The sequence below is a fragment of the Ammospiza nelsoni genome, chromosome 3 (assembly GCF_027579445.1).
Source record: "Ammospiza nelsoni isolate bAmmNel1 chromosome 3, bAmmNel1.pri, whole genome shotgun sequence".
Taxonomy (NCBI): domain Eukaryota; kingdom Metazoa; phylum Chordata; class Aves; order Passeriformes; family Passerellidae; genus Ammospiza; species Ammospiza nelsoni.
This window is the reverse complement of record NC_080635.1, coordinates 28,580,813-28,831,688: the sequence shown is the minus strand read 5'-3', so window position 1 is coordinate 28,831,688 and position 250,876 is coordinate 28,580,813. Positions and strand designations below refer to the sequence as shown.

Below are 250,876 nucleotides of genomic sequence, written 5' to 3'. Positions count from 1 at the left end.
GCAAGGATGTGATTTGTCCAGGCGCTCTGTGGCAGGACAGGAGCCAGGCCCAGCTGTGCTGCAGCCAGCAGTGCTGCTCCCACCCTGTCTGGGGCAGGGGGAAATGGGTGGGAAATGGCTCCATCCTCAGCCTGAGCCTCTCCCGCCACGTCCCACTGGCATTGCCTGGGAGCAGATGTCCCAGAAGGGCAGTGCAGAGGCTCCTGCTGCCCTGGCTCTGTCTCTGCGGCCCCCTGGCCTGTGGAGCCTGAGCTGGCACATCCCATCCAGGAGGGCAGAGTGGGAATGGCACAAGGCTGCAGGTAATGCCGTCCCTGAGAGACTCAGACTTTTCACCCCACTCCATCACCAGCAAAGCCAAGCCTTGAGTCACCAGGTGTGAGATTTCAGTCCTTTAGACTATTGCTAAGAGCTGGAAGGCTCTTGACACAGGTTGGGAACAGGCAGGGTATCCCCTGGGCTTGCTGTCAACCATCACCCACTTTGGCTGGCATCACCCAGGGCCAGGATGCTTCTTCACCTGCCTCTTGGGAGGCTCCAGCTGGTGCCAGTTGTGCTCAGCACCCATCTCCTGGTGACCTGCAGGAATGGGCCCTGCAGGAGGCAGCAGTCCTTGCCAGTCTTGTCAAAAACAAGGAAGCAAAGAAGAAGCTGCCATCATGACTCTGACATGGCTGAGAGGAGCCACCGTGCCAGCAGAACTCCTAAGGATTTCCCTTCAGCTCCAGCAAGGTGCCCAAACCCAGTGGGAGAAGGACAGTGCTCAATGGCTCCACCTCCTGCAAAACCTCTTGGAGGGCAGCACAAGCATGCCTGGGAGAAACAGGTTTGGGTGAGGGCAGCTCGTGGGCTGGGGCTGAGGGCAAGGGCCAGACTGGAAGCCTCTCTCCCAACAGGAGGAAGGTGGGGGAGAACTTGCATGCTGCTGCTCAGCCAGCCTGCTCCAGCAGCAAGGTATTCTGGCCTCTCAGGAAACTGCCCCAGAGCTCTTTGATCATCAGAGAGAATAATGGAAAAAATTTGATTTAATAGAGGTCAAATTAACATAGATTCCATTGGCTAAATGAGAAAAAATCTTAAAATAGAAGTTGTTCCTTAAAAAAAAATTAAGACCAGATGAGCCTTGTCCAACTGGGAAGCATGAAATGTTCTTCCTAGCATGTTGTGGTTATTTTGTAATAACCATGCATTACACTGATATGTAATTGCATGCAGGGAGAACAGGAGTAGTGTGTAGTGTAGAATTGCCAGACACCATCAGCTACCATGAAGCAAAGCCTATTCACAGTGGTCCATGTTTTTCTGATTCACCATTAATTCCCTTCCTTGTGTCATTTTGCTGAGCAAGACCTCTTTTTTCCTCCCCTCCAAATTTTGAGCCCATAGCTTTGAAGGCATCTCATTTTTTCATTCACTCTACTTGAATCCTTAGTGCTTAAGGGACTACAGTTTGTAAATGAACTATGCCAGAAGACAACATAGTGTCAGCTTTCAGCTCTCCTTAACCTCATCCAAATTTGTTATGTTTTGACTGAACTGAAATGTGAAAATTCCTCTAAAAGCATCAAGAAAAAAAAAAAAGACAACAGATCCAGTTGGCCAAAGTATGGTCTTCAGACCCCAGTTGAAATACAGCATTTAAGCACTTGCTTAACTTACTAATTGAAGTCAATGGGATTTCAAGCACTTTGCTGAAATAGGAGATTCCGTGGACAAGGTTTGTGCCAGTACATTTGTAATACAGAAATAAAGTGGTGCCAGGTTTATTTTGGCTCTGGGTTTCTTTGTGGTGGTGATTGACAAATCCACAGAATTGGACTAACACCAGAAAGGTTATAACTATAAGAGAAGTGATGACAAGAAATAATAAGTTTTGAACTGGCAAGCACTTTAACTTGGGCAGACTGTAAACCTCTACGTAAGGAAAGAAACAGGTCTGTTTATGCTGATAAATGCACTCTTTTCAGGAAGACCTCCAATAAACCAGCAACTAATGTGCTGGGACAGCTTAAAATTTTGAAGCAAATCCTTTTGTAAGTGTTGTAACTACACCAAAGCTTTTGGAAACAGACAGATTTACATCACACGATAGTCTAGTCATATAATCTTATAATCATTTTGAAAAAGAATCATTTCCTGGAGAAAAAGCTTTGTGCCTTTGCATTGCAGACAACAGGACAGAGCTCAGCATGGTAAGGGATTTCGTGTCTGTTGCTGGAGGATGTCCAAACCTACCCCAGTAACCAATAAATCACTACCTAATTGAAAAGATTCACAGAAACAGATTACAACATCAAGGATGGAACCAGTACGGTAGGAATTAGACTGACAGTGTCCGTACGTAGGGTGTGGTATCAAAAGATGATCTTCCAGCCTGCCCCCACTTGCCCTTCTCCCTCCTCTTCCTCCTCCTGCCACTCCTTGCTGCCTGATCGCTCCCTTCATCCTCCTGCCGGCTCTAGTGCATACCTGGTCACGTGGAGTCAGTTCAACTCACTGACCCAAAAAAAAAAAAAAAAAGAAAAAAAACTTAAAAAAAACCAAAGCAGCATTTTTCGGGTGGGTTCTTTTTTTATCCTGTTTTAGTGAGTTGACTCATTACAGCTCCATCAGCCAATTCCAGCAGGGAGAGCGTGGCTGGCGGACACCCTGGTCCTACTGTGGATCCAGGCAGTTATTCTGGCTTTGGCCACCTCGAGATACCTTGACTGTGGCATGGCAAATTCCCCTTTACTGACACAGGACAGCATGGACAAGTTATTGCCGGAACATCAAAGACCTGGAAAAAATTAATCAACAGCACCTCCGAGCTATTAGGCATAGACTGTAGTTAGATAAAATCATAAATAATGAAATCCCATAAGGTTGTTGCACAACAAGTATTGAAGCAAAGCTCATAAAACTCTTTTCCTGCTGCATTTGAGCCTTTTCCTTCCACGGAAGACATCGTTTTCTAAAAGTGATTTTTTTTTTGTATTAGCAAACTCCTGCTGGGCAGAGGCGGGAAGGGCCCCAGCCCATGTGATGTCAGGATAAATATGTGGGAAGCCAATGCAGCAGAAAATCCAGCCAGAGGAATGTCTGGTGCAGAGCGAGTGGTGCAGGAGCAGGCTGGCTGCCTCTCCCACCATCCCCAGTGCCTGTGAGGTGCTTGGCCTTGGGCTGGGTGGGAGGGCAGCGTGGATCAGCTGCACAGGTTCAACCCCAGGTGTGGCTCCAGCTCTCCCACCTCTGGGGGAATGCATCCCAAAACGTGTTCCCTTCCCAAGGGCACACTGAGCAAGGTGAAATGGATGGGCCTGTGTATCTGATGCAGAAGCAATTAGCCTGGGCTTTAATGAAAGATTTTAGCATCTGAGTGTAGGAAACCTTAACAAAAGACCTTTACATTAGACTCTGCAAATTTGTTGTAAGCAACAAGAGCAGATTTAGAGATAAAGATAATGAAAAACACTGCATTCTCTTGCCCAAAAGCCTATAAATCAAGACCTTGGCTCTTCTCTGCAGCAATGCGCTCAGATGTAATTGGAAACAGGCAGCACCGATCTGAAACACGCGATCGAGCTCGCTTTGCAATGGCTTGGGTGATGAGGCTTCTAGAACTAGAGCAGAGGCTCTCCCTTCCCAATTAAGTGGTCAATAACTGTGCCACTGTCCTGCCCAGCCATTTTATCTGAAGCTGCCCAGGGATCCTGCAGCAATGGAACATGCCCTCCAGTCCTGTGGCTGAGGAGGCTCCTGTGGGCCACCTCCCCCTGCATGCTGGACAGGGGGCCTGGGTTGGCAGAGCCACAGGCACAGGGCCCTCTGCACGGGGAGGAGGAGGAGGAGGAGGAGGAGGAGGAAGGGCTCCTCCAACCGCAGGCCTGAGCAGAGGCTGTGCGGTGCCACTGCTGTGCTAAGGCTGTTTCCTCCCCACAGCAGCACACCCACACCAGCTCCCCTTCTGGGAGACCACCCCTGGCTTTGCTTCGGGGGGAGACATTCCCATCACCTCCAGCACAGCCATGCTGAGGATGCTCTGTGTTGAAGAAGAGTCACCCGCTTGGTTTCTTCACTCTGGGCAGTGTTCATGGCGCAGAGCCTCAGCTGTGGTGGCTCTGTTTGAACTCTGAGGCCAACTGGCTGTCCAAAAGACAATTGCATGGAAAAGCTGTGCCGGCGTAAGACAAATCATCAGTTTACCACCATCACACACCTTGTACAGATATTCTTCAGTTTAACTGCCACTGCTGTGTAAAGTGCTTATTTCAAAGTGAAAAGGCTGTTTTTATCCAGAACTGTCCAGAAGACGTCATAGTGCTGTAATTATATCAGTAATAAACAGTGAAGCTGCCACAGAGAAAGGAGCAAGCACAGCAAGGAGTTCTGCAGGGTGCTGGTGCCAAGCCATATCAAGGCAATAGAATTTATGGCCACTATTATCTGCGTGAGGTATATTTATGACTCCCCTCCCTGTTGCTCTGTTATCTTCAAATCTCACAATATTTGTATATTAATTCCCACAACATTCCTGTAGGTAAGGAAATTGCATACAAGAAGCCCAGTGTTGGAGCCTCTTCATGCAACATGGAGCAGGGTTTGGAAGGTGGGGAAATGAGAGAAATTTTCAGCAGTTGCAGGTACATCCATGAAAATTAACAAAATAACGTGATGTAAGTAGTTGGGCTATCTACAAGGTAAACAGCTAAATTCCTCTGGGTTGAGCTGTGCAAGGGTTCAGACTAGATTATGACAGTGAGTCTTTATTACTTTAAAAATATACCTGAACTTGCTACCAAAGCAACCCTGATCTGAGACTACTTGATACCGGATGGTTGGAGGCATAGGAAAGGGAAAGTGTTCCAAGCACTGAGATTCATAACAGGAAGAGGAAATAATAAGCACATTTTTATAAATGAAGGTTTGATCATTTGAGGTTTCAAATAGTGTTTCAATTCTGTCCCTAATTCCTCAATATGTGATTTATTATGCATTGCTTTCAGAAACTACTAATCTCACATAAAACAGCAGAAGGTACTGCTAGAGGATACAGGATAAATTAAACAGCATTCCTTTTCTGTTATTTAGAAAACCTTCACACTGATACGGTGAGTTTATACTTTCATGGCATTTTTGCCTAAATTTTTTGCTGTGATATAGATTGTATTGTATTCCAAAATGAAAATAATTTTTTTTTCCCGTTCTTCAAATGTGATCTCCTAGGAGAGGACACCCTTGAACCAGTATGCAGTTTGAGGCTTTTCTCTGCAGGAGGGTTTCCAGCCTGGCAACTGCAGCTAAGAATTCCTCCTTCCGTGCCTGTCCCTGAGTCCTGACACTTGCTCTTGGGCAAGTCTGGCCTCCACACTGTTCAATGACAATAATTATTCATACTTACTTTGGTGAGTTTAATTAATACTTGTAAAGCACTTTGAGATGCTTGGATGAAAGAGTCTGTTGACAGACAAAATGCTTTTATGGTGACTGTCAAATTAAGGTCCTCTGAGCTTCCTCAGCAACTGAAGAGTTAATTAGCTCATGCCAGGAACCTGCCGGCCTCAGCAGAGACAGAGTGCTGGGTTTGAAGGTGCCCATCCCTGGCCTTTCCTCACTGGGCAGCTTTGTTGAAGGAACTCCTTCCCTATTCATACTGCTTAGGAGATAATGACCTTGTAAAGTACACATGCACATTGCATCTTCCACCTGGTTGTGTTGTAACCATTTTCCTCTCCCTGGTGTGTATCCCACATCCCAGCTGGTGGGGAGGTTGGTGTCAAGTTCCTGCTGCCAGACCTAGGCTGGGTCACTTTTCTTCCATGCTTGAGGGGCACAGCTCATCCCCTAGAGAAGTACTTTTATGCACAGGTGAGAACATTCCCAGAGAAGCCCACGAGGCTGGTGCTGCAGTGACAGGCAGGGGGACAAGCTGAGCTCCTCAGTGAAGGAGGTGCTGCCAGCAGGAAGCCAGCTGCATTTCCTGGGCAGGTCCCAGCATGGTAAGGCACACATGAGGGAGGCACCCATGAGTAAACCCTGCATTCGTCAGGCCTGGCCTCGGGTCTCTGCATAAAACATAAGGGAACTCTGGGCCTCCCTTGGGGACCCCATCCTTGAGCATCACATGGGAAATCAGAAATTATTTTAGCAAAGGGGAACTTAGTCATGGTTTTGGTCAGACACCACGGCTGTACTCTCAAAGCTGAGATGAGCAAAAGGCCATGACATAGTTTCCCTTTGCAACCTTTGCCCTTCCCCACATCATCCCAGTTTCAGGTGGGCAGCACTCGGGACTGGTGCCTGCAGACCCCACTCACTGTGGTTCACGTAAGGCTAAGAAAGCTCATCATAAGCTGCTGTATGGGCAAAACCTCACAGCTGGAGGAGTCACAGCATTGTGCTTGTACTAGTTCAGCTCAACAAGGGTCTGCACAGGGAGAAAGTATTAAAGCCTTGGGATGACTTGTGAGAAAAGAGGAGCTGCCCTTGCCAGGACAACCACAGACAGGACAAAATCCAGGGTGGGCGGCAGCAGCTGGGCTCCCTGATTCACAGCTCATCTCCATGTCAGCATCAGCACCCTTAACAGCAGCGCCGGCAGCCTGGCTGGACTGCACTGTCCCATGCCCCACAGCCTGTGTGAAGGGGAGGAGAGTGGCTGTGTTTGCACAGGTGATGGCAGTTGTTTACCTTCTGTGTCATTCTGTCTCTGGGCTGGTTGCTGGTTTCCTTTCTCTGCTCCTTCAGTGTGCACTAACACAGCCTTGCACTGTCTGTGTCCAGCACGACCAAGCCTGCCTGCCTCTTGCTTCACAGCTTTTGCAGGGCTGGTGTATGCCATGGCAGAGCATGGTGCCTGCTTCTCCTGCACACACCATGGATGTCCCAGCAATGTGTCCTCAGGGACATCTTCCAGCTGAGCACAGAAAGAGGCACTAAAAGGCAGGTTTTTGGAGACATTTCATTCCTGTTGCTCTCCAAAAGTATTTAAGAACATAAAGTGTGAATCAGGTACTCAAAGTCCTTCTTTCCGACCAGCCCTCACCTGAGAAAAATCCCCAAACAAAATCAATGGTTCCTTTCCCTGGGTGGGAAATACTGCAGTTTGACTCATGGGACACTTCAAATGCATGTGTTTACCAAAAGGCAGCATCTTCTGCCCCAGCACTTTGCCCTTTGAAGCAGCCTGGGGAAGAGAATGTGAAGGTTTCTTAGAACATTAAAAGTAGTAGTGAAAGTCACAGGGCCTTTTTCCTTTATAGAATCGAAGCTGAATTTGAGCAATAACCCTTCTGATGTCTCCAGGGGGAGGAGATGTGACGTCTTGAGGTAAACCACACATCCCGTAACTACCACTGTGCCATTCGTGAGCGCTGCCTCGCTACACAAGTGGCAGAATTGCTTTTCAGCAAAAGTCACCACGGTTTTGGAGGGGAACAGTTCCAGTCAGAGAAAGACCGGGTGGCGGGGAGAAAGAAAACCCGACCGCAATAAAGCAGCATTGAACCTGAAAGGAAAAAGACGTCAGCATCTCCGGCAGGGGCTCTCCTTTTTTTCCTGGTATATCCGTGAACCATAATTATGTGGAAAGAAGTCGTGGGTGGGATTGGCTTACTTACTGACGATGAACTTTATAACTTCATGCCGTTACGTTGTGAGGGAAGGAGGTTTGGTTCACCCGCCTCGTAGGACCTGCGAGCCCAAGGAGGTGGCTCAGAGACAGGCACACACCTGCACGTGCTCATTAGCTCTCATCCAAGTGATGGGGTCGAGGCAGAACCGGGAGTGAGGGCACTGCCTCCCAGCTGGCTGAGCCAAGGGGTGGTGAAAATTCAGGAGCAGAGGGTCAAGCAGAGCAGAGGAAAAACCTAGGTTCTGTATGAGTTAAGCTGCATCTCATTTACTTAACCAAGAGAGACCTTGGAAGGGTGCAAAGCTCAGGCAAATGATGATTTGGAGTTCCCGAGCTCCTCAGTGATTCAAAGGAGTGCAGGGACTTAAGGAGGAGAGCCTGAGGGAATGCTGGTGCTGAGGGCTGCAGGTGAAGACTGGAGGACCCTTTCTGCAGAGTTTGTTCTCTGTGGAATTTGAGGTGAACAGTGCAGTTTGTTGAAATCCTAAGTTCCTCTGAAGTTACCTGGGTGGGACACACAAGAAGGAACCTGGAACCAGCTGGAGGCAGTTGAAAGATCTTGAGCACCTTGGGGTTGAGCCTGGAGGCAGATGCAGTGCTGCCCAGACCTCCCAGGTTCAAATGTCAGGAAGGTGGCTGCTGTGAGCCCAGCTGAGGGATGGACCTCAGGAGGGCTTCTCAACCCCTTGCTAGGTCATCTCCCCCCCCACCAGGCTAAATAAACATTACCATAACAGTGAGGTGGCCGAGGAATGACTGTAGGCAAGGTCTCAGGTGTGCACCTGGTGTCTCTCTGAGTCTGTGACTGAAATAGAAGTCTTGGTATATCTGCAGCTGAGGACTGAGGTGTGCTGTCCAAGTTAAGTAAAAATACACAGCTCTGGAATGGCATGAGTTAGGTCTTTGCTGAGGAAGCATTTACCACCACTGGCTGCACTAGAGATTGCATTTTGGCTCTTAGGGGTAGCATTTTGCTAATTATTTCTTCTGATCTACAAGTTTTCATCCATTGCTGTCCCTTCTCATCACTGATCTTCAAACAAGCTGGCAGGGGAAAAATGTGACCATTCATTACACTGATACAAATCCAATTATTGTCAGCATGTCTCTGGTGGAGCAGCATGGGGATCACCTTTTACCTGTCTCTAAAATCTAGGATAACCTAGATTATAATATTTCTAACATTACAGCACTCAGTGGTGTTCCCTGACACTTTTCTCCTGTCTGCAATCACCAAGCCCTGCAAGGACATGCCAGGAGGGACACACCATTGGCACTGCCAGGTGTTCCTGCTACTTCTTGACCCACAGCCACCCAGCCACCGGCAGCGGGACTGCTTGCTCTGCTGGCAAACACATCCATGTGTCTGATATGCTAATGCCCGTGTTTACAGGCTCCCCGGGCCAGCAAGTGCAGGGATGTTTAGGTGGCTGAACCTCCTCCTGCTGTTTTAAGGATTCTGGCAAACAGTCAAGAACAAAAGCTAAGACAGCCAGTTCCCATTTGCGGGCACGTCCCTACATTTCAGTGTGGCAAACCTTGTGATTTAGCAAGCAAGAGCCTTCTGCCCCAGGGCTGTTAAAAGCTGCGCTTTTTAAAAGAAAAAAAAAAAAAAAGAAAACAAACCTGTCAAGACTTCCAAGAATATTAGAAAAACACCAGCATGGATGGGCTGCAAGAATGGGACCAGGCTTTCACCAGTGTCTCCTCAGAGGGGTACTTGCAGGCTGTGAGGCTTTGTGAAAAGCTCCCGTGAGCTTTTTGTTCAGTCCTTACACAAGTTTGTACTTAAGGAGAAAGGAAGAAACTACCAGAGGGCTTTTGCTACCCTCCTGAATAATGTTTATTTCTGATACCATTTTCTGCTTTTCTCCCCAAAAGTGAGTACCCCAATGTCTGAAGTGGAAAATGTTGGCTCACAGGACAGAGTTCTGTGGAAAGGTGAAAAAGGACATGTTTAATCTATCTAATGTAATACTTTCCACTCCTGCCTGCAAGCAGTGGCCATGGCTGGTGGGAACCTGAGTCTGATGTCCTGTGCCTCCTGCCCAGGACTGGCCCCTGGCATGGACTGAGCAGGTTCTCAAACACCAGGTCCCCATGAGCCCTCAGGTGGGCACATGTGCATGTAGGTGTGCATGCAGGTGTGCACATGCATGTGTGTGCATGCTTGTGCCCTCAACACAAGTCCCACAAGGTGTTTGTGTCAAGGCAGATCCCCTGTCCAGTTGGTTTCTTGGTCCCAGGGCTGCACCAGGCTGGCAAGGAGCAGCCATGGGAAAACTGACAGTGCCTCTGCAGTGGTCCCAAGCTGCCTCAGGAGGATGCAGCCATCAGCTGGTGAGGACCAAACCTCCGTGGTTGCTACAGTTTCCCACACAGGGTCACAAGCCCAAAGGCAACGTGCCTCCTGTCATGAGTGGTGGCATCCTTGCATGGAAGGAGAGCAACCTACCACTTCTCTGGGGTGCTGGATGCAGCAGAGATGTGGCTGGTGGTGGTCTTGGACACCTCACAATGTCACAGTCAGCTGTCCTTGGAGACAGCCTGGTGGCCCTTGCACCCACCTGGGTTATCTCTGCCTGTCCTTTTCCTGCAGCTGCTGGGTCTTTCTGCTTCCTCCTCCCAGCCCCAGCCTCGGGCATCGCGGCTTGTCGCAGCCTGTGCCGGCGCTGCTGCTGGATGCCGAAGGGCAGCAGTGCCTGAGCACAGGGGACCTGGCCCTTACAGCTCCTTCTTGGCTGTCATTTCATGTGCAGCCAGCACCGGGGCCAGCTCTGGCAGCGAAGTGGAGAGATTGGCGCTGAGTACCTGGTTGTGCGTGTCAAAATGAGAATCCATTAAAAAAACCCCAAACAGAGGGAGTCTCCCTGAATCTGTGCACGATGGTGTTGGTAGGAGAGATCTGTGGCATGGCACCCGGCTGCAGGGCTGGTACACAAAGCCAGGGAGCAATCTTCTTCTCTGTTTTACAAATGGGTATTGCCTTTGGGAGCAGGATCAGTTCTAACATACTTATTGCGAGAATGAAAGACAGAAAAGCAGAGTCCTCTGCCAAGAGCAAGTGAAATGGGCATGCTTTCTAAAGAACTACCACAAGACTGATTACCTTTCCAAGTAATTAAACGTTGTGAAAGGTTGTTAACGTGCCGATAACAGACAGCTTTGCAAACCGCCAGCACAGCATGATCTGACAGAGGAGGGCCTCGAGCAGGGCCGGGCCTCCTCCGCCTCGGGGCTCCGCAGCCCTCAGGGCTGGATGCGCCCGCAGGGCCCGGTCTGACCCAGCCAGGCCGGGAATGGCCCCGAACTCCTCCCCGTGCCCGAAAGGCTGCAGGGCTGACTCTGCCGGGCAGAGGGGCTGCCAGGACAAAGCTGCCCGCCCCAGCCCGGCCGGGGGCACGGCAGCAGTGCCCGCTGGCAGTCCAGGGCCCGTCCGCGCCAGCCCGGGCCTGGCTGGCTGGTGTGTTTCTCTGGGAACGGGCTCTGTCCGCCGGCAGCACCTCCTGCCCCGGACCTGCTGGTGTTTAACGCGTGTCATTGGGCCCGCTGTGGGAGCAGGGTTACTGGGGGGTGGGATGCATCTTCCTGAAGCTTTATGGGCACAGATACATCATACAGATACATCAAAACTGCACCCACCAAGCACTCCCACCGCTGACCCCCACCCTTTAGCCGTCTCCCAAGAGTTTCCCCTGTGTGTTTACCCCAGCCTCGCCCTACAGCTTTGGGAGTGCTCTTCTCTCGTATCGCATCTCTCTCTAACACCCTTTCCCTGCAGCCCGGGACAGCATTTGCTGATCCCAGCTCCTGAGGAGCTCCTGAATTTCTATCATGACCCCAGGATCAAATCTTAGCCAGAGGGATGGTAGGTGGGCACTTGTTCAGAGCAAGCACCTCCTGGCCCTGCCCTGAGACCTCAGGTGGAAAAAAAAATCTGCTTTTTCCTTGTCTTTCTGTACACAGTAGCAAGCGGAAAAAACGCAGAGGAAAGAAAAGTGCAGGGCATGGTGGAAAGATTCAATAATATCCTGGGTGGGAGCATCTTTGTAATCCTCCAGCATTAAAAATACTTGGTAGGTTTTCCTGGATTCGGTGTTGATGTAATGTCATCCATTGCTTTAAAATAACTTTGACATAGCCTGCGTGTAACTCAAGCTTCTGGATCGTTCTTGAGAGGAAAGATGCGTGCTAATGTCCTTAGAAATAATTTGGTGGGTGAAGGTGTGGGTGTTAACGTCTTTGAAATGGGTCTTAATGTCTCTACTGACTTTGGGCAGCAGGTTTGTTACCAGGACCAAAAAGCTTGGCTCCTGAGACTAACAAGGGTCTGCACAAGGCTGAACTCCTGAATTTTGGGGTAAAATAGTAGGTTCAAGGGGGGAAATACGTGGCAGGTGGTTTGGGAAGGCTGTACTTTCCTAGTACCTCGGCCAATGGGGAAAGGAAGAGGGCAACATGCGGCCAGGAATTAGGATAAAAGGAGGCTGCGCCCTCCGAAACCTCGAGAGAGAAAACCCTGCGGACGTGTATCCCGGTGGCCTCTCCCTTTATTCGAATAAAATTGAAGGACTCTGTCTCCTTTTTGGACATAAACCTCCGGCGTTTGTGGATTTTCCTGACATTCTGCTGCTTTCAAAAACCCCATTCTGCATTTCTGAGCACACCGGGAGTTGATTACAGGAGATGTTTAGAACTTTAAGGTAACTGCATAATAGCAATCTCCACCTCACATCCCAGAGAATATGGGGAGTACTGCTGGTACTTAAGTGTTATCAGACTCCAGGCAGCCACTTGCAGCGGGAGCACCGCTTCAGCTTCGTGATGTCACCGACAAGATGACCAAGGCAGCAAGAAGCTGAAATCCAACCACTCCATGCTCCACAGTGGCTTATAACCTTGTAGCCAGCTTGGAATCACCAGGCTCACGGAGACCAGTGACCACGGGTCTGCAGGGGATGGGGACCTCAGCCAAACGGGAATGCTGCCCCACTGCTTCCCGGAGTGAGGCTGCACACATCTGGCTTTGGTGTCACGTACTGGCACAGTCCTGTGCCACCTTTACAGATGGATTGCTGGAGCAGAGCCTCTCCTGGATGCCAAGAGAGAAAGAAGCCCCTCCCAGGTGCTCAGATGCATCCTCGGTCCGTTTTCAGTTCTAAATGCCCACATTCTCAGGAACCATCGGTGCTCCTAAGGGATGTTTCTTTTCCAGGGATGCCAGAGGACAAAGTGGCTCAGGAAGATGGAGGGAGGTCCTGGATTGCTCGGACACCCACGCGATGGAGACGAGCCAGGCCATGCAGGGACACCAGCCAGCTCCAGTGTCACTGCCCAGACTGGAAAGACTCTCCCTCCTTCCAAGGTTTTCAGCAGTGCACAGGTCACCATGGTAGGAGGCAGAAAGGACACTTTGCAGGTTCAGTCAACAAATCATTTTACCTTTGCGTTTCAGCTGTCTCTTCTGCTCCCTCCCTGAAATCCTGAAATCCCGCCACCGCCTCGAGCCGTGTCTGCAGGCGCTGCGCTAATCAATAGTACTTGGTGGGGAAAGTAAGTCTCACTTATTGGCCACAAATTCCCCTGAGTGCTTGTGTCAAAGTCTGTCATGTCAGCTGAAGGCAGGCTCACCAGCAGAAAGGTCAGACTGCCTCAACTAGATCTGAGCTCAGCCATTAACTCCCGTGTGCTTATCTGACTCCCACTATCAGGAGAACTATCTGTGTGCACTGCACACCTCCCTCCTCCTCCTCATCCTCCTCCTGGGTGCTGTGCTTCCAGGGAGCACTTTGGCGGGGCTGAATCACTCAGGCAGGAACAATGAGCTGTCTGATAAGCTCAGCTGGGTGATCCACTGCACCACACGTTTCAGGGAATAACCTCGGAACCCCTCAGAGCATGGATACTGGCCGGGGCCCATCGCACAGGGCTCGGAGCCCCTCTTCAGCGTGGCTGTGACCTGGTCGTGTTTGCCCCTGAGCATGGGCACTTCAGGTGAGAAGTCCTCAGCATCTGTTTAGCTGAGCTGTGGGGGCACTGCAGGGGTGGGATTTTCTGCTCCTAAGGTAGTTTTTCAGTCCTTTCCACTGCTCTGACACAAGAAAATGCGATTGTGAGGCCCTGTTCGCTAAATACAGCAAGAAAATATTCAAATCTCTTACGAGACAGGGCAATGGGGGAAGATCCAGGTTCAAGCTCCACAGGGCAGGGCTCCCATCCCATAAAAGTCCTAAGACTAAAAAGACCCATAAAAGTCCTGCTGGGACTGTGCTGGCAGCACTGCCTGGGATCTTTTGGGGAAGTCCCAGGGCTGCAGAGTGGATGAGGCTCGTTTGGCCGTTTGGCTTCTGGTACCAGAGGTGGTGTCTCTGCAGGAGGCAGGAGCGGGGCAAGGCAGGCTCTCACGCTGCTGAAACAGGTTTGGAGCTGGGCAAACAAACACAAGTATCGAGATAAGACTGTTCATCTTGTGCCAAGAGGTATCTTAGAGCTAGACTCATGGGATCTCTGTTCCCATCTCTCACATCCTGCGTACTCTGGGGCTCGGAGTAAGCTTGTTCGTCCCTAGGCAGGGATCTCCCGAAGCTGTTTTCTGCTTCCCTACAGAAGCAAAGTGCTGTAAACGGTGCCTTGTGGTCACCCCTAATGAGCCCTTGTTCCCAATCCATGCCTTGCACCTGCTGCTCTGTGGGTTGGTAGGATCTTTGTCCTGGAACGTGTTAAGAAGGCTGAAGCCATTTCTGCTTTGAAATAGTTTGGCCTTGTTGGTGTGTGGGAGCCAGCAGGACCTCTGGCCCCTCTGGCTGCTGCTCCCAGACCATGGCCACACCATCAGCCTGACTAGGCAGTGCCAGGGGCGTCTGGTGCCCATCCTGCTGCAGGACTGCCTTGCTGCTTCCCCACCTGTATCCCAGGCCCTTGGCATCACCCAACCCTGCTTCAGAAAAGGGAAGAGCATCACAGCATCTGGCTTTGTCCTGGGCTTTTATTTGCACCAGGACTGGAACAGAGTTAAATGATGCCCACCACATCACCTGGCAGCAGTAAGAGTGGCAGCACTGGTGTCATTACCCTGAACTGGACAGTATGGCAGCACTCATCCTGCTGGGAATGTGGGGCAGAGCCAGCTGTGTGCTTGAACACAGGGACAGCGTGGCTGCAGTCGCCTAAAAACAATTGAGGGGAGTGCCTCCCTGCCCTAAAGATAGCTGTGCTGCTGGAGGGGGCCCCATGGCCCCGAGCCGCGGGGTTATCAGCAGGGGAGAGGGCTCCGTGGTCCAAGAGGACATGGGTAGGAAAAGCTTTGTGCTTGACAAAAAGTACTTGAGGAACCACATCCAGAAGCCCTTTGAAGGAGAAAACCTCCGTTCTCCCTTGGATATGCTGGAGTAGTTAATAAATAACTGTAATTAAGCGTGAGGTGGTAGCTTAAGAGCTCGTTCCCAGGAGTTAACATCAAAACACTTGCTCTTAGCGCTTAAAGAGACAATATGAAAGCAGACTTCACGCACAGATGAAAGTAGAATTGTCAGGAAGGGCTGGAGAGCCCTGGATATGTGCTTTTCCAGAGAGCTCGAGGAAAAGGTCTCGGGAAACAAAAGAGTTACTTGTGTAATAATTAACAGTGACGGAGAAAACACCAATTTGCAGGGAGGTGAATTTTAAAACAGGACATGAGGAATTGTATGGGAAGAAGAGGTGTATGATTTGTCTTAGGTTGTCCTGCAGCTCCCCACACCCCAGCAGTGTGCTTCAGTCCCACCTCTCCTGCAGCCACCCCTCGGTCCAGAAGCTTCCCTGCTCCACTGCAGGAACAGCCACAACACATCCAAGCTCTCTGACACCGGTGGCAATACACATTTAAGGTGAAGTGACTACTGCAGGCTTCTTCAGGAGATGTCTTAAGTGTTGGAAGAAGAGCAAGGAGAAGGAGAATCATGGCTGCATATATTTCAAATTGAAAACCAATGATCTTGCCTTCAGGCAGGTGGCACGGTGTGGCTGGGGATGCTGGAGAGGAGGTGCTGACGGCTCGCCACGTGCTTGCCGAGGGCTAAGTAAAGCTAAGCTGCTGCGAAGTGCCCTTATCCACTGTTCCCGTAAAAACACCGTGAAAAGCATTCCCAGGTCTGGGTTTCAGGCTCCTAATTGCTGCCGAAATCGAGAAGTGTGAGGAGCCAAGGTCTCATTTGCCTTACAATAATCCTCTCCTGCCCTGGAACCTGGGCTGGTCTTAATTTGTCTTTGGTTCAGGCAAGAATGGACTAGGCAGGCGTACATGTTATCTCTTGTTTTTTGGAAGCAGGGAGCCTATTGCACAATGCGGCTTGGTCTGGATGAGTATTAAAAATGCATGTGTCTAGGGTACTGAGAGCCAGGCTAGTCTGAGTTCCTTCAGTCCAAAACAATAAAAAGTATTACAAAGGGCCTGATTCGGGAATGAGGAGACTCAATCCGATGGAATATTTTTTCCCAATGGGGTGTACCAATCCCTTCTGTACGTGTGAGCCTGCCTTAGCCAGCAGGGTTTTGTGCTCCCAGGGCAGAAGGCGCTCCAGTGAAGTCAATGTAAATATATATTTACATGTGTATTTTGGTAAAGCTTCAGCATCACATCTGATGGGTGTGGGTCAGGAGCTTTCGGAGGGCAAGGTGGTGCCGTCCAGCTGTGGAGGGAGGTTCATCACCCTTCAGGAGCTGAGGGCTTGGCCTCAGGTGTGCGTTCAGCTTCCTGCATTTCTTACAGGGCTTTTAACCTCAGGATTTACAAGTGTCAACTAATTGCATCCACATTAGCTGCAGCCAAATATTAAAACAGCCCTTGAATGTTATTTCAAACGAGCTGTTCCCAGACTAGGTCTCATGCAAATTCGACGGGACAGATAGATGTGCCAAAATTATGTTTGGATAAGGTTTGAAAACAACGTTCAAAATGAGCATGAGCTGAAACATGAGGAGGGCAGGTAGTTTAGGGTTAATGAACTGCTGAAGATGAAGTATAGAAACAATTCTAGGAGGAGGGATGTAAAGCACCTCTCTTTTCCTCTTGCAAAATGCTGCAACACTAATGCTCCAGCACCCCCATCTTGCTTCCCTGTTTCTGGTTGTCACTCTTTCCCTACAACAAATACTTTTTTGCATTTCTTGCTGCTCAGCAGACTGGATTCTACAAGCCCACCAGCCTGATGTGAAACAGGACCAGAGCCAGGGTTGATGAGCTCAGGTGATGGCAGTGGTTCCTAACATCTGGTAAGCCTCAGAGCCAGCAGCATCCTTCACCTGAGGGGGAGGCAGAGCAGAGGGTGGTGACCAGCCAAAACCCAGCCACGGCTTTTGTTAAGTTTATTTATTTTGTTGCTTGTTTTACCCTTTCTCTCTTCATCTCTTGACAACTGCAGCATGATTCCTCTCACATCTTGAGCTAATTCTCTTTCCAGCAGAAAGCAGCATGTGCTGATCACCTGCCACCCAAGGGGAAAAACACATCACCGCCTCACTGTACCTGCTAGAGCACCTCTCCCCCTCCCCACCCTCACTCCTAGTGCAGTTTGAGTTGGAAACACGGGTATATTTTTACAGCCCTTTCCCCACCTCCCCCGAAGTCAGGTGCTGCCTGAAATAGGCCAGCTAATTTGGAGAGGGAATTTCAATTGCCTGAATAATGAAGGTGCTGAAAACTAAACTGCATCAGCAGGAATTTTAGTCCCAAATCCCTGGGTCAGTGCTAAAAAATAACAGAGATCTGAAGACTTAGCCCCCACGGAGTGCTTCATTTCAGAGTTCCCTGAAGGCTCCAGGGTTGAGATGGGTGCTGCTTCTGCCTTCCAAGGAGCACAGTGTGAGTGGAGGAAAGCCCACTGCTTTCAGATGGGCTCCTGTGGGAAATGACTTTGTCCGTGAGACAGCTTAAATGGGATTTTATACCTTGAACTTAGATGACTTCTCCCTCCCTACCAGCGAAAACGGACTTGCCCAGCGCTGGGCAAATCCTCCAGGGAGGGTGGAAATGAGACACTTGGTGTGTAGGAGCAGCATTTAAACAATCTGTGCAGTAGCATCACTGCTGTATTGGCTGCAGATCACCTCAGAGCCAGCGTTCTCTGTGTGCATGGCTCTGCTCTATCTGCTTCTGCCACCTTCCAGCCTGTGCTTGTCAGTGACCTGGCAATGCCTGAGCCTCCCGTGGCGGGCTGGTACAGTCCTTGTCCCACCAGTTCCTGTTGCAGGGGAGCCCAGGGCTGTCACCTGATGTTCCTGTGACATACTCTGGTTTGGAGACCTAGAGTGGCTCTGCTGATCCTAGGAGGATGGAGGAGTCCACTTAAAAACTAAAAATAAAGGTAAAGATTAAATAATTAAAAATTAAAATAAGGGGGAGGGGAAGTAAGAATAGTTGTCAAATTTGAATAAGAATTAAAATAATAAAATATTATAGGAAAAAAAAATTAAATTAAAAAAATTAAAAATAATAGCACACTATTAGTAAATAAAAGAAAAATGTCGTTAATGAAAAGAAATTTAAAATTATAGAAGTAATAACTACGAACATACAAAATATAATACAAATATAATAAAAACAAAATAAATAAAAATAAAATAATACTAGTTTAAGAATGGTATAAAATCTAGACGAGTCCAATGCTTGGTTTATTGATGCACTGAAAAACGGACCGAGCCCTGGGGCAACCCTGGTGCAGGAAGAAGGGCTGGATCGAGCTCCCCCCGAGCCCCGTGGCGGAGCGGGCCGGTCCGTGGGGCCGGCAGCTCTGCGCCGTTTCCCGCAGCCACCCCCGCGTCCTTGTGCCGGCGGTGCGCTGCCCCTTTAAATCCCGGCGGCCGGGCAGGGAATCCCTCTCGCAGCGCGTCATCCGCGGCAAGGAAACCCGCGCTCGCGTCGTGCGACGCAAATGACCATTTTTGGCAACGTGCGACAGCGGACGGCACCAAGCGGGGCGGGGGGAGGCGGGGCCTGCCGGGAACGGGCTCCGCGCTGCCCCCGCCGCTGCGCCCGCCCCGCCTGAGCCGCCCGGACCGCGGGCCGGGGAGGGGCGGGCGCGGCGGGGCGGGTGGTGCGGCGGGCGCGGCCGAGCGGGCGCCCTCCCCCCGCGGGCGGCCCGCCCCCCCCGCCGCGGCGGCAGGTGGGAGGCTCCGCGCGCCAAGGTGGGGCCGGTGCGCCGCGGGTTTGACGTGTGCGAGTGCACATGGTGCGGCGGCGGCGGCGGGCGGATAATAAGCGAGCGCGGCCGGGGCGATGCCATTGCTCTGAGTCACCGCGGGCGCGCGGAGCTCCCGCTCGCAGCGCCGCCGAGCCGCGGGGCGCAAGACCCGGCTGAGTCACCCCGCGCCGGGAAAAGGGGCGGCCGGTGTGTGGTGGTGGTGGTGGAGGAGGAGGAGGTTGGGGGGGCGGAGGAGAACTGCTCCGCCTGCAGCCCCCGGGCCCGGAGCCGCTCCGCCGGCGGGGCGAGTTTCGCCGGACAGCGCGGAGAGAGGACATCAGCGAGCGCCCGCTTACGCGCACGGCTCTGCTCCCGCCGCGCCGCCGAGTCCTGCCTTCCCGTCCCGTCCCGCAGGCGCTCGGCTGCCACCTGAGCCACTTTTATCATCATTGTTATTATTTTTATTTTTGTTATCTCTTTATTTTTATATTTTTCTTTTTTTAAATTTTTTTTTTTTTTTTTACCTTTCCCCCCTCCACTTTCTTCCTCGTCTCCAAAGCCGTTTTTATTATTTTTGTCTCTCTCCGCGGCGAGCGTTGGGAGGCGAAAGGCAAGAGCCGAAGAGGTCGGGAGGGAGAAGGGGGCGGGGAGACGACGAGGGAGCGGCGGGTGTCGGTGTGGGAAGGCGGGGACGCGGCTCCCCCGGCCCGACCTCGGACCATGTACCAGGACTACCCCGGGAACTTCGACACCTCCTCCAGAGGCAGCAGCGGCTCACCAGGACATCCCGAGACCTACTCGAGCGGCGCAGCCCAGCAGGTAGGGCCGGGCGCTGCCCCTCTCCCCCGGTGCCTCCGGGGGCGGCTCCGAGCGCTCCCGGGACGGGAGTTCACCGCCACGCCCGGGGAGCGGCCGGCGCTTCCTCCGCGGCGGAGGCACGGGCGCCCGGCGGAGAGGCGCCGGTGGCGGTGGCGCAGGCGGTGCCGGGGCGCGGGGCTGCCCGCAGCCGCCGCTCCGTCCCGCCGCCCTTAGCGGGGCGCTTCGCTTTCCTTCCCTCCGTGTCCGCCCGCCCCGGAGCGGGTGCCGCGACGCGTCCGGAGGGACGCTGACCGGAGTTCCCCGCCTGTCGGGCCGGGAGTGCTGCGGAAGGCACGGCCTGCCCCGAGGCGGGACGTGCGGTGAGGGAGCGCCCGGCGGGCAGTGTCCGCTGGCCCGGACCCAGGCGGAGCGGCGTGGCCGGGTGCCGGTGCTGAGCCCCCGCCTGTCGGCCGGGCACCCGCGCAGCGCCGGGCCGGGACCCGCTCGGCAATCAAAGGGCTCCTACGGGCGACTTCTCTGCGAGGTCGGTAACGCGAATATAGGGGCGCACCGAACTCTTCCTCCTTCCTGCTTTTGTTCTCATTGGGAGCTTCTCGCTGTCCACGTTCATCGCGCCTGCCCGGATGGTGCCCGGGGTTCGCCCGCAGCACTTTGGGCGGCTTCGCTGGGACTTTGGGAGGTGCCGCCCGAGTTATTCACGGAGCTGTCGCAGCCGCCGTGGAACACGGCGGGATGGCTGGAAGTGGGCTCTGAGTCTTTCCAGCGCCTGCGGTTGTCTGCCCGCTTCTCCCCCGTTAAACTTTGTCTCCGAGGCGCTGACAGTCTCCTTGCTTTGCCACGGGGCCCCCGCTGGCAGCCCTGGGCCGGCGGCGTGCCGCCGTGCTCAGCGCTCTGCCCGCCCGCTCCTTGGTTCCGCCGCCGCTCTCCGGCCGGCCGCGGCTCTTTCCGAGCCGGAGTTTCCAGGGGCTCGCCGGAGCACTCCCCGCGCTCCCCGGCCCCGCTCCCTACTCAAGCCCCACTACCGGGCGGCGCTTCGAGGATGGGGAATATTTTCTGTGGAAGTGGCGTGAATTCACGGACCTGAAAGCCCAGTCTTGTGGTTTGGGTTTTTTCCCTTTCATTTTCCTAAGAAAATACCTCGAAATTACTTATATGCCTAGATCGACTAAATCTACCACTTCTGGGGAAGGCATTACACAATCGGACCAGTTATACAAACCTGGGTTATTTCATAACTTGTTTACATCAGCTGGCCCAGCCTCACTCTTTTTTTGCCTTTTCAGAGTTGGGCTTCTGACCCCCCCATCCCCCTTTTTCTCACAATATTATTTCTTGTGTGGCTTGTACGAGCGAACTGGCCGTGTGAGCACAGTGTGGCCTTCGCATCAAGGAGTCATAGGATAATTAAAAGAGAAAAAAAATAAAAAAAGGAAAAAAGTCCAGTCTTAAACTCTGCCAGCCGTACCAGCCCGTGACATTCCTCACATTAAAGAAGTTTTACCAGAAATGACTCGCTGCCGCTCCCCGCCTGCTCCAAACGCATCTCGCTGGTGCCCTCTGCGGGCTGCAGGCTGGGGTTTCCAGGGATTCTAGCTCCGATAAAGCTTATTCCCTGGTTTACAGTAAACGCTAGGACAGGGTGGGGGAGCGGGAAAGGGGCCTGACAAGCTGGGAACGCCCGGCGAAACTGCAAATTCTCACTCTCCCTTTCCTGCTGTGATTGAACAGCTGCTCTGGCTTCAAGCACTTGCTGCAGGAGGTCGAGAAACTCCGTCGCCGCTTCACGTTTGAGCTGTCACAGTCCGAGCAATAACTGGGTTTTCCCCTTTTTCTGGGGCTCCACGTCTTCCCCAGGCAGCTGGTGTGCGTGCCGTCTGATCCGGGGAGCAGAGCCCCGTTTCTAGGGTTACTATCTGAAACAGGGCTTTGAGCAGGACGTTGGCTTAGCGAGAACATAAATGTTTTCTTTAAGAATCCGGGAGATTTCTCAAGGCCTTGTGCTCCGTTTTTCCCTTGATCCTTACAGATGTTGTAGATTAGGATCAAATGTTAGCGTTGCCTTTACCCTAGCAGTTGGGCTGTTCTGCTGATTCTGGTCTATGGAGATCTGCAGTTTTATCACTACAGAAAATATGCATTGCTGAAATTTTTTCTTTATTATGTTCTCTTTTTTTTTCCCCCAAAAGCAAGAAAAGATGCATCAGTCACATGCTTAAATGGAAACTGTGTTTCTGAGCCAAAACTTTGATGCTTTTTAATTATTTTTTTCCCATACAGGACAGCACTGGAACATTTTTCTTTTAAGTTGCATGTCATGCTATTTTCCTAATCACTGACTTGCCATGTGGTAAACATGGACTTTAATGGGAAGAGTTTGTGTACTCTTTCAGAGTGGTCAAGTTTCCCCTGAGATTTTATAGCATTGTGTCCACTTTTTCTTCGGGGAGATGTTCAGCATAGGAGAGCCACAAGGGTCTTGTATTTATTGTAAGATCTATCACATATACCCTGTATTTGGTAACTGAGTAATGTTGAAGATGCTCTAGGATTTTTCTCAGTTGCTTTGTTGTTGGGTTTGATTTTTTTTTTCCCCAGCCATTATATCCATTTCTCGACTGGTTTCTAGTGCTGGCCAGCACAGTTACAGATGGCAGTGAAGGTCCAGAGTGGACCAAAGAACACAGCAGGGTGCTCTATAGAAACCTTTTATATAAATCTTAAGGTGGAGAAAAGAAACACAAAGCCAAAGCTTGAAATGTCCCCGTGCTGTCTGTGCTGCTGAGTTGTGAGCTGCTAACGTAGTCTGCCCCTGCTTGTGGCAGGACTCGCTGGAGCCTTCCCCTGTGTGGATCTGAGAAGGCTCTCATCCAACCCCATATTTTTAAGGCAGAGCAGAGACTGACCTCAGTTCTTGGCACACTTAATAACAGGACTCTTTCTGTTTGCTGTTTAGTTGTTGGGGTTTTTTAATGATACCTTCATGTGTGTTTGCTTGGGTCAGGAGGGGAGCGGTGGGTTCGTGGCTGAGCGCGTGCTGCGTGTGTAGCCCTGCAATCTGCCTATCGCCTCATCTCTCTCTAGTGCACTGAACTCTTGCAGAGAGGAACAACTGAAAGCTGGCACAGAGCTGCTTCCAGGAGCCTCTCGTGGGTCAGGAGAGGAGAGCTGTGCATGTCCTGAGAGGAGAAGGCAACAGGGGGTCTGGAAAGTGGGGAGGTGGGTGAGGGCAGGCAGTGCTCTCAGCCTGGCAGGGGCATTGCCCCTCTCTGAGAGGAGGAGGGATGAGGAGAGCAAAGAAGGGGCTGCAGTTTGGGGGAAGTTCTGGCACTTCTGTGTGAGGAGGCTGGTGCTCAAAGGGGCCATGCAGGGGAGGGACAGGAAATTCAGGGCCTGCCACTGCCACCAGCAGCATCCCAGGGGTCAGAGCTGACGGCACTGGGCAGAATGTGGGGCCCAGCAGCATTTTGGCATGGCAGAGCTGATCTGGTGCAGTGTCCTAGCAGGGAAAGCAAGGTAGGTGGGGAAAGCCTGATCAGTCAGGAAGAATTGCTTGTAAAACCTGGTGTTGGACTGAGCACACTGTCTGAAGACTCAAGCTGCCACAGCAGTGTGTCCCTTAATTATCCAGGAAAATGTGTCCCTTAGTTATCCAGGAAAAATACTGCCTTTGGAAAGTACAGAATACAGGTTTAGGGTTTTTTATTTCTAAAATATTTTGAGTTATTAGAAGGGAAGCTGGTGACAGAGATGGGGCACGGCAGAGAGGAACTGGTCTCTTCCCCCCAGGTCTGCAGGCAAGCATTGTGGAGTTGCAGAGGGATGTGGCTGAACTGAGCGACTCCCCTTTGCTGTCCTGGAGACCTCTGCTAGTTTTACAGAAGGGTCCTAGGTTGAATACAGGAGTGAATAGAAAGAGCACTTGCTTAGTCAATACTCGGAGCCTGATTTTTATGTCAGATTCTGGTATTTCATGTGGTTGATTTAGTGGTGGAACTGACTCTCACAACCTCTATTAGGAATTTTTAGCATGTTGTTGGGTGTTGGAGGCAAAGGTTAGCTCTGGAATGCCAGTGGTGTCTCTATGGCAAAGCACCAGAAGCTCTCTGGATGTTTCACAGTCATTGCTTTGTAGTGTCCGTGCAGGGAAGACAGGACATTTCCTCTCTGCTTTTTGGACATGAAAGGGAGGGTGGTGGCACAGATAGGCAATGGTCGTGGTAGGAGCCGCTTGCGGATCTGGAAGTAGGGCTCACATCCCTTGAGTTTGGTTCGTGGTTCAATTGGGCTCGCACTTCCTCCCTTCTGATGAGGTTTAGGTCCTCTTGTGTTCTGGTTATGGAGGCACCAACACATCCTCTTCTGTGCCATGTGGTCACAGCCTACACCATGCAGAGCAAAGGAGGGGATTTGCACTCATAAATTCTGATGCAGCGTTGACAGTTTGTGGCTTAGAGCCTCTTTAACTAATTGGAGGAGGTGACATGGACTCTGAAATGTGGGATGAACTGAGGCTGTGTTGGACTCAAGCTCCAAGTGAATCTCTGAGGTGCTGTTGGGGGTTTTGCCAAAGGTCTTGGTACCATTGTCATCCTCTCTGTGTAATTTCCCCGCCTGCTTAACTTGACTCACTCCTTCCTTGCTAGATTTTGAGCTGTTCAGAGGTGTAAGTCAGCAGTTGGCAGTATTCAGACTGGCTCTCCTGGTCTTCAGGTCTTGGCAGCTCGCTAGTGCTGGCCTGAAGTGCTGCAGCTATCAGCATGTGAAATACTATTTGCAGTAGCCTTGGTTTAACAAAGCTCTTAAGGTGCTTGACTAGGCACACCCTGCAAAGGAAATCTATGTTGGTGTCCCTTATCTGGGACGCTTACCTGAGCTGAGGTCAGGTTGATGCAAGGGCTCTCGCTCCTCTGGGAAGCCAGGTTGTTGACCCAAGAATGTGCCTTTCTCATGGAGTCATTTCAAGGCTTACAGACCAGTGGTGGTAACAGCTGTGGGTCCTACAAGCCCTGTCCCTTGCTCAGTGATTGCTGGAGCAAGGCCTGTCTGTGAGTTAATTCCAGTCTAACCATTGAAAGCCTCCTGAAGGAGCTCAGCATAGACAAAAACATTCTTTCTCTCCTGCTTCCCCCTCCGGGGACAAGTGATTGTTTTCCTTGCAATTTAGTGCCAGCATATTATCCAGATGGATTTACCTCTGTCTGAAAGAAGGTGTACATGTATTTTGGAGGCGATCATTACCTGCTGCCTTGGTTTTACTGCTGCCTTGTTTTGTCTAGACAGTGCAGAGAGCTGCAGGGAACTTGTCCGATCTGAATCCTAAGACCTACTTTATAGGCTGCTATTAAAATACATATCCTCGCACGTAACCATCTCAGGGCTGGGCTCCTCGGTGAGCACAGAGCTACTGAAGGAGAAGCAGGCTGCTGTTCTTGCCCTACCAAGCCCTACGTGGACCAAGCCCAAATTTCAGGGCAATCCTTTGGTGAAAGGAGGCTTTGTTCTGCTTGGTAATGGCATTTCAGAACTGAAGTTTCTCTTCCTTTTCTTTGGGCTTGAAGAGAAGTGTTTCTCTAGAAACTCCTTAATTCCCCTTTTGCTCCCTGCCGGAAGGAGTGGTGGGCACTGGCAGGAGGTGGCAGCAGTGGGCATGGTGGTGGGGAGGGGAGGCTGGGTTAGGGTATGCTGGGGAGCTGCGGGGGGGAAGAGGAAAGGGGTTGGGAGAGGGCAGGGCTGCTCTGGAGGGGAAGTGCCTGAGCCCAGTGCCTTCCTCAGGGGTTGTGGCAGGCAGGGGCAGCTTAAGATGCTGCAGAGCTGCAGCTGCAGCTACTGGTGCTCTTGCTTCAAGTGCCGCTTTGATCCTCACCGGTGCTGCTCCTGAGGGCCTAGCTGGTTTTGGAGTAACCACTTATGTTCTGCTCTCATTGACGGTTTCTTCTGTGCTCTCTGTCCCTTTTCTCCTCTGCCTTTCCTCCTAGAAATTTCGAGTAGATATGCCAGGATCAGGCAGTGCTTTTATCCCTACGATCAACGCCATCACAACCAGCCAAGACCTGCAGTGGATGGTGCAGCCCACCGTCATCACCTCCATGTCAAGCCCTTACTCCCGCTCGCACCCCTACAGCCACCCGCTGCCCCCGCTGTCCTCGGTGGCCGGACACACGGCTCTGCAGCGTCCTGGGGTCATCAAAACCATCGGGACCACCGTGGGACGGAGACGGAGAGATGAGCAGGTAACTGCAGTGCCTTGGAAACAGACGTACAGAGACTTGTCCCCGCTCCCTCACGAGATCTCCCGGCACTGCAGGGGAGCACTGAGGTCCATCGCTGGTGCTGTTCACATGCTGGGCTTTCTTAGGGTGGTGGAGGGTGTAAGCTGGAGGGTGACTTTTATTGCTGCCTCCTCATCATATGGTGAGATTTACCCAGTCTTCATCCAACACTTCGCACTGCCAGCCCGCATTGTGGCTTGGTTTCAAAAGCAGGTGAAACTCTGAAGTTGAGCCCTGGGTTTCAGTTTGAGTGTCTCTGCCGCTCCAGGCAGAAGGAAACCTCCAAGAAAGCAGAGCAGCTTTCATGTAGGTCCTTTACAAATCTGCCACCAAATTACATCAGCTAGTGTTTTCTGTCAGCTCTGTAGCTGCTAGCACAGCTCCAGTCTCCATTTGTGTGATGCCCCCAGTCCCAGCCAGCAGCATGCAGGGAGGAACAGCTTCCCTAGAGCACCTCAGCTCTAGTATGAAGAGCCTTCTGGAGGACTGGAGTCTAAATCCACCTTCCCACTACAAACCTGTAATTGCTTGATCTTTTTGCAGCAGTTTGATGGGGATCCCATAAGAGATTTTTCTGCTCCAAACCCAGAGGTATGTTTGTAACTGGCATGAGGTGGCTTGTACCACTGCTGCCCTGTGCTTAGCCTCCTAATGGGATTATCAGGCTGGGACCCTGGATCTGGTGGACTAGGTGCAGGCATCTTATCTTCTGGAAATCAGCACTGTTGTTCTCCTCTTAGTAAGAATCAGCCTTCTCCAGGGCTGTCTGGTGAACAGCTATTCACAGTGCTAGGCTGATTTCTCTTTGAGTTTAGTCAGATCTGTTTTTTTTTTTAATCTCCCCAAGTTGTTCCCAAGCAGCATTTGTGTGGGTCGCTGTGGAGCAGCGCAGTGAGACACACGGCGCACCCTTCAGACACGAGCGCGAGCTGTTGCATGAGGTCTGTTTCTAATAAGACTCACCAGCCCTACTTTTACTTCTACGTCATCTGTTTTGATTCGCATTCTGATTATTTTATGTGAAGTTGCTGTCTGGTTTAGGCCCAGGAGGTTAAAGTCAGAGTTTAGCAGTACCTCTGTGTGGGGAGCTGGTATGGCTGCAGTGAGGTCCCATTTCTGGGAGGAAGGATGGAGTAGCCGTGGTGGTTCGGTAGGTGCCAGCCTTTTCCACCAGCTGGAGCTACTTCCCTGTTCCCTGCATGCAGGGCTGGTGTCCAAAGGCAAAGAAAGTCTCACAGAGCTGGAGGAATAATTAGCAACAACTAATTTGTTTGACAAATGCTGCCTCTGTGTTCACAAATTGGCCGTGAAGAGATCACCATATTCTCTGCTTTATTTGTTGTTCAGAGTTATTTGCTGAAGGATGCCTGCCAAGCAATTCCTGGCCTGTGGCTTGTTTGCAAGCCGTTCATTGTGGGTCATTCAGAGCCAAGTCCTTTTGATTAGACACGTGCTAAGGCAGTACCCGGGCTCTTTGCTGTGGCCCTTTGGCTCAGGTTTCCAGGGCTGGTGCTTTGAACACCACATCGGAGTGCCTTTTTGGAAAACCCTGTGTAACACTTTATGAAAGGAGCCTGTTTTGATGAATGTTCCTGACAGCGAATGCACGTATTGGGCTTGGACAAGCTACGAATAACGCATACAGCAGGGGCACAAAGAGTGCCAAATCCAACCACTTTCAAACAAATCCAGCAACCACTGATGGAATATTCCTTTTTAGACCTGGTAAAATGTTAAGAACATCCAGATTAGGGGCTACTGCCCTGCCTGTGCAATTTTTGCAAAGCAGTCTTTGAAACAGATAATTTTTAAATTATTGAAGGTCTTTGTAGCAGAAAATTTACTCCAAACATATTTCAATGAGATCTGTGCTTCCAAAGCATGAAAAGGCTCTTGAAAATTCTACACAGGGGCCCCAAGTCAGCATAGCTTCTGTGTGCATGCTCAGTGCTTTTCCATACTGTAGATATTTGTGTGGTGGGCAGAGCTGTAGCAGGGACAGCAGTGCCTGCAGGGGCTCCTTCCTGGGGGAAGTATTCTGCCCAGCTGAATGGAGCTACCACCAGCCTTAGGATGGACATTGTGAGCTGCTGATGGAAAAAGCTTTTGCGCCTAAATTCTGTGTTCTGCAGTTCTAGAATTGCTTGTGTTGCTCAGTGAGCATCCAGGGGCTCATGTTACATGCAGGTGAAATCACAGGCACAGATCAGATACTGAAAAAAGGAGATATGAACGAGCTGAATACCCAGAGGCTGAAGTTAACTTACTGAAACTGCAAACATCAAAATTAGGGAGATAGAGCAAGCCAAAACAAACTAGGCTGAGGTTGGAGTAAAACTAACACTAAAAAGAAAAGAGAGTAAAATTGTGAATGTCTCATTTGTGATATTGACAATCCGTGAAGATATTAAAATTGAAGTTCCTCTGAAGAGGAGGAGCTAGGTAATGTTTCTTACCATTCTCTGCTGGCACTCTGTGAGATGTGACATGTGCTTTGCCAGGTGTCAGGGTTTTGCTTTCATTTACAGTCACCAGGCCAGAGTCCCTGCAGCACACATGGGCTGGGTGAGGCTGAAGTGTAGGGCACAAGGTTGGAGTCAAGGGCTTGGCACGTGCCCTGGATCCCCGTGGCTCCCGCTGGATCCGCGTGCTGCTCTGTCTGCATGGATCCTGCACATTGGGTGCAACATCCACTCGCTCTGTGCCCTGCTGAACTGGCTCCTTGGCTATGGCCATGGCCTAAACCTATCTGCTGCTGCTGGGGTTTGTAAAGCCTTGTCTCAAACCCCCAGAACCAGGCATAGCTTTGACCAGGTCTTGCGAGCTCCCCTTCACTTCCTCTGGTTTCGCAAGAGTGTAGCTGGATGAGTTTCTATGGAATTGCTCCTGATTTACATCAGTGAGGATGTCAGCTGGCCTCAGGAAGCCCTTGATATCACTGGAGCCTTGCCTGCTGATGCAAGAAGCAGTGTGTTATCTCGCTGAGTGCTCAAAAATCTGAGGTCAGATTTTTGGGTGGTATAAATCATTGTTGCTTCACGGACTTCATGGGAGCTCTGCTGATTTCCCTGCCTCCCCCTATACACCATCCCGACCTTCAAGAGATCAACTATTTTTGTGTGGGAAGGAGCAGATATTTTCTTTCAAGAAAGAGGCACTTACAACATCGTGCTCTGGTTTTGCTTAACGTACCACCCAAGTTGTGAAACAATCAGAGCATCTTTTATCTGTTTGGCCTTGGTGCAGATTCACTGTCCTCTTACACAATCTTCTCCCTGTGCCCTGCTCCTTCTCCTCTCCCTTCTGCTAAGACCTGGTGCAGGCAGAGATACTGTGTGCTTTCATCTTCTGCTGACATCAGTGACGAGGGGGAGTGCTCAGCATCCTGCTGGATCAGGCTTTTTTCCTTTGCATTGTGGTTAAATACTCACAAACTTAAAGGAATGCCTTGCTCAGATCTGATTGGATTTTCTTGGCACTTGCCCACAGCTGTCGCCTGAGGAAGAAGAGAAGCGAAGGATCCGGAGAGAGAGGAACAAGCTGGCAGCTGCAAAGTGTCGTAACAGGCGTCGAGAGCTAACAGAGAAACTCCAGGCGGTACGTGCCCTGCGTGCATTTCTTCTTCCTTGTCACACACCCTTCCAACCAGCTCCAAGGGCATTGCTCTTCCTCCACCAGCACGTTGGAGGAAGATGCTGCAAACACACTCTGCCTTCTTCATCCGAAGCTACCCAAGGGTACTGCTCCTACATCAACAGCTGCTGATGAGGGGGACTTGGTCCTGGAGCTTAGGACCCTAAAATTCTTTTGCTCAGTGCCCAAAATGTCCTAGGAGCTCTGTTCCCTTCTTGCCTCTCAACTAGCACAAGTCTCCCAGACTCTGGTCATCTTTCATAAGACACTGTGTTCCTAAAGGCAGGTTTTAAGGACAAGAACACTGAAGAGGAAGGATCACCTGAAAGCTGTAGACAAGGGAGATGTTATGTGTACCTGTCAGAGCTATACCCTTTAGGCTTACTCCTCCTTTGGAGGTGGGGTAGTAACTGACTTCCTTCAAAAAGGAAGCAGCACAGAGATGTGTGCCCTGATGCTGTACAAGTAATAATTAGTAAAGCTGGAGAAGGTAGAGCTGAGCATAAGAACCAAGGGGTAAGGCACTGGTTGAAGAGAAGACAAGATTGGGTTGTGTGAAATAAGCTGAAGGAAAGGCTCCAGTGCTCCTGGTCAAGAACCAGCCTGGCTTTATCCAATGATCTTGTTAACAAGCACAGCAGCAGTGAAAGCACACCTGTGAAATGTGCTGCTGCCTCAAACTAGGAGGTGTTCTCAGTGGAGGGGAGGCAAGACGGCCTATAGAGATGTTGTGACTAAGGTGATACAAGTGAGAGGAGTGTGCAAAATGGTTAGTCATGTCCTGAAGGGCTGAGTGTGAGTTTTGTGAAGTCATGAGCTCCTCACGTGGGAAGGTCCTAACTGCTCCCAGGCTGACTGTGATCCATCTGCGTGATGTGACCACAGGAAAGATAAATGTATTAATAGTGGATGCATCAGGGGGTGATCCAGTGTTGGTCCTTTGGGCAGGAGTTAGACAAGTGTCAGACCTAAACTGGAATATGCAATACAGAAATAAAATGGAAACAGTTTAAAGACTGCTATATACTACCACTGTCAAAGTGAAAAGAATTTTACTAGTCTAACATGAAAAAACAATGGAAGGAGATCTGGGTCCTCTGCTAAAGTGTCTGTCAGGCAGACAGCAAGGGAGAAGACTGAAGTCACAGGCCAAGACAGAGTAACAAAAACTAGCCATCAGAAAATTAAGGCAAGTTCACGAGATTCTTTATAACATTTATAATACCTTAGATTGGTGATGTTTGGGAATAGCCTACAAATAGGCACGTGAAACACAAGATGCTTGTCTGGCAGTGACCTGGTGTCTGCTTGGCTCATGAAGAGTCTGGGGTGTATCTGCCCGTGCCAGATGGGATCTGGACTTGGTGGCCCTGTTCCAGGTGAGGAGTAGTTTCAGAGCCTTTGCTATTTTATTTATTTATTCCCCTTTTGTCTGCAGGAAACTGAAGTACTGGAGGAGGAGAAGTCGGTGCTGCAAAAGGAGATCGCTGAGCTCCAGAAGGAGAAGGAGAAGCTGGAGTTTATGCTGGTGGCTCACAGCCCTGTGTGCAAAATCAGCCCCGAGGAACGTCGCAGCCCACCATCCAGCAGCCTCCAGAGCATTCGGACTGGAGCAAGTGGAGCCGTGGTGGTGAAGCAGGAGCCTGTGGAGGAAGAGATCCCATCTTCCTCTTTGGTCCTTGACAAAGCCCAGAGGTCTGTCATTAAGCCCATCAGCATTGCTGGAGGTTTTTATGGGGAGGAGGCACTCAACACTCCCATTGTGGTGACCTCAACACCAGCCATCACTCCTGGCTCTTCCAACTTGGTGTTCACCTACCCCAACGTGTTGGATCAGGAGTCTCCTCTCTCCCCTTCTGAGTCCTGCTCCAAAGCTCACCGGAGGAGCAGCAGCAGTGGGGACCAGTCCTCAGATTCCTTGAACTCTCCCACCTTGCTGGCGTTGTAATCCCCCTGCGGCCCCCCATTTTGCCAGTGTGTTACATCCCCCACAGCACCATAGGGGGAGCCCCCTCCGTGGGATTAGAGACAGGCACAGGATTGTTCAAGCACAAGGGCAGCAAGAACAAGGATGGGGAAGTGCTACAGCTCCAGGAAGGAGAGTGAGGACCAACGCCAGCTCCCTGGAGGCAGGAAACGGCAAGGGTGGGACTGACGCCAGGGCTGTTTGGAGAGGGTGATGTCCGCTCTGTAGGGACTGCCTTGGAAAGCTCTTTGTGGCCGTAGTGGACCTGGGGAGCGCTCCTGGTCAGGACTGAAGGCGAGCTGCAGACAGTTGCTAGTCGTCCCTTTCCTTTGTGGATTGACTGGAGCGGTTGTGCTCTGTGCTTAAATCATTCTGGGTAGTTGATCTTACAACTTCTCTCTTGCGTGCTCGCTCGCTCTCTTTCTCTTTGCATATAATTTCCAATGTTGTCGATCCCATTACATTTCACTCAGTTGCTCTGAACTCTGAAGTCTAATTAGGATCTTTGCTCTTGGGAATAGCTGTGGGAAACACGTAGGGTTGCCCAGACAGGAGGATGACAGCTGGAAGGACCAGGAGATAAGGGGGACCAAGAGGAGCCCAAGAGCTCAGCAGCAAGGGCAGACCTTGTAGTCTCTAGCCCGAGGCACAGAGACAGAAGAAGTCTCATGGTGAAACCTTTCTTTTTAAAAATGTGGATATATTTATCCCCTTGGGCTCCTCCAAAAACCAAGTTAGCATCTCAGGGCCAAAGTAACGTCAGAAAAGCTGCTGGGCTGGCACTTACCAGTCACTGGCAGGGTTTTACCCTAGTTTGCTGGATATCAAGTCTGCTGCTTGTTTACTTTTCCTGGGCTGCCTGCTGTCTAGGGAGTATTACATCTTCCTTCCCATCAGGGCTCCTGACTCAGAGGCTGATCTCTTCCTGTTAGTAAATCTTCCCCTCCCCTTGGCCATATTTGCAGAACATGGTACAAAAAAAATAGGTGGCACCACATGCCTATAAATCTAGGATGGAGACAGGCAGCAGCTGAGACAGTGAAATTAGCTGGCTGTACCCTTGCTGATTTTTTCATTGTTGGGAAACAAAGCAGCACATACCTACCAGCACAGCACAGGCCACAAGGCCCCAGCTCCTGACCAGGCAGGAATGGCATGGATAAAGTGTTGACCTGTTTGAACTAAAACAGAGCTTCTGACAAGCTCTGGCAAATGACAAATTGACAGCTGAGGAAAATCGATTAGCATTATTTGCACCTTGGTCTTTGGCCTCTGGTTTTTCTTTATATTTTCTTTGCAGATTGATCTTTTGTTGTGGTTGATTGGCCTGAAGACAAAGAATCAAACCAAAGGGCTCTTTCCCTAGTCTTGGGTCCTTCTCTAGCCTGTGGGCTTGACTGCTACTACTAAGTGCTCAGAGAGAGCACAAGCTCTCCAGTGCTCATGTTCACTACTGAAAATGTGTGTAATCTATTTCCACTTGGATCCAAGCTCAATTCCTATTGATATCAAAGTACTGGCAAACCATGACCCTGTGTACACTAGGACTGCCCAGCTTGCCAGCTAAACCACTTAGGAGATAGCTCTTTGGTCCTGCCTATTGAAGCTGTGGTGGCAGTTATTTATTTTTATTTAGTTTGTCTTTTATACACACGTACACACACACACACACACACATATATATATATATAGATATATTTTTTTTTAATCAGCTGAAACTGTGGCGTTTCTTGTTCAGGCTGGACCTGGAGAAATGCAGCACACAATTATACAATTATAGGGCTAGTCATACGAGATGCAAAACTGCTGCAGTCCCCAGCAACTCCACTGGGAATTAATAGGTTTCAGTCTTGTGGAACTGGGACTTTACTCAGCAGGGCTAACTTCCCTCAAACTCTGGCCACTGCCCATTCCTTGAATCCATTCAATGGGACACTATTCTGGCTCTAAAGGTGGACTTTGGCTTTTTTATTATAACTATTATTTTTAACCCCAGTATTTACCAAACCTGCCAGAAATATGTGAGGGATCCTTTTTGCTTCATAAAGCTGATTGGATTCAGGCTTTTTCTATATTGTTTAAACACATCCAATTTGATATTGGTGCTAGTGGTTTCAAATGGAACTCACACAGTAAGTAAAATTAGTAAAGGAGTTGATTGTCCTTACGTGTACATCAAAATTTCCTTTCTAATAAAGTAGATCTTAAGTTTCCCATAGTTAGCACAAAGGATCCACTTTTCCTAGGGTTTTACAAAGATGATACCACTTCGGTGAAACTCCAGCTTCTGTTTCCATTTTGCCAAATGCTTGTTTGGGCCACTCTGGACTGAGAATCTAAAACTGTTAAAAAACATCTCTGTGTGTCATTTCCACACATTTTTGAGGAGAACAACTCTGACAAGTGGTGGGTGAGTTTTAAAATGATGCAGCTACTTTTGAGGCTAGCTGACCGGGACTGCTGTCTCCTGTGAGATCAGGAACATCCACCTCTTGTAGGGGTTTCAAGAAGTCAGCTGTCTCCTCAGATCTAACTGGTGGAACAACAAAAACCTACCTTTGCTTCTGGTCACTGAATCATTGCCAAAAGGAGCTGCAGCTGGTCCTTGTCCACTGCCCTCCTGCCTGGTTATTGACCTGCTCAGAGACAGAACAAGATGCTTCCCTTTCCTGACCTGTGATACTGATGGGAGCCATGTGAAACTCCTCAAAAAAGAGGATTATTTTCCACTGTTTGGAAAAAGCCCCAGATAACTTGTGCCTGTCTGTTTTCCCCCTCAAGTCTCTCAAAGAATGTCTCTGTTGGGATTGCTGATCTCCAGCCTTTTGTGTTTTGTGGATCAGCCTTAACTTTTGTTTAGTTTCTGGCAGGCAGGTACAACTTCATTCCCATTTTGGTCTGGCCCCTGCATTGTTCTTTTAATGTTTTCTGGTGTGCTCTTTGGGAACTGATTGTCCTTCCCATGCCCAAATGTTATTTTCCATGAGTACCTTCCCTGCTGATTCCTAAATGTAGTGTCTCCATGTTCTGCATGTAGTGGGGATATGGGAGCTGTTGTACCTAGTGCTGACAGAGTTGAAGTCAATGGAAAAAGGCCCAGGGAATTTCAGCTGGTATTGGGTCAGCCCCCTGGTGACTGGCCCAACAAAGCCTCTCCTAACATCCTAAATTAATCAATGCCAAACTGGGAGGAGTAGTAACAGCTGCATTGAAGGAAACATTCAGCTTCTAGGTAATGTTTGCCGTTCCAGTTTTGCCCTCATTCCTCCTTCTCTTTTCCCAATTGTGGCATTGCCTTTATATATTCCTTTCCTGTTGATGTGGAGACTGAGTAAGTCTCAATCCACTTGTGGTGTGATGGGATTTGGGACCAACATGCTGGGGACAGTAGCTCTCTGTTTTGTTTTTATAATTATTATTTAAATGATCTATTTAGTTCATCTGAACCTTTAATTTTGCTGCTTACTGTATGTAGGATCCACCTGGCCTTCATCCTAAATGAAAAGAAAAGAACAAAATGAAAACTAACCTAAGACACCTCCCTTCTCCCTGGTCTCTTATTATTTATTGGCAGGCAGCCGTCTTGTGCCTGCTCCAGCAGATCTGCCAGCCATTAATTTAACATCCACCCAAATCACATTCCTGGTGTTTGGTTGTTGCTTATTTTTTTCCCCTTTTGGTTGTTGCTTTTTTCATTTTAAAACAGACTTCTGAAATGTAAGAAATCTTACTGTCATGACACAAGATAATTTTCATTAGGAAGGCCAAGTCAAACATTTTAAGAGGTGGGGGGAACAATATTCATTTATTTCTTATTTATTTATCATGTTTACATCTTTTGTTTTTCTGTTCAAGACTTGGATATAATAAAGAAAGCATTAAAAATACTACAATCTTCTTTTTTTTTTAAGGCTAATAATTTTTTTTTGATTCCTTAAATAAAATAATCTGAGTTTTGTTGTTGTCTGTATAAAATGTAAAAAGAGATATGTTTTTAAAGATGCATTATCATTCCTCTGTGAACAGTAGGTGGAGTTCAGGACAAATCTCAGAGTACAAGATAATAATAAAACCCAATCCTGTTTTACTTAATTGTTCCCCTCCTATCCTGTATGATTAAAGGGTTATTCCACTTTCTTGTTTGTGGTTACTTGATGTTAAAACCATATTAAAATGTGTAGGAAATAGGTATCCAATTGTTTTTGCTCAGTGAGAGGATAAACTGTTGTATATATCTTGATATCCTGTGTAGTTCAAAGTAACATCAGTAAGGGATAGTGCATCTTTATTAGAGAGATAAGTTACTAGTGTCACTAAAGTCTGCTTTAAGATCCTCAGATACAGAAAGGGCCTGGTTCTGATTCCACTCACGTGGGACAAACTGAAAGCATCAGCAGCTTTTTGTTGCTGTGAGGCAGGTGTCAGTAGTGAAATGAAGTCTCAGTGACTAACAGGTGACCATGAGGATTGTTGAAGGTTTGGGGGGCGCCATTATCTTTTTTTCCTCAGAAGTTTTAGATCATGGGTTTTCTTTTTTACTGTCTGTCTGCAGTGAAAGAGTTTCTGCCACAGAGGTTCTTAAAGATGACTGCTGAAGTGGGACCTTTCTTTGCTCGTAGTGGTCTTGATGTTGTTCTTGCAGTCCTGGGGAATTTCAGCCCTGAGGCATTCTCTCTGGTGTTGTCTCTTTTCTGTTCTTGTTATTTTACTGAATTACAGGCCTACAGTATTTGCACTAAAACAAAAAGCTTGTTTAGAGAAAGCTTGCTGCTACAAAAGAAAGAACGTATTAAAATGGTTTTGCTTTTACAATTTTAACTGAGTAGCATTTTGTAGAATAAAATCAATCTAGACTGAAAAGAAAAAATGACTTTTCTTTTTTCCTCTGCACCTTCTCCCCCCACATTCCTGTCTTTTCATCCAATTCCTCAGTGGTATGATGTTCCCCCCCTTCTCTTTTGGTGCTCAGTTGTAATGATTGGCTGTATTGTTGACTATGCTGCTGAGAGTTATGACACTTGTAAATCTTGTTTTAATGACATTGTGGACACTTTTGTATAGCAAGAACTAACTGGAGTTCTCTCTGTTAATTGAAGTCATTAAAAAGCTCCCTTTGCAATGAACAATGACAAGCTCGCATGTTCCTTCACTGTGAACAAATGGGTCCAGCATTGCCAGGTGCCTGGCTGCAGCACAGTTCAAGGCTTCTTTCACAAGAGCAGCTGCAATCCCCACAGCTGCTACCTGTAACAATGGTAGATGGGGCAGAGGCTAGCAGAGCAGCCCACCTGGGCTAAAAGGCAAATAAAGCACTAATCCTTTCATCTTAGCTTCAAAAAGGAAAGGGATAGAGGTAAAAAATGTGTGCTGACTTTTTGTTGTTTGTTTTAAATCCTCAACCAGAAGGAGTCAAAGCTTCTGCTCTGAAAACTTGGGGTGGGGAGCAGCATGGTTGCTTCATTGGCAGCAAGGAGGAGGTTAAGATGGAATTCCCTTACATGCCTGGGGAAAACTTCAGCCTCTGGAGTGGAAGGAACTGAAATACATCAGGTTAGGAGTGGAGGATGTCATATTCAAGTTCAAAATGAAACATCAGTGGGGAGGAGTTGGGTGAATCATGGCCTGCCAAGCTGGCACCAGACCAAGCTTCTCCTTACTCATGGACTTCCTTTAGGAGTAATGTCTGCTCTGGTTTCCTGTTGGTCCCTGTCCCTTGGTTTTTCACTCTCTTTTTCACTTTTTTTTCTTTTTTTAACCCCTGTGTTCTCACAGGGGAGAGATGTGGGGAAGGAGATGAGAGATGTTGGATTAAGCTATGAAGTGTATGGAAACTTTGTGAAGTTATAGGGAATGCTGGAGGTATCAGTCACCAGAAGAGGGAATACATGCACATGCCTGTGTGAAATGAGCTCAGCTCTCAGGAATCCATACTGTAGGAAAGTTGACATGAAATCAGCGTAGGAGGGTTTGAGCTTTAGAGCAGGACCCAGCCTTAGGGTTCTCTGCAGGGTCAAGGATGACACAGGGGTAAGGGAGAGTCTATGGGAAGCTTTTTCTAAACGCACTTGTCTTGGTATGGCTAAAGGAAAGGGGGGGCATGGCAACTACAAGCAAATACGCCAAAGGAGCATCATCTCTTAATGTCTGTCTGCATTGGGCCTCGGGCACGGGGAAGTCCCCATTTGATCTCCTACTGCACACAAGCCTTCTCCAACGGGAGTGCTTCCAGGATCTCCTGCCTCTCCAAGGGCTTTCCCATTACGCTGCTGCACAGAGGCATCCAGCCTCGACTCTGTCAGACCAGCTCCTTTGGCAGCGTTTAACCTCCTCTGCCCCCTCCCAAAAAGACACTAACAGGAGGATGTGCTCTTGCTCCCTAAGCTCCTGTTTGCTGACAGTGCCCTTCAGAAAGGCCTAATGCTGCTTGACTGCAAATCTTCAGCCTGATTTTCTCCCAGCAGTGGCTGGCTGTGACTCCTTTGATCATCATTTGTTGTGGTGTCCACAGCAGTTACTCTAACTTGTTTTTTGAAGGATGAAATTGCACAGCACAGCAAACTCTTTTCCACCAGTCTTCTAGCTGTGGGAGGCCAAACTCTACCACCTTGACATGGAAATTATGTTTTTCCCAACATCCTCATCTTGGTTTAGATCACTTTACATAGGGAATTTTCCCTCCTTCTGAAACAGGCTCATCCTCCCTCTGCCCTGCAATGCCCTAATCCTGTGATGAGAGGGAGTGATCTGTATCTTACCACAGGGTAGGCAGAGTTGTACTGGAAGAGAGATCACCCATTTCTTTTGCACGAAAGGTTGTGAGGGACATCTGCATGAAAAACTCTCCCATCAGGATCAGCATACATCCCAATGATGTTTTCAGTGCATACAAGAATGAAAAGAGGCTCCCTGTTCTCTTTTGCCTTTCCCCTTCCCAGAATGTGAGACTCATCTCTGGAGTTCTCCTTTTGGTCATATTTCTTTTTGACCAAAGCACTGGCTCCTCTCTCCAAGCAGCATGTGTGGGTAGCTTGGTCTTCTCACATGGAGTGGAGACCCCACCTAGAACAGAGCTTTAGTGCCAAGAGAAAGCTGAGAGGAGTTGCCTGAATATATCATGCCAGAGGATCTCAAGTTGTCAGATGAAGGCTTTTGGTGATTTTTTTTCTTTTTTTCAATTTTACAGTTTTATCTAGAACCTGGAGGAGCAGCTACAGGAACACTGCAGAAATTCTGCAGCCAATGGAAAGAATAAGCACATGTTAAATCTGAAGAAAGCCTAATGGCAAGCAGAGCTGGAGTGGGAGTGTAGGGGAAAGGAGGGCATCCAGAGTACTGGTTTGAAGTGATGTTTCCACTGCCATGTGGGAAGGATGTGACAGAGAAAAACATGACATGGTTATTGCATCAGATACCCCAAAGTGGAAAAAATGATGCATTAAAAAAAAAAAAAAAACAAAACCAAAGCACTTCACTATATGGTCTTATTCTACTGATGGCTCCATGTCCTGAAATTTCATCCAAGTGTTTTCTGCTCAGTCTCACATGGCACTAGTGAGGCCCCCATTCAGCAGTGCCTGGCCAGTGTCAGGACAATGAACAGTGCAGATGGATTATCAGATGGGTGGAAGCTGCTGGCATCCTCTCACAGGGCTGAGGTTTAAATAAAAGTGTTTGTTCCAGTGTTTCCATGTGTGTCCAGTGTAGTGAGATCCAGTACACCTCAGGAAGATATTCCTTGGTGAAGACAGGACAAGGCTGGGAGGAGAGGCCAAGACAGCTGAGAATATTTGGCCATGAGAAAATAAGGCTAAGGGAGGATCTTACCAAAGTGTGTCAATACCTGATGGGGGTAGGGAGCAAAGGAGATGCAATCATACTCTTCCCAGTAGTACCAAGTGAAAAGATGAGAGGCAATGGTCACAATTTTAACAGAGGACACAAAAGTAACTTTTTCACTGTGAAAGTGGTCAAACACTGGCATAGGTTGACCAGGGAAGTTTGTGGAGTCTCCATCCTTGGAGACATTCAAAACTAGACTGGAGATGGCTCTCAGCAATCTGCTCTAATTGACCCTGCCTGAGTAAAAGGGTGGGCTGGACACTCTCTTGTGATGCCTTCCAACCTCAACCACTCTGTGTTTCTGCTTTTCATTCCACATAGTCCTGAAGGAGCATATTGTGAGCATATTTCTTTCCCCCTTGCAGTGCTATCTCATCTGAACCCCAGAATTCCTCTGTACTAAATATCAGCCTTTTGATGCTGGCTGTGCAAGGTCAAACAGATAAAGACTAAGCTGGGAGGAGACTATCATGGCAGACAAGAATGTAAACTGTTCAGCTTGTTGCAGTGTGAGTGTCAGATTTCCTTTTTAATTTTGCATGCTCCATTCCACAGACTAGTGTGGGGGAAGAGAGGGAGACAGGCCTTACATGGCTGTGATCTAGATCCTGCATCCCACAAATGGCTCTCTGTAAGTCCGCAGGCAGTGCCAGGAACTGTTGCCTATCTGCCTTTTGCAGGCTCTCCTACTGCTTTTCACCTCTCAGACAAAAGCAGTTTTTCAAGTTCTCTGGAAAGGTAAATAAGAATGTACAGGTGATGATCCAAGGTGAGCTCGTTGGTCAGGCACAATCCATTTACTAAGCAAGGAGTTCCCTCTGGCCCCCCATCCCCTTTCTGTAGTCCTGGTTGGGCTCCCAGACCCAGGGAAATTCATCAGTGGCTCCTAATGATGACACACTCCTGCTGATGATCACTGATGTGAGCCACCACAGCAGGAGATGCTGAGTTTGGGCAAAGGGAGGAAATAGGTCAGTTCCTTTCCTTTGGGTAGCTCAAGCTATTCAAGCACTGGGTGCTCTAATTTACTAATTCCTGTTTGAGTTGCTTATATCATATTACAACTCTGAAATGTACTTAGTTTTGAAACCTTTGTTTCATGTTAATGAGGGCAGAGCAACAGACACCATCCTGTGGGCTTTAAAGGCCCACATGCCAGAGGCCCATGAATAATCTAGGGGAAAGGTGAGCTCATGAGCCCTTCAGGTCTAAGATTGCCCTATGGTCTAGCAAGGCACAGCCCTGCTGTGACCCCTCAAGGCCAGAGCTTTGGGCAGCCCATCAGGAGCAGCAGTGAGCAGCACCACAGCCCGTGCCTCAGGAATTGGTTGCCACTGCCTTTGTTCTAGGCTGATGCTGACTTGAAAGGCTGCAACCCTTCACTCCTCCTTGGCTGCTGCAGGTCACAGGGGTGATGGGAGATCTTGGCTGCCTTTTGTAGCCTCTGACTGAACACCGAGTTTGTGAGCCACAAGGACTGAGATTAAATCTCTGCTCTGAGCAGTGTTCTGAGGCCATACTGGTATCTAATTACATTCTCTGCTCCTGGCAGCTGAGGAAATGAAGATCTGCCTGTGACACTGCCTGTGGTAAAAGGGAGGGAATAGGAAAGTACAGTGATGCTGTCAAAACATCAGCTTCAGGTGCTTCCCTTGACCTCGGGTGTCCTCTTCTGTCAGCACCTGCAGCTGGGATGGGTGCTCATCCTGGAGTGATGATCCTCCTCCCTGTGCTCTTGTTATCCTGGTGGAGTGAAGGGTTTGCTAGAACTGTATTCACCTGTGGCCAGGCTGCTCCCAAGCAGCTACAAGGATCAAGGCTGTCCTGTGGTGGCACAGAGTAGGAGCTGTATAGTGAAAGTCTTGGCAACTCGAGGTCCTCCAAGGTGCACCTGGCTGGAGGAGATCCCTGATTGCACAGGGCTGCCTGTCCTAGAGGACTGAAGGAAGGACTTCCTGATAGTATGGCTGGCTGCCTTAGTAGGGTAGGTCTATCCTCCACCCCCGGTGACTGGTTCCAATTCTGGTTTTCTTTTGTCACATGGCAACAACTCTTAATTTTTTTGTGCAGCTGTTGCCATTTCTGTGTTCCCTAGGAGCAGTGGCAGCTCCACGGGCACGTTTCTGGTGGCAGGGAGGAGGCAGGCTGTTTCTGCTGTGGGGCTGTACAAAGGGCTAGATCCTGTGACCCAGTGCCATGGGGGAAGAAAGCCATTACTAATCCCTACCATATAGCGGCTCCGCCTGCCCAGCAGGATCAATGGCGCCATCTCAGCCCCATTATGTTGACTCTGAATCAGCAAGGAACGCCTAGGAGCCGGGAGGAGAGGGCTCCTCCCTGTGTGGGGTACTGCTGCCTGCTTGTGGGACAGTCAGGGCCTCCTTTCCTCCCCCCTGAGTTTGGAAGAGGCCACGGAGTGCTCAGTGGTTGCTTATGCCCACAGGCTAGCCCCGAGCCCATAGGACGGGCAGGGCAGAGACCCTGCCAGGACCAGGTGTGCCAGGACCAGCTGTGCCAGGCTCTCCCACCCCGGGAGCACGGGGCGAGCACGGGAGCCGTGCACCCTCCCGGCTGAGGCCAACCAGTTCTTCTGGCCGGTAGGGGCTGGGCTGGACCCTGGAGCTATTTCCAGGGAGCAGGGAAAAGCAGGGGGCAGCTGCCTCTTTGCCCCCACATTCACACAAGGCTGAGAGTCCAGGATTTGGGAAACGGTCGCCCATCTCTCCCTGTGCTGCTTGCGAAAACAAAGGGCGACGGCTTTTTAGACGATACCATTTAAGGAGTTCCCCAGCTTAGTGAACCTCGGCTGACCTCAGGGTATACCGAGTTTCCAGCTCAGCAGAGCAGCGTTTCGGTGGAAAGCACGCAGCCCTAAACTTCCCTCGTTGCATCTGGGGAAGGGGGAGCTGCCGAAGCATGGGCACCGAATGACAGCACACAGAAAAAAGGTGCTGTCGGTGACTGACTCTCTTGGGTAGCCAGACCCCTTCCTAGGAAGGATGTTGCCGTCCAACAGGATCAGCTTGAACGCGAAGCAGCTTCAGCAGCTTTTGGCAGGCCCTGGGTCAGAGGAGGATGGGAGGGTGCCAGGCCCACAGTGCCACTGGGTGCTGCGTGTTGGGGCGCAGGAGCAGCGCCCCAGCAATGCAATGTTTACAAAGGTGAAAAACTTAACAACGTGCAATATGCTCCTCCTGTTGTTTCAATAAGATCAAGGTGTGTACAGGAGAGCAAATGTGTATATCTACATGCACGCACACACGCACTCGCTGCGGCTGGTGCGGGATATCGCTCGGCGCAGGATTCTTCCAGCCAGGCTGCAGTCAATACTGACAAATACAGTATGCGTCCCGTCTTGCCCACAGCACTGAGGGAGCTGCGGCAGGCTCAGTGCTTTCCTCCCTCTTGTGAAAGACCTGGGGTGTTTTCAGCAGTGTGGGGAGCTCGGGTCCCGATCGCCTCGGGTCCCAACAGTCCATGGTGCTGCTGCTGCACCAAGAGAACTGCAGAGGAGGGACTCCCAGCCCGGCGCCTTCCTCACCGCCAGTTCACCCCTCTGTGCTCTGCCCGCTCGGCGTGCTGCAGGAGACAGGGGTTCAGGGAAAGAAGAAGAAAAAAAGAAGAAAAAAAATAGCATGTGAGATCATATAATTAAAGATGGTATCAGAATGTCTAATTAGGATGACTGAGAGAACTTGGCTGGGAGACGCAGCCAAGAGCTGAGTTAGTGTGTTTGCCAGTCCAAAGCTCCTTAACAGTAATTAATCCTTAAATGTCCAATTGTTCAGAGTTCAAGGAAACACCTCCTACTACTGTACTTTGTGTTCCTGTTAAGCAAGGAGACACAGCAGGGCGTGTGCCCTTATTCTGTAAGAGCGACACGCCTAGGGGTGTTGTTAGGAACTAGACCGAAGGTTGAGTATAATTATTAACTACCTAAGAGTTCCCAGCATTGCACAATTACCCAAGCCGCCTTGCAGCTGTGCACTCGCCCTGTTTGGGTTTTTCATAGTTTTTTTTTTTTTTTTCCCTTTCTTTTTAAAATAGAAATGCTGAGCTTTAGCAGTGATATGTATGACTCCTACTGAAGTGTCATCTGCTCCCCTTCCAGTGTCCATTGTGCCATTGAGTTGGGATGCGGTAGCAGAGGGGAATGAGGGCAGCACATATACCTATATATACATACACCTATATACATAGTGTATGACAGTCTGTTTCAGCCCCTCGCTGAAACTCAATAGGCTTATTTACATCATTTGCAAATTTGACCTAGAGATTTTCCCTTTGTTTTGATGCTGTCAATGACTCTTGCATTAACATAAAAGCCTTGGCTATTTACTCTGGGGGTTTTCATTCTGTTTGCATTTTTAAGGTGAGTTGTGTTTGGTTTTTTCCGTTTGCTAATATTAAAGCGAGGCGAAAACCTGGAGGAAAGAGGTAGGTTTGACTTGGTAGGTGAACTGATCTGTTTGTCCTGCTACAGGGCTTCTGCTGTTGTCAGCCCCTGAGTGAGGCGGTCACTGGGATGGCTGAGAAGGGGCGCTGAGGTGCGGGCAGACTGGGATGGTTGAGAAGGGGCGCTGAGGTGCGGGCAGCTGGCTCTGGCCGCAGCAGGCAGGTGGGTTTGAGGAGCACAGGGCACCGCTGTTTGGTGCCGTCAGGAAAACCCAACTCAGCAGCGGCATCACACCTCGCTGGCAGACAAGAGGGGGGAATGTGTCATTTCCTCAGGTGCATCATCAGCTTTTAAGTCGTGTTTCTGTGTTTTTATCCTCTCCCATCTTTTCTTAATTGAACCTTTCTGGTGGGCGTGGTGAGGGCCCAGCTGGGAGCCGGCCGGCCAAAGTCGCTTCTGGAGGGGATCATTAACTCGGGCGTCAGCCAAGGCAGTTTGGTGTTTATAAAACGCAGACAATTAAACACAGTGGCAGCCCTGCAATGCTATAATTGGAAAGCTGACTGGGACCATGTCCACCAAGGGGGACCGGCTCCCCGGCACCGAGGAGGGATGGGCGGGCAGGGCTGTGCTGTCCTGGCAGCCCAGCCAGACCCGGACGGGGCCGCTCCGTGCAAACGCCCAGCCGGGAGGGCCCCGGCCCTGCCGGGCCTGCATGCTGTGGATGTGAAACAAAGGCTTGGGAGGGGAACAAAGGAGAAAATAAGGGACTTGCCCAAGGCCAGCTGACAGCCAGGAGCTGGCTGGGTGCCTGCCTGGCTCCCTGGGTGCAGGCGGCACTGTGTCCCTGTGGGTCCATGGCACGGATAATAGCATTGCTTCCACAGGCATGTATCAGGGCATGAAGGCCCTTCCCCTGCCAGGCCACCATGTGGGGAGCCTGAAGGGACTGGTGGTCGCCCGCTTGGGATTTAGAAATAGCCCTTAACTGAGCCGTGAGCTCCAGGCTGGCTTCAGGGTCACAGTGGGTGGGGACTGGGGTGGTTGGGGCTGTTCCCAGATAATGCAGTACTCCTGCAACCCAGCCTCCACCCAGTTTGGTGCCACAGCACCTAATGCCATTGATGGCTGTTCTCCACCAGTGGCTGAATGGCCACTGGGAGCTGCATCAGGCAGCTGCTGAACTCACTCTCCAAGTCTTCCGTGAAGTCTGGCAAGCGAGGAAGATGCTGAGTACTGAAATGGGATCGCCATAGCCCTGCTCCAAGCTCTGCAACTGACTCACTGTTTCATCATGAGCACATCAATTCACTCAGAATTTTCATCTATCAATTAGGGATTTATGAGGTTTAATTAAGGTCTGTGAAGCCCTTTGAGATCCTCACTTGAAAGATGCTGTGCAGGCATAAAGTGCTGTACGCAATGAAAAAAACAAGAGAAATTAAAAGCTCCAGACGAGAGAGAAGAGAGGGCAGGTTTCCCACTGCTTGGTCTCCCAATTACATGCTCCTTGTTAGGATGGCAACCTCACTTTAACCTGTGGACAAACGAACTTGTTCACCCCTTCTTGCAGCAGACAGGCGATGACGTGCAGCAGTGTCTTACTCACTGGTTAGCCTTCAGTCATCTTTCCAGAAGTATGAGCTAACAGCGAAGGGGGAAGGGACAAGGGCGGGTGAGGAGTATGAATTCCAGAGAAAAGGGAAGTATCAGAAAGCAAGCTAGGATGTGCAAGGGCCTTTATCACTGTTGTTGGGATCTAGCTTTGCACAGTAACAAACAGGAACAGATTTCATCTGTCCCTAGAGGTACGTGCCCTGCAGCAGGGAAGAGCTGGTGAATTACAGCAGAGAGGAAGCAAGGGAGTCTTCTTATGCAAGGCATCTCTTTCAGTGTCAGAGAGGAGGTAGATTCAAGGAGGGAAGCATTTGAGCTTAGCTAAATGAAAAGTTGCTTTATCTATTTTTTTTTAAGGTAAAGGCCTTATTTGCAGAAGCCATGGAACCCACGCTCTGAAGCTTGTGCTTAAATGTAGGCATAAGCTTAAAGCTTTTCTGAATAGGGACATGCCCAAATTTATTTAGATGTTTGGTGGAAACCAGGTGTAAGGGCTGGGAATCTTACAGCAGTGATATTAGCAGGGCCTTGAAGGTCCCCAGGAGCTATAGAAAGCAGCAATATGTGAGCAGCCTTGCTGTACTATTCATCGGCACGGGTTGACCTCAAGGGGGGAGGAATGGGCAAAAAGCAAGCTTTGTCTCCAATCTTTATTTTCTCCTTTGCTTGCAGTCCAAACAACCCTGTGGAAGCAGGCTCCTGTAGGTGTGGTCTGTGTATGCACTCGTGGGTGTGCCACTTTGTTGTGTTAAAAGGACCATTCCTCACCTGAAAGCAAGTTTCCAGGTTGTCACTGACAGTCACGTCAAAACTCGTGACCCCTCCCACCCCCCACCTGCATACCTTCCCTCTTATGTAAGAAAAACAGAGATGCCTGTTGGGATGAAACCCAAACTAGTCCCAGGTTTGGTGTCTGACTTCATTCCACACTGCTCTGGAACCCCTCTGCCCATCTTTTTTCTGGGCTGCCAGGGAAAACATGCATGGTAATTGCTGCTGGCTGGAACAGTGATCAGAGCAGCCATCCTCACTCTTCTCTTTCTCCCCCAGTCCACCCAGCTTTCCTTAAGGTTTCTTAAGCTTTCTGTTTGGCTGGCTGGTCTGTTCTAACTCCATCTTTCTCAAACTGCTAGTTCCCCAAATTTGGCACATTAGTGAGCACTGTTTTGGAGTAAAACAGAATAATGACTTTCTGTGGCATACTTATGACACTCCATTAATATATCCCAAAAGAAATGTTTTTGTTGCAGCTGCAGTGTACTGTTGACTCATTATATGATCCACTCTAATGCCTCCAGATCCTTATTTGTAGTACTACTGCTTAACCAATTATTCCAAGTCATCCATTTGTGCACTTAATTTCTCCTTCCCAATCGTAGTACTTTGCTGTGTTTTTATTGAATTTTATCCAGTTGATTCTGAGCAGCTTTTGCAATTTATCAAGATCACTTGAAACAATAACGTGCACATTAATTGTTCAGAAAATCCTATGGACAGGCCCATGCCTGCACCTATAGCTGGTTCCAGAGCCCAGCCTTTCCATCTTAAAAACAAAGGCCTCTAGCACTTGATGGCATTCTTGCAATATTCTGCTGAAATGTCAGGATGAAGCCTGGCAGAGCTGTGAATTTTGGAAGACTCCTTCAATGGAAATATGGGATAAGAGCATCTGTTCAGCTGGCAGTGGCTTTTGGTCTCTCATCTAGTGTTGGTTTGAATCACTGTTATTTTCTGTATTATTTCTGGTCTTCAAAGCATGCAGTCACTGAAAACATGCAAGCTGGGAATTGGTTTCTGACTTTGAGGGGGGATGTGGTGGTATACCCGGACAAATGCAGGTCACATCAAGAATCCTCTGGCCTGGACTTCTCATCCTGAGGACTGGAGGTACAGCTCCTCCCCACTCTCAGCCGAAGGGTCAGGATACTTGTTGTGTTCAGGAGTGGAAATGTGGGAATTTGGTGTCCTCTGGCGGCAACTGCGAGAGTTTACAGCTGGCAAAAGCAGGCGTGACCCTCCTCACGCAGTTTGTCACTCAGGCCAGCTGGCCGTGTGCTCCAGCCAGAGCGCTGATGCTCGTTTCTGCCCTGCACTGTAAATATTTCTAGTCCAGTCTGGCTCCCGTAGTTTCTGTATGCTCACCCCTCCTGTTTGTTTTATGCTCATTTACTTGCTTCCCTTTCTGGATTGCTGAACTCTGTGTGACTTTGGGTTTAAGATTGACTTGATGGTGTTTGCTTGCTGTTCTCCTGTGATTTCTTTGCCTCACAAAAGGAAAATTTAGTTTCTGTAAGCACATCTTCACACTTACAGAAGTGTAAGCTGCTTGGCCTTGCACAGTCCCTTAGTAAAATAAATGTGTCTGTGTCCAAAGGCCTTTCAGCCCACTTCTCTAAGCACTGACTCTGTTACCCACACGCTTGCCTCAATGCAGCTCCACTCATCAGGTGAAAGACAGACACAGAGCACCTGGACAGACCATGTTTGGCTCTTTTGGCCACAAAACAGGTGAGAGCAGATCAGAGCATTGCATAGATGGTGAGCACTATGATGGGAGGAGGTGTTTGGCACAATTTGTTTTGTGTGAAGTACATGAAGGGAGCACACCAAGCCACATGCTCCTGGCTCCGGGCGCTGCTGCTGCTAATGGACAAAAACTGAGCAACTCCCTGAGGGCTGTGGAGTGTAAAATTCTCTAAGAGTTTGGTGCAAATGCAGCCAGAAAAGTCAAACAGTCTTATCCCATATGGGGAAAAGCAGCCTTACCTCCTCTCCCCGTTTCAATTGCTATACTACCCCTTGACAGTCTTCTCTTTTTCCTTTTTCAAGAGCAGCACAAGTATTAATGATGCAAAAGGAATATAGCACATCTGGGGCTGGCTCACTGAGGTCAAAGGAATACATTTTTTGATGCATAAAGACAGGCTGAGAAACAAACTTCTGCAGATGAGTCAGGTAAACAGAGGATTTTTAGGATGTGCATAGGTGGACTGGCAGGTCTGGGACACTGTGGCACCCAGACAGGCTGACCCCACAGAATTTATACGTTGCGCCTTCATGTGGGAAGAGCTTCAGAGAGCACAGGAGAGTCAGGAGCTTCCCACACTGGCTGCTGCAATTACAGCCCTGGCTGACAACAGAGCCCCTTTGTGGCGTGAATACAAACAGCCAAAAGCTGGCACTGCTTTGGGAATTTTATAGCTTAATGGAAAAGAACAGGAGGAAGGGAATACTCATGTTTTTATTTCACAGAGAAACACAGCACTTTGAGATACTCCTTCAACTTACAGTGGTGTTTATTTAGGTGCCTGATTTCCATGCAAATGTTTGAGAATGAGGTACTTTGCATGTGAGCAGCCACAAACTCACCCAGAGACACAGGAAGGGAGCACACTGTCTATCAGAGGCAGGCAGACCGCTTCCCTTTTCTATCTGCCTTCCTGCCAGCACTGCTTTCTCAAGGTTGTGGCAGCTCTGGTGAACCCTCCAAAGTCTGTGGCTGTAAACAGGGCTCCCCAGAAATGAGCTTTATCTCCTGATTTGATAACCAAGGGGCCAACTGAGGAGGCCACAGGAAGTATCTGGTCCCCAGCTTCTTGCTGCTTACAGACTGAAGCGAATCCTCACAACACAGTAAAGTCAGTAAAAAGGCTCTTTAGCAGAGGATCTTTAAATCTTGGCTTCTGCTGTTCAGAGTCCTCAGCAGCCTTGCAGCTATCATCAAGTTTCAGGGGCTCCTGCACCAAGGAGCTGGGAGGATTTCAGCCTGTGGCATGATCTGCTGCTTGCCTGTATCAAAGGCCCAGCAGCTGCTAGAATAGGCAGTGAGGAGCAGCTCCAGCTTTTGCTGCAGAGGGCACGCCGTGTTTTTGTGACAGGCAGTGGGGAGTGAGGGACCTGTGACAGATACAGAAGCTGCAAAGACAGGCTGGACACCACCAGCCTCAGCAGCACAGGGCAGTCTGTGGAGATGGACTTTAGGCTGTACTTTGGTGCCAGCCACACACGAGTGGCTAAAGGCCTTGTGCCCTCAGCAAGCAATCAATCAATCTGTGTGGGAGGTTGTGCCCTGTGCCCTGCTTAAGGCACAAGGAGGAAATTTCAAGTTTCATTCAATTATTAACATCGGATCAGAGTTTTTGTTGTGATGTTTCTGCCTTCAGCTGCTGGTAGGTGCTTGCAGGAGAGCACTGCTTCATAGCTCATCCAAAAATGGGTATAATTGCAGTGGTGACCTTGCTTATTTATGTACTTGATGCCACAGCTCACGTCTTTATAGCAGCTCTGCAGATCCTAGCTATAAAAGTCAGAGTCCAACCATGCGCTGAGCTTAGAAAAATATAGGGAAGTGTATTTGAGGCCTTGTGTTTGCATTTTTTCTTTTTTCCCCAAGATTTCTTTTCTAAAGCCATTTCAGAAATAATTTATATGCTTCTCACTTGCGACTCCAAAAGCCTGAGTTTTTTAGAGGAGTGCAGTAAGCATTACAAAGCCTTTTGCCCGCTGTCAGTAATCTGGCCGTATGCAGATCAGCGCTCTCCAGTTCCGCATTCACGTTTGTGTTCCTCGTTCCTCGGGGGATTTGCGCTCCCTCCAGCAGGTGGTAGCAGCCTCCTTCAGGCTGTGCAGCTCTCCCGCAGAACTGCTGCCCAATGATTCATGTCCCTGCCTGCCCCTGGCCTCACTTGATCTCCTCACCCTCTGCTGCATGTCTGAACTTCCCTGAGGAGGAAGATCTTCTCTTTAGCTCCAGAGTATGCACTAAATTTACCAGCAGTGTGAATCACAGCAGGAGGAGGCAACGGCACAACATCACAAGGACACATGACATGTCTTGCTTTTGTATATGATTTATTCTTAATGTTTTTGTAAGCACTGTCGTGTCCTACCCATCACAGATGGGTGCCTCATAGATTAAATAATTCAGGGATATGCTTCCTAAATACAAAATTCAAGATCTAATGCCATGTCAAGGCAGTAGTATTAGCTGAAGCAGTGACAGGTTGCAAACGGGCTCTATCTTCAAATGAAATGGAAACTCAGTCTGCTGTGTACTTCCACAAGAAGTCCTCTGCTATGCCAGTGTAATGTGATAGTTTTGTGGATGCAAGAATATCGTCCACTGATATATGACCTTTGCTTATTAGCAATTGAGTAAGATACCTCCCTAACTTACTCACTACAAGTACAAACATCTTGGGTTTAATTATGAGTGCTCAAGTGTTATGGAGTTTTTTGTCTGTTTGTTTTTATTGTTGGGGTTTTTCTTCTTTTAATGTGCAGCCATACTTTCATTATTTGTATTTTAAAACAGCGGTCTTATAGGTGAGGACCTATAGATAGGTTGAAAGAGGTTTTGGGTACTCTGTATGAATAAAAGAAATGCCTGAAAAAGATCTGTTTAACAGAGGAGGTAAGGAAAAGCTTAAAGACAAGCTAAAAAAAATCCCATGGCTTTCCCAGCTGTGGCTCCCATACCAGGATGCTTTAGGTATATTATAAGCCACCTAAAAATGCAGCAATGAACCAAAGAGTTTGGCTAATATGCTTTAGCACCTGTGTTTGAGTATCTGTTTGGGTGTTGCTGGCTTTAAAAGTGTAACTGGGACTCGACTTTTTTTTTTTTTTTTGTGGTGTTTTCCACCACAAAAGGTTGGGTGTAGTCCTGTGAAACAGGTTCTTTGCTTGAGAACATGCCAAGGCACAAAACTTCTGCTTTTCACCACCAAATCTCACTCAAAACTCTTCTGTGCCAGTTCAGTTGTGAGCTCTCTCCATCCAGGGCAAGCAGCAAGAAGACTCATACAATTCAGGCAGGGTTAACTACCAGGCCTAGCCTGCTCCTTGTCCCACCTGAGCAGCAGCAGGCACTTTAGGGAAGACACAAGATGTTCTGTGTTGATCATTGGGCAATCAAACATGGGTGCAATTCCCTAAATACCATCAGCTGAGGATTGGTTTATAGTCTGGAACTCTCCTTGCCTTCTGTAGCTGCATCTAGCTTTGTCCTTGCAGTAATGTAAAAGCCTTAATTTGTCTCTAACACCTTCTATATATCTAATAGAAAACTCTCTCTTCTCCCTTTTGCAAACTTTTTTGATCTTTGCTGCCACTTGTTATTTGCTATTCAGTCTAGGAGCTATTTTGATCCTTTGGTGGTGGGAAGGAGTGTTTACAAGAGATTTGCAAGCCTTGAAGTTAATGCTGTTTTGCTTCTGGAACATGTCAGTGTATAAAGGCTAAACTTACTCTTGGATCTGTGGTTTATGGCAAATGAATGAATTATTGCTGCCTTCCTTTTCATGTTTTTCTTGGTGTACAATGAGGAAGAGGCTCTCTGGGTTTTAAACACTTCCAGGTCTTCCAGAAGTCCGTTTCTCAGACTTGTGATAGTGGGAGCTTTCCCTTGAGGAGTGAAGCAGCCACAGACCCTTGGATGTAATGACAAAACCCACCAAAGGTAACTCCCATCCATGATGGCTGTGCAATGCCACCTTGGCTGAGAGGTGATAATGGTGCTGAGCAGCCTGACCTGAACCTCCCTCACTCTGACCAGCTGCTTGGGACTTCCACTGCAGCTCAGCCCAGGCAGGGCTTGCTGGTGTGGTGTTGTGCCCTGACAGTGAGTAAAACTTTAACTTTTCATTATCTTGCTGGTTAGAGGAGTTTGGGTGTCAGATTGTTTCAGGTGTGGAACCCCCAAGCAGAATGAGCTCATCCCTCTGTGACTTGAACATGCAGATATGTCTGAGGTGAGAAGCCCCTTGTGCTGGTATGTTTTTGCTGAGTTAAGGGTGGAGATTCAGGGGGTGGAGGAATGCTTTCTCCTGTCTATATACATTTCTTCTTGCATGTTGCTCTGAATAATAGCTGTTCATGTTCAGAATTAGTATAGCATTCCTGGTTTTTGAAAAGAAATGAGCACAAGGTCTACCTCTAGCATGTTCCTTCAAAGAATGTCAAATTTTTATCATGAAAGAACAGAAAGCCAGAATAAACAAAAACCCCTTTGAAGGATGGGTTAGACTGTCTGAGTTGGGTGTGCTAGTGGCTTATTTAAGCATTTAAAGCTCTTTACTTAAGCAGACTCCCATTATTCCTGTAGGAGCTCCCTCTGGGTGTCTGTGGGCTCAGAAGAGGCCAGAGGTCACTCTGGTGTTTTGTGTGAGGCCAGCAGGCTGCCCTTCAGAGGTCTGACCTGGTGCTGTAGTTGAGGCACAGTGGTTGTCTCACTGGGGAGTGTTTGTTGTATCACAGCCTAGCTGGCATTTCTGCACACTCTTTGACTCTGCTGAAGTGACTGCCACTGTGACAGTGTCACCGCAAGGGGCTTGGAGACCTGTGCAGTGTGAGGGCAGAGTTACTGATGCTGCTTGTCTGGCACTGCTCTGTCATGGCAAACACTGCTGAGGCACAACCCAGTGAAGGAGAATCTGCCAGAAGAGGAACTAGGGAAGAGAAACAGGCCCAGCATGAGTCTGGTTGAAGGCAAGAAAGCACAGGTAGGGAAGGAGACAAAAGGAAGAGCACAGCCTTCCTCTTTGGGTGGGTGTGGGCTGCTGCACAGGGTTCAGTTGTCCTTGTCACCTCAGGAGCAGAAGCTCCTTCCCTCCCTGGCAGAGGCAGGCTATACCAAACTAATATGTTATATATTGCCTGAAAGAGCCTTGACCCTGCTGGAAGCTGACTCATGTGATCTTGGTCCTTAGATTTGCTGAGAATTTTCCTGAAAAATGGCCAGCTCTGTCTGAACAAAGTGAGAGGAGCTGTCCCCTTCTTTGACCCTTGGATGGGCAATGAAATGAGATATCATCATCACTTTGCTTTCCAAAGGTAGAAGCTAATAAGTTTTATGGCTGCTGAGTTATCAGCTTTTAAGGTATAAAGGAGAAAAAGGAAGAGAATTTCTTTCTTTTCAACCTTAACATCTAACACAGCGCACTCCAGGATTATCATTGATAGAGGTGGTTACCATGAAGCTATTGTTAGGTGTGCTGTTCCTTTGGTTGCTCTCCTCAGAAGGTAAGTTTTGGAAGGCCCTTTGAAAATTAGCATTGCACAGTATTTGGGAACCTCTATTTTTAGTTGTTGCAAGGTGGGTGTATAGCAGGAGTTTTAGAAGCGGTATGAAGAAAATCTGTGAGTAAAACTGTGATCTTAAATGCAGTTTTGGGTATGTTTGATCATTTTTTGATGAAGATGTGTTCATTGGTTTCCACTGTTCTGGTGATAGACTGTGTCTTAGGCACTGAAGCATTCTGGTGAGAGAAAACTCCCCAAACAATTAAACTAGCAGTGAGATCTGTGCCAAAATGGTGCAGAAATTCAAGCAAGGAACAGAGGCTTTCTCTGAATTCATAGCTATGATCATCTTCTTTTCAGTGATAGAAGATGAAGTGAAAGGTTAGTCTGCATCCTGGCATTCCAGGCATTGTTCAGATTTCTGTAATACTCATGGTAGGGGGGAGCCCTTATTCCCTATACTGGGTCTCTGAAGCCCATGTTTGGTGCCAGTGATGGTTTTGTAGGTGCTTAAGACTGAAAATGCTGTGTATGCTTTGGCTTTACTGGCTCTGTGCTTCAGGTGTCTTCCTGTAAGAAAATAAAGATAACTGGTAATTTACCTTAGCAATAGACTGTGATGATCACTATCTTCAGAGGATTATAAGGTGCTCTGATAAATAATAAACTGTTAGGAGATTTTGGTTCCTGAAGTAATCAGAATAAATTATAACATTTGAGCTTTTTAATTTTGTGAAAAATATGCACGGTGGCTGCAGTTCCTCTGAAAACTATATCCAGGAAAAAAGTTGTTGATTGATAGCAGCCTATAAGAATTGTTTGTTGAAACATATTAACTGTAAGAGTAAGGGAGAAAGGAGTTAGAATCCTTCTACCAAATTTTGGGAGAATTGTCTGAAAAATACTTCCTTTTTATGTCAAGAAAATTGAAAATACAAGTTAGAATTATTCAATGGTATAGTAAGGGAGTAACTATAATACTGGGAGTAGCAGGAGTTTAAAAAGTCATCCTATGGAAAGTGTAAATCCAAAACAAACTAAGAAAACTGAAGAGGTTAAAATGTAATCAGCTAAGACAAAAATTAATCTGAAGAGAAATAATGAATCATTTTTAAAGGAATGAAAACCAATAAATCATTTTCCAAATTCTTCTGAAACACGGAGTCTGTAGGACTGACTGATGCATAAAAGAAGGCTAAAGCATGACAAATTCTTTTTGTCTTTGGTGTCCTTGCATAACAGCTTAAAAAAGGCCTTGCCCTCCAAGGCTTTCTGCACAGGGGACAAGAGGAGTACCAACCAAATCCTTGAACAAACTGATGACAAATAGTAAAAGAACTGCCAGGATTAGATGATATCCACCCAAGGGAGTGAGCCAAGCAGAAACATGAACATGTCCATTTTATTAACTGTGATGCTCATATTGATCTCTGTTGGGATGTGGGCTCTGCACGTGTTCAGAAGTGATCTGGATAAGGGATCTGGATAAGGAGCAAGTGAACAGCATAAAAACCACATTGCTGCTGCTGTGTACAGAGCCGTGGTTCACCTGCATCTTGACAGTGGTCTGGATTTTTCATCTCAGAAAAGATGTAGTAAAACCTAGGAGGGGAATAAAGGGGGAGAGTGGTCAGACTTAGGAAAAAAATTCAACATGAGATCAGAGAAACTGACTCTTCAGCCTGGAGAAGAAGGGATAGGTATATGACAAAGACATACAGGTGCATGCAAAATGGCAAATTTTGCAGAAGCAAGGGAATAACTACAAGAGCAACAAGGAAAGAATCAGATTATTAACAAATGAGAAGTACTTTATTCCAACATGTAATTGAGTGCTGAAGCATCTTTTGCCAGAGTTCTTGGGGGAGGCCAAAAGTGTGAAAGTATTAGACAAACGAATAGGCAAATCTGTGGAAGAACGATGTCAGGGAGTTCATCAACATTAAGTAATTGCTTGCTCGGGGAGCACAAGAAAATGGAAATATACCTGTATTTTCCTTATTCTTTGCCTAAGCATCTGCATTTGGATATTGTCTGAGGCAAAATCCCTGACTAGGTATGGGGTTTTGTTCTAAAACTGTTCCTCCAACTCCCTGAGTTCTGGAAACTGGGACTGGATCCTCTTTCTCTCTCAATATAACCTAAGGAACTATTCTCAAATGTAGTTGAAATTAGTGTTAAAATTCTCAGATACTGAGTTCCTGCAGTAGATTTGTGTGATGCAGACAAGTTAAATTGCTTTTGCCTCCAGTATCCCAAACAGAGTTGGAGTTCTGGTTATTGCCCTGAGTAAAGCATCATCAAAACCCACAGACTGAACAGGCAGAAATGTTAAAAATATGTCACACAGCAGTCAGGAAACTCTCTCAACCTTCTACAAAGTAGTGTAAAAACAATATAAATTTGCAAATAGCTCATGCTGAGGTCATGCCTGAGCGCCACTGGCTACCCTACACCTGAGGATGTCTCACCTGCTGGACTGAGCTGGCTCAGCTCTTACTCTGTCATTGACAGGGAAAGAAAGGTGTACAAGCCAGAAGTACTCAGCAGGGCTAGATATTCCAAAAATAGCTCCTGACTATTAAAGGACAGTTATTCTAATTCTGTGTAGGACTTGCTGGATGCTGATGGCTTCAGTAGGGCAAGCAAGAACAGCTGAGAGCATGCTTTGAAGTTCAGCTGATCTAGGCTTTGTGGCTATCTTTGTGGAAATTTTAGAATAAACCAAATTCTATTTGCATAAATCCTAGTGTATGCTCAAGGAAAGAGAATAATGTTTACTGAAACATCTACAGGCCTGACTCCTGGCTCCACAGGCTATTTTATCTGCCAACACTCCACTAAGAGAAGAAATTGCAGCTGTTTCTGTATCACTATGGCAAACTCACAACAGTGTTATGCTGCTCCCTGACTGTGGAAGATGTAGATTAATTTGAATTGCTCCTTTCTAAGGAGTTTCACCTTGTGCATATTCAAACTACTCTAAATTTGGACAGAATGAAACTACGGCAGTGTATGAAATGTGCTGAAGAGGAAAACAGGTAGGGAAGGCCTGTGGAGGATGGGATTGTTTGAGGCATTCCACAAGCAGTTCAACACCTGTTGCTATAAATTCATCGCATTCCACTAATTTCAAGAGATCTCACCTGCTTACAATAGCTAAAAGCTTTTTCCAGTATACAAAATCAAAGAAAATATGTCTGGTTGTTGGGATGAGCCTCATCTTTGAAAAGTAGGGCAGATGAGGAAGGTGCCTTCTCTCCAGATTTTATGCTTTTGGGTATATTAAGTCTTGTGAAGCTTTTTTTTCCTAAGGTAAAAAAAATATAGCATAACCCTTTCTTTAATGTTTTAAAGGTAATGCAGATGATCAGGAAGAATATGAGAAGCTAGAGGTAAAGTATGAGTACAACTTTCTTTTTTTTTCTGTTTTTAATACCTATCATTACCTGTCAAGCTGTTGCTTCCTTTGAGGCAGGCAGAAGAAGAAAGAATACAGCTTGTTGCTGTAAACTGCTTCTGCAAAGAAGAAATGCAAAGCCAGTGAGTCAGCAATGTGATAGTGCAGCTGCAAGATTACAGAACACAATCAGGAAATGAGGTTTTCTCCGAGCAATGTTTGTTATTAGGTTGCATATCCTGTACGTAGGTTGTTTGTGGTTAGCACTTGTTCCTAGATGCTCTGTTGCTCTTTTAGAAACACAGAATTAAACTTTTATTTGCTTTACAACAGTGCATAGTGTCTGCACCATTAGAGTCCTCCAGCTGGGCACAAGGGAGCGTGTGGGTATCTTGGTGGCCCTTGTCACTATATAGATTTCACCTTTGGGTATTAGGGATAGTCATTGTGATGAGGGAAGCCCTTGCCAAGTCACCTGGGGAGGCAAGGATTGCCTTTCATGTCCCTTTAAAGCCCTTGATGTTGGGCTGTGCCTGCCATAAGGATATAGGATGGCATTAAACAATGTTCCTGCTGGTACTGAGCTGTCTCTCATGCTGAGTGAATAACATCACTCACATCCTTGCCTTCTCTGATCACCTGGCCAGGTGTTGTTAAGGAGCCAGAATTGGTTCATTCTGCCTTTCCTGTTGTGTATTGGAGATGATTTGTTGTGTCAATTGGGTGCCCCCCTTGGCACACAGAGATGCCTGCAGTAGCTGTCCCTATGACCTCTTCCAGATGAAGCAGTCACTGCAGCAATGGATGTGGCAGGATGTGTTCAGCACATTTCATTGTTTGCTCAGGCTCAGTGCTGTGGCAGCCAGTAAGAAAACTGAGCAGAAAGTGTAAAGTTGTAGAAGAGTTAACTGAAAATGCAGCTGTCCAGATCTGTGTTCCCATGCATTTCTAACAGAGGGGTAATTGTTCTTTAAAGTTGTTTACATGAGTAAAATCTTGGTTAGTGTGAGAATGGAGCCTGTAGGACCCCTCAGTCAACAAATTTCCTTGTTAGATCTAAGCAATCAACCATATTTATTTCTTTATGTCTAAGGCTCTAAGAAGCTTGCAGTTTTCATGTGAGCAGGCAACGTACCCTGAGACCCCTTCATCTTCAGGTGTGTGTTTTATATTGTCTCTGCAGAGGCTTTCCCTCACAAAATTATTTGAGAATGGGCTGGGGCAGAAATCAGCTGTTTGTGGGGATGCCTGTGTATGGGATTGACTGAAGTGGAGCTAGGCTCTATAAACTCCTTAGTTTTTTGTTCCTCTTGTGATTACTTTTCTACTTTTGTTTCTTCAGCTGGTGGTTGAGGCTGTCACTATTACTTCAATCATTCCCAGCAGTGTTTTTTGATCTTTTCTTGCTTGATGATTGAGCATTTCAGTGCCTCTAAACACCCAAAGTATTTGCTGAACACCTGAGTAATGTTTCTTATGCTTTCTGACTAGTTTAAAACCTCCAATCAAAGCAATCAGTATAGACTTGTTACCATTTTAGCCAACTTTGTTTTAATATGCTGGTGAATGTGACTTTCTTTTGGGGTTACTGTTTTGGGTTTTCTTGTAACCTGAAATCTTTTGCTTTTCTGCAGTTCATGCTCTAAGGCCAGCTGACATTAAAGCAGTCACTGCAATAGGAAGTTTGCAAAGAGTAAGTACAAGCAGGAAATGTGCTGAATGTGACCCATTTCCTCTGTTGTGATGATGAAGTCAGCTGATGATGCAGTTTGGGGTCTCAGGGTGTTCAAGACTTCAGTCTTTCCACAAGCATCAAAGACTTCTGGTGAAAAAATGGCTGGAAATACCTGCTGTTCAGTGTTCCAATGTACCCTGTGTCTAAAAATAGCCAGCTGACTTCGTGCAGGAGGAAATGTGATCACAGTGCTCTTGCAGAGAACCATGATATTTGATTAGAGTGCATGGATTTTCCTACCAATGAGCATAACAGATTGAATAACTGGAAGAAGATGCTGGGAAAATTCAAACTGGAACAAATATAAATTGTTGAGAAATGCAGTAGATTTTCCACCTCATGAAGTGTATTCTGTGGAAACTGGTTTCCTACCTACAAGGCAGAAGGTCTCCAAGAATCACAAAGATACGTTTCAGTTAAAGTTCTCCTGCCTGTAATAATATAGTTAGATTTGGATGATCTTTATTTGTCTTAATAGTTGGAAGTGAATCTCTGAAACTGATTTGAGGCCCAATTAAAAGAATTTAACCACAATTCTCAAGCTTTGAGGAAGTGTAGAAATGACTGTAGAGTAAAAATTGATAGCCACCGGGGAGGCTGTGAGAAATGGGGGAGAGTCTCCCTCATTACAAAACAACAATCAAATTTGAGATGGTATCCATAACTATATCATACTTTTCCTTTACAAAATCAGCACTTCTGGACTCCTTGTGAGTACCTCTCTCTTTTGGAAAAAATTTTTTGTCCTGAATGCAAGGGTGCTTCACCCATATCACGTGCATGGCCCTTTGGAACAAGTCATCTTTGTGCTGGTGTCCTTGTTGCTTGTGGGGGTGTCATAGAAAAACATGTAAATGATCTTCTTTTAGGGAATGTTTGCTTTCCTAGAGCAAACATCTCTGTCACTGTTTCCTCATTAAAGTCTCTGAAATCAGTGAAGTTCCTCTATTGATGTAGTTTCTTTTTAACAGACACTCTTCTGCTGAGTGCCATCTATGTAAATTATCTAAATGACATCAGGTCATGTCCTTTGTTGAAAAGGAGTAGGAACAGATCCAGAGAAATTTGGTCTAGAATAGCATTTTGTTTTATGGAATTTGATTTCATGAAACAAATTCTGTTTTAAGCCATATGTAAAAGAATCATTAATGAAAGCAGTAACTAAGAAAGGATTACCAGATCATGAAAATGCATTGTAATAGGGAAGTTTTGGAAAATAATCTAAAGCTTTGAGTGATTACAACACAATGGAGAAAAGTATGTAGAAAACAATGCCATCTCTAACAGGTAGGGGAACAGCATATCTAGGTCTAGTTTACACTTTAATTAATTTTGTTCTTATTGCTTCTTTGTTCACAGACACCAGGATCTGGTGAGGATTTACTCCAAAGGTAAGACTTAATACTTAGCTTTTATAAGTTTCATTACCCTAATCTCTCTAGCATCACAGTGCAGGGGTTAGGCTCAAGCAATTTTTTATTTTTTTATAGAGAGGAGGAAAAAAGCTTATGTAAAATAGAAACGATTTTGGGACATTGAAACTTTCCATGTCCTTTGGTAACAAATTTTTTGTACTTATGCAGGCTATAGAATTACCTTAGGGTTAAAATACCCTTGATTAAGAATCATCGCTGTGTGATAAATCCTAGGCAGTAAATATAATAATGCACTAGTTAAAGATTAGAAAGCAGGGATTTATCAGAGCTAAGAAAGAACTCAGTAGTTCAGATACCCTGGACTACTGATACTTAATCTGCTTGGCTGATTCCCAGCGCTTCATGGATAACCTTTATGCCATTTCCTTCTCCCATGCCCCTTTAGCAGATCCAAATCAATGAGTGAACATATGGCTAAACCTTGTAGCTGCAGGTCTGTGCAGATCTTTTGAGTCACTGCCTTCCAGATGAGGATTTAGCACTGCACAGATAAACTTTAAAGACTAAGTTTTCTTAAAAACATCTGTGTCCACTTGTATGTGAGTATACACAGAGGCCCCTGCATCACTTATACCTATGTATAAGCAAGCACAAGTACTGCAACATGCAGAGGGTAAAGAGATACAAAAAATTGAGATCTGAGACTATGTTCTTACTCAGCAGTAGCTGATGACACGATAGTTTTGGGAAAGAAAGGCCCCATTCTTACTTGCAACAGCTGCCACGAATTTCACTCTGAGATGCAGCATAACTAATAAGAAATTGAGGCTGTGCTGTAATATAATTTTTCTTTGAGAAATGGAATAACAGGAACTTCCTGTTTTCTCTTCCCTTTCTATAGCACAGGAAAGAACTTCCTTGAACTAAGCGTGGCAACTTTAGCAGGTGCGTCTTGCTGTCACACTAAAACTTCAGCGAATTAATTTAACAGCTTGCTGGCAGGAGCTCCAGGGCTCTGCTGGGCTGCAGAGCAGGTGCAGCACAGGCACCCTGCAGGGGTGTAAGGGAAGCCTGAGGAGTGGTGCACCTGGGAACATGAGTTCAGCCAGCTTGGGTTGTCCATGATGGCTTTAAAGAGACTGTCTGGGTAGACAAACAGCAGTGAAGAAGGAGTGTGACAGACTGCTGCAAGATTCTTAAATGCCCAACAGGGGTTTTTTGCCTCTTTTTTCTACCCACTACACAGTCTCTGCTGGTGTGTGCTTGTGACCTGTGCTGGCTCAGTGAAATCTTGTGTGGGTTTGCCTGCCCAGAACTGCCATGTGCTTAGAATTTATACTGGGACTGCCATAGATGTACCACATCTGGGAATTTGTTGCCTACTGGCTGTCTCTGAAGGCAGCCTTCACTTGCTTACAGGGTATTGCAAGTAAAAGTTTCATGCCCACTGAAATGCTATGTAAGACATAGCTCCAGGGTCCTGCCCTCCCCATCATCTTACTGGTATCTTAACCCCTTGGTGTGACATCTATTTCCCTGTAAAAGGGGTTTAAAACATGGCAACTCATTGGTCTTTTATGAGTCTCCCTGCATAGCCTTTCCCATAGCTTCATTTCTACAGCTGCCTCTGTTTAAGTCCACCTACAATACTTGTGGCTGACATGAGATGGGGACAGAGGTTTTTGAGCTGAGTCTGGAGGCAAACTCAGACATCAAGCCTTCACTTAACAAGGTGAGGAACAGAACCAAGAAAAACAGTTGCAGAGGGGCTTGGGCATACCTCTCATGCTTGCCAAGAGATCCTCAGACTTTACAGGTTTTGGTGCTGTTTTAGTTCAGCTGTGTGTAATGAATCAGCAGAGTAGCAGTCTGTTGGCTGCAGAAATCTCCTAACCTGGGTGTGTCATTCAGCTCTCATTAGCACCTTCAACCCCTCGGTCCTACATGTGTCCCCTCCACCTGGCACAGCTGGAGAGATGCCAGACAGTCAAGCCAGGTGAGTCTGAGGGGCTTTTGGCTGGGCAGTTGGTGTACAAGGGGAAGGATGGAAATCTTTGATGCTGGAGCACTTCACTGCGCTTAGTATTGGCAGAGGCTGTCATTGTGGCTCAACTGGCACCCATCAGAATCAGGAGAATCAAAGCCCTGCTTTGGGGTCTGTATCACCTGAGTTAACATCAGGTCTCTTTTATGGCTGCAAAACAAATTTTTGGCTCAAATAGAAGTTGAGGTGTGCCTACTAAGCTGCTCTTTTTATCTAAGTGCACGTCTGAAAGTCAGGTAGCTGAATATGAACTAATTACCCAAACCTCTCTGGGTAGCACAGTCAATTGTCTAATCTAAACACATTTAGGAGAGAAAAGATTAATCCAGCCTGAACCCACAAAAGTTTTTTGATTCAATGGTAAAAATCAGCCAAAGCTTTAACATCACTGATGCCTTCCTAATTTTTCTCTTCCTTTCTTCTTTTCAGAGACCTCCTGCATCAAGCTGAAGAAATAGTGGAGCTCATGAAAGTGGATCAGGTTTGTTTAAAGCACAGAATAATTCAGAAAGTGTGGTGTTGAAGCAGAAAAAGGTACAAAAGTGGCTTAATACTTAAACAGCACTCAAAAAACTTTTGAAACAGAAAATGCCATTTCTTGAGGTTAACGGGCTTCAGTATTTCTGTTGTAAATAAGAATAAATTCTGTGCTTTTCAAGTGCAGAGTTTTGTTCTGGAAGTATCCCACGTTTTTTACTTTTGTCAAAGCAACTGAAGAGCTTGGTAGGGAAGCCAGTATGTTTGCTTTCTGTTGGCTAAAGATGTGAGTGTTCTGCTAACTACAGTCTGTAACTGTGCCAGTGTTTCTGAGAAGTCAACCCAAAATAATAATTCTCATTATTTGTCTCTTCAGTTCCTTTTTGGTCTTGTAGGAACATATTTTCAAAAAGGCCAATAAAGACCTAAATATGCTTTGGAGATGCTGGTGAGAGCTTGAATTATCACTTATGGCTGAGTGCTTTATAGGTCCCATCCTGGAGCTTTAAGCATTCATTTCTCCTTTATTCTTAACCATGATGTTATTTCATAAAATAGTCTTGAAATAATGGGAAAATGTAATTGCCAAGGCAATTCTGCTGTTGTCTCTTTGCTCTACAGGGATTTTGCATGTATGTTTGTGGAACTGTGTGGTTCTAACCAAGGCTCTTCAGGATTGTACAGCATTGCCTAATAAACATAGCACAGCTGAGCAGGGCTCTAGCTCTCAGATTTTTTATTCCAGTCTTTGTCCCACTAGTGTGACCTCTTCTCAGCAGTTCATATACAGTAATCCTGTTGGCAAGCTGCAGCAATGATGGAAAGAGACAATAGCAAGTTCTGTGCTAAGCTGTCCATGGCCATCTTTTCCAGCAGAGTCTCCCATGGCAGCAGCAATTTCAGGCTCTATCCTGAGCTTTGTGTTCCACATTAATTGCAGCATTTGATGCCTAACCATCCATTTGCTGTGTCCTCTGAGGAAAAAGCCGGGTGGTTTGTCAAATGGAAGGGACCAAGATGGCCAGGATTGGGCCATGGACTATTGCTTGGTCTTGCTGGTTTTGAACCCACAGCAAATTGTGTGTGAGAGAGGAAAATAGCAAATAGATCACCTGTCATCAGATTCCTTTATTTTTTTCTCCCAGATGATGGACTTCCAAAATGATTGGAAGCTGATCACAGTGTTTTTTAGTGCTGAAACCTCCTGTTCCTCCTATGCTTCCACAGAACTGGTAAGTGCTTTGTGGGGTGGTTTAGCAGTCAAGGCAGGTAGTTAAGACACTTTCCCATACTCTGCTCTCTGCCACAGGGAACCAAAGGTGTAGTTAGGTCTGGAATGTTGGGATGCCTTGATCCAATGATGTAAGCTCCTGGCACACAATGTGTTTTATATTTATAAACATCTGTACTTAATTTGCCATCCCTAATCTGAGATGTCTTAGTAGAACAGTTGTTTTCCACCTTCAAGTATAAAGATACTTTTCTTCCCTATACCTGTATGTTTTTTTTTTTTTTTACTATATGTCAAGTTCTCTATTTATAGACAGTTAAATTACAAGACTTGTTCCCGTGTTATTTACTTGTTGCTGGCTAAGGCTGAATTTAGAATAGAGTGATTCTTAATAACCCTTCAGTACACAGCTCAATACACAGAGTTTGTGACTTTTAGGAAATGAGTAACTTTTTTCTACTAATTTTGATGGCCTTTCTAATCTCATTTACAGAAGAACTGCATATCAGAAAACCTGGAAAAACTTACAGAGGTCTTGGATTTTTTGTATAAGAAGGTAAGATGTATTCATCAACCCTGAATAGCTGAGTCCTTTGTGTATTTTTCCAGTCTCCCCTACTAGGCTAGAGCTTGTATCACTCTTCATATGACTTAGAACACCAGTCTCATTAACATCAACCCACTGGCTCTGTTTGTTTTCACTAAGTGTTTTACTCCCTTTTTTAAAAAGCTGACGCATACTAACAGAAAGGATGGATGGGTAACTGCTCTGTTTTGCAACACAAGCTAATGTACCACTCCATCTTTGGGTATTTTTAAAATGATTTCTGTGAAAATTGGAGTACATCCGTCTAGGTCTGAAAGTTATGTTTAACAGGGCTGTTGGTCAAAGTAACTGGTATCTAATTACTGATGTGGAACACCTAGGCTGCTAATTCCCTGGTGATGACTTTTATAGACCAGGGAAAACATCCATTAAAATGCATATGATAGACCTTTCTTCCTACTTTATGGTTATTTAAGAATCTCAGCCTTTCTAAAGGTCTTCTAGCTGGCTGAGCTAAGAATTATCTGCTTACCTAAGATGGTTTCTGGGAAGCATTCTGCACTGTGTCTTGGTCTACTAATGATAGTAGACTAGATGAGGATAGATTTCTACTAAAGCAGACTATAAACTGTTTAACTGAATTATTTCAATAGCATCTTCCATTAATTTTGTTTTGCTGCATTGAAGGCCTACAGCATATTCTAAACCTGCTACAGTCTGGTTGCATCAGACCACAACCACTCATTTTTCTCCAGCTGACTTTGAAAAATGTTGTGTATGGGGGAAATTCCACCCACACATTTTCTTCAGATTCTCTCCACTATTATTTCCAGAATCTGTTTATGTACACTTGTGAAAGTGAAATATCATTATGTAAATGAAAAGCTGCTTTCTGCACAGGGGAGAAGTGTGGTGTGTTGCATGAGTGCTTGTGCTGTTATGCAGGATGTTTCATCCTCAGTTTTGCATTGCTGTGTTGCCACAAAAATGGTAGTCTCAAGTTCATTTGAGTTCAGTTTAGTTGGCTGGTGGCCATTTTGGTTATGTAAAATGAATTGCTGTGTCTCAGTCAAGAAAGCATGGTCACAAGTACTTCATAAATGATGATCCTAGATAGCAAGCATAGGATCAGGGTTCAGGACAGAATTGGCAAAGACTTTGGAAATTGATTTTATGTAGGCAGAATCCTAGGCCAGAAGTAATACACATGAAGTTGTAGATATAATTTACTATAATTGCTGCTTGCTGATCTTTAATTGCAAATCTAGCATGAATAATTTCTACTTTATTACTGCAGGTTCCCAAGGCCTTCGTAAATCTAGTGGATTCCACTGAACTCACAACTGCCTCTCTTGCATGCCAAGATTACAGTAATGCCAGGTAACAGGTTTCTTTAACTTTTTGTCACTGTGTCCTGCTGGTGTTCAACAAATACCTACGTATATGCACTGACTTTATGAGTGAGATACAATCTGCTGAACTGTTTTTCTGCCCTTAATACAAGAGTATGTAAAAGATTTTAAGTCTTCACTTTGTTTCTGATACGCTCTCCCTGAAAGATATGTTTTTATTAGGAAGCTAGTGCTTTTAATCCTATCAAATTGGACAGCATATTTAAATATTGGGTCAGAGTTAAGGAAAAAGAGAAAGCCTCGACACTGTACAAGCACTGTTCACCAAGAGCCAAAGCACTGATTTGTTATCAACAGCTTTAGCCACAAATCCAAAACACCAAAGCACCATATGGGCTGTTTTGAAGAAAGTTAACTCCATCCCAGCCAGATCCAGCACTGAGATTATGGTCACAAAACTGCATCATCTAGCTACCCCCAGTTTTTTATTCAGTGATACTTCTGTTCTGCAACTCTCAAGTCAGAAGATCTGTAGGTGCTTCAAAAGTTTATATTTCTACATATCAATGTTCACAAAATGAGCAACAGATTTTAAACTACATTATTAGGCTATTGGAAAGATTCTGCTTGGGCTTAGGGTATGCTAGGGTAGAGAACATCCAAGTTGTCAGTTCCTTATGGTAACTGCATCTATTTCTCTGTCTTGCTCAGTACTTTGTAACAAAAGCACGAGTAGTTTGTGTCCCGATTTAGTATGGAGTAGGAGTGTGCACATGAGCAGCTATGACAGAGTAGTTTACAGCTGGTGAGATTACACTTTGTCTTACTGCACAGTAATTTTTTTCTCTTTGCTCGTGGCATGGGACACCATATGTACTAGCATAGTCATCCTGAAGCGTTTCACAAACTTTGCAAATATACAACCTTGGAGATGTTCTGATGGAACGGGGGAAGAGGCCTGGCTGCTATGTAACCATGTACTTAATAAATACAAGGAGAAGAGAGGCTTTCTTTGTCAAAAGTGGCTGCATGAGGCACTCTAGCTTATTTCTCCTGCACAAACATGAAGGGCTAAAATGTGGGAAATGTGGAAAAGATGTGTTTAGGAACATGGGCCTTGCCACGTATTGAAGGCCTTAAAAATAAAATGAAATGGATCTATTTTTTTTTCCTCTGAGGAATTATTATATTTCCTTTTGTACTTAAGGCAATTTGCTTTCTTACTGTCAGCATGCTCTCGTAGCTGTGTTTATCTGGTTGATAAACACAGTTCCCACTAGTTTGTTAGACGACCTCAGTCCCAGTTCCTATCCCAGATAAGGATCTCCAGCATTTGGCTACTAAGTTTTCATTATGAACTGTGCTTTGAGAGAAAAATACAAATCCATACCAAAATGGGAAATTTCAACAGTCAAAGAGGATAGTAGTGGTTGACACTTTCAGTCCCATGCCTTAACTTTAGGCACTGAAGTTTGGGAGATAATGGGGTTTAAAGTTCTCTCCTTTACTAATTTCTTACTAACTAGAAACATCTGCACTCAAAGTAATGCATGAACTCTATTTTTAGGCATGTAACTCTCTTCATGTATTTTATTAGGTTCTTCTGTTAGGCTTGGGTAATATTCTGGTCCTGAATTCACATTTCTTTCACTCACCAGCAGTGATAATGGCATTTTATCAGAAAACTCTCATTTTATGGGTTTACCTAGAGCTCTGTGAAAAGGATCTGATACACACTTATTGCTTATATCTGCAAACCCCCAGAAACTTTTTCAGATTCCAGTCCTTCCAGGAAATTTCAAGGGAGTGTATTTTGCTGGAATCTCACTAATCTTATGTGTATCTTATATTGTTCCCATCTACACCTTGAGGAACTCTCTGAATTCTCCAGCTAGCTTCAAAATGCGCAGTATACACATCTCACCTTGCAGATCAGAAATCTGACAGTGCCAATCATCCTTTAGCATGTATAACCTTCTGCAGCTTCCATCCACATTTCTAGGTGCAGGTCTTCAAGTCAAATACTAAAGAAAAAGTTCCTGTGGAAGTATTTTGAGTTTGTTCAATTTTCCTGTGTGACTGCAGGGAGGAAAATGTTTGAAAACCAGTGCAACTGTTATTTTAAGCTTGAGCATGTTGCTAGCTTGTGAGATCCTGTGCTAATCTAAGTCTGGCATTCTTGTCAACTGACTAGGCTTTCAAATCAAAAAGAGATACAAAGCTCTGGATATGGGAATATATTGTATGTTTATATCAAAAATTAGCGTGTTCCATGTAGCCTTTTCTAGAAATAAAACAATTTACTCTTTAGTATGTGCTTGTAAATGGCTTAAAAGAATTCATGATATCCACCTTGTTTATCAAAAGTTCATAATGTCTTTCATGTTTTTAATTATTTTCTGCAGGAATCAGTGCAATTATGTTGAACACTCCACATTACATGATAACATACTGAGGTGGTCCTATCAGGTATGGCATCTTCTGTGTTTTTTGGCTCTCATATTGCTAGACATATCTATTCATTTGCCAGATTGGCCTGAAGCAAGGAGATAAGGGAGAAATAGCAGTGAGCCTTTCTATCACATATCCATAGCAATCCCAATCCCATTTCTTACCTCAGGAATATTGGCAATAAGTTCTATCTTAGTATCTCTTTAAGTTTTTAATGTCTACATAACTTTTGGCAACCTAGGATTTTTCATATCCCATCAGAGAAATGATCCACCTTGTCCAGTAAAATGCCACATCATTTAGAAGAGGGAAATTTTCTGTTAAGACAAAGACAGTTGTGCTGTATTTGTCTTAACAGAAAATTTATTTTCTTTTAAAATAAATAATTTCTTTTAAAGATGTTAAGATGGAAACACACATGACACTTCATTGCCTTGCTAAGCTTGCTGCCCTTTCAAAGAAAATGATAGTAAACCATTTTTCTTATAGCTACAAGGATTTTCCAGTTGTTGTGTAACAAGATTTCATTAAATTACTGTGTTTGTTCTGGATTTCACAATTTTATTTCTGTAGTTTATTAGGGATGGGGATAATTTAAATGTACTTTAAGCCCTGATGAATCACACATACATTACATTCTCTACCCAATTATACTTATCTCATTAAATGGTTGTCTGTTTAGGATGCTGTGGAAAAACTATTGGAGTCTGAGAGGTTTGATCAAAAGGATGACTTCACTGTTGTTCTTCAGCCTCCTCTCCAAGGAAGAAATCTGCTGCTCAGACTGGTGAGTAAACTCAAGCTGCTCCATCTTTCTGAATGAGTGCAATATTCAGCAGGCTTTCCTGTCCTAGGCTGTGTAAATCTGGAAGATAAGGGTAGTCAGGCACAGGAAGAAATAGCTCCTACTCTCAGGACTTCTGTGTCTGATCCAAACTTGATTTAAACAGCACCAGTCAGAGATCCTGTGTTTTTGAATGTTATGCTTCAGGATAAATCAAGCTTTGGCAGCTTTACACCAAAAGCTGCAAGTGTCTGAAGCTGTCAGTGCTGCTAATTTTTCCATATCTTTGTAGTTACCATCATATTCATCCCTGTTTATGCTCAGGTGTTTGACAACAAAGGCAAAAAAAGTAGGTAATGTGATGTATTTAGAAAGGTTTGTAAACTATGTTGGCAAGTACAGTTATTTCCCTGCAATGAGTCTGGGAACTCAGACTTTTTTCAGGTGTAGGCAGTAGGGAATGAAGATGGGATTGCCTAGGATGTCAGGCATGGTTTTGTTATAAGTGGTCCTTAAAGGGAAGTTGAAAGGTCAAGGTTGTCTAAGATCTGGCAACGAAGAGGGAGAATATTACTTTCTGGAGAATGGCTCACTTGGAGTGTGGTATCAAAATCCATCACAATAGGTGTTTTTTTGTAAAATAGGTTGATAATGACTCATGGTCTGGGTTTTTGAGCATCATCATAATAGCTTCATGAATTTGAGGTAATTCCATTGCTCGCCTCAGATCAGTATCAGAACAAAGTGAATTGGGAGAAGAAATTCTTCTTCCAGGAAAAAAAATGGATTTTCTGTCTTGCAAAATCTTCTTGTTGCTACTGGAGTCATCTTTTGCCAGGCTTTTTTTGTAGATGGCTGGTCCTTATGCAAATAGCAGACTTCTAACTTTCATGCCATTAGTTTTTCTGTCAGTAGCTTGCTCTATTATTTCTTTAAATACCATCATGTGTCCTAGGTAGAGTCTTTGTTTCTTCTGATTTGTGGTGTGCCTGCAGGCCACCATGTGTAACCTTCCAAACTCTTCCAGTAGTTACATTTCATTTCAAGTTCAGCATGCTCACTTAAGACAAATTCTGCATGTTTCTAATCTTTAAAGGCATGTATAAACTAGAAGTGTTGTTTATGCCAAATGATTCATGTGTTCACATCTATGTCTTCCTACTCTACTGTGTGTCACTATTGTGATCATGTTGTGTTGTTGCTTTGCTCTTCTTGTCCTGTTGATGTGCAACGATCATTTACAAAACCAGCATCTTTCTATCTTGCCACACCAGTAGTAACTGGGATCAGTGGCCAGTGCTTCATGAGAGTACCAAAGATTGATTTCGTTGTGGATATGAATATTGTTTTATGGATTGAGGACTTCTGTCACTGAATAACTAATCTTTCCATACTCTTGATTATTTTATGATGCTCAAGGTACTTTCTCTTTCAGGGCAAGGATGATTTGATCACCACATCAAAGACACAAGTGGAAATTCTGGAAGATTGCATTTTCATGGCTGTTGGTCTCTGGAACAACATGGTAAGCAGTACTACAGAGACTGTTTCTTGCTGAACTTGGTCTGGATGACTAGTAGCAACCCTGCGTGAGCCAGGCTTTGAGTAGCAAAGAGGCAGGGGAAGGAAGAATTAAAATATTACAAAAATAATCCCCTGACTGCTATCCTCAGCTGTGCAAGGAGGCAGCTCTTGAATAATGCTAAATGCCCTACACTTCCAAGACAAATCTCACTCTGCTGCTACTTTCTACTAAGAACTTTTTAGCAAGATTTTCAAAGTCGCCCTTTGGGGAGCCTCATGGACTAAATGAGCTGTGACAGATCTTGGTTTTGCTAATCTTACTACTTTGACAGCACAGCACAGGATGACTGAGGTTTGTCCTAACCTGAGATTATAGCAATTATACTGCTGTCTACTCTCCTCTATCCTGCATCCCCCACCATGCTGTACTGGTGAGTCTTATACTGCTGTCTCCTCCTTCACCATCATCTTTGTGCTGCTGTTGCTCATAGGGAAAAGGTGATAGACAACCTTGAGGAGCTCTTGTTATGTCCTCTAGAGTTGGATGTCCTATTCAGCTGTTTTCTTTTATGCTACTTCAAGCAGTAATAATGCTGTTGTAGCCCAAATCATTTAAAGAAGCAGAATTTGCAGGAAGAGGCTTCTATTAGAGGCTTCTATGATCATCAGGTGATGTATCTACAAGAATAGTACAGTCACTTTTGATAAAATATGTTATCTTTTAGTTAAAGTCAGTAGGAGCCAGGGAGTCAAAAGCTGATAACCTGTTGCAGTGGTAACCTTGGAACAGCCATGCTGGGTCTGTTTATCTCCTTTGCTGTTATCTGTGATATTCCTTGTGATGACGCCACAGTTTCTACCTCAGTTCTTCCATCATAAAATAGATGCCCTCTGTTTCATTTTTCTGTCTCTAATCCTTTTCTGCACAGACTTTGTCCTCCTCTGCTCTGTCCTTTAGCAAGCCATTCTCTGGCATGTTGCTCTGTTCTTGTCACTCTGATTGCCCAGGAGCATTTTGTGAAAATAGCAGAGATGAAAAACCATAAGCAAAACGAAGCTGTGCTTTTAAGGCTGGCTGCATCAGGGCCAGTTACCCAGACTTGGGCAGTGAGCATGCTGTGGAACCACCAGAACCAAAACATTGTCATAAGGGAGACAAATACCTGCTCTGCCTTATTTCAGTGTTTTTTCTCAGTGTGAGATGATTCCTCTAGTGAGGGGACAGTCTAGTTGAGCTGGAGGAGGAGCAAAATGTAGCAAAGTCACATTTTGCCCCTGGTTTGAAGGAAGACTGTGTGGTAACAATTCCCTCAACTTATTTTGCCATCTCTTTTCCTGACTTCTCTTTGATTAAGTGGACTTTTCAGAGTACAGTAGCAATCATCAGAAAGGAGCCTTTCAGGGTTGCTTCTTTGTCTGCCTGTGATTGCCTTGTCTGCCTGTATTTTGCCATGATGTAAAAGAAGATATGAAAGATGTGTTCAGCATAAAAAGCACTAGCAGGTGTCCTCGCCTGATAAAGGTCTCTCCGGTTCTGTTGGGAAATCTAGCCAACAGTTTAGGCTGACTTCTTTAAAAGTTTTTAAAAACCCCATAACACACCCTTGGGAGCTGATAGAAAATCAAGAATTGTGACTTGTGGACCTGGAAACATAGCAGAATGGAACTGCATTCAGAGGTTTGCCTTCTACTTTCTGCCAGGCTGTCAGGACCTTGTTTTGAGGCTTGGTACCAGCCTCTTTCCTGGAATAATTACCTGCTTGTTGGCCAAAGGGCAAAACCTTGAAAATCTAGTGGCAATTGGCCTAAGGGCTGCACTTCAGCCTGACTGAGGAGAAGCTGAGCCATCATGTTTTAAGGGCTTGGTCCTAGGCAGGGCTGGATATTTGACCAAAACTGTTCTAACTCTCTCGGACCAGTGCAATTCATATGCTGAGCACACTAGAGAACAGTCAGATAAATGACATTGGAAAAGCTGAGAGAGGTTGGCTGTGTAGTTGGACAGCTTTGATGTTTACCACAGAGACCCTGATTGTAGGCATTGCCAAAATTATTCAATTTTACCTCTGGACATATATCTGAGGGCAAAGCTCCATTCACGTATGTAAAGAACTTCATAGGAGTAAGAGCTTCTTGACTTTTGGCACTTTTTTGTGTTATGGAAACAAAACCCAAGCCTATCCTGCAGCCAAAAGAGAAAGTAAACCAGGCAAGAGCCCAAAAGTGAACAGCACTGCAGGAGGCTGCCCGTGCCTCTCTGTTCTCTGTTCAGGGGTTTGTGAGAACCTTCTGAGTACCAGAGCAGACCCACACACTGAGTGCCTGCATGGCAGATGTGCCAGAATTCAGGGGAGGGTTGGTGGCCACAATACAGCCCTGGTGCCCCATTCCCTGACCAGGACCGTGCAGCTGAGCTGCATGGGAGCTGTCAGCCTTTGCTGGGAGAGCAGTGTGCCTGAGCCAGCTGGAACTTACTGCCTTCTGGAGAAATTTGTTCTTGTCACCCAACTCCCTACACGTGCAAGTGTCTAATACCTGTTTGAACTTAATTTCTAGTCAAGAAATAGTGTATTGTATGTATCCCATGTTTTGTGGGATGATTCTGTGTTGGTAGTGTATTTTCTTTTAAGAATAGGACTAAATAGCTACTTTGTTTCTTCCTAGGAGGATGGGAAAGTATCCTAATGTATCTTTTCTACAAGCTTCATTTTTTTATTTTGACGTGTAAATTGTTTTGCACATTTCGGGGAAATTAGTTTTATTGCCCCCTGCCTGCCCCTGTCCCCCCAAAAAAGCAGACTGTTTCTTCAAATGTTTCTCTCAAAGAATATAAACCCTGTAAGCCTCTTCTCTATTTCTCTGAATTTTCTCATTATTTTTATTGATGGAAGAATCAAAATAGAATGTAGCATTCCTGCACAGAGTGTATTGGTGACATCAAGCCTGCTGCTGTTGTATTTTCCAGTCCCTTGCATCCTGTTTCTTGTGCAGGCTGCTGGTCCTGGCAGCTGCTGGTGCCAAGCTGAGCAGACATGCACTGAGGGATCTAAACCCTCAGCCAATTCCTCTGTGTGTGATTGCAATTTAATTAGCATTCAGCAAGCTGCCTTAACAGGTGAAGTGATTATTATTGGTATTGGTCCCTTTGTGCTGTCACTATTTTCTGAATAATTTCATAATTTTTCCTTACAATAAACTCTTCTCCATCTTGTTTCAAGAAGGCCAACAAACATAAACATTATTAAGTCTCTGTATGGAATAGGAAAGCACCTTTTGGTGTTGCCTACCATGTGTGAGAGTGTAGATAATGAAACAGTTCTGAAAGGTAGGATAAACAATCAACACTTAGAGTCAGCATTCCCAAAAGCCAAAATGTTTGGATGGAGGTTTTAGTCATGATGGGAAGGCAGTCTGCTCACGTGAAAAGACTTGTTTTCAGTTCCTTGCTTTTGTAAGTATACATGTGGTATATTATGCATAGATAAATATTTATCATAAGCAAAAGAAATTTTAAAATATATATATTTCCTGAAGGAAAACTTCAGGCACTAGAGCCTTTGCATTGCTGCTGCTCTCCCTTCCTTCCCACACACAGCATGTGTACAATTCCTCTGTTCTCTCCCTTTCCAGATGCAGCCAGTTGGACAGAAGCAGCCTTATGGTGCCACAAAAATTGTACAGTGTCCATCTCAGGTAAAAGGGCTTCTTTGTTATTCTGTGATATTTATTTTTTGCAGAATTTCCAGATTTTCAAACACTGTTGTTTTCTGAAGTTTTTGGGAATGTGTGCTTTCTCAAGTTGCTGCGCTGTTAAAAACTGAGTGTTTCTAAAGTTCAGTGACATGGAGTCTTTCTTTTCTATAGATGAAACTCTGAAAAACAGAACTGTTGGCAAAATTTAGTTAAATCATCTCTGTCAGGTTTTTTTTGTCCAAAAATATATATAGCTAATCTGAATTTATTAATTGCAGGTATGTTGTGCATTATCAATATTCAAATTTGTGTCACCAATAAAATTGAATCCATATATTTTATATAATCTAGCTTTTCTGTGATTTGCCTCTGCTGCCACGTTTTACTAATTTAGTCCCTGGAGCTGTCAGTAGTCAGGATTGGAGCATCTCATGTTCAAAGAACAGGTTCTTGTATGCTTTTGCGCTTAAGCTCTGACTTCAATAATTTGATAGTGATAAAATATTACTGGCATCCAAAAGCTTCTGAGCAGCAATTAAAATATCAAAGACATAGAATTTTATGGTGTGTTTGATGTTAGGTTTAAGGCAGGAGGTGCTGCTGTGCCTAGAGCATACCTAGGACATGGCTTCAGACCAGGACTTAACTTTCAAGTCTAACCTGGTTTACTTCACTAATGCAATGTTCATTCAGAAATTAATACTGTCAAGATTTTTTTCTCTCGGAAATTGTAGCCAGAAGACTTTAACGTCAGCTGATCTGTTTCCACTAGCTTTGTAAACATACTCTCTTCACTCTGCAGGAAAATCCATACATGTTTACATATAGAAATAGTAACTACTCATCTTCCCTGAGGACATCAAACCACAGAGAAACACTTCAGGTACAGTAGGACTGTTTGCATCAATGGACTGGGTGTATTCCAGGGAATGGGGCAGGTGGGTAAGAGTGTGTTGTAGCCTAAATAAACAATGCTACCTGGGGAAACTAAATGCAAAGCTCCAGCTCTTTACTTCTGTGCTTGACTAAATAGTCAGATGTTTAATAGCAAATTGTCTCCTTGGTGTGTTCTGTAGAGTGTGGGTAAGGTAGGTGTGTTCAGCTAGCCTAAAGTGAGTCTTGCTTTCAATGGTAAGAGCCTATGTTAAACATCTGGATAAAAATGTTATTTTCACTGGGATAAGAAGATAGTGAAAATGGGCTATTTAGTCCTACTATGGAAGAAATTAGATCAGATCCAACCACTGTGTGGGTCTGCTTCAGTCTTGTTCATTGCCATGATAAAACTGAAGGATATGGGTTTTTTTGTGGTGTTTTTTTAATTTTTTTTTTTATTTTTGTGAAATAGTTTTAGATTAAATGTGTGGAGAAAAAGACCCATGATTGTGTCTTTTAAGTCAGAGTACTCTGATTTTGAGTAGAACTTGGTGTTCCCAAGCAGGAACAGAGTGAGTTGATAATGTTCATTTTCATGCCTCAGAGCACAATGCCTAGACCATTTAGACAAAATGGCCTGTTTGTAACTGGAGTTGTAAGATGCATTTCTGTTCACATTTTTATATAGTGCCATCTGTTTTGTCAGTTACTTGGGGTGTACAGACCTTGCCATGAGGCAATGGTACCTACCACTCTGATTTTTGGAAATAGCTGTAGTGTAGGAGGTGTTAAGGACGTAAGGAGCAATACTATGTTATATTTGTGGTTGTTTTGTTGGGTCTTTAAATTAAAAATTAAAAACCCAATCCAGAAAAATGGGAGAAGACATACAAGTATCATTTCCTTAGGCAAGTTAGCCTACTTAAGGAATATTGCAGGGAGATTTGGAGCCAAAGCACATCTTTGAGTCTTGTGTGATGGTTTGCCCTGGTATATTGGTGGTCAGCCCTTCACCAACAGTAGACTTTGGGGGTATTTCTGTCAGTAGGCTGCAACCCAAAAGAGCCAGGAGGGCAAAGCTCTGGCTGCACACACAGGACTGCATACACAGAAGGCAGGCTCATGGCCTGCTGACAGAGTTATGGTTTTGTGCTAAGATATTTCAGGGATGTTCAAACATTTTCTTGCAAAAGATGTTCGGGGTATGGGCGCACCAAATGAGAGCAACATGGCTCAGAGTCTAAAACAACTGGCCCCACCAGTAGGCAAGAGTTGTGCTGCACTCATAAGGCTGCACGACTTCTGAGCAGGCTGAGTTTGTGTCTGCCTTCAAAAGGAAGGCACAGACTGAGGGCAGGCTGAGCTGGCTAGTTTATACAAAGTATGTGGGGATTCCATTAATCTAATGCTCTGAGATGTAAATAGTTTACCATGACCAGAGTAGAACGAGACTGATGTGAAGTCTTGCCCTGTCTTTGCAGGAGAGGAGTTATGGAACAAATATTCCCTGTCCTGACCGGGATCCCTCTGATACGGTTCCAGTTTCAGGTATAGTACTATGCCTTTTTGTCATAGAGCTACTTCATTTGATGACAGAAGGAGAACAGAACTGGGTTTACTCAGGGGAGGAACTCTTTTCTTTGCAGAAGTGCACTTTCTTGACAGAGGTTTTTAAGAGTTTTTTTGGAACAATGTGAGTGGTTGTATAGCAAGATGCGAGTTCACTACCTCAAGGGTGATGAAAGTTTATGCAGCTGCGTCTACCATGTACAAACAAAGTGACAGTGGAAAAGATAGGAGGCAGCCAGGTCCTTCATTTCCAGGGGGGAAAATACTGTAGGAGGCTCTTGTTAATGCAGTATGAGGTGCAAAAACCCATGTGGAGTTCCTTGGGTAGATTTTTCATTCCTCAGAACCTGTGATGGTTCTAAATATCCACCAGAGCTATGCCTGCTTTTCAGTCATTTTCACCAGTTAAAAGAAATTTGAGGAAGAACAAATGCAAGACTGGAATCTTGCTGCCTCCTTTGTCACTGTAGCTACTGCCCAGCTATGGTACCAAGAATAATTTGTGGTTTGATGCCTATCAGTCTCTGTCATTCTCAACTGATGCTGTTATGAGTATTAAAAATTTTTTGCAATGATTTATTATGCTTATTCTGAGGAAAACTTTTAATAACCAACACAATTTGTAGTTTTCTTTGGTTCTTTCCCTTACACTACCTTTTATTTTTAGTTCATAATTTGAAACCAGCGGATATTCAAGTGATTGCTGCTGTGGGAGATTCAATCACAGTAAGTAAAGATCACTAGATAGCCATTGCAACGAAGAACTTGCAATGAAATTTCTGATTTCAGAACCTGGGAAATGGTATACATACCATGCCCTATTGAGCCAAACGCGTTTTTCACATTTTTTTTCCATACTCCACCTTGGCTGATTGATAATCAGATCATGAATCTAATCTGAGTGCAAAGTTCCCATTTGAAGTCCACAAGAGTGTCACACAAGGAAGAAATGTAAGATTAGATTATGTAGCAGCAAAACTATTTTGCTGGAGTGGACTTGAAACATTTGCTTTTCTTTACAATTTCTTTTGATTTTTGGCAGCTCCCAAAGTATTGGCCCTGAAAGCTATTAGTGAGCAGCTTGAGGAAGAAAAAATTCTGCATCTGATTGTGTATATCTGTGTATCTATATATCTATATAATATGAACAATATGTATATGATAAGACCAAAGCCTGTAAAGCCATAGTGATTCATACTAACAAAATATATGATTAAAATTGCAATAGAACATCAGGTGTGTTGAGTGGAACTTGCCTGGAGATTTTTTTTATTTTAACACTATTCCTTGTACTATGTAAGCTCATTACCCCTAGACTGGTTGTGATTCTCCAATCAGTGGTGACTGCTTTACTGCTCATATAATAATTCATGTTTCCTACATGTTCTGTGCTGATTATCACATTGTAGTCAGTTTCCTTGGAGAAACTGGGAAAGACATAAAATCACTGTACAACTTTTTAATGTGAGGAACATTATAATAAATTATTAATTCAGAACAACTGCGGTCATATTTATTCCTTATGTAAATTTAGAATTATATTAGTATTTTGAACATTCTCAAGTAATTTTCCCCCACTTGATCTAATAATGAAGTTGATAGAAGAGGGTAATTCACTGGAGTAGAGTTAAAATACCTACCTAGTTAAAAGCCTTGAACTTCTTGAGAACAGGAATTTGTTCTGTTTTGGGAAGATGACATAGCTTGCTTCATTAATATGCTTTTAAGTTACTCTCAGTAGGATCACTCAGAGAACTAGTTACTGTAGCAATGCTTATTTTCTGAAGGTGAACTCTTTTTCCTCCAGGCAGGTAATGGGGCAGGATCCAGACCCCATGATGTTCTGGATGTCCTGACTCAGTACCGAGGTCTGTCTTGGAGGTGAGTCCCAGAAATCTTCTCCTCAGTGGGAGAGAATCCATTTTCTCCAGTTTTGATCAATATAGTTGGTTTTGTAGCAAATGAAGGCTTGTGGAAACTGGATTTGATGTCACGTTTTGCATGACAGGACATGGCTGTACTCTTGTTAAAGAAAATACTCCAACTAGTGGTTATCTAGAGTACCAGTGGTGTCTAGAGAGTTATCTAGCATGGCTGGAACAGACCTGGGTACATTGAAAAATGGGGTCCTTGTTAAGTTCTTTTTCAGTCTCATGATTGTAGGAGACCCTGGAACATGGTCTTCTAAACTCCATTGCCATTGCAACACTTGCTCATTCTGCATTTCTGTCCCTGCTCTTTCTGTACCCTGTCTGCTCTTGCCCAGTGTGGCCCACATCACCCATTTGTCTTATTTAAAATTGGTAGTCAACAAAAAAAAATTTCTGCTGTTGTTTCATATGCAGTATCTCTTTCCTTGATCCTTTCCCAGTATTGCTTACATCATGGAGAACAGTTTATCAATTATGATCAATACAGGCTTTTACATATGCAGCATGTTGTTAGACACATCAAAAAGACTGGAGAAAGGCAGTCATGCTCACTTGTGAATCTGCAACTGTATCATTTAATACCAAACTTGTCAGGCTGATCTTCTGTTCATCATTTTTTACCAATCACTGCAACTTTAGAAGAAGTTCAAACACATTCACAGAATCATAGGATGATTTGGGTTGGAAGGTACCTTAAAGATCATCTGGTTCCAACCCCCATGCCATGGGCAGTGCCACTTTTCACTAGACCATGGTGCCACCATCCAGCTTGGCCTCAAGCACTTCCATTTGCACTTCAAATCTGTTCCCAATTAAAGGGTCACTATAGAGATGTTCTAAGTCAAACATTTTATATTTTGATCTTTAATAGAAATCCATTGAGATTTTTTTTTTTTGCAACAAGTATGCAAGTAATTTTTTTCAGCATGAAGGAGAATAAAGAGCACGTGGACATAATGGTGAATTTCACCAGTCTAGAAGTATTCTTCCAGTTGAGTGAAATGTGAGTGGGGGGAAGGCAAAGGTATTGATTTTACTTATCACTCTGAAATATATGCTTTTAGAACTTTCTATTTTGGTTAGATGTGTTAACTAAAAATGGAGGCTATGAACATTTTAATAGGTGCAACTGTAGCAAAGGTGGCAGCCTTGAAAAAATCACATTTCTTTCAGCTGGGTTAAAAAATATGCCAAAACACGTGAAAGAGCTGAAAGGAGAGCTGCTGTTCAGGGCTTCTAGTATGACTGTTCTGCTGGAGCTGAGTGTGGAGCTCTGATGTGGTGCCCCCCTGGGCACCCAGGGCGCGGTGGGCTCAGCACAGCCCGCAGCACACTCTGTACCTGTGCAGTAACCCCAAAAGGGGGCACTCTCCTGCCGTGTCCCTTGCCTTGCCGAGCCCATCGGACCTTAACCAACCCTTTTTCCCCTCTTCTTTCTTCTTAACAGTGTTGGGGGAAATGAAAACATAAGCACAGTTACGACACTACCAAGTAAGTGCCTTTTCTGCAAATTTGATACATATGTGGTGCTGTTTATTATTCAAACACCTAAAAGGAGACAGGAGAAAAGGGTTAAAATTTGTAGTGTGACACAAGCAATCCCTTTGTGTTTAATGTCCACTGAGTAAAAGTTGTTTAGCAGCCAGGCTGTAATATGCTGTGCATGACTTAACTATGTGTTTTGTAATTCCTAGGTTTTGGTTGTTTCAGTATTCTTCTGTTGGTTATACTTCTGTCTAAAATGTGTTTGGTCACAGATGAATCAAAGGTCTTCGCTCATAGCCTAAAGAAACTATTTTGACTATATGGGAAAGTTGTTTTAGGCAGGAGCAGAATCACATTACAAGATCAGATTTTACATGCTTTTCAAAGGTCAGGATATTTTAGATCTGAGGTGTTTGTAAGGCTGGTTTGTAACCTAAGATCTAGAAGGGAATCTGGGGTCTTTGGGGTTAATACATCTGGGGCCATCAGGCTCAAGGATTTGATTCCAACCTGTCTGCAGTTAGAGCATGATGACATGAGGTTCTCCTGCCTGAGTATATGGTTACCCAGCCTTGCTTGCCAGGCAAAATGGCATTGCTAGCCAAGATGGTTGTGTTAGGTCATGAGATATCTGAGTTCATGAAATTCTGAAATCTTGAAGGCAGGGAAATGGTTGTATGGTGATGAATCTCCATGTTTATTATATTTAAATGTTGAATTTTTTTTAATAGCTATCTTCTAAAGCTTTTTAATGGTCTTTTACTAAAATCTAACCTTTATTGCCTCATTTGTTACTTGCTGCAAAAAACAATATTTCAGGGTGCTGTCTCTTTCTGCAGATATTCTCCGTGAGTTCAACCCATCCTTGGTAGGGTATTCCATTGGCACTGGAACACAGAATTCAAAAAATGCCTCATTAAACCAAGCTGTGGCTGGAGCTCATGCAGAGTAAGAGGAAAACTTTTAATTTTAATAGGAATTTGATTTTTTCTATAAAATTCCTTGTTACTAAAATGGCCCAAATCCTGGAATTTGGCAGAAGCACAGTAAGTCTAATAGGCAAATACTTTTAATCCTAACAATAGCATGAAGTCCAAGATACGTGATGAGGAATTTGACAAGGACTAGAAACACTGCAAATAAATTAGCAACAAAAGCAATACTTTCTCTGACATTTTCAGCCAAGAAAGCCACAGCATTTTACAGGCACTACTCAGAAAGCTGTCCTGTTGTGAGTCAGACAAAAGATATCTCCACTTTATAGGAAGTATATTCAAACCCTCTTGTCATCAGGACCAAGAGTTTGTGTAGAGAATGAGAAAGTTGTGGATTGTTTAATTCCTGGTCTGCCAGAGCTGGGAATTAACTAGAGATCACCATGCAACCTCTTCAGTGCAATTCATATCCTATTTTTTTCCCACTGGTAACTGTTCTTATAAGACCTACTTCGGTGCCTTGAGGCTGTATAATAACATTGGTATGAGCACAGACACTTCAGAGCTATATCTGTTGATAGCATCTGTCTGATGGTGGGAAGAGTGCATTTTCTGTATACGTGGTAAAAGAGTAACTATGCAGCATTTGCAAAGTAGCCCAATGCCTGTCGGATGCTAATTATTTTATTTTTTCCATCACTGTCTCAAAACATAGCCTTTGTTTGCTATATCATATATTCCATTCAATGAAAATTGGACTTTCTTTGGAGTTTTTTGGTTTTTGATGTCCATTAGTCAGCTTTCCTCTTTGCCTTGTTACCTATGCAGGATTCTTTCTTTAAATTTTTATTAATGCATTTTATGATTTTATTTTTCTTTTATTTTTAGGGATGTTCCTGCACAGGTTAGGAGACTGGTGGACCTCATGATGAATGATTCTGTGAGTTCAACATGTCATGAATATCTTTAGAATGAAGTGACATAGCATCATTAGTTTCTACAGCATAAAACTTCCCAGTGCAGAGTGTGAGTTCAGCACAAAATAATCTATAGCTTAGTCTTAAATGAATTTCTGCCAGTATATGATAGCTACTATCAAGCCCAGGTAATTGTAACCTTTCCATCATTTTTACTGGAAGTGGCTGTAAATGCAGGGCTGTTGCTTCTGCTTCCAACCTGTGTCACCCTGTAAGATAACAGAACCCTTTCTCTGTGAGGATTTTGCTGTGGTGCTGTTAATTATCCTGTAAGCAAGTGGTTTTTCCAGAAAAAATGATACATGCTAGAATGTTGAGGGCAAGCTTTTCAAGTAGCAAATTGTGTGGAGTGAGCATGTGAAGTTAGGAAGGGACTTGTTTTCTAAAAAAACAAATTAGTCCCTTCTTTCATCTAGTCAGCAGCTGATTTTTGAGGTACACATTCATTGTTACAAATTATTTGATTAATACACATTGTAAAATACACATTAGGTTGAGAATTGCTTGCATATTTCTCACCTCAGCTCGTACTTTGAATGTTTGCTATTTGTAATTTGACAAATATGCTATGCAATTAGTGACCTAAGTTACACTATAATAGTTTGGCTTTCCAATGGTGTAGCTGGAAAGCAGCCAAAAAGCCTTCAAGATATCTATGTGCATGTTTAGTGTAAATACTCTGGTGTGTACATATTGGCAAAAATATTTGCAGTACCTTCCTTCTTGGTTCACTTTCTTGTAAACAAGATTTCCATCTGATATGAGATTAAAAGGAGCACCAACTAACGATGAACGGTTGGATGGTTTTCAGTCAAAGTTTCTAAACACTACTCTGCCAAATTTATTGCCCTGAGAATGTTAACAGAAACATATGGAAATATCTTTTATTTATGTAATAATTGCTTTTATATAACTAGTGAAGTTCCTTCTGATGAGAAAGCCTGCTTGTGGTGGAGATCATATATCTTTGATTTAAGAGATCTTTTTTACTGTCACTTTTGAAAACACTTGTTGAGTGCAGAAGGCAGTTTCTCCCTCTATTTGGTTCTGAGACTTAAACTACTGAACAGTGTGTTTACCAGCAGAGATACGTTGACTCCAGCCTTTGAAAAAGGAGGCTGATGCACTATTGGTGCTTTTCTTACTGGTGCTTTGCACTGAAATTAAAGCATTAGAATATTGAGCACAACATCCACAACATGCTACTAAGCATATTTGAGCCTTTCCTCAAAGCTAAGAAGGGGTTTATTTACTGTAGCATAATTACCTTGATTTAGCTAGCTATCCCTTTGCAAAGTCCTTGTTTCTCAAGAAGTGCTGCAATATTTTGCCATTATTGTTAGATTGAGTTAATATTGTCCCACTGTTCTTTGCAGTTTATCTGTGAGCAAGTCTGAAATATGTTGTCCCCCAGAGTTTACCAGCAGGAAAGCTGCATTATTTATCACACAGTAAAACACATACCATAATTTTTGTATGAAGATATATTTCTAGGACTGCAGGAAGAGTCACTCTGTATGCACAAGATATTACTAAGAAAAGCATACATATAGGTTTTGAGCAACACCTTACTGAAGCAAATAATTTGATGCCATTGATATTGTAATTTTGGTTTAGATCACAGCAGTTTCTACATCTTCAGTCATGACTACAAACTTGTTTCTGTTGTGGATGCCTAGGGAATGATAGCCACGAACTCTGAAAATGGGAAATTTGTATTTAGTATGTTGCTGGCATCTCCCTCCTTTTCTTTTTTTAATTAAACACTTCTGTTCCATCTCTTTCTCTGTGTAGAGAATAGATTTTCAGAATGACTGGAAGCTCATAACACTTTTCATAGGAGGAAATGACCTCTGCAGTGTCTGCGAGAATCCAGTAAGTTCCCTGCAGCAGGAGCTGGGCCAGTCAAGCCACGAGGTCTTTATGCATTGCTGGGGGTGAGAGGGAGGAGCTCGGGGGGTGAGACCAAAAACTTGTGCAGCTCTGGAATGCAACTGTGCTGAGACCTTCAGGTTCCTCAGCATAGTGTTAGAGATGCCTTTAGAACACCTGTAAATGACATAATTGTTGAGACCTTGTTTTGCTGCTAGCTAGGATAACTTTTTGTTGCATAGTGACTTTACCTCCTGTAGATAAAATGCCAAGTGTTTTTTACTCCTCTTTGCCTTGTCACACTCCTTAGTCTTACTTGGTACTCTCAATATTTTCAGTGCTATGGGAAATGCCAGCTCATGCTAATTCTATGATATATAATGTAGTATATATATATATATTTAAAAAACATGCATACATCTAGCCTTTGGTATGTGTGATTGTAGGGGAGGTGAAAAGCTGTGGCAGACTCCTCACTTAGTGGTGAGGATTACCTACTCACAGGCAGTTGAGCACATACTTGTCATCCTTCATGATTAATTTTGGATGAGGAAGAACAGCAAAGCAGCACAGTAAGATGGTTATAAAACAAGGAAGGAGGAAATTAAGCATTCCTACCTTCTGCTGTCAACCCAAACACAAAGTGCTTGTTCACATGATGGGTGGGTGGCAAGGAGAGCGTGTGTGCATCCAAGGATCACAACAATCTTTGTGTGGCACAAGTACAAATAGTGCCAACCACAGAACTCTTGCTGAGCTGTGACTTAGGAAATGAATAAGGGATCTGAGCTGTCTGCTTCTATAGAGTAGGCAAGTGGGGCTCTCAATCAACTTCTGCGTGAAATCAAATGAGACAGAAAAAAGGCTAAAAATAAGGCATTTCTCATAAGAAAGTTTATGTGACTGTTGTAGTCCCACAAGTGAAAAAATAAGTGTTGGATTACTTAAGACAATGAAGTTAGAGTGTTTACACCATTAAAATGGATCAAGGAAATTTTAGCACTGAAAGACAAGTATATGAAGTGATTTCATTCCCAGCTAAACACATAAGTTTTGCCAGTCATTATTTGTGGCAGGCAAGGAGCATATGGGAGACATGTTCTAATATTCCATACAGCAAAAATTAACTTGCTTTTACACCAACTATTCTCTCCCATATATATGGCCCCTGTTAATGAGTTGTTAGCTGAGCTTTTAAGACCAGCCCAAGCAAGCCTAGGAATTGAGGATGTTGTGATGTTTGATAAAACCCTGTGAATTTTCATCCTCATTGATATCCAGTGGCTGCTAGTTCTTTTCTTGCTAGTGAGATAGCTATGATGGGAAGGAAGAAAAGCAGAGACAGGATCATTTTGCCTATGACTCTGTTACTTTTGACTCAAGAGTTAGAAACATAAACACTACTGTGAGAGACTCCAGCTAGTCATTCTTGTCCCTGCCTGAGTAAACTAATAATAAAATACAACCCTCTTGCTTTAACAGGTACGCTATTCTCCTGAAAATTACACCTACAATATACAAATAGCTTTGGACTTACTTCACAAAGAGGTAAAACAAACTTTTCTAGTATGTTGGAGCAGGGATTTTCTGTTCTGTTTCTAAGCAGTCATTCATAATTGATTAAGAATTTATTTCCTTGCATTCATCTGCAGAGTACTGCTGTATCCAGAAGTGTTTGCTTACAGGAAAATCTTTGTGAAAGGCAAAAAGAACTGGTGAAGCTTTTTACCAAAGGAATAAGGATGTTCACAGATCTAGCTGATGTGCTGTGGACAAATAATATCAAAAAACATTATAACAATGTGGAGCAAACATTATTAACTGATTGGAAAATGCTTTGCTTGTCTTTAAACTGCAAATAAGTATATTTTTGTGGTCATTAAGAGAGAGATTCTGATATTCCTCATGAAGAATGATGAGAGTACTTGAAGAGTTAGCAGGTGTCTGGGTGTTGCTGAGACCTATAACAATTTGTTTGGACCTTTTTGAAGCCATCATTTTCAAGTGACCAGCTCTCAACCTTTAGAACAGAACTAGGCAGTGCATGCAGGGGCTGTAATTTAGTATTGCTTGTGTTGGGAATTAATTATTGAGAAAGTACTTTGAATACCTCTGTCATAAATAATACACAAGGCTTGAATCAGCAGGCTGCTACCAAGGCCTGCTGTGGCTGTGTAGGGACAAAACCAACACTCTGTTGTGCTGCAGGAGTTTGCTAAGGATTTGTTTGTCCTCTTTGCAGGTTCCACGGGCATATGTGAACCTGGTGACGATGCTTTACATTCCAAAGCTCCGGGAGCTGCATCAATCGAAGAACAATAGCTGCCCAAAGCTGATCATGAGGTCTGCAGATCATTTATGTTACAGCTCTCATTGCTGCTCACAGAGGGCTGCAACATCTTTGTTGCAGTTTTTTCTTAAAGGGAAAAGGATCTCATATTTCAGACTACCAAACATCTTTCCCTGTGCTTGTCCCTACATTTTGGTTTCAGCACAGCACTTAGAAGAAGCTGTCTCTGTATCTGAGCCCTGCTGTTATTGTTTCTTATGAAGGTGCCACTTTTGGCTCCACACTTACCATGCAAGTGAGCTCAAGCCAGAGAAGAGAAAGCTCAGCTGGGCACTCTTTGGTGACCATAGAGAAGACACTAAGATACAAGGTTTTCTGGTTGTGTTTACAGGTTTACTTTTCTGCACTTAAAACTCTCCCTGTCCCTTCTGCAGTTTTCAGTCTCTGTAATCTCATTGCTGATGATTAGTTTTATCTCTAATTAGTGTCTTAAGCAGATGTTTTGGATGCTTCATTGCGCCACCTATTGCTTTGTGGCTCAACAATCCTTTCCAGATCAGTGTTAGTCCACTACTGAGGTGTCAGGCCTGCACCCTGAGTGGACTTCTGGTGACTCAGATGGGATACAGCATTGTCCCCTGGAGTTGCTTCTGGAAAGACTTGCTTGTTTTCAGAAAAGCAAGTCTCTGCTTTTCTGGACAGATGAGGAGAATAACTTTGTCCTGTGGATATAGGCAGCCACTGGTTTTGCAGGAGAGAAGAGATGCAACCCTCTTGCTGTGCCTTCCTTGTGGCTATCAGTGGAAAATTGGGTTTGAAACTCAGGGTGCTGGTACTCCCAGTTGTAGTTCTTTTGAAATTTTTATTTATTTATTTTTACAAAGGTTACTGGATAGAGTACACAGGTACCACAGGTATCTCAAGGCCCTAATCATAGGACAAGGATAGTTAGCAAAGCCTTTAAGATTAGATTGTCTCACAATAGCTGTGATCTTTCCACATTATTTCAGGTGCCATGCTAAATTTCACATTTGCCTGTCTGGCAGCAAGCCAAGTTTACAGGGTGATAAGCAGAGCCCATGTGGGACAACAAATGCCATTCTACTGAGTAGAAGAACCACCCTAAGGAGGATTTTGATCTTGAAAGTCTTTTCTTTTTATTCTGAGAGTAGCAAACAACCTAAAGAGAATATGTGTCTACTAATGTTGCCTAACATGTGTTTGTGGAACTTCTGAAAACACTTTTTAGATTTGTATTGTTCTCATATTGATGCATTGTGGAAGTAAAAGCTTTTGTTAGCTGGTCTCCATTAAGACAAGTTGGGACACAGTAGAGATCTGTGCATATTTTACATATATCAACTGCATCTCTATAGGAGGTATTTCTCTAAGAGCTCTCTCAGGGATGCTTTACTGTGGTCACACTGTCAGGATATTTGAAAAGAGTCCTTCTTCTAATTTGGATTTCTGAAGTAGTGATGAGGCATGCCCAGGAAGATGGAACATCCCAAAAATATCCATGTGCTAGAAAGATCAAAACCTCAGGGGAGGGATAAAGGTGGCCAACATGAGTTCACAGAATCTTAAAATGTCTCAGGTTAGAATGGCTCTCTAAGCATGGAGAATTCTGCATCAGTCCTGGTGATTGTTTTGGTGTTCTACCAGCCTTGCTGTGGTACACACTATAACCTCTGACTCTCAGCTGATTAGAATGAATCTGTGGCAACAAATCTTCCATCTTGAAGGATGCTTGCACAGTTCTGCTGAAGCAAAGCATGTTGCACAAGTGTTCTTGTGAACAGTTTTTTGGGGTGGGTTGGCCCAGGTGCCAGCCAAGCACTCCCACAGCTGCTCATTCACCCCACCCCAGCAATGGGGAGAAAACAAGGACTATGAGCAGGAAAATTCATGGATCAAAATAAAGACCAGGAAGCCACCTGCCAAGTATTGTTGCAGGCAAAACAGACCTGATTTGGGGAACTTAATTGTATTTGTTGTCCATGAGCATAAACATTTAATTATTGATTCTGGTATTGGAAAAATGAATGAACAAAGAAGTTGAACAGTTAAAGCACCTGTCCTCCCTCCTTCTCAGGTTCAACCTTTCTCCAAGCATCTCTCCCCCCACCCTTGTTACTGCTGCAGGGTACACTCAGCCCCTTCAGTCAGGCATGGCTTGGGCTCTGGATCTGGTCTCTCTCTGCCCTCCTTCCTGCTCACTCTTATCCTGTACTCCCACATGAGTCCTACACACATGGGCATCCTGGCTGTGCTTCCAGGATGCCTGTTCTGCCATGGAGCACCTCTTGCTTGTTCCTGCTGTTGTTCTCTCCTCTCTCTCTCTCTCTGGTGTTTTCTGCCCATTCTTAGGTAGATTTTCACAGACTCCACCAGTCTGGCTGAGGGGCTCAGCCATACCCTGTGGTTGATTTGCTGGAGCTGTGTCCAGAACAGGCAGCCCTGGCCCCTCCTCACAGAGATCATTCCTGGTGCTGAAGCCTTGCCATGGGCACACAGTGTGGCTTTTGCTAGCATGGAAGCTTTTCCTCGCTTTCTGTTCATTAATTCATCCCTAATAAATGTGTTTCTGCTCAAGAATTGGGGCTATGAAGAAACTCAGTGGTGAGAGGTAATGCTCTCATTCAATGGCCTTTCAAAGAAATCCCTCTCAGAGCTTTTAATCCTGCTGCTTATCAGCTTGGAAGCAAGGGGGGAAAAGGAAGAGCAAATCTCAGTGCAATGCTCTTATCCCACAGGATGCTGTGCCCTTGTGTCATAAACCCTAAAAACAATTCCAATGAGCTAAAGAAGTTGATCTACTTTAACAGAATGTATCAGGTAAGGCACATTGCATTTGTTAGAAGTTTAATATCATCCTTCTGTTGATCAAGGGACCACAGGTGGGCTAATTTGAAAGTGGGAGACAGTTTCCACTTATTTTAATGATGTATTTGTAGTTGTGATTATAAAAAGTAGGATCAGGATCTTTAAAATTCTTTTTCATTAAACCAACAAAACAGATGAGAAGAATAATTGTTACAGAGCCATAGAAAGTAGAATATGTCAGGGAGACAGGAGTTTTTTGATCAGTTATGTTATTGAAAATCAGGTTAAGTCAAAAAACATGTTAACTCAGGAACAAGTTTTCAGGCACAGTGTGTCAGCCAAACCAAAAACACTTTGGTAGTTCTGGAAGGACATCTTTTTGACAGAAAACCTAATCCCTGAGCAGGCTGCCAGTCCTTGTCAGTCAGGCAGGCATCCCCAGGCTGCCTCTCTGTAAAGAAGCCCGGGATGGGTGTTTCAAAAAGGGTCTGCATTGGCTGCCTGGCACAAGCTGGGAAGGAGGGAGGGGCAGCCCCTGGGTGAGGTGTTCATCTTGATGAGCTGAACACAGAAGAAGGAACCATGACAACTTTTCTTTTACTCTTTAGGAGGGCACCCGCCGGTTAGTGGAGAGTGGAAGGTATGACACAAAGGATGATTTCACTGTGGTTATGCAGCCATTTCTGACTAATATTGAAATGCCAAAAACACAGGTAAAACTAACAAGAAAACCACACCTACATCAAATCCTGGTGCAATGCCACTGACTTGTCAAAATTGTTTTAGTTGTAAATGTAGCTAGCAGTTTCCTGACATAGTAATTAATTATTATATTCAGTTACCATCCAAAATTGCAAGAAATGTTTATGGAATATGAGATACTGGGCAACAGGAGTACAGACCTTGATTTGGGGCACTGCAATTGGACAGCCATGAAGTAGATATTTTAGGTCAAAATCTTCATCAGGAAGCACTTGCTCTACATTCCCTATACATCAAGTCCTTTACAGTACTTTGGTAAATGACCTTTGGTAAGAAAACCCATATGTTTCAAAGCACTGTAATGTATAAATGTCAGGGGAAATAAAGAAATTGATATCTCTGCCCAGATATTCTGTACTCAGAGTCACAGTGTATTCCTTATTACTTTGGGAATAGTGTATTAAAGAGTTTTAAAAGGCTTCTTAGTTCTGAGTTACTAACTTTCCCTGGCCTGGTTTAATTCTGTTTGCCTCAGAGGCCTTGTTATCTCACTGGAGGAGAGAAGACAAAACACATATCTTGTTGCGTATTTGCTGCCTCTGTAACAGCACCGATCTTGTTTTCTAGGAGGGGTGGCCAGATGAATCATATTTTGCCCCAGATTGTTTCCACTTCAGCCAAAAGACTCATTCCCAGGCTGCACGTGCTTTGTGGAACAACATGGTAAGATTTTTTAGAGGTTGTGTTGCTCTCTCCTTGTTCACTTCATCCTGCCCTTGGCAGCAAAAATGCCCCACAGATCTACTAGGTAGCCATATCTCTTCTGAATTGTGTTTACAAAGGAAAAGAGTGATCATATAAAGAAAGACCACCTGAACTGTTAGCCCAGTCATATCAAACCAGTAAATCTCGGGGTGTGTTAAAGCTGGGTATGTTCAGGCTGTGTCTCCTGGGAAGATGACACCTGTCAGGCACAATGACCAGCAGGCCACATTCCAGGTGTGTGGGAAGTAGCCTCTTCAGCACACAAGGAAACAGTGCATGGGCAGCTGCCAGCAGTGGTGCTGTGCCCTGCAGTTGTCTTGCTGTGCCCTGCAGTTGTCCTGCTGTGCTGCAGAGGTGGTTTCCAATAACTGGCAGCACAGCATCACCCATTTCTCTCTGGTACTCATCTGCTTTTCCTCTGTGCATCCCCTTTTCCCCCCAGCTGGAGCCTGTAGGGCAGAAGACAGAGAGTCAGAAGATAGATGATGAGCTTGTCCTCAAATGTCCATCTGAGGTAAGTTACAAGGCTGTCTGTGTTTTTGTGGAGGTGCTGGGAGTGGCTGGGGGTCTGTGGGAGCCTTTACCCAGTGCCTGGAGCTCTGGCTCTGTGAGGGTGATCTGCTCCTCCTCCCACACTTTGTGCCAGTGCCACCAAGAGCAACATGAGAGCTCACCCAGGAGAGGATGGAGGGCAAACAGGAGTCAGCTTCCTCAGAGTCACACATCACAGCTGGCCAGAACACAAGGGAAGGGTGTTTGGCCTACCTGAGATCATCAAGTATCCACACTGAATGGCAGAGCTTCAGTGGAGGGAAACAGAGCAGTGTTGGTACCAGTCAGGATAGCTCTGCAGGATTAACTGGGAATACCTTGTGGGGGGGCCACAAGCTTCTTGTGAGACACACACAATGGGGTCCTGAGAGTATTCTCTAACTTCTGTTTTAAAAATATAACCCAGATTTACACTGTTGCTATACAGATTTTTAAAAGGCCTTTCATTTATTTATTTATTCACTTATTAATTTATTTATTTTGAATCCCTCTGTTTTATTTTTATCAAGCTGCTAATCATCTACAGACATCTGAGAGCCAAAGTTTGGGGAATGGAAATCTCCATGTGTTCCTCTGTTGCTTTGCATTGATTCAGATTGCCTTGTTTTGTAGGCTGAGCCATTCCTGAGGACATACAAGAACAGTAATTACACATACCCTAACCAAACTGCAGTAAGTGTCAGCATCACCATCCCATATGTTCCTGTATGGTAACCAAATGAGTTATGTTCTGCAGCACAGGGGAAATCAGTCTTTGGCCAGAGGGGCTTGGGGTGCTGAGTGCATGGCACAGAGCAGTGAAGTACTCCCTGAGTTAGACAAAATGCATCAGAAAACACCTGTAAGAACACGTGCTCAAACAGCACTGCTATCAGTACAGGGTGCTGCACTCTTCTGAGCAATACTGAACATGACTATTGAGTTGAGCAACCAAGACCTGTCTAGTTAATTAGAGGCTGAAGAGGCTCTGGTTTATCCACCTGGCCTCTGCTGGGAAGATCCTAGTTTCTGCTGACTGTATTTGCTAGCCAAGTGCTCTTCACCTTTCTTTTTTCTCTTTAGAATTATGGAAGCCATCTGCCGTGTGAGGACAGGTCTCCATCCTCCCCTCCTGCAACTTCAGGTAGTCTTGCCTGCTTTATGTTAAGAGATTGAATTACCTTCAGCTGTCCTTCAAGATGGATGTTAATTTTTGGTTGAAATGGTTGCTGGACTGTGAAAAACATTGCCCAGAGAGGATGTCATGTTTTTCAGCAGATGCTTAACAGATACAATGCCACACTGTCCTGCAAGGTAGCATCCTGAATAAGTAGCTTCACTGAACTAACTGACAGTGGAGGACTTCAACATAACTTATGATGAAATCCAGATTTGAGTGCTGACATAGCTTATAAGCTATTCCACCTAAATGTCATGGAAAGAAACTGGAAACACAGCTTCATTCATGTTAGTCTGGAATTTAGCAATATTCGATTTTTCAAATAACTTCATATTGTCTTTTCCTTAGTCTTTTGAAGTCTTTAGTGTGCTGCTCCTGCTTTGTGTAATTCTGCATTGTTTTACCTTCACTTTGGTGCTGGATATTGTTTGCCACCTATTGTTATTTGCTCCTTGCTCTCCTGTCTTTTTGGTAGCAATGTTAACCATTGAAGTACTGAATAATATGCATTTGTTGGTGCTACAATCACAGGAGATGAGCTGGAAAGAACTTCTAACTTATCACTTGGGTATTGCAAAAACAATGTGACAGAGCATCACAATGACAATGGAATATTTCACATACACAATAGAGAAAAAAAAATACCTATTTCCTAACCAGGTTCTACTGTACCTGTTTCCTTTGCAGTGCACTCCCTAAAGCCAGCTGATGTGAAAGTTGTAGCAGCCCTTGGGGATTCTTTGACGGTGAGAAGAAAGTGTTTTTACTGTTCTCCTGGTAAAACTATAAACATGTGCCTGCTCAGGTGGAGGGGAAATAGCTGTGGTACCCAGAACCAAAGATCTGTTGATTCATGGATTATAATAGATCTAGCAGCCAGATTAAGAAAGTAGGTGTCAGTCTTCCAATGCTCCATTTCCTCCACACATCTATTCACATGCTTTTGAACTTGAGCAAAAACACAGGCAACTTTAAAGAGGTGCCTAGGTATTCTGCTGGCTTGGAGGCAGAAGAGATCAGATATTGTTGAAATTAATGGGATATAGCGCAAGGCTTAGGTTACTGTGCTTTTCAAAGTTTTTTTCTGCATAAGAATCAACTGATGAGCCTGTTTTTCAGCCTCAGTTCTTTCAGGAACAGAATGCGGCTAAATGGTTTTGGATAATAGCATTTTAATAATTTTAGCATTAGTGAAATAAGGAAGTATGGTGTGAGAGCCCTCTGACTAAATGCCCTTCAAAAGATATTCAGTCATTTTATTGTGCCTGTTTTAACTCTTAACTGGCTTCTTGATCATGATACAATTCTTGCTGCTGATGATTATTTTTGGTGGTCAAGAAGGAATGTGTTTCAAAATCCAGACATCCTATATTACAGTTATGACTTTCATATTGGTCAAAGATTGAAATCCTACAACTAGTCAAAGGAAACACTAGACAGAAGGATGTAATGGGAGCATAGGTTTCTCTGAATCTGAGCCTTAACAACAAACACATTGTGTGTACAAACCGTGAGCCCTTTACAACTCTCTGGCAGACATGGTGCTACAACTCCTACACACAGGAGGCTACTGAAATAAATAGAAGCATTTTGATGTAAACCTGCAGTATTAATAAAAGAAATACATTCTGTATATGGTCATGGTTGCTGCATTGTAATATCTAGGGCCCTGCAGTGTTTCTTCTTCTAAGTATAGACTGTAGGAGCTGGGAATAGAATCTGCTTTCGTAGAACATGCAGTGGTGTATTGCTGTCTTAGAGCTGCACTTGGCTTGTACATAGTTATTCTGAGCACCAATCTCCATTTATTTCAAGGAAGTTTATACATAGAAGGAAATGTAGTGTTGTGGTTTAATCTAAGGTAGCAGCAAATAGGCTGCTTAGTACTGTACTCAAGTACTAACATGCACTTAGGTTTAGAATGAAATTATACAATCACAGCTGTCAGGAACTCTGCTGATGAATTCTATTTTATGAGGGGTGTAGTTGCTAGCTTGCCTCTTTCTTTGGGGTAAGTGTAGAGAGTGCTTCCTCCTTGCTCCTGTTCTGCTGTAAATCTTTCAATTTAGCACAATGGTTTTCAAACTGGTATGTATGAATTATGGTGCTCCGTTCTGATACATGCTTCTTTTCTCTGCTGAGTTCATGTAGTGTTTCATATCATTAGCCATTTTGTGTGTTTGATTGAGATGTTTTCATCACTGTTGACTAATGCAACTGTAAAAGAGTTATTTGGCTCATGTAGACCCATGTCTTTGTTCCACAGCTCCATCATACATTTTGTGTCATGTATACAATGTGATTCTTTTAAATAATTTTGAAAGGTATTGTTGTATCCTTCAGGATAAAGGTTTGGAAAAAGTCAGGCACGTTTTAAAGCTTTGGAAGACATCCACTCAATTAAAAAGTAAATTAAAAAACTATGTAATTCTATTTAAATTAGTAAATTGTATTTGTTTATGTACTTGTACTACTAGTTACTATTGCATTAGTAATTGTGCTTTAATTTCATCTGGTTAATGAAAAACTATGTCCAGGCTGGTTCAGGAATTGCCTCAGATACCCTCCAGGATGTGGTCACTCAATACCGGGGACTGTCTTGGAGGTAAGTCCTCAGCCAAGGTGATGAAGAGATGTGTTTTGGGTCTTTCAGCTGTCAGAAAGCTGAAAAAAAGGTTACTTCTCAGGGTAGCACTTCTTGAAGGTGTATCAAGATTTTGTCATAAGGGGAGCTTTACAGAAAATGTTTTCAACAATTTAAGCAATCTTTTTGATCTCTCTCATGCTTTCATTTTTGGCTGCCTGCAACAGTTTGTATTTATATGTTGGGATGTCAGGTTGGAAATCTACAAAACAAGTCAGAACTGGTTGGTTTTAGGACTTCTTCTCAAAGTTTTCTATTTCTGAACTTTTGTAGTGTCATGGAAAATAGTTTGTTTGGCCAGAGAGCTTTTGCCACATATAGCAGCACACAGTCATAAAAGACTAAATTGTTTTGCTGTTGTGGTGTAGTTCTGTTGATATTGACTGAAGCAGTTCTGTGTAAGCTGGAGCATGGCCTCAGTATGTCCTGTCAGCACAGAACCTGGAGAAATATATCCCTGTGCAGAAAGCAGGAGGAGTGAGGAGCTACTGCTGAAGTTCTCTTGTCACTCAAGGGTTGTCTGTGTTTGGTGTTGCCTTAGAGGGGCTTCATGAGGCTGGGGTAGGCCTCAAAGGTGACCTTCTAGTCTGCAGTACTTAAGTATGAATTAAACATTTGAGTATGAAGCTATGTCAGACATTTTTCTGCCACTTGATAAAAGATTGACTGTACCCCTGTACATCTGCAAGAGCAGTAAATCTTTCTGACAAGTATCTTCACCACTGAAACCTTACCTGTTCTCCCCAATAGCACTTCCACTTCTGCTGTCTCCATGGATTCTGATAGAATGATAGTTACCAAATTAATAACCCTTTGCTTTTCCCCATGATGTGTGGCAGGTTTTCACTTTGTTTGTTGCTTGTGTCCAGATAAGAGGTGAGTGACTGGGATTTTTCTTTCTCATTTTAGTATCGGAGGAGATGAATCGTTGGAGAATGTGACTACTCTACCTAGTAAGTAAATGCTTTGCTAGATATAAATGGCAAGATTGACGAGATGCAGGGGACTAATTTCTGATAGATTTATAGAGAGCTTATAAGTATCTCAAAGCTGCTTAATGTAATTAACAAGAACCTTTACAAGAAACAGTATGCTACAATTAAAAAATAAAAGGTTGCCTTCATCAGTGAAGATGAGAACAGATAGAAATTCCCTTACTTTCTTTTCCCTCTCCCTTTTCAATTCTTTGGTGAGTATTATTTGAATTTTTAAATAACCTTGCTATGTCCTTGGTCATGATGTACTTTACATTTGCTTTTAATAAATATTGTATCACAATTTTCCAAAATAAATATTTGCATAGGGTAGGCCTCTTTGGTAAATAAAGCTGCCTACTCATACATGTAACCTGAAGGGAATAATTTTAAATTTCTCTTCACTGAAACTTGCAACTTTACATAGCTCAGGCTATTGCTAATGTAGAGCCACATGACTTTCAGTTTGGATCAGCTGTAGTAATAAACTTCCATTCGAAGAGGGCCAGTAAACTGTTCTTTTGTGTGTTGACCATTATTTTAAGCAGAATGTAACAGGAATATAATTGGAATAAGCAATTAATTGATTAATTGAGTCCCATTACATTTGATAAAAGCCCTCACTAAAATGTGGTTAAACTCGGTCTTTGAGATTGAAGTAGATTTTATAATTTACAATGTGGCCATGTTCACTCTCAGCTGTAAGTTACTCTGCCAACTTCCTTTTGGAAACTACTATGGAGAACGTGGTGTAACTTCATCAGAGCCATGCACCTGAAGCTTTGTTCTTTACATTTGTCAGTAGTATGAGATTTTGCACAGCAGTGAAGCAGACCCAGATGCTTCAGCTGAAAACCAGCTCCAGCTGGGCGGAAGGACCCTTCACACTCACTTCACAAAGTCAACATCATGTGACTGATAATTTTGTTTTAGGCTTTAACCACTACAAAATGAGAGAGAACTGTACACTGTACTCCCTAATTCTGCTCATCTTATCTGCTGGTGCCAGTGCAGGGCACTGCAAGCACGCTGCTGTCTGAGTCACTGCAGTGGTGACCCCTCTCCCCACCGCTTGGTGAATCCATCAAAGTTGACCGGCAGCAGCTGTCCTGTCAGAGAGCAAAACTGTGTCAGTGCTGGTGTGTTTTTCTAGTCCCTGCAGGCAGGGAACAGCTGGAATCTTTTTGCCTTCATAGCCACCTCTGTTTTTCAGACATCTTTCGAGAGTTCAATGTTATGATCACGGGCTACTCAACTGGTATCGGGAATGAGAATGATTCCAATGCATTCCTTAACCAGGCAGTTCCTGGAGCACTGGCTGAGTATGTAGCTTTTTGTTTTACATTTGTAGGTGATGGATGCTTCATCTAATTGCCTTTCAACTGTCTCATGTGCTGTCACAACTTGCTCTGAAGAGCAAGCAGAACCAGTTGAGTTAGAGTGGAAATTGGCTCAAAACATGTTAAACGTATGGGTTTATTTCATAGCTGAGCTTTCAAATGAAACTAACTGTCCTCCTTATGAAATCCAGAAACAAGAAACTGGCAGAAACAGTTGGGAGGTTTCTACTCTTCCTGTTCAACATCTATTCATTTTTCTATTTATCAGTCAGTAAATCTCTGAGAAAGTGAATGATTTTATAAATTAAGCATGTAATGAATTGATAAGAGAAACTGGGAGTAAAACAGATGAAGTCTTATGTAATTCTGGCCTCAGATTTCTGGATAAGCAAGCAGGAAAGGACAGGAGAGAGATGGGGAAAAAACCAGTCTAGAATCTTAAGAAAAGAGGATTACTAATGGTCATCCATGGGTTTTGGTGCATTGCAGACCTGGTGCAGTTGGAGCCAGTTCTGCCAATGTAATAGGGATTGTAATGCATTGCAGTCACCTGAATTTGGCTCTTTGCTTTTAGTCACACCTGGGAAGCTGCATGAGTTGAGCTTTGCTATATTGCTTATCCTAGAAATCCCTGGATACTTATTCAAAGTCAGTGCTGTTTAATTAACAAAGCAGATGGCTGCTTGAATTCAGTCATACTTTGGGCACAGAATCTGGCAGACCATGCCTGGATTTGACATTGTGAGTTGCTATTACACAGACCTTAATTTGTTTGTTTAAAGAAAAAGTCATCTTGCTTCCCAAAGGAGTCTTGGAAGTGAACTTCAGAAGCCAAGAGAGGTGTTTGTGTTTGCTGTATCTAAGCAAAGATTATTAGGATTTATCAGGTTATTTTATTGCGCTCCTGTAGGCCCTGTGTAACTTCTGATTCATTCTGGTAATCTCAGTAAATACTTGGATTTCCTAGCAGAAATAGGTTGCTAGGTCCCCTGCTATATCCTACAGCCCCCACAGAACTGAAAGAAGGCATTTTTTATCTGGTGATGAACGAATGTAACTGTGTATGTCAGTGAAATGTGCTTCAGCCATCAGTGAGAATTTATTAACATACTCCATGCAGCATGTATCCACATTACCTCCAGTTTTTGCTTGTTGCATGAAAGTATGAGAGAGGTGCCTGTCTCATATTCTTTATCAGCTAAATCCCAAAAAGGTTTAGTGGGAGGACTTGAAGCAGGATACACAACCACTTAAGTCACCATTATGACTTAGGGCAGCTTGTATCAGCAGCTGAGGCATTGCTATTAAACAGCTATTTGTTAGCTGTCTGAAATGAGTTGATGGATGCTAGTCTAATGAAAATTGCCTATTTCATCGATACCAATTAGTCTTCTCTCTTCCCCTGCAAGTGACTGGGCTGGATAAGCATGATGAAATTGAGCTGTCTTTGTTTTGTAACCATGTTTTGTAAATGTTCAGCAAGGAGACACAGACAACAATCATGCCAGATTTCTGCTTGTCTTCTGTTGTTTCTCTGTCTCATACCTCTCTGCAGAAAGTTGTGCAAAAGTAAAGTCCTGTAAAATACTATTCTTGAGCTCTCAAACACTTCTTTTGGGGCTATGTCCTATAATGTTTTGGTTCTTGATGTAGCTGAGAAGATGAATTCTTCCTAGTCAAGAACTGAAATGTATTGCAACATAAGGAAACGTTTCTCCTGCTTTAGATATTTGACCTGGAATGATGATGCAATTCAACATTTATTCTTCATCAGCCAAAACCATCCATTTTTCAGTGATTCACAGGGCAAAAAACGTCCACTAGCTAATGCTGGTATTTAAGAATTGTTACCTGGTCTGCCTTGCTTTATGGTTATCTGGAAAGTGCGTTCCAGAGGTGCTGGGACATTTCTGAAATCAGATTTTTTTGCAGCCTTACCAGCTTATAGAAACCAGGTGTAAGGGTTTCTTAAACTTAAATTCATGGCTGCTTTGAAGAGCTCTTTATTGAACTAGATGAAAATGTAGTAATGTAGATCTCATACAGCAAAATGTTCCTAAACCTATCTGCATTAATTGCCAACATGATAGAGTTAAGGATAGATCTGAGTAATGTTGCTGAAGCAGAGCCTGGCTGAGGTCTCTAATTTCATGTGGAAACAAAAAAGGAGGTTAAGAATTTAAGAGTAAGAGGAGAAAACAGGTGACAGGAATTGTGAATATCTGTATTTCCCATTAGCAAACTGTTTCCATTGGTCAAGATCTAAATTTGGTTGAAACTGCAGTTCAAGAATGGATCATTGCTGGCACTACTTCATTCAAGATGTTATTGGATCTTGCTGACTGCATTGGCTCAGGATGCATCAGCACCTCACTGGCTGTATGAGAAATCAAATATGTTGTGGACCATCAGATCAATAAGTGGAGTTTTCCTCTGTGTCAATATTGCAGATGATGTCTAGCTAAGGGGTTTCCACAGTAAGAGCAGAAGGAAACTGTGACCACTTGTGGGTTGTGATAGATATAAATAAGTAGGTTATGACATTGGACAAGGGTAATGGTGATAAGAACTACTACATGCACGCAGTGCACAAGCAGATGTATGACAGGGCTCATTCCTCAGCAGCTGCTCCCATGCCAGTGTTAGATCAATATTCAGCTGGACAGGGGTGGTGAGAGACCTCTCTTTTTCCTACAGTAAACAAAGCCTTGCAAAGGGGACCTAAACTCTGGTTGCCATACAAAGCAAGTGTCATGCTTATTAATGTCAGATGATATGCTCCCAAAAATGACAGACAGCCAGTGTCTCTAACAAGAGCCTGGAGGGAGATGCAGCTCATTCTGAACCACAGACCTGCCTGGAAGGTCACTGCTTTCTGACCCCATTCTGACCCCATTCTCTTCTCATTCTAGCTCACACTGAGACATGACTGACTGATGCTAGCTCTTCTGTTTGTTTGATTTTTTTGGGGTTTGTTGGTTTTTTTTTTTTTTTTTTTTTTTTTTTTTTTTTTTGCATATTTGAAGACCAGTCTGTCAGGGCAAATAAAGCTGAAGCACTCAACCTAGGTAGCACAAAACTTATTGCACTTTAGATATCTGTCTGTCTATCTATCTATCTATCTATCTATCTATCTATCTATCTAATCCATCCTATCTATCTATCCTATCTGTCTGTGTGTATATATATATATATATGTGTGTAGAGAAAAAAGAGAAAGAGAGTACTCACATGGCTTTTGGAAAACAGCAAGGTTGTCATCTTAATTTGTCTGAGTAACCTTGAAGGTTTCTTGGATTTTTAATTACCCTGGAAAAGTTGTGTACACATAGTGTACAGTTATGTGCTGTAGGTGCAAGCTCCAAAAATGAGGAGGGTGTGCACAGTGAGCTCTGAAACCTACATTTTTCAGGGATATGTTGCTCAAGAGGTCAGCTAAGGCTTGGGACTGGGGATTCCTGTGTTTTAGTCTACAAGGAATAGGTTAATAGCAGCCTGGCTCTACAGAGGCCCTCAGCTTACAACTGTTGCCATATTTGGCTTTTCAGCTGTTTTAGGTGCTAAGCACTGTTATGGGAGCTAAACTTACAGTTCCAGATTAATTGCTGAACTTGAGTGAAATCTGTATTCGTCAATAATATAATATAATCAAGTTTGATTTGATGTTGATTTTATTTCCAAGATGTGAACCTGTAATCTGATCACAGCAACATGAGTATTGTACTGTGTCCTCACTCAGCCTTTCTGATATCTGTCAACTTGATTTAAGATGTCTGAAGCATGGCCATGTTGATCTCTCAATGCGGGTGTTACTTTCACTCACTAGTTCTCCTTCTTTCCAGGCACTTGCCAGCCCAAGCAAGAAGTCTTGTGAGTCTTATGAAAACTGATCAGGTAAGTAGTCTGGGACCCCTTCAAATTTACAGCATGAATAGGCGTTGCTTCACACAGCAGATGCACCTCCTGCAATGACACCATGTGCATCTCACAAAGGTAAAGAAATTCAGACTCGTTATTTTCTTCTTTATTGCACAGAGAATTGACTTCAATGCTGACTGGAAGCTCATAACAGTGCACATTGGAGCCAACGACCTGTGCATCTATTGCAAAGACCCTGTGAGTAGTGACACTGGTTATCTCCAGCTGTGCTGTCACTGCAGAAACACCTCAAGGGAAATCATAAAGCCTTCACAGAGATAACATGAGTTATACGTGGGCTGCTGTGTGTTTTGACAGGGGTTGTTGCTGGCAATACCCTGATATAAAAAGTTACCAGCAGCAGAGTAGGATGGTTTTGTTTTCTCTGGCTTACTCCAGGATGAGAACCACTGCTTTGGCTACTGTTTTGTGACCGTAAGCAAAAAAGGGAAGGAAAGAAATGCCTCACTCCTCTGATGTGGTAACTGCTCTGCTCTAGCTTGGCCTCTTTAGGCATCCAAGAATGGCAGTGGTAGTTCAAAGGGGTGCCACCCTGCAATTGTCATCACACCATAACTCACAGTGTGGGGAGGTGCTAGGACTGCTGAGGTGTATATGTGAGGGGAGTTGCTGCAGTCTTATTTGAATGTTATGCTTCTCTGGATTGTGGAGAAGCCTTTAGGGCTGCCATAAGGAGGTCATGGGAGCTGAGTGGGCAGGCGGCAGGGAGAGGCCACCTTTCACTCTCTTGCCCTTAATATGCTCACTTCTTATGAGCATTTTCAATTCTCCTGCAACCCTTTGTGCTTGAGAAATGTGCTTCTTCTGCAGGAGCCTTGCTAGGCTTCTTTGCTGCTGCTGCTGCTGCCAAGTTTTATAGCCTTATTTATAGCTATGACCTCGACTAGCAATGATTTCACGTAATTTTATGAGAGCTTATCAGCTGGCTGTGAGCATGCTTGTGGCTGCTTGGTTTATGCTGTTCAGCATGCATTCAGATTGGGTTCCTTCCTGCATTTTTACATGAAGGGCCCAGTGGATTTGGGTTAAATATGCTGCTACTCAACAAGATTTACTTTAAATCCAAAATTTCACCGAGCCTCCCTATGTTTTGGATTAATTGCTATGTTAGAGTCCCCAGTCTGTAGAAAGAAGCAAGAACATTCTACTGACCACAGTGTGGTAGGGCAGAAAAGGAAGTGAATTAATGTGATTCTCCAGCCTCCCAACCTAAATTCCTTGTGTCTCCATTTGACAGTAATCTCTTCTGTTTCTATCAGGATCACTACTCAGCTGGGAATTACACCAAAAGGATTCAAGAAACTCTTGATATTCTGCACAAGGAGGCAAGTACTGTGAAATTATCCCAGCATTCTAGCTCACACTGAGACATGACTGACTGATGCTAGCTCTTCTGTTTGTTTGATTTTTTTGGGTTTTTTTGTGTTTTTTTTTTGTTTTGTTTTTGTTTTGTTTTTTGTTTTTTGTTTTTTTTTTTTTTTTGCATTCTGGTACAAAACATATGCTGTTGACTTGTACAAAAAAAAATTTCTTTTGTCTTGTCTATCTGCAGTAGTGAGATGCAGTCTGAAATGACAGATAGTAAAATTGAGCTATGGTGTGGGGAAAAAAAAATCAAAAGCTGATTTGGGGGAGTTTATTGCTTTTTCAATCTTTTAAATTTTTTATCCTTCCAGTGGTGAAGAAAGGGAAGTGGTGTCAAATAACTGGACTTTGGGGTAAAATAAATGCACTCTGGGCTGTGTAACCCGTCATTTTCTTCTAAACCAAACCTTATCTTTCAGGTTCCAAAAGCTCTAGTGAATCTGGTTGATGTGGAGGACATCACCGTTCTGAGACAGTTATTTGTGGACCCTTCAGTTCAGTGCCCCACTTACTTGGCAGAGTAAGGCTTGACTTCTTTTTGTCCTGTTTGTGTTCTAATTTTGTGCTTCTCTCATAATTTGAACTGTTGTTTAAAGGTAGCAGCACAGTCCTGTGGACTTCCTTCCCATGCAGTGCTGATATCACCCTGCCTGATGGCATTTCCTTCTCTTGGCTTTGACCTGTTTTCCATGTCTAGAACTGGACATAATGTACACCTCAGAGGTTAGGGTTAAAGTTAATGAGACAGGGTTCTTCAAGATGGGGTTGAAGTGCACAAACATTTAGATTTGCAAGCCTTTTTTTGTGATGTTTTTGAGGAGTAGACAGGTTTCCCCTGTTTCAGAGGCTTTAGCGCAATGGGTAATTTGCATTCTTTGCTGACCTTTTAGACAGAGACAAATTCTCTGTCTTGGGAATGCAAAAGGAATTGTTGATTGGAAAGGTGTCAGCTCAGAAGTAAAACAGGCAGTACATTTCAAAATACTATTTTCTAGTTCCCCAGGGGCTCTGGTGTGCACCTTTGCCAGTCTGCAGGGCCGTTGGATGCCAGGGTGAAATTAATGAAACAAACTACACAGTGTGCACTACTTTGATATATCTGGGTGTGAAACCAAAATTACTTAAAGTAGTATCATTCACGTGCAGTAGAAAATAAGATTAAGGCTTGAAATTACAATAGCAAGGACAATAAGATGTTTTCACAGAAACGCGATTGTACAGATTCCCTTATTACATCCATGTCATGAGGGCATTGCATGACAAAGGGTGGTCTCTGCATTATCAGATGGTTGACTCTCTTTGTTCCTGTTTTCTCCTCTGACCTCCCCCACAGTTATCTGTGTAGCTGTGTTCTCACAGGAGAAGAAAACTCAGAAAATTTCACAATGGTGAGAGACGCCATCAAAGCTTACCAGGTATGACTATTAAAAGTGGTGCAGTTACTTTATTTCCAGTAGAGGTGAGCTCTTGATTACCTAGCAATATATCATATCTGTTTTTTACCCAAACTATGAACTCAGCAAGAGCTCATTTGATGCTATCAAAACCTATCATGTGACCAAAACTAGCAGCAGAGGTCTTCAGAAAAATGATGTTTCCTAGTAGAGGTTAATTGGTGGGAGTTTAGTCACCAAAACCCTGTCCCTGACAAACAGTTTCAGCATTGTGTTCCAACCTTCTCAGCCCCTTTGCAGCATCTCAGCCTTCTTTTGTCAATGGCTGTGGCTATTTAAGTTCATGAGTAAAACTTCCTTTTGATTCCAGTGCTCTCAGAAAATGCAAACAAAGAAAATAGTTATGATGCAGAGATGTTGAAGTATTGCTGGTGGTTTTTGATGCAGAGCTGTAGTTGAAGTATTGCTGGTGGGTTTTTGTTTCTTGCAGCTTGGCATTCAGAGACTGATAGAGTCTGGCAGATATGATACTCATGAAAATTTCACAGTTGTCATCCAGCCTTTCCTTCAAAATCTGAAGGTTCCTCTTGATCAGGTACGATCTAAAGGTGATTTCTGCATTTAAAGGACTAAGGATGGGTATCTTACCTACAGAGACTGTATTCAAAATAGTTTCATTTTGTTCTGCTTTTCTTATGAGAAATTGCTGGGTTTTGGTGTAGTACAACAGATTTCTTCATATAGTAAGCAGTTCTTAGTTTTATGTATTGTTCTGTCAATATCAATAGCTGTTTTGGAAAATGAGTCAAAACTTGATTTAAGAGTTGTGTTTGAGTATGTTCTTTGAAGTACAAAAATAACAAAAATATTTTTCTTCCTGAAAATAAAACATGATTAACAAAAGACCAAGTTATTAAGTTGCACTTCTTAAAGCAACATAGCCACATTGCTCGGTGAGGACTATGGCATCAGCTCCCCTTTGTGCCACATAACTAATTTTTTCTGTGTCTAACAGAAAGGGAACCTTACCTATGATCTCATAGAAGTTTTATGTAGTTCATATGTTGATGTATATCTCAGTTCCTTGAATGGCAAGTTCCAGTAACTGTAAATCTAGGAAAAGACTCAAACTTTCACTAGAGGTGAAACGTTTTCATATGTACCTGGAGCTGAGAGGAGTTGGAGCAAAATACTGAGCAGCGATTATTAAGCAAAATATTTCTGAACATTTTTTGTAGTCTCACAAGCATTAGTTCAGATTTTAAGAAGTTCAGGATGTTCTTTCAATTTCTTATCTCACACAACATTCAGATGTTCCTGAACTGAAAACTCTGTCTCTAAATATGGCAAAATATATGATGCAAATTTTGGTAGCAGTCCTCTAAAAAGCAAGTCCAAACACACTGAAAAAAACCTGTCAAGTTTTGAGGAAGAACTGCTCTGACCAAAAGTACTTGTTTCAGTCATGCATGACCCTAATCTCAGTTTTCATGTGACAGACAAATTTCCAAACTCCATTTCCTCCAGATCCTCCAGTACCTGTATTAACCCTGTATTAAAGTACAGGTTTTTTTTAGAAAGGAGACTACTCTGGTGTGCTTTCCACCAAACACTTACTTGCTTCTTGATCCTTTCAAAACTCACAGCTTTGCAGGAGGTGCTGTAGAGCATAATGTTGCATGCAGTTCCAGTTCTAATGACAACAAGGGAGAGGAACTCATTGCAGAACTTGAAGAGGAACTGTACCCATAATTGAAAATTGTGGTTTTACTGCTTCTGGATGGATCTGCCCATGGAGGTGGTTAATCATCTCTAGCTAAGTGTTTCTGGTAGTTCATGGGTGTGCTGAAGTACAGTTTGTGTTGCCAGATAATGAAAGCCTTTCTGCAATAGAGCAGGGAGAGCAAGTAGCATGAATCTCTCTTTGCTAGTTCTGATTTGGCCTCAGCAACTCCAAATTGGAAGTGTGGGGATTTTCTACACTCATATGTCCTTTATGCTTTTATTTGTAGAAAGAGAAACCAGATGTCTCCTACTTTTCTCCTGACTGCTTCCATCCGAGCCAGAAAGGCCATTCTCAGCTTGCCAGGGCTCTGTGGAATGCTGTGGTAAGCTGACAGGTTCTGCATACAGTGAGATCTTCACCTAGACCTGACTGCCATTAAAATATCTCTGAAATAAGCATTGCAATTAAGGCCTGAATAACTCTGGACCTTGGGTTTGTCTCTCCTTAACTAGTTAAATACCCTCTGGCTTTGGCACTGCTCTCTGCCTAGAACCTCTTGTTTCTTAAAGTGTGTGGTGAGGAGAGGGGTGCTCCAAGAGCATGATCACAGTCATTTTGTGACTTCAAGTCCTCTTCATCTGTTTTTATGCAAGGCAGAATGGCTCTTAATAAGGATGATGTTTCTATGGGCTGCTATGGGAAACCACCAAATAAAGAATTGTAACTGCATCTGTCAATTTAAACTGATTACTGAGACGTTTGTTTTAAATCCCTGTGTTGTTAATGTCTCATTAGGAATTAAAGTGGCTTTAATTCAGTTCAGTTTTACTACTTTTGGAAATGAGTTAAGCTCAATAAAGATGAGTCACTAAAGATTGCTTAAGCAAACTCATTTTACTTAGCAATGCAGTGCAGGAGTACCCAGCAGTCAGCAGCAGTATCTTGGATCCTGAATAGTAACTTCCATATACTTTGGATTAATATTTTAACAGCTGACATGATTGCTTGCAATCATCAAGCAGTACCTCTAATTAGATTTGGTATTATCTTCTACACATAAACAACCTTTTGTTGGAGATGCCATCATGCAGCTTAGCTATAAAAAATGGAGGGACTCTTAATGTCTTTTGTGCAAGAGAAGAAAGTTATTGACCTTGCTGTCTGGCAAAATTCCAAGGTACTTCATGTGCCTGCCAAAATCCTCCAGGAGTTTAAACTGAACCACTGTAGCTTTCCACTTCCCATTTTAAGCTTCTTTCTAGAACTGCTCTTTTGTTTTGTGGTTGCCATGTTCTTTCTGAGAAGTAGATGCATTTCAACCTTGGCTGTAAATCTAGGTCTGTAAATACAGGCACCTTTATATAGATTTGAAAGGTATATTTATGTTGGAGTTTTTTAATTAGAATTGTTTTACAAATTTAAGATGAGCTGACAGGGTTAAAAAATAGATTCTTTTGTCTTTGTTTCCAGTTACAGCCTGTGGGCCAGAAAGCTGACTCATTTGATTTCTCAGCTGACATCGTCCTTGGCTGTCCAGCTCAGGTAAACATACCCACATTTTGGAAGTTGGCTGTCAGGAGGCTGTATTGCTTGTGCTTGCTGCAGAGAGCAGGGATTTGGTCTATCTGGAATAAGCTTACTTCAAGCTTTGTTCCGTTTACCTCTGAGAGAGCAGGTGTTCTCATATACCTGCACTGGTGTCCCATGGCCACTTTGCTGTGCAGTGAATACTGATTGACAATGTGCTGATTGGTGTGTTTGCAGCTACAGCAGATGTTGTCTTTTGTTGTTTGTGAAGTACAGAGGCAGCTCAAGCAGCAAACAACAGAACATGCTGCATTAATTTTCCCATCAGAATCAATGAGGTTTGGGCACCACAGCAGCTTTGAAAACTCAGAATCTGTCATGTCTTGGATTAGTGTCAAGTTGGCTTTCCTGGCCTGATCCATAAGAGGAATACTTCAGACTCTTTGGAAGCTGCTCCTGCAGTTACACAACAAGCTGCTGAACTTGCAGGACAGTTGCTAGGTACCAGCACGTGGAAATGACTGCTGCAAGCAGCAGTCACTGGCTCCCTTTCTTCAGCAGTTTCAACAAGAAGGCCAAAGAATTGAACAGATCAGGGAGCTGAGTTCTGATTTCTCTTAGGTCTGGAGGCAGACATTCAAGTTATGCAGGAGGCTTTTGTCCATATTGTGTCCATCCTGTCAGACAAGGAAAATCTTCTGAGTTATTAACTAGCATATTTCAGAAGTCCTCTGATTTGCTCAAAATGATCCTATTTCATTTACCCAGCATTCTTTCCAAGCAGCTTAAATGAACTCAGCAACAACTTCACTGCCAAATAATGTGGATTTTGTACTTCTTTCCCTTCCTTTACTCTTATTCAAAGACGTTGCTTTTCAGAAGTAGGCAAAGAAAAGTTTTATATCCCTTGAAAAGATATATGGCCATTTTGTTTTGCAGAAATGGCAAGCCTTTAGTAAATCTAAATGCAATGAAAAGGTCATTGATAAAAGTGCCAGTAGCCATGGAAAATTATTTGTTTTGAGGCAAACTTAAGTACCATAAAAACCTGCCTTCTAATTTTAGTGCTTTTAAAGACTTCTTTATGCAAATGCTGGAGTTTCTCTTGATTGAGGTAAGTGAGCCTCCAGGTGAATTTTTTTAGCCTGTATGATGTGCATGTCTTCCTGAATGCATGCTGCATTAGTAGAGGACAAAAATAACAATGAAATCTCTACAGCCTCCATTGGAGGGAAGAATGAGCTTTTCAGTAAGCAATCTTTCATCTCCCTGCTGCTGACACAGAAGATCTGCCCAGGTTTGTCTAGATTCTACATCAGCACCTTCTGAATGGAATGGACTAAACTTGTAATAAAGTCTAATCTGGAATGTTAGGAGAGGAAAATATTAAACTGCAATTGGCATCTAGTACATGTAATTTTTGTGCTAAGGTACTAAACACAAAGTTTATTAATTTTAAGGAAGAAGCATGGTTTCAAAATGCAGATTCCAATTTTATATTTTAGGCAATTACTTTCTTGGTTATATGATACCTTGATATCACTTGCTATAGTTTGTGCCATATGCTTATTGCCCAATTTCTCTTATTTCTCTTGTGTTGTTTCCTCTTTCTCCAGAACAGTCCCTTCCTGGGAACGTACAGGAATAGCAACTACACACCTGTGGAGCCCACTAGAGAGCCAATAGAGGTAATTGTTGCACATTTTGCTGCATTTTAGGCAAACTGTGTAAAGTTGCATCTCATCTCTTAACACATAATCCTGAATTTATAGATTATATAAACTATTACCATTTTTTGGAAAGAGAATTCTGTCTTGCATTGCACTTTTTATTGTGTAAACAAATGTTTTCCTAAAAACCAAACAAAATTAATTATATTAATGGTGCAATTATATCAAAACTGAAACCAAAGTAAGTAAGCTGGAATGCATAATTAATTCAGATAGCAAGTTTCTCACAGTATGGAGAAGCTGTTTTAGAATCCTGACCCCCAAATAATCTAAGGAATGTTTAGATGTTCTCCTCTGGAGGCACTGTTCTTTGTTACATTCAAGTAAGCTTAACCTGTAGAGGGCAGTCACCTTTACATATTGGATGTGTGACCCTATACAAAGGTGGTAGGAGTCCCATTTTCAAAGGGGCTTCATTTCCACCATGATTGAGCAACTGTCATGAGGCATGTTCAATGAACTGCAGAAACAGATATTGTGTGTAGGACTCGAAGAAATGGAGCAGTTATTTGCTTGGCAGTCACAATGGACTGGGTTAGTTTGACATACTTGGGGAGCTCATGACTAACCCAATTACCAAAGTCTTTGTGTGCCATGATGGTCACAAAGAACAGCAGGTATTGTCTTAGCAAGTCATGGATTGCAGGACTGATATGGGATTTTTATCGGTAAAGCTAGAGTTATGCTTTAATAGGTAATTCCACTGAATCTTAACAGCAGCAGCTTTTGAAGTGATAAAGGAAAGAAGTAGAGAGAGAGTAAAGCAACACTTTCTGATCTAAAAATAAGCCTATCTGTCCTTTCTAGCCTCTGCAACCAGACTTTAGTGGTTGACAGTGGAGCATATTCCAGCATCTTTATAACAGGAACAGATGAATTTGTCATGATGTTTTTTAACAGCAGCCATGCTTTCTGAAGACCACTGGTCTATGTAGTTTTACTCTGGTAGAATTGTGCAGTCACAGAATAATTGAGGTTGGAGGGGACCTCAGGGACCTCAGGACATCCCAATCCTGATCTGCTTCTAGCAGGGCAGGCCTTTTGATCTGTGTACACAGCTGTCATTGCTCCTGCAAGGGCTGGCCACTGGAGCAATTCTAGTTTTTCCCTTGCTGCCTTCTTGGCTAATATGGTTGCTTGTTACCAAAAAGCAAGGAGAGACATTCATCAGCTCTCTCTGCTGGTGAACTAAGGTGTTCTGCAATGTGTGTTTGATTCAATATCTTCAATTGGTGGAGTTTAGGTGACATAATAACTATTATGTCACCTAAAAACATATGGTAAGGTACAATTATTTAGAGCCTAACAGTTTTCTTTACTGGAACTTTTAAAGCTTTGAAGTTTTTTCAAATTTTATATTCAGTAAAAGCAAGCAATTTTTGAAAGTTTCTAGGGAAAGAATAGGTTCCTGGCAAAGTACATGGGGAACAATAATGTAATAATAGAATAGATAAGGTTCTTCCAATGCTTGACCACTCTTTCATGAAGAAATTTTTTCTAATATCCAACCTGAACCTTTCCTGGTGCAACTTGAGTCCATTTGCCCTTGTTCCTTCACTGGTTACCTGGGAGAAGAGACAGACTCCTGCATTGTCCCGCCTCCTTTCACACAGTGGGAGAGTGATAAGGTCTCCCCTGAGCCTCCTTTTTTCCAGGCCAAACAACCCCAGTTCCCTCAACTCCTCTTCTTAGGACTTATGTTCAAACTTTTTACCAGCTAATATAATAATGCATTAATAATATAATACATTAGTATAACATGATAACTTTGTAGGGGATTTTATTGTTGATCTTTATTTGCTTTTACATCTGATATGTTTTGAGATAGAGCAAGATTTCAAACCTGGAGACCCCACCTTGCAGGTCATGGACAAAATTTGTATGCAGTGGAGAGGGAAATATAGGAAATATAAGATGCAATGTTTTGCTTTTGGAAGAGTTTTATGCTTTGGCTAGAAAATGTCACCAGAAGTAATGATTGTTTGGATAGTGTTCCACGAAGAGGTGTAAAAGACTGTTGAGCTACACGGGCACCAAACTAGGATCTGTGTTTTAACTTGGTTTCGCCCTACACTGTACAACTAAACCATATATGAATTCCACATTATCTTTTAGCTACAAGATGAAACCATTTTGTAACTTCTCATTTCAGAATTGGGGCAGTGAACTGTCGTGTCCTGGTCATACTCCATCCAGTCCTGTCCCAACATCAGGTGAGAAAGAACTCCTAACCTAAAATCAAACATAGGAAAAACTTAATCTTTTGTTTCTAAAAGCAGTAAGATGTTGAAATTGCACATCCTAGATGGAAAGTAAACAATAAAAGCTGATATATTTAGCAGCAAAGGGAAGAAGTCAGTCTTGCCATTCTCAGTGAGTTCTGCATGACAGCAGGTATGTCTCTGTGGATAAATGTGATCACATTTATTGTATGCATGTATCTTATACATCATTCATCATACAGCAACGTGGCAGGTTAAAATTACCCAGGAGGGTTAGTGACTTAGCAAGCTGGAATGTGCTCTGATAAGCAGCGCACTGCAAGTGCTGTGTGCAGTTTGATGATTTTATTGGGAGATATTTAATAGGAAATATTGATCTATGACTCAGACCTGTAAGTCAATTAAGAGAGGTTGAATGCATGCATCTGTAAACATATCTAGTCTGTTTTCATTTTTTACTAAGCTGTTTGAAGTTCCATTTCTTTCCATGTTAGTGTAATGCACTGTTGCAAGCAAAGGCAAGAAGTTACACATTTTTGCCTAGGTGACACACAGAACCTGAAGCTTTTTCTACCTTAAAAGTCTGCAAAAATGCCATCAGATTGGAACCTAAGACTTGCATATTTATTCTATTAGACAGTATTTTGTCAGTTGTTGGTAATCCTGCTTTTATTCTCCTACTGCTTTTTAGTCCATGAGCTACGGCCTGCTGACATCAAAGCCATAGCAGCACTTGGAGATTCCCTGACTGTGAGTATGGCTGGATTCACATGTTTACAATGAGAAGAGCAGTTCTCAATTTCTACCCAGACTTTGTCACATCAGGCATCATCAGATAGAAAGCAAATTGCTTTGGCTTGGCCAAGCAAAACTCATCTACCTGGTTCCCTTTGCAAAGAAATAGCCTGAAGGGATATGAGTGGCACTGGCAATTGTGTAATCCAGTAATGAATAGTTCAGGCCAGAACTGAAATGGGATCCCATTCTCTATTCCATACAGTTTATCCAAGTGTTTTTGAAAAGGGAAGTGTCTGTCTTATAGGATTAGTCTCATCTGACATGAAAAAAAAAGAAGTGAAAGCAGTTGATATTTTTGAAGCAAGAAGACATTTTGCTGAAAACTCCCATGGAAATAATTGACTGCAAAATGAAGTGCTTCCCACTTGAGATAATTCTGATACTTCTGTATTTCAGAGTTTTGCTTTCAGATTTTGCTTCTTGGGTTGCCTTCCTAGATATCTTCCAGTTACAGCTCTGATGTATTTCAAGTACTAAGAAATGGAGGTTTAAAACAAAAAGTAGGCACAAAAAAACCCCAGAAAGGCCCCAGAGAGGAATAGCAGGGAATACTGCAGATCTGCACTGAAGTTTTCTGAGAAAAAGTTCTAGAATTACACAGCCCTGCAGAATTGTTCTGGCATGGGATGAAAGCAAACATTTGCGTCAACAGTTTCCATGAATTTTAACTCCTGAACTAAACCAGTGCTCATTCTAGCAGCTTCTGTTCCTGTTGAGTTCAGAGGGACTTGAAGGGTCTGAAGCCCTTAAATGATCAGGCTTATCTTGCAAGCAGGTGTGCGTGTCTTCATTATGCATCATGCACCTTCTCATTAGCTCTGAACCTGATTTTGCTTGACCTGATGTAATCCTGGCTTTCCCTCTGCTGCCAAGCTTTGAGCTTTTCTTAGAAGAAATCAGTAAAGCCCTACAAGTCTCCCTCCTGTCCATTGCCATGACTCTTAAAATTAATAGTTTTATTTCCTCCCCTGTGCACTAGCACATATATCTTATTTTTAAAATATTAGTTCTTTTAATATATGAAATATCTCTGAAAGCCCTAGTCATAGGGGCCAGGTTATGATGCTTGAGGTGTCTGTCTCAAGAGCTGAGCAAGGCAGGTTCTCATGATGCCGTTATTCATGCAGCTCCTACCAGTTGCCACTGCCACAGCAAGGTGTGTTTGGGAGTTTTATTGAGTGATTTATTTGGGGGGGCCAGAAAAAGTGGCAGAGTGTTTCCCACATGTGTGCACACACTCACACCTCCCACAGCAGCCTCATGCACTTTGTGCGGGGTAACCATCCTTGGCACAGGGGGACTGCAGCAGCAAGGTCCCCCAAGGCATGGATTGTCCTCCTGGTACTCCTCACAAGATCCCTGAATGCAGCCAGTGTTTATGGCTGAACTGGTGCCATGGCTTTTTGAAGAATACAGAAGTTGGTGAGACCACTAAAAAACTCTAAAGCTGCAGAAGAGCCCCTTCTCATGTTTGCTGCCCTGAATGAGTGTCACGGTACTGACCTTGCTAGAGGTCTGTCCCCATCCTGTGAGCAACCCAAATTCAGCACAGAGGTCTTATGTATTTATTTAATTTTGAAGGACATGAAAGTTCACAGTACAGGAAGAAAGGCTGTCTCAATCTAGATATGGTTGGAGATTAATGAAACATTGAACAATTTATTAATGTTACTGGTTAGAATTCATCTGTCTGTCTTCTCTAGAACCAAGGAGTAGATACACCAACATGCTTATCTCTAGTGGCAAAAAAAATCCTGTCTACACCTCATCGAGTCTGTGTGTTAAGTAGCAGACTGGATCCAGGAGAGGAAAAATAGATTGTACACCAAAGATTTGTTTTCTTGGCAGATTAAAAAGCAGCTTCTCTGATTTATGTACAGCTAAAACTGGATGGGGATTTTTCATCAGTGTTTGGGGCTTTTTTCCTGGATTAGTAAGTCTCTCAAAGTCATCTTTCTTCAGGAAATGCCAGGATGAAACATTTTCCATCAGAAAAAAATCCAAACAAATACAAAGCCGTTGATGTTAGTCATGGTCCCATTGGGTTGCTAAAACAGTGTGATTAGCAGCTTTAAAGCCTTATGTCCTTGACTTTACAATCTGACATCCTCTGGCTGGACTACATCTCTGGTGCTCCATGATCTGTTATCTAGATATGAGGGGAAGTACAGAAAACTGGAGTATGGGAGATGCAGGGCTGCCCACAGGCCAGAGTGTGGTGGTGAATAAGGACACAGACCACTTATGCTAAAGCTGGGATGTTGCAAAAGCTTGGCTGAATGCAGAGTAATGCTAAAAGAATGTTTCAGCACTTTCAAAACATGATGTCTATCTTACCTAAACTCATAGGGCTTTTTTTCTTTTAGTATTTTATCAATTGTTATTTCCATCTTTCCCAGACTGCAGTAGGAGCCAAAGTACCAGACCTACAAACAGACTGGAGGGGACTCTCCTGGAGGTGAGTGAAAATGCTCTTTTTTTAAAATCTGTTTTTGTCCACGCAGTTAAAACTGTGGGTCACCTGGCTGTGTAATTACATCTTTGTATATGTAAATTCAGGGGAAGGATGCTGACAGCAAGTATTGCTTGGTAAGGATTGGAAGAGTCAGGGCTGGAAGAGAATAGATAGGAGGGATTCCTGGGACGGTGGGTGGGTTGTATTTGTTTTTGTGGGCTTTTTCTTGCTTCTATTTTTCTTTTCTTTTCTTTTCCTTTTTTTTTTTTTTTTTTTTTTTTGTGTGTGTATGTGTTAACCCAGCCTGATTGCTACAAGCGTGGTCCTGTGACACAGTACCTTTTAGCCTTTTGTCAGTCTGTCTGGAGCTTTTTTAAAATGTTGCTGTGATTTTTCTACTGCAGTATGTAATGCTGGAAGGTCTGAGTGAGTGTGAGTTGGCATGAACATGGCAAGAGCAGTGCATACATACTCAGTGAAGATGTTCCAAACACCTTTGCTATTGCAAAGTGGGCAAACAATGCATGTCAGAGGATGTGGAGCTCAATATCCATGCTAGAGTGGAAGGAAACTGCCTGCTCCCTATGGACACACATATGGTTGATAAGTGTGTGCATGTATACATTGTCCTCTTTGCTCTTTCTTCATCCCCTTGCATGTGTCTGCAGGCATGGATACTTTCAGGAGGGGCTTACAAATGGTGTAAGAGTGTGTTGGCTCTGCACACAGACAAGTTTTGAATGGTGAGGCAGAGGCTCTATGTAATCAGCATTGCAGCTTTGCAAATAGGTAGTTAATGAATATTTAATGCAGTCTCTCCTATGCTTAACTGTGTGCAAATGTAGTTTCAGTGAGGTAACGTGGAGCAGCTTTAGTGAGGAAATATGCCTTTCTGTGGTAGGTATCCCAGCATGTCCAGATGAAAAATCAGTTCTCCCAATATGGTCTGTTCCCAGCCTGAAGGCATAGCTTCTATCTTAGCACTGCCTTGCTTTATTTAATGTGAGTTATCCCTTCACTACTTTCCCTGAATTCCTGTGGTTTATCTCCTTATTCCTGTTTGAAGCAAGTATTTTTGGGAAGGGAGGGGGGAGGTTGTTTTTTCTTTCTTGGGCTGCTACAACCACATGTGGTGACAATAAGACAGATGGCTGCAGGATTAACCCTAGTGGGTGATTTTGTTCTTTCCCTTTGTAGTATTGGGGGTGATGACACTCTGGAGATCCAGGCTACTTTACCCAGTGAGTATCCTAGAAAAGCAAAAGTTGGGTATTACACTGAAAGTGGTTTAAGTAGATGCTAGGAAACATCTGGAAATGGTAATTCCTTGAAAATGGTAGGGATGTCCATCTGGTGTGGGTATAAGCAGTTCATGGGAGTGAGAGCTGAGATCCAGACTGACCTGATTACCTGTACAGTTGCTTCAGCCCCTCCACATCACAGGATCTGCATGTGATTGTATCATCCTTTTGGGCAAAAAATTAGGAGTAAGTGTGCTGAAGGTGACCAAAGTTCATGGCAGACCTGTTCCTCTCATGTTTTGTTTTGTGCTTTCCAGTGACTGACTGTAAGGTCTGTGGACATATGAGGGGTTATGAAACAATTACTAGTCCATCTAGCCAGGATTGTTGACAAAGTTGTGGTTCTTCCAGATGATTTCAAGTTGCTACATAGCAGTGGCAAAAAAAAAATCTAGAAGTACTATAAATTTTTGCCCTAGTGTTCTGTGTAATTGGGCCTGTAGTTGCCATAGAAACCATTAAGTGATCAATGTGACAATAAATTGGAAGGCACTTGGTTTACAATGGCTGCTCTATTTGTACGTGATCCGTGCTGTGGAACACTTTGACAATACCTGACATTGTCAGTAAAAAATCTGATGTGTTTTGCCTTTGCCTTGTACCAGGCATTTCACTGTGTTTGAAGAAAAATAGAAGGCACAATTCATTTATGCATTATAAATGAGATTCTGTAAAGAGGTTTCAGACAGCAGTACTATGGACACAGTAACAACCACAGTTTTCAGACATCATGCTTTCCCACTGAAAGTTTCAGTGAAATCTAGAAAATGAAAAAAATTCACTTCTCTGCCACAAATATTATTATCTAGCTGGGGGAGGGAGAGGTACAGGGCCATATTCAGGGCATCTGCTTCTGGTACGAGAAAGAAAGTAACCACGAATAGTCTGATAAATTCAAGACTGGAGATTTGCCCAAGATCCACCTGGGCAAATGCATCTCCTGGGCCACCAGGCCCTGGTTCCTCAGGCCCATGGAGAGAAATAATGGCAGTGATGAAATTTGGACAGTAACTAGAGTCTCCAAAGCAGGTGTGTCTCTAGTTCCTGTAAGTCACAGTGAATGAGGGGAAAACACAGCTCTGTATTCTCACCACTCAGTTGGCTCCTGCTTCTGCAGGGAGGCAACACTGCTGGCTGTATTGTGAATGGTTAAACACTGTGGTTTTTCCTTTTAAGACATCTTGAAGAAATTCAATCCAAACATCTTTGGCTTCTCCACTGGCAGCTCTAAGGAAACAGCTGGATTCAACGTTGCAGAGAGAAATGCTGCAGCACGGTAAGGACAATCCCAAAGGAGTGAGAAGTGATGGGCTGGCAGGTTACCTTTGAGATGCATGACAGGGTTGAGGTAATGCTGGTGACCTGCTGGTACTCAGCATGTTTCTGTGATCTGATGTTTTCAATTGTGAGTTTCGGGGTCTTGGTTTTTTAATTCAACTTGGTATTTGGGGGATTTATTTGTTATCTTTTTCTAAATTTGACTCAAGCTTCCTTTCTTTATTTTATTTCTGCCCATAATTTTTGAGCCAATTCCTTAGTTATGCTTCTAATTGAAGCAGTACCTTTTTCTGCCCAGTGTTCAGTGTACAGCTTCCTAATTCACTGTCAGGCAATATCTTCAATGAGGAAAAAATTCATGAGCATCTCTTTTAATCCTTGAATTCTAGAGAATGTGTCTGAAACTAACAAATAGAAGCCCCCTTCTACCTTAATAGCATTAAAAATATTATCCCTGTTTGCAGTGCAAAGGGAAAAAAAAAAGGCAGCTGGGAAATAACTCTTTTCTGTTCCTGAAGAAAAAAATCTTCTAGTCTGTTAACAACCAAAACATGTAAGGATTTTTATGGGTTACACTGTGCCTGCTCCATGAATACTCACAAAATTGTTTCCAAAGCTTTTTGTGACACCTTTAACAACCATTAAATCTGCTGGAAAAGAGATTTAGGATAACTATCAAAGCCTGTATAGCTGCTAAATATTTCATAGGTTCCCTGAGCAAAGCTGACTCAGCGTGATCAATATGGTTCTAGGAATCCAAATAATGTAACTGCATTTGTGTAGTTGCTGGAGAGAGGCAGGGCTTATTAGCTCAAGCACAGTTGTCTTCTACTATATCAGGAGCTCATTTCCAGCTGGTGTCTCAGCATGGTTTGTGCTTTGGCCCGTGGATGTTGCATCCTGTCCAGAGCTGGACTGGGACTCTCAAGGCTGGCAGTCCCACAATACAAGCACTCTCTTCCAGCCATAAGACAAGCTGGATCAGGAAGGCTGGTTAGGTGCCCAGCTTTTGTGTCAGCACCAAACTCCCCCACTAGATTTTTGAAGCAAGTTATGTAACTCAATGTCTCTGTGCATCCGGGCATTAGAGTTTTTTCCCAAACAAAATGTACCAAGGCCAAGTCTGAGATGGGAAGAACTCATACCAATTGCCTGCCACTTGGCAGCCATCCCAACTGAAGCCTTTTCAGATCAGATTATTCACTTGTGCAACTTGGTCCTTCAGTGTTTGCTCAGCTTTTTGAGGGATCACTTTCCTTATTCTGATTTCTGCTGATCCTGAGATCCCCTGCAATGAGAAGGTGACGTGCTTTTGGAGCACACATCTGAAATCTTCTGTTCTCTCTCCTAGTGATATGCCAGCCCAGGCACGTGCATTGGTGGAGCTGATGAGAAGCAGCTCGGTGAGTGGGATTTGGGCCACACCTCCATGCTGCCAGGGTCTCTGGGAGATGTCTGTAATTAGTGGGATGCTTCAGTCATGAAGAGTGCTTTACTGATGAAAGAAAAGTCCTTGCTGTGCTTTCCAAGATGAATGTGCCAGATGAATTACCCCTAATGTAGGCTGCAGTGCAGCCTGGAGATGTAAGGATGGTAGTGAGGAAGAGAAGAAATCTGAAGGCTCTGGTAAGATCACAGGATTGCTTTGTTGAGCAGCAGCCTTCAAAGTGAAGGTCATAAAGGCTGAGTGTAAAATTGCTGAAGCAGGTAGGTCTGCAGACCAATGTGAGTCACAATATTCACAACACTGGGAAGAAGGACTATGAAGTCTTTGCAGAGAAAAAGCCCTCTCAAAGTCTGGTTTTGAGCAGGCAAGTAATTAATTGGTGACCAGAAACCTCAGGAATGGATGAGTCTCTGTCACACCACTGTGACGGTGTTCACAGGGGTCTTAGGTTGAGGGAAGAGATGAGGATTTGACTCCATGTTTCAGAAGGCTTGATTTATTATTTTATGATACATATTACATTAAAACTATACTAAAAGAATAGAAGAAAGGTTTTCAACAGAAGGCTAGCTAAGAATAGAATAAGAAAGAATGATAACAAAGGCAGCTGTCTTGGACTCACTGTCTGAGCTAGCTGGACTGTGATTGGCCATTAATTAGAAACAACCAACATGGGCCAATCAAAGATCCACCTGTTGCATTCCACAGCAGCAGATATCAATGTTTACATTTTGTTCCTGAGGTCTCTCAGCTTCTCAGGAGGAAAAATCCTAAGGAAAGGATTTTCCATAAAAGATGTCTGTGACATACCGCAATCTTTTAGAGAATTAGTAGGGGATCTAGCATTGTGGACCAGTCTGCTGTGCCAGCTACACTGAGGGCAACAAAGGGCATCAAAAGCAGGAAGGGGAAGAAATCTGAGAAACCCAAGGCTGCCCTGCTCTGAGGGCTGGCTGAATTTGAGTGGATGACTGTCTGGGTGTGAGCTGTTGGTGCAGGGAGAGCATTCCCTCTAAGGGAACGGGAGTGTCGGGTGCTCCTTGGCTCAGACTGAATGGAAAAGGAAGGCACTGAATAAGCAGGATTTGTCAAAGCATGTGGCTCTCCATGCCAGAACTCTTGATGGATGCTGCATGCTCACCCCACTGTCAGTTACTCTGCATTGCCAATTGTTTGGCAAAGTGAAGAGAGCTGGCTTGGCTTTTCAATAGAATAGAAGAGGAGAGGCTGTCTGCTTTGTTTTGTTCACAGCTTTTTATGCATTTTTTTTTTTAAAAGGGAGAGGGGTGTATCCCTGCCATAACATTGCCTCTTCATGAAAGTCTTTCTGAGCAAATTGCTGGTTAAAGAGGAGAATTCAGACCTGGGTGATTCCCAGGCCCTCCCTCTATTTGTGGGATCCTTTCGCAGATGTTTGTTATGTAAATGCACTACACTAAAAATAGTTGCCTTTGATTCCTTTCTTTGTACTGAATGTTACAAAATGTTTTGATGAGATCCAGCTCTCAGCAGCGCCTATTGTTAGCTTGTGGTGACGTGGATGCTGCAGCTGCCCTTATATGAGCTCAGTGAAGTCACCAGCCTCCTGGACTCTTCTATTTTAATCCAGCTGTCTGTTCCCTGGGGCACCCCTTGCCCCTCCTGGCCTGGGGTAATTCTTGCCCAGCTGGCAGGGATCCCCAGCAGCTCCAGTTCCACAGCCACATGAGTCATTCCAGCCTCCATTCCCACATGGCTTTATCCCCACGCTGCCTGCAATGTGCAGCCATGGCTGGCAAATCTCTGCTGTCCACCCCTGTTCTGGAGCTGACATTCATTTAGGGATGCTTGCTGCCACAGACACATTGCTGTGCTTGGTTGCCCTGACAGAGCTTGTCTGCTGAAGGGAATTTCCTTACAGAAGCCAAGGTGAATTGCAGTAGACTAGCAAACAGTTGAGATTTTCCCCCTGGAGAGATGCTTTTCTTTTGCCAGCTTAACTCAGCATACCTCCTTTGTTCTGCCCTACTGTCCGTGCCCATTTAGCCCCATTTGTGAATGTTACCTCTGCATGCCTAAGCAACAAATGCTGCAATCTGTTTATTTTATGTGCCACTAGAAAATTAACTTCAAGGAAGACTGGAAACTGATTACCATCCTTGTTGGAGGCACTGACCTATGCCAGTACTGCTTGGACAAGGTTTGTATCTCTGAATTAGGCATGCTCATCCAGGCATTTGGCAGGTGACCAACCCTGGAAACATAGCCTTTCTCTCTCAGGGAGCCCAAGTTCCTCTTTGTTTAAGAAGCACTAAGAAGTCCTGCCCCTTTCATCTTCATTGTATCAGAAACAAGTGCACAGCTTTTAATGCAGGAGCACTGCGGCTCTGGAGAAATGCATTATTTGAGTACTAGGAACCTGCTCATATTGAACAAAACACAAAGATTAGGCTGAAGAGTTCTCCCTGCTTAACTAGACAAAGTAATCAGTGTGGTGTCTCAGGCATGCGAGGGGACACAAGTGAAGTCTTCTGGAAAACATACCCACACAATAATTACTGGGGATGCCCAATTCTTGCTTCAAAATGACACCCAAAATAATAACATCATTTTATAGTGAAAAACATGTCTTTTCTTTAGCTGCCAGTGGTCATTCCCTCTGAAACTGTTTGTGTGGCACAGACTGGGGGTCTGTACCCCAGCTTGTTGAAATGACCAGGCACTGTTCTCTGTTTTGCTCTTTCCTTTACAGGCTGCTGCCTAGAGCCTTTTTCCCCACAGCTACCCCTCTATAGCTACAGTCACAAAGTTGTTTTGCTTATGGGCTTTGTGAGGTCTGACTGCCTTCATATCAGTTTCTCCAGATAGGCAGTTTGAAAAAAAATCTTCTGTTCATAAGGCAAATCAGTCTGCTATGGGTCCCATAAAAAACAACCCAAAATCCAAAAATGTGGTCAATATAGTCATTATCAAGGAAAGGCTCTGCCAAGATACCTCAGGATTTTCTACAGAGATCAGAGGAATATATTAATGGTATAAAAACATGAGCACTATATAACCTCTGTACATGTTCCAGTAAACTTCTTGATCTGGAAATTTATCTGCCAACAAAAGAAAAAAGGAGCACCAAGTTGGTATAGATTCTCAGAGATCACCTTGTTGGTTCCTGAAAAAGAATGACTCAATTTCTAATTTTTTTTTTTTTTTAAATTTTTAATAGGAAACCTATTCAGTGCAAAAGTATGTAAAGCACCTTCAGGACACCCTGGATATTTTCTATGAGGAGGTAAGCTTTTAAGATACCCTAGCAAGCTATGTTCCTGGCAAGTATACTGATGTTTTTCTCACCTCTGATGGACTGTCAGTGATTATGTTTCATACAAGGTCATCTTTCAAATAGCTGGAGTCAGACTGTTCTCCAGTGCTGCATTTCAATGACTGTACTAGCTAATGCCCTGAGAAAGAGAGCTGCAGTTTCAGAAAAACTGTGTGTTTGACAATATTTATGCTGTGGGCCAAGCATACCATGACCCTACAGCCACTTTTTTTGGCTAAACCAGCCATGAACAGTTTCATTTACCCTAGAGCCAATGGAAATGTCCCAGGGAGTGAAGCAGCATTTCAGCTAGTTTGTACTAGCTGCTGGAATTCTTTTGGCTGACATCCAGTGTATGTCTCCCTCCCTCCCTCCCCCTCCTTTTATCCATCATCCTTGCACATGCCATTGGCTTCAGGCAGTGCAGTTTGCACTGACTCCCTGACCCACGGATGGCACTCCTTGCTCTTTGTAGTGGTATCATGTTCTGTTATTTGTAACATGTCTGTATGTCTGGTTATTATAATCCTCACAGCTCCCAAGAGTCTTTATCAACATGGTGGAGATGCTGGAGTTCTCTGGACTGCGTCAAATCGCAGCAAGCTCTTCAGAGTGTGCCTTGGCAGCAAAGTAAGTGAGCAAAACAGCTCTTTGCCTATAAAGTGATATTTTTTTGGCTCGGTCTCAATTTCTACAGCAGGACATCCCCACTGAGCTTTCCAAGCTACGTGCATTGCTTCCTTTACCTGATGCACCTCTCAACTTTCTATTACTTCTTGCAATACTTCAACTAAAAACCTGCACCTGTAGATAGCAGAGTTCTCACTTCTCAGCTGTAAAGCAGCATGGCATAACACAAGTCAACATATGATTGCTGAACTTTGAAGGCTTTTTTTACCCAGCTGTCTGCTGGTCAGCAGCACAGGCTGACATCCCTGATTCCTGTCTTTGCATCCAGTGCTGCATTACCTCTGGTGCAGGCTGGGATGCATACAGCAGAGCACAGCCAGGAACTGCTTCTCACACCTAATGAAGGGGACCAAAATCTTAACTCAAAAAAGGTTGAGAGACTTGTTTTAGAAAGCAGCAGTGTCTTTAAAGGCATCAGAATGGATGTGAAAAGGCTCTTTAGTCTTGCAGAGAAAGGTACAACAAAGACCAGTAGTTGCAAGGTGATGCCAAATGAATTCCAATTAAGTTAGGCACAGATTTTTAAAAATACAAGTGATTAACTACAGGAACACACTGGAAGGGAAAATAATGAATTGATGGTCTTGCTCAATGTCTTCATATTTATTCCAAGCACATTCTTAGATGATGAATTTCAGTGAAGCACAAGTTATTACCTCTTGTTATGAAGGTAACATAATAAGACAGAGCGGTGCAAGGGCTCAGACTAAATAAAAATTTGTCTTTTCTAACTTTACACTCCCAGATGTCTGAAACTCTGCTGTAAGCCCATTCATAGGGTGGGTTTTCTTGTTATTTTAACACGCGATTTCCTGCTGATGTGTGGCACACTAAACACTTTTTTCATGTTTGACTCAAGAGTTACAGATCCTGCAGCTCTTTCTGCCTGTGGTAGGTGTTCATTTTGAAAAGTAATTCAGTAAAATTTTTTTCTTTTGTGAAATATCTGTCCATTTCTAAGCCACCAAGGTGGCTCTCCCTTCTGCATGTGAGCTTTGAGCACCTATCCTGAGCTTCTTGAAGCAGACACACAGTGCCAAAGAACTGTGAATAAACTATTCTAGAATGGCTTTTAATTCTAGTATTTCTTTTGTTGAAGGAAAGTTTGCCCATGTTTCTTAAACCCAGAGGAAAATTCTTCTGAATTTCAAGAAATTAAGAGAGTTAACAGAGATTTTCAGGTAATGCATTGATTCTGTAAATGGTCATCTTCACTTGTGTCTCGTTACATTGCTTCCCTCACTGCCCTTCCTGTCGTGCATATTCTCAGCAGTACAGAGAGGGACAACTGGAAAACAACTTGGCTACAGCCTAATCAAAACCATACCCAGCTAACCAGTTAGTAGCAGTGCAAGACTTTCCACATTGCCTTCTGATGACCTTGGTTCTGAGCTGCATGCAGATGGAGACCAGTTCTGTTTCCAGCTGCTGTTTCAACAGCCAAAAAGGATTTAGTAATGATGGCTGCTTTGTTGATATGTGTTTATGAGTCCAATGAGTAGCTCACGTGAATTAACCTTTCACTGCAAGAGTGACAAATGACCTTGCATCAGCTGTTTTGTGGTTACTCTTAGCAGAAGAAATTAACTAAATCAACCATGGGCCAGCTTGCTATCTGAAAGTAACTTTTCATAGCCTCAGGCGTAAGATTCACTCAAAATTACCAGAGGCTATAAATAGCTATTGGAGCAGAAGCTTTTTCCATCGATGTTCTTATGAATACAGGCATCACTGTATCAGATCACATAATGTTCTCCACTCTGGCTCTGGCAATGAATCTGACAAAGCTCAAAAAATTCACCCTGGGTAATGCTTGTATAAGCCTACTAGAGGGGTCATTTTCCTTAACAAAGGGAGAGGGATTAGGAATGTTTTGAGATATGACCAGGATCATTAGCATTTATATCCATAAGATGGCAAGTTACAATAAGATGGGTTTTTTATTTGTATAAATGGCTGTGACCATAATTTTTGAAAGTGGCAGGTAATTTTTCAGTGTTTAAGCAGTATTTGCATTCAAGCACACCTTCCTGAAAAACCAAGTGCACTTCAGCCTCATGTTGGCATTCTGAACTCATTTGTCACGTCTAAAAATGTTGACCTTGTTCCTTATTTTTATACTTTTCTGCAAATTTTAATCTCATTGCGATTGTGCAGTTTTGGTTTCTATAAGTAAGGTTTGAACTATTTTTTTTTTTAATTAGTAACTTCGTATTTTTTACTTTTTTTTTTTGTTTGAATTAATCCAGCTTCTGTGCATTTTCCTCTTGAAAATCTCATGAACCAAATTATTTTCTTAGCCCTTTTCTTGACTGCTTTATAACATTTAGCTGGATTTACACTAACGATTTACAGCTTCCTACACTGAAAGATGTTTAATCTGCATGTTGCTGCTAGCTGACAAATGTAGGATGATCCTTGCAAGTAACTCCTGTGTTTTCGCTGATTACACCACACGCAGGCTGAAGCCCTGCAGCTGATCAACAGCGGTCGGTACGAACAGCGGCAAGACTTCGCTGTTGTCATCCAGCCGTTCTTCCGGAACACCTTGCTGCCCCTGGATAGTGTGAGTCCTGTTTTTAATTTCTCTTAAGCCAGTAAGATTCATGCCACAAGACTCTGTTTTTTCCTCTCTGCACAGTCTAGTGGCACAGCATGGAATCTGTGGTAAGAGTGAGGGAGGAGAAGACGGGAAGTCTCGCAAGAAGATTCACAGTCCTGCCTGTGAATCAAAATGGTTTTGGGAAACATTCATAGCATGCACCCATAAACAAGGCACCCTCTGACTTCTTCTGAACTGCATGTTGCTTCCCTTGTTGAGGAGGTTGGTTAGCATTCACCACAGTTTCCCGATTTAGGTTATGGAATGTGTTCAGGTTTTCTTCAAATGGAGACCAGCACTTGAGTCTCTGACTCATCCAAGCATGGAAACAGGAAGCAGCCTTTGAACCAAACACTGATTCTCCTTCTTTTCTCCAGCCTTAGCATTATGTATGCTGTGTGGTTAAGGATACAAATATCCAGCATGAATCCTCATCAAAACAACCCAGTTTTGCATAGTATTGATACTTTTTTCATACCATGCCCCCCTTTTTTTTTCGGTCAACTGAAAAGGTCAACCAATGGTCACCATACAGATAGTGATGAGGCAAATTCCCCCTACATTAAAGAGACATTTACCACAGTTGGATAAGCCCACTGTTTTTATTGTTGTCTGAAATTCAAAAGAAATTTCGATACTTGAAATGTTGTAAGTCTGAGTCACAGAAGTTTAAAAAGCAATAATAAGCACTTTTCTATCAGTTCTGTACAAAATGGAATGTGGGTCAATGGCAGGGTCTGTGTAGCAGCTGTGACTGTTGGCTTAATGATAAGTTTAGTTTTGTTATGAAAATTTTTGTGTGAAGTTGAGCAGGCTGCATTACACAGAAGGTCTCAAGGTGCAGTAATCAGCTCGTAGTTTGGAGCACCTAAGTTTATTCCCAGTGTGAAAATGTGACCATATTGCCTTTAGGAAGGTATCAAAAGTGTGAAGTGGGTATATCAAGTACAATACACTATTAGATATTATATGTCAGATCTCAAAGATTGAAATTTGCTGAGAAATAATTTTTGCTTTTATTGCAGACTAGCAAGCCAGATATGAGTTTCTTTGCTGCAGACTGCTCTCATTTCAGTGTAAGAGGCTATGCTGAGATGGCCATGGCTCTCTGGAACAATATGGTAAGAGGCTGCAATTTAGATCCCTATGTGTTTGTGGTAGCAGTATCTAAAAAGATCATGAGAAAGGTGTCCGAAACAAAAGAGTAAGCAAGACATAAAATTGATATCCTAACAAGAGGGGGTTGCTCAACTCTAGGTTCTTCTCACTCTGCATTGATTAGCAATGTAATCTCAAGTGATAATATTGCATGAAACAGTGTAAGTCTTTGCTCATTCAAAATGGGAATTCTCAATAGTCTTAGTATAACAAAAAATTCCTTTCTGATTTGGTAAATAACTTGCATTAAAACAAAAAGTCAGCCTAGTTAAACATTCAGTTCTGTAGGTTTTCTGAAAATGTCTGTTCAATTATCTTGCCCTTCTTCCCTGAATTCTGTTATATTTATTAGGGAAACCTATATGTGAGTGAATTTTTGCTGCCGTTAATAGTGTGGACATGTTGTACCACCCACTCTTGTATCTGAGGCAGTTTTAGTAGAGCCACTGAAACTAATGGGTGGCTGAAATCAAACTTGAGATGCTTGTAGTCACATTCCATCTGTCATTTTGGGGGAAATTAATAGCTTTTGAATAGTGTTGGAAGAAGGTGTTAGAGGTGCATGCCAGACTTGATAATTCCAAGGGCAAAGTTGCTTTCAGAAACATTTCCCCACATTGGAAGGAAGATCATGGCATTTTTATGCCACAGCAACATTTCCTCCCCTTGTTTTTTAAACACCAGTAGCCAAATACATTGTGCTGGCAGGAATCCTGCATCCTGGTTTGCACAAGTAAGAAACATAAATGGAGGGGAATTTCTTTTCGGTCCAAGTATAAGTTTGAGCAAGGTAAGAAACTTAGAGGATACCCCAGAATGAGCTTGAAAATAAGGACTGGAAAATGCAGGGCAGGAATCTGTGCAGCTGCCCAGCATAGCATATGAGCTGTAGGTCCAGGATTATAGAATGTACAATGCAAGCACATGCTTGGTGTAATTGATTTGTGCACACACAGCAAATCTGCCTGTTTTCCATCAGGTTTCCCTGTCTGGGACTCCAGATGACAGCAGGCTGGTAGGCTTCACTCTGCTTCATAGCTCAAACAGGGCTAATGGTGGGCCAGAAACCCCAGGCAAATGTAGAAAAATTCAAATTGAGCATGGCTGAGGGGTTCAAGAAAAAAAAAGGGGACCGTACCTGGGCATATGGCAGTCTTAAATTGGGTTTCTGTTGCCATGTGGTATTCCTATTGGCCATTACTCATTCCTGAATCACCATCAGTCTTTTTTCCTATGCCACCAGAGGTTTTTTTCCTGTCCAGACTGTCATTCATTTCCTACGCATAAATGGATATTGACACAAAGCTTTCTACTGAGTGGCAGGGATCAGGTTCTTACTGATGCAAAGCACAACTATTCCCTCCCTTAGAGATCTGTTGGCCTATGCCAACTGCAGACATTACTGTTTACTATTTAAATCTAGTTCTTGTAACACATCCCTGCTTTTCCCTTGCAGTCCTTGTACGGCAAGGCTGTGCAGGCTTACTGTAAGGCTGTATTGTTTCCCTGTTCCCTGAAAAGCTCGGCAGGCTGCAGGCGTAGGGCCAAATGACACGGATTCTTGTCAGTGCACATAAAGGGCCAGACTGTGCCTGGCCACTGTGGGGGTATGCAGGGGCTGGGATGGCTTACAGTCTCTCCCTTGCCATAATGTTCTTTGCTGTTTTGGCTTTGTGCAAAACAAAATGTGCTCCTGCTCTCTCAGCTCAGAGGAGTCTGTAGTCTTAAGGGGTTTCCCCTGGTCCCAAACCCACCTTCTCAGGTGTTTGGCCGAGGTGAAGAGAGACGTGGGCAGAGGGTTTGGTTTGTGTTCTGCCTCCATGCTTGCCACATGTTCTAGAGGAGCTGTGGGTTTCTTCCAGAACTTGTCCTGTATGCTCATGGACTTGAGGATAGTGTCATCTTCTAAGCCCAGAAGCTAATGCTCCTGAAGAACAGATTGCATAGAGATAAGTAAGCATGGGTGGTTACAGAATTTTGCATTTTATCATCTTTTGTCTAGGCTCTGTGCCAGAATCCTTACCAAGTGCCCTGGCATGGGAAGAATTACAATTATCTACAAATAACCAGTTGCACCTCAGGCAGAATGCTGCAAGATATGAGCCACACATCGTACAAATAACAGAGCTGTTCCCTTTAAGTACAAAAAAACCTACCAAATTCAGTCTTCACTGCATTAGCTGGTGGGTGGGCCAAGTGATTAGGAGTCATAAAAGAGTCCATCAGGACCCTACAACAATCAGCAAAACTTGGCATACTGTTCTGCTTGTAATCTTCTCTTCCCTGGTTATATTTTCTGTGGCTCGTATAGTTTTATTTTTCAGTCTTTGCAAGCTTCTTTCTGTTTTTTAATTTTTTTTATTAAAAATGAACAAGAGAGAGAAAGTATTCTCAGTGTTTCCATATGAGAATCTTCTCGATAATTTTTTTTTTCCATGTCGTGTGGGTCTTGTTGCTCTATTGTTTCTCTTCAGTATGCAGCTGACACTTTAATCCCTTGAGGACAGTAAATGCCTGTATGGACAATAGCAGAAGCAACAGCCGTCCTCTGTGATGTATTCCCAGAAGTGCTGGATGACAACTTTGCAGTTCTCTGTGGACCAATCTTGTAGTCATTACTTCAGGCATGTCCATACAACAGTTGTAAACACTTCAGTTAACACGACTGAGCAAGCCTCTACTTGTTAGCTTAACTATGGCAACCAGTGGTATGTGCACTGCTAGCCAAGCACAACTGCCTGCTATGAGCCTGGGCGCATTTTATGTTGGGTTGGAAATGGGCTCAGGGTGAGCCTTATGGTCAGCTATTGCAACTTAGATGCCAACTGATAATATAAAAATCTCTCTGTAACTCACTTCTTGCAAGATTGTGAAGCCAGCCTCAGCTAAAATTCCCAGGGAATTTCTTGTCTGAGTGCAGACTGAAAAGGTTAAATTGTCCCATCCTCTCTCTGTAACTCTGTAATTTCTGAAGTAACTCCCATCACCATGACACCTAGGCACCTTTGTGTAAGTAATGTGCACTTTAAGTAATATGTCTAACATCTGTCATGTGGGTTTTTTCCTTTCCATTGCCGTTTGAGACAAGTACATGGCAGAACTGGGTGTAATAGTGAACCACTTTGCTTTAGCTGAATATTAAAATGTATTGTATTCAGAGCAATGCAAAAGGAAGAAAAGTTTTCCTATTCCTTGCTTCTGAGGGAGTTATTCTGCAGCCAGTACATCAGATTCTCAACGTCTTCTGTTCACAACTGTTAAAATGTTTGCAAACTTTCCTCTGCTCCTTCTACCACACTTCTTTGTTCCTGCAAGCAACAAAAATTGGGTAAGAAGTTATAACTGTCTGAATCAAGAGAGTCTGAGAAGGAAAAGATTCATCATTAAGTTTAACATTGCTTTTCTCTTCTTCAGCTGGAGCCAGTTGGTGAAAAGCAGACTTACAACAACTTTACCCATGACAGATCAAAACTCAAGTGTCCAAACCCTGTAAGTAAAGGTCAAGGTGCTCTCTCCATTAATTACCTCTATTTTTTCCTCCTTTCTTCACACTGCTAGAGCTCTTTAAAAGAGTACCTTTGTGAAGGTTTCAAATAACTAAAATATATTTTCCTGTTTTGTTACAGACAGGGAAATCTACTTAAGATTTAAGACAAAAAGCTTTATCCTCACTGCAATGGAAAGCCTTTCATTAAAGCTAGTTCTAATGAGTCTGTTGTATTTCCATTTGCTTGTTTGCAGCAAGCAAATTAGGAAGTGATGCCACCACTCGTGATTCTGAGGTGGCTTCTTTTTTGTGTTCTTGAAATTTTCAGACAATAGAGCAGGAGAGTGTTTGGGCTAAGATAGAGAGAAGGCAAAACCAGCTGATTGTCTAAAGATCCACCATTCTTCTCTGAGAAGGGACAGTGGCATATTTTTGGAATGCTGCCTGTTGAGTGATCTGTGGTCAATGAAGCCTTTGCTCTCCCTTTGTAGGAGAAACCTTTTCTTTTCACGCGAAGAAACAGTGGATTTGGAAATTCAGATGTCAACTTGGAGAACACAGAATCTTCAGTCCCCTACTGGGCTGTCATTGTGACTGCAGTAGCTGGGGTCCTGGTGGGTTCTTTACTGGGCTGGGCTGTGTCACGAACAGGAACCAAGAAGCACCAACGTACGGCTCGCACAGAAAACAATGTGAAAACAACCCCTCTGTAACACAAGTGGAACAAACATCTTTCTCTGATGAGGCTGCTCTCTGCTGTGACTCAGAGAGTGGCAAAACAAAAAGCCTCTTGGATATGAATGAAGCTTCTTGGTTGCCCAGGGATTTTTGTGTCAAATAACATCGATCAGTAATGTATTTTAGAGTTATCTTCTGTGGACCAGTCAGTGGAGGATGAAGTTCGAAGTAATGCTGTGGTTTTGTGCCACCATGCAACTGAGTACCACACATCTGTTCACTCAGTCCCCCCCATGGGGATGAGGAGGAGAACTGGGAGAAGGTAAAACCCATGGACTGAGATAAGAACAGTTTTAATAACTGAAATAAAGTAAAATGTAATAATAATAATAATTATAATAATAATAGAAATTAAATGGGAAATAACAAAAAAGAGAGAGGAATAAAACTCAAGAAAAACTAGTGCTGCACACTACAATTGCTCATTGCCTACTGACTGATGCCCAGCCTGTCCTTGAACAGCAATCAGCCCCTCCTGGACTTCTTCCCCCACTCTATATAGTAAGCATGATTTTCTACGGCATGGAATATCCCTGTGGCCAGCTCAGGTCAGCTATCCTGGCCAAGCTCACTCCCAGCTTCTTGTGCTGGCAGAGGACAGGGAAGTGGAAAGTCCTTGTTTTAGAGTAAGCACTACTTAGCAACAACTAAAATATTGATTTATTATCAACATTATTCTCATATGAAATACTAAACACAGCACGGAACCAGCTATTATGCAAAACATTAACTCTATCCCAGCTGAAACCAGGACAAAGTGTTAAAAGATTTTTCATTCTGGGGTCCAATTCTCTGTTTCATGAATATTACTCAATTGCACAAAGCAAGAACATCTGTTCCTGCATCTTTGCTTCTTAATTGTGCATCTGTCCTTTTCTCTTATAAACCTCCATTTAAAATGTTAGAGACAAGTCTGTGATTGCAACCTGGTATTCTCCAATAGTGAGATGTGACTGAGATAAACAGCAGCTGCAATTTCTCATATTATATTCCAGCAAGACCATTGTGTTGAAGGTGCTGTAGTGATTCTTCATGGGCAAGTACAATGCCATGGAAACATCTTTAAACTGGTTTCCGAATGACTTGGATCCATATGGTATCCCTGGTGCAGTGCTGGGCAGCACAGATAGAATAACTCTGCACTGCCTTTGACTCCAGGCTCCTTCCATCTGGGACTGGGTCAGAGCTGGGCTGTATCTGCCACTTCTCCTCCAGGGCTAAATAGCCCAGGGACAGTCTTGTATCCTCCTGCCCTCCCCTGCATGGGAGCTGGTTTCAGAATGAGTCTTTTTGTGATGGATTTATTAACTAGTATCTAGTAAGTAAGTAAAAATGTTGTACCTGCAAACTAGCTTGGCTTAACCCTTCTCATAGGACCTTTTCTTGTGTTCAGGTCTCCCAGGCTGGAGACTCCATGCTTGTTATCCACAGAAGAGTTTGCAAAGTTGTTTTTCACCTTTTGTTTTGTTTTGTTTTTTAAATTCTAATCAGGAGTTCAGAGACCATCCTTTTTGGAAATTAGACTTTCCTTGTTTTAAACCTCCAGTCCAATTCTTATAATCTATGAGTACAAAAGGTTCTTCACAAGATCTGCATGATCTTGTTTCCCAATATCTTTCTTATTTCCTATGTTAAATACATAACCTTTTTAATTTTATTGAAGCCAAAGTGAGGTTTGCACTGGTGCAATTTTTTGTGATGTGTACTACGTTTCCACTCCTGAAATGCAAATGAGTAGAAAATTATAATGCTTCCCAGAAGAAAGTGTTCTGGGTTTCCTAAATTTACTATTTTGCATGCAGAAGGTGTTCAGACTTCTTCCATTTCACTTCTGTCAGTGTCCTCGCTAAGATAAAAAGAGGTGGGCAGAGTACAACTTACATAGTCAGGTTTCAGGGGCTGTAGTTGCAGTCACCTGTTCTTTGATCTGCTCTCAAAGGTAGGGCTGTTAATAGTAGGAATTTTATTTACCTGCATAAATAAAAGTGTCTGTGAGCTCTACATGCAGCGCAAAATGGGAATATATTTAGAATGTGAACCAGGAGCAGTTGCATCTTGTTCCAGTGCAGCACAAGGCTGCTCTTCCCATCCCTGTCTTAACTGTGCCTCATTAAGTACCTACCTGGAATTTATTTAGCTTGGGAAATGGAAGCAAGCATGACCTCCAACCAAGAGACAAGACTTCAGTGTATTCCATAGCATCTATGCCTCAGACACATTGCCTCAGAAAAATATATGCCTCAGAAAAATATAAGCCTCATGTGTGAGGAAGCTGAGCAAATAGCCAAAGGCTGCTGGATATATCTCATCCCTGAATGTTGTTCTTGTGAGTTGTCTTCCCTACTGGGAAATTTGATAGCACTGCTCACACAACTCTTGGCTTGGGAAGAAGTAAAAAGATAATAGTTCTCTAAAGAACCTTTCATCAGTACTAGGTATTTCAAAGGAAACTCAAGAACAGTAGTTCAGAACTGATTTGCCTTTCCAAATAATGTCTGCATGCATGGGAGTCCTGGAGCATGAGTTAGAGTTACAAAATGCTGCAGTCTCTCACATCAGGCTTGTCCTGCCTAGATATGGGTACAAGTGCTTCTTGGGTTTCATGCTTGTGCCCCCTGCTAGAATAACTAAATGTCCGCTTTTCTCACTTAGAAAGCTAAATTTTGTTCTGAGCTTCTAAAACTTAAATTGTAAGAAGGGCAGCCCATTGGGAAGTGAGAGGAAAGATGGCTCTTAGCTCATTCTCTGTCCTGAAGGATTCTAGAGTGGAAATAATTCTTGTGCAGGAGCCTGGGTGATTCTGCTTTTGAATGGTGAGCTGCAGTTCCCTGCAGTATTTAGCCCTGCAAGGAATGCTGCCTTTAATAATGCTTTTGGAAACCAGGAAACCATCAATCTTAAATTTTATTGACTCTGTTCTGGTAATGCAACAGGAGACTTCCCCTGCTTTCTGTAGCTTTGGTGTCTCTTCAATGCACAAATACAGTAGGAGCTGGAAGAGGAACTGGCGTGTTTTTATTTAGTCTGTGGAAGTATCTTCTGGCATCTTTCTTCTGTAGACTCAAGTATGTGGTGAAATGCACTGGCATTAAAAAAATAGATCAGGAAAGATGCAGTTTGCAGCTGTTCCACAAGCAAAATCATTTCCGTGAAGATGTTACTGCTGAACATTCCTTCCATGCTTATTAAGGTAACATGGATCTGGAATGAATGACAACCAATTAGGTCTGGATACTTTGCATTCAGTATCATGTTAAATCAGGAAGTAATCTTATCTGTCAGTTGTCCATTCCTCCTTTTTTTTCTGTAAGGACATGCCCTTGGTTTCAAATGTCCTCATGGCGGTTTGCCTCAGTGGATGCTGAATAGACAGATTGCCTACTGAAGCTCAAGAGGAGAGGCTTAGAAGAAACTTTAAATCTTTATGGAAAAATTGATCAATTGGATGCCATTTTAGCCAAGGATTTTGCTTTGGCCAGTGGTGGTCTTGCCCACCACTGAAAAGAACCTCTTCTTTGTGATTTTCCAACACCCTGAGAAAACAGGCTTTATAAATGCTTCCCCTGGAGAAGAGCCACAGCTCAGCCCACATGAGTGGTCACTATCCAAAGGACCTTTGTGGGTACTGGCCAACAGCTCAGGTTGTTGAGAAGGACATTCGGAGTAAATATTACACTGTTCCCTGGTCCTGAGAAATAATCTGTTCTTCAAACAGGGAAGAGATGAAGCCTGACAAGTGTTGGCAAACGTTTGCCTGCAGCCTCAGCAGTTCTGGAGTTTAAATTCTGGCCTTCTTTGTTGCTGCTGATGGACCTTCCTCTCATCATGGTACAGTGCCTGCATTCTGCTTTGTAAGGTCTTGGGTCAGTTTGCCCCAAAATCCAGTTTAGGTGTTCAGTGAACTTAAAGAAGAGAGGGAAAGTTCAGAAAAAACATCTGCAGAGAATTTAGCACAGCTTTGCAGATTGCTAAATGTTTCCTCCCACCACCTTCTAGGTGGTGAGATGTGCGAACGACAAATTATGTCATTTTAACAACTAGGCAGTATGTGATAGCCTGGGACAGCTGGGCAAGAGTTTTGTTACTTTGAGGGATATTTTGTTAAATCACTGAGGTGAAACAACTCCACCTAAAGAAAGGAGAAGCTCTGGATTTTTACAGCTCTTCATATTTGTGATTTATGCTTCCTGGAAAACTTAAAGAATTTGCTATCGGAGGATCATAGATTTACAACGCTTGCTCTTCTCCCCCCACAAGCACCCCCTTCTGTTTTTAGAAGGAGGGTATCTGGGATTTTGGGGCCAGCAGGACAAAAAAGTTTATTCATAAAGTAGTTTCTATATTACTTAAATAAAACAAATTTTCTAGGTATCATAGATCTTTGAGCACAACAGGGAGGGATGCTCCTGCGAATTATTGTGTCAAAACAAATTCTGTTCCAAGTACCTGGTTTGCTCAACCATGGACCTGAGAAGCATCTCCAGCAGGAGTCCAGGAGTCTGTATTGAAAAAGGAGGTGGTGGAAGAAGGAGGAAGAAAGACTGGCATATTTTATCTTAGCACTTGCTGAATATCTTCCATTTAAGTGTCCTTGCCACCACTTAACTTTGGTGGATATCAGATGTTTCCCCATCTTTCTGAGAATGGTAGATTTCTCATGCTTGTTTTGAAAATTGTTGACTTTAGATGCTTTTGATGGCCATTCTAGCAGAAACAAAAAAAAAATCTGGTCTGACCATTGGAGAGAACAGTACTCCAATGCAAAAGACAGAAAAACCACACGACTTGAGCAGTTTTAGAAAATAAATCCTATTTAACACGGTGAGCTTATTTAAGGGGTGGTTGGAACCACTCATTGGCTATAGGAAGTTTCCTTATGTCTTTCCATTTCTGTGATCTATGAAATTGTCACTCATGATGAAGTCATTACTGCATTAAGTTCACTGAGAAAACATCATTTGCTGAACTGCATGGGTTTTCTCTAATTGCAGGCCTTCAGCAGGATTTGTAGAAGTTGGGTATGAAAGTGTGCAAATGTTCTCTGTTGGATGAAGCATGGGATCCATGAATGTTTTTCTGTGGTAGTGTGCTTTTAGTTTCCAGGCCTTCTGCTTCCTTGCAAGAAGGATTTAATAGTCCCTTTGGACTAGGGGTGCTACAGGGACATGGTTCTGTGAGAGGCAGTCAGGAATTCCTGCCACTGGAGTAAGTTATTTCAGCTGGAGAAGACAGCTGCTTCCAGATGTCCAAGAGTGCTTTCTCATTGCTGTAAAATTATTATGGCTCTGAAGAAAAGGAGCATGATACCTTCAAAGTATCTCTATCTTAACCATCAAGGATTTTATAAAAATTTCTTTTGGTGTTAAAAACTAGTCATGGAGGAAAGCCCTTTAGGGCTTAGGTGTTGTTTAGGTGATGGAAAGCACCACCTGAGGGCCCCAATGGGCTTAGGTAGTGATAGGAGAGAATCCCAAAGTGAAGCAGGGTTGCTCAGCTGCGGTTCAGTTCAACAGCAGCAGGGAAGATGGGCCTTGTGTAAGGGCTTCACAGTGGGTGGATGAGGCAGAAGATACGATCTGTGTTCTTGCACTGGTTAAAGACACAGGAATTGCCTGGTTCAGCAGCTCTGCTCCACCCACGAGGGATTTACCTGCTCTTGCCAGGCTGCCCACAGGTATCCTCTGAATCGGTTTTCAGATCAAAGAAAAACACAGGAGTTAGGAGTGAGTGGGGAGAACACAGCTGGGATAGATTAGACAACAAAGATCAAGGGTGCATCTTTTGAAAGTTTCCAGGATGTCTCTCTCCTTAGCTCTCTCAGCAACCATCTTTTATTACTTCAGCACAGACTTTGGAACCCTCAGAAACCTTGTCTGTCTGCAAGTACAGCCTCTAGGTCCTGGGTTGCAGCAGCTACTAAACATACCACAGCCAAACTGAGTGACTGCATGAATCATGTCTGTCCCTGAGGATTCATCCCAGACCCTCTGGGGATCAGAGGTGCTGACATAGCCAGGCTGTGCTTCCCAGACAGCCCCAGGTGGAGGACAGACACTGAGATCCTCACTGTAGGCAAGAGAAACGGCACCTGTGGGAAGGTGCAAAAGCAGAACTTCAGGTATCTAAATGCTTCTAAAGTCCAAAAGCAGAGTTCAGCATGTACTCTGAAGAAATGACATGGCACTGTGGGGAACATTGATAACAGGATTAGACATACCTATTGCATCACTGTGTCATCTACATAAGCTGCTTGTGCATCTGAGCTGAAAATGCCACAAATGCCACTTAGCCTTTGACACAACATTTATCTATCATGTACTTGTTTTTGTGGCTTGAGCTGACCTTTCCCTGCTGCTGCTTCTACTGCAGGAGTCAGACTATCTCTTCACCCTTTCCCCTACCTGAGACATCCTTTTGTCACAGCTGCCAGAAATCTCTGGTACCAGGTAAGTAAATAAGCCAGCCTGACAATTAGGACATTCCCCTCGCTGTTGCTTATTCAACAACAAAAAACGTATTGCCTTTGTCAAAGCATCAGCTGGAGAATTTTACAAATATTCATGACGGTAATTTGTGTGTCTTAACGTTCCTGTGAGATAGCCTTATTACCTCCCCAACTAAAGATGATGACATTTATGTGGAGAGAGGTGAAATGATGTTCTCCAGGCTATGTGATGAGTCAGTGACTGAGCAGGAGATTAAACTCAGCAGTCCTGGCTGCACAGACACAGCCCAGTTGTGTAAGCGCTGTTCAACTTATCACTCGATCACCAACACAGAGAGACTGGTGGCTGTGCCAGCTTAACGCCTATTTTTCACCACAGATTGAATGCAAATATTGCAAAATATTGGCAGTTTGTTCCGGGGGGGAGAGAGGGATGGAGAGCAGGGAACTCCCCTGGGGCTGGGGTCTGCCCCGATGCTCCATGTTCACACACAGACACTGGGCAGCCCTGTGATGGAACCCGGGGCACTCAGTAGGGGTGGGGAAGGGAGACAGGGAAAATTCACTGCCCTCCCTCCCATCGTGCTCCCACTTGCATTCCCACACCCAGTAATTAGCTGCAGGTTCCACCTCCAGCCTGCAAGGTGCAGGGCTGCAGGTTGCACCAAGCTCTGAAGGGATCCTTGCCCACTGAGTAGAGTAGGAAGAGTCAGAAATTTAGGGATCCTGGATCTGTTTGCATGGTTGATGGTGTGTCCTCCAGAACAGAAAAAAGTGGTTCCTATTGAGAGGAAATTAGGTTGATGAAACTGAGATTTTTTTTCTTGTGCTGTTGGTCTGTCTTTCATTTTTTACTTGATGAAAGAAAAATGATGGGGAAAACTGGACCTGAAGTGCAGGTTTTCATTTCAGAATGTTATTTCAAAGGCTATTTAGTTTCAGAATATTCAGCAATACAGGACGTCTGCCTTTTGACTTACTTTTCAGCTGAAAAATATTACTGATTTGGAACCTTTTGATTTTTTTTATATTGCCATCCTGACTTTTGAATGGGAACCAACACTAAATCATCAGCATGTCTGAGGAGAAGGAAAAGTTGTTTCTTTTGAGTAGTTCCAGTAAATGCAAAGCTATTATTTAAAGTGCTTAAGAGGCAGCTTCACTGCTAAGCTACTCCTGTATTTATCAACATGATCTGTCTGTACCAAGTAATTTTGCTAGCTATGAGAGTGACCACAGACCAAAACCACTGTTGTGCACAATCATCATCCCTGCTGCCCGACAGTAGCAGTGTGTAGCTCTAAAACCAAATTATCAGCAGCCATCTTCAGCAAGAAACCCTGCAGTGTACTTGTTGGAGCAGTTGGAGCATGTGTGTGACCATAGTGATTGGGTAAGCTTTTCCCACTGACTCCAATAGCAGCTCAGAAATAAAACTAAAAGTTATGGAAAGAGGGAGTTTGTGGCTCTCCCTGTGCTGCTCTGTCGTAGGGAAGAAAAATCTGCTTCAATAGCAAGCCTAGTACTGGCTGTGCTTATCCTGTCTCCCAACCATGGAGTTGGGGAACTGCTCCTGGGTGTCTTCCCACCAGACCCTATTTAGCAGAAACCTGTAGCTTACTTGTGTGGCTTAATTTTGAGTTTCAAAATTTCATAACTTTATATGAAAGCAGTTGTGAGTTGGGATGAATCTTCTTGATGAGAAACAGGGCTCTCCCTGCAAGTTGTCAAATCCTAAGATGATGTTATTTGCCCATGTGCTCTCCTTTGGTCTTCCTTTGAGCTGCCCCAGCTGACTGTTTGCTATGACAATCTAATTATGACTTCGTTTGGCCCGAGCACCGGCTGCCTTCGGTTTCTTTTATCTCACTGAACTGGGCAGGCAGAATCTAGATGGTTCAGAGCCTGCTCCCTGTGTGGAACCAAAGGAATTCAGCAGTGTATTAGAAAGGCATTAGCTTCTCCTTTTCTCTCTGTTTTTTTTTTTTCCACTGGAGCCCATCCAGATGGAGCACAAACAAGGAAAGGATAAATGCAAAGTGCTCTGCCACCCTGAAAGCATGCGCTGACGTCAGCTTTCATGAACTGGCACTTTAATCATCACATGGGGAATGTTTCTCTCTCCCTCTGCAGCCTCCCTTTGGATTTCTCAGTGCACCAACATTAGCATTTATGGCAAGGAAGATTTATTTTCTTTGCTGGTTAAAAGGGTAGTAAATTCAGAATGTTTTCACAAGCTGCTAGATGGAGAGCTCTGGAGACCCAAAATGCTGTAGGCTCAGTCTAGGTGCATCAAGGGCAGCAAGAGGGCAAACTTCTTCCTGGATGTATTTCCACTTGCATTAACAGCTGAGCTGAAAAGCAGGGGGCTAGTCCATCAGCATACACAGAGAATCTGTCAGCTTTTCCAAGCCAAACTGCACAAAATACCCTCCTGGAGGAAAAGAGTATGGGGTACCAGATGCAAGGAGCAGATCAGTCAGGGATTTTCAAAAGTCTTTTTGAGGCATATAAGCTAAATTTTTCAGAATTAAGCACTGAAAGTTAGCAGACTCATTTTCTGTTCAGGTGTCAGGCCTCAAAGAAGCCCCTTGCTCTCTCCTTCTGCCCCAGTCATCCCGAGAGGACAACAGGTCATTGGACTTTGACCCCCTCTCAGAAGAGCCAGGAATGATGAATTCACTGAGGTGTGTGAGGAGCATTTTAATCTCGCTGAGGAAGAGCTCTGTGGAAGTGCCTTGCATTTGTTATCTTTCTGCTGGGATTGAGCATAGTCTATTCCTTTGCATCTATCACTGCCTAGTTGTATTTTCTGTATTTGCTCCATGTCCTTCACAGATGAAGGAGCGGGTGTGAAGCAGGAGTAGGGTGCAGCCATCCTTTCTTGGCTATTTGCCATAGGTGAGCCCAGAGATGAAATCCTCCCCCCCACACTCGACATAGTGGCCATCAAAACACAGAAATTCAGGGCAGTTCTCAGCAAAGCAATTCACTGAGGATTTTGGTCATTATGGTGTGGGGAGGTTACCTCACTCTATGCACTCAGAGATGAGCTGGGGTGGGGGGGAACAATGACAGATATTAATGATGCTAGCAGGCTATTGTCAGTACAGATGCAGTCAGCTGGTCTCATCAGCTGCTTTCACTGGGCTGCCTGCTTCACAATGAAGTGGGTTCCTAATTACAGCCTTCACTTCACACTGTCCTGTAGAGTCCTGCACCATCAGGTGCTGCTGCTTCCTTTACACTTGCTGTAGCTCTCTGCAGCACGGCGCTGTCTCAGCGTTAATGCCCCACTGGCCCGTGTAATTAAAGGAGGATTAAAGATGGATTTGTGGCAGCTTCATTCTTATTTTGGTACCTCTTGCATGTTGTGGCTTTTGCTTCTTACAAGGCCCAAGGTGACTAAAGGGTTGCAGATATTTACAAAACACATATATCAGATGAATATGAATATATACACACATGTATATGCGTATATATATCCCAGTTAGTGATCCATTTCCCAGGAGTCCAAAAACTTCTGTAGTGCTATGTAAGAAATGTATGAAAGAGATGGGGAGCAAGTAAAGATTGTCATGAAAGCTAGGGTCCGCTTTTAGTCTTTCTCCTAGCTCCATCTCTCATACAGACAAAAAAAAGCCACATGAAGACTACAGCTATTCCTTCCTACCAACCACACTGCCACTGTATTTTAGTCTCTTATCTTTAAAAACAGATACTCCCTCTTAGTCACCTTCCCCTCAAGAAAATCAAATTTTCTCCAGCTGAGCAGCCAGCACTATCAGCTCAACTCAGACCATCACACAGCATGAGCTGTCTGCTGGAAAACCTTGAGAGTTTGGTGCAGTTTAATAATTAGTTTGATGTGCTTTTTTATTTACTTTTTTTGGTTTGAAGTGCTTGGTTAATACTTTCTAAACTTTCAAGGCTGGAAACAGTTGCAGGAGCAAGAGCTGTAGGAAACTGCACCAAATATTGTGAAATTCATGACATAATCATCACTGGGTTCCTGACGTCAGTTCACAATTTGACTTGCTAATGCTGGAACCCAGGTTTTGTGTTCCTGGTCTCTCTCAACCTTCTGCTTGCTTGGCAATTTTAAATGCAAAGTTGCTCAAAATGACCACTCTGCGCCTAATCTAATATTTTCATATTGTCTACTATTCCCTAGGAGAGTTTTGATGGTACAGCTCTTCCTTCAGTTCTTTTAGCATAGGCTCACCTGGGTCTCACCAGCCTTTTACAGATCTCTCATACCACCCCCTCTGGAGTAAACTACATTTATCAACCTTCTTTTGCAATTACAAATACATTATAAATACATTTTTGCCCATATGATGTGATATAATTTTTCTGCATGCCTTGTTGGATATTGCTATACTGATTAGAATTGGGCAGAAAACCAATACCCAATTACAGCTATTGCAGGCCAGTAAAAAACACAGTTCTAGAGAAATTAATGTTTTGCAAAGTTTGGATGGTAGTGAAGTGTCTTGCTTTCACTTTTGGAGACTTTAAAAAATAAATTTCTTTCTTCCATATAAAATATTTGTTTTCATAATGACACAAAAACTCCACAGGCAGACTCTAAAAAACATTGTTTCTCCAATATGATGAATCCTAAACAATTATTTTCCAGGGAATGCAACGTTCAGATTTATTACAATGTAAAAAAAAAAAATGCATTTCCAACTCAGCATTCAAACAAGACAGCTCTTATCCTCTAATAAGCTCTGTTGGTGGCAGATATTCTTGATAAACGGGCAGCATTCTGCTCAGAGGTGGTAGCAGTGGCAGCATTTCTGATGAGTGCAGAATGAATAGCTGATACAATTGAGATCACAGAATATTTGGGCTAGATGGGACCTTTAAAGGTCATCTTGTCCAAACACCCTTGCAATGATCAGAAACATCTTCATCCAGATCAGGCTGGTCAGAGCCCTGTCCAACCCAACCTTGGGTGTGTCCAGGGGTGTGGCATCTACCATTTCTCTAGGCAGCCTGATGCAGTGTTTCATCACCCTCATCATAAAAGAGGCTTTTGCAGCGTTAGGATTCTCCCCCAATATTCAAGCTGGTTAGATCAAAGACTGCCAATATTTGGGTTGCTAGCACCCAAAGCAACTTCTGCTGCAGTGCTGAGCCCTTGCCACTTTCATGGGTTTTGTGGCACCCTTTGAGACACAGACCATGTTTATGGAGCTCAGGCAGATTCTTGTTTGATTTTTCTGCAGTACTAAGTAACCTCAGAAACACTTGATGACTTCATTGCAGCCAGCTGTTACTGTATAAACAGTTATCTGAAATACCGTGTCCTGAAATACCCAGATCTTGATGCAGGGAAATAGTCAGATACTATTGCTGTGCAACACCGTGTAATCAAGGGAACTGCCAGGCAGGTGACAAGCACGGTGCCTCCTGGAGTCACATGGATCTGAACAGTCATCACTAGAAAGCAGTGGAGAAGTGACTGTCAGCACTTCTACCCTTAGTGACTCCTGCTGGGTAGCTGCTCCTCCAGCATTCTCTCATGAAATCAGTTTTAGCTGACCATGTGGACTCTATTGGCGTCTACATGCTGGCAACTTGTATTTCCAAGAGCAGTGGCAGCTATTCAGCCAGAGCTGCAGACTAGTTGATGGCTCACCCTGCTGAAGCTGGATTCAGATCTCTCCTAACCTGTTCCCAAAAAGTAAATGGCTGAAACATTTGTATTAGTCCTGCCATTTGCCTCATTTGTGTTCTCTCTTAGGAGAGAAATCTTTGTTCCCTTCTCCTCACTTTGACAGATTTCTGGATGAAAGAACTCCAGGAAGAGTGGGATCAAGCAGAAGTCATTCGTGCTGTACATGCAGCTGTCTGCATACTGCCTGCACCTGTTTGTCCCCCTATTTGTGGCCCTAAAAAAATCCCAGGAATTCTTCATTAAAGGTTTTTTTCTTTCACCAGCTATCTCCTGACAGCAGCCAAGATGACCATTTGCCTTTCCAGAGGGAGAAGAGAGCTGGGTATGGTGTTTTTCTTTGTTTTGCTGTTCCCTGATCCATGGGCAGAGCTCTTTGTGAAGGTGTCCCCAATTCCTTCTTTGATCTGGGCCACTGTGTGCAGGCTGCTGCTCAGGCTCTGCTCGGTGTCTTTCCATGTGACATGGTGACCTACATACCTGTCCTTGCCAGTTGTGGGTCATATCCTGCCTTATCTGACCCTCCCTTTTCAAGGGTGATAAAGAGACATCTTTAATTATCTGGTGGTTTCCACCCACCAGTCCCCAAGTTAAATGTGGTGCTGCCCTCCAACCTTGTTTGTTTTTGAATAAGAATTAGCTAACGTAAAGGGTTTCCATCCAGGCATCTCTGTAGAGTCTTAAATCTTAATCCATCCACAATCTTAGCTAATTGGATTTGTTTGAAGAAGAAAGCTGCCTGTGGTTTGACTTTCTGCAGAAGAGTAACCAAAAAGAAAAAAAAAAAAAAGGAGGAGCTGAGGAAGGGATAGAAACAAATTACATTAATGAAGAAAAAGCAAACTGCATCACAGCTTATTCTGTTGCATGATAGTTATAGGCATTGCTTAAACTTGCAGTAGAGGTTTTGCATGAATAGGAAAATCAGTGGCCTACATGGTACTTAATATTCCTCCACTCCTCTAGGTTAGTTATGCAGGAAATAAGCAGCATTACTGCAAGGAGACACACTAACTTATGCCTTATTTCTGCTTCTAGTACCAATGCTGTAGTAAAACTCGGAATGTAAAATGCTTCTTCTCTTGAGAATGGCTCATAAGCACTATCTTATTTTTGCAAGCAGCACTGATGAATTGGTAAACATAAATAAAACCACAAGTAGCCAGGAAAATCCAAACTCAAGAGGGTAGCTCATTTTAGACCAAAGAGTCAAACTCAGGGTAGCAATATACATGTCCACTGATGACTGAGGAGCTGTGCCTATCACACTGCTCTGGGGTACTGGTACTGCCTGCTGCTAGCCCTGTGTCCCTGGCTATGGCAGATCTGCTACAGCTGCAGAAATTAGGTTCAGATGGCCAAAAAGCAACCTTTAGCCAAAGAAACTGCACCCCTGTGAGCACTCCAACCCTGCCTAAAATGCCATCACATCAAGAATGAAAAATACTGCATACAGCTAATTTAGCAAGGTCTGTAGTTCACATATGTTTTCTGTTTGCTGCTGCAGCCTTCCCCCGGCTGGAGGCGAGCAGTGAGCACCCAGCTGTGCCCAGTTATGGTCAGGGACAGGGAGGGGCAGGTTGAGTTTAAAAACAGAGCAAGAGGTCAGCTGTTTGCCTTGGCTTAGAGATAGGGCTCTGGTTGTGTGCTGTCTTTTGATTTTTACCAATTCTGAAGGTTGTGTGACTGATTCTAGCTTATTCTACACTAAATCTCTACTGATATTGCGTGACTGACTCTTGTTTCATTAAGGTAAGGGAGCTGTGAGCCCTGTTCCCTGTAACAGAAAGGGTCAGTCTGAGTTTGCTTCCTACTGTCTCTGTTCCCCTTTTTGGTGGATACCAGTGTCAGGTGCTGAGCCTCAGTATAAACCAAGCCCTGCTGAGCATCAGAGACCTACTTGAAACCATGACATTTAGGAGAGGGCTATAATGATATCATCTTTTTGAGCTGTTTTTAGGAGTCTTGAAGAACACTGGTTTTTAAACTAATTTTGATTTAATGCGTTTAGGACCTCTGTGATTGATGGTGTCTATAAATACCATTTAAGCACACAATAGAATTTTTAGCATGTGGTTTTCAGGAGCTGGTGAGCCAGGGGTTGCTGCCCTGCTCCTGCAGCCAAGCTTTCCTTGGCTGTGGGGTGACCCTCTGGGTGGCATGTCCTTGGCACCAGGGACATGTGGTTGGGAGGCTCCCCAACATCCAACATCCCCTCCCCCCTTGTTTTGGCAAATTTTTTGTCCAAGGAGCATGCTGGGCAACTGAGGTACACAGGGATACTGGGGAGGGCATCAGGGGATTTCTGTGCTCAGAGGACAACTCCAAGTCATGCAGAAAATAACCCAGAGGGCAGCACAGGCAAATGGGACAAGTGCCTCCAATCATGGGAGGCCCAAAACAGGACAGGGACATGGAGGAAGAGGTAAAATCTGCCCCCCATCCTCTGCACCCCTTTCTCAGAGATCTTGATGGTGTTATATTAATAATATTAATGTTTTTCTTGGGGAAGGAGGGGAAAGCATTTGATAATAATCTGATTATATGTTTCTATATTTAAGAAGGCAAGTTTTTTGATGCTGAAGTAGGAGAAAAATAGTGGTTTGCTGTATTAAAATTGGCAAGTACTTAGCGTAATCTAGTGATTAAAGCAGTCTTTTCCTGGTACGCTTGTAAATCATAAATTCCCACTGCAGAATGGCTCCTGTGGCATTTTGCCCATTAACCTTTATGTGCTTTGATCTCACTTTGACTCCAGAAGTTCAGGCTGTTCCATGCCTTGTTTAGCTGTTGCTGTTAACAAAACACTTGCCTCTTGAAATACACAGTGCTTAGCATCCATGTATTTCTTAGCCTTAAGGTCTCTGAGCACATGCAATATTGATGCCTTGTGGATCATAGAAAAAACCTGACTCGTTAGTGAGGAGATATTAAATAAACATCCCCAAAGAAAGCAAACAACCTTGGGCATTAGGAAGACTATTTTTCAGCCTGAACTGTGCTAGCAGAGGCATAGGAAATGAGAGCTTAGTGAACTGGAGAGAGGAAAGAGGAATCATGCAATATTCACGTGGAGCCAAGATATGTATCCCCTGCCTGCCTTGCAGACTGGCACGGTGGGGTGCAGCTGGGAGGAGTGGGGACCCACTCTGCCTCCTGTCCTGCCTTTCCCAGAGGCCAGATGCTGAGGATGGGGCTTGCAGAAACTCCTCCTGCCTGATGTCTGGCAACAAGCAGGCATAAAGCACAGCCTTTCTGCAAAGCACTGCAACCATGATGGCTGATGTGTCACAAGTCCATCCTCATTCCTCCTGGGTCTCATCCAAGTTGTGTCTTTGGCTTACCCCTTCTCTTTTCTTCACCTTTTAAGAGTGTAATGTATAATACTTACCTTCTCCTTCCTTTCTACAGGCAGTTCTGAGGCCAATGGCTGGAACCACTAGTTAAGATAAAAATACTTGGAGATAAAAAATTTACCACAAGCATTAAGTATTCTTAAATAGGCTGGATATGTATTTTGCAAGCCACGTGACATTTATTATTTATAGCTAATGACTATCTGACAGTTTAGAAATATGCAAGACAATTTGCTACCCGTGTTCAGGGACTCTGAGTTCACGTGAGTCAATCTCAGTCTGAAGTCTAAAAAAGGTCACTTTGCAATCTGTAAGCAGCTTTAAAGCCCTCATGGGCCTTAAAGCATCAGGCTTAGCCAGTGGGGAAAAAGCTCCCCTGGAACAAGGTAGCTCAGACAGCAGAGAGCTAGAAAAGGGGAAGAGCTGATGACAGCCAGCTCCTGCTCTCGATACAGAGAGAGGAAGAGGAGCAGTTTTTCTAGAGGCAAAGCATACATGTCTGATTTGTTACTGCTTCAGCCAGTAATTCTCACATTTATTTATTCCAGGCTCATCCTCACCTGATCAAATGAAATACATGACATTGCCTTATGGATATGTGAAACAATCAAACCTGTGAGTAATCCCAGCTCCACAGAACCTTGTACTCTGTGCTGTCTCTGTCCTTGTGGCCCACATTTCCTACCATTCAGCCACTGGCACCTGTTCACTGCTGCTTTTTATTCAGCCGAAACATGCTACAGAAGTTCTTTAAATCTGGGTTTTCTTTCCATACAAACCTCCAGTACCCACCCATGCAGAAAGGTGAGAGCCCAGATGTCTCCTATAACCCAGAAAATGCCAGAAACACATTGAGATGTCTCTCAAGACACATTAACTCCCTTGCATTTCATACTTGTAGAGAAGGTGCCTGAAAACACAGTCCCTCCCCAGGACCAGTTGCCCTGTGGAGAATGTGGGCAGTCATCTCTTTTGCAAACAATGCAAAAAGTTACTGTCTGCTGACTTCCCACAGCAGCAGCTCTCCACCTGCTCTTGTGTGAATTTACAAAGTAAATTGTAAATTGCCTTGCTCCATTTGGGTTGAGGCAGCAGGAGTGTTTCCATGAAAGATAGAAGATGAGCCCCCAGGCCAAGGGTGGGGTGAATGGCAAGTCACGGGGCAAATGGGGCATGGAGGCAGGTCAGTCTCCCTGGATCACCACATGGATCCAGGGTGGAAAAGCTCATTCCTGCTCATTTGACACAACCACTTTTGCTTATACATCTCCTAGCTCCCTTTGAGTGGAGTTTCCCCCCATGCTGCCTTGCAAATATAAGATGATTTGGGGCAAAATGCCACCTTGTCACCTCCCTCCTGGCTGCCCATCCTTCCTTTAAATGCCTTGCCTGGTAGCAAATCTGGTGCCAGCTGTCAGCATTGTACTGTGACTAATGTTCATTTTCTTGCACAATGGAATGTTCGACTTCTTATTACCTAACTTTGGCCTTTCTGCCATCTTCTCATTTTCCCATTTATTTCATACATCCATTGCAAGTGATTAGCTCTTAGAAGTAGGAATTGCTAGCCTGGTTTCCTCAGGAAATAGGGTGATCATGTTCTGTACATCCTCAGATAACTGTTGAACACACCAGTTGATTTAATTTGGCTGCTGGAGAGTAGGCTTAAAGCTAATTGAATTCCTGCAAGTTTTGTACAAGCAGGCAGCCAGCTGGAGCAGAGAGGAACCCTGAAGTCACATGCCAGAAAGAAAAGTAGCAGATACATTTTATCTTGGAAGATACCAAAAAATTTATAAGGGAGATACAGTAGTTAGGCACCAAAAAAAGTGCCTCAGTTTGTACCTCAAAATAATAATGAGAAACAAACTCGTAAGAAACCTGGACTCTTCTAGTGTTTATTAAGTTCATTTTAGGTTGTTTGCACTGTGATTGGGAGAATAGTTGTAGATCCCTGAAATGGATTTTTAATGTGTTGCTACAGACCATGAAAAAAAATAACTGTAATAATACTGATAAAGGCAGACAAAGGAAATATAATCACCAAAGGTTCATCTGGCAACTGCAGGGTACAAAATCTCACCCCACAATTTTGGGGTTCTTTTGCTAGCAGCAGATTCTCAGCCCTCACCCGCTCCATTCTCCTTCCATGGACAACCTTAAAATTAGTCAGATGATGTGTAGACATGTGTAATCCCACAAGAAATGAGCTGGCTTGGAAATGGCAAGTGCAGCATCTAAGCCTGGCTCCAGGTTTCCAGCTCCTGACTGCTTACACAGCAAAGGCGATAAGGACAGGACTGAAATCAGTGTGATGTTTTGCATGGTGACAAATGCCTGCCCAGAATGGACAAAAGGGAGGATTTAACCACAGATTGTCTTTTTTTTTTTTTTTTCTGTAAATAGTCATTTTTCTATTGCAGGGCAATTCCATAAAAATAAAAATGAACAAAAATGAAAAGGCTTGTGCAGCAGTTTGGCTGACAGGTTTCATGCAGTAGTGCCGTGTTACAGAGATAAACATCAGTGCTTAGCTTACAGATTGTCTCAACACCTGGAAGGCTGTTATAGAGACAGGTTTAATAATTAATTGCTATTTCTCTGAGACAATGTACCCTGGATCTCTTAAGGTGCATATTGCACACCAGGTAACAGGAGGAGTAGGCAAAAGAGACAAAAGCATTAGAAAAGATAAAAAGACTGAGATCAAATGACATTATTCCTCATGTCGTGGTGGAAATGGCTCTATACTCAGCTGATCCTGCAATGGGGACAGGAGGTTGCCTGGAGGTGTCTTGATATACTTGAGGTCAAAATACTTGTATTCCAAAGTTGCTTTTAAGTAAATGATTCTCATACAGCTGGTGGCAGGAAGGAAGATAGAAACAGATAAATTCCTTGATATGACTGTGTTGGGTTTGTCATGTCACCATGCGCAGCTGAAGATACTGAGGAGTTGTTTTATAACCAGAAAAATGTGATATCTGGAAATGATGTTGAAAGGTCCCTACAGGATGTTTTCTGTATGTAGTATATATTTTTCTCATCTGTGTTTAGCAGTACAGTTTCCTGTGCAAGCTATAAACCTACTGAAATTGAATGCTACAGTGAAGGGGGAAATAAGGAAAAATATTAATCTGCTGGGCTCCTCAATGGCCACAACCCAAACCACAAACCTGGGCTGTATCCTGGCAGCAGAGAAGCACTAACACCAATTTCTCTCTGTGCCTCAGGCACCTGCCATGTCAGTTGCCATCACTTACTGGGTACTGGGGGTCTGTGTGTTAACAGGGGGTACTGAGAACAAAAGTCATGGCAGTAATGGCACAGAGCTGCACGTTCTGCCAGCAGTGAAACTTCAGTGCAGAGTGCAATCTTATCATACCAGCTTATTTCACCAAAAGTGTATGCTTACTGATGTGAGCATTCTCATCTTAATGAAATTGATGAAATGAGGGAAACGACGAACACATCTAAGGTATCTACAAGGACAGGGCTAACTGCTGATGCCTGCTGTGCTGGGTTTAGGCTGCCAGTGATCAGTGTGTCTCTTGTCATTGAGCAAATCCTGTTGACATCCTGGGCAAGATGCAAATCCTCTCTTTCCCCAGGTTTTTATTGCTGAGGAGGATCTCGATTTCAGTGAGTCAGATAGTGTTCTTTTGTGAACATGTCGGCTCAGATGGCTTTGAAAAATATGTTTCCTTATGAATTGAGGCTGGCTCTCAAGCTTCTTTGGTAAGCACAGTGCACAAATTAAAATACTAATCATGGATCTGTGTAGTTAAACTACTTGTACAGATGGGTCTGATGCTGTTGGTTGCATTTTCCCATTGCTACAGCAAAAGGAAGGAACTCCTGAGCTGGAACAGGGGTTTTATAGAGGAAATTATTTGGGATTGCAACAGCCTCTCTAAGAGACAGTTGCTGAGGAAAAGCTCTGCTGGCAAGCTTCCTCTTGGTTCGTGTCCAGATTCTCAAAGTATAAGTCATGCTAAGTCAACTGAAGAGTACTTTTTATACTACCTGAGTTTCTTGCCCTGTGCTCCATCATCATTTCTGGTAGCTTTCATCTGTTAATGTGCAAAGAAAAACCATCCTAGGCTGAAACACAGCATTAATCACACAAGTTTATAAATCTGTTTTCCATAAGACTTTTGAACTAATTCATTTTGCCTGGCATAGAGATTTTAAAATATGTAATGGAAAGTTGTCTGTGAAGAAGCAGTAGAAGCAAGACTGAAGTGTGTTTGTGGAGATGAGGGAGTCAATCTCCTGGTTTTGAAAAGCAGCAAATAGGTTGTGTGATTTCATAATGTCTGGGGTTTTAAGCAAGTTCTGGAATGTTCAGTTGTGAAAATTAAACCAATTTCAATTTTGGTTCCATCTCAATAAACAAATTTTTTTCTATGTCTCCCTTAGCTAAAAGGGCTGCCGCTGTTACTATTCACCACTGTTCCTGCACTAGTGATAACATTCAGCATTTCCTGAGTATTTTACATATTTTCCCTGTTGGAAAAATATTAGCTAATTAAATCTTCCAGTACTTCTGCCATAAGAGTAGTCATTAGACTTGGCTTCACTTTATGGGCAAGAATAAGGGAGAATGGAGAGTTTAAGTGACCTAACCATAGCAAATTAGTGGCAAAATTTGGATGGTGCTCTTGATTTCTGTATAGCCTCTAAAGACTCATGAAAATTATATTCCTTACTGATTCAGCTGAATAATATTGAGTTTTCTCTCTAAAATAAATGGAGGACTGCTATGGACTTGGATCTCATAGGTAGGGGGATTTCAAGTTTCTGGAACTGATGTTTTTTTCTTCATAACTCTTTGACACTAACTGTGAGGCACTGGAAGAATGTGAAGGCTGTTGTGTTTTCATGCATAACTTCACTGAATTCCTCTTGAAGGGAGTGGTAAACCCATAGCAGAAGGAGTTCTGGGTCTTAGCACATCAGTGTTTGTAAAGCACACCACTCCTGATGGAGCAATGGGGCAGCTGCTCCGTGGTGGGGCTGCTTTCCCTTTGAGTCACACCGTGTGTGCGGTGCTGAGTGGTGGCATCACTGACAGCCTGGGAAGGGGAGGATGGACCTCCTCCATCCTGGCAAACCTACCCCTCTGCACTGGACCTCGTGGATGGGAGGGCTGAGGACAAACCAGCTTTGTGTTCATTCAGGGCTCTCACCATTCTACCAGATCATGGCCTTGTGTCACACGTGTCCTTGGGAGGTGGCTTTTAATGGGTGCCAGACTCAAAGCAAAGACTGGGCTGGATTTTCTGTGTTGTCACTCATCTGACTCAGCCCTTGGCATGAGACTGTGCATCTCCCTTATCTAAATCACATAAATTGCCTGGGTGGGCTCCTCCTTGCATCCTGAAACTGGTAACTGCATTAAAACAAAAAATGCCTCAAAGTGTGGGGGCAACCTTTACCAACAACCCAGCTTAATGTTTTCTGTGAAACATGTACGTTTGAAGTTTGATTGCCACTCCAAGGCCATCTGTATTTCACATCAAGTCCTGTGCAATGATTCACTTTTTACTCAGTTATTACTGATAAGAAAGGACCCTCTTTAAAACGTGATTTCCTCTGTGGAGTTTTCTAGGAATTGGAGATTGGGTGAATAATTTTATTGGGACAGTAAATTCTAAAGGAAAGACTCTGTCATTCTTCAACAGTACTGCTTTCTGAGATGACAGCACAATAAATTACAGGTGTACAGCAAATTCCTAAATGCAGTCAGTTGACTCATTGTGCTGGGTGGATGGAATAAGAGCAGTGGAGAAGGGTTGGGTCACTGAAATCACATGGAACCTTTACCACTGCCTTTAGTCAGCACTGGGTGATCCACTTTTGAAGAATAGTCGAAGCTAAAAGCTCACACTGAAAAAAATTTCTTTTGTCAAAGGCAGCTACTTTGTGTGCTTTTGACAAAGAACTCTTCCAGTCTACCCGTATTTTAAGTTTACCTCACAGGATGAATCCATTAACCTGTTAAGATTTTCGTCATTTTAGTGATAGGGCAAGGGGGAATGGTTTTAAACTGAAAGAAGACAGATTTAGATTACATTTTAGGAAGAAATTATTTACTGTGAGGTTGGGAAGGCACTGGAACAGGTTGCCCAGAGAAGCTGTGGATGTCCAGTCCCTGAAGTGCTTAGGTAAGGTAGGATGAGGCTCTGAACAAGTTGGTTTAGTGGAAGGTGTCCCTGCCCATGGCAGGGGTCTGGAACTCAATGATTTTTAAGGTCCCTCCCAAACCAAACCATTCTGTGATTTAGACTTGAATAGTGGTCAGTGTCTGAGGCTTCAAAGAAAAGAAAGGAAAAAGGTTTTTTTAAAGCCAAAAGAATATAGCACAAGAGATCCTAAATGCTTATGTAATTACTAAATTACTTATGTAATGATAGGGACAGGAAAATTCTGCTCTGACCCTTGATTTTGTCCTTCCATCTTGAAGATTTGCTTATCCCTACATTTGTGGCCAATATGCACATATTCTTGCATAAGAAAACAATGTAGCCTCTTCCATTGCTTTTCAGAGCCCTGTGCCCCAGCAGCAATGGATTGGTGCTATATTTCATCAGGGATGCAGGGGGGTTGGAAACTGCTGGGCTTGGGAGCTGCTTCATAGAAGAGGGAGCAGGAGCTGGAGTCAGCAATCACATTATGTCCCACTGTATTTATCCCCTGTCATACATTAATTCATGGATATTAAGTCCAGCAGGGACTGTTATGATCACCTATGCTGAACTTCTGCTTATGTTGCATAATTTAACCCTTTTTCCTGCATTGTACTGAACAACCTGTGACTACGCAAGTATGTATTTTTAGAAACACCATTAATCCTGATTTAATAATTTCACATCATCAAGAATTCTGGAAAAAAATCCAGCTTTGGAAAGCTATTAAAGGGATTTTTCTAAATGTAACCAGGAAGGTAATTAGTGTGCCCAGGGTGATGCTAGAAGTTATTAGCCAAGGCCAGGGAACAGAACTAGGTGAGCACTCTCCCAGCCTGTGCCATCTGCATGAAAAAATCCTTCCACTCCAATGTCCATAGGATGTTCTCAATTCACAATTTGTTTTTCTTAAACCACTGGGTGTTAGTTTCATTAAGTGCTTCTGTATATGAGGCTTCACAGTGGAGTCTCTTACTGTTCTGGACTATGTTCCAAGGTGAAAAGATGCTCTTTAGAGACCTGACAGCCAGTGTAAGACTAGGATTCAGGAATGCTTATCTGGCTCTGTTGTCCTTTAAGTGGCTGAGCAATTAAGTAGCTGTGCTGCAGTCTTCTTTAACATGAGGCACTTTGGATGTGAAGAGGCAGGGGACACAGCTCCTGGCTTCTAGGCTTGACCCCCTAGGTTGTAATATTTATACTTTTGACAGAATTAACCATCATAAGGCGAGTTGAATGCAAGGCAGGTACTGACCAGAAAACAGAAATCTGTTTGTATGGGAACTCTTTCTCTTAATCAAGCAAATTTCCACTGTTTCTTTGGGAATGTGTCATAATTTAGCTCATTGGCTGTGCTTTCTAATCAAATGTAAACAAGCAGACACACTCCTCTCTGTCCTTTTAAGGGGATATAATGTGTGTTCTTAAGAATTTGGGCCACAGGTTTTGAAGAGAAAATCTGCTTAGTGGCCTAGCTATTAATAAATCTGCTAGCAAATATAAAGAGAGCAAGATGGATGACAGATGTGCAGATGCAGTTAGGAGGAATTGTTACAGGCATGAGAGTTGTTTGTCCCTGAGTGTGCTTCCCTGCTCACTCAACCCACATGCAGTGTGTTCTCTGTAGGGTTTTGTGGGCACTGAATGCATTTATTTTGAAGTCCAAGTAACAAGTGTTGCATGGTGAAGGTCTTTGATACCAGCTAGTAAGGAAAGGAAGAGGGAAGGAAAGCAAGAAAGAGGTATCAAAGTCTCCATATGTTTATTATAATCCTAGCTGGAGCCTTCCCTAAAAAAAACCACCCCACAACCTAAAGCAAACTAGCAAAACCCCAGCCAACAACAACAACAAAAAACAAAACAAAACAAACAACAAAACCCAAACCAAAACCAAAAAGCCCCGAAAAACCCAAAGAATGCCCCCCAAAACCCCAAACAACTTAACTTATGATTTTACTAATTTAATTATTGGTTAAAGGTCTTTGTCCAAAGCAGCAGCTGAGGCACTCATTTTAAACCCCAAATGTTTTTCACACTTATGGGTTTGAGACTAGACTAGCCCACCATCTCTTCTATATGGACAAGGTTCTTTAATTAATTTTTTAACCTCACTGTTCACAACATTGAAATATGTATTATTCCTTTATGCCATCTTTATCTTCTGGTAATGATGACATAGTCTTTTCACAGTCTCTGAGTGTTTACTGTAGAGAAACCTATTCTGAACCATTTTTTTCCTTCTTGGTTTCTTTATGGTTACTTATTAGGTTAAATCAGAAGAGAAAAAACCTTTCCAATAGTTAATGGGCTTTGATGAGCCATAAATTTAGACTCATATCCTACTTGGAATGTACTGGGAGTGAGGACTGATATGGGCAAGGGACTGTGAGCCACAAGTTTCCTTTGCCTGGATAAACAGTGATAGCAACATAGAGATCACTACTGGAAAAAATAAACATTCTTAAAAATAAGCTGTCATACAAAATGCATGTATCCCTATAAAATAACACTAACTCAGTCTCATCAGGCTGTATGAAATGGGGTTTTGTTCAGAGAGTGCCTCCAGACAGTATAAAGAATTCACTGTATTTATCTGATTACAATTCTCTCCAGGAGCAAGTAATTTATTGTATTGTAAATCTGGCCACCTACCAGCAGTGAAAGCCTGTGTTTAGTGGAGCTCAGCTTTCCAAAGGACTATAAAGCTGAGCTGGCATGCTAGTTCTGACTAGGGTAGAGTACTTGCCTTCCTTGGAATTAGACCATATGATCAAATTTTATCATTGTTTCATCTGATGAAGCAATATATAGCACAAAGATTTTGAGGCAAGCGTGTTTAGTAATTTAACAAGCTACAAATGTACTGTAAGATTTGATCCAAACCCCACTGTAGCCCATGGAGAGGAATGGTTTCTCAAACACAGCTTGAATGAAAGAGGGAGAAATAAAAACAGTGGAAAATTTTAGGAAAAAAAGAGCAGAATATAGTCATGGGCTAATCAGCACTACGTCACAGATCTCCCTCTTTAATCCCAATGTATGGTGGACACTATTTATGTTATTTTTTCATGTATTCTGTATGGCAAGGCCACAGCTAGGAGCTTACCTGTTTCTGGAAGAGAAGCCCCCTGCACTGAGAGCTTGACCAGCTGGGTGTAAGGCTCTCTTGTCTGCACCAGACCTTGACAGGAAGATTTGCCTTTGCCCTACCTCACACTTCCCTTGATAGGCAAACGGTGATGCCTCTGCCTCTCTTTGGGCCTGCCCCTGTCAGTCCCCTCCCAGGCTCTTCATTTGTCTGCTGCTGTGCCACAAAACCTCTCTTTTGTCTTCTACTCATTGAGGATTCAGTCATGGCTCAGAAAGAGAGACCAATCACTTTCTCTGGGAGTTCAGAACTAATCTTAACAAAATCTCTTCACATGAAAAAAATAACTTCCTTGAATGAGACTGAACAAAAATTGATGTGAAGGCTTATCTGATAAAGTACCTTTTTGTTTGTGGAACTATTCTTCAAGTCTTGGCATGTTCTCATTTTGCCCTTCTTACAAGCTCAAATTCAACCCAGGTCAAATAACTTTAACCTTTGTTAGAATCACCAAACTTTTACTTCACTGAACTTTCTTCCTTGAAGCCAAAGTTGGTTTTGTGTTTGAGTCCATTCTATTTGCAGCTCTAGTCAAATGCACCAGATCTTCTTCAAATACACAAAACATTTATTTGGTCCAGTGTGAAGCCAGAGTCACTGATGGTCATGGAATTGCTCATTGGCAAAATGGGTGTTGGGAAAAGCAAATGCAATTGGGAAAAGCAGCATGTTACTTGACTAAATCCCCTTTCAGGAGGTGAGGCTGCTAAGCCATGGAAAAGTGGGGTACTCAGTAACAGAGAAGCTTTGGGGAGGCTGTGTGTGATCTGCCAATTTGACATCAAAGTCAGTAGATCAATAGCTCTCTGTACTTCTTCCCCAAAGTATTTCTTTGCTGAAAAAATAATCAAGTATATTACGAAAACCTGCATATTCCTGTGGCTGGGATAAGGTGCTTCGGGGTTTTATTTTATGTTTCGTGAGTTAAAGACTCTTGGCAGATGAGAAGATGTGTGGCACATCACACATAGATATGAAATGGCAGCTGTAGAGATGAAAAAGGAACATGGGAGCATCTCATTTAGGAATACCAAAGGGTAAACATGGTGCTGTTTTGCCAGGCTGACCTGTGGTGCTCAGCTGATAACAGTGCAGCCCACAAGCCAGCCATGAGACACGGCCCCCACGTCGGGTCTGTCATCACCCGCTGATGGGTTCTCCATGAGGAGATGCAAATCTTCCACTTGCCCAGGCTCTTTCCCCAGTTTATGCTGGGGTGCCCTACAGCACTGAAAGCACAGCCACACCTCTGTGGGTGTGTGTGCCTCAGAGGTGTGTCACAAACAGGGAGTTTGGCCAGTGGCCTCATTCACGTGGGTTTGTGTCCCCTCCTCTCGCCCACACCGGAGCAGAGCGGAGCCACTGGGGCGTTACGGCTCGCCTCCAACACTCAGGGCAGGGAAACATGGGGTTATAGAGCCATGCTTGGAGGGGTTTGGGGTTTTTTAAATCTGTTGCTCAAACATTCAGTAAACATTCATACAGCTCATATTCTCAAAATTATTTATTATTTCTTTTTTATTAATTATAGGAACTGCCGATGCTTTCTCACATGGGAAGTAAAGAACTGCTTTGACTAACTGAATACTTAAATCAGGTTGGAGAAGGCTGTGGTTCATTTCATTAATCACACCAGCTGTTTATTGCTGTTCATGTGATGGGAAGAAGCAGAAATGACTGTTGTTAAGCATGAGGCTGCACCCATGCTGCTTCCTTTGAGACAGTTAAAAAAGGTGTTCTGCCCATGTCTTGAAAGATGTAATGACAGGTGTACTTCTTATAAGTTAGAGTTTAGAGTTCTTAGAGTTTAACACCACTAATACCTGGTATATCATTTGTTGGGGACACATACCTTCCACTAGCAGCAGAAGGAGTTATGTGATTTATAGAAGCAAGTTAAAAGTTTGCAGTGAAATGGGAATTGTGAATGTACTATAGTGTGTCCTGTTCTTATCTATCAAAGGTTGAAAAGGACAGAAATATCAGAATTTGAGAGTGGATTAATGAATACACAGGAAAAAAGAAAAGAAAAAAACCTTTACCCAACTTTGAAAGTAGTTTCCTAGCAAAAATACCATAAGGCACTCTCAAAAATATAAACCCATGTGTTTTACTCCAATTTGCTGTAAAATTAATGAAATCTGGTGTAGTAAGAGGGTGGAAAAGAATCCAATATATTGGATATTGATTGGTTGCAAGTAATTTGAGAAACATATTTTATCACTTTAAAAGATGGAAGAATTATATATATATGTATGTCTACAGTCGGCACTTATAAGAAGTATATGTAATGCCCATGAAAAATCTGGCTTCCATCAATGTGTATAAATCATGTTGGGCCAGCTCCTCAGCAGCATAAGCAATGGTAATCACTCTTAAATCAATGACCCCAACTCTGACAATTTGGACTGGCTACAGGTTTGCCTGTATTCATTTTTCACATGATAAATACAGAAAGGGCAGTGGTAAGACTGCTTGCCATGCAGGGCAATTGCTTATCTACCCCGATCAAAAGGGATAATTCCCAGATCAGAGTCAGATGATTGATCTGTGCACATTGTTCAGTCCAGGGTGTTTGTACTGTGGTCAGCAGCCCATGAAAAACCTGAGTGGGATGGAACACCACCTCTTCTCCCCTTGGCTGCCAGGCAGTAACAACTTTCTGTCACTACTCATGTGGTCCAAATTCAGTCAGTGGCCGGGAGCTAAAAGATACATAACAACTAATGAATCTTTGGAATTGGAATTTGGAATTCTACACTTGAATTATACATTTAAGACTATTTACCAAAATTACACAGTATTCTTTGAAGATGAAAATTTCTGCTTTTTTCAGGCATAATTTTTTATGTCCTCTCTTGGAAAATTGTGGGTGGATTATGTAACTGTTATGGGTGTTTATTATTATCTGTACTGGGAAATCAGTTGGTGCTGCAGAGGATAACAGCAAACACTTAGAGCAAAGAGGAGATGATACTCTCCTGTGGTGATACAGGTGACAATGATGGATGGTAAATAGATGGTCAGAGAAAACCTTACTGTTAGCCTGGCAGGATTGACCTTAAACAGCTATGTAGGCTTATATATATTTTGTTTTCAGCCTGGCACCAAAGCAAAAGTAATGGGTGCACTACACATGGAGGCTGTGTGCCAGCAACAAAATTGCATTTGCATCACTTTTGTTTGTGTTTAGAAAAAATGCTCTTGGGTCTGTTTGCTTGGGTAGTGAAGCAAGAATTTCATTATTTCAATGTGGCCTGAAGTGGAATATCAGGCGTAAGTCCTTCACTGTTTTTGCAGGGAAAAAACAATACAAAAATATATCCAAGTGTTTGACTTTCTCATGGTCCCTGAAAACCTCAGTCATTGTGTCCATTTGGTATCCCATGACTGGAAGCATGTGCCAGTACTCACCTGCGCTCCTGGTTCCTGGTTCAGCCTTTCAGTTTGTCCTTTCTGTAGCTTTAAGTGCTGGTGGCAGGGATCTCTCCAAGGATTATCATCACATCAAGTCTTACAGAGGTCACAGTGACATGACAGACTCTCTTTGCCAGACACAGTACAAATGCATCATGAGCCAAAATACCTGGAGTGAGGCACAAACCCCATCTGTGGCAAGCAGGAACCCCCAGTGCTTTCTGCAGTAAAGATACCATGCCTAGTTTAATTCCAGCTTGGCTCTTTAAGTGGTCCAGCCACATTTTCCAGTGGTATCACTGGCATATAGCACTGTGCATTTCCTGCTTTGAGTGTGGCTCAAGAAACTGTCCAGCTGTCAGACTGTCAGCTGGTACAGCATGGTCATGGGCATTCTCATGTCTGGGAAACAGGCAGTGCTGATTGAACTGCTCCACATCACACTGCAGAATTAATTGCACCTCAGAGAAAAATTAGGTTTCTCTTTTACTTAGTATAGGCCTGCATCTACCTCCTCTGAATTCAGGAACAAACTGTGACTGATTATGGGGCAAACCTGGCTCCAGTCCTTCATTAGCAGGTGGACTTTGAATATCAGTGAGTGAAACTTGCACTGTATGTGTAAGATAGTATTGATTTTCTATGGGGCCTAATAAATAATTTTCTGTTACTTCTTCAGGTCCTAGCCTTGCCAATTATAAAAGCTTGTCATTGTTTTCTGAAGGGCAACATTAGCATTGTTGGGAAAAGCTAGCAACATTCATGTGAAAGAAATATAATTAAAATGTGGTGGACTATTAGAAATGAAAGACCAAATTTTTGTCTACTGAGGGAAGTGACTCTGAGTATGTCTAATGACATCCTTTAAAAAGTGATACTCAGCTAAGAAGATATATTGTCATTTGTATTGATAATCTGCTATAGTAATGCTTTAAAATAGTTTAATTGAGGCAATTAAAGAAATTTTAGGGGGCCTGCATTTAAAGATCCAGTGGAGTATCAAAGTGACAGACATTTCTTTCCCATTGAGATCTCAGATATGCTTAGAGTTCATGGTACCAAAAAAATGGCAAATGAATATGAAAGCCTAAAAGAAAGAATGCTTAACACACTTAATTGAGACGGCAACCACAGTAACAGATGTCAGAATAAATATGTTATAATGCTAGTGAAAAATAAACTGAAATAAAGCAGATTTCATTCTGGCCCTATTAAAATTTGATATAGTTTAAGGCAAGTTGAACAGTCCCTGTCCAACCACAGCTACGAAAAAGTCAAATTAGATTACACCACTCTGGATATAGGGTTAGCTCATATAGTGATGAATGGGATTTAACTTCATCTCTGATGACTGTTCAGTTGCGATCAGCACATTCCAACAAATTTACCTTGGTTTTCCATAACTCTACTTAAAGCACAGTAACATCTGGCTGGGTAGACAAGGTTTTAGTTTGTACTTGAAGGCTTTGTGTTTTTTAAGGTGATTTTTATGACATAACTACTTCAACAAAAGCTCTTGCATAGACACAATAACACAAGAAAAAAAAAAAAAAGAAATCAAAAAGAAGTGGTGGTTTTGATGTCATGGCTTATGTTGCTTGCCAGACTTGAATGCATCTTATAGGTGAAAAGCCTCTAATTATGTGGGAGGAGTTTACTGGCAGAACTCTACCAGCACGACAAACTTTCAAGTGTAAATAGGAGCTAAGTGCTTATTTAAGTCAGCGTGTCTTCTAACCACTTAACAAAGCATCATTTGTTTTCCAAACCTCCCCTTCCCCAGCCTCACAGCGGGTCTGACTCTTACCCCATTCAGAAGTTAACAGAAGGACACCAGCCCACCTGAGAGGGAGGATCAGGCCTGATCCTTTGGAGAAAGGCTGCATTAATGGGATTCTCCCACTAGCAGAGGGTGATATAATGAGAAAAGCAGCACCCTGGGAAGTACAAACACATGCAAAAAATCAGTCCTGCTTGTCCTACTTCTACTTACTGACACATTTATGTGATTTTTCACCCTCCTGTGTAACTCATGCCAGCTCTAACTTCCTTACTGCACTTGGTGCACGGGTGCAGCTGGGACAAAAGGGATTTAAGAGATGTTATGGGACACCAGGCAGGCTGTGCCCTGCATGGAACAGGTTCTCCCTCACCCCATCCAGCTGCTGGCTCTGGCTGCCATGAACAGCTGCAGGAGACTCTTTTCTTGTCTGTGGTGTGGCTAGACTGCATCTGTGTGATGCTGTGTGAAGAAGCCTCACCAGCTCATGTTGTCAATAGCTCGGCTCATTCTTCCAATTCACAGAGCTGATGTGCCCAGAAAGGCTGGGCAGGAGGTCACATTTACAGGATGACAGCAACTGAGCAGTGCTGTACCTGCCTGTATTTGTATTTCTGCCTACAGTTGTATTTCTGACTGTTGGCATCACTAATTTAGTAAGCTCTGCCACTCTTCCCCCATCCAAAAAACCCCAACATCTAAGTCAGACATGGAAACACCTATTTTGTATTTCTTCTTGTATTTGGGTTGAAAAGGGCAGAGGAAAAAAATAAGAGAGAGAGAGAAAACTGTAAGATCGCATTCCAGAAATATTTTGAAAATCCACAGCTTAATGAGAGAAAAGAACCAAATGCATGAATGTTGTCACTGGCAAGCCATCTGGAGCATGCAAGTGAAAAATGCTTTCAAAATCTTAAAAGTAAATGATCATGCAAAAGCATGAATAGTCTGCACTTGAGGCAAAAGGTGTTTAATTAGAACGGGAAAAGTCTTTGTTCTAAGTAATTAAAGGTAAAATTCCAGAGTAGACGAGAGAAATCCAAACTCCTTAAACATCTGACAGTTTTAAAGAGAAATCTGCAAGGGTACAAACATAAATTCACACAAGGAGAGGCAGAGGAGGAAGCCAGGCTGCTCAGGCAGCTCTACGGAGACATTGCAAGGGCTGAGAAGTCAGTCCCTGTCCATGTAGGGTGATTCAAAGCACTCAAGTCAGGCAGACAGGCATTCCCTGCAACCACAGAGTAGAATAAGCAGCATCCAAAGGGTGATGAAAATCCCACGTGCTCACCAGAGAGCTGCCTTGAATTAGTCAGGCACCTCAGCTTTGGTCCTTACTCTCAGATCTGCTGTTGGATTTTATACTAGATGGCATCTACTATACATGGGACACAAATAATGCAGGGACAAGCAGCAGAGCCAAAGGAATGAAAATTCAAGGAGCCTCATGAAACAGAGGCGTTGGAGTACCAGTACTGCCTGTGCTAGGACCACACCTGGCTGCTCAGAAACAGGACTGCAAGTGCATGGAGGATGTCACAAATGTGAGATTCAGCAACCAAAGCCCTCATTTGGAGGCTGGTAGGACAACTATGAGCATTATGGTTTTGGAATTTGGCATGGCCAGAAGGAACTGTCTAAGGAGTGAGGCACCCCCATAATTTTGGAGGTCTAACTAAAAAGATGCACATACTACAGTAACTGCTTAGCATGACAAAAGGTTTTATATGACACAGTCCAATTTCCTAAGTGAAAAAAAAAAACCCTGAGGAAAAATTGTCAGTGTGCTGTGAGCTGAAAATGTTCTTTTTTCTTTTTAATTTGTTCTGGATACACCACAGTTAGGTATTAGTAGTACAATCTTTTGATTCCAATTGTTTCCAATAAAATCCACACTTTGCAATAAGTTTTACTGAATGAATGTCATGACTAATCTTTGAAAAATTTGGGTCCTATTACATTTTTAATAGCATTTTCCAGTTTAGTGCTTTCTCCCTTCTCTGTAATGGTTGCCATTATAAGTTTATAAGCAGATTTCCCAGCAAGAGGATTTGTTATCACCCAGAGCTTTCCTATGGAGACACTCATCAATATTAGCAACCATTTTTTGAATTATACTTATGACACAATTATACAGCTACCAAGCGCACTGCATTTCTCCTCATTAACAGGATCACTCATGTTTACTGAAATCTATTTTATTGAATTTATGGATGTAAGGGATGACTCTGTAAAAAGCTGTATTTTTTCTCAATGTTGGCCAAGACAGAAGCTTTAAGATTCTATTCCAACTTCTGACCAGCATGTGTGAACAGACTCATCATCTGCTTTGAAGCCTAAACCATTTTCTAGCTGCATATTTTAAAAGGGCTTTCCAGAAGTGGAAGTGTGATTACCTAGGACTATGTACTGCAAGCAAATCATCTCAAGCAGGTATCAAATGGTAGGAAAAATACACAGATGGTTCCCAGGAGTCTTTCCTTCCTGGTGGAACAGAAGAGTTAATTGATACACTAGCAAACAGAAAGTCATCTCATTGCTCTCAGAAGAAAAAGGACAAATGTTGAGTGTTATCAAAGATACTGCAGCCAAGTTTCTTACCCTCAAGAAGGAGTTAAAACTACCCAGTGGTAGCTGAAATCCTGTTATTAAGATCCCTAACCAGACAATTACAGTTTACTCAGATCAGAAAGCACCTTAATTTTAATGGGTAAGTACATGAGATTTTAACTCTGTCTCACTAACTTTTCTGGTCATTTAATTGGAAAGAAGATGCAGAAAATTCCTGGGGACAATCCCAAAAAAGGAGCTCAGCTGTGAATGAGGGATTTACACTGCTTAACTCTGACACTCAGCTTGTGCAGAATGTTGCTTTTAGAGCACCAAACTCTGTGAGAACCACACATGCACAGGTGCCACAACTGCCTGCACTGCAGTACATACCTGACATGTCCAGTGCACAAACAGAAGTGTCCTGCCCAGCCCTGCTGTGTTCAACACAGGCAAGGTTCTTGGGGAAAAGTAACAACTTTTTGCTGGCTTGCTGTTTACTGTGTTGGTTTGGTTTGGGGGGTTTTTTTGCTAACAATGTCAGTGCTCTCCCTTTTTTTCTATTTATCTCAATGCTTTCTTGTTGCTTCAGACTAAGTGGTTTGGTTTCTGAAGGTCCTCATTCAATGACCCAACTGCCTGTGTCCCAGGTACAAACATTTTGGGGATCCCTACAGGGGCAGAGGACTGCAATGCTTGTCACACTTTTGGATCTTACACAGAATGCAGCTTTGAGCTTTTTTCTTTTACCCCTGTGAAAGTCACGGAAATGTTTGTAAGAAAATGTTTTCTCTTCCACTTGTGATAGAGACTTAGTAGATCAGCTGAAATTGCTTGGATGTTCTAAACTTATAAGCACCATCTCACCAGAGATGTGTTCTTGAATGTTAAATTTAGGCTAATTGGAGGCATATCCTTTAATTTAGCAAGCTGAGGTTACTAATACAGATCAAGCACTAAAAATTAACAGTGGAGCTGATGTATGCTAAATGCCTAAGTGATATCTTAACCTATAATTATACAAGTTCTGTTAATAGTGAATAATTCAAATCTTCAGGGATTTCAATAGTCTAATGGGCTGTAGTTATTTCCAATTTACATTATGGTTGCTAGGTTTCATTAAAATGAGCAAAAGGCTGCATAGCGTAGCAGAAGAAAATTGGTGTTTGAAGTTATCACCCAGAAATCAAAACATGAAATTTAAATTAGAAGGTGTCCAAGCAACACAATGACACCAAAGCCTAGCACTGATAATGAGAGTAGGAAGACAGGGAGTTTGCAGGGATTATTAAAGGAAGACAGTGATACCTTAAACTCCACACTAGTGTATGCAAGGAGTTCAAAACATATTACAAACCTCCATTAAGCCTTGCTACGTTCTTCTGAATTATTTAAATTTTGTTATCTCTGATTTGCAGGTGGCAGGCTGAGGCAGGATAAGGCACGGGCTTATCTGGAGCCATGGGATGAGTCAGGAGGATGCGAGAGCCGCAGCTGGGGGCTGGAGCCTCCCTGCCAGCCTGCTGAAGGTACAGCTACCCCACTGCTCTGGGGGCTGCTCAGCCAGCCCCCTCCTCCAGCAGCCACTGCCAGTGCCAGCCTCATACCACAGAATTCAGTCCTCAGCTGGGCTGAGACACGTGTCCTTGGGAGGCTGCTGAACACCAGATCACCCACAACAACATGGGTTAAAGCTACTGCTTTCCAGAGAGCCAGAGGGAGCTGCTGTTCATCTGGATCACTGCAGACACATGACTTGCAGTGCAGTCCCAGAAACACATCAGCACGGTGGCAAGGATGGCAAATCACAGTGGGGAGGGAGAGCCGGAGCTTGGAATGACCACCTCCAGCCAGAGCTGGCACCAGGGAAAGTGCAGCATGGCCAGCCATGGCCACGTGTGTTTCTGCGGACCTGGGATCCACTTTTGGGAGAGCATGTGTACAGTCCCAAACCCAAATGGCAGCTATGGGAGAGCATGTGTACAATCCCAAACCCAAATGGCCCTCCTCTGAATCAAGCCCATCCAGGTTTGAGAGTAAGGCCAGGTTTTGCTGACTCAAGGCTTGAACCTGTCAGTGGGACTCACTGCTGTGGTCTCACCCACCTCCTGCACTTGAGCCATACTGTATGCGAGTGAACTATTTTTGGAACAACAGGGTTACATTAGATTACTTAATAGGTAATAAAAATGCCACATAATTTAATAGGAATGAAAAGTGTTTGTTACAATTTGGTAGAAGTCAAGCTGTCTGACACATTTTGATATGTAAATTTGACTTTAAATTTCTTTGTAAGTTCTTCTGGAGCGTACTTTAAATATAGAGTGTCTCTGCCTATTATGAGCAGATTAACAATTAAATAAGTGTTCTTTTCTACCTAAAGATTAGCTATTTCCTTAATGTTTAGTTAGTTGTTCATGCTGCTTTTTCAAAATTCAGGCTCAAATTCCCCATTTGTATATAATTTCAGTTTATGAACCTACATTTAAATATCTGAATTTCTCTAAAGAGACAGAAGTACAGAGAGGTTTTGTTTGGTCTTCTTTTAAAATTTAAACACTTTGAAGCTCTGCAGTTTCTACCTTAGTGAATAAGCCATAAGATAAAGAGTTATAATTAAATAGTTATTTCTCTATAAAATAGGTCTTTCCAACAGCTTCTTTTTATTTTATTCTGAATCAAAGTAACCTCTTACACCTCAGCCTGAAATAAACATATCCATTTTGCAACATATTGCTAAATTTCTCTAATTTACATAAGAAGCAACAGCAAAACTCCATGTACATTATGTTAGCTAAATTATTATTATTATGTAATTACATAATGGAGAAATAGCAAATTCAAACTCTTAAAATGATGATCACAAAGTATATTAAATTATAGCATTGCCTCAACTGCAGGGCAGGTGTGCTCAGTGGCACATCCTCCATCATGCAGACGATGGGATAACACAGACGATGGAGCACAACACAGCTCCTCTCCAGGAGACTGAAGGAGATATTGGAGGCCTTTGCTGTGTCCTGAACCAGGACTAGAACCCCTTTAGGGCTCATGGCTGTAGGTCTAAGTAGAAGCAATACCTAGTGATTCACTGTAAATACATATTTCACTAAGTTGTGAATTAATGTGCTTTTGTGGGAAGGTTCCACCTGAAACTGCAGGTAAGAAGAAATCCTTCCCAAGGATTTCTTGACAGAGTCAGCAGGGGCAGATTTGGCTCAGGAACATGTGATGCATCCATCAGAGACTGCTATGCCCAAAGCCCCACTGTAGCCTTGCAAGCTATGAGTATTCTTGAGCAAACCACTTCAGCCTCCCAGCAGTGCAACAGAACAGTGAGAACCTATAAGAATCACATATTTTATTAATTCACTGGCTGAAAAACACTCTCAGATTGACAGATGCCTTGTTACTACAGAGTCATGTTAAGCAATAACAACACAAATCAATAAAAATCATCAAATAATTAAGAACTTTCAGTCACTTAACACTTGCTGTGACCGCCATTAGCAACAGGTTTGAGGGCTGTTCATAAATCTCTTTAGCATATTATAAATTCCCCATAGAGCACTCAGATGCCCCAGCTATGGTGATTTATGCTGCAAACACTGCAATCCTGTCCCTGTGCTATTACTGTAATGGTTTCACATTTAAAAATTGTGTCCTGGGAATATGGCTGAGGACACAGCACACTGGAGAGGCATTAGTGAGAGGAGACGTAGACAGAGCATGCAGGAGACCAGACTGTGACTCACCACATAACCTGGAGGAACTTATTTACCTTCTCATTTTAAGTGTAACCCTCAGTGTAAGAAATGTGTGTCAAAATTTAATCACTTCATGGACTGTTATGTAGTCTGATTAATAATATTTAGAGAGCACTTGGAGATCCCTGGATAAAGGTTGGGTTTTTAGTCAATCTGTTATTTCTGCCCTCAGAGCTTTCATCTCTTATGTCAGGTCCCAGAGTTTAAAGGAGTTCTTTCCCACTCTCTGCATGCACTTTGTGAAAGTGGCTGCTGGTGTCAAATGCCAGCATATTCACAGGGCGTAAACCATCTGGTTTTGCTGAAACTAAATATTCCCATGTTTACTGGGGAAAATAGATGCAGACACTTTCAGTTCCTGCAGCTGTTCCTTCCTGGGAAACAGTAGGAGAAGATTTTTTCTCTCCAAAGCAGAGGAATAGTAAGCTTGATTGACATCCTGCAAACTGCAGATCTTGCAGGCCCAAATTATTTTCCTTGTTTTGCTCCAGAATCCTTCCCCCTTCCTCACTTGGGGAGTAACGCCTCAGCAAGTGCTGCGTATTTCTCGTGGTTTGTGGGCAGTAGGAGAGGCTGCCAGGGGAACTGAGATTGTATCACATGCTAATAAACATAATTTAAAGAGAAAAACCCAAAACAACGCTTCTCACACTTTTAAATAGTTGTGACACAGACGGATGAAGTAACCTGTGATACACAACCCTGGTTATGCTTCACCTTGTCCCTATTTTGCATGCAGCTCCTGGGAGACTCTCTCCTGCCTTCCAGACTCTAACCCACCTGGGAGCTGGAGGATAGGGCAGGAGGAGCTGCTCTTTTTTAAAAAATAAGATTTTCAATATAGGTCTTACTTATCATATCTATTTTTTTTTAACTGTTTCAGCATTGGTTTTTGAAATAAACACGCTGTTTTCTGGGAACATCTAGACCTGACCTGCCCTGCCTTTCAAATATGCATAAAAGGCAATGATGGCATAACTACATTCATGGGAATCAAGGGTCAGTGTTAATCTACAAAACAATCTTGTTCTCCAAAGAATACTATTGCCTTGAGGAGTATAGCATTTGTGTCTCAATCAAAGATCTCATGTTTCCAACAAAAACTATATTAAGAAAGAAAGAACAGCACTAACACTGAATGATTGGGGCACTAATTGGACACAGACCCAGACTGGAGTGCCTGGGCCAGTGGGTGTTTCATTGTTTATACAAAGTTTAAAAAGTTTGTTTATCCTGCAGTTCCAAGCAGGGATATCAAGAGAACCAGTATGGATGCAGGATTTCAGAGAAGAGATTTCCATATCCTTGCTATGTGCCTCCAAATGCAAATTGCTGGCTAGCTGGTGACTCTCCTCCTTAATTTGTGAGGGAGGCTGAGAAAATCTTGGTTTTAACTCAGTGTAGAAGAATAAATATTTTATTTTTTACATCTTAAAATGTTATAACCAAACCCAACTATTTACCCAATTTTAGTGCAAATACTGAGAAACAGAAAAGGGTCATAAAGTACTACAGAGTGGGATTTGTTGGCTTTTCTTCTTCTATCTCTTAATCTAAGCTTTTTGGACAAAACAGGGATGAGTTATCTGCAGATTTTGTTTATTTTGAGATTACCTTAATACAGATTTTGTTTATTTTGAGATTACTTTATAATTTCTGACTAAAGAGATAGGATCTTTAAATATTTTTGTAAACAAACTCTCCTAAGGAAATACACTGTCAATTGGATCACTAATTTCTGCTGGAAAAGGGCACTGAGGAGGCAGTAGTGGTTTAGCAATTGCCACTCAGGGAGGATATGCTCCTAATTACACACTGGAAAATTAACCACATGGCTCCTACTGGCCTCTCCCTCCCATCCACATGAGAGCTGCAGTCAGCCCTGAGTTACAGTGTGCCAGGGAGATAAAGTACATTAGAAATGAGCTGTAGTGATGGGATAATGCTGTAAAATACTGCCATGTACTGTCTACCAGGTGATAGACCTAGGAGGGAGACAGTTTTTGAAACACCATAGTAAATAACATAAAAGTGTATGCAGTGCACATATAGCATAGATATATGCTTTATATCTATGTGCTTTAATGTGCAGAGATAACAGCAGAAGTTCTGTCTGAACTAACACAAGGTCACCAGAAAGAGTAGGTAACAGCAGAGATGCTGAGTCAGTGCTCTGTAGCTGGGGAAGCAGCTCTTTCAAATTCCCAGCAACAGCAGCCTCAGAGAGAACTCATGTCTACACAGTCACAGTTGAGGGAATGACATTTACTAACACATAGTTGTTTTCTTTGGAAATTTCTGTCTTTCAGATCTGGCAAACTGAGCAGAAGAGCAGTGCAAATTGAAGGACACCTTGAGACAGCATTGGATAAGGAAAGTTGACACATGAGGTATTTAGGGTAAATGGCTCTGACACCTAGTAGGGGAAAGTTAGAAGCAAAGCCATCTTGGTGGACATGAAAGGAATTTCAAAATAACTGAGAGACAATTTAGAAATGTGAGCATTGTTAATGAGATTTTGACAAGGCATCAGTCCAGTTCCCCCTTGTACTTGAATCACCAGTTAGCTCTCTTTGGCCTGTATGTGTGCATGGTATAATGCCAAAAACTACTGAACATCCACCCTTGATCACAGAAAATGCTTTCATTGACTATTGCTTTCTGTATTGCAGAAGACAATGAGCCTCATTCTCTGCTCTTTTAATTCTGTTTACTGTACTTGGATTATGTCAATGGGACATGCTAAGTTTTAACCCACCAAGGCAGAAACCCACACATTTGTGTCCCTGCTCAGGCTACAAAGAAAGGGCGGTGCAAACTTGACAGGGTTCTGCAGCACAGTGAGGGGACCCTCCACCCAGCTGAGAGCCCAGGTACAGCTGGGCACTGGTTGTCACCCAGCCATGCTCCCAGTAAAACAAGACACTGGCACACAATCTGCAAGGAAAGAAATGAGCTATGTTTTGCAGCTTTTTCTTTTTCATAGCATCTCTGCTTATATTAAATTATTTTGTTGTTATGACATGCTGCTGAATTGTTTCTGGAAGATACTGACTTGCCTAGCAAAAACAGTTGTTGGGGATTGTTTTGCTCAGTGTACCTGAAAGTTTATCATCCTACAGAGTTTGGGAAGATGCCTTAATTATATTTTTATGCCACAGTGAAAGATAATTTCATATCCCCATTTAATTATCGATGCAGAATGTTCTGCAATAATATATTATTATGTATGAACTGTCTGAACCTGATGTTGTGATGGCTTAAAATAGCCTCCAGGGCAGTTCAGTTGTGTGAAACGAAACTGGGACAATTACTAAATGCTCAAGAGGGACTGCAGATCTATTAGTCTTGGCAGCAATAAAGTAGTTGGGATAAGGATGAACTTTCAAAAAGTGAACTAATTATTTTTCCTAGTTTAACAAAAAATGAAAGAAAAACATTCTAGGATTTTTTTTTTAATTTAGATTTCCAATACTAGCAGAATTTGAAAAACAAGAAAGGATAGCTGTACGTCCTATCATGAGCAGATGAGCTGAAATTTTATTTCTGTGTATCCTGCCCACCTGTGTAGGCATTTCAAAAGAGTGTTCTTTCACCTGACTGTCTGGACACTTAGCATCATCTGATATCTGATCATGGCCCCACCTTGTCCTAATTGCTTTTGTTTTGCTCATACTCATTTTCTTCTAATCAAGAGATAAAAATTGGGTTTCAACATTATATAAGGTGGAAGCACTTTGCTGGCTTGTAGGGACTGATGGAAAAATTCAAGTTCAAGTTTCTACATCAACATCTATATTTAGGCATATAAAGGAGAGGTCTGTTTTTCCTAGAACATCTGCACTTTGTTACTTTGTCAACATCCATGTATTTATCTGCTCTCCCAGTTCACAGAGGGTTTTCACCACCTACATTTTAAAGCACTTCTCTGTCCATCCAAGGCAAGCATCTGCTGACAGAAGTATGTAAACATGTCTTTAGAGAGCTCATCTCAAAAAAAAAAAAAAAAAAAGTTCCAGAAATCACCAAAAAAGTACTCTTAGCAGCTCCAGCCGCAGGGAAACACGAACCGCAGAGTTTTCTCTGCGAACTGCGTTCGAAGAGCGCTGCAAAGGGCACAACTCGTCATTCCAGTTATTACACGTTTTTTAAAATTTATTTTTAATGAACTGCGTGGTGGCACAGGTGGAGGAGGGCTGACCCGGCTGGCACGGAGGCTCCCCGGGCTCCTGCTCCTGCCTCTTCCCCGTATCCGAGCCCGGCGCCGCCGCCGCGGCCCGAGGCCTCCGGGCCAGCGGGGCACGGCCGGCCGCGCTCCGCGCCTGCGCCGCCGAGCCCGCCGCGCCTGCGCGCTGCCGGGGCGCGGAGCGGCCGCGGCGGGCGAGGCGGCACATGCGCCCTGGCGGCTACTGAGGAGGGGAGGAGGCGCGGGGAGGAGCGGTGGCCGCGTTCTCCCATTTAGCTGCGAGGGAGCGGGAGAAGCCGGGCGGCCGCCGGGGACCGCCGGAGGGGGGTGGGGGGAGCCACTGTCGCTGCGGCCGCCGCTCCCTGCTCCTCCTCCTCCTCCTCCTCCTCCTCCGTGGAGCGCCCTCCACCCCGCCCTCTCCCCGCCCGGGACCGAGTCTGGTGGCCACAAAATGGCGGACGGGGAGCTGAACGTGGACAGCCTCATCACCCGGCTGCTGGAAGGTGAGCGGGGCGCGGCGGGGAGCCAGAGGGCACGGCCGCCGCTCCCCGCGGGACGAGCCGGGGCTGCCGGCGTGGGGCGAGCGGGGGCAGCGCCTTCCCCGGGGTGGCGGCCGGGAGCGGGCTCGGCTCGGCGCGTCCCGCCGGTGCCCCGAGCCCCGGCCCTGCAGCCCCGCCGAGGGAGGAGGGGCTGCTGTGCGAGGGGGTGCCCGCCCTGTCTGGCTGCCTTCATATTTAATAGGAAGAAAAAAAAAAAAAAGGCTCGTTTTCCATCTTCTTCGCCCCGCTGCCAGTGCCTGGCTGAGGGGCGAGCTGGGGGCGCCGCGCTAGCCGAGCTGTTCTCCTCGCTAGCCGAGCGGCCTTTTCTCCCCGTGCCTCCGGTCGGGTTGTAGTCGCAGCCCTCCGTGTGTGAAATTACGTGTGCGAGATGCCTTAGGTGTGGGGCTGTGTGTACGTGAGTGGCGGTGGGAGCTGAGGGATTTAGTGCGCTGACATTCCTCAGCCTGCCCACGGGGCAGTCTCCAGAAGTGGCTCTCACGGGCGGCTGATAAAGGCTGTGGAGGGTTTTCTGTGTATTAAATAGTGATTCTACCCTTGAAAGTAAGCTCGCTTATTGCCTGCTTTTGGAGAAGCTGAGGAATTATTCCTAGCGTTTTCTTTTTATTTAAGTTGTGTCGTGAATGTTTAGTCTTCTTGGGCCTCTTCTTCCATTAATCTTTCATTCCACATTCAACAAATACCTGGTGTGCCTGAGACGAGATGAGAGTACTTGCATGGGTATGCGCCGTTCATTTATTTGGTTGCTGTACTCCTTAGATAGTTGGATCACATTGCAGAAGGCTTATAGAAAGGAATTTATGGAGCATGTATAGTTTGGGAAGTGAAGCAAGTGTTGTAAGGCTGAGTTTTGTTTGGTCGAATTACTACAAAGCAGGGGTTTAGGGCTTTAATGACTTCTTAGGAGCTGCTATCTCATCTTTTTCGATGTGAAAACGAAGAACAGCAAAAACAGTATTTAAAAATACGTAAAGTCTTTGAAGAGTTGTGCTTATGTTTGTGATTTAAGATATGTAGTGTAGTATAGTATGAAGAAACAAGTATCAGTTGTAGTTTCTCATAGATCGTTAATGCAGATAAAACTCCCTTTTTCTGGATGTTGAAACACAGATTAATAGGTAGGGTTTTAAGACAAACTAAATAATAACCTAGTAAATGTTGACATTTTAGGGCAGATTTTGGGGGTGGACGACATTAAGATACATGTATATTTATGGTTCTGGGGTTTTTGAGACTTTAAATAATATATTCCTAAGACACTTGTTCCACAATAGTGTAGTAATTGAAATATAGAGTGCTTTAGGAGGAGGGGATTCTGCAGTGTTTTGGTGTGCAACTTGTTGGATTGTTCTGTTCCCTCTTAAGTATTACTCTGCCTTTTTTTTTTTCTGAAGACTTGTAAAATATGTCTTCCATACAATTTACACACACCATAAATACTTGTGTTACAACTTCATTGCTTTTGGGTTATGGTTCTAACCTTGTGTTTCAGCAGCCTACTCTGTGCTTCTTGTCTTCCATAGTACTTTAACCTTTAGGGATATGTGTATGTACAACTTCTGAACCAAGCCTTGCTTGTAATTTCGCTTTTCTGCTTCTTAGTCCATTTTGAACTCTGAGCAGAGACAGTGAAGATTTTTAAGTGGAATGGGGTGCTTTTTTTTCTGTTTGTAATCTGCTAACATTCGAGGAGTGCCTTGTTTAACATCTCGTATCTGAAATGTAATAGGTAATTCTTACATGTTTTATTTGGGAAAAAATGGCAGCAATTAAAGGAATGCATTATTTTTGCTTTCTTTTTAACATCTTTTATTTGTTGCACTGCTAGCATATAGCATTTTAACCTGTTGTTCAAACAGCAGTGTTCCACAATGAAGGTTGGGTTTTTTTGTTTGGTTGGTTTTTTGTTCAATTGGCAGCTCACATTCTGGAGCTCATGCTGTTGCTTAGCTGACCTGTTCTGGTAAAGTGAGTTTGAATCCCTCCCCGCGCTGGTTGCGCAGAAAAATTTCTGTTGACTCTTATCTCCAGTTAAATTGTTCAAAGCAAGTTGTTTGGCTCCATAACTCACACTTCAGCTTTGACTTAAAAGGATAATTTAATTTGGCTTTTGTGGTGTAAGTGTAAGCACAGTGAAATAATAAAAAGACATTTTAGTTAAGTGTTGTCGTGCAGTATATATTTAGTCCTTTTTGTTGCTTTGAGTGAAATGTATGGCTTTAAGTTTGAATAGCAGTCCACAGTTGTCTCTCAGTGGCTGCTACACGGAATTTTTCAAGGGTGGCAAATACATATCAAAAGCCACAGCAGCAGGAAACTTCACTGCTCTCAGTGTTGCTGGGTGGTGACACCTGTTTCTAGGCTGTGATATTAACTGTCAGGAGTTCTTGCTCCTACTTTAATTAGGTTACTCTAACTGTTTTTATCCTTCTGGGTTATATGACACATTAACTTGCCTTTTGATTGGAATTACCTACTTAGATTGTCTTACTTTCTGTGTGTTAATTTGTGATTTTCATTTCTTTTTGAGATAGCAATATGAAGTGGCCTACAGCTGGGCTGCTTGGGAGAATTCAAGAACATCTTCCCAAGAACTCCTCAAGGAGTGTGCCCACCTGCTTATCTGGAATGTGTACTTAGCTACTCTGTAGATCTTTTGAGTGATGAAAGCCGAATCGATTAACTCTTGAGTTGAATTTAGGGAGAGTTTTCATAGATTCACCTGAACCAGGGTGTAATGAATGTTAGTAGTCTTCTATGACATCAGCTTTGAATTTCCATGTTCTTTTGCTTATACCAAGTTCTTCTCTATTCACTGGTTGAAGTGGTGAATTTAGGAATGGTAAGATCTCATTTTGAATTGACTTTCTCTTGCAATGTGTCTGGTTCTTGGCCATTAGTTAGTGATACCTTATAAATGACTACTGTTTGGAAATGGTAGGAAGGTAAAAACTCAAGTGTGTACATAAAGTGAAAAGAAAAGAAAACAGTGTTTTCTTTTATCTCTGTCTACCAAGTACCATCTGCCAGATTTAAATTGTCATTCCTGTTGCTTTACTAGAAGAATGAAGGAGATGCTGGTGCTCTGACATGTGTGCCTCACTATCTTGGAGACACTTTGAGTTTTACTGTGTGTCCTGAGTGAATCTGCAAAGATTTGCAGGTCATTCAAATACAGAATTCCATATCTTTGCTAAAAGACTCTTAGAGTAATAGGTGACCTTGAAAGTGAATTATCCAAATTCATTGAAAGAGTGTTTCCTTCTTGTGCTTGTATACAGAATCACAGATCAGGCTTAGCTATGTTATGGTACATGAAGATGGTGGTCTTATTTTTGCTTCAGTGTGTGTACTTATTACATGTTGTTATTTTTTTCCTTCCTACTATCCCAGCTATGCCATCTGGTGGATAGATTTTTTCCCAGTCTCTTCTAGCTGTGGACAATGAACAGGAATATGCACACATGATACTGCCATGAGCACATCAGATGTGGAATACAGAATAATGCCATGGTTTGGGTTGGAGGGAGCTTGTAAAGGTCACTTGGTACAGCCCCTCTCCAGTGGAGGGACAGCTTCACCTAGATCAGGTTCCTCAGAGCCCTGTCCAGTGTGATCCTGAATGTTTCCAGGAATGAAGCATCCACCACCTCTCTGGGCAACCTGCTCTGTGTTTCATCACTCACTGTAAAAGAATTTCATCCATATATCTAGACTTAACCTACTTTTCTTTTTTTAAAATTTATTTAGTATAAATCAGTTTTCCTTGTCTCATTGCAAGAAGCCCTATTAGAAAGTCTGTCCCCATCTTTCTTATAAGCCCTCTTTAAGTATTGGAAGGCTGTGATTCAATGGCCTTCTAGAAGCCTACTCTTCAATGTGAACAGAGAAGTTTTTTTTCTCTTGGGCTTTGCAGCTGAAATTGCTCCTTGTGTTTTGCCTCATCTAGGAATACCATGTATCCCTGTCTGGGAAATGCCCTGGAATTTGTAACAATGCTGAGCTAAATTCAGCGCACCAGGTCTACATTTAAGCCACATTCTAAGCTAATTGTGATTTAGCTTAGATGTGTGATGTGTGGAAAAAGTTGCCCCTATATCAAAGCCAAGATACTGGAATAGGTGCAGCCTTGACTTGTAAGGAGTGCTGTGAATGGTGTTAAGTAAGATTTCCATATTTCTGTCAGGGTGTTGGGCTTCCTGTTTCTGTGCTGTATCCTTAATTTCTGGGTATAAGGCATCCCAGCTGGAATGAATTTCTGCTCTTTTAAATGTATAGGTGTCTTAGTAAACACTAGGGAGTTTACCATATGGGAGAGAGGATGTACTCAGGGAAACCCAGACATAGTAACCTTAGGTACAAGATGGTTTTCTGTAAAAGGGCTTCATTTCTATTGCTGTACAAACAAATTTGCCTTGTCTAGGCAAGACATCTAGCTTTCCTAATTAAAATTAACAATTTGAATTAATCTGATTGAATTTAATGTGGATCTTTTCTAAACAAATTTTTTTTTGTGAGGCTGAGGGCTACGAGTTCTGGTAGTACCAATGCACCAAAGATGATGTGAAATATTTATCCAAGAAGAGACCTGTTGGGCTACCAGTAGGTGTAGGGAATGGTTATTGCTTCAATGTTCAGCTAAAAAGGTGATTTTTATGATTGCCTTAATAAAGCTGATTGCATGGTGTTCTTACCATGTCATATGTTGTCTTCTAAGAAAGCTGCAAGCTTCATTTTCTTGTGATTTTGGAGGTCTTCTAGGTTGTGATAAACATAAAAATGTGTCTATTACTCGACTTTTTAAATGAAAGTTGTGTTTTAAATTCTTATGAAATAATTGAGATTTTTCCTTATTAATTTCAAATGGTATAGAGCATATTGGTCAAATGTGCTATGGTCAATAACATTTCTTATTTTGTTACTGTCTTAACTAATTAATATATCCAGCCAGCCTGATGGTGTGGTATGATATGGTAGCAGTGCTTGCAGTTCTAGGCTCTGTAACTGATGCTGAAAGAGAGGTAGTTGTAGAGAAATAAAATAGACCTTATTGATGTGTTGCAAAACAATACAAACAAACCATGGAGATGAATCCAGCATAAACAGGAGTTATTACCTGGCTTGGTGTGAAATCACTGGATGATTTGCTACTAGAAAAATAAACAGGAATAACTGTAAAAGGACTTGCTTGCAAAGGACTTTTTAAAAATAGTCTTTAAAAAGAGGAAGAAAATAGGCAGTTTGGGTATGTTTCTAGGAGGGTTGGTGTTGTATTAACCAGAGAGGAGGGATAAGGAATGAGGTTTGTTTCTGGGTTTGCTCAGCAGTGCAGATATCAGCCACTTCATCTTTAGCTTTATAAGTGCATGACGAATGGAATGCTTGGCTGGAGACTCTGCTCTGAGGGCCAGGAGCCAGCACCAGGCCCTGTGCTGGGTTCTGTATTCTGCCTGCCTCTTTGGCCACTTGAAGGCTCCATGATTCACTAACTGTTTCACTTAGAAACTCTGCAGCACAGGTTTTACTTGAGTCATTCCTTGTCTTTCTCCCTGCTCAGCTAAATCATACTATAAAAAGAGAGAAACTGTTGTTCTTTAAGAAAACTGCAACTATAAACTGTTAAAACTCCTTTTAAATGCTCATTAGCTACCAGCAGAGGCAGGAGTGTAACTTTTGCAGAAAGGAGGAAACCGCCCTGCTGAACCCTAGGCTGTGGTGAAGGCAGGCTGCTATATTTGGCTGTTGCTCACTGAGGTCACACACAGTGCTCAGTGAAGGGGCTCTAGAGGGGAATGAGGTGCCTCTAAAGCTTTATCATTTGAGACCTTGAAATGAACCTTCGATTGTGTGATTTGCTCAGTACATTGACTAGGATGTTTTAGTTTTGCAGTACCATCTTTTCTGGGTTTTGAGGTGGTGTTTTGTGGTTGTTTTTTGGTATTTTTATATCAAGCTTGATATAAAGCTTTTTGTGTATCTATCCCATGTAATTGTATTGGTTAAGCACCAGTGACACTGATGTGCAGAAATTACACCCAGCTTCTTGTATCATAACTTCAGTAGCTTCTCTCCTTGGTTCTCAGAAGTTAACTAGATAACCTTTTGTAATTTACCTTCACCTTCCTTGAGTTTTAGGAATTTTATTAGCACTGTGTTAGGGGAAAAGAAAGTCATCCTTTGTGAAATAAGCTGAAATTCTTAGTTTCATGAAATTTTTATGCTAAGTTAGCTTTCCATGTAGACCAGGACAGGAATTACTATCACTGTGTAATACAGCGTTGTGAGAGGCTTCTACCTTGGGTTTGCTGGTTGCTGGAGTTTTAGTTTCAAGTGTGCTTCAGCAAACAGTAAATGCAGAACATGGGGTCTTTCCTTCAGCATTGAATTCAGCAGTTCTTGCATGATACAGAATGAGTGAGACATCAGTTAGTTTATGGAACTTCAGTGTAAGGCAGCAGGTGGTCCATGAAAAGCTAAGGGAATGGGTAAAAGTTGCATGTTTTCATGGACTTACTGGAGCATCCCCTGAAGCAATTTTACATAATTGTTTCTAAGTCATTTCAAAGCCTCTTCTCCATGAGTATTAATTTTGCTGGGTGGTGTGTATTTGAAGAATGTAAGCTCAAGTTTGGGTAGAACAGCATCACTCAATTGTTAGGGGTTTTTTCCCATTAAAGGCTTGGGCAGTCTCTTACTCTGCAGTGAACTTGTGTTTGATATTAAATAAGCCTGCTAAAATGAGTTCATAAGCAATCACTGTTCTTCAGCAAGATGCTTAATATCAAGGTCATCTAGTGAAGGCAATTTTAGAAAGACTTAAAGGTTACTTGGATGTAAAAGCACAGTTTTTCAGGAAGAAAAGCTCCCAGGAAGACTGATTATTCTATTTTTAGTGAGAAATTTGGGTGATGTACCCTAGGAAGAGTGCAGGGTTGCTGGCTATGCTGCAGCAGAGCTGTATGTTCAGTGATCTGTTCTTGCTGAATTGAGCAAAGTTCTAACAGGTTCATTTATATTATTGTTGTCCACCAGTGTAACTCGTGAATGAAAGCTATTCTAAGCTTAGTTCTGTCACAGCAGTTCTGAAAATTTAAAACTTGTGTTGCTGGCTTTACTCTCTGGTTTGCTGCAAGGCTGGGAGTGGCTGCTTCTGGATGGTAGCTGAACAAGTTAGAAAACAGAAGATATTCTGAGGGAATAGAAGTTTTGCTTTTAAAATTGAGAGTTGCTTTTAAAATCCAGTATGGGATTCTTGACTTAAACTCATGAAAGCACGTAATTTGGATTTAAAAAATACTAAGAGCAGATAACTTCAGAACATATTTCCAAAAATCAGTGTGAGGACTGCCTGTTGTTTTTTTCCCCAAGTCATCGGTAATGCCGCCTTAAGCTTTAAAATCTGTTCTGCTCCTACTATTGACAGGCTGTTCAACATTTGCCAAATACTTGAAAGTACTTTTAAGTACAAAAAATATTAGTCAAATGTCTGAGTTGTTAACCACCAATGATTAAACATCCCACAGAACGTGGGGGGAGTGTAAGCTCAAGGGAATTGCTTGTGTGCAGTTTGTAAAATTGCATGCTTGCAGTCTTGGGTTGTAGTTTGGGGGTCTTTTTTAGATCTGCTTTGGCAAAATTGACTTCTAAAGCCATAATTTCAGACATCAGCTTGGCTGGAGCTAGTATGGGAAGATGCAAAACCAGCTGCTTACTCTTTCTTTAGCCCTGTTCACAGAAGATATATTCTTCATCTTGGGGAACTATTTAGATTACATTTTTGATTTGCTGTATCTTTGTTCTAGGAAGAAAATATCAGTTCACTGCAGTTTACTGTGTGGCCACATAAGTGCATATCTGCAAAAAGAGCAGAGTGAATGGAAAGGAGAGTGCTTATTAGCAATAATGCTGCCCCAATTTTTTATAATACGAGGGAGAAGTCTGTGGGTTCTGATGTTATGATAAAACTGTGAGTGTTACATCCAGTAAGCTGGACACTGTCATGTTGGAAAGAAGCACCAGGTAAATGCTTAGGGTAGCTGTGCATACCATAGCTGACTTAGTCATTGAAGAAACTGTTAGTGGCACAAAATAAGCAGCTTAGCTGCTTAGAAAGAGGCACACCAGAAGCAGTGTGACAGAACAGGTTAAATTCATTTTTTCCATTTCATGAAAGGCTATGGAAAATAGCAATGCAAGTGAAAATTGGAACAGCCAATTCTTGACCCACTTTCCTTTTCCTTGCTGGTATTGCCTTACATAATCTACTATACTCTGGCATAAGTTTAGAGGGATTAAAAAAAATATTTTTTGCTGAAGTTTTTCTTACTGCCACTGTGCAATTCATGTCTTGGATTGCTAATTACTGTTACTGAACTTCTTAAGGTTGCTTACCAATAGTTGTGTAGATGCAGAGATTATTCTAGTATTAATTAGAGTAGCTTTTAGGTAACTGTAGGATCTGTTGTGCTAAAATAAGTCTCAGTATTCAATGCATGTATTTGCTTTTGTTCCTTTTTATTCTGTGCCATGTCACTCTGCTTGAAGCTCACTGGAGGAAGGGCTTGTTCTCTCAGAGCACTATGTACATGAGTTTGTGTATTACAACAGAAGTGCTGTCCCTACTGTCCCTATCAAAAGGCTAATTTATGTAAATCAAAGCTTGTTTACAGCATTTTAGATTAAAGATAATTAATTTACCTTCAATGTTGATATATTTCTGCCCTGGATAACTGACAGCTGTTAAAAATGATGATTTTCCCAATGCTGTTTGAGGCTGTTTGAGCTACAGATTTTGCAGAGTGAGAAGCTATGACTGGAGTGGTTAGCTGTAGTAATTTGTAAATGAGTCTGAAAAACATCTCTTATGCTCTCGATCTGGTTCTTAGAACCTCCCCTTCAATCTGTTCTGGGAGATTTGGCTTTTGAAACACTAAATGCAGTGTTATTTACAATCCATGCAAAGCTCAGCTGAGTCAAGGGAACTTGAACAAAATTCTAGTTGTGATGTAAGCTGCTGAAATAAGTGCTTAGTCTTACTTGTGTACTTGTGGCACAGCTGTGGCACATCTGTTCTGGATGTTCTTGGCAAATCTTCCAGTGTCTTTGTGAGCCCAGTGAAGTGCTGAGCCTTTCAAGGCTCGCAGGAGCCTCTCATTTCTCAATACATAGTGCCCTTGTTGCTGATCCTGGAACTGTGGGAGAAAACTGCTTTTATCTTAACTAGTATTGATGATTATTCCTCACGAAACCTCAGGTTTTGTATTAGTTCAAATGTAACTGAACCTGTGTGTGTGCTCTGGAGCTGCAGACTGCTTGGGTGGAAGGGGCCTTTGCAAAGGTACAATGGCTCAGATCTGCACCTTTCCCAAGGGATGGCAGGGACTGATCATCACGTGCATGCTGTCTCCTCTTCTCAGAGTGCTAGACCTGTCAGAGTTGTACAAGTGCCTTCTAACCTGGAAAATCTGAAGTGAGGTAATAAGTAGCTTAGTGGATTTGTCTGTTAAGGACTTGCAGCATTTAGGGCTCTACTGTTAGAGGTAAGGAAATACCATCAAGGCACTGACTGACAGTTAATTATGAAGTCAGGGACTGCATGTTCTCTGTGCCTTGCTTCTCATGAAAAAATCCAGCACCACTCAAAGTTTCAATTCTATAAAGCGAATGTTCCAAGTTTAAACCCCTGTGTGGCTTTCAAAGGGAGCTAAAGACTGGTGTTGTAAGAAAAACTGATTGGGTCAAAGTTATTTAAAGTATTATGGGCACCCTACTTGAACTGTTACCTCAGTTTTGGTCTCAGTGCTTGGTCTGGTGCTGCTTCTGGTAATGTTCATGTTGTATATAGTGGGCTTTCCTGGGTTTGAATTCCAAAACTAGAGTGGATATAAGTGTATGGTTTGACTTCTTGGTTTCAATCTGTATGAAATGGCATTATTCTGGTACTGCAAGACATTATGAGAGTTAAACACAGAAGAGAATGTCATTGCTTATGGTTAAAAGAATGCACTGTCTGTGGAAAGACATGACTGGAAAGCTGGTTGTGCTGCTTGGTGCTTTGGTGTGACTTTGTTGCAAGCCCCGGCTCTAAAATAGAGCAATTGCTTAAATAAAATTATAGCCATTGTAATAGGAGGACTCTGCGTGTGTATAATGGCAGTTTGTTGTGCCTGTCAGGAGGAGTCCCAGGTCTCTGAAGGGGATCATTATAAACTATTGGAACACAAGCTTTTGAAATTAAGATTATTGGAACATTTTGGTACCTCACAAAGTGAGTAGTCAAGTCCTGTGAAAAGCCTGAGTTTGGTTGGTTGTGGGTTTTTTGCTAATAATGGGGCTGAAGATGTATCTATAAGAAAATCACTTATTTGTTTGAAATGTGATGGAATGGAAGCCTGTAGGCATATATTGTTTGCAAGTCACATTGATTGTTTCTGATGTCTGCCTTTGTATTCTTTTAATATGTAAGTGAACATCTTAATGCATGAGGAATAAAAACACAGAAGTGTTGCTAAAATGCTGTTTACTTCCTCAAGTGTAGTTGAAATCCTAATCAGCAAGAGGAATGTGACTTACCATGTCATAAATGTCACCTGGTAGTGATTCACTGAGTTTCACTGAAAGAAGTCTTGTATGACACAGCCTTTTTCTTGTAAGGTTCTAATGAGCTAAGTATTTACAATATATCCTCAACTTCAGATATACTATTCCTCCTGCTCTTTTGGCACTCAAACTAGCTGTTCCAGGATCTAATTTTGATCCTGTTCCAGGATCTAATCTCTTCCCTGCTTTTGAATACCATTCTTCAGTTCTACCTCTTCTAGTGTCCCTGTGACTGCTTCCTAACCTCTGTTTACCAAGTGTTTGGTGTTTATTAAAAATAAATATTTATAGCACAGTGTTGGTGTGGTCAGATGTGCAGTTACACTGGGACAAGCATGCAGTGATAACCAGAGCAGTAGTACTGGGTGACCTAGGACAAACTGTTTTCCCTCATAGCCCGTCTTCCCCATTGCACAATGTAGATAATGCTAGATGTAATTATACTGACCTCCTCTGTATAGTGAGTTTTCTAGGAATTAAGCAGAAATAAAAGGAAAAGGGAGATTATGTTAATTTAAAAAAAAATTACAATCTTACTTCTCTGTTTTGAAGAGGGAAAGCAGGTTACCTAGGAATTTGCTGTGTGTGAAGAAATAGTTCTTGCCCTTCTGTTCACAAATTTACTAGGCTAACCAAAGTTGTAGCTAAATTTTTATGAAGTCAAGTCTTACTATACATGAATTTGAAAGCATTTGGATTTGAGCTGCAGAAGTTGTGTATTACCTTCCCTTGAAGGTACTACCATGGTTTGATGCTGAATGTTACTTTCATCTAAAACAGATGGCAGGACAGGATGTTCACCTGTTGTAGACACTGATAGATTCTGGCTTATTTGTTTGAACTCTGAAGTTTGGTTTGTGCTGAGATGGAAGACTGAAGTGGATTGGCCAAAGTGACAACACAATTGTTCTCTTTTGCTGCCTCATTAGACACACTGTGGTCTCTGACAGGAATCATACAGATACTTGTAAAAAGAAGCAGCTGCAGATGAACTTGCCAGAGGATGTGGCTTGGAGTGCAATGACATGCAAATGCTTTTGATTTTATGCTAAATATAGGTCTGAGTGTCTGACTTACAGGTTTTGAGAATTCAATTTCATTTCTAATTAGAATGTTCCTGGCTGTAAAGGTTTCAGTAATTTAAGAGCCATTATATATGAAAGTTCCCTCAAACTTTCATAGTTTTTAGTGTGATGTTTCTAATATGGCAGTTTCAGTTTATTTAAACATAATAGTGTCTATGATTTTTTTCTTTGTATTTAACTAATGCTGTTAAATTTAACAGTTCTAAACAAGTTTACCTTGTGCTAATGTGGAAGTGTTTTCAGGTTTTCTGTTCTCAAGATTTTTCTTGTCTTTTATGAATACTCTAGCATAAAGGAGTTGTTAAATTAAACACTTCTTAAAATTGCTATTTATTCAGATATGGACAAAAGCACAGTTTAAATTGTTCTCTTCTGAGACCTGATTCAACAGGAATGCATACAGATCTTTAAGCACAGATTACCACAGTGTCAGAGATTAATTTTACAATTCATTGGACAGCATAATTCCAAGGTATTTGGTACATACATAGAAAGTGATGCTGGCTTTTTGTCAAATACAGGTTTAAATACAGATCATCTGCATTTAGCTATTTCTGTGTATCTGTGTGGCAGTTCCCTTCAGCTGTTCAATATCTCATTTCAGTTCGAGGATGTCGTCCTGGGAAGATTGTTCAGATGACCGAAGCAGAAGTTCGGGGCTTGTGCATAAAATCACGGGAAATATTTCTTAGCCAGCCTATTCTTCTGGAACTAGAGGCACCTCTGAAAATTTGTGGTATGTAAGCTTGATATATATGTGTTACATGTGGGTCTTTTAATCTAGTTCTATGCTGGGGGGATTGAGAGAATACTGAGTCAGGCAAATGAGGTTGAGTTGGGATTAGAGGGAGGTCTTCAAAGCCTTGAATGCAGTTTTCAGGCAGCTAGCACTTGGTATGTTGCCAGTGCTGCTCATGCTATTTTGGAGCAAGTTTCCTTAGCAGTAAGGACTGCTTGTGCCCTCATCTAGTGCAAATTTTGCAACCTGTTCCTTGTCTGTACAGAGCTGGTGCTCTTCTGATCACTATTTCAGAACGCAGTTAGCTGCTTTTAAAAGGCCCACATGTTGCATGTTGCAGTTGCTCACTTCAAAGCATAACAAAACAAAGACCTCGTGAAATGAGACACTTGAAAGATTGAAGGCACTGTTAGTCTTTCAATTGAGAAAGTGAAACTGAATGTGGACTTAAATTAGGCTTAGTTACCGTGTAACAAATTCCTTGAGCTTTACAGTATGTTTTAAAAAACATCAGTATTACTGTGAAACACAAATGCAATGTGCGTTTTTATCTCACTAAGCATGTATAAGGTGCTAGACAACTTCCAAAGTACACTGTAACTACAAGCTTATAAAAATTGTTTAAAAAGTTCTTTGAATACCAGATTGTAATCATCCTTCAACTTGCTTATTAACAATAGGCAATGCCTTTGAAAGAATAGAATTCCTTGAATTAGATTAGTTGAAGTGTCATAATATTAAAGGGGAAGCAGTCTTTGTATTCATTACTACTTACATCCTCAAACATGATTAGCTTCTTCCTGGCAGATGCAATGTCTGCAATGTTTCTTACATTGAGGGGATATTACCAATTAAAAAAACCCCAAACCCCAAAATAAAACAGCCAAACCCGCAAACCAACCACTAATGGCAAAGTCATTTTTAAATGACTAATTGCTTGGTAGGGTGGGGAGGAAAAACCAGCCCAGCTTGCATTATGACATAAAGTTGAAGGTAAAATGCAACTTTATCACATTGTGGTTTCTTTAGACTTTTCATTGTAGTGTAGTCTTACTGTATTCCTAGATGAAGAAAACAGAGAAACTCAGGTAGATTATACATAAATCAAGGTCTGCAAAGAATAATTTTCCTACTTCAAGGTGAGGTCCTCCTCATCTGTTTAGATGGAGGCAGTTGAATGGACTGTTAGGTGTGCAGTAATAGGTGTAGCTAATGCACAGCTAAATAAGGCATTTGTTATCTTAAATTGGATTCCAAACACAGTGAAAGTACCAGGAAGTGTCAGGTGCATCTAAATTTAATATTGGAGCAATTGTCAAAGCTGCATTTAGATAAAAGCAAAAGAACGATGGTTGCTTTCACCAAAAGCAAAATATGCAGCTGGTAATGCTTTGAACTATTACTTTTGTTTGTTCAGGCAATGCCTGAGGAACCATAATAGGATTGTCTTGTCTTACAATCAAGTCAGTTCAAAATAACCTCTACATCTCAAATGGCTGTGTTTTAATGTAAGATGAAAGATGCTCTTATGTAAATGTCCATTTTAAAATAGATGTGGTTTTTAATGTAAGTCTTATATCTGGTAGACTTCAACTTGTGCTCACATGAAACTGTATTATTTTAAAGGGCTAGATGCCATGAATGGAATGGGAAATGCCTTGGTACCTTTGTAAAATTGTTTCTGCAAAATGGTTTTACCCATTAAGTGCATTTGTCCCTGTGGTGCATGTGTGTAACTGAAAGTAGTTATAGACAACATAATAATATTTTCTGTAGTGTGTTTACTTGGTAGTACATTCTGTTAGTGATGAAGTCTGGGGTTTTGATAACATGGTTCTGGAGTACTAGACTCAGCATAGAAACAATTTGTTGAGGAGTCCTCTGCTTCTTCAGGTTGTGACCTGCAGACTTCTAAATATCAGTTAGAATACAAATCATTCTTGTTGCAACATGTGTGAAAGAGATTTCAGCCAGTGGAGCTTCATATTGTCGCTGAAATTGGATAGTAGATACTGATCACTTCTATTAGAAGAAAATTGGAAAAGTGATTCTTCTTCCTGAGTGAGAAATATTTATGGGAGAATGCTGCCTAAAGGAGGAAGTATTGCATTTTTCATGGAAAGTTCAAAGGAATATAATGTAACGTTATAACATGTACTCTTTGCACCACTATGTGCTTTAAGAGTTGAACCAGAGAGCATACAGGTTTGGGAACCTTTTATCTTTTTCAAGATAAAAAAAGTGGTGTGAGTTGTTCTTTTTTCTTTTGAGGCTGTAGTAGCTTGTGCTCTACTGGAGAATAACTCTGCTAAGCAAAGTCAGGATTTTGTCACTGAACAAGCAGCAATAGTGAAGATACATCAATGTAATGCTTAATGTACAGGACCAGGAGGTACTGAACCTAAATAACATGCAGCTTGTACTAAAGGCTTTTGGCATATCTGTTTTGCATCCAGTCACTCTGATAATAAGTTTTCCACTCAGCTGGAGTGCATTGCATGTATACTGGAAGTTACTGTAGAGCAGCTTTGGCCTCTTCACCCGTGTGAACAGCTCAGAGATAATTTAGCTTTGGCTGCTCTGATGTGATGCACTGTGCTGGTGTAAATGCCACACAGAGCTGTTCTGTGGAAAGCCTAGTTTTAAAGCTGACAGTGGGAAGAGTAACATGACAGGTATTTTTCCTAACAACAAGCTGCAGGGTTGAGGATCTTGTAAGGAATGGAGTCTTTTGAGTCTGTCTTGCTTGTTACATGCATCAAAGGAGAGTTAGTCTAAATGCTGCGGGATGGGATTCTTAGTACAGCAGTGTTATGGAAATTGACCTTTGAAGTGAGTGTACTTTGCCAGCACAGTGTTCAGTTTCTCTCCAGTCTGAATTCTTCACTGATCTGTTTTTGCAGTAGTTAATGTGACTTTTTTTGAGGTACATTTGCTTCCTGGTCATATACCTGTTCAATTGGAGATTTTCTTTCTGATCTTGTTTTAATTTAAGTGAATTAAAGCTTGGTTAGAAAGCTTATGCTTTATTGTGAAGATTTTTGTAGCTTTGCATTTCAGACTGGCTTCATACCTGACATAGCAGTTGTGCAGATATGGTGAGTTATTTATATCCTGTGAGTACTTCAGCTTTAATATCAGCTTGGTTCTTACCTTTATAATGCATATTGCCAGTTTTTAAAGGTAATATTAATGCCTTTTTTATTATCACTGAATAAAAACTAATTAGCTGGCTTTAATTCTTGACTTGTGTAAGTTGTTATGTTGCACTAATCCTTGGTAAACTCTTTTTTTCAGGTGATATCCATGGTCAGTATACAGACTTGCTTCGATTATTTGAATATGGAGGATTCCCACCAGAAGCTAATTATCTTTTCCTTGGAGATTATGTAGACAGAGGCAAACAGTCTCTGGAAACAATTTGCCTATTACTGGCATATAAAATCAAGTACCCAGAAAACTTCTTTCTCCTAAGAGGAAATCATGAGTGTGCTAGCATCAATCGAATCTATGGATTTTATGATGAATGTAAGCAAAATCTATTACTTTGGAAGACTGCAACAGACTAATACTTTGTTTTGGAAACAGTTGTAGTAGTGACTCTTGTAATGCAAAGGTTTCAATACTCTGTGAACTGCATTGAAACTTTCTAAGTTCCAAGCCAAGGTTAAAGTCACTCTGGAGCATTACTATTTTTTTCTTCTGCTGTCCTTGAAATGCTGTAGTAAGAGATTGAGATGTTAGTGTGCTCACAGAATTTGCTAATGTTTTTGCTTAGGCTCTGATATGTATTACAGGTTGTCTTTAAGAACCAGCTTCCTCTTCCTAATGTCCCACACTGTTTTTGTAGGCAAGCGGAGATTTAACATTAAGCTGTGGAAGACCTTCACAGACTGTTTTAACTGTCTGCCTATTGCAGCCATTGTGGATGAGAAGATCTTCTGTTGTCATGGAGGTAAGCTGATGACTGCTTTTAAAAGTTGTATAAACTTGACTTTGGGTTAATGCTATACCAAATGGAGTGTGGCTGTGTGTACCTGATATTTAGCTGGCTATAGTTAACGTTGTGTTGTTTGTAAAGGTCATGCTTTTCTGTGCACTTGTCAGTAGACTGTCATTCTTACCTGGTACACATGGCCCTCTTGTGCCTGAGTGGGAAGTGCATCTGTAAGTATTCCCATCAGTGTATCCCTCTCTGAAGGTTACTTAATGCTAGAGTTGTTGTCCAATTTTGCCACGTTACCTGTTACTGTTACTATATATCAGTACAGCCTTGCTAACATTGGCACTCCTGGCAGTGAAGAGTGGCTGTCACAAGTAACCTTGGCTCTCTACTCTGTCTCTTTAACTGTTTCACAACACTTTGGTGTGTGGGACAGCTCAGGTCACACAGTCAAGCCTGCAGCTTGAAGCGAGACGTTTGTTAACACTGGAACAGATTAGACATGGCTTGCATGGACTCCATAAAGCCTTTGCTGCTAGACACTCTACATTCTGTGGGTACCTGTCCCAGTGCTGCCCTGCTGGTGTACTGAAAAAAGTGTTGGGTGTTGATCTGACTGAGGGCTGTGACTTGTCTGAATATTGGAATGTACTTGGGTTCTCTTCTTTTTAGAACAGGCCATGACTTTACAGGCAATAATGTTTAACAGGTTTTCAGAAGCTTGCAGTGTCAAACAGTTGACAAGAATTTTAATTACTTGTAGAAAGAGCTATCCTGCCTTTTGCAGCTGTGTTTGCAACTGCCTCCATTGGTAAGCAACTTAATGCCTTTCTCTGAGTGACCTAGAAATGGTTTGGTAGATGTCACACCTGTGTTGCCAGTCAGATGGGAATTAGTGGAAATGAAAGCAATGCAGAAACATCTAGTTTGAACACCTCCGTTTCCAGACTTCATGAGGTTTTTTGATGGCTGCCATCCTGCCTTTATTAATTACAGGTATCAATTCAAGAGCTATGCCTGTATGGAATGTGCTTTAAAAATGGTCTGGAGTATTCTTGTGTCTTGTATTGAAAGCTTCTGCCTTCAGTGCCTGCTGGAATAAGCTAACAGGGTCTTACACATAACATGCTCTGAGGTATTGTTAAGTCCCTGTAAAAACATAGTTAATGCAGTAGTACACTTGGGTCTGCCAGTCTCTGGGTAGCACTGACATGTCAGAATAACTGTTTGTTTGCAGCTCATCTTTTAATCTTATTCTCAAGCCACGTGATGGTGTTTCTTCTTTTTAAGAACTGGTATCTATCTTACAGGCTAGATCTCATAGTTTTAGGAATGTGAGATAGAGTCACTTCTGCACCTAGGTAGCCCAATATCAGTGGCTAAAAACCCATGTAATAAATTTGTCTCCAAAACAGCTTATGAAAGAATTACTGTTTTACTATCGACATATGTTTTAGAATTTTGGATTTTTGGAAAACAGAGCATGAATAGTAACAAAATACTGGAGTGTTTTAGGCAAACAATTAAGTTTAGGCAGAAGATAATCAAAGCATCTTAGCAGGTAGAGCAGAATGCTATGACAAAACCAGCAGCTTTGTGTGTATGCATTTGAGACCTGAACCATGAGAAAGAAGCCTCAAGGGCTATTTTTCAAGTAAAAAGATTTAAAGTTTCATTGTAAGTGGGGAGGGAGGGGAGCATGTGTGAATTAAAAGTTTTTCTACTTGACTAAACAAGAGGTTATTTTGTGCATAGTATGCTTTAAGGCTCTTTTTATGAAAAGCAGTATTTACTTTGTTATTCATTGCTAATTGCCCCGTAAATTGTACAGGCTTAGTCTGTAACTGAAATTATTGCCACTCTGAACTGATCTGTTCAGCTGTGAAACAAAGTGAAAAGACTACTGAAGTGCTGTGTGCTCCTAATAAAAGGAAGTGGACGTTCAGCACAGAAATAAGCTTTGCCCTTTTTCCACTTTTCTCCTATCCAAACTGCATTCCAGATCCAGTGAAGTAATGGACTGTCAGCGCCTTTTCATGATGTTACTACTCTAATAGACACTGAGGCAGCAACACAAACCATTCAACTCTGCTGGAGGTTGAAGCTAGCATATAGATATAAGGTAGGTGCCTTTTTTACTATATTGCGCATTTTTGCATAGTTTATTTTAAAAATATTGTCCTCTGGGATATAATAAAACTTTGCAAAACCGCATAACATAGTAAAACAAAAGGCACCTAACTTCAACCCCAGTAGGCCATCTACAATAGCTTAATATATTGAGTCATCTCTTCTACCTAAACTTTTCTGGTATCTGTTTGGAGTTACCCATCTTGCAATATAACTCAAACCTCTCTTGCTACCCCATCTTTAAATGTTCAAGCTAGTGAGAGGATCTTTCATTGTGTCTTCTCCATCAGCTCCCTCTCTTCTCACATTCCTCACACATGTAATAATTTGTCCTTTTTTAAAGGCTCTCCTCTCAACTAACTACTGACTTTGCTCTTTATCTCACTTCATTAAAGCTTATTCCTTAACTATTTCTGACTTCTCCCTTTCTCTCTGCATTGTATTCTGGACAGCATTGGTCCTCTTATCTATGACAGCACTCTCTAGCTCTAATCTTTAAAGAACTTACATGGTTAGTTTCAAGTTTCTGTAAATGAAGTCCATATTGTAGTGTCATATTGATGGAATACATTGATCTTACTACACTCAATTGAAGCTCTGAGATGGGAGTTGTGTTTGTACAGTAAAATACCGCATTTTTGTGGTATTTTTAGGCTCTGGAATTCTGTTTTTCTTGTGACATTAATGACAACAAACTGGATGTTGATATTTATCTCTACTTAATTTACATAGTATTCAAAGATTGCACTATAGAAATTAGTACCTATCCCGCTTACTTTACCAATTCCACCCAGTCAAAGAGTGGTTCAAATCAAATTTGATGAGTCTGCCAGGAGTAATGAGAATTCTTTGTTTTCCCTTAGGGAGGGGGTGGTCTTATGCTTCAAAAATATAGTATACTGAGTATACTTAAAGGTGTTTTTCCTGTGCTTAGCTGTTGTGACAAGACAACTTAATTCTGTACTTTTAGTATGCTGTAGGTTTCAGCAATCACTTTACTGGCAGCAGCTTTACAGTGAGCTTTGGCATTCTTATATCCTGCATTCAACACTGATCATGTAGGACTTTTCTCTGTAGGTATGAATTTGAGATGTTAGCCATTTCTTTGTGTGCAAGGGGAGTTAGGAAAATGCTCTGGGAAAGAAGTGGTTACAAAAAAGTCTGCAAACCTGTAGGCAATTCTGTAGGGTTTTGCTGTTTTCCAGTAATGCAAAATAGCACAAAAATGGACAGCCACATGGTTGAGACATGGTTTGTAGTAACATTTCCTTTTAAAGAATCATAGAGTGCTTTGAGTTGGAAGGAACATTAAAAGGCACCTAGTTCCCAGTGACCCTGCTGTGGGCAAGGAACCTTCCACTAGACCAGGATGCTCCATCCCATCCAGCCTGGCCTTGAACACTTAGGGATTAAAGATTTATTTTGGGTGCAGCCTGAAATGCTGAAAGCTGTAACTTCATAGAAAGTCACAGACTGGTCATGTTTATTTCACTGAGACTGCCCATTGCAATCTCTGGGTGTGGTGCCATGTGCTAATGAAATGTGTGTGCAAATAGATCAGGTCTGGGAAAGGGGAAGTGGTAGATTCATCAAAGTTTGAAAGGTGATTTTCTACTAGAATTTATTTTATTATTCCTGTATTGTTGTGTTTATAGACTTGATTAATACTCCCTTTAAGTAGTTTACTGTTAGATTTCTGCCATTCTTTACAACCTCAAGGCAAGAGCATGAAAACAGCTTTAGCCAGGTGATGATGATAGAAGGCTTTTACCATAAGACTGCTTCAAGAAAAATAATCTAAAATCTTCATACTTGAAGAAAAGTTCCTCAAGTCTGTATCAAGTTCTTTGGTTCCTGTCTAATATCATTGTTCTTGTACCATATACATTGCCACTGTGCAGACTCTGATGTTAGCTGAAATTACTTTACATGGTGAAATGACCTTCCCAATGACAGGTTTCTTCTGTCCTGTTCAGAGTTCTGGACTGAGTCAAATTGATATGGTTTGTTAACACAAAATGTGTTTCATCACAAATTAGGTCTTCATGTTCTATTTTAAAATTTGCAGCTTTCTTAATTAGAGACCTTGGCCTAAGTCATTTAAAACACCTAGGACCCTTATTTAAGGACACATTAGGATGCTGTAGCATCTAGCAGGCTCTTTCATGCCTGTACGCCCCAAGCAGAGCAGCTTTAGGGTGTGTAAACTCCTCCAAGGGTGGCTTTGGAATTCCATGCTTTAATTGTTGTTGCATGTTAATGGCTAAACTATTGAAGGATACCTGTGTCTGCACTAAGTGTTCTGGGGTTTTTTTTGAGTAATCAAAGCACTGTGATTTTGTAATTGACTTAAGCAGCTGAGCTACAGTAGATGACAACCTCCATGGCTAAAAGGATGGTGATGAGAACCCCTTGCTAATTTCACTTGCATTATTCTCTGTCCTCTATTCAGCAACTTAATTGTCTTATAGCAAACTGCCTTCTGTTTATGTTGCAGTGGAAACAATGGATGCTGTGTGCCTTTGAACCTCAAATCTTGTGTTCTCTGGAACCCTTTCTGCAGGTAAAATGCGTATATGAGTCACTTGTTTTCTTGTACTTTTACAGGACTGTCTCCAGATCTCCAGTCAATGGAGCAGATCCGGAGAATTATGAGACCTACAGATGTTCCTGACACAGGTGAGTGATGTGAAATTTACTGTAAATAAGTCTTAATGAGGAAACAGGTTTAATCAATTTCTGTGCAAGCAATGTAGTGACTTAACTCTGCTCACAGTACAATATTCCTTGGTGCCTGTATAGGATGTGAGCCCTGTTCTTCATGATGGCTGTGCTATCTGATGTGTTAAAGGCTGTTGTATGTGGTGTTGTTTTTTGTCATAGGAGAGTAGAGTATGTTTTTTGATACATGTTTTTGGATACATTATTCACAAGTTTCCCTTAAAACATCTTAGAAGTGTAATGAAAGGTAAAGGAAACAGAAGAGGTCATTCCCCTTGCCTTGGTTAGGCACACACAAACTTTTAGTCTATATAAGAACATAACTGTTCAAAGTTAAACAGGACAACCAAGTTAAATTTCCTGGGTGTTTAAGTGTTTGGGCTTCTTTCTGTTTGTCTCCTTCCTCCTTAAATTTGAAATATACAGCTCTTACTTCACTGCAGTTGGGATTTCAATTCCATCTATCAATGTACTAGTTGTGAAATTTTCTTCTACTAGGTTATTGTTCTGTTTATAAATGTTGGATGCAAATTGCTAGTGCTTTCTGTACAATGTTCTTTTGAATGGCTTGAATCAGTCTTGCTTAGTGTCTCATTTATTACAGATTTTTTTACTAGTGGATTGAAAAGACTGTTGAGCAATACAATGGGATAACTTTTAAAGTGTTGATTTCAACAGTGGTCTGAAATTAACTTTTAGAGGAGATATAAGATCTGAACCTTTTTTTGAACATAAGTTACAAATAAGTTAGAAGAATTCTGTTTCCTGTAATGTTCCTTGGCATGGAGTAATTCAGGGACTAATGTTAATATATCTACTCTCCCTTAAACAACACCACTTCTGTGCTAGCCAGTATATACACTCCTGACACTAAGATGCATTATAGACTGGTGAGTGATTGTTTTTGTAGTATAAATTACTACACTGTCCTTTTATGCTACTTATTCACTCAATGCATAACCAAATAAATGTTAGCACAAACGAGTCCATCTTTGCATATATCAGTGTTCCCAGAAAAGATGGGTTTTATTCAGCAGGCATAATAGTGCTTGAGGCACCTCCACTTCAGGAATGCCCTTACAGAGCATAGCTCTTGTTTCCATGGACACTCCACTGAAATCATCTCTCTTCTTAGTACCTCCTAAAAATAAGTATGCAGATTTTTTGTAAAAGGTTTTTGTTTTGTGTAGTGTTAATTTTGCTTTCAGAAGCAATAGCTGTGTGTGTACTGTCAGAGATAAAAAGAAATGTGCTATCAGAGGCATGTGTGCAATGACCAAGGTCTTCATCTTTGGGACCTACTTAAGGAAACCAGTTTTACATGATGGAAGTAAATCTTGCAGAAAATTAAAAATAAACTGACGTAGTCTCACTTCCATTACAGTTTTAAGCCCTTCAAAGCTGTCTCTTTGTGGAGGGGTGTCACTTGGGGAATATTTGTGTTGATACAAAAGTTTTGGTAGATGATCATGTGGCTGTGCTAGGATTAGATGATTATGATGGCTTCTTCGAGCCTGATGAAAAAAAGCTTTACAACTTCAACTGCAATTTAAAGACCTCTTAGGACAGATTTGCCTTTTGTTCTGTATGAACCTAAAGATTATTTGATTTTGGGAAAAGAGTAGAAGAGGATGCACTCACTAAACAGCTGAGACAAGCTGCTTCTATCACTTGTTGGGAACTCATGGTAAGAAGCCATTAAGGATTGCAGGGCAATTACTGTTTTGAAAAACAAAGTTACTCAATATAGAACTAAATTTCAGTAAAGTTAAGTTTTTGTCATGCACTGATTCTATTCAGTAGTTTATCTCTAGATGGAAATATTATCTAAATTCCAGTTGTACTTGTTCTGTTCTTTCTCTTCTAAAAACAAATTTTAGCCTGTTGTTAGAGAGCAGCTGTGTCTGGTGCCAAAGACCATTTGATAAATATATGTAAATATAAAATGGTGTCGTTGCACAATAGGTTTCAAACATTGGTTTGCTTGATTACAGCTTGAAGGACCTGTTGTTTAAGAAATAATATCTTCAATATTTTGTTTAGCAAGTAACCAAATGTAAATGTCAGTCAAACTTCTGAATGGTAGATGAAGGAGCCTTCTGGCTTATCTTTCAAATTGTGAGACAACGCTGTTAAGTATTTATATGCCTGTGGGTCATCACAAGTAAAGAAAGTACAATGCCTTTCAAACATTTGGGGGTTTGTTTGTGTTCCAGTTGGATTGACCTTGTTCTTTCTCATGCTAATATTAATGGAAAGTTCTGTATCTGTAAAGGCATTGCAGTTGATCTAGAGAAATCTTTTTTAATACCCGGTGTTAACTCCAGAGTTGGCTGACCTTTTGTTGGCAGCAAAAAAAAAAAAAAAGATCTTGACCAGTGCTGAAATACCAGAGAGGTTTATTGTTCTAGCTTAGCTTCCAGACTGGCTGTCACGAGCCTTTTTGAAACAGTCAACGGGGGTCCTAGCAAATTGGCAGCACTACGTGAGATGATGTATCAGTGTTTTGCTGTATTACATTTTGATTTAGTCATCTAAGGTTCTTCATGAATGGTAGGAAAAGTAAGAATCAAAGTTGTTTGTGTTCAGAAACTTAGAGTACGAAATTACTTACTGCCTTTATGGCTGGCCTTGCATAGGACTTTTACATTTACCGCACCTTTCAAACTAAGCTTTCCCAGTGAGCTGTGAAATTGATGGTTGCCTGTTAATACACATGCACTTTAATAAACTCCTTTAATGCTCACTGTAGACACACTGAATATTACAAAGAAAGATTATTTCAAAGAACTATTTGAATCTGACTTTTTTAATCTCAAGGCATTTTCAGTGGTGAGGGGGTAAACAATCTCGAGATTCAGACTGTACTCGTTGTCTGAGTTGCAGTGTAAGTATTGTTGCATTTGTTGTTAAGGCTTGTTTTCTTTAGGTGAGTTGCTCTGGTAATTACAGCAGAACTGGTTTGCATTATAAAATACCTCCCAAGACTGGCATTTTCATTTTTATTATCTTTCAAAGGTTTGCTCTGTGACCTGCTGTGGTCTGACCCAGACAAAGATGTGCAAGGTTGGGGTGAAAATGATCGTGGGGTCTCTTTCACTTTTGGTGCTGATGTGGTCAGTAAATTTCTGAATCGTCATGATCTGGATTTGATCTGTCGAGCTCATCAGGTATGAATTTTGCTGCTGATGCTTCTTAAAACATCTCCTGCTCCTTATCAGTCGTGTATATTTGGAACTTAATTTGCACTGTGTTATTTCTAGAGAAAATATCTTTCTAATAAAGGGACTATAAAGGCTATGTCCTTTTGTTGGCTCATGTTGAACTGTGTGTCTAATGTCAGTTGAGTAGAATACAAACGCTGAATTTCTCCATTGATGTCTTCCTTTTGTACTGTCTGTTAAATGTTAGACTCATGTATGTGAGCACTACAGGTAAAGTCTCCAGATTTAAAGGGGCAGAGTGACTTAAATTTGAGATTTACACTGAAGTTTAAGTGCTTCACTTTCAGCAGTAGACAATTCCCTGGTAATTCTGGCTTGAACTACCTCTACTTTGCTTCATGGAAATATTAAATGCATATTGACTATCTCTACAAGCAAGTCTGTACATAAAAACTTTCACTGTTGCCAGTATTTTGATTCAGTTATCCAGAGTATTTTGGCATGGGTTGTTTTTATTTCCTCACATTGCACTCAGGCAGTTTTTGCATTGCCAATCCTGAGCACACTTTTTTATTAGGTTACTTCAAGTGCTACTTAGGTGGACATCAGGTTTCAGTTTCCTGTATAGCATTTCAGTTTCATTATTTAGTCTATTTTAGAAGCTCCCTCTTGCTGTGGAACAAAAATAGGCTCTTTATTCTCTGTTACTGTTAGGCTTGGGTACACTATTAGAACACTTAAATTTTTTTCTTTGTAATTTTACTGCTAAAACATTAGAGAAGATTTAGTATTGATTCCACATGCTGACTGGATTTCTTAACAGCTGATCAAGATTACTGCCAATTTTCTAAGTCATATAGTTGATTCAGTTCTTTATAAAAGGAGGATGATATCTTATAGAAGATAATGATGATTGCACCAAAGTAATCAGTTGGGTGTATTTGTTGTACTACATTGTAACATGAAGCTTTTATTTTGGAAAAGAGGGAACATCCTCAGCTGATGCATCATACTTCTTGCACAATTGTAAAGGTGCATCATGCTCTTAGGCAAGATCTGGCAGAATCACTCTTTTTTTTATAATTTTGACACTCTGAAATCACCTACACTTGAGGTGTGTGCAGTCAACACCAATTTAAGCAAAACTTAATTGTTTCAAGTTGCAGTGAAGGTGGTATCCAGACCTTGTGTGCTCCAAACTAATTAGGTCAAACATCCATATTCTGTGTATAAAGCATTAAATGCTGGGAATCCTTACGCTGGCAGTGTATAATTGGACTTCAGCTATGAAAATATTAAACAGTCAAGCTGATGTGTGCTTAACATATGAATTGTCAGACAAGGGGTATACTGTCTGGCCTGGCATTCAGTGTCAGGTAAGATAAAATGAGTGAACTTGTCCTGTCTGAAAGTCAAGACATAAAATAGCTGTTTTTATGTCTGTTCCTTTATCTTTCTAATATGAAGTCCAGTTTGCCTCAAGATTTTTTTTTTTCTTTAAAACTTTGTATGTGAGCCGTATTGATTTCTCTGGTGTTGCCAGGTGGTTGAAGATGGATACGAGTTCTTCGCTAAACGGCAGTTGGTCACCCTATTCTCAGCTCCAAATTACTGTGGAGAGTTTGACAATGCAGGAGGCATGATGAGTGTGGATGAAACTCTGATGTGTTCCTTCCAGGTATGCTATATTTGTGCAGTAACATGCCTGTAGGTGTTGGGCTGTATGAACCACGTTAGTGTGCTCGTGGCTGTGCTGGTGGTTAGTGTAAAGCAATATTCTTGGGCTACAGAGGGGACTGCTTTGTGAACAACTGGAACTGCAACCCAACTGTTCTCCAGAAAACTGGAATTTGATATTTTCCAAACTATTTCATATTAAGTTCTTCATTCTATTGAAATGCTTATTTCAAAATTTAAAGTTTAATTGGGTGATTTCTGTTTTGTCATACCTAGTGATTGGAGTACACAATTATGCAAACTAATGGTTATACGGACCCTTTTAATATGGCTGCTTTGATCAGATTTTAGTCCCTATTCCTTCCTGGATGTATTTTCAGCCCCTTTTCTTTCCTCTTTCCATCTCAACATAGTGGTAGAACTAAAAGGATTTAGAGTTGCTGCTACTGTTCCATGTAGAGCTAAGAAATTTGTAGGGCTGTGATGTGATTTCTGCCCCCCCTCCCACCATCCTCATCCCTATTGTTCGTGCTGATCAAGGTTTTATGTGGGCTTAACGGTATCTGAAATGTTTTTAGTTATTGCTGACTCAAAGGAACTTCTTTATTTTCTCTAAGATATTGAAACCATCTGAAAAGAAAGCCAAGTACCAGTATGGTGGACTGAATTCTGGGCGTCCAGTCACTCCACCTCGCACAGCTAATCCACCGAAGAAGAGGTGAAGAAAGGAAATAATGTAGAAAACACCATCAGATCTGTCAAGGACAAAACTCCATATTACAATATATAATAAGTGTGCACTGTAAAACCATCCAGCCATTTGACACCCTTTATGATGTCACACGTTTAACTTAAAGAGACGGGTAAAGGATCTTTATTAATTTTTCTAGTAGAAAGATGTGCGACACTGTATTGTAACAAGTATAGCTCCAAGTTCTAATATCCAGCATAGAGAGGAAAAAAAATTAGGAAAAACTATTTCAACTACATATTCACATTTACCACGGTTTTTTAAGTTGACCAACATCCCAGTTAAAACTTGGTGTAATAGTTAAACCAGATGAGAGCATGATGTTCCATTTGTGTAATGTGGTCTTATTGTTGCTTAATTGCTTTTACTTTGGTTATTTTGTAGCTAGAATGATGCGAATATGGTATCTAGTCTTATTTCCTGGCTCTTTGAAATTGATATGAGGAAGGGGCTTTCTAGAACAGCCATTGATCTCTTATCCTCCCCCTAATCCCCTGTTTTTTCATCATAATGCCGTGTGCCCCATTATAATGCAAAGTTTATAGTACAGTAGTCATTAAAAGGCAAACTGAGTCCCAAATGCCTGTACTGGACAGCTTGGCAGCCAACATACATTAAGGCAGAAAAATCTGTCCTGACCTTTTAACTTCAACTGCCACACAATGAATTTGTGCACTACACTATTTTAAATTATTGACATTACACTGTGCAATGGCACTTCATTTAACTTAGATAGGACAAAAATGGTATTGCCTATTAGTTGGTAACTTGATTTAGTGGTACCTTGGCTTTAGTTTTATTAGCATGAAACACCTTTGGCATGCTTAGCTTCCAGGTAACTTCCTACCTGCATCAAAATTCATCTTACATAGTTCCACAGAACATGAAGATCCTTACTTGATAAGCCTTTGAAAACTGACATTCTTTTTCAGAGGAGGGTGTGTTTAAATGGCTGTTCTTCAACATACAACAGGCTAGATGATGGGTGGTGAGCTGAAAATGCTACAGGAATGTCCAACTTTATAGTAAGGCTTACGTCACTAAAGAATCTATCATTTGGATTTTCATGATCAAATTTCATATACTATTGTATAGACTTCTGCTTTGTAGTGTACTATAGTAGCAATAATTTCTGTACGTGATCAAGAGTTAAGCAGTATTTTCAGTTCTCTCCTTTATTAAAAGAGCTAACATTGGCAAATGGCAAGATATAGAGAAGACACAAAATATACAGTAGGATAAATGAAAGGCACAAATTTGTGATGCTTTAGGATGCAATACTTATTGGACACAACTACAAAAGCTTTTACTGAATACTGTCAAATTTGTTAGATTCTTTGGGGGAAGGCTGCAGATTTATACCATTCTAAATGTGCATCAGTAGATGTAAAACTCTTGACTTCAGTATTGTCTTTGAAAATGTTAAATTGAGGATTCTAGTAACTTATGTTTTATGAACTGGCACATTATATAATGCAAGAGATATATTGATTTCTGACACAGTGAGCAAGTTCTTTAAAATGGATTTAAGTCTCTTTTCTAATTCCATTTTGTTTTAAATGCATATTTTAAATGTAGGTTTTTTCATTTAGTAAAAGTTGTCTAATTCATTTGAATGAAGTCTGACTGGTTATTTTAACATACCTGACTTATTCAAAATGTGTGGAGTTGGTTGTTTTTCAAGAAAAGGAAGTCTTAAAATACATCTATCTGTTACTGATTTATACTGGGTTGGTCTATGGTTTTGAACAATGGTTTATTCTATCCCACTTTGAAGCAAACATCAGTTTCAATGCTTAAAATAAAATGAAATAGATTTTTTTGATGTTGTTCAAAGACACTTGTTCTTGAAAGTCAGCAGTAAGAGCTGTGTGAGAGTAACTGCAGTTTGGGACAAGGTAATTTATGAAATCTAATCTGTAAGCATTTACATGGTAACTTCCTGCTCTAAGTCATTGCTTAGTTGAGATTTATTTTTGCAAGTTTTGAAAATGCTGGGTTTTACCAAGTGCCAGCCTCTGTATTACAAAACATCTGGATTAACCCTTTTCCATTTTTTCTTTTGTTTCTGGAACAATGTCTTCTGTATCATAAAATGTCCAGGTGTAAAGCTGTATGTTATGTGAGTACCTAACATGCTCGCTTGTGTTACAGATGCTATGTCAAAAGAAAAATAAAGTCTTCGGGCCTTCTTCTGTGTCCTAAAGAAATAGGAAATTTTTAGTTTGTTTAATGGCACTAGTAAGCCACATTGGGTGCTGGTATTCTGAAGAATTGCTATTTTTACATAGCAGCAGTCATTTGGAAATTGTTTGAATGTTGTTTTGATTTTTGGAGAGTTGGAATGTCTGCTAACATCCCTCATCATCTATGTGGTGGAAAACACACATGATGTAGTGATCTTACCCCTACAGATATGACTGATATTCCATACTAAAAGCAAGTCTGATACATAACAGAACTCACCACTTCAACTTACATTTTATGGGGTTAGTATGGATCTCTAGTTTTAATATTGTGTGTTCTGGGAGGAGTAGAAAAAATAACCTCAGTCTAATTCTGTGCAGATAAAATTAACTTCCTTCCATGGAAATTGCTAGTGATCTAATGGCTAATAGTTTTTTTTCATTTAAACATCTTGTCTCTACAAGCCTTGAATACTGTTAAATAGCATGTGTAGTGTGCTTGGAATAAACAGGAGCATTCTCATATGGGCTGTTGAGAGGCATATAAAACATTACACCATTTGAGATGTGCTTTTGCATGTTTATCCCCTCCACCTTTATCTGACAGTAATGTTCATTCCATGTTTATAGTAGAGTACACATTGCACACAATCTCTTTATCTTTTTCCTTTCTGGTCGATGGACATTTTGAATTTCCCAAATACTAGTTTAAAGTATGCTGTAAGGGATGCAGCTTTGGTTTCTTTTGTGTTGATTGATACAAATTTTTGTTTTGCATCACTTTTTTTGTATGCTTTATAGTACTCAGTGTTTCCTATGCATGGATAATTGTTTGCTGCTTTAAAGGAGAAAAAAAGTTTCATATAGTTGTGGTTGTGTACCTTGAACACTGTTTCTGTTTAGTACATTGTTTGTAATGATCTGATGTATTTCCAAAAACTGCTGTAGAAACAGACTCACTGAAAACAGTGTGAGGGTCTTAAACTAGTGGGTTTGGTTTGCTGCATATAGACACACAGGAATACTTGTGGCCACTGAAGTCTGAGTTGGTAATTTTGTTTCCAAGTTTACTGTGATTAATTACTAGTGTCCTGCTGCCACGTGTCACCAAGTTTCGGGATCCTGTTATGAAGACAATCGCTGTTTGTCCTGTACTCTCTGTTGAGAGAAAGGCCAATAATAGGTAGGTGTGACATCAACTTGTGACTGCTTGTAGCATCCCAGTGCTGTACACTTACTTGCCTGGGGAACTGGTGGAAATTGATCTGATCTGCAGAAGGAGGTTGCTTTTATGGTTAGTAATTCTACATCCCTGTTGTAAGCTTGTTTGGTCATAGAAATCCACCTTGCCGTGTTTCTGCCGAAGTCAGAATCAATGAACAGAAAGGTATCTTTAAATGAAGAAGTGTTCCTGTCTGTGGCTTATCTTTTGATAAGTCTAAGTGGAACCTGTCAGATTGAATTGCTGGAGCTCTGTATGATTAGTTTGGGGCTAGGAGACACATTTTTTTTGCTCTCTAGTAATAGAAACATAAAAGACACTATTGCTCAACTCAAATATGGTTGAACTGAAGGTGATCTGAGAGTAACTGAATAGCTGGAATCTTCAGAATTTGTTGATGACAGATACAAATGTTCCGTGCTTGTCCTTTAATGTAGAGCTCAGAGGTTAACAGAAAAGGGATTCTGCTTTGTAGAGGTTTATGTAAATAACAATTGTAAAAGCCTAGTCTTTAACTAGGTATCCAACTTCTTGCTGACAGACTATTAATTTTTGTGTCCATGGCTGGTGTTTCTGGGACTGTCTTTGCTGCCATCTTGGTTAGAGATGAAGATGCCTTATACAAACTTGCCAGGTAATATTGCAGCTTAGCAAAGAGCAGAGACAGTGGTATTTCAATGCATTGCTTTTGAACTCATTCAAATTACAGCTTGGTTCATAATTGGTATCCATCTGCTTTGGAATGTACATGAGGATGAATGTGAATATTTGACTTCAAATGAACTTGTGAAAAAGCAAGGACGAGAGAATTCTCTGTTTGCTGGGGCAGAGATGTTGACAGCACAATCCCATGTCTGAGTCCCCATGGGTTAAAGGACAGGGAGGGTTTATTACAAACTAGTCAGAGTTTGTAATAAAGTTCATGCATATCGCCATTCTTGTCAATAACAAGGAACCCAATGAATCGATACCAAGGTTGGGACATTTAAGCAAAGCCCTGGATGTTTTTGTTCTGCTGTCACTTCTCTTGCTTCTGCTAATTAGCAACAGAAGCTTCCAAGTTCACTTTCAGTGCAGCTGTATACTTTTTTTCACCTGGATCATAGGTGGATTTTTCTTGTCTTGTTCCAAAGGTTTATCAAGGTTTTGGGGACAGCATCTAACCAGGTGGCTGTGTGCTTATAACCAAGCATACTCACTGCTTGTACTGGATGATCAAAGCTGAAGGAACGTCAGGCCATGTGGTGCTGAACACCGAAAGCCGTGTGGCTGTAACTCGGTGTTGGGTCAGTAAAGAAGTTAGGCAGATAAGACTCAGGTTTAGGTACTTGGTTTGGGTTTGCCAAATTTTCATCTTCTATGGATTAATGGAACTGGTAGTGCCTGAGCATCTTCCCTGCACAGAACTCAAGGTGTTGGGAAAACAGCTAAGCTGTTGGGTTACTTGTTTTGTGTCTCATTGTGCCTTGTTAAAATAGATAATGTTAATGTGTAATAAGGACACTTCATTCTTTTTCCCAGTATCCTGTTTCAGCTCATTATTCTGCATCTCTGTGTCCCAGGAAATGAGACTTCAAGAACAATTCAAAATAAGTGTCTGCTACAAGCCCTTGCCAGTACATGACTACAATAATATTTTCCAAGAAAAACTCATTGCTACCTGAAACAGTTAGAACAGGTGGAGATTTAAGTAGAGTATATGCATGACCCATGGCCTAGCACAGCCCCTTTCCTGGGTTCCACTGCCTTTCCTGACAGAATCTGCAGCCCAAGCTTCCTTTTAGTTTTAGAAGCAGCCATATCAGAAAGTAGGTGATAACTAGATCCAGCTGCTGACAAAGAACAGCAAAAACTATTTTGTATCTTCAGGTTAAAATGTAAGCTTTATGTGAAAGATAAAAAGCTCATAGGCTGAAATGTAGAAATGAGCTCCACTGGAAGTTCTTATATAGGTTAGACATTCCCAGATGTTAAGTTTTAGTGTTAAACTTCATCCAAGTTACTGTTAAAGGGAGGAATTAAAACAAATAGGAAGGATTATAATTTGTTCTTACAGATAGTTCATATTCAAAAATAGTAAATTATATTTGCAGAAAGCAAAATAAGTAAGCAACTGATTTTTTTTTTCTTGGTAGAGAGTTTTCCCTCTTCCTATTGCTTTAAGGGTTCGACTCTTTGGGGTGCAAAAGAGAATGCTGTGGATGGATCAGATTAATTATTGAAAAGGCTTAACCAGAGAAAAGTGGTATCTTGAGGATAAAACTGGTGTAGCTCATGACATGGAGCAGAGGAGCACACAGCATTGATGAATGCAGAGGACAACTGTGGAGAGTGAATATATTCCATTCTAAGTTTTTCTCCATTGTTTTGAAGTCCCAGCAAGCGTAATGTGAAAATAGTTGCAAGTGTTTCATGTCATTCCTTCTGACATCCAAGCAACATTTCTACATTTCCTCCTGTAACTCATTCACTGTCTTGTCAAATTTCTGGGTGTGTACAAATCAGTAGTTTTCCATTAGCTACCCCAGAATATTTCATTTTTATATTTCAGGTTCCTGTTCCTGGGTGGCCATTTGCAATTTCCACAGAGACAGAATGTGTAGCACTTCCATGGAATGCTGTGAGAAGGAACATTTTAGGAGAATTATGTTAATAGGCATCTTAGCTGCACCTTAATTGCATCTGGTTTCCAGGAGGTTAAGAGAATGAGCTAAAAGACTTAAGGCTCTTTTCTTGAAGCAGTGCTGGAGAACAAATATAATATTTAATTTGTTCCTACTCAAGGCTCTTACCTAAAGGCACAGTACATGACTGACATGGTAGGCTTAGAGGCTCTTGCCTTGCCTTTACCACCTAGAGTAAGAAGACATACTTTTTAACTTGGTCTGACTTGTTTATACTAATACTATTACAATGATTTAGCAGTGTTACTTAATTAAAAAAGACCCAATCCAGTTGACGTAATTTTTTTCTCAAATTGGTCTGGCATGCAGATGCCCTCTAGTGGTCACAGGATCGTGCATGGAAAGCTATTACTGCACAACTGACATTTATTCCTCATTTATCCTGCTCTGTGTCATGTGAAAACCTTATTCCTTGATCAGTACTGAAATGTGTGCATGGTTCATAACAACTCAGACCTTCATGCATTAAAACTAGGCTTACCTCAGTTAAATGTACAAATTTATTTCCCAGTTTTACAGACTTTGTGAAATCACTTCAAGTACCTGAGGGTTCTGAAGGGGGTAGTGAGGGGTGGAGAGAATTACAGGTCCCATGAAAAGTATAGAAGAATTAGTCTTTGTCTTGGGTGAAGGTTTTTGGATTTCTTCCCCCACCTCTGGAATCTTCTGTTTTCAAGTCTAACCAAGTATGGGGAGATAACAGGTTATCTGCATTGTTTTCCAGTGATTGGAGAGGGACTGGTGGAAAATATATAAGAAAAAGTGTGAAGTATGTTTAGATCTGGTATATATCAAAACTGCAGAAAAGAAAATATATTAGTCTCTGATTTTATGTGTAATTTTATTTGGGAGAATAAATAAATCAGAATAGGGCTGGTATTAAATTTTTACACCTTACCTAACCAAATATTGTACTATTTGTGTTTCTTTTAGTTACATGGTTCTTCTTCATTCTGCTTATGGGCCGGTTATTATAGGCATGTACTGCTGAAAAGAGATTTGCACAGTTTAGACCTGATTTGAGAGAATCATTTGATATTTAGCCAGGTTCCACTGGTTGTCTGCAATGAGTTGCTCTTGAAAAGGTGTGTCTACACTAGTTCAAGGCAATTTTGTGGCATTGAAGTGAATCCTCCTGCTTGTCCTCATGTACTGCTTTGGATTGCAGAGCTTCTGCTGTGTATGCAGATTGGGTCTTTTGGGTTAGTTGTATGCAACAGAAGTTTGTTCGTAGTGTGTGCCCATGGTGTCAATGATCCACACTACTGAGTCCCACTGAAGTCTGTTACTCTGCTGTCCCACAGTCTGCACAATATCCTTTCTGTTCTTTTTGTCATGCTTTCTGTTTCTCTGACTGGGCAGAAAAGAAGAAATGGGCAATGGTGGCAAAGTCTCTTTGGCTTCCCAGGTGTTACAGCATGGTGGGACCTTGGGCTGCAGTGAAATACTCATTTCTCTGTCTCATGAGAGGGATGAAGTCTTTGGTGGCTGGATAACCCAGTGGCAGTAGGAAGAGGCTGTGCCCTTCAGCTGTCCCTGACTACCAGAAGATCAGCAGTTGAGGTATGGACTGCAGTTCAGAAAGGATGAAGAGACCTTGAAGACCAGGGCAACAAACATTTTGAGCATTTGTCTTTACTACAGTGATACTGAAGAGATCTCTTCAGAAGCATTCAGCTTCCTGTGCAACTGAGATTCACCCCAGGTGAATTTACTGTTTTCCCATCCAGCTTGTAAGGGTGGAGGAGGGGGACAGGCATGTGAGGCTTCAGATGGAACTACTACATGGGGCCTGAGTGTATGGGGAGACAGTGAGTTGCTAATCTGAGCAGGAGGGCTGCTTTTAGGTCTTTTAAAGCAATTCCATAGAGCTGTGAGCTCTAGGAGAATCTGCCGTGAAGCAATTTTGCCTCAAAGTGCCTACTTTCTGCCATGTGAGGTCTGTCCAATGAATTATGTGGACTGCACACAGGGATAAGGAGCCTGTGTAACCTTCCTCAACTTGCAGGGACAAGACAGCGTCTTCCCCTCTCTGAGTGCAGTAGGGGATGAGCTGATGGCAACTGCACACAACCCTGTGAACAGTAGCAGGGACAAGTGCTGGTTGAGGAGTCAGTTTACTTGAAACAAAAGGCAGTTACCTGCTGACACCATAGTAATGTTTTTCCCTTCCACATTCCAACAAGCTTGAAATGTTTCACAGCAGCTGTTCCTTAATCAGGTCCTGGGAGCAACAGCATGAAGTTTGTTCTAGAGGAGATGCCTTGTACCAGTGTGGGGTCACTGCAGGATTAGAGATTTGGATGTCAGGTACATAGCTGCTATTTCAGTAGCTGCAATCATGGACTGGTTGTGGGCTAGGTGCCCCTGGGCTGGGAGGAGAAAAAGGATGTGTTGTTCTGCTTGCTGACATGATTTTCCAAACATGTAGCAGTCCAGTGGGAGCTAGACAAGCTGGTATCACAGGATTTCAAGCACTGGTTGCTGAGGGGAGGCAATGCTGGACAGTGTGCCGTTCATAGTTGTGGTCTAAGGTACAAGTGAGAAGGGAATAGAGAGGGAAGAGCTTGTAGACAGCCCTGGTCAGAGCTGCCTACAACAGAGCAGGCCTGGCAGCAGTTCTTGGACAGCCTGTGTGCCAGGCTCAGAAGCAGGAGACTCTGGGAAGGTGGTGGGAACACTGATATCTTCAGGAGGCATTTGACCCTCCACAGTTTGCACATGCTGTTTCTTGATAGCGAGTCATGAGCCAGCTGCAGGAAAAAAAACAGGGTCAGCCTGATCTTTGAGAAGCTTTCACATGCTGCTGGCCATCAGATACTCTCTGCACTCAGGTGGGTGAGCATGAGCTCGTGTGGTGTGGAAACACAGCCTGTACAGGCTTACAGCCTTCCTCAACACTGGGGTGTATATTTGCCCCTTATGTTAAGCTACACTCTTAGTTCTCAGAGGACTGTGTTCAATCCCTAAGAGAAGTTTGTATTAGTCCACTCATACCTATCTGTTTTTCTGTCCCTGAAGTTCTAGGCCCCAGTGACTCCCTGAGAGCCTTGTGTTTACCCACATGAGGGTTATTCTCATAGATTTAGATTTTGCTGACTTGTGGTTTTCTAGGGAAGAAACTGAGCCATGTGTGAAACTGGAAGGGTGTGATAACTCCAAAAAGGAGGCTTCAATAAAGGCTGGGCTCAGAATAATTGGATGCCTTCAGCTTTTGCAGAACTATTAGTTCAAGCATCTGCTTGAGAGTATAGCATGTACCTGTTTTGCTATAAAATACATTCAGTTCTTTTAGCAGTAGGTGGTAGTTCAGAACAACAAATAGCTTTTGCCCTCAGAGCTCTGTAGTGTTGAACTGAGGAAATGAAGCTCTGAAGCTTGTGGCCAGCATGTGACGGTGTCATTGAGCATACCTTGTTGGGCACCTCTGGCAGTCATGCAAGAGCTTGATTATCATGTACTTGTCAGGCATCAATTTATTCCCATACAATGTTGTGTATTCTTTTTGTAGGTGACAACAGAGAAATCTTAATGGGCTGAGTATTTTTTGCTTGGATGAACTGCTTTTGCTGCCTTAACAAAGGAAAACCTTAGTAAAATGAAGTAGTAGATGCAGGAATTTGAGTTATGAAAGCAGCCAGGCGGTGGCATCAGTGCACAGCAAATAAGCATTTGAACCTCCCTTAAGGAAGACCAGGGCTTGTTTAGTCACCCAAGTCTGTACAAGTGGGCCTAGATAGGTGAAGTGCAACTTTTTAATGATCAATAACTAATTATTTGCAGGCATTTATGGTTAGCTGTGTTTAAGGGCTTTGGATGTGGTAATTTTTGTATCCAATTACTCAAACTGTATTTGTGTGCTGTTTGTGCATGTAAGTTTGTTACAGGTTTGTTATGATAATCTCTTGAGTCACTGGTTTTGGTGTTCTAGTCTTCAAACTGCAGAAGGCTTTTTCTGGGGGGCTGAAGTTCCTAATGTTAATGCTCTAAGAGAAGAAATGTTTCTCTATGCTGCAAACCTCATTCATTCCTATCCTGCTTTTATGTTTGCTTAATAATCCACCATTACCGGAGCAATAAATCTGCCCCACAAGCTTTTAAGGTAAATAAGTGTGATGGCAGGAAAAAAAGGAATTTTTGACAATAGTGATACTGAGGATTAGAGTGAAGATGAGAGTTCTTGACTCAGGCCTGCAGCCAAGGTTAGATTCCTGCTTAAAAACAGTAGTAGTGTCCTGTGCACAGTACTGCCAACACTGGCCACTATTTCCTAATAAAGGGTTCTGGCTTTTTGCTTGGAACAGCACCAAAACTTTGGTTCTGCCTTAGTCTTTTTTTATCCAATTTCTTTTTTATTTCTTCAGTTTAACTTATTCAGAGAAAGAAAAACAAGCTTCACCTATATCAAACACTGCTTTGTTGTGTTTTTGCTGTCCCACAAATAACACTTCTAAGCAGCAGCTGAAGCAAACACTGCAGTTCCTCCTTCCAACAGTGTTGTCATATTGGCAGTAGCACTGACCTGCCATGGTGTTAATGTGCAAAGTTTAAATTGCATTGTTGGCTGTTCATCTCCCTATGCTGATTGCTGCTAGATACCAGCCTTGTCTTTTTGTGCTTGGAACTGATGCCTGCAATTCTTAGCATTGGTTCAACAGAGAAAGAAGCATTGTGAGAAGAGAAAAAAATTATCATGATCCTTGCTCAGCTTTATTACTAGCACATCCTAGAGGATTACCTAGGGAATGCTGGGCTGATGGTTGGGAATGCTGCAGTGGTCTTGCATGTGAGAGTTAATTTCTATGAAAAATGGGGATGAAGGCATCTGTCTGCATTCTTCCCATTGGAACCATTTGTTAGTACCTGTGGAAGATCCCATGTCAGCATGTTGTCCATGAGGTAGGAGTTGGACTTTGCAACATTACAAGTGCTTCTTGCTATCCCTGTCCACAAATTTCAAGTGTCTGTAATTCTTTAAAACTCAGTTGTGCATTTGTTTTGCACGTGTCCCGTTTCTTAAAAACCCAGCACATATTGTTAAATTTACATAATATTAGCCTGTGATGTTAGAAGTCACTGTACATCTGTCCATGTAGAAGAAGTACACACTGCTGTCTATAACTTAAAAGAGAAACAAGAGCAAGTGAAACAAGGGGAGAGCACTGGAATGATGCACATACTGCTTTGAAATAGGCATCTGAGCCTACTGCTAACTTTTGCTGGAAACCACTCAAAATTCCTCTCTGATATAATATTTGAAAGGCAACTGCTTTCATCCATTTTCCTATAGGAAAAGCAGAAGTGTTTGTTGATGTTTATCTTGCTTCAGTATGACTGCCTTTTGTCTTTTCCAAGAAAGTGGTCCATATATGACTTCATCTAGCTTTAGTATTTCCATTCTGGGAGTACTAAGGATTATAGGCCTGGTGGGAAATAAGCTAGTTGTACAGTTTCATACCCACTTATGATGGTCTTTATGTATCCACTTTTTTCAGTGTGAAAATCTGCCTTGATTTTAGTTACTTCTGCTTCTTGTTTATTATTTTGTGGCTTTTGCTGCTCTCCTTTCTTACAGGTACTGCTGCTATCCTTTCTATGGGTATGTATATACATTTTCAAGTATCCCTCAACTTCTTTGGTTAGGTGGCCAACCTGAACCTCCCCTAGACACCCAAGCTCATTAAAAGCAAAGCTAAAAGAAGCAGTTGAATTGCAGGAAAGGTTAACATACTCAGGTGAGTATGTTAATGTGTTTTGTGCTGCTTTAGCAAGTGTTTTCCTGTTTCCAGGCTACCTATCATATGGCTATTCAGCTGGAGGTGGTGATAGTTGGTAATACTGTTTTATAAACAGTACAACTCAGTGTGAATAACCCCAAGGAACAAATACATCTTTGAAATGTGTGGTGCTGCTGGCCAAAAGAGTAAACAAAGTGGCCTTTCATTCAAAGCTAGAGACAGGCCTGTACTTACTTAAATGTGAACTGCAGTTATTTAGGAAAATAGCATCTAGATGTTTCTTTTACTAGCTAAAAGAATTTTTCAGTTGAGTTGTGTAATCTATAAAAAAGATAGTGATAGAATTTGTATAATGCTTCTTTTACCATTTTCCACAAAGCAAGACTTTATCTGACAAAATAATGACCTCCTATACTTACAATTAGTTTGTCCCAAGAATTCAGTGTCCTTCAGCAATAGTCACTTGTCTAGAAATGGAAAAAACCCCATAACTGTTTTCAGTGGCAGGTCATCTGTATATCAAATACTTTTCTTCCTCCTGGCATGATGTTCATAAGGACTGTGGAGAGGCTGCAGGGAGATTGGAGGATTGAACCACAAGCCTGAACACCTGGACCCAGCATATTTCTAAACCTCCTTGGCTTGCTCTTCCAAAGAGTTAAACTCTTCAAGATGCTGCCCCCTCATGCTTTTATTGCAACAGTTCACACTCTATTTATGATGTGAGGTAATGTGAGACTGTCTTTTTTTTTTAAGAACTCCAAACTGCCACAGATTGGAGCACTAACTGCAGCCATGTACCATCTGTTGTTGTCTCTTGGCCATACGGGCATGTTCCTGAATGTCCCCTGTGTCAATATCCCATGTGTGATAGGTAGAGAGGTTTAACTATTTGTTGATGGAGCACCAGTGTGTTAATATCTTTTTAAAGCAAGGGATTGTCTTGCATTAGAGGATGATTGCCCTGTATCACATACTGCTTTAATTCAAACCATTGTTACAGCAGCTTTTTTGAAGAAAAGCTTGTACTTTGCCAGGCACATTAAATGTTCATTGATTTCAAATTCATAAAACTCACAGAGTTACAGAATGTAGCTGTATCCACAACCAATGTATTTCGGTAGTTATTGACTTCCTTGAAATGCTATTTCACTAACAAGAGCAAATGTTGTTCCATAAAAAGCAAGAAGCTTATGTTGATCCCTGTAATTACTCTTTAAACAGATGGAACATACATGTCCAGCTCATTTCAGAAGCCCCAGGCACAGCAGTTTTGCAGTTATGAGGATTTAGTCTCACTTCCATGAAAAGGAGTGGCAGGAAAGATAATTTGTTAACTCTTCTTGATTCTTACTGTGCAGCAAGTGTATTGTTGAAAGGACATGGAAAGCCTTGGAAAAGTAGCTAAATAGAAATGAATGCTGCCTGCACTAAGTGCCCTAGGCATTGAAAAATGCTCTTTTTCAATGTCAGCCATTCCCAGCATGGAGCTTTCAGTGCTGTGATGGCTGTTCTGTGAGGCAGGCCAGCCCTAGTGAGTCAGCTTTTCTGGCCAGAATCCCACGTGGATCATTACCAAGTGTTATCCAGTAAAAAAACCTGGAAGGCAAAGGTTTCACCTCCCACTGTACAAAAGCCATCTATTTGGGATCAAGGTTTATCTACTACTGCATGGGATCAGCCTTTTATTGAACATGAAAGTCTCACTTGAAGCTTGTCTAATGATTAATATCTGCTGAATGTCTTTTGTTGGATCCCAACAAAAAACCTGTCAGGTCATGTATTAATTGAGGCATGACAAGCAACTGATTTTCTCTGGATGATGGAAAAAAGCAACAATTTCAAGGGCTACGGTTGCTAATTTAGAACTAAACTGAAAGATAGGATCTGGATTTCTTTCTTTTGGCTTGTACTTTATCATTGGGATTTCTGAAAGCAGCTGGAACTTCTGCTAAACAGAGACAGACTCTGTCTGGCTTCAGCTGATGAGATGTTGCACTGCCTGTGCCATCTGAGCCCTGTGTCCCAGAGGAAGAGCTCTGTCCTGTGGGAGGGCACATGGTGGTGGTGCCTCCTGTCCTCCTGGCTCTGCCAGAGCAAAACCTAACTCTCTGTGGGAGTCCAGGAGAGGATGCCCAGAACCTCTGCACTCTTCTGTTGCCTTGGCAACAGCATCTTCCTTTCTGAGCTGCTTCTGTGCCACAGGTACTGCTGCACAGCCCAGGGCTGCAGCTACCTCTTGCTATGATCTCCTTTCTCTGTTTCCAGTGATGCAGAGCAGGCAGGCTTAACCTTCCTGGTGCAAAGGTCTGTGTCCTCTTGCACATGTTCACTTCCCACTGATTTTGGTGAGAAGCCACATCCAGAGAGGAACCACCACTGCTTAAGGGTTGGGTTTGATGACCTTAGAAGTCCTTTCCAATGTAAATGATTCTATGATTCTCTATAACCATGAAACAATAAACAAACATTTGCTGGTTCCTCTAATACATCCCTGAACATAATGAGTCTTCGGATCAAGCACTCTCCTCAGTCCATTCCTGTTGTCTTAGGTATTTTATGAAGTACTCACTAAAGAAGGTCTGTAGTGAGATGTAGCAAGTCCAGATAACAGAAATCTTCTCCCCTCTCACTCTTACAATAAGTTCTTGTTGTAAGTTAATAAGTTCATGCATTGCCAGATCTTTCTTCTGCAGCGTGGAAATGGTACATGTGGGTGTTGTTGGTAAATGGCATTTTGGGTGAAAGTGTGTCAAGGTTTGTGCTAAGAATTAAATAATACAGCAGCTGTGTGGTAGTGCTTGGCCCCAGGCTCAGGCCCTCAGGCCTATGGACATGTCTGAGTCCTGCAAGACTAAAACAATGCATCCTGAAGGAAGCTGCATAATGTGACTGTTGGAACCTCAGTGAAGCCCTTTACAATAGCTCCTCTCATTGCAGTCATCCTGTTCAGTATCTAATTACTGTACAATTTGAATTCCAGGAAAGTTGCTCCAAAGCCAAATCCTATATTTATGGGAGAAAAGGTGGCCTGGGAGCCTCAGCAACCTGAAGTTTTATTTATGTTTATCTCAAGACTGTTACTAAGGAAGGGAGAGCTGCCAGCTGTCTCCTGAAAGGAAAGGGTGTCCTTCGAAGGGAAAATAGCTTTGGACAGGTGATATACAATACAACTGAGTGAGTGGAAATAAGAATTGCACTTGGGGATTGAATTTATCATCTTTTGTAATCCTCTGCTGACAGAGGAAGAGCAGTCTCTTCCTCTTTGCCACTCTGGAAAGTGTTTGAGATAAACTGCTCACATCTCCAGGTCTCCAGGGACTGTGTAAGATGCTGGAACCTGTGTTAAGGGTGTATGAGGAAGATGATGCCATAGGAGCCTCACCCCAATACAGCCTGAAGAAATTGAATTCTCACTCACTCACAAGGCTACTCCCTTGTGAGACTGTTCACTAAGGAGAGGGAAAGAAAACTCATGATAACCGTGACTGAATTTACATTGCTGACCTGTCCCAGGGAGAGGCTTTATTATTGTAATGATGAAATGAGGTGATGCTGCTTCCTCTCTCCTGATGTTTTCAGCAGAGGGCAGGTCTGCTTCCTCTGCCTTTTGCTCATCAAAGCTTTTGGGCCTTTGTTGGTGAAGAAGCATTGCAGCCATATGGACTTTGATTTTGCAGAGTCTGCAGGCAGTAGTACCTATCAGTTGTTCAGATGGATTTGTTTAATCAGATTAACTTGTGGGAGCAAGAGGACAGGCCTTGCCTTCCACTTGGGTAATCAACCTCTGTGAAATAACTTGTATGCCAAGATGAGTAGTACATTACGTAAGATTTGAAATAGTGTGTAATTTAAGATGTGCTGAGTCTGTATTCTTTTCTAGTGGGTAAAATAATTGTTCAAAAAGAGAAGGCTTTGTGCAAATGTGAGAATTAATTGGAGATGAAAGTGAAACCAGAAAAATTCTGGCATGTCCTATCATAGTGTGATTTCAGTGGTGCTTTTAAGGCCAGTAGGGCTTGCTTATGTTAGAGTTTCACTGATTTTTGCTTTATCTTTTGGTGGTTTTGCACTATTGCAGTGTAGAACAGTAGTTGTACTCTAGCCTTTCAGACCAATTTATTCAATCACATTCTTCAAGTATACATAACCTAGAATGAAGCTTTTATATGGATTAGCAGTCCTTAGTCCTTGATTTAGTCCACTGGTTTAGTGGAGAACCTATGTGTGTACTTAATTAAACACAGAAGTAGTTCCCTTTTGTCATTAAGACCATTTGTGTATTGAAATTCATGTGGCTTTCCCAAAGCCACACCCTAGATTCCAGAAAAACTCTCCTCCAAATCTCTAGTTCAACTTCCAGAGCCTGTTCTTATTTGCAGGATTTTTTTTTTTTTTTTTTAATGTGGAAAAAATGCATTTTTAATCTCACCCAGAAAAATTATTGAAGTGGGACTGTTTGCTAAGAAGGCAAAAAAGAGCCCTGAAGAAGGCTCTGCTGAAATCTAAAGGATAACAGTGGGGAAAGTGACAGGCATCCACCTGTGTATCTCTACACTACAGACAAACACAGTTTAAGAATCAGATCAGATTCAGATCTTCAAAAAGATCCAGCCCATTCCTTGAGCAAATTTACTCCAGTCAGTTATGTTATTCTGAAAACCTCACAGAATCCCAAATCTCACTAGCATTTGTGCAGTTGCCTGCAGGCTCTGTTCTCAGTTTTTTTTCCCAGGACTTCCCATAACTCAAATGCCTCATTAGGTTACTGTTTGTCCTTTTCATGTAAGTTGAATGCAGACCCTAATAAAAATAAGAAATTGAATGCCTCAGGCCATTTGAGAACTGTAATTATGTCCTCCTTTCTTTGAAGGGATAGCAGCTCATAGAGGAAACTTGATCCAAAGTTCAGAGAGGGTATTAGAAAGGCAATGAGTCTTGTTAGCCTTGTATGAGGGTGTAGATATGTGCAGGTGTGGATTTATCTGTGGATCAGTACCTTGCCCATGCAGTGTCCATGTGCTGCAGCCTTGGCTTAGGATTGTGCTCTCCCTTAACTACAGCTGCTTGCAGAGTTACTGCAAAGGCTTTAGGAATGGAATTACAACAGGAGTAAATGTTGGTGTCACAAGCTGTTCACAGAAGGGAATTCCAAGTCCACTAGAGTGATTGGAATGTCCAGTTCCTATTCCTTCTGACAGGAAGTATGTGTATGCCCAGATGGCATTGAGAATCTCAGCCTCTCCTTGAATTTAGGTGTAGCCTCTCTGTATGTGATAATGTGTTACACATGCAATCTTTCACATGTGCATGTTGCCAAGCTACAATTTTCATTTTACAGATGTTGTGATTTCTGTTTTATTTTATTGTGATGTCTGTTTTAATTTTATTTATTTCCCCCACCATAGGGGGAAGGGCTGTGGTGTCAAACTAAATAGATGCATCTTGTTTACTGCCCTTAAATATGTAGTGTTTTCTATAGGAAATAATTTTGTTTGCATGAACGGTAGAGGCAAGAGAAGAAACATGATATATCTCAGCCAGCTTCAGTAAATTTACTGTTGTTGGTGTTTGAGTAGTAAAGGGAAAGAACACAGACAAAAATGACTTGTTCAAGTTTTGTTGTATAAGTCAGTAGCTCTGTAGAAATCTCCATAAGTTAGAAAGCTTTTAAGGAACATCAAGAACTACTGGAAAAACAGCTGAAAGGAATTCTGTAAATATGGATTAACTTGCAAATACACATCAGTATTGCATGGTGACCTTTCTTCATTACTCATTACCTAAGTTATATTGCTGTCTTAATATAAGATGATGAATTAGACTTTTTTTCCTCTTTTAAATATATATAAACCACTTGAGTTCTCCAGTCAAAGTATCCAATTTTGCTGCTAGGAAAATGTGGTGTGTTTCTGGTGCTGCAGGGATTGTGCAGTGCCAAAGAAGCTTCAGGCAGCTTCCATGGAATATTTTGCTAGGGAGACTTACCAGTAATTTGCTAGAGCCTGGGTCAACATCTGGGAAGTATATATCCACTTCAAGCATTAAAAGCAGCAGCAAGAAAGCAAAGCCCGTTGTTTTTAACTGTGTTGTTCCACTCTCCACAGCTTTAATACAATCTGGGTGTAACACCCAGTGTTGCGCGTCCGGCAGTCGCGCTTCCTTCTCAGGAGCTGTAAAAGGATGTTACAGCAGAGGGCAGTAGGAACCTGCCTCTGCTGAAAGCTGGTTTGGATCACAAGCGTGCAAGTATCTGTTTGCTCCCCACGCGTCTTCCCTTCTTTAATGATATTCAAGGACCAGATAAAGGTTGGAGACGGGACGTGCCACGGCTGTTGTCACTGCATTTGTCATGGCAAATACAAGGTGTGTGTTTGTAGCTCCATCTCTAGTCAGTGAACTGGCTCTGAAGATTTCATGGATGCTGCAAAAAATCCAGGCCCAAGCTAATGGCAGCAATTGGGCAATTTTTATCTCAATTCAGAATCCTCTAACAGTTGGTAGAAAGGAAATGATGTGACAAATTATACAGCTTATCATCAAGCATGTCTTTCTGATAGTTGCTGAAACACCTTACTGTTCTGGAAGGCTGTTTTTGAATTTCCCAGTGCAATATCTAGTATTTGAAAACCAGAGACTTTTAAAGTGCATGCATTTAGGGAAGGGGAAAAAGCCAATGCTGCAAAGTAGCCTGCAGCTTGGAACCTTTCAGATGCACACAGCATGATGATGTCAACAGTGCCAGGATTACCTTCCCTCTGCGCCTCTCCTCGCTTTGGTCTTCGCTCCCCCTCAGCATCTTCTGCCAGTGCTCAGAAGCCACTGTAGTTCACTTGGGTTTGGTTGTCTTTTTCTCCTGTTAATTCAAGTCAGTGTTCCAGTACTGTCAGCCACCTGAGCAGGTTTGGGGTTTCCCTGCTATCCTGTTTTTATTTCCTGACGGGGGACATGCTCGTACACATTCTTCCCTGGCTCAGCAGACTTGTGTCTCAGCAGCAGGCACAGATGTCCCTGAGCACAATGCCAGTTCAGAGCAGAGATCAGCAGAGCCTTTGAACTTGCTCCCTCCTTTAATTGGAAGTGGCCCGGATCTGATGAGCTTCCAGACAACATTGCAAAGCTCAGTTTTCCCCCGCCCCCGGCTCCTCCAGGCTGTGAGAGTGTAGGTGTGTGGGAAGGAGGGAGTTGTCATTGTGAAGAATTGTTCAGGAGAGGGGGGAATTACTCATTTCCTAGTTTACTGGTGAGGATCTGCCTTATGTATTGCTACACCTAGGATGTATTTTTAACTCTCCTGTGGTAACTATAGCATACGTACAGATGGACTTACTGAAGGATAGATAAAACATACTACAAATTACACAGACTGTGCACAGGGATACTAGGAATGTGGCTGGCCGTAGAAGTACCTAGCTCTTGCAGTCACTCATGTTTTTTAAATTGAGACAATACTAGATATTCTGGCTTCTTTTTTGTCTTTTTTTTTTTTTCCTTGATTTGCTTGCCTATATGCTTGTAAAGGATAGGTTGAAACCAGGACTCACATAGCAGAGGCATTCACAAAGTGGGCTGCTTCTGAGGCCAGACCAGTCCCATCTGTAAAGGACAAAGGCTGCTCACTGCATGGTTGTTCAGAGCTATTCCAGGATGGAAAACACAAGGAATCACAGAGGTGAGCTGCAGCTTCTGAAGATCCCTTCTATCTTGTTCTGGTGCTTTTCTTTCCCTGTTACTCAGATTAGGTCCATGCCTGGTGAAGTCCCGTTTTGGGCAGAGAACTGTCTTGTAGGATAAGCAGCAGGAGGGGGAGACAGGGCAATGAGTTAGTAAATTATATTGCTTTGGTGATGTCTGCCTCTGGTGACATGAACATTGCACCTCTGCAGCTCCATGTTCAGAGGACCCCCCTGTGCCATGCTGTAGTGCTGCAGGGGATCATGGAATTCATGAATGTTTGCCTGCTTCTCTGAGACCTGTGCCCAGGATGCTCTGATACAGGAAATATCCACTGGGTACTGAGTGGAGAGCACACATCTCTCTGGGCTGTCTATGCTTTCAATGCTAAATATTCCTGCAAAATTCCTTTTAGAAACTCTTCACTATGCATAGCTATAAAGACTGCTTTTAAAAAACTATGTTAAAAGAAAAGGCACTCAAAATTGACCACACGATGATTGTAACATGGATACTTAGTTAATGATTGTTCCCCTAAAATATAATCAGGTGGATAGATAAACATGTATTGAAAGCATATTTAAGTCCAAACTTCAATACTTATACCTGAAGTAACAGCAAAGAGTGTAGAACAGACCTGTGCAGTTTTATTAAGTCCTTTCTGCTTTGTCAGTGTGAGTTTTAGTGGGAATACTTGCTCTAGTTCTGTTCGTTTCTTTTTAGGGGAGACCAGAAGCACTGAAACTCTGCAGGGGAAAGCTGAACCACGTTATTCTTATCTAATTCAGAGCCCTGCATATGTTGCGTGGTACCACTGAGGTAACTCCTTTTCCATCAAGTCATCCTGCAGTGGTACCTTGTTTATCTTTAATTATGTGCTGTTTATTAACAGAAAACAGTGAAAACAATCAGCTGTTCAGGGAACAGGAGCAAAATTACTGAAGCAAAACGGTTGAAAATTTTCAAACAAACTGGTTTGGTGTTGGAAATTGTATTTCACATACACATGCATATTTTGTTTAAAATTGCAAGGAAAGTTTTTGAACCTTTTTTAAATTTGACAAGCCAAAAGCATCTTGTTCCAATTATAATTTTAGATGTTGCATGCAGTCTAAGCTGGTACAAAGCACTTTGAAAAGCAATTTCAGTATTTTATTTTGCCATTTTTTGTATTTTTAATTATAAAGCAAACTTGAATGTTTTGACATCTTCCAGAGAGGATGGAAAGCCTGTTTAGAAGTTTGAGTGGCCTGAGGTTGGTCAGTATCTTATGCAGATGTGAGATCAGCACCCTACATAAGTGGGTGGCCTGTAGTGGAGGAGTTAAATTGCAGGAGTTTAGACAAAACAGAGAAATAAATATTCACATCAAAGCTGCACAGCCTGTCTATTTTAGCCTTGGTTAGGCTTTAATGGATGGCTGTTTGAGTGTGCCTACCTCTAACACTCAGAGGAGTGTTAGAAATGTTAAAATTTGTAGTGCAGGGTCTTAGGACTTCATCATCATTGGACTTCTTCACATGGTGGAAGTTTTGAGTTTTGATCAGCTATACAGATATTTGAGGAAAGATTCAAAGATGTTTCAAAAAAGACAGGATTGATCCAAACACAGGGAAAAGCAGATTACAGCACCCAGCTATTGAGGACCAAGATATTTGGCTTCATTCTATATGCTTAGAATACAGTAGCCAAGAGGGAATAATCCTGTTGCTGTAAAAAGAGAGAAGTGCTGCATTACCTGATAGGTCTGGTTTTCAGTGTCTGAGATCCTTAGTTAGCCCTCTTCAAGGTACTAAGTGATGAAAAAAGAAAAGCAGGACTGTTACCTGGTTCCTCCTAGTGGGCACGACCTGAGCATTTGGGCACTGTCACTCTTGGGGGACTAAACTGCTAAGAAGCAAACTGTGTGTCCTACTTCATTTTCTGGTCTGCTCCTGGCACAAAGCTGAAACGTTACTGGCTGGATTTGTGGTGGCACAATTGTGGCAGGGCTCGTAGGGAAAGTTATTGAGGCAGGAATTTGGCACACTGGTCACTTGAATATCCCTAACAAGAAGCTTCTAGCACATGAGTAAGAGAGAAGAAAGTGGCAATACAATTGCTTCTTTATATTCAACTGATGTTTCCCAAATGGAGCAGTAAATTCATAAGACCTACACCATGTTCTAGTCTTCCCTGGAGCAGCACCCTCTGCTATCTCAGAGTAGTTACAATTATTACCATCACATGAACAGGTAGATGTGCTGAGATCAAGGTGTGCAGCACACACAGCAAGAGGGGCCACCTGATGGTGAGAGAGGCAACCTGAAATGGAGAGGCTGATTCCCCTGAGGGCTGTGCAGCCCTTCAGAGGGACCTCGGCAGGGTGGAGAGATGGGCACAGAGGAACCATCTGAGGTTCAAGTGCATAACAACCCCATGGAACAGTACAGGCTGAGGAAAAGCAGCTCTGTGGAGAAGGAACTGGAGTTCTGGTGGACAGCAAGCCATCCATGAGCCAGCAGTGTGCCCTGTGGCCAAGGAGGCCACTGGTATCCTGGGGTGCATTAGGAAGAGCACTGCCAGCAGGTCAAAGTGATCCTGCCCCTCTGCTCAGCCCTGGTGAGGCACATCTGGCGTGCTGTGTCCAGTTCTGTCCTCCCAAGGATGAGAGGGATCTGGAGCTGCTGGAGCCAGTCTAGCAGAGGACAACAAAGATGATCAAGGGACTGGAACATCTCTCTTGGCAGGGAAGGCTGAGGGAGCTGGGCCTGGTCAGCCTCGAGAAGAGACAACTGAGAGAGGAGCTCAGAAATGTCTATCAGTATCTGAAGGGGGGAGCCAAGAGAATGGAGCCAGGCTCTGTGCCATCTGAGCAATGGGACAGGAGGCAACAGGAAGAAGCTGGAACACAGCATTTCACCTGAACATGAGGAAGATCTTCTTCACTGTGTAGGTGACTGAGCACAGGAACAGATTGCCCAGAGAGGCTGTGGAGTCTCACTCAATGGAAATATCCAAGAGTCCTTCCAATGGATGAATGTGCTTGAGCAGGGAGCTTGAACCACTGTGGTCCCTTCCAAACTTACCCATTCTGTGATTTTGATTCTGTAAATGGGAGGACAGATGAAAGGAAGCATTGCAGTATGCTTGAGTCATGTATTATCTCACTGGCATTTGCTTAACAAGCCTTATTCTGAAATGCAGTTTTTGCTTTGCCCTGCTTTCAAATTCTTTTTAAAAATCCTTTTAGAAAAAATTAGGCAGAGGTTAATAGTAGCTTTGCTTTGAAATCTGCTTATGCTTTACATAACATAAAAGCCTGCCTGTCTGTGTTGGATGTCTGCTTAGTTCTGTGCCACCTTGTATGAGCATAACAAGTAAGACTCAGTTTTAAACAACAGAAGGTCAAGCGAATTCCAGTTAATCCATTTATTTCAATTTGCAGAAAGCGGGGGAGAAAAATATAAATCAGTGTAGAGTAGAATGATACTCAAATGGTAAACTTCTCATGCAAATTCAGAGTTCAAACAGAGGAAAATTTAGCCTGTTCATCCACAGTCTCTACTTTGGAATCAAGTACAGCCTTTTCCTATTTTAAAGGAGAAACTTTTCCTCATTGGGAGCGCCACTGTGGCCAGCAGACAGCATCTAACAGGTCTTGTAGCAGCCACAAGGAGCACTGCAACTTCTCAAGTAAGTGCAACCAGCCATAACGGTTCATATAGATGATTCCTGGGTCTTGGGGCTCTTTTTCCCCACAGACTTTCTTTCTTTCATGGGAAAACTTTCCTGGATGGAGGACAAGCATTGTAGCTGGAAATTAGTCAGTCTGGGTTTGGCCAGTTCAAGTGTTGCCACCTGCTGCTGAGGTAAAACACCCTGCTCCTCTGAGATCAAATGGGGTGCCCAGCAAAGATGGCCACAGAGGTTCTGGTTACACAAGTGTCTCTTTTAGAGCCAGCCTGAATCACTTGGCACAGCACCACATCATGTATACATGTTTGCAGCCCAAAATATATGAGCTTGCCTAGCTGCCAAACTGCATGGCACAGTCATACCTAGCGAGATGAGATCCCTGCTGTCACTTCTAGCTCATTTTCATTATTGTTGCTTTCCAGATTTGTCTCTGGGCTTGCAGAAGTATCTGTAGCTTTGTTTCCTACAGAGAAAATGCTAGTTTGAATGCTTCTCTCTCAAGAAAGATATAAAGAATCACTGAGTCAAGGGGTTTCTACCCATTCTATACAATAGACTTCAGGTGAGGTCCTAAATCGGCTTGTGTTCTACTTTCTTTCTACTTTAACCACTCTTATATTACTTCCTATGTCATATTTCTTGGCCCTTGGTAGCACTTGAGAAAAGTTCCTGTTAATATTGAGCATGACTGTGTTCATTAGTGTGCTGATGACTCTTCATATCACCAAGGGAGGATGCTGAGAAAGATGCCTGGAGACATCCCCCTCTTTTCATATTTCAAATTCATAGTTATTTGTACCCTGTTTACAGTGTTTAGGGATATCTTAGCTTGCATGACCTGGCTCATAGCTGAGACATTTCAAATAAATTTTGAGAGGAAACTGTGTAAATTATCTTCTATAACCTAACCCTAAATGTGATGCTTCTTTTTCTGTTCCTGGTGGTATGTCGAAAATGAAACAAACAACAGCAATATCAGCCACTGAAATTAACCAAAGATTTGTGCTTTACAGACCTAGGCAGCAGATTACTCTTACTTCTTTTATCCTCTGTATGCCTATAGATTTTTTTTCACCTCTCAGAATTTGTTCCTTTTCGTTTTATTGGCAATAGATGTTGTCATAACTGCCACAGAGAAGAGCTCAGCAATTTTTCAAGGATGCTTTGCTATACTGCATTTTCTGTCCCAGGATGGAAGTCAAATGTATTGGCAGAAATTCTGCAGAGCCCAAGAGACACTTCCTCATGAAGGAGTTAGGTGCAGCCAGAGAGTTTGGCACAGGTGGTGGCAGAGCTCTCTCTGAGTATGATCAGTGGGCACCAGGAGCCATCCCTGGCGCTGAGGTTTCCACAGGTGCTGTAGTTCCCAGTTCCCTGCCCATGGTCCAGGATTTGTCCAGGTGAGGTGTTTGGTATGCAGGTGTGGTGGGATGGCCATGGCTGGCAGCCAAACTCCCACCAGTGGCTCACTCACTCTCCTCCTTAAGAGGGAGGGGAGAGAGAATAGGAAGATCAGGAATGAGAGCTCATGTGTTGAAATGAGGACAAGGAGATCACTTTCAGTTACCATCATGGGCAAAACAGGCTAGATTTGAGGAAAATTGAATTAATATATTGCCAATAATTTATGTATTTAACTATTTGGGTGTTGGAAGACAAAGAGGCTAACACTGAACACTCAGAGAAAGCATCTTTCCTTCCCCCTTTCCAAGGCTCATTTTTTCTCCTTCATCCTCGTTATCACATAACACAGGTTCTGTCCCTTGAGCAAGGCAAGGGGGACTGGGCTTGTGGGCAGTGTGGAGCAGTTGAGCCCTGCTGCTCCCTTCCTGTCATGCTCCTCCACCCTGGTGTGGGTCCCACCCAGCTGCAGGGAATACCACATTCCCAAACCACCCACTGACACAGGATTCAGGGTTCCAAACGCCCGGGGCTGGCCACGGTGCCTGCTGCTGGGCCAGGTCCCCCAGGAGTGGTGGCCCTGGGCCCTGTGCTGAGTGCCACAGGAGCAGCAGCCTCAGGAGGAGACAGGATGCTCAGAGCCTGGGGAGCCTGTGCTGGCCCTTGTCTCAGCATCCAGGGGTGAGGGTGAAGGTGCTCGCACACTGCAGCATAAGGCTATCAATAATAAACCTTTTTAAATATCTCAAAAGCAGTGCTGTGATGACAGCCCAAGTAATTAATTCCATTACTTTTAATAGACCCTTCAAACCGTGCCAAGTCAGTGACATCTGCTGCGGTGTGGAAGTACCTTCAGGGAAGAACATTTTTAATACAGTGATACCTCAAAAGGCTGGCCACAGATAGGCTGAAAATGGCCATGCAGAGGATAAAATGTTTTAGCAGACTGTTAAGCTCTCCTGCTTCTTGCTCAGCCAAGAAAATGACCATTCACCCACTTACTGGTGGATGATTTAATTGCAATCTGCTTCTAAAAGCACATAACCCCCTGCCTAAGATGCATTCTGCACTTCTTGGAGAGGCCCATGTTCTGCACCTTAATTCTGGTTTTTATCAGATTATTGCCATTTTATCATACTATTGCTCATTTTAGCAGAGTTGTCTTTTACCCCCAGTCCAGGAGAGTCCTCACCCTCAGCTCATGCACAGTCTTGCTCCAGAGCAATTAAGAAGTCTGATTAACAGCAGCAGAGTCTGTGGAGCTGGAGTTTTCATAGAAACATCAATTCACTTTCTGCTCTGGTCCTCTTGGGGAACCAATGCAGAAGATGTTATTAAAATAGGGTTTGTTTATTGACCTTCTCTAATTTCTGTGTTCATAAAATAATCTTGTTTATTAACAAGTAATCTTTAGCTGAGATGCACTGTGTTCCCTGAAACATTTTGTGCAGAATTCATGGATCGAAGCTGGAGAAACTGAATACCAGGGAATTAATTTCAGAGGATATGATCTCATAATCTCACTATTTATCTCTGGAGATAGAGAGATTTTGGCTGGCAGCTGCAACCCTAGAGATAAGTGCATTTGAAGGAAATTGAACCTTTTAAAAAATATATTACATTTTTATGCTTGTGTCAAGTCTCAGGGTTTGGATTAAATGCCAGGTTTGTTCTTGTTTTAGTGTTTGTACCTGGCCCACTCTTATTCAGTGGAGTTAATGTGGAAATAGATAGCAACCTAACTTTATGATCCTGCCCCAGTAAATCTCAGCAGGACTGGTAGAAATGCAGTTTCCTAGGGTCTCTTTCCAAGCCTTCATGACTGTCTGCACCAAGAACTCAGTGCTGCAGTGGCAGTGCAGGGCTGGCAGAGTTGGCTTCATTTCTCCCAACAGGGGACTTGCACATCTGATTTTTTTTTTTTCCTAGAGCCATTCTGCAGCCCCTTCATTCTTTGTTAGCCATGGTGAATCACTGATCCCACTGTGCTTCAGAAATGGAGGGAGAGCAGGAGTGTCCTATCCCAGGTGGAAGTTTTTATTGTTTGAAAACGTCACCATGTAGAAAATAGTGGAAAAGTTGTGTAAGAGCAGCATGGAAGCAAGGGAGGACTGTTCAGTAGATCTTTTCTATCTCTGTGGCATGGAAATAGAGAGCTGGCAGCAGTGTTCCAGTGCCTGGAAATCTCCAAGGTAATTTCCAAGATTTGCTGATAGCTTACATGGAAATTGGACAAATAATTTTACAAAACAGTATTTCCCAGCTAATTCCTCTTCCCTGTGTGCTGTTTCCTCAGTAAATGGCTGTTGTGTCACCAAGATTTACTTATTTGGCTGCATTGTTCCTTTACACATTATGTGCCTACATTTCAGAGATTTCCAAAGGACTCGTGATTTCCCCTGACATTAGCTAAACCAGCTGGAGCTCAGTATCTGAAAAAGGAGGCTTGCTCTGTTCCTTTAAAGCAGCAAGCAAAAAACTCAGCCTCCAGCATTTAAACCCAGAGCCAAAGCTAGGTCACATCAGCTCTGGTGCGGTTAAGCACTTGGGTAGGTGAGTAGGCAATGTTTAAAGTTACACATGTCTGTCTGTCCTGCTGCGCTGCAGCCAGTGCCCCAGAAGCTCAGGTGGAACGAGCACTTGGATGCCAATGGGCCAAGCTACCCCTTGTGGGATCATCCTGTCATATATGGTGAGCTGGACCCCTCAGAGGAGCAGGAGCTCAACCTCAATTCTGCTTTATTCACCCCAGCTGAAGGGAGCAGACATAAACTCTCATGAGAAGGGAAAGAGTCTGGTAAGGAGGTACAGGACATCTGCAGGAATTAACACTGAGGATCTGATAGTGAGGCCTTTAAGGAAGCAAGACCCTTGTAAAAGGGCCTGAAAGCCTTGGGCTGGGCTTGTAGGTACCAGTTTTGGGAAGAGACTTTAGGGAGCAGCGTGACAGTGCAAGGGGCAGAGCAGGATGATTTAGAAGCAGTGGCTCCTGGGGCCCACGATGTGTGGGAGTTACATAATGCTGCTGGTGCTGGCTTTCCTGCCAGGAAGGGGGAAAAGTTTTCAACCTGGCTGAAGACTGATGGGGGATTTTTTTTCTTTTTCTTGGACTTTGGTTCTGAAATCTATAGAACATTAAGTCATCTCAGCTGGGTCATGACCCTGTGATGAGAGAATCTGATATAAATGAGCCTATGACTAAGCTGAATAATCCCTTCCTTGAGGAAAACTTCTCTCTGTTCAGTGTAGTTATGGTAGATGTAGTCATCCCTGCTGTGTGAAGCAATCCCACCACCTCACATACCCAAAGTTACCATAGGATAAGTGAGAATGAAAGTCTTTGTGTGATGTGGTGGGGAAACAGCATCAAAAAATGCAAGCCACCTTGAAATGCTGATCCTCTGCTGAGGTGTTTTGCATGTTGCAAATCGCAATTAGATTTTCAGAACGGGGAGAAGAAAGAGCAGCACCAGCAGAGCACTTGCAAGAGGGGCCGTGCCAGACACTGAATGTGTTCTCATTCACGGGCACACCATGAGTGAGAAGTGCTGCCTGAGATTACAGGATGAGATTCAATAGGTGTTAATAAAGGAAAAAGAGACAATTAAGCCCCCTTTTTGATGAACCTTTGCCTGCCACAAACTTCATGATGTGAGCCTAGCAGTTCTCACCTGTTGCAGCTGAGGTGCTGCAGCTGTCCTCAGCACAGGTTGACGTGTGAAGGACAAAGGGGAGCCCCCCCATGCACCTGGGGGAGGGGGTTGTGCATCTGTCAGAGGCTAGCAAAGGTTAAATTCTGACGGCAAATGCCACAGAGAGAAGACTGGTAAGAAGGCTGTCTTCTCCTTCACCTTCTGATTGCCCACCAGGTTAACTGAAATGCTTGACAGTTTTTGGTGATGTTCACTAAATTGTTGAACCCAAGAAGTCCTTTCCCATCGTAGCTGTAGAAGATTAGAAGAAGCAGAGCTCTTGTGTGTGTTGCAAACATGATTTCAATGAGTTTCCCTCTATTTTCACTTTGGCAGCCACGGGCCTATGGGTTGCTCTGTAACTTATGTAATGGACTCAAGTACTAAAATCCTTTCTGAAAAAAAATCACCTAGAACTAAGAATTTAGTAAAACTGCACAAGTTAGGTTTTATAATGGCCTATTTCAGTGCCCACTGGAATCCATAGAAATATTTCAACTGATTTTGGTGACTACTGATGAGATGAAGTAGGCAGCTTCATTGAAAACCTGGAGGAGAATGGTGATGATGCTATATTAAGGCTGTGAACAAAACCCATTTACTCTTGCTAGCATCAGTAAATGGGGGAAGAGGTTTTTTTGGGTTTTTTGAGTCTTTTTTACAGTGAAAGAATATAAAGGTTAGGAAGAAAGAGGCCCTGGAGCAAAGAGAAATATGAGAATGAGTCAGAGCTTTCAGCAGGACCTGACCCTGACTGGGGTTTTCATCTTTGTGCTCAAAATGAATACAGTGTACAGAACAATTAATGAAATCAAGCTTACATGCAAAGTAACTGAAGTGGGTGCATTTCATACACATGATGTCTTAACTTTTTGATCTGCAAAATGAAATGTGACAAACTTTTAAAGAAATGCAGTCATCCTTGTTTCAGTACTAAGTGCTCTGTGGGAGGTGGAGCACAGATTAAATCAGAGTCTGTGGATGTCGAGGGTCCGTTTTTGAGCGTGACAGAGGTGATAATGAGGTTAAATTCCACACGGAAAATGGGTGATTCACGGGAGCTGAGCTCCAATGCTGCTTTCTGCACCATGGTCTGTGCCCTGCTCAAAGGTCAGCTGGAACAGCAGAGCCCGGAGAAAAGCAGCAATGAAAGCCAGTTTCTCTTTGCCCTGATACAGAGTGAGAAAGGAAACTTTGCCCTCTTCATCTCAGGTTTTCCACAGTTGCACTGCTTTGACAAGGAAGATACAGGTATATAGAAATCTGGTGTTTTAGGTTTTTTTTGTAACGTAAACTTTTATTGACAGTTTTTGCTGATGCGGACTCCACGTGCAGTGAGCTCCACATCTTTGCTAAGCTGCAGTGAAGCCAGGAAGCTCCACACTAATCTGGAGGTATCCTATGCAGAGATCTGTCACTGTAGTGTTTTAAACACTGCATGACATAAAGATTATTTGCTGAACAACAAGCAGTTTTGTGTTTGAACATGTTTCAACAATATGACAAAGACTTGAAAAAAATTTCTCCCAACTTTAATTGAAGAGCTAATTGCTAAGCAGAAAAAAATAGAATTACTGCTTTCCTTGTGTTTTACCTTCTTAGTTGGCACATCTCCAAAATCTGCTGATACAAAGATAAATCTGCATTTTTTGAGAAAGCCATAAGTAAATCCAAATCATTTACTTGGCTATGCATTACCACTTCACTCAAATTCCTTTCTGAAGTGATGAATATACAAGGAACTTGAATAGAGTGTGGAGGAATCAATGCTGGAATAATTTAAAAGGGGGAGGAAAACCCACAAGGCATGCTGAGCTGCTATTTTCCAACTTATCAGTTAGTTGTTGGGTTTTTTTTTTCTGAAGCTGCTGGATTAGTTTCCTCCGTCGTTCCTTTCTCTGCCTGCTGGAGGACGAAATGATCCCTGGTGAAAAGAGAAGTCTATGGCTTTAAATCCTATTCTATGGGCTGAAGTGGATCTTCATTTGTGCTTAGACTTTGTGCCAACAATCTCCCAAGAGAATTTCATTCATTTAAAAAAATACAGCTTTATTTCTCCGTTTTATGCATATTGAGTAATGTTCAGTCCCAACTACTGTTTTAGCTCAGTGAAGGAAAGTTTTGTTCTTCATTAACGCCCACAACTTAATCAGTGTTTGTGGATATAATATCTTTTCTTTCCTCTTTAGCTCTATTTTAGCCCGCCCATATTGTATGAAGGATTTTGCCATTTTCCTTCTTAAGCTCTTAGTTTTCCACCAGGCACTGTGGTGTATGAGTGTGACAGAGCAGAATGGAGTTGTCAGGCACAGTCTCATTGGAAAAAAACCCAATTCATTGCCTTTTTGTTTACCAATATGATGTTTTTCAGACAGATCCCTAAGTATTTTTGCTGAATTTCTCCTTCAGTAACTTGTTCATACCAGGATTCATCCTGGGGGACAGAAAATTCCTGGTAGGTGTGGCTCATCTGCCATCAATGAGCCACCCTGCTTCAAAGTACATAACCCCACACCAATCTTCACATACTGTTCCACTTTCTTCCTAATTGTCTAGTCCAGAAAATACTTCCCAACAGCTCAAGGTCAGAAAGTGGAATGCAGTTGATAGCCAAGACCCAAACTGAGAGAAACCTATGGGTCTTTTGTGCAGGAAATGTGAAATGCTGTGTGGTTCCTTCCCTAACTAATTATGTCTGACTCCAGTTGTGTGATCCCTTGTAAGTTTTATATTTTTTTTTTAATATAGATATACATATACACACACACACACACACACACACACACACGCACACACGTGTATTACTTTCCAACAGTGATGAGATGTGAACTTTTGGGGGAATGTAGGCAGGCAGTCCTCTAAGACCTACTTGAGTAGTACAGACAAAAGCTGGCTCTCAAAATTCATGTTATCACCTTTTCCATCTGCAGAAGTTTGGTCTTGTTCTGAGGTGGGTTTTGGAAAGTTGTTACATTAAATGTAGGCCTCTACCAGTGGAGCTGAGCTGATAATCTCAGAAACCAAAGAATTCAGGTTATCCATAAACCTAGCACGGGGCAAACAGCCAAGGTGGACGCTCCCCCACCCCAGACCCCTCCTGGCAGGGGAGGCTGTAGCTGCCTCCCTATTCCCAGCGGGCACTTTGCCTGCAGAGCTGCTGGTAATAGAGTATTGACTCACTGCCACTCGAAATATCTGCATGCTGATGTTGCCCAGGACCCAAAGTGTATTAGCTCTGCATTAATTGAAATGTAGCTTTCAGCAGCCCCTGTGAACGTGCCCAGCTGCAGTGTGAAAGCATTTGTTTCCAGCGGAGATCCTGATAACTGGTGAGACTCGGGAGCGCTGACTGACCTTTGATCATCGGCTTTCAGCCTGGCTCGCTGCCCTGCTGGGAGGAGGAAGGGAAAGTTCTTCCTTGTAAAAGCCAACTTCATGTCAGTGTCTCCTGTTAACATTTAGTTTCTTTAGGTAAAAACACAGAGCTTTGAAACTCCTTTTGCACTGAATTGCCTGTCTCCTTTTCCTAGTGATACTCATAGCTCAGAAGTTATGTCTTCATTTTTAATCCATATGTGACTTAAATTTTGATGAATATTGCAGCTGCTGCGTTTCCAAGTTTGCCTGTCTCCTAGTTTTCTCCTCATTTCACCCCAAAAACTGCCTTGAGATTTTCCTCAAGGCTGCCAAAGTCAGCTTTACCTCCTCCCGGGAGCCTCCTTAGCCCCCCTGTTTAGGGACAAAACCTCTTGTTGGACGCTGCCCAAGGGCAGCCCTGGCTGTGCTCCCCAAGGACTGGCAGGGTAAGAGCCAGCAATCCTGCCGGCTGCTGTGTGCTTCTGCAGCCCTTGGACTTCTGAGAGAACCTGGGCTCTCACGCCTGCAGCTCCTTCAGGATTCACTCCCCTTCATCCTCCCCTGGTGCTTTTTCTGATCCTTCTTCATGGCAGGAGGGTCAACTGACACCTGTTCAAATGTAGGTTTTAGATTGCTGCCTGCTATATGACCTCGTTCCTCCTCTGACTTTGGAGCAATTTGTGCAACCTGAGCTTGACTCCATGTATTTCTCTGAAATCACTCTGATTTATCCTGATTACACAAAACCCCTGTAGCCCATGTCACGGGTCATGTGGCTCAGTACTAAGAACAATGGCAGATAAGGATGTTTGGCTTCCACCACACCCAAAACCAATACAAAAATGAAAAATTACTAACAATTACCAAGGCAAACTTTAAAAAATGAAGTGCAGAAAGGGGAGCAGAGAGGTCACACTATTTAAAATAAATGCAAATTGAATACACAAAATAAATATATCTTTCAGGGTGCACTGCGCTACTGCAGTGCAGGTAAATAACCACAACCTCAGGGCAATGGCCCATTCAGAAATATGCTAATTTTACACTAAGCCATTGTTACAGGCAGGATTTAATGGCAGCGACTTTTGTTGGTATCTAGTCTCCTAAACAAATCTTAAAGCATTTTGATTTGCCTTGTTAGTGGATCAGTTTGGTGTTTCTGGCTCATTTCTTGCTGAAAAATACCTATTAACTACTAAGAGGAATGCTTGCTGTTGTTTCTGTTGTTGTTCTCCTCCCCTGCTTTAGTTTCATGTTTTCAGGTGTTTGACAAGGTCCATACCAGTAGATGTACAGAAATGGGGGAAGGAATGATTGAGTTAGCTCTAGGATGAGTTTAGAAATGGAATAATTTCCCATTTTTGCAAATATTTTTGCTATCAACTTTATGGTACATATTGAATCTGCTTTGTTGTAACACATCTAAAGACACTTTGCATTTTTCCTGACCCAAGGATTCTTTGGAAACCTGTGTCTTCGATTAATCAATTATATACCACTCATACATAGTTTCCTAGAGAGCACCACATTTTGATCTGGTATAAACTGATACAATTCTATTGACTTTACCACTGCTGCTTCATTTTTATAGTAGCACTCCTAATTTGTCATTGTACTTATGAGAAGAGGCCTGCAAAGATCACCTGCCAGGGAATCTACTGCCTTTGTGGCCCTTCCCTTGGATTTTGCCACCTGCCTTGGGCTGTGGATCTGCTGAATGTGCATCAGGAAACATCAGGGCAAGCACCCCCAACACATACCTGTTATCTCTGAGGGCTTATGTGCTGCAGCAGTAGCAACCAAACTGTGAAACCAGAGAGCCTCACTCTCAAAAAAGGAAAATCCAAGGACATCCAAATTCTGGATTTGGAACCATAATGGGTCAGTGAGCCTGTCAGAATCTGACATATTGCATATTTGTGTATTCTGGTGACTTCACATTTTAAATGTGGGTTCACAGCAGCTTTGCTCAGTAGCCCACCAGGCTCCTTCACTGGGCTGAAACCCAGCCTTGTGCCATAAGTGGGGGTTTCTGAGCAGAGGCTGGGGTCTGACCCAGATTTTAATGGTTTAAGCCATGGGAAGGCTCTGGACTAAGAACCACTGCTCTTTCAGTTGGCAAGAACATTCTGAAGGTCTGCAGCAAGAGAGTATTTAACAAGCCTCTGCTGAAATGAACACCAACAGATTGTAAATTGCAAAGTGCAGTGTAATTGAATCTGATCTCTGGCTTTTACAGACTCTAGTAATTGGAAATTGCCTTTCTTTTAAATATATGCCATTCCAAGGATGGATCCTTCTTGAAACTGTGATCTGATCATTTTTAAAAGCATAATGATGTGAAAGTAACAGCAGTATGGAGTCCCCTTGGTACTGGTGGAGAAGGGTGAAGCAGGGACTTTGGGAGCTTCCTGCTGTGTCACTGGCATTAGAAACTAAGTCCTACACTGTAATTAACAGCTTAGCAAATATGAACTGGGTCCTTGAATAGCCACGGCCTGCAGCCCAAATATCAGTGCCCAGTTTGGGGGCAGAAAGGTGACCTGCAGCAGGATGGAAGCAATCCCAAATATCAGTGCCCAGTTTGGGTGCAGGAAAGTGACCTGCAACAGGATGGAAGCAGTCCCAAATTCAGTGCCCAGTTTGGGGCAGGCAGGTGACCTGCAGCAGGGCAGGCAGGGTGGAAGCAGTCCCAAATTCAGTGCCCAGTTTGGGGCAGGCAGGTGACCTGCAGCAGGGCAGGCAGGGTGGAAGCAGTCCCAAATTCAGTGCCCAGTTTGGGGCAGGCAGGTGACCTGCAGCAGGGCAGGCAGGGTGGAAGCAGTCCCAAATTCAGTGCCCAGTTTGGGGCAGGCAGGTGACCTGCAGCAGGGCAGGCAGGGTGGAAGCAGTCCTGGCCAGCCCTTGGCAGGGGGAGGCAGAGCAGCCTCCAGGCAGTGCTGGCTGACCTGGGAACACTCTGCACACCTCCTTAATCCCAGCCTCTGGCTGGACACTGCCCTGCACACTGCCTAGGCAGCTCTCTCTACAAGGCAGGGGGATCTAACATTTGTCCTCAGACATGAAAATACAATGATTTCCCTAATTTTTTTGTTCCTGTATGTGTAGGAGATTTAAAGGTAAGGTTGGAACTTACCAAAACAGAGTAAAACAGATCAAGTCTAGATCTGAATGCTGTAGTTTGTAATGCTGTAGACTTGCTGTTTGAAGTGAACGCTCCTTCTCCTCGTATGCCCCTTTTCTGTCTCAATATCCTTTATTTTGTGACAGATATTTTAGTTGCCTAGGTATTGATTAAAGATTGCATAGAAAGCCACAAACAGATTTGAGGCCTGGAGTCTTTATTAGGAGAGCGTCAATGGAGAGCTGGTTTAGCTTTATCAGGAAGAGGATTAAAAGCTGACTTGCTCAGTATAAAGTACCCTCACAGAAAGATGGTGCTACCAAAAAATGATTGAATGGCTCAAGAGAATGTGTGGAGACTGGTGAAATATGTCTCAGACATCTGGAACCTGAGGGTAAGTAAGCTCAAATTAGAAATTTGGCTTAATTTTGAAATAATTTTTGTTACTGAAAAAAATCTCCTAAGAAGTGATTGTTCATATACTCATCTTAAGAATGAATATATTTTCAGAAGACACGTTTTAGCCAGATATTTACTTAAATAGATGGTTATGTGGTTCTTGATGGGGTTACTGAATTGAAATTAAATACATTGGAGATTAGAAAGGGTGAATATAATGGTCCATTCTTGCCTTTAACTCTCTCACTTTATAACAGACCAATTTCTCACCTGCATGTGCCAGGTCAGTGAATACTCAAAACTGGCTTCAGCCAGTGGCCATGAATTCTAGAAAATTCAGGGCAGAATGGAGGGTAAGAACTTCTGTGACCCTTTCTCCATATTTACCTACTTTTTCCAAGGGGGAAAGAAATACTCACAGTGCTCTGACATGGTGCTGCAGGTGGATGTTGGTTATCACCTTCTCCTTGTCCTTTTGTTGTCCTGCTTGTTGATGAGGCCATACCACCATCCTGTTGTTGTGCACAGTGAGTAAATGGAAACATCCTCATTAGGAGGTGCTTTGGGGAGTCACCATGGAAGAGGCTGCCCAGCACCTGCTTGTTCTAAGGGCTGAGTCTCTTTTGTAGTTCCCAAGTAGCTCAAAGCTGCCATCCAGCAGCCACTCAGGGTGATTATGTTCTCAGCTTTCCATTTCATGGGCTGGGAAGTGCATGAGTTTGGACTGGGAAGACAATTATTACCTGCAACTGCACTCTGCCAAGACAGTTAACAAGTTGGGTTTCAGTTTCACATTTCTTCTTTGCTGTAGCTATTTGGACTGGCTATGACATTGTGTTCCATGTTTTTCCTTCATGAAATCCATCTGCTGGTATCTTCTTACTTAAAAAAACATATTTTGCCTGCAAGTCCCCACATAGCCAATGCTTCCCCAACTCCCACCTTTTCAAGGAAATACAGCTTGAGTAGCCATTTGTGCTGAGTAGTGGTGTTTGAAAAGGTGGGAATGTGTGACTGCAGTCATGGGGAAGGAGATGAGAGCAGGTATTGCCCATTGCTTCCATGATCTCAGATGGAGGTGTGCAAACCTCTAGCAGCTGGGTGGTTTTAGTGAGGCACCTGAAATTAGAAACCACTTCTAATAAATACTGCATAAATAACATTAGTATGAGGGATTAAAGGAAGAGCACTGAAGGAATTTAAGGGCAAGGGGTTGATGGGCTCTCCTTACAACACTCCTGCAGACCTGTGACCAAACCCCACCACTTACCCTGCAGTGTCACTCAGTCTGCTCTGCCAAGGCAGTTGTCTCTTTTGGAAGTGGTAACAGTTTCACATATGTACCATATTTTAAGAATGAGTGACTGGCTTCAAGGAATCAGAGTTTTAGTTACACCTAGGTAATTCTGCTAGCTAATAAATATAGTTAGCACTAACTTCTTTATGGATACTCAGAAGTTACTGCACACACAATCTGAAGGATTCTCCCTGCTTTTAACTATATTTTTTTCTGTGCTCACGTCACTGTTGGGATTCTCTGTTCTCTCAGAAAGGTAGAAGTAGCATTTGTTCTTCTTTCTAGGACAAAACATTCTGCCTGCATATTTCTACCTCTGAATTCACAGCTAGGCTTCACCCAGAAGGCACTGACATAAATTATTTAATTTTATGTTTTGAAGGTTCCCTGTGATCATATACAACACATTCCATTTGAAAGTGGTTTTTGTAATCGAATTTGCTTTTAGCTTTTAAGTCATAAAGCTCTGTTGAATGCACTTGGATAGAGCATACCCTTTCAACTAACTTTTTTGTTAAGAACCTTAAACCAGATGTGTTTAACAAATGTTCAATGAACGTGGTCTCTGCTGCTTCTGTGGTAGTGCAGAGTTGTGATATTCTATGGAAGGGCACACTGCAAGCAGTTTGGACCTGAGAGTGGTTAGCAATCTGTGGAACACAAGTCAGGGGCTCTGCTGTGAATTCCTCCACAAAGATGTTATGTGATCCTGAGGAAGTTGCATTGCCTGTTCATTCCTGCCTCTTCCCCATGTCTCATTGCTGACAGTACTCTACTTAACATATTTCCTTTGGGAGGCAGTAAATACAGCATTTTAGGGTCCAAAACTGTAAATTTTGGAACTCATTTTATACTCGTACCTCACCAGTTGGATTAGACAAGACATATAAAGAAGCGTTTGGTCTTCACCTGTTGGTATCAGACATTCTGAACCAGACTTACAAAGGAATTATCTTGTGCATAAAGAAGCCACAGACATATAACTTGTGATTGTGTTTGCTCAACAATATATTTTTGAAAATCCAGCTCACTTTCTGCAGGCATTGTGTTAAATATGTCTTCTCTAAATTATCAAGCACATTCAAGTGGACAACTACAAATTCCCATGAGAACGTAAAATGTTACACCTTAAAAAATCTCTGCCAAAAAATTCCTTCATTTGATACTGATACTACAGACTGAAGGACTTTTTAGTTGGCCACTGACCAATTCTGCTCAGAAAATTAATTTTAAAGTACTGCTTATTTATACCTTCTCTTTGTGTGCATGATAGGAGGTAATAGTTTCATTGTGACTAACTATGCTGTACATCCTTGTGTTGCAAAGCAGTAATTGTGTTGATAAAGTTCCCCAGAAAAAAATCCACTATGTGCAACTTTAAAAATCACATTGAATGATTTTAGAAATGCAAAAGTTTGCTTTTCTTTCAAGTTTAATTACAGAAAGCATCTAACTGCTTAGACGTCCCCCAAATCAATCTTTCCTTAGTAATGTATAAAGATTCTGCTCAGTATCTATGTAATATATATATGTGTGAATATTTGCTGACTTAAATTGTTCATGGGAAACCTTATCCTCCTTGTGTAATGTGACATGAACTATGGTCACCGACACGTGCCAGTAGGCTGTGCAGTGGGGGCAAGGCATTGATAGCTGCCCTTTCTCTGAAATGAGGTGGTGTGCACTGTGCCAGTCCATATCTGCACAACCTGCCACAGAGAACACAAAGAGCTTCATCTACAAAATGTACTTTACTGAGATTTCCATGGGGAAGGAAATATCTAAATACCTCAGGAGCTTTGGAATCAAACATATGGCAATTCTGAGATTTTTCAAACAGTGCTGTATTTGCTTCCTTTTGGGAGGGCAGCTGGCTGATGTCTGCCTGTCTTTCAGACAAGCAGTCGTTCTGTGGAGCCCTGCTGATCCCCCGGGTGTGATCCAGCAGCAGGGCTCCCCCTTGGCTCTGCTGCGCCGTGCTGCAGCCAGGGATGGGCTCTCTGGCTGTGACATATTCCCTCTTCCCATCAATGCCGCCCCTCTAAGCCAAGAGAAATACAATATTCATAGGAAGGGAGGGAGAATGCAGGGAGCTATGCCTCTCTTTCTCAATGATGCCAGCATGCAATCAGGAATGCAGGCACCAGGATTTTGGTCCCCACTCTCTTTTTCTGTATGCTACACATGACCCAGCATCTAACAGAAAAAAGGAAATCTCTTTTCTGATATCAGATCCTATACTTAGAAATCAGCATCAAGTCCTGTTTCTGTGCCAGGCAGCTCCTGGCTAGCTGAAGAAGCTATCTCTGTACTCCCACCTGTGGATCTTCTGTTATGAAACTAGGTACAGATTTCTTTAATGGCCTCTTTAAATGAAAAAAAAGAATTTTCTGGGTCCCCTAGAGAGACTTTGACAGCTCAAATGTCATTTTCTGTGTAGGATTTAGCCGAGACACATAATTTACTGTCTGAAAAGTGGTGAAAGCCTTGGGGCCTTAAAATGACCATTAAGTAGCATCTACAAACCTCAATTTTTGGCTCAGATAAACATATCTGTGGATGCTGCAGCTCCTATAATTTAGCAGCATGGTGAAGCTCTGTATCAGAAATTTTACTGTTGCATCACCTCAACGGAGCTGCAATTGCAGGCTGAACAAGAAGGAAAGCAAAGCTTCCTCTGTGTGTTTTGCAGCTCAGACACTATAAGCTTTGCAAGGATAAAATAAATGGGGGGGGGGATGTATGAGGGTGTCAGCAGTGAGTGTAGCTGTAAGCTTGCTTTCTCTGTGCATTTTAATAGAGATCTCCTGCTAACTGGAGCCTCTGTGTGGCTCGGTAACAGCCTCCTCTGTGCTGCCCTAGCCACAGCTCACCCCTTGCTGCACTTCTAGTGCTGAAGGCTGGACCCAGCCTTAACCTTGCCTTGCCCTTCCACACACAACAGCAGCTTTGTTTCCTTTCACTAAGTCAGACATCACAAATTCCTTCCCTCCAAAGCCATTAGAACAGAACCGGCACCACCCCAAGTGGTTTCAGAACTAACTGATTTAGATGCTGGAGTCTGCTGCAAGGCCAAAAATAACTCCCCATTTCTTCCTCCTTCATTGGTGAAACTAGGAGAGAAAGTGGCCAATGACAGAGACACAAATCCCACACAGGCATCGGAGACAAATCTATTTTGTGGCAGGAAAAAAAAATAATGCTCCTGAAAAATGTTTCTTTGCTCAGGCCAGTAGATACAGACCTGCTGCATGCAATTTTGCTGAACCGATGGTATCACTTGAATGGCTCACGGACTGCATAAAATGCATTACATAATTATATTTTTAAACACTGTCCCCAGCTGTGCTGATGCACATAAAAGCTGTGTTTACAATGGACTCGGCACATGTAATTATTTTGTGGCACTAGCTCTGTGCATTTCCGTGATGGATGCTCCACGGTGCATAAAATTGTAGCTTTTATCATAGATTCTTGAATATATTCTTTGGCTGTTTCAGCTTTAAATACCCTGTTGTCCTCACATGGGTGAACAGGACTGATGCCTGGAAGGGCTGAATTGTAGCCTCTGAGGGAGCACCTTGAAGTCCTGTGGGAGCAGCAGGGAGGGAAGCATGATTAGTGCTGGAGTTGGAGCACCTGAGTCACTGCTGCCGCTCCGTGAGAGGCTTGTTCCTGAGCTGCTCCTGGGGACACAGCGAGCCCTGCCCCGATCTGGCCTGCACAGATCCACCCCAGCCTGGTTAATGCTGCACCAGCCCAGCTCTGTGGGCAGGCAGGCTCAATAAAGCTCATGCCTGGTGAATGTGGGAGCAAAGGGGCTCCTGGCTGTCGGTGTGGAGTCAAACAGAACACAGCCCGGGCTGCTGGGATCAAAGAACAGCTTTGATTTATCTCCCACCATGGTTGTTTACAGCAAGTGAGCTCCTGGCATTTCACTGTGAGCTCTCCCTTCTCTGTTCTCCATCCAGTTGTGGAATACCAAGCATTGCTTCATCCTGGTGCAGTAGCTGATGCATAGGACTCAGTGAAGAGTACAGTGGGATATTTATTTTAGATCTGTTCCTGTGTTCTTGAGTATTAATAACGCTGTGAAAACCTAGATGCTGGAAGGATTGGTACATAACACAATCCAGAAGTTTTGCCTGCCAAGCAATAGCACTTGGAAATAAATAGAGACAAAAAGTAATACAATATCCTGAAGAACAGCTTCAAAATGATGGAAGAGCAGCACCGCATGTGCACCTTTCATTTTTTTAACTATTGCTGCAAAGAACTGGCAGACTTTTATTGTTGATAAGCAAAATTGTTTGGCACCTTACCTCTAATCCCTGGCTAACCTGAGATATGAGACTCCACAAAGGAAATGAGGAATTTGTGGGAAGCTGTTTCTTAATGGCAGGTGTTTTGTTGGAAATCAGGTTTGCCTTCTGGTAGTAGATAACTTGAATTCCTTTGTTATCATTCCTTGCCCTTTTCCTGTGTTTAGTCATGGAATCTGGAAGCCTGTGCCTCCCCAAGCACAGTTGCACCATGTAAACTATTAATTGGTCTAATGCCAACAGTGATCAAATCATTCCAAAGCAAATGGCCTGGCTGTTGGTAAACCAAGTTTTCCACCCTCACATGAATATGGGCTTCTCCTGTCATGGAAACTCTTCAGCTATGGATGTCCTTAGCATTCCCAATGTTTGGCACGTGAAGTTGACATACCAGCTTCTAGCCTGTGGATGCATTTTGCACCAAAGTGTCAGGTGATGGAAGAACAATCTTTGGAGTGGAAAAAAAACATGGAACCACATAAGTTTATTGGACGTTCGTTTGCATAGCCTGCCTTTCAGATAAACCTTATCCCTGCAAGGGTACTGCTAGTTGAAAAAGAGTCCTTGAATATCCTGCACAGAAGCTGAGCCACCAGAGAGATGCTACTTTGGAAAAGCAAGCAGAGGAAGGTACCAGAAGCAGTGCAGAGGAAACACTCCTGAAGTAAGTCCCCCTTGTATTGTTCATATGTGTGTCCATCCTGTTTCTGCAGCAGGTGTCATTTTATTAGAGATAGCATGGCTTGTGCATATGAAATATGGGTACATTCCTCACTAGGACATACTTTCTTTCTCACCTTACTGAAGTATGTGATTATTATCTTCTAAAAGGGCTTATTTCCTTCTACTCCCTTACTCTAGTCTATCAGCATCTAGGCCAAAATATGTTTTACAAATATGTGATCATCTTACACAAATCAATGTAATTCTGTGTGCTGTGATATAGAGCTATGACTTCAGCCAGTGGAGGGTCTAAGTCCCTGGTATTTTATGTAGCATAGATAAACCCCAAAATTCGTGATCAAAGAAGAAATAATTCTAGGTATAACATGCTTGCATGGTTACCCTTCCACATTAATTACAGTCCTTTGCTGCAGCCACTTGTGCAAGACTTCTGTGTTTATCTTTACGTACGTGGAGATAAGAGTTGCTCATCTTTTGCGAGACATTAGGTGTTGCATACAGATGAGAGTAGGAATCCACACTGAAGTTAGGGCAAGTTTGCAGTTCAACAGGAAAAAAAACAGTCCTCTTAAAAACAGTCCTTCCTATTTGAACCCTGATCTTTGCCTTTTGTGTCTAAGTCACCAGAAGCTTCTATTTTCAAAAGCAAAATAATGCTTTGAGAAGTCACAATTCAGTGTAAATGATGTCGTGGCTATAGGAGTTGAGGGATCATCTTTGTTGCATTAAGTCCCTCTTGGAAATGTCTAATAAAGCCAGAAGGAAAATGGGACTTGTTTTACTGATTTTTGAGTACTTTAATTCCATTCTTGCTATATTATTATCTGTGAGAAGCTTTTTCTTCTTCTTTTTTTTTTAAAATTCTATAAAGTTCTATCACTATATTATCTAAGCAGCTAAGTACTCAAATTATGTAAGTTGTACATAATAGGATGTCTGTAAAACTTTGTTCCTTCCAGCTTTGGAAATTTCTATATTGCTCTTCTCTGGTGACTCAGCTAAACATCTCCCATATGATCTAGGAGAAGGTGTGGTGGGGTGGGATTTCCACCCTTTGAAGGAATGTATCCTAGTCCTCAGGTACGACCACAGCTGCAGCCTTGCTCTCTTCCCACATCCCCTGGACTTTTCTGGGCAGTCTTTAAGCATTGATCAGTGGATGCATGCTGTAGTCCCTGCCATGCATTTAAGATCTGTCTATTTAGGAATATTTACCTAATGTTTTCAAAGCAAAAAAATTCCACCTTTTGATTTGCACAGCAGGAGCATTTGCCTGTTGTGCCAGATAGCAACCTCAATATGCACTTTCACGGTCTGGTTCTTCTCGAGGGTATTTTTGGCCCATAAGTGGTGTTTGAAGGATATTTCTACCAGGACTATTTTTATGATATGTCTCTCGTCATGGTGCATTGCTAACCATATGGCCAAGCACAGTTTATGCAGCTACATGGCAAGGTTTACTGCCCAGCAGGCATGAGAAGCATTTATTTTGAATAGATGTGTATTGAGGGGGAAAATAACCATTCCACTTCAAAGGTACAGGGTTAGGACTTTTATTTCTTCTCTTGGTTCTCCCTTGGTTTTAAATGAGGTTCAGCATCTCTCCTTTGGAATCTCACTGCAATAATGTGGGCTCAGAGCAGCTGTTTTTACTTTGCCTTGCTGATGGCTGGCAGGAGATGAAATATGGAGGAGTAAATTCTGCCTGGATGCTACAGGTTGCATCACAGAATCACTGACTGGTAGGTCTCTGAGAATTGTTACTGATAGCTAGATTTTATCTTGGTAGGGGTAAGAGCTCATGAAACAGGATGACTCAAAGAATGACTAATGAAAGGTTTATGATGAAACTTCTGTCTTAAGGCGTATCAGCTGTGACCAAAAATTAAAATCAGGGTTATTTGACAGTCTAGGGTGAGTGAGCAGATGCCCTGAGTCTAGCTTCTTGTAGAAATATGTCTTCAATGTAAAATCCACTAGTTCAGCTTCTATCAGTTAATGTCAGTGGGGAAAGGCACAAATGGTGAACGATGTCATTACCCCTCAAGGGGCTTCTCCCCTTTAGAGCTGGGCCCTTTAATGAGCAGGTGACATTGCCATTACTTTGTGTTTTTCTCTTTTGTAAATAAATCACTCCAGTCAGGTGTATACACACAGCTTTGTGTATTCACAAAGAAAAGCAGGCTCCAGTTCTCTCAGAAACAGTGCCAGCTGCCCAACTGGTGCTACATTATCAATACAGACATCATGGTATTTAGGTGGGCCTCCTATGCAAATGTCATGGGGAGCCCCCTGCCTGACTCTAATTTATGCCTCTACCAAAATATCTTTCTTCAGCTCCTTGATCCCAGGCCCTGGAATTTACAGTGTTTTACAAATAATTTTGCTTTTCTTGTGACACAAGCAGCTCCTCTACAGTCCCACATCATTTGTCACACACCTAAGTCAATGTGGAGGTATCACCTACTGTTTTGAATTAGCAATGCTCAGTAGAATTACCTCCTGACTTCTTGTGCCAATGGTCACATTTTGTGTACAGCAATTTCCCCATTTCTGCCACTGTTTTCCCTGGAGAAGAACAAGCTCCCCCTTTTGGGCAGGGTACAAATGAGACAGGACTTGGTCAAGGTGTGGGGGCATAGAAAGGGGACATTTGCAAGTTTTGCTCCAGGCAGTCAGGAGATGAGGTGGGGATCAGGGAAGTCAGAGGTTTAGCCTTAGCTCTGATAATGATTTTCTGTGTGGCCCTTTGTAAGCTCTTTTATGTTTCCACCTCATTTTTCCCTATCCTAAAATGGAGTTCAAAATCATCACTTCTCTAACACCTCCCCCTCCACACACACACACACACACACACACACACACACACACACACACAGAGTTGTGAGGAGGTTTAATGTTTACCTCAGAGGCTTTGAACAATATCATACATCCAGGCAGTATATACAGACATTTAGACCCCAAAATGATCTTCAGAAAAACATCAGTAAAGAAAACAGCATTTATATTTTAATCATATTAATCATAAATTTGGGATTGGAATAAGTGATCAACAAACCTGCAAAACAAGGTTTATTTCATTGGCTTGAGCTGCTTTCTAGTTCTGTTTGTGTACGTCAAAGTGATGTTCAGTCTTTTTAAATGAGTCACAGGACTGGAAGAACAAAAATATTTGATGGTAACATATAGCAGCAAAACAATTACCCTTTTTATTCTGACAGGCATCATAACCAGAATAGCAAGTTAGAGCTAGAGGTCTAGGCTAGTAGTTTCTTTGCACATATCAGGGATTTTAGATCTGCTTGCAAGACAGTGAAACAGAACTGAAATGTCAGAAAAATTAAAAGATAACACTAGATTAAACAATAAAAGCAAGCATGCCAGTTAGGATACAACTATTTACATTTATAAAGGTGCTACTGATCACTGAGTCCATGCAGTATTCTCACACAGCACAGCCTTGTCTAGCAGCTTTCTGTACCTTTATCCAGAGGAGACTCCTTTCCACCCTGCTTGCTGCATTGCACCACTGATTTAGTGAAGACATCATCCTCATAAGGATGCTCTTCTAACTCACCTCTGAAATCCGCTTGCTTTTCTCCTCTGACAATTAGGTTTAAATGTGCTGCAGTAAAGTACTCATCCTTAGCAGTCGTATGGCTTTTTAAGTGATAAACTGCATTAGCAAATTTCTTATTAGATAATCTATCAAATGAGGTCATACATAATTTTAGCAGTCTCATCTTGATTTATAGCATGATCACAGCAAATTATGCATACACAAACTAGCATGCTGGCTGTCAAAGTCAGGTATTTTTACTCTGCTATTTCCAGGCCAGCCCAGCGGCCTGCTGGTAGCACCCTGCATCACCATCTTGCCCAGTTTGTGGGACAGCCCTCAGGCTCACCCCTCACCTCTTATTAGGACTGAGGGGAGTTGGAGGCAGGAGGCTGAATCCTTGCTTTGTGCTTTACAACAATAATCCTTACTGGTGCTTATTCTGACAGGTTTTCCATACTGCCCTTAAGTAAGGACATAGGCTCGCTGGGAAGGGGAAGCTTATGCATGGGGAAGCTGTCTGCAGGGTGCTGATCTGCTCCCTGGCTCCCTTCTGTGTTCCCAAGGGAATGAGAGGAGCTGGAGTGAATCATCAGGCAGCATTGCGCACGGCTGTGCAGAGTCTGCTCCCGGGCCCGGCCAGCAGAGAGAGGCTTGGTCACCGCACCCACTGGCACTGGGGGAGGCAGTGCTGCACTCCTGCCACCTGCACTGGGCAGCCACAGCACCTGCACACCTGAGGGGCTGAGGGAAAGAGGGGAAGAAGCTTCAGGAACAAATCTGAGCAGTATCTGAACAGCCCTTCACCAGTGATGTTGCACTGTCGCTCCCTGTACCCGGGGTCTGGTCCCACACTGCAAGTGAACTGCTCCTGGGATCCAGAAGGGACACAATTCCTGTCCCCTGGCTTCAAACTTCTGCAGAAAACACTTCATCCACTGAGGTCTATCTGTATCTACAACAGGGGAGAGCTGCAATTAATGATCTGATCTTACCTCTCTCTTCACCTTCTCTCACCTCACGTTGCTGTTTCTAGGGTTTAAGCTGTGCGAAGTGGCAAGAGTGAGTGTCATCTGCATGGCTCTGAATAACCTATGGCTTTCCCACTGGACTTGTGGCCAAAGCCTGCCCAGGAATGATCAAGCATGTGTTCCTCAGCAAGATGTGGTCCTCAGCATTCCATGTATCTGGCCCTAAACTGTAGAATAAAAACTAAATGAAAATCTGAATAAAAATTTCTCCAGGGAATGTAACATCTTAAAGGCCTAATTTTCACTACATGAAAATTTCTTGAAACAATTGGTACATAGATCTCCATGTTGTCTCCACAATAATATTCCTGGAGTGAGAGACTGGAAGAAATCAAAATCATTTCTCAAAATGAGCAAGCAAAGGGCATGCTTTCAGCAACTGGCACTGCTGTTTTGCACATGCTCTGGTAATTTTGCCTAATCCTACTGAATGAGCTTTTCATGTATATATATTTGTGTGTATGCATATCTGTCATGAGTAAAATCTATTGTATCCTCAGTTGACAAGCAGTGTTTGGCATATTGCAGCACAGTTTGGGAAAAGAAATTCATGACCCAGGCTTGGGTCATAGGACTTCCCTCTGGAGCTCAGCATCCAGAAGAGCAGCAGCACTCCCTCCCCACACTGGTACCAACACCAGTACAGGGCCCCTCTTCCCTCCCCCTTTTTACCCCTGCCAGGGTGGCTGGAGATGCAGCACAGAGGATGATGAGAATGGTCTTGTTTCTTTGGGTCACAGTTGTACAGTGACAATTTGGCGAGCGATGGCGCTGCCCAGGTTGTGCCAGCCCAGCAGCGAGGCTGTGCCGCAGGACGGAGAGGGGTGAAGGGGCCGGAGTACAGAGCTGGCTGCAGGAAGGGTGAATGGAACCCCAAGATAAACGCTGAGGGAGGGCCAGGGGCTCTGCAGACACCCGCAAGAGCACGTCCCGCCGAGCAGGGCTGGCTGGAACCAGAGCTGGGAGCGGGCACAGAGTCCCCTTGGGGGCAGCGGGCTCCGGCTAGGACAGGGACGCTGGGGCAGGCGGGGCGGGGGGCACGGCACCACCTCCCCCCTTTGCACAGCACCATCTCCCCCTGTGCCTCTGGGGGAGCAGCTGGGGCGCCCCCGGCTCCGTGGGCCCCCCAGCAGGCCGGGCTGGCCGCTCCTGCGGCGGAGCTGCCTCTGCAGAGGCGCTCGCAGCCACGGGCGCGGCGCTGCAGCGCGGTTGCCTGGCAGCGGAGCGCGTCCTCCTCCCCAGCGCACACTGCATCTCCATGAGCCAGAACTCCCGCTCCCAGTGTCTGCCCAAGCCGGAGAGCTCAGCCAGGGGAATGCAGCTCGCCGAACCGAGCTGAGGGAGCCCCGTTTCTTTACTCGATAGTGGGGGGACCCTTGCACTGATCAGCTGCCCCACAGGTGAATTCATCCAACGCCACAAGCAAAATTCCGTAGGCTTGACCACTCAGCCCGGATTAGCACTAAGGGAACAAGCTCCCTTAAAGAAACACGTGCTGATTACATGAATATTTAGCTTTATACAAAACTGTCAGATGAAAAGTAAGTGTGAAGCTAAGCTGCAGGTCTGCCTTTTTATGTCTGGGTTTTTGGGTCCTGCTGAAAGCACACCAGCGTGCTTGATGTGCTGAAAGAAGGAAAGCATTGTATCTGAACAGGAGCACAGCGCTGCTCTGGGTCTCGGTGCCTTCCAAAGCATGTGCAGCGCTGGTCTGCCTGCTGCTGCATCCAGCTGCTGTGCTCCAGGAACTCTGCTGCTGACGCCGCAGCAAGCACAGGGTGAGGAATCTGAGAGACAGAAATCACCAACTTCAGAGATATCCATCTTAAAAGAAAGCAAGCCGTTATGAGTCAGGCAGATTATGTGCCAGCAGCCCACTGAAGAGAGCGGTCTTCTGCAGAGGGGTGGAGACGGGAGCGTTCCTGATGAGAGCAGCAAGGGTGAGGGGACAGGCTGGCCATGGAAGGGGAGAACTCAGCTGCTGCAGTCTCCATGCCAGGGGGCCAGTGCTATGCATGGAGCATGTGGGAGAAAAAGTTAGTGGACTCTTTGCCCAGGGGACTGTGATGTACTGCAAGGATGTGGATTTGGGCTGCTCAGGCTCTGGGAGAAGCTGGGTTTGATGCAAGTGCCAAGGTGCTCAGCAGTGCTGAGCTCCACAGCACCACAGCTGACCACTGCATTGTGGGGTGGGGTGGAATCCTCCATGCTGGGGTGCAGTTATTTTTATGGACAGAGTACAATGACCCTCTCTTCCTGCCTGCAGGAAGTCTGAAATTATTGTGGCCTCAGTTATTTTCTCAGTCGACTTTGAAACAGAAGATTTGTCTCGAGGAGGCTCAAGCTACATGAAAGCAGTCACACCAGGTGCAGAGGCAGCTCCCCTCTGACTTGACATGATCTAAGAATAAGTATTCTGCCATAGAGGAGCTACAGCTCCATCCTCAGGAACATCAGCATCATCCTGCCCCACCCAGAGCTGAGGCTGAAGGCCAAGGCAAAACGAGAGGGGCAGAGATGAGTTGCAGGGAGGGACCTGGCACAGGAGCACAGCAGCTCATCCATTTTCAGGTGAAGAAGTCATCCTTGGTGGGTGAGGCACGAGAGGAGCTGTGGCACAGGGGTAGAGCTGTTGAGCTTGGAGGAGGGTAGGGAGGAAGGGCTCCTATTTACTTGCCAGCCCTGGTTCTATCTGCAAATAGCAGGCCGAGCTGTCACTGGTGTGCAAAGTAGCAGATGGCCTAATTGTGAGATTTCTCCCTTGCAAGAGCAAAATGCTATGCTGTTTTTAACATCTTTGCCTAGAGCTACCTTCAGATACAACCAAGATATATCGTGCTAGAAATGTGCTCTAGTGATAATCAGGAGAAAGCCGTGCTTGAAGTGAGATTTAAAAAATAATTATTATGGCCTATTGCTGTTAGTCACACATCCCAAAAGCTGATTTGGCTAAAAGAGCTTTCCAAAGCACCTTCTGCTCGACAGATCATCTGGAAATTATTCCATCATTGTGTCACCATGTCTTGCCTTATAGCCCCCAGGACACTGTCTATCTATGCACACCACTTCTTCCCTCTTCCTGATGGAAAGCAATTCTCTCCAGCTTGTGATTTTTCTCATGCAGCTTCAGCAGGTTGCGTGCAGTTTCTTGTCTTGGCCATTTTGCTGGAGAGCACAGGAGCTCCATGAAGCATGGCCACTTTGTCTCTCCTTGGGTGCCTGTAAGAGCTCAGTGCTCTGCAGAGCCCCAGGCCAGCTCATCAGTGTCGCACTGACACCAGGTGCTTGAAACTCTAGATTGGAGGTGCAGGGCTGTTGCTGGTGAGTCATTATGGCAGGTGCATTTTGTCAGCTTCAGCTCTGATCTGAAATCAGGGGAGAGGGCAGCACTTTTCCCAGCTGGCTCAGATTTGCAGAGAAAACTCTGGTTGGGACTTGTGTGGAGAGAAAACTTTGACTAACCTGTAAATCTGCTTAATCTCAGTATTCAGTAAGGGCAATACCTAGGGCAAGGATCATCTTGGAATGGAATCAAGTGAATGCTCTGTTTGAGGATAGAAGCCCTTGTTGATTTTTTTGCAGGGCACTGACCATATTTTTAAGGACTTTTCCCTGCTATGTATAGCATTTGCTGCCTCTTTCTGACAGGCCTTTCAACTTTGTGATGTCTGGTGGGGTTTTCTGGTAATAAAAGGGCTTAAATGGGTTATCTGTAAACTTTGTCTCTTAAGTATGGGGATGTATTAAATCTTCTTTAAATCTACCTTTCCCTTACTGTCCATCTTCAAAAGACTCTTATCCATGCAAGAGATGCCTGTGCTGCAGCAGTCTGTCCTTCCCTTCCTTTCCTCTGCCTTTCTTCTCCTGTTTGCTCAGAAGTCTACTGCTAAAAATCCCCCAGTGTGACACAGCAGCCCATCTCCCAGATCCCACTGATTTCATGTCTCTCTCAGCCCCCTATCTTTCCCTTCAAGGTCCTCTGTAAGTTACTTTGCCTTTAATCTCATTCCTCCCACTCCTCCTCCTATTCTCCCAGTCATCCCTCTTTCTGCTCATTTTATCTTGTTCTTGGATGGTTCAATCTTCCTTTTTTTCTTCATAGTCCTCAGACACCTTAATCCATCTCCCATTTTCTGTTAGCCAAACACTTTTCTTCTTCTTCTGTCAACTCTACCTTAAATCCCTTTTTTCTTCCTTGCTAGTACTAACACACCACATGCCCTCCTGCAGAGTCACCTGAGCTGCTGTCCCACGTGGTTTTCCTGGAGTGCATGTTCTTCACACCAGGAATTTGTGCTTCTCCTGCAGTGCACACCCCACAGATACAAACACACGAGGGCCTTTTGAAGAACAGCAGTTGCTGGTAAGTAACCATGCCTTATTAATCCCATTGCTTATATGACACACAGAAAACTTTCTCCAGCTGCCAAATGAGGAATCTTTTCTGTTGATGTGAAGGTACATTTTGAATGCTCCAACTACATAATTGCATAAAAATGGGTGTTATTTAAGCTTAGAGTGACTGAAACTTCCTATAGGTGGCAAAGACATAAGAAGCAGCCTATTAAAGAGGTTTTGGGTCTCACTTCTACATCATTTTGCATGAGCACATCATCAGTGGCTGCATCCAAGTCACCTTCACCATCTTTACATTCCTGCACATGACAAATAATAGGGACCAGCTCCCACAGAGCAGAGGAAATACAGCAGCAAGTGTCTCACGTCCATTTCTCAACTGTCATCAAATAGCTTTTATTCATGGCATACCACAAGTGTCAGCCAACTGGCAAAGGCAGCCTATATTAAAAATGTTGGGGATTATTCATGTCAACAGACACAGGGGAGCTTTTCTCAGTCAGTGGAGCTGCACTGGCTGAGGTATGGAAATGCAGCAGGTTCTCTACAGTAATCTCAAATAACTTCAGAAGGAGGCCAGCAGCAGACTGCCATTTCCAGGTACAATTAAAAGCAATCTAGCTCAGTTAGATGAGAGCTTGGATAGGTGAGAGGTTTAACTGTGTGGTTAGATAGAAAAGGCTATACCATAAGGATGTTATCTAGAAAGACTGAGGTGGTACTTTTTAAAAAAAGCTCAGATGGAAGATGGTCTGGAGGCTTTGAGCTGATGGTGGCTCTGCAGGTTTGTTTCTGATTACCCAATTAGCTGTTAGGTCCTTAGCCTGTTTGATTGCAGGCATTTCCTGCACTGCTTTGAATAGAATTTCTGTGGGCCACATGATTTGTCTTTTATGGACAAGGAGCAATTTGGAAATTGATTAATTCTTTCTCTTTTTAAAAGATAAGGAATTAACAGCCCTGTTTGACTGAAAATAATGTTCATTAAATGTTTGAGACTTTTAGTAGGCAAAAATATAGGATGGACACAGGCAGTAAAATTGCTTATCTTTAAAAACATCATGTAAAGCTGGAAAAGAATGGAGGTTTCAGATGTCTCAGGTTAACTATTAAGGACAAATCCCTGACTGGTATTTTGAGTCCCACTGTATTTGCAGAAGACTATTTTATTCTGTCATCTTGCATTTTGAAATGGTTGCTTTTAAAACATATGGCCTGTTTCTTTTTCCCCTCGATTATTTTTGACTAGTTTAATTCTCTGAACTCCATGATGTTATGTGGATATGAAACAGGAGCAATTTTAGTGGAAAATAAAAAATTAAGGCCTGTGCAAGTCATCATGAGTAAGGTGACCTGATCTGCTCTGACACAGATCTATGTTCCACTTATGCTTTGGAAAACTTTGGATACTGTATTTTTGTCAAAACCTAATTTCTGTAGCAATGTGTGATGCAGAAGAAACCCAACCAGCAAAACCCTGAGATGAATCCCATGGCATCTCCATGACAACATATAGATGCACAGTCTGCTCTATGCATCCTTTCTGGCAGACTGACTGCTCCTAGCTTTTTCCCACACTGAGCTGAAAGGCAGACTGACCAACAGGCTGCAGAGGATGTTGCTGGGATTTAAATGTGGAAACTGAAGATCATGTTTCATTCAGGGTAAACCAGAGACAAATGGAGCAGCCTTACAGAAGGAGTGAGCCTTGCACCACAGCTTCCCTTGCTGAGGCTGCTTGGTCAAGTAAAGGAATGGGCACTGGCAGGTCTCCACTGAGTCTGAAAATTCATGTGGAGGACCTTTGCAGGGCTCTGAAAGGCTTGCCAAAAGCTTGTCAGTGTGACTTACAAGCATAATGAGATAAGAATGGAAGGTAATTTGGGTTAATAAGTTATCCTGAGAGGGGTGGTTTTTCCTGCCCACATAGAAGGAAAGGGAGAGCGATCCAGTCCTCTCTCCCTGGTGAAGAACTCTGAACTCTGTGGTGAGAGGTTTTCCTTCCACTCCCTGGCAATGTGTAGGAAACCAGGGGGCCAGCCCAGTGGCATGTTTCATGTTAAATGCAGCAGTAAATGTGGCCATGTCATTTACTTGCCTCCAGCAGTCAGGAGCATGACCATGGGGTCAGGAGACTGTCCCTAAGGCTGCCCTGCAGGGCAGGGAGTGACCCTGTGCAGCTGCAAAGCTGTTCTGCATCTGTCCTGGGCCCCAGCTCCAGGCACACGCAGTTCCAGCAGTGCAGGAAGGATGCAGCAGCTGGGATGGCAGAGCAGGGATGGATTCAGCAAATCCCCCCTCGTGGCTACCTTGCTAGCCTGTCCTTCCCCCTGCTCCATGCCCCTGTGCCAGAGTGGGTGGCAGGACTCGAGCGCAGGGCGAGCAGCCTGGCTGTGGTGGTGGGGCTGGGCAGGCAGGAGCTGCAGTGCTGTAATTTCACACTGCAGCTGACGGTGCAGGAGCTCCTGCCTGCCTGTCCCCTGGCCTAGGGACGGCCCTGGCTGCCACAGGCACTCCCAGCACTGTCTTGGGAGTGAAGCTGTATTAGTGTTGGCAGTGTTTGGGAAACATTCCTGCTGCAAACGGGA

General features: G+C 42.9%; 3 protein-coding genes and 1 long non-coding RNA gene across 5 annotated transcripts; all 4 read left to right on the top strand.

Annotated features, from left to right (window-relative positions):
* Nucleotides 1-19,350: 19,350 nt before the first annotated feature.
* FOSL2 (FOS like 2, AP-1 transcription factor subunit) lies at nucleotides 19,351-36,581 on the top strand. Of its 2 annotated transcripts, XM_059467227.1 has the most exons (5): nucleotides 19,351-19,587; nucleotides 25,563-25,817; nucleotides 26,400-26,447; nucleotides 29,346-29,453; nucleotides 30,928-36,581. In XM_059467227.1, exons 1-5 carry the CDS (start codon nucleotides 19,489-19,491, stop codon nucleotides 31,435-31,437), a joined length of 1,020 nt encoding a protein of 339 aa, XP_059323210.1. In that variant the 5' UTR covers nucleotides 19,351-19,488; the 3' UTR covers nucleotides 31,438-36,581. The 2 variants fall into 2 exon arrangements, with proteins under 2 accessions (XP_059323210.1, XP_059323211.1); XM_059467228.1 differs by lacking the exon at nucleotides 26,400-26,447.
* Nucleotides 36,582-52,968: 16,387 nt separating this feature from the next.
* Nucleotides 52,969-130,380, top strand: PLB1 (phospholipase B1). The gene is made up of 59 exons (XM_059468422.1): nucleotides 52,969-53,140; nucleotides 53,245-53,329; nucleotides 56,687-56,724; nucleotides 57,823-57,886; nucleotides 58,364-58,422; nucleotides 59,824-59,855; nucleotides 60,742-60,785; nucleotides 61,752-61,836; nucleotides 62,314-62,365; nucleotides 63,507-63,593; nucleotides 64,086-64,148; nucleotides 65,437-65,519; nucleotides 67,897-67,960; nucleotides 68,625-68,729; nucleotides 70,162-70,251; nucleotides 73,881-73,943; nucleotides 74,746-74,826; nucleotides 76,301-76,367; nucleotides 77,056-77,114; nucleotides 78,196-78,269; nucleotides 79,767-79,810; nucleotides 80,644-80,752; nucleotides 81,628-81,679; nucleotides 83,511-83,591; nucleotides 85,071-85,136; nucleotides 85,831-85,931; nucleotides 88,635-88,716; nucleotides 89,313-89,417; nucleotides 90,034-90,129; nucleotides 90,614-90,685; nucleotides 91,336-91,395; nucleotides 91,786-91,846; nucleotides 92,570-92,628; nucleotides 94,420-94,487; nucleotides 95,436-95,479; nucleotides 96,714-96,822; nucleotides 100,683-100,734; nucleotides 100,876-100,956; nucleotides 102,039-102,104; nucleotides 102,564-102,664; nucleotides 103,478-103,559; nucleotides 104,029-104,133; nucleotides 105,551-105,646; nucleotides 106,735-106,806; nucleotides 108,408-108,479; nucleotides 110,674-110,734; nucleotides 111,435-111,493; nucleotides 113,941-113,999; nucleotides 115,194-115,237; nucleotides 116,474-116,573; nucleotides 117,927-117,978; nucleotides 120,121-120,201; nucleotides 121,222-121,287; nucleotides 121,853-121,947; nucleotides 123,107-123,188; nucleotides 124,469-124,573; nucleotides 125,635-125,730; nucleotides 129,182-129,256; nucleotides 129,746-130,380. The coding sequence occupies exons 2-59, from the start codon at nucleotides 53,281-53,283 to the stop codon at nucleotides 129,965-129,967; spliced, it is 4,392 nt and encodes a 1,463-aa protein (XP_059324405.1). The 5' UTR covers nucleotides 52,969-53,140; nucleotides 53,245-53,280; the 3' UTR covers nucleotides 129,968-130,380.
* A 13,373-nt stretch (nucleotides 130,381-143,753) lies between these two features.
* Nucleotides 143,754-157,202, top strand: LOC132071663 (uncharacterized). The gene is made up of 3 exons (XR_009418166.1): nucleotides 143,754-143,875; nucleotides 146,028-146,094; nucleotides 156,350-157,202. It is a non-coding gene; the product is annotated as an uncharacterized LOC132071663 (long non-coding RNA).
* Nucleotides 157,203-170,772: 13,570 nt separating this feature from the next.
* PPP1CB (protein phosphatase 1 catalytic subunit beta) lies at nucleotides 170,773-200,101 on the top strand. The gene is made up of 8 exons (XM_059468571.1): nucleotides 170,773-171,021; nucleotides 183,364-183,495; nucleotides 186,796-187,026; nucleotides 187,349-187,453; nucleotides 192,179-192,250; nucleotides 195,311-195,462; nucleotides 197,000-197,134; nucleotides 197,751-200,101. Exons 1-8 carry the CDS (start codon nucleotides 170,970-170,972, stop codon nucleotides 197,853-197,855), a joined length of 984 nt encoding a protein of 327 aa, XP_059324554.1. The 5' UTR covers nucleotides 170,773-170,969; the 3' UTR covers nucleotides 197,856-200,101.
* The last annotated feature ends 50,775 nt before the right edge of the window (nucleotides 200,102-250,876 follow it).

Excerpts from the sequence above, each read along its gene's own strand:
- FOSL2 (XM_059467227.1), top strand. The coding sequence starts at position 19,489 with ATGTACCAGGACTACCCCGGGAACTTCGACACCTCCTCCAGAGGCAGC. Across the intron at positions 26,448-29,345 it reads TTTCTGCTCCAAACCCAGAG|CTGTCGCCTGAGGAAGAAGA; the intron begins GTATGTTTGTAA and ends ACTTGCCCACAG. Across the intron at positions 29,454-30,927 it reads TAACAGAGAAACTCCAGGCG|GAAACTGAAGTACTGGAGGA; the intron begins GTACGTGCCCTG and ends TTTTGTCTGCAG.
- PPP1CB (XM_059468571.1), top strand. The coding sequence starts at position 170,970 with ATGGCGGACGGGGAGCTGAACGTGGACAGCCTCATCACCCGGCTGCTG. Across the intron at positions 187,454-192,178 it reads GATCTTCTGTTGTCATGGAG|GACTGTCTCCAGATCTCCAG; the intron begins GTAAGCTGATGA and ends GTACTTTTACAG. Across the intron at positions 195,463-196,999 it reads TGATCTGTCGAGCTCATCAG|GTGGTTGAAGATGGATACGA; the intron begins GTATGAATTTTG and ends TGGTGTTGCCAG.
- PLB1 (XM_059468422.1), top strand. The coding sequence starts at position 53,281 with ATGAAGCTATTGTTAGGTGTGCTGTTCCTTTGGTTGCTCTCCTCAGAA. Across the intron at positions 57,887-58,363 it reads TGAGACCCCTTCATCTTCAG|TTCATGCTCTAAGGCCAGCT; the intron begins GTGTGTGTTTTA and ends GCTTTTCTGCAG. Across the intron at positions 85,932-88,634 it reads TGCCCAAAGCTGATCATGAG|GATGCTGTGCCCTTGTGTCA; the intron begins GTCTGCAGATCA and ends CTTATCCCACAG.